Source organism: Capra hircus, chromosome 7 (assembly GCF_001704415.2).
Source record: "Capra hircus breed San Clemente chromosome 7, ASM170441v1, whole genome shotgun sequence".
NCBI classification, from domain to species: Eukaryota; Metazoa; Chordata; class Mammalia; order Artiodactyla; family Bovidae; genus Capra; species Capra hircus.
In genome coordinates, this window is record NC_030814.1 from 80,406,306 (window position 1) to 80,694,663 (window position 288,358).

Below are 288,358 nucleotides of genomic sequence, written 5' to 3' on the forward strand. Positions count from 1 at the left end.
GACATCTTTTTTGGGTGTTCATTCTAAAAGGTCTTGTAGGTCTTCATAGAACCATTCAACTTCAGCTTCTTCAGCGTTACTGGTTGGGGCATAGGCTTGGATTTACCGTGATACTGAATGGTTTGCCTTGGAAACTAACAGAGATCATTCTGTCATTTTCGAGATTGCATCCAAGTACTGCATTTCAGACTCTTTTGTTGACCATCATGGCTATTCCATGTCTTCTAAGGGATTCCTGCCCACAGTGGTAGATATAATGGTCATCTGAGTTAAATTCATCCATTCCAGTCCAGTTGGAAAGAATGCCTGGGATATAGCATTGTTAACAGTTGGAGAATGTTTACTAAAAATAATTATTAATAACTATTTGTGTACTTACATGGCTGAAAAGACCAGCATATATAAGAAAGCCAATTGTACACAAGTAAATATTAGTTTTTTTGGTTTAAAGATTCTCTCATTCATTGAGACTTGACATTTGGAATAAGAACAGATTAAGAAGTATTTAACTACAGACCATAGTCATTCTCTGACTGGTGTTGTGTCTGTGAGTGTTAAAATCACAAAGCTGTGCTTAGAAATAGGTCTTGATTTTCTCTGAGCCCTTTTCTATCCATCCTTCATATGTATAGAGTTGGTCTAGTTCAGCTTGCTATAAATCACTAATTTAGGATCCCACTTTCCCTGCTTGCTTTCTCCCTTCCTCTTTTCTTTCTTCCTTTCCTCCTTCTTTCTTTCTTGGCCTAGACAGGTTCAATCTGGAGGAGCAGCAGTAGTGGTAGGAAGTAACCCCTCAGTTGGACAATTTGTGCCGGGATCTCCTTGTTTACTTCTTGTTACATCATGAAACGATCATGAAAAGCAGCATAAATTCATGGACTTCGGAGTCAGACACATGTATTGAAATTTTAGCTCTGCCATTCACTAGTTGAGTGATCAGAGCATTGCCTAGACTGTCTTCTCTTTGAGTTTGACTGCTCTTCTATGAAAAGGAGAAAGTGACACTTACCTACAATAAAAGAGATGGTTTCTAGAAAGTGCCCGACTCTCTTTGTTCAGGCACTCAGTAGTTGTTACTTCCACTCTCTCCCATTTATTATTATGCTTCCCTTGTAGCTCAGCTGGTAACGAATCTGTCTACCATACAGGAGACCTGGGTTCAATTCCTGGGTCGGGAAGATCCCCTGGAGAAGGAAATGGCAACCCACTCCAGTATTCTTGCCTGGAGAATCCTGTGGACAGAGGAGCCTGGCAGGCTACAGTCCATGGGGTCGCAAGAGTCAGACATGACTTAGTGACTAAACTACCCAAGCTTATAGGCAATATTGATAAAATTATACTAAAAGTGACATTTATAAGTGGATCCTTATCTCAGCAACTGGAGTTAGGCTTTACTTCTGTAAAAAGAACTCAGATCCTTCTATTTGACCTGGTACCTGTGGCAGGCAGAATAATTGTCCTCCCAAAGATGTCCACATCCTAATCCCCAGAACCAATAAGTGAATTATCTCACACAGCAAAAGGGGCTTCACATTAAGTGAAGGATTTTGAGACAGGGATTATCCTGGATTATTCCAGAGAACTCAGTGCAATCACTGGAGTTCTTATAAGTGAGAGAGGAAGGCAGGAGAGAATCTGAGGAGATGCGAAGATGGAAGTAGAATTTAGTGTTACATGATGCTGGCTTTAAAGGTGGAAAGCAGCCAAGAGACAGGGAATACAGGAAGCCTCTGGAATCTGGAAAACACAAGGAAAGGAATTTGCCCCCAAACACTCCACAGTCTTGCCAGCGACGAGATTTCAGCTCAGTGATAACAATTTTGGATTTCTAACATCCAGACCTGTAAGATAGTAAATTTGTGTTGTTTTAAATCACTCAGTTTGTGGTAGTTTGTTACATAGCAGTAGGAAACTAATATTGTGCTATTCTCTGTCTTGCTTCCAAAGGCTCTGTTACTTGTAAAGTGTGCAGGCTAAAGGTACTCACTGCAACTAAATTGGGCTCATTTGGAGACTTTTCAGTGGATGGAGTTAAGAAATATTTATACAAAATTCCTCTGAGTTCATGATGATATTTCTCATCCAAATTAAGGATTATTGGCTGTTTAGGTGGTCTCTTTTTTCATCTGTATCAATATCAGAGATGGTAGAATAAGATACTATAATTATTCATTTTGCTTTATCCCACATTACACATATAACAGTCTCAGAAAAACAGCAAGACTATTACCAACAACATGATTACTGGAAAGTTAAAAAAGAAAAAAAGAAATCTTTTTGCATTATTTTGTCCTTAGGATAAAATCTATGAGGGATGTGTAGTCAGATTACTTTATTTTAAAATCACTTGGGATTACAAGCTTTAAAAAAATCAGTTTACATGTACAGGATGAAAATCATCATTCTTTTCCTCTGTTTACCAATCATGACCCCAAAATCTACCAGATAATGGATAGATTTTGGATAATGTTATATCCAAAGAAATGAAAGTAGAGTAATAAACTCTACTGAGTTTATTAATAATTAGTCTTTATTATAACAATTGTATGTAATTGGGTTTTTCTAATATCTGGAAATGAATTCTAAAGCCAGATTCTATTTTCTTTTTTGAAATTTTGGTCATGACTGTTTCCTTCTCATCACCACTGATGGATTTTTTTTGGATATAAATTTATTTATTTTAATTGGAGGCTAATTACTTTACAATATTGTATTGGTTTTGCCATACTTCAACATGAACCCACCACGGGTGTACACGTGTTCCCCATCCTGAACCCCCCTCCCACCTCCCTCTCCATACCATCCCTCTGGGTCATCCCAGTCACTGATAGATTTCTAGTGAGATGTCAAAGTTTGGTTTAAAAGCATGGTGGAGGAAGCTGAGGACTGTAGCTTTGGTTTGGAGTACCAACACTCCACAACTAGATTCTCTTTAGTAGTCCAAAACTAGGATTAAGTTGATTAGATAGCTTCCAAAAACAAGGGATGAGGCTTCCTAGGTGGCTCAGTGGTAAAATAATCTGCGTATGAATGCCAGAGATGTAGGAGATGCCGGCTCAATGCCTCGGTTGGGAAGGTCCCCTGGAGAAGGAAATGACAACCCACTCCAGTGTTCTTGCCTAGAAAATGCCATGGACAGAGGAACCTAGCAGGCTACCACGGGGTCACAAAGAGTCAGACACGACCAAGAAACTGAGCACATTCATACACACATGAAAACAGGGGATATCCCATCACTAAGGACCCCGACAGCTGTAGTAATTTTCGGTTACAGAATCTATTCCATTGTAGAGAGACCACATTAATGTCTCTTTGCGGACACGAGTCCAGAGCTGAAGAGTAGAGGTAAAATATGGAAAGGCAAAGAGATACAAGATGACTCTGGCTTTCATTGTCCCAAGTATAACCTGACAAGTGCACACTAATATATTCAGACTAACAGGGCTAGAAAGCAGCAAGTATTGGCATTTGGTTGAAGTTTTTTCTTAGTTAATATCAAGTCACCCAAGCTGACAGAACACAAAGCATTAAGTCACAGTCCAAAGGGTTAGGTCTGCAATTGGCAGGGTTTCAGCCAGAAGCTTAGGTAGAGCTGCCTGGTGACTGGAGCAGCTGCACTGAAATACAAAGCTCTGGCAGGGTGTGGCAAGTTTTGTCAATTAGGAGAATACAAACCTGAAGCCAGGGAACCTCACAACAGTGAGATAGTCAGAGATTATATTAGAGCAAAGCCAAAGAAATGAACCAGGACTGAACTGCAGTTCAGAATTCAAGTATTCTCGTGGACACAGAGCCAGGCCACAAAAGAAAGAATATAAATAGAAGAGACAGTGGCGAGCTGAACCAAAAGACAGGAATGAACGCCTAGTAGTCAGGATTCTTCAGTTGCAAACAAAGGAAACATTCTGGTAATGCAGGCGAAACAGAATTGAATGAAAAGCATTGCCAGCCAAGCGGGGAGGGGAGTTGGTTGTCGTGGGTGGTAAGGTTGGTCTAACAGAATTAACAGGAAATGGGAAGCAGGAGGGCCAGGTTTGGGTAGGATCTAAAATGCTCCAAAGGCTGGGAAGTAGGATCATAACCACTGTTTGAGAGCATAAATCACAGCCTTAACCCTAAACCCAACCTTAACTGTGTGGCCAGAAGGCTGCATTTAGATGGAGTGTGACTGCAATTGTTTTCAGAGTCCATGTCTCTCTGCTTAAGATTTAAACAGGGCATCCATTGGCATTGTTTGGGCAATGTGTTCTCCTATTACTCTTCCCCCACCTGATAACACACCTATAGGGAGCCTGAGCCCCCGGTCAAAGAATACCGTGAGTCGGAGAAAAATTATCCAAAGGAAATCTGGGTGCCATTGTTGTTGTTGTTGTTCAGTCGCTAAGTTGTGTCTGATTCTTTGCCCCGCCCCCCCCCACCCGCCATGAACTGCAACACGCCAGGCTTCCCTGTCCTTCACTATGAACATCAGCGGCACCCACAACAGGAGAGGGTAAGCAGATGCTGGACAGCTAATATGCCATGAATGTCCAAGTATATGCGGTAAAATCAAGAAAAATAGGGCCTAGAGCAGATTTAAGTAATGATTTGCTCTGGACCACAAATTCAGTTACATAATTCTTGGGCCTTACCTTAAAGCTATAAAACAACTTGGGGTCCGATATTTTCAGCAACTGGTTATCATTCATGTTGACCTAGAAAATGCAGTTTCCTAAGGGTCACATGGTGACTAGCAATGACCATGAATTTAGTGCTTTCTGTATGCTAGGTACTGTGGTAAGTTGATATATCATTGCATTTAATCTTCCTGATATCTTTATGATGCAGATATTACAGATTGATTTTATAGGTGAGCCAACTGGGGTTTCTGACAACTTAAATTGTTCAAGGAAGAGAAATGGAAATTGAAAAGTAGTATAATTCAAATTGTAGAAGAGTTAGAATGAGGGCTAAAGAAAAGTGAGGTTCTAACTAAGGTATCCTCCCACATCAGTTTTAACTTTTGTTGACCTTGAGATCTTGTTCAGTCAGATATAGTATCAGCAGCATAATAGGAACAGGTGGGAGGATGAAACTATGTAGAGAATTCAGCAGTACTACTTGGTGAGGAGAAGGATGAAGCGAAGATCAGGAGCAGCCAAACGTGACAGAGACTTAAGAAACATACTTAGACACAGATTCTGACCCCAGTCAAGGTAGTCCTTTGTTCACTGTCCAAAGGGCACATGAAGTTCAGACACGGCTTAGATGAGCTTTGGAAACAATGTAGTGCTACGCAGGAGAAGGATACAGTAATCCAGTAAGCCCAGTCAGGAGGTGATATTTAAAGAAGTGGTCATTGGAGCCTCAGAGCGGGACCATAGCCAGTGACCTAGGGTCTAGCCTGAACTTGGTTTAGTGAACAATTTTCCACCCCAAGTTTATACCTTTTCTATATTGGACAGGGCTCTGGGAGAGGGTACAGTTTTTATTATAAAGGGAAACCAAAGGAGAAGTCCAGGACTAGAGACTGGGAACCATTATAGGGGTAACAGAGAAGTGGCCCAGTTGGAAGGCTGCTCTCTAATGCAGAGCTCCTCCTTGGCATTCTGCATCTTCAGCTGGAGGACTGCCTGATTCCTGTGGGTGGGGCCGATGAGACACTCAGTCTTGGTCACGTTTGGCCCATGAGCTGGGATGGGCTCTTGAGGAAGATATTGGGGAATATAACATGGAAGGGGGCTTCCCTGGTGGCTCAGACAGTAAAGAATCTGCTTGTAATGCAAGAGACCTGGGTTCAATCCCTGTGTTGGGAAGATCGCTTGGGGAGAGGAATGGCAACTCACTCCAGAATTCTTGCCTGGAAAATTCCATGGACAGAGGAGCCTGGCAGGCTACAGTTTATGGGGTCACAAAGAGTCAGACATGACTGAAGTGATTATCACTTTCTACAAACATAACCATGGAAAACAAAAGCAGACCTGGGTGAGGAAAATGGAACAGGGACCAGTGATTACGGCCATCTTTAAACTTTGGCTTCATATGTGATCCAGAATTCAAACTGCTATTGAGGCTATTACAAACAAACAAACAAACAAACATAGCTTTAGTTAATTCTTCCATTTATCACAAAACAGCATCCTTTGAATAGCCAAACTTGTTTAAAAGCTGCCAAAATTCAGGTCTGTTAATGGCAAAAACAAAAATTAAATTGCCTGCCTAGGGATTTAACTTCTCTTTTTGGCAAGATACTTTTAGCACTTTTCAGGGTGTTTGTACTCCTGTCTTTATTTACTGAAGTACTTTCTCTTACAAATGCATTCTTTCATCTGTGAGTTTTTAATGTTATATTGTTTACAAATTGTTTTTTCTTATTTACATCCTGTCTAACCTTTAGATTCTCTTTCACTTATAGATGATACACTATATACAGAAAGTATTCCTTTCAAGAGTGCTACAGACCGAATTGTGTCATCCCCCCCACCCTGCCCTCCTCCCCAAATTCATATATTGACATCCTGTGCGTGTTTGCATGCTAAGTTGATTCAGTCATGTCCAACTCCTTGTGATCCCATGGACTCCTCTGTCCCACCAGGCTCCTCTGTCCATAGGATTTTCTAGGCAAGCCCACTTGGACTTCCCTGGTGGTTCAAACAGTAAAGAATCTGCCTGCAATGCAAGAGACCTGCCTTTGATCCCTGTGTCAGGAAGATCCCCTGGAGAAGGGAATGTTGACACTGTAACCCCCAATGTGGTAGCATTTCTAGATGAGACCTTTTGTATATAGTTAGGTTTATATGAGGTCACGAGGGTGGGTCTCTCATGATGGGATTGGCGCCCCTTTAAAAAGAGGAAGAGTGACAGATTGCATGCATCGAGAAAAGGTCCTATGTGTTCATGATGACAAGGTAGCTAGCCATCGGAAAGCCACGAAGAAAGCCCACGGATCGACCATTCTCACACCCTAGTGGCCAGACTTCCAGGTTTCAGAACTGTGAGAAAAATTTCTGTTGTGTAAGCCACTCAGTCTATGATATTTTTACGTCAGCCTGAGCTAAGACAAGGAATCTGAAAGATGTGATTATAAAATACAATACTGAAGATTATGACTATAAAATACAATAAAACCTCTCAGAAGAGTTCTTTGATTCTTCTATTTTCATTTTTGCCAACTACAGAATACTTAAAATAATTTTCTTGGGCTGTGTAAACCGGTGCCTTGACCCTTTCTGACTTTACTCGTGTAACAATCTGAACGAAAGGTTGCTAAGTGACAGCTTTCCCCAAACCTGACCTAGCTGCTGTCTGTGACTGGTTTTCTCCCAGAATCCTTCCCGTGCTGCCCCGACTTCAGGCTTGACTGGAGAAGAGCTTATTTTTCTATTCTGAGTAGAACATGCGTCTAAGCTCCCAGGCTCTGGCTATTGCTAGTGTCTCATTTTGCATTCTTCCTGCTTCTACTTGACCATATTTTAATGCTTCTTTTCCTCTTTTTTTTTTAAAATTTTTAAGAAAATAAATGTTTTTTGAGGCCACATACCTTAAATCTTTTTTCTCCTTCTAGTTTTATTGATATATAATTGATGTAGAGCGCTGCATACGATTAAGGAGGACAACACAATAATTCGGTTCACAGATACATCAGGAAATAATTACCACACTAAGTTTAGTGAACATCATCTCATACAGATACAAAATAAAAGAAAAAAATTTTCCCCTTTAGATGAGAACTCTTAGGATTTACTCTCTTTACAACTTTCATATGTAACATACAGAAGTATTACTTTAATTATACTGTACATTTAGCAGATACTTATCACATAACTTCCAGTAATAAGACTATTTACTTTTTCATGTTTTAAAATTATATTTATTTATTAATGGCTGTGCTGGGTCTGCGTTGCTGTGTGCGGGCTTTCTCTAGCTGTGACGAGCAGGGGCTAGTCTCTAGTTGTTTTGCGAGGGCTTCTCATGGCAGTGGCTTCTATTGCAGAGAACAGACTCTAGGGCACACCAGTTATAGTAGTTGCACTTTGTGAGTTTCAGCAGTTGTGGTACATGGGCTTAGCTGTCCCATGGCATGGAACTTAGACCAGGGATCAAACCCCTGTCCCCTTCATTGGCAGGTGGATTCTTAACCACTGGACCACCAGGGAAGTTCCATTCATTTTTTCTTGATTACATCTGTCCTCCACATAAATGAATGTTTCCTCTATTTCTATTTTGAAAAGTTCTGGTAAAGCTTTTAATCTCATTTTGTAGTTTATATTTAACAGTTTATCACTTGTACATCTTGGGCAAATCAGTTTATCTTTTGAGACCATTCTTCTTCTTTCCCAAGAGGGAAAAAAATAATATCTGCTATATTACTTCATAAGCTATTGTCAGAATCAACAGAAAGAATCATATACATCAGAGTTTGTGCAAACGTTGCTTGTTACATTGTTAGTTGGAAAATATCTGTCTGTATGTAACTCAGCCAGGTTGGCCACATAGTTGATGAGTGAGTGAGTGTGTGAGTGAAAGTGGCTCAGTTGTGTCTGACTCTTTTCAACCTCAAGGATACTGGAGTAGGTAGCCTTTCCCTTCTCCAGGGGATCTTCCCAACCCAAGGATTGAACCCTGGTCTCCCGCACTGCAGGTGGATTCTTTACCAGCTGAGCTACCAGGGAAGCCTTACACAGTTGACACACTACACCAAAGTAGAGTGTAGATTAATTAGTCTTCGGTGCTCATTTATATTTTTAGGGTATTTCTTGACCAGTATGTGCAAAACAAGTTTGGCTTGGGATAATATTTTAATAGTATGTATGAGGGGCAGAGGAGAAAATGATTATAACACAGATCTATATGTTAGTGCTTATAATCTTTAATGATATCCTGGGAACTTGTATTTTTTAAATTTCTCTTCGGACAAACGCTTTTTTTTTTTATCATATCCTACAAGTTTTTTGCTTGAGCGAAAGAAAAGTAGGTAATTTTGTGGAAAGTAAAGCTGGCCATTTTTTCTGCGATTTTAAGAGACAAAAAAGGAAATGGAATAGCTTTCCGGCTTTTGAAATTCTGATTGAAGGCCTTATTCCTAAACTCTCTCCATTTTGGTTGTATGTGTGTGGCTGTGTGTGTAAACTGGCATGGTTAGGTAACACTGCTGCTGCTGCTGCTAAGTCACTTCAGTCGTGTCCGACTCTGTGCGACCCCATAGACGGCAGCCCACTAGGCTCCTCTGTCCCTGGGATTCTCCAGGCAAGAATACTGGAGTGGGTTGCCATTTCCTTCTCCAATGCATAAAAGTGAAAAGCGAAAGTGAAGTCGCTCAGTCGTGTCCAACTCTTAGCGACCCCATGGACTGCAGCCTACCAGGCTCCTCCATCCACGGGATTTTCCAGGCAAGAATACTGGAGTGGGGTGCCATTGAGTGTGAAAAGAGGTGAGAAGAGATACAGTAACAGAAATAAAGACTCAAAAGATGTAAGGGAGATATTGGAATATTTATACTATTAAAGGCACCCAGAAATTTTGCTTTCTCTTCCCTTCTCAAATTCCCACTTGATAAATTGTTTTTTCCTAGGGAATTCATGATAGTCTTAGAGTGAAGTCATTTTGAAGTAACCTCCTGCCTTGTTCTAAAATGTGTGGATAAATCTGCTTTTATCCTGTTTTTCATAATAACAGTTGTTGCATGCCCAAATGATGGGATGAATATTTGCTTATATCTATAGAGACATAAGGGCTCAGCAGTAGAGTCTACTTACAATGCAAGAGACTGCCTACAGTGCAGGAGATGTAGGTTCAATTCTTGGGTCAGGAAGATCCCCTGGAAAAGGAAATGGCAACCCACTCCACTATTCTTGCCTGGGAAATCCCACGGACAGAGGAGCCTGGCAGGCAACATTCCATGTGGTCACAAGAGTCGGATCACCACCACCACAGAGATATAAATTCAACAAAATAAAGTTCTGGGTGATAAAAAATGTGACACTGCTTTGGGAAACATGAAAAATATTAGTAATAATATAAACACCTAATGAGTAGCAAATGCTAGGAAACGTGGTGAAATTAACTATAGATAACGTAGCAGATAAAAATGATGATCTGCTTATGTTGAGACATCATGCTACAGAACAAAGAGTTTTGGTTAAGATGCCTGTAATTTGATTATTCTCTCTTTAACATGTTATTTTTGTATTGCCAATTTTTTCTTAGAAGTTAATAGAATTGTAAGAAAACATTATTGACTTCTTAGGTTACCAGCCAATTTTAATCTATAGGAGCTTCTAGATCAAATTTTAACAAAAACACTCTTTACTGAAGTGTTTAAAAACATAAACATTTATTCCAATCCAGATATAATTTAAAAATGTGACTTGATTTAATTAAATACTTGTATTTCTTAAACATTTATCAGACTTTGATGTAGAGGTGTTCTTGATCTAAACTGAGGTTTTTGAGGTGCAGAGTATAAAATGGTTTGTTGATCGCTGATGACAATATTTACAGTTCCCGAAATGCAGACATTTCTTCTCCATTTAGTGAAATATGCTTAATTCTGTTTCTTGTCCAGTATCTGGTCCTGGAATATATCAGAACTGTGGAGATGTGTTATTTTAGGCATATTATTCCCAAGCCTGAGCATGCACAAACTGTAGTTGCTTTTGAGTCTCTATAAGAATGATGGTAGTGTGGTAAACACAGAAGCAGTCCTTACTACCACTGTTCCTCTATGACAGGTGATACCAGTCACTTCATAGCCTCCAGTCTGGGACAGCATGAGAGTAAAGAGGTGAAAAAGAGGTACTGTTGTACTACAAAGCCAAAAATGGCATCTTTCCATACTAACAACCCCTCTGAACGTTACACATCGACTCTATCGGCAGCTTGCTAAAGTAGAAAGGGAAATGAGATAAATTCTCAATCATTTTAAAGTGCATTTGTTTAATTGAAGCCTTTCAAGTATTTTTTGTGGTGTGTGTGTTTGTGAGAGAGACTGACTCAAGGTTTCCTTGATGCAGCAAGTACACTGAAAATATAAAAATGTTTGACTTTTCTTCATGCACATCTTTATGTCTGACTTTTGAAAGGACTTTAGACAGTTTCCAAGAAATGATAGTTTCAGAGTCCTCTACAATGCCTTCATGGTGGATTTCCACAGAGGTCTCCTATAGTAACGTATTTTCATCCCAGATAACCAACCGTAAGAAAAAGAATGTAATCTGCCTTCCCTGTTTGGGCAGAGTAGACTGGATGGAGAACAGAGTTAGAATCGGTTTCAATTTGGTGAATTTGAGTGATGCTTGGTTTCTAGGAACTTCAGATTGGCTAGATAGATAATATTACATAGATAGCAGTAATTATAATAGTTACCACACTATGTAGTTGAGAGGATTACTTGAGCTCACAAATGACTTCTCTGTAGACAGCAAATGGAATGCAAACGTGAGCCACAATTTATATTTCTAAGCGTCTGAATCCCTGATACAGCACTGGAGTTACAAAAAAGCGGGGGAAAACGTCAATCCGGTGATGTCATTCCCTGAGCCCAGGCTTTCAAATTCTTTGGCACCTGGAGGGGTGTGCTCCTCACACCCAGCAAAGCCTCGGCAACCTGACTTGGCACAATGGCGCCCTTAGGCTCTCTGCTCATTCAAGCAGAGGGGGACTTTTCATTCCTCCTCTAAACCATGCGCGATTTTCTCCCAGTTCTCGCCACAGATCTAGCCAAACCTCTTCTCCCAAGGCCTCACCCAGGGAAACCGACGCGTAACCACGATTACTCCACGATCTCCACACGCACCACGGGTGCGGAGGTGGGGAGGGAGGCGTGGCTTGACTTTTATACTCCTTTCCGGCCAATGAGCAAGCTGCTTTTCTTCCGGTCGGCAAACCGACCAATCTGAGCAAGTCGGTTTAACCTTCGGCTGTACTCGGCTCTTTTCGCTGATGCGGGCAGCTCTAGGGGCGGCCGCCGCTGGAGAGACGCTTCCCTTTTTTATTTTTTTTTCCCCAAGCGTTCACTTCCGGGTCCGGCGCCGATCCGGATGCCCGAGGCAGAAGGATGTTTGACCTCCGGATAAGCGAGGAGGCGCCGCTGTGCATTCATTGCCGGCTGCATCGGTGGCGACAGCAGGGGCCCGGGCGGCGACTCTCCGGCCACAGGCGGCGGTAGGACGCACCGACAGTAGTGAGGGGACCGAGTCCGAGCCGAGCTGCGTTACCTCCCTCGCTCGCTCCTTCCCCCTCTACCTCGCTCGCTCCCTCCCTGCGTGGCTCTCTTTCCTCCTCCGGCCGCCGGCGGGTGCAATGTGCCGCCGCCGCTGCCCCCGCCGCCACTGACTGACGGACCGGGGGGCGCCGCCCGCGCCCGGGACCGACCCGCCGCTGGCGGCCGCGCCTCTGAGGTAAAGCCCCCTCTGCGTTGGCGCCTGGCTGGGCGGCCCCGGCCCGCCGGCAGCCTCGGCGCGGCCGCGGCTCCCTCCTGCCCGGGTGGGGCTGGGCGGGCTGGGGTCCCGGGCTGAGTGGGGTGGGGTAGGGTGCGGCGGGGGCGGCGCCGCCAGCCGCGGCCTCGGGAAGGGGTGGGCGAAGAGGACCCGGGCTGGGGCGCGGAGGCGCGGGACTGGAGGGGGCCGCGGCCGGGGGGCGAGGGCGCCGCGGGCTCGCTGGGCAGGGAAGGGGCCGCGGGCGGCGGGCCGGGCTGGCCGCAGAAGTTGCCCGAGTCGTGCGGCGCGAGTGGGGACCGCGGGGAGGTGGGCGAGACGGGAAAAGGCAGGGGCTTTTGTGGGGAGGGTTGCGAGGTCGGGAGTGCAGCCCCCCAGCGCTCCTCGATTTTGTCCAGACAATTCCCTTCGGAGTAGGCATTTTAGGCAAGAGGGTGGGAGCTATCGGTCGGCTGGAGGGAGGGATCAGGGGCTAGCATTCATTTCAGCGAGAAACTTCCCGATAGGGTATTTGTTTCCAGGTTTGGGAGGGGGGCAGGGATTTACCTATTTGTTGGAGCTTTTGACTTTGCTCAAAACTTACCCAAGGCATTAGTTGCGGGAACAAAATTACTCTGATGGTTACTGTTGGGGTGCTGGTTTGTTTGTTTATCCCACTTGCTAGGGGAAGTGACACACAGAAGCGTCGGCTCTCTTGGTCCACAGCCCCCCACGTTTCTTTTCTGCGGGGTGGTGATGGAGATGTGTGTTTGCTTCTGGGGTGGGGTAGTTAGGCCTGTGTTAGGATGGTTCCACTTCTTCCAGGGAAGGAGGAAAAGTAAATGGGTGGAAGAGAGTGTGTGTGGGAGATGGCTACTGTTGCTGCCATTGTGCGAGTTAGTTTTAACTCTATTGTAATGAGTGCCTAGGCTGGTCAGCAAGTGACCCTTTTTTAACCTTTGGTTTTAGAACATCGACTTTAATTGAACAATTAAAAACTACTGATTTTTCCTAAGTTAAGAAAAAGTCAGTACTTAATTTCTTTTACGTTTGCAGTTATTTCTTGTGATAGGAATGACATTGGCCCACACAGATAGTGAAAGAGGTTAAGCTATATCTGATTAGAATACTTTTTAAAATTAAAAATATCTAACTAGTAAAGCCATGTGTATGTTTTTGAAGAATATTTGCTTTCCCTATAAATAAGCAAATTGTGAAAGAAAAGTATCATAAAAGTTGCAAGATGTGAGGCCAGTTTAAGAAAACATTTCCCACCAAAAATCAGATCTGGTTTGTGACATTCTTAGTAACCTTTTGGGGGGAGGGAAGTGGAGAGATAGTGTATTTTATAATTATTCCCAAACTTTTGCTCTATTTTCTGAGCTAAGATAAATTATCTTCATATTTTATTTACATTAACCATATAGTTTGTACAAAACATGAAAATCATATTTATGGGAATTGGAAGAAAGATGTAATAAAATAAATTGCATAGCTTTGGTATAGATTCAGAGCGGAGTGTATAGACACTTTAGTATTCAGGGAGTTTCCTTTTCTGGATATGCCTCAGGTATATACCTCAGTAGTTCTTAGAATGGGGAACAGAAAGTTTAATGTTGATGTATATGAGACTTTTGGGGGAATCTTGGAAAATGATTTTCTTTTTAACTGACGATTTAGTGTGCTCATTGGCCAAGAGGTCGTTAACCTAAAAATTAATGAATTATATAATTATTGACATTTTCATTGTTAGATTTGCAAGCATTAACTAGTAACAAAATCTTCAGCACATGAAATGCATTTATTCCTTCAAATAAAAGAACTAGGATTCAAACAAAGGAATAGTTTAGTTCAAACTGAAACTTTACTTTGTGCAAGGGACTTTTACTGTGTGTTGAGGATGAAAGAGTGGGTAGACACATGAAGAGGAATTAGATCCAGGTAGTTACCTTTAAGGCAGAAGCAGACAGGCACAGAATAATTGCAACACAGGACTCCTGTGGGGCTTATTAGAGATGAATGGAAGTGTGGGGGTGGTGGTGATGGTGTGTGTGTGTGTGAGACAGAGAGACTAATTTTTGACTGGGAATTACAAACGAGTTTAAAGCTGGTAATACTCCTTTTAGGCCTTAAAATATTTTAATGGTCAAAATGGTTCTGTGTGTGTAGCGGCAGTATTTTTGTAGTTGAAGGGAGCAGTTGAGCATGGACATGTTGGTTTGCTATGGTGGGGCCTGTTGAACTGGAGGTAAGGCTCTGTGCCAGGAGGTCTTTATGGGAAATGAAGCTATAAAATTAGGTGGTGATCAGTCCATGGACATCTAGAATGCCTTGTATTTAAAAATGAGTCAGTTCACCATATGAAGATCCTAGGGTATAGATTCTAAGGTGATAGGGAGTACCTATGAAAATAAGGCTAGTAAGTTTAAAGGAAACAAAGTATAACAGAATAGTCAATTTGTTATCCTTCATGCTAATAGAGGAGAGCCAGAAGCCTATATGAAACAGTTATACATGGCTTTGTCATTTTTCTTTACTTGCTTTTGGATATGAGTGTGGTAATCTGGCAGTTGGTTATATGAAGTAAATCTAGATGTTTAAACATGTGACTTGGAAATAAATGGGAATCTTTGCATTTCTTCTCTGGGTCCCCTCTGTAATCCCCTTCATGCTGATAATAGATCATCATTCTGGCATGGGTTTTTGCTTCATATTTTTTCAGAATGGAACAAGTGGTTGTTTAGTTTCCAAGAGCGTTCTAAAAGAATATAACAGACTAAATAGAGGGAATGTGAAAATAATAAGCAACAAAATACAGGTCTTAGGATAGTTATAGTATTGTTAATACATTTTAAGGTGAGATTTGCTATGGATGAAGTGAAATGTGAGGAATCTACATAGGATGAGAATTGACTGTAATAGTTAGATGACAACATGAGAAAATTCCACAGTTCTAGATAAATATGTACAAGGTTTTTAGTCATCCTAAGTATCAACAACTCTAAAAAAATTTAACCCCCAATTTAACATTATCAAAGGAGTGCCTTAAAAATATCACCCTTACGACACTGGTGTTTAATCATCTAGTCTTGATAGTTCTTATTAACTGTTCCCTTCTTAGTGTTCAACAAGGACTTACTTAATAACTGAATTTGTATCTCAAATCTCCCAATAATAACAGTACCTGTTACAATTTATTAAATGCCCACTTTGTCTGTGGACCTTAAATGATACTGTGATAAGACAGCTCTGAGTTAGGTGGTATAACGCTTGCTTTCGACAGTAGGAAACGGGTCTTCTAGAGTTTACGCATCCTGTTTAAGGTGTATCTTGGGAGTAGCAGAGGGCATATTTAAATCTTTTTTTTTTTTCCTGGCTTTGCAGTGTTAGACCAGTGATATCTTCCCTAATCTTTCATCATCTTCCTTTTTGTCTTCTCTCATGCAGTTGGCACTTAGCAGTATTGATTAGTGTTTTTAGTATATGTTTGGGTGTTGTTTTTCTAAGGTGTAATTTCTTTGGAAATGGTGGTTTGGGCATATCTGTAGTTCTCTAATCGTAGAGTCTCTAGGAGCAGAAGATATGGTTCTAGTAACTTAAGCTATTGCAGAGTATCATTTTTGTGACAATCTATAGGAAAGAACCATACATGGGATTATTAATATGTAGAAATCAAGTGTGTATTATCTATTAATGTAAAGTGACTTTGGAGAGCCTCTGAACTAGTCAGGAAACATGGAATGAGACAGAAACATGGGGATGGGTAAGTTTTAGAGACAGTGGAGACTGCTGTTAGCCATGATCTTTCCAGCTCCCTTCTGAAAGTTGAGATTTAGGAACTGTGAATGTTTGGGTTTCTATTATGGGATGTAAGGAAGATGCATAGTGATTTGTTCTTTAACCATATTAAGTGACTGCTTATATTCTCTCCTTCTTATCCCTGCCAATCATCTTAGTTTTGAGCGTGACGTTTTTGTGTATTTGGTAGATAAGACACATTTTGATCATTTTCTTTACTAATGACATATCACATAGTTATAATTTAATTTGATGAAAATCTATCCGTTATATCCAATGACTATACCATATCCACGTTTTTTTTTTTACAGCTTTTACTGTAATTAGGTAAAAATCTCATGATAGATGCCCTCTTTCTTAAACACAAGTTTCTAATTTTTTTTTTTCTTCAGTCAGTTGTCAGACTTTTAACTGTATTCAAATTTATTACATATATTTAGCTGATTAGGTGCTGAACTGCTTTCGTTAGCTGAAAAGAGTGGGGATAGAGTTTCTCTGCCATTATATTTTTCATCAGGATTGAGAAAACTCGTATGAAGTGCCAGGATGTGATGCCTGGCACATAGTAGGCACTGTGCAAGTCTCCTCTTAAACATAGAAGTTGCTGATGTATATGAATTGTCAGAGGGTTGATTGGTGCATAGAATCAGCAAAGACTATTAGGGATAGCCTATTACAGGAGAATCTCTGAACTCACCTCTCTTTAACCCACTCAAAAGATTGTTGTACTCTTCATTCATTTACTGTTTGATGTCCATGCTACATTAAAAGGCAGTAGACTACCCTCTAGTTTCTTGAACTTTTATTCCCATCAGTTACTGTATACCTTGTATACCTACCAAGAATCATTTGTCTTTGTACCCAACAAATTGTTACAAAGACAAATGATTCTTGGTAGGTATACAAGGTATACAGTAACTGATGAGAATAAAAGTTAATGGCAGTTGTATGTCTTGTTGTAATTACATAGTTTAATGAAACATTATTCAGTGAACTATGAAGGTAAAAAGATGTTTTTCTTGAGACCCAGTGGCTGCTTTGAAAAGCAGTTGAGTAATAGAGTAGTTGAAGTCAATTATAGTTAAAATAGTTTTAGGTGAAATAACTTAAATGATTAGGGGAAAAAACTCTAAAGATCTTAGATTTCACAGTAAGATTCTTCAGTAAAATTGCTTTTAAGTGTTGTGAGATGTCTTTCCATGTTTAAGAGACAGAAGCTAGAAATCACAGGTGATATACTATGGGTGTGGTTTTTGCAAGAAAATAAATAGGACTACAGTCTGTAGACTTACGCTTGAAGGAAAGGCCTTGGCAACCTGCATTAAAAGACTGTTTTGTGATTGTTTTAGTGTTGGTGGCATTAAACTGTTTAAAGTATGTAGATTTTTTATGATTCCCCCTTTTTAAACTCACTATGAACTGTTGGTTAACAATAATATATTAAAGAGGTATCTACTTCTGAAACACCTCTTTTATACTCACAGAGATTTACTTAACAGCATCCTCTTTTAAAAAAGAGAGAAATACTGGTCTTCCTGAGCATACAGTCATTCATATTTTAGGATGAATTGTTCAATAATCAACTCACATGGTATCCACTTGTTTCCTGATACAGTCCCTCATCTGATTTTCTGTGTTCCCTTTCAGCTGTTACACAGTGTCAGGGATGGATAGAGCCATTTGTAATTCCACCGTCTCCTCACCCTGAGTGGGGACTGCAGGAGTGAGTTGGTAGAGGAAATTGTCCTTTGGAAGAGGAAATGCCATCCCCTTGATGTATACCAGGAGCTGTTGAGCAAAGCGTGCTCCAGGAGCTGTTGAACTTGGTGCAAAGCGTGCTCGTCTAACAGCTTATGGTAACTACTCACCTTTCCTGTCTAGCTCAGCCCAAGTGGGAAGGAAGGCATGCAGGTATAGGAGAAGAAGGTCCAAGTTGGAGAAGGAAAGGTAGATGGGGTATACTGTTTATCTTGGTGTCACACATTACAGCACCAGAAATGCAGTAGCTTCTGAAATGGAACACTGAAGGGTGAAGGCAGGGCCAGTTTGTCAGAGTGTTGGCTAGCTCCTGTGTAATTGACTTGCCTCTGCTTTCCCCTGTGTATGGGGTTCTTCCTGCTACTGGTAGCAGGATCCTGGTGCGTTGACCAGGACGTCTTTTGCACAAGCCTACCTGCAGACTTTCCCCTTCCTGTTTTTTTTTCTTTTTCCTTAAATTTTTGTTTCTTTTGGCTGTGTTGGGTCTTTGTTGCTCTGCATGGGCTTTCTCTAGTTGAGGTGAGTAGGGGCTACTCTTCGTTGCGGTGCATGAGCTTCTCATTGCTATGGCTTCTCTTGGGCTGAGCACCGGGTCTAAGTGTGTGGGCTTAAGCAGTTGCAGCTCCCAGGCTCTAAGCACAGGCTCAGTAGCTGTGGCGCACTGGCTGTCTTAGTTGCTCCGTGGGATGTGGGATATTCCTGCACTGTGGATAGAACTGCTATCCCCTGCGTTGGCAGGCAGATTCTTATCCACCATACCGCCAGGGAAGTCCCTCTTCATGTTTTATTGACCAGAATTAGATCACATACACTTCTAAACCAGTTGTGATACAGGGAACAGGGTTACTGTAGTGAGTTTCTCCCCTGCAGTTGGGGATGGGGCCACATTTCCCTGAGTTACATGGTGGAGGGAGGATGTTTTAAAAAACTATGGGAAGGAAGAATATGGGGGAAATGGATGTTACAGAGGCAATCAATAGTGACCACCACATCTGCTTGTTTAAAGGATGAAAATAAATAATGCATACAAATGCACTTTGAACTTTAAAGTGTTGTGCAAATGTAACAGATGAAAGATTAGAAAGCTGTTTCTATGTGACTGTCTTAAATATGCTCAGGTATGAATGTTTTAGGAGCTGAAAACACTGCTAGTTTCTTACTTTCGATTCAATAAAATCAGTTTTTACTTTTTTCATGGAAAAAAGCTATTTTAACTTTCATACGGCTATTTTAACTTTAAACTAAAAACTTGTACCTCTAAACTTATTTAAATTTTTTGGTGTGTTGTTGCCCTCCTTCCTGGACAAAACTTGCCCAACGTCTTTGATCTCATCAGATTTCTTTGTGACATCTGGAGGAGAGTAAGATGCCTTGAGGAAATGGGAACTTACCAGTCAGAAACGGTTGGTTCATTTTGAGTCAACGAATCTCGTTGAGGTAGGAGGGAAAGATGGGTGTTATATTATCTTGACTACAGCCACCCTCCTCCCCGCCCCCCTGAAAATTGTAGGGCCAGAGGAGAATCACAGACTTTTAGAACTAAGTTGTGGAAGGTTGAAATGCTTGTCATGTACCTGGTTAATAGAACCCTCCTATCCTCATTGATAGGTTGATAGGTTGATGCTCTTTCTGACCAAAAAGGGAGAGGCTGTGAAAAAATTTGTATATTTTGCAGTTTTGCTCAGGACCATGGGCTAGTTATGTAAAGCAGTCAGCCAAGTACCTTTAAAGTTCACAGGGTTTGGAAAATTTTAGAAAGAGTTGAAGTGTATGTGTATGTGTGTGTTTGTGTGCATATGTGTTTAAATAAAACAAGCAAACAGACAAATCTTTTAATCTTCTCTCAAGCAGTCCACAAAAACAGCACACTTGCATTTCCCCTCCCCCCCATCCGCCACACACAAAGTAACCCCCCCCCCCACCCCCACACACAAAGTAACCTCAAACCTGGCCTGCTGAAATGGAAGGGCAGAGCAGACTGAGCGCTTGGAACAGTTCTTGTACTTTTAGTTTCAAGAAAGTTATCTTAAAGATTTCTTTACTGTGTGTGTAAAAGAAAGAAATTGTGTGTGTGTGTTTATGGGGACATATATGGAAATACATGTATGTATAAATACATAATTAGTGCACATTAATTATTGTAATTCTAATCCCTACAGTGTTGTTGTAAACATACAGAGTAAATCCATCCATCCCCTGGAAGGATATTTACGTTAATGACTTTTATAGATAGATTTGGGATGATTTTTATTTTTACACTTTTTATATTTCTCTGTATCGTTTGGATTTTCAGCTATGATTGTGCATTATTTGACCATCAGAAAAAAATGCTGAGTTTTTTTATTTGAGGGAAGAAAATAAGATTTGGGGATGGGATGTCCCATTTACCATAGTCCACTTTCATTGTAAATTACCTTGAATAGAGTGTGCACTGAATGCACTATTACATTGTAATAGCCTTTATTTTAAAAAACTGGGCTTGTTAAAATTATGTTTCTTAAAATTTTAAGTTGAAATTAGCTGTATGAGACCATATGATACAAGAACATATTATAAAAGTAGTAGACTTCTGAATTTTTGTAATTATTAATTGTGTTATCTATTTTAAACTTGTTTGGTTTTCGATTTCAGGTGGTATACTTGGCAGGGTATCAGAGTATGACATATTGGAGTCAAAGTTACAGTCAGAATTTCCTTTAATAAAAAGGGAAGTGAAAATTTATTTTTCCCCTTACACCCAGTCTGTGTCCCATGTTTATTTTCTATTTCTGTGAAATACTTACTGCAATGAATACTTTCAGGCGAATATAGTAGGTAATGTTACAGGGAGAGAAAATGCCGATATTTCACAATATGTATGGCTATAAAGCCTTTTCATAAAATCCTAGTTTGGCATGTAAAAATAACCTAGCATTGTTTTGGAGGTGAAACTTGAAAAAGTAACTGGTATTTGTAGATGCATATTTTTATAAAACATTATTTTATATTCTTTTGTTCCAGGGATGTGAAAACAATATTAACATTCCCCCCTGCACCTTCCAAAGTGTAAATATTAAAGATGTGGAATCATGTAATGCCAGTTTTTATTTTTTTTAAATGGTAGACTATTTACTGAATTCGCTTTCTGTCATATGAATGTCAGGGCATATTATTGCTAGTATTTCTTAATATATTTAAGATTCTGAAAATATTAGTTAAAATATCAATGTAATCAGCCCTTGAAACTTATTTTTTTTGAGTATTTTCTGATAGTCTGTTGAAAGTTGATTACTGAAATATGTGTTGTGTGTTTATATTCTGCTAATCTAAATAATCTACTAATGAAAGTTGTTTTTTGAAGGCTGACTGAACAATAAAATTCTGAGCACTGGGAATGAGAACATCAAATAAGTTAAAATAAATTTTACTATATTCACTTTTAAAAAAATCTCCCAACTGAAAATTAGTCATCTTTTTTTTCTGTGACAGAATAAAGAAGAGAACAAAATTGGGCAATTTTAAAGATGGTGCTTTCAGTCCTTGCTATAGGGCTGGGAGTGCTAATACTTACGAATAGATGAGAGAAAGAGGTTGTGGAGAAGGCAGCTTGTTCCAGTGGTTCTCAGCCCTGACTTCACAAAAAATGACAGATATTGGGATTCTACCCATGCTGTTGAATCTGGGGATGGGGCCAGGGCATTGATCTATTTTAGGATTTCTACAGGTGATTCCAATGTGCTTCAGGGTTAAAAATGACTGGTTTCATTTTTTATGTACGTCTCTTAGCTCTTTTTGAAAAAATGACTTCCTTTTATTTTCAGATTGTCTTTTTAATCAGGGATGGAGGTGTAAAGATAAGAAAGAAATGCATAGAAAATATATGCAAGAGGAACAGGTTAATGAAGTGAGTCCTCTTCAGGGTTTCACACTCAGAATCCTTAGTGAGGCTACTGTATTGCTTGTTCGTTAGCATCTTTTGAATAGTATAGCACCACAATTAGTGGAGTTTTGACATTTGGAAAATTTGTTAAAGGAAATTTGTCAGATTAAATTAAGGCACCAATTCAAATTTCACTGGAAATCTTTTTTTTTTTTTTAACTTTTTATTTTATATTGGGGTATAGCTGATTAACAGTGTTGTGATAGTTTCAGGTGAACAGCAAAGGGACTCGGCCATACATCTACATGTATCCTTTCTCCCCCAAACTCCCCTCCCATCCAGGCCACCATGTAACGTTGAGCAGAGTTCCATGTGCTATACAGTAAGTAGGACCTCATTGGTTATCCATTTTAAATATAGCAGTGTATACATGTCCATCCCAAGCTCCGTAACTATCCCTTCCTCTCATCTTCCCCACTGGCAACCCATAAGCTCCTTCTCTAAGTCTGGATTTCTGTTTTGTAAGTAAGTTCATTTGTATCATTTCTTTTTAGATTCCACATGCAAGGGCTGTCATAGGATGCTTCTCCTTTTTTGTCTTACTGCGCTCAGTATGGCACTCTGTGAGACTATCCATGTGGCTGCAAATGGCATCATTTCATTCTTTTTAGTGGCTGAGTACTATTCCACTGTATACACATACCACATCTTTATCCAGCCCTCTGTCAGTGGACATTAAGGTTGCTTCCATGTCCTGGCTGTTGTAAGCAGTGCTGGAGTGAACATTGAGGTGCATGTATCTTTTCGAATCATGTTTTTCTCCGGGTATATGCCCATGAGTGGAATTGCAGGGTCATATGAGAGCTCTGTTTTTAGTTTTTTGAGGAACCTCCATTCTGTTCTCCATAGTGGCTGTACCAATTTACATTCCCACAACAGTGTAGGAGGCTTCCCTTCTCTTTCCACATCCTCTCCGGCATTTATTGTTGGTTGGTTTTTTGATGATAGCCATTCTGGCTGATGTGAGGTGATACCTCATTGTAGTTTTGCATTTCTCTAATAATTAGTGTTGTTGAACATATTTTCATGTGCCTGATGGCCATCTGTATGTCTTCTTTGTAGAAATGTTTACATATGTCTTCTGCCCATTTTTTGAGTGGGTTGTTGGTTTCAGTGCTGTTAGATGTTGTGAGATGTTTGTGGATTTTGGAGACTAATCCCTTATTGGTCATATAGTTGCTCATGGTAGTCTCGTAGGATCTTTGGTATTTCTGTGGAATCAGTTTAACTTATCCATTTTCATTTGTAATTTTATTGATTTGAGTCCTCTCCCTTTTTTCCTTGATGAGTCTGGCTAAAGGTTTATCAATTTTGTTTATGATTTCAGAGAATCAGCTTTTAGTTTCATTATCTTTGCAGTTGTTTTGTCTCTATTTCATTTATTTCTGCTCTGATTGTTTAAATTTCTTTCCTTCTACTATAGGTTTTGTTGTTTTCTTCTTTAGTTTTTTTAGGTGTAAGGTTAGGTTGTTTATTTGAGATTTCTCTTGTTTCTTGAAGTAACATTGTATCGCTGTATAACTAGAACAGCTTTTGCTGCATCCCATAGGTTTTGGACCATTGTACTTTAATTTTCATTTGTCTCTAGGTATTTTTCTTTTAATTTCCTTTTTGATTTTTTCGGTGACCCATTGGTTGTTTAGTAGCATGTTGTTCAGCCACCACTTGTTAGTGTGTTTTAGAGTTTGTTTGTGGTTGTTGTAGTTTATTTCTAATCTAATAGCATTGTGATCAGAAAAGATGCTTGATATTTAAGTTTTCTTAAATATACCAAAGCTCACCTTGTGGTGTAGCATGTGGCCAGTCCCGGAGAATGTTCCATGTGTACTTGGGAAGAATGTGTAGTCTGCTGCTTTGGGATGAAATGCTCTCTAAGTATCAGTTAAGTCCAACTCTTCTAAAGTGTCATGTAAGTGTGTTTCCTTACTAATTATTTGTCTGGGTGATCTGTCCATTGATGAAAGTGGGGTATTAAAATCGCCCACTATTACTGTGTTACTGTCAGTCTCTCCCTTTGTTGTGGTTAGTATTTGCCTTACATGTTGAGCTGCTCCTTTGTTGGGTGGGCTTCCCTGGTGGCTCAGAGGTTAAAGTGTCTGCCTGCAATGTGGGAGACCTGGGTTCGATCCCCTGGAGAAGGAAATGGCAACCCACTCCAGTGTTCTTGCCTGGAGAATCCCAGGGACGGGGGAGCCTGGTGGGCTACAGTCCACGGGGTCGCAAGGAGTCGGACACGACTGAGCGACTTCACTTCACTTCACTTCTCTGTTGGGTGCGTATGTGCATACGTGTTCAGTCGCTTCAGTTGTGTCCGGCACTTTGCTACCCTGTTGACTGTAGCTTGCCAGACTCCTCTGTCCATTCGATTATCCAGGCAGGAGTACTGGAGTGAGTTCCCATGCCCTCCGCCAGGAATCTTCCTGACCAGGGATCAGGAACCCTGATCCCTGCATCTCCTGCACTGGCAGGGGGGTTCTTTACTCACTAAGCCATGTGGGAAGCCTATGTTGGGTGCATATATATTTATAATTGTTACATCTTCTTTTTGGATTGAACCCTTGGTCATTACGTGTAGTGTCCTTATTCTTCTCGAAATCTTAAGAAACCTAAGTGATAAAAGCAGCCCTGTCTTTAAAGTTAGTGTAAGAATGTTACTCATCAAAATTTGATTAGTTTTGGGTTATTTTTATCATATTTGCAATATTGTTGAGTTTTACTTTTCATGGAACATAAGGATGGAAGGAGCCTTAATGGTTTTTTAGTGTAATTGTGCTTCCACTTTACTCTTTTTTACCATTGTTTCTGTTTTTCCCCTTGGTGGAGATAGTTTAGTACTTCAGTTATAGTATATTCTTCATGTAGTATATTATTTATATCAGATGTAGTCAGTAAATGTATACCTGTAAGTACACTATGATACTAGGGTTTTGTGGTTATTGTATCTTGTCATTTATGGCAAATCAGGTTCCAAGGTGACTCATTTACTGCTCCTCCCTAGGTCAGGAACACTCTTCCTGGTTATAGCATTTTTCTTATGACAAAATGAGAGCAAGCCATTTTATGAGTTCAATACATTAAATTCCATTCAATGAACATATTTTTCATAGTGGCAAATTTGGATGTGGCATTTCATCTATCAATGTCAAGGGTTAGATATTTGTAAACTGCCCTGATAGGAGAATTTGTGGTAGAGGAATTTAAGAGTGGGTACAGTGTAGGGGGCTTCCTTGGGAGCTCAGCTGGTAAAAAATCTGCCTGCAATGCAGGAGACCCTAGTTGGATCCCTGGGTCGGGAAGATCCCCTGGAGGACAGCATGGTAACCCACTCCAGAATTCCTGCCTGGAGAATCCCATGCCAGAAGAGCCTGGTGGGCTATGGTTCGTGGAGTTGCAAAGACTAGAACACGACTGAGTGTCTAAGCGCAGTGCAGCGGAGTGTAGAGGAGATACGTGTGAACCATTGGGAGACTTTTAGAATTATTTTGAGTCCATCAATATACTACAATAAAAGCCGTGATAAAGAGGTTACCAGTTACATCTTGCACATATAATTAGTAATGGATTAATGGGTACTCTTCAACAGGACCACAATTTCTTATCACTAGTTTTGACATCCCAAATGCCCTGAAAACAAAAACAAAATTTTTCTTGGTATATATGACACAAATTGGTTTTCTTCCCAAATCTTGTTAACTGTCTTTATTTCACGTGAATGTGGGTTTCACTGCAGAAATAGTAAGTGTCTAATCACAGTGCCGTCTGAGACTTCTCTGTGCCGTTCTGCTTTCTCTGTGGGTATTTCAAAGTGCATAGTGTTTACATGCTGTATCACCTGTCAAAAATGCCCTGAAATTCTGAGTTCCAGAATGATTAGCTGCAAGAACTTTGGAAAAGGAACGGTGAAACGGCATTGATTTGCTTCTATCATTTGTTTAGGATAGAAACTACTCAGTATCTTACTCCTCTGAGATGGAGTTTGAGTAAGATCCTGGTAAACTTCTCTTGTTTTTTACAGTTGTAAGTATGTGGATACCAAGAGGCACTTTATTGTAATCTAGGTTTATTTCTTTAGCAGTTGTTGAAAGCTTTTCTGGTTTTTTGACAACCGAGTCTTCTGGGGCCCATTGTGGTCCCAGAAGCATCGTGTAATTAGGATGCTTGAGGTGGACAGTGTTTTGGGTAGCTTCAGCATAGCTGAATGTTCATCACACTCTCTTTGGTCCTTGGCACTATGTCAGTTTACCTCTGTAACTCATGGTAATTTCATGCCACAACACCTGCAAGCACCCCTCTCTTTTTCATATCTTGGCTTCCTTTTTCATAACAGAAAGTAGAAGGGGTGTGGTTGCAGTGCCTCTGTTTTAGTTTCCTTAAACTTCCTTAATTTGTTTTTAAGAGTTCACTGCAAAAATCTTTATACCTACTCTGGCTTCTTCGCCTCCCCGCCCCCCATCCTGTTTCTTTTTTTCTTGATTACTTCCCTGCCCCCTTCCCTTTAAAATAATATTCCTCAGGCAGAGAAGTTCATACTTACGGTATTCTGTATCAGAAAAATACAGAAATTTGTGTGCTGAGGAGGGGACAGAAGCAAATGTGCACATTCTGTTTCCCTAAAGAGGACCTTTCTGTAGGGGAGTGAGTATTGTGCTGCTTGTGCATGGATAGTGTTCTGTGTATGTAGTCTTTGCTTTCTTTCCACCCTTAGATACTGAAGGGTAATGGTGTGGTGAGCACTGCGGTGCATGTATTTCTGTGTTTACTATGATGCTAGACACCTTAGGAGAAGGCAGTGGCAACCCACTCCAGTACTCACTCTTGCCTGGAAAATCCCATGGATGGAGGAACCTGGGTGGCTGCAGTCCATGGGGTCGCACAGAGTCGGACACGACTAAAGTTACTTAGCAGTGGATACTTTAAGGTGTAGATCCTCTTCCAGGTGGCTCAGTGGCAAAGAATCTGCCTGTAGTACGGGAGATGCAGGTTCAATCCCTGGGTTGGGAAGCTCCCCCGGAGAAGGAAATGGCAGCCCACTCTAGTATTCTTGCCTGGGCAGTCCCGTCCCATGGACGGAGAAGCCTGGCGGCTACAGTCCACGGGGTTGCAAAGAGTCAGACCCGACCAAGGGACTAAGCACATGTAGCGTGCTTGGTCATGGGCACTTGCTGTGTCCTCTGAAAGCACTGTGATTCTCCTGGAGGACAGATTTAACCTTGTGTTATGGTTTGTTTAAGCTGTGTGATGTCAGGGATTGTGATGGTTTTATCTGCCGTTTGTATTTCCTGTGTTTGGTACGTAATAGGCCTCTAATGATTACTTCTTTGTTGAATAAATTAATCATTTCTTCTATTAGGGAGAATTTTTTTTTTTTGTAGGGAGAATTTTAACATGGAAGAACGTTCATTAATTAAATCCCTCCTGAGGCACCATACTCATCCCAGACCAGTTTAGTTTGAATCATCACAGTTGTATAAGACAAACTTCAAACAAGTAAATTGGGCCTAGTTTAAATAAAGTAGTAAACACACCCCTCTGACTGACTGACTCAGGCTTAAAAGTAGAGAGATACATTATAGAAAGATTTTTGAAATGAAAAGCATTCATGGGCTAGCTAGAAAATTTGAAGAAAATATTCTATTTTTTTGAGCATTTCAGTTAATTATGATTTTGTTTTAAGATATTTTTTATATTAAAGTTTTTCTCTCTAAGTTCACACAGCAAACTTCACTCCCCGTCACAATCAAATTAGAAAAGTTTCATCACCCTAGAATATTCTCTCGTGCTGCCCGCTTTGTGCTTAAGCCCTTCTCCCACTCTAACCCTGACAACCACTGCTCTCTTCCTGTACCTTTAATACCATGTAAATGGAATCATGTGGTGTGTAGCCTTTTAAATCTTTGTTCTTCCACAGTGCAGAATGCATTTGAGTTTCATCCATGTTGTAGTGTGTATCAGTCGTTTCTATTTGCTGCTAAGCAATAATCCATCATACGGATATACTTCAGCATATTTATCCATTCACCAGTTGAAGTACTTGTTACTAGTTTTTGTGATCATGGATACGGCTGCTACAAAACTTTGTATGTGGTTTTGTTTTTGTGTGTGAATCTAAGTTTTCATTTCTCTTGGGTAGGTTTCTAGGGGAATTGTTAGGTCATATGGCAGGTATGGCTTTCCTGGTGGCTCAGACGGTAAAGAGTCTGCCTGCAGTGTGGGAGACCTGGGTTCAATCCGTTGGTTGGGAAGACCCCCTGGAGAAGGAAGTGGCAATCCACTCCAGTATTCTTGCCTGGAAAATCCCATGGACCGAGGAGCCTGGCAAGCTACAGTCCATGGGGTCTCAAAGAGTTGGACACGACTGAGCAACTAACACACACAGATGGCAAGTGTATGTTAAACTTTATGGCAAACTGTCAGACTCTTTTCTAAAGCATTTTGTATTCCCACCAGTAATGTAGGAGAGTTCCACTATAATCAGTTCCCAAAATTTAAATTGGCTATATTGAGTTACTCTAGTAATTTGTTGGTTTGATTGTATACCAGAATATCTTGACAGTAACATTAATTCTGAACATGATATTTTTATAGTTGTAGATCTGTTAGAGAGAGTGATTTCAGGGAGTCTCACTTTTCAGTGAATACAGTCTTCCGTATGGTTTGGAACTATTTTTTCTTGCTAAGATCATGCAGCCCTGATCTTTGTTAAAAAAAAACAAAAAACAAAAAAAAAACCACAAAAAAAACCCCAAAAAAACAAAAAACAAAAAGCAAAAATCTAGGCCTTAACCCTGGTGTTCATATTGGAGATTAAGGTGCCTTTGGATCAATTCTGTCTCTGGCTTCAGGTTTACAACACTTTCTTTGGGGACGGATTCTTTTGGTTTGAACTAGGCAGAAGAAAATCCTTCTCATGGAGCAGTGATTGTACTTTCAGCTAGTTTCTGTCACCTGTTACATGTTTCATTCCACAGCTTTGTAGAAGTCAACTTATTTATGATTTACTGTCAGTTATACTAGTTGGGGGCTTCCCTTGTAGCTCAGACAGTAAAGACTCTGCCTACAGTGCAGGAGACCTGGGTTTGATTACTGGATTGGGAACGTCCCCTGGAGAAGGAAATGGTTACCCATTTCAGTATTCTTCCTTGGAGAATTCATGGACAGAGGAACCTGGCAGCCTACAGTCCATGGGCTTGCAAGCAGTCAGACACGAGTAAGCAGCCGACACTAACTATACTAAGTCCTTTCTGCAGTGAGGGTTGACAATATTAACTTCATAATTGGAATTTTCAAATGCTAATACCCTTGAATGACTCTTTTAAATCTGAGGCCTTTGCTTACATTAAACTGTTGTTTTTAATAACATATTTTTATAAATTAGGAAACAAGCACTGTGGTTAAGAAAAAATATAACTTTGTTATGGGAACCATGCATGAAATAGCTGCTGACTTGCCTGAAGTGTGTTCTCATTTATGTGGTATTATTAGGGAACAACCTGTTAGATGAATTAGAAGTTTGTATTCATAGTTAAATATTTTATTAAAATTGTTCTAAATGGTAAACTTTACACTGTAGTACTGTTTTCTCAGTGTTTTCTAAGCATATTCAGATCTTGCTGATGCCCGGTTCTCATTCTAAACATCAGTTACCAACTGTGCTGTTATGCGTAGATGCCAGAATTTATTGAAGTTGTATAAGGTTGCCTTCTTCCTGTTCTCTGTCATGTTTTTATAAGTCACCTCAAATTTTCCAGTTTGATTTCTAGTGTAAACTTGCTAGAATTATGTTAAAATGGAGTTTAGGGGCTCTTATTAAGTGAACAGAATATGCATTTTGTGACCTCCTTTAGTGAATTTTTTTTCTTCTGACTCATAGCTATGTCTTGGAGAGCTGAAATTATGGTATCAATGATCTTTGACTTGTGAGGTGTTTTTCCACTTGCTTGTAGTATCTCTCAGAGCCATAAATGGCCTGCCTGCCCTCTGATACCTTTTTCTTTCCTTTATTTGGAAAAGAGATGATCATATAAATTATGAGTAGCTGGTGGGCTGCAGTTCATGGGATCTCAAAGAGCTAGACACAACTTAGCGACTAAGCAACAGCAACAACAGGGTAAATACTCAATAAGTATTTGTTGGATGAAAGTAAGTGCCCCCAAATGGAACATGATGTTTTCGTTGATGGCTTGGAGTTTAACATCATTCCTGTGATTGAGATTTGTAGTCAAGTTTATGCTTAGAGATAGTGAGATGCCCTGCTCTTAGTATAAATTTACTATGATGTCTACTTGATTTTTGATTTCCATCGTGCAGGAGATGAGAGTGATTGAATGTGTTTATAAGTGCTTAAGGGGCTGGACATTTTCAAATTAAACATTCCCTCCTCTTTCAAATATGGAGACTCACTAGCAATGGTAAGGGATGTTACCAGTGGGAGTGTAAGTTCACCTGTGAAATTCAAGAGGAGGCACATGTCCTCAGAAGACATTTTGAGGGCCTATGGAACAGTCATATCCTAGTTAGCTAGAGAACAATCAGATGTGGATAATTAGAAAACTTACTTAATTAGACTTTCAGTAATATTTATATATTTTATGAAAGTTGAGATTTTAATACAGTTTCCCATAAAATTGACTTAGTTATAACTGAATATAGTATGTTCTGCTACTCCTTTGCTATTACGTTTTATGCAGTAGCTTTCAAATTTAGAAATATTTTTGACTACAGCACATAGAAAAATATTTACTTCAACTTAGCGAAATATATTTTGCATTGTATCCTAGTGATATGTATACATTCATATAAGGAGCCAAAACAAAATCTCGTTAAACAAAGCTATTCTTACTACATTTGTGCATTCTGTTTTCTTTCTTTTTTTGATACTATTTTATTTAAAAAACTGTTGCTTAACACGCATTTGTTTAAACACCCAGTAATGGGTCATTATCCACAGTTTGGAGAACACTGTTGTCCAATAGAACTGATGATAAATTTTAAAGGCTAGAATTTTCTGGGTCTTAACAGAAATATACAAGGGACATCACTGAAATCAGGTTTTGAAAATCTAAAGTGTTGTAGATGCTAGTTACTAAACATTTCTGAGATAAAATAAGTTTCTGTGGTATGTAATTAGAGAAATTGATTTCCATTTTTGTCATTACAGTTAATGATTTAGCTTTCAAAAATAAGTGTTTAGTCTTTTCTTAGACAACCACAGTTGAGCTCATGCCAGAAACCAGTAACTGGGACACTTGCTGCTAACAGAAGCATGTGATGTAACGGCTAGCCATCACATCACAAATATCCTTACTCATTTAGATTTTGGAGAAGCTTGGAGACTTGTAGTACTGTCATTTTTATAGAGACTGCATTAGGCATTTAAAACACTGAATGGCTCATTTTGTGTATGGGTTTTTAAATTTAAGATAAAGCAGGGAGAAATCAATGCTATGACAACTAACTTGTGAAAAAATTAATTAAAAACTTCTATTCCATGTGATTTTTTTATTTGCAAAGAATATTGAATAACACTCTGAATGTGAAAAGATACCTGTAGATACTTTTAATATTTAATATTACAGGTACATGAAAATTCTATATTGATTACAACAGATTTTGGAAGATAGTTTCAGTTCATTTGCTCAGTCGTGTCTGACTCTTCGCAGCCCCATGAACTGCAGCACATCAGGCCTCCCTGTCCATCACCAACTCCTGGAGTTCACCCAAACACAATGAGTCGGTGATGCCATCCAACCTTCTCGTCCTCTGTCGTCCCCTTCTCCTCCTGCCCTCCATCTTTCCCAGCATCAGGGTATTTTCAAACGAATCAGTTCTTCGCATCAGGTGGCCAAAGTATTTGAATCTCAGCTTCAGCATCAGTCCTTCCAGTGAACACCCAGGACAGATCTCCTTTAGGATGGACTGGTTGGATCTCCTTGCAGTCCAAGGGAAGATAGGTAGAGTACTAATAATTATTTTAAAGAATTTAGAACTAATCATTAATGTTAACTGGAAAGCTTTAGCTAGCTGTATGGCTTTTTATGAAGTAGAACATACTATACTAATCTGTTCTCAGATTACTTTGATTTATCTATTTGCAACTTAAAAGAGGTCAGTTGGCTCTGTAATGTCCTAAATTATTGGGCCATGCAGGTTAGAGAATCTGATTTTCTGTTTTTTGTTTTGAAGATTCATCAGTGATCATCAAATTAGAAGTATGCCTGTGACCTACATTTTCATTCATATAATCAGATTATATCTAATGTTTTCTGTATTTAGCAGCTCATTTTTTATCTTTATTAATGAATGATATACCATCAAAATTATAATTGTTTATGAAAGAAAAGCAATTGATTATTCATCTGTTCTCAAGGATAATTTCAAAATGCATCCCTTAGATAAATTCTCTTTTTAATATAGATATTTAAGTAAGTTAGTATGCTGAAAATTATGATAGAATCAGCCATTATTTAAAATATTTTGTTACCATTTGTGTGCATTCATGTTAACTTATGCACATAAAATGCATAGTTTTTCTTTTTGGTTGTATAATGTTCAAGGTTTCAGTTAAAAGAAGTAGTATGTCTTATAGAAATTAAAATATCTGTAAGCCATGTGAATCACTACTTTGTGTTATAAGAACTTGTAAAACAGGGATATTTCTATGAAACTGTCTTCTCTCAATAGTTTTTATTTCTATGGTTGCCCAATTTTAAAGTCTTGAAGCTGTATTTTCCTATTCCTTTCCTTGTAATTTTTGAATTTAAAGCATCTCAGAGAAGCATCTTTGTGGGCTTTTCATAAACTAGTGTAATTTTAATGGACACTCTGAATCTTATCTACTCATATTTCTGGTTTTGCTTGTCTTCCCAAAAGCAGAAAAATTCAGTATGGGTATTGAACTGCATGTTATCCATTTCACGTGTTAGTATTACATCCCAGTTCAGTCGCCAAGTCATGTCCAATTCTTTGCGACCCCATGAACTGCAGCATGCCAGGCCTACCTGTCCATCACCAACTCCCTGAGTCTACCCAAACTCATGTCCATTGAGTCGGTGATGCCATCCAGCCATCTCATCCTCTGTCGTCCCCTTCTCCTCCTGTCCCCAATCCCTCCCAGCATCAGGGTCTTTTCCAATGAGTCAGCTCTTCGTATGAGGTGGACAAAGTATTGGAGTTTCAGCTTCAGCATCAGTCCTTCCAGTGAACACCCAGGATTGATCTCCTTTAGAATGGACTGGTTGGATTTCCTTGCAGACCAAAGGACTCTCAAGAGTCTTCTCCAACACCACAGCTCAAAAGCATCAATTCTTCGGCACTCAGCTTTCTTCACAGTCCAACTCTCACATCCATACATGACCACTGGAAAAACCATAGTCTTGACTAGACGGACCTTTGTAGGCAATGTACTGTCTCTGATTTTGAATATGCTATCTAGGTTGGTCATAACTTTCCTTCCAAGGAGTAAGCGTCTTTTAATTTCATGGCTGCAATCACCATCTGCAGTGATTTTGGAGCCCCCCAAAATAAAGTCTGACACTGTTTCCACTGTTTCCCCATCTACTTCCTATGAAGTGATGGGACCAGATGCCATGATCTTCGTTTTCTGAATGTTGAGCTTTAAGCCAACTTTTTCACTCTCCTCTTTCACTTTCATCAAGAGGCTTTTTAGTTCCTCTTCACTTTCTGCCATAAGTGTGTTGTCATCTACATATCTGAGGTTATGCTTTACTGGTAAATTCCACCAAATGTTTAAAGAAATGACATCAGTTTTACTCTAACTCTTCCAAAAAATTGAAGAGGAGGGAACACTTTCAGACTTGCTTCTTGAGTCCAACATTATTATCCTGATACCATAGCCAGGTAAGGGCATTACAAGAAGAGGTCACAGGCCAATATCTCTGGTGAATATAGATGCAAAAGTTCTCAATAAAGTATAAACTCAGTGAATTTAACAGAACACCTGTAAGATTATATTAATATACCATGATCAAGTGAGATCTGTCCCTGGGTGCAAGGATGATTCAGCATACACAAATCAATACATGTGATATGTGACATTAACATAATGAAGGATAAAAATGGTCTGATCATCCTAATAGTTGTATAAACAGCATCTGACAAAACTCAAGCTCCTGTATGATAAAACTCTCAACAAAGTAGATAGAGAGGGAATGTATCTCAATAAAGGTCACATGTGACAAGCCTACAGCTAACATCTTACTTAATGGTGCAAGAATGAAAGCTTTTCCTCTGTGATCAGGATGCCCACTCTCATGCTTCTATTCAGCATAATTCAGGGGGTCCTGCTGCTGCTGCTGCTAAGTCGCTTCAGTCGTGTCTGACTCTGTGCGACCCCGTAGACGGCAGCCTACCAGGCTCTGCTGTCCCTGGGATTCTCCAGGCAAGAACACTGGAGTGGGTCCTAGCCAGTGCAATTTGGCAAGAAAAAGAAATGTACCCAAGTTGGAAAAGAAAAAGTAAAATTGTATTGTTTGCAAATGCATACATTTGCAAAATGTTGCACTCAGTTATCTACTGAGTGATGAAATTTTACCTCACATACTCCCTCATCCCCTTTTGTCTTTAAATGTTTGGGTAGTTATTATATTTACTTCATCTTTTGCTCCTCCTTGACACTTTTGTTCTTACATTTCTTTTTGTCCTAGCAAGTTTTGCATTATCTCTTTAATCTGTGCTTAACTAAGATGCAGGTGTTCATATCCCTGTCCTTCCGGCTACCTCTTCTACTCCGCCTTAACAGCTGAGCGTCTGTCAATTGCAGTGTTACTTTAACACTGGAAAAATTTACATTTTCATCAATAACATTTTATTTGGGGGGGATAAAATTGATTCTAAAAGCTGAAACTCAGTTAACCTTGCTTACACTCTTAGAGGGGCTTCCCTGGTGGTGCAGAGGTTAAAGCGTCTGCCTGCAATGTGGGAGACCTGGGTTCGATCCCTGGGTCGGGAAAATCCCCTGGAGAAGGAAATGGCAACCCACTCCAGTATTCTTGCCTGGAGAGTCCCATGGACGGAGGAGCCTGGTGGGCTACAGTCCACTGGTCGCAAAGAGTGGGACACGACTGAGCTTCACGTTCACTTTCACACTCTTAGAACTTAGGGTGGAATGCCTGCGTTGGCTTTTTTTGTTTCCTTTGCTGCATCTGCAGCATGTGGGATGTCTCCCCCAAACAGCCGCTGAACCTGTGCCTGCCGCAGGGGAAGCATGGATTCCCAGCCACTGGTCAGCCAGGGGATTCCCTAGGTTTCTTCCTTAATGAGCCCCAGGGCCCTTTTTGCTGTAGCTCAGGAAAAATTTCTTAATTTCCTCTGTCCTTAAAGCTGACTTATCTTATTAGTTGGAAGTCAGAGGTATTGAATTGCTTCTTTCTGTCTCTGTTCCTTTATTTTTTATTTCTTTATATTTTTCTTTCACATAATAGGATTGTTTTCCTGGTTTGGTTATTTCATATAATATGGCATTATTTTCTTACTCAGTGTTCACTATTGTCCTTCTCAAAAGTCACTGAGGATTTTTTTTTTTTTAAGTTTTCTTCCTTTTTCTGAATGGTGTACCTCCCTGTATTTTTTAAAATTTGCTTTTTGAGGGGGGGTGGAATTTTTCTATACTATTGTTACTTTTCTTCATGAATCTAGTGATTGTCAGTTCATATTTGTGAAGGAGTGGTCAGGTTACTATTTCTGGGCAGATGGCTTGGGTTTTCTTTGCCATTCTGTTTGCTCTGCTGCCTTTTTCTGTATCAGCCTCTTGGATCTGTCTACACAGATGGGGCTTATTGACCAGCATATTTCACATAGGGTAGACACTCGGGGAACTACAGCCAATATCATACTTAAATGGTAGAACAGTGGACTCTTAATCAAGACTAGGAAAAAACACAAGGAAGTGTGTTCTCAGATCTTCCATTCTACATTGTACTGAAGAACTAGTCTTTTGGCAGGGGGTTCTTCAAAATGCCACCTTGGTTCAAATTAGGGTCTGACAACATTGGGGTACTGTAGAGACAGTACAGGCTGGCAGGAAGGGACAGACTGTACCTGCCGATCCAGACAGAAAGGCAGACACAGTTTAAACTTGGGGAGGTCGCAGAATTAGTGGAAACACCGTCAGAGTTTAAGTGGGTAAGAATGTGAACTCAGGAATCTGACTCCTTGTGATCATGTTCTCACTATACCATTTATTAGCTTGATGATGCTGGTCAAGTTGTGTAATTGTTCTACATTTTAGTTTCCTTATTGGTAGAAATAGGGATTGAAATAGTATCTTATAATTGTGGGAACTGATGAGCTGATCTATTTAAAATATGTAGCAAATTAAGTGATTAGCAAATGGCACCTGGAGAGATTTTATATAAAATCCAGGTTTCTGGATTCTTCTTGAAAAATTTGGACGGCTAATGGTCCTGAATGGTAGCAGTTGTTTACAGCTGAGTGATAGCCGCCTCTTTTAATTGGAGTATTTGCTTTCCAGATTGCTGTAGCCCCCAGTACTATTTACTGTCTCACACTCTGTTTGATTCACTCTCTTTATGGTACCTCTTTGGGCATTTGGATTTGTGACTTCTGATGTACCAGTTATTAACTGTAGCTAAAAGGATATCTGCAATTTTCAAAACTGATTTTTCTTTGGTATAGAACGAATCAGCACCAAAGGCACAAACAGACCGTTAGAAGAGTGATTCAGGCAAGGGAACGCTGCCGCATATAGGCCGTTCCTGGCAGTGCTTGTAGCATACCGGTTGGTGAGGGTCAGTGAGTGCATCAGGTGAATGAAGAGGCCGAGGCTGGGGGGTGTGGGGATAGGTAACTGGGAACGCTCTAGGTAGGAATCATACCAGCAAAGCCTGAAAATGTTTAGAGATAGAAGAAAACTCATTTCTTACTCTATAGTAGCTATTGACTGTCCCAGGTGCCTGACTGTATGCTAGGTTCAGAGATCACCAGGTTACATATAGTGAATCCTTGTCATCAAATACAGCAGACAATTATAATAATGTGTATAATGTAAGAATAGCCTCAGAAGTCTCTTAGTGTAATCCTCCTATTTCATAATTATTAAAATAAGCTTAGACAGATTAGGCCTTGCCTAAGGCTTTATGACTAGTTGAGATTCTAAGACAACTTCTTTTTTTTTTTTTTTAATACAATGCTCTTTCTAGTATATAGCCAGGCAGGTAACATCAAAGAGGTTTGGAAGCAGCTAGCAGGGATTCCAAGACCTGGGAGAACTGATGTATTGGAGCATGGTACAAAGATTGGGACTTGGGTGTGAAAGAAGGTTACGTTGCCTTATTTAAGACTTATTGTTCAAAGATTAGAGCTGTAGATTCTTCTTAGGGGTGTGAAGAAGTGGCCATTTTGGAGAAGTCTGTGTGGGAAGGAACTGTTGGTAGCTGCTGGGAACTGTCGACACCATGTAGGACCCGAGGGTGGCCTCTGCCTGAGAGCCAGCAAGAAGCTGACACCATCAGTTATACACTGCAAGGGTGTGAGTTCTGTCCACAATCTGAAGGAACTTGGAAGAAGATTCTTTCCCATTTTCACCTCCAGATAAGAATGTTGTCTAGCTGATCTTTTGATGAAGTCTGTGAAATCCTGAGCAAATGCCTCAGCTGAGTCGTGCCCAGAGTTCTGATCCACAGAAACTCTGGACTAATAAATGTGTTTCTATAAGCTGCTAAGTTTTTGGTAGTTTGTTCCACAGTAACAGAAAACTAGTACTTTTGGTCATGTCCAAGTATATTATATTCTTTAGTGTTGTTACATAATAAACACAGCACTCTGCCATCTCATTTGAAATACATAATCCACACTCCACTATGCCTTAGAAGCATGAAAATCACTGCAGTTTCTGGTTTTCTGGCAGCACTGTGAAATGATAAGAGTGCCCCACACGGTCTGACAACTGTTGTCTTATAGCATTAAACAGCTTTAACAATGCATAAATGACTTAGTATGGATTTATTCTTAATGAAAGTTTGTTTATGAACACCAACATTTGAATTTCATATAATTTTCATGTGTCACAAAATACCGTTTTTCCTCCAAACATGTAAATATGTAAAGACCATTCTTAGTTTGTAGACTGTGTATAGTGGACAAGAGACTGGATTTAGCCTGCAGGCTGGAGTTTGCCGACCATGACTATAGGCAGACTTGTCTATACTAATACTGTTTGATAGATGCAACAATAGGGAAAATACTAGCACTCTTTGAGATCCTTAATTAAAAAAATATTTAATCAAAAATTCTATTTGTTAACTATATTAAAAGACTAAAAAAATCTAGTAAGACAGGTTTGTGAGCAGTTTCTTGAATGTGGTGAAAAGGATGGAGTAAGATAGGAAACAGCCTCATTTCTCACTAACCACTAAATTGTATACTTTGATTATTCTTTTTTCCCCACTCATAAATGATATAAGTGGCCGGTTTCCATTGATTCTTACTAACAGGATTCTTATTAATAGGAATAAGTTCAGTTTTGGGAAGAGTTATTTTGTTCCATTTTCAAGTACAGTTTTAAGCTATTTGATCACTTCTTCCTGTCTCGAAATTTCTTCTGGGGAAGGAATTTGGGGCTGTCACTTGACTTTTCCTCCTGCCTCCTCAGCCATTCATTAAGCTGGCCCTTGATCCTCCAGGGTCCAGGTGAGCGGAGAGTTATGAATGGGAAAAGGCAAAAGTTTTTCAGTGGATGATATGCTTTCAAATGCTGTTTCTTTTGTGAGGAAATTGTAGTTCGTCAGAGGCTGTAGACTGACCTGTTCTGTAAAACAGGCTTTACAAAAAAGAGTTGGATCGTATAGAACAAACTGAAAGTAATGTTTACATCTGAGGAGAGCAAATGGGATGAAGGATAAGACGTATGGCCATCCCAAGGGTATTTTTACTTTGTATTTGAATTCTTACAGCATGTAGAATGTATTTTGGATATTTGGTAAATGAAAAGGTACATATTGAAAATAGCATGAAAAATTGCAAATGGGAAGGAAATTACTTTCTTCTAAATAGAAAAAGTTGTAGAAGGGCCTTTTTCATTGTTGGTTGGTTGTACCTTGTGGCAGGTGGGATCTTTGTTCCCCAACTAAGTATTGAACCCACACCCCCCTGTGTTGGAATGGTGGAGTCTTTTAACCACTGGACTGCTAGGGAAGTCCCCTGAAAGGGCTCTTTTAAATAAAACCTTCTAAAATACTTACATGTTCATTAACCTTAAAAAGCTGTAGTGTTTTCACTTTGAGATGTAGCATTATTTTTGGAGTGGATTATTTCTAAAAAATCATGTTTTGAAGTATTATCTACAGATAATAAAACACATAGATTTTTAGTTTGATGAATTTATATAAAGGTATGCACTTGTATAATCCCCTCCCAAGCACAATAGAGAATATTCCTTTCTCTGGTAAAGTTCCCTTATGCCACTTTCCAAGCTTTCAACCACTCTTGGCAACAACTGATCTGATTTCTATCGCCACAACTTATTTTTGCTGATTCTAGAGCTTCATTTGATGAGAATTGTATCATATGTACTCATTTGTGCCTGACTTACCTCAGTCTCATATCTGAGAGATTCATCCATATGGTTACATATATCAACAGTTCTTTCCTTTTTATTTACTGAGTAATATTCCACTGAATGAATATATCAGTTTGTATATCTGTTCTCCTGTTAGTAGATACTAGGATTGTTTTCAATTTTGGCTGTTACTGATTTAGGCTGCTATAAATACATGTGTACAAGTCTTTCTCTAAATATATGTTTTAATTTCTCTTGAGTAACTACCTAAGAGTGGTATTGTTAGGTCATCAGATAGGTGTATATTTTACTTAGAATAGACTATCAAACTTTCTTAGGATCAAATTTGTACTATTTTATATTCCCATTAGGAATTGAGAGTTTTAATTGGTCCTCATTCTTGCCTGGAGTTTTCTTTCTTGGGAGGTTTTTGATTACTGATTGCATATCTTTACTATTGTTCTATTGAGGTTTTTCTTTTTTTCCCTAATGATTCCCACAGTGATCACGGTGAGGCAAGACCAGAGTGGGCCTCCAGGAAGCATCGGGCCAGACTGGGGCAGCTGGAGGTCCACCTCGGACTTCGTGAAGCATCCTGCCAGACTGGAGAAGCTGGAGGTCCACCTCGGACTCTGATTTTCCCGCTGGGGAAACCATAGGCTTGAGGGCCCTGTGGGTGTGATGCTGTGCCAGCCTTGGGGGGTGTCCAGTGTGGTCAGAGTGTAGCCACTCTTGCCCTTCTCTGTCTCTCTGGTTTGGGAGGGTGCTTTGGCCTCAGCCCTGGGTTCTGGGGATTTCTTTCAGTGGTGTCTTGGCTGTGGATAGTTGCTAGTTGGTCTTGTGAGGGGGACTGAAGTTGGGAATGACCTATGTTGCCCTCTTGATGTCGTCTCCCTATAAGGTTTTCTGCACACACAATTAAAATGTCTCTGAATAACAGTAGTTTAGCTTTTTCCTCTTCACTTTTCATGCCTTTTGCATCTCTTAACTTACTGTACAGGCTAGTTCTTCTGTACAGTGTGTTGAATGGAAGATCTGAGAGCAAACATTCTTATGTTTTCTCCTAGTCTTGATTAAGAGTTCAGTGTTTTACCATATAAGAATGATGTTGGTTATCTTTTTTTTTTTTTTTTTTAAGGAAAAACCCCTTTATTAGGTTGACGTTTGATTCTCTTTCTGAATTACTGAGAGGTTTTAAACATTAATGGGTTGAATTTTGTCAAATGCATTTTATTGTCTGTTGAGATACTTTCTTTTTTTTCCTGTTAATTTGTTGAATTTCTTTCAAACATTAAATCTTAACATTTCTAATATTAGACATACGAGATCAGAGAGTATACTTTAATGTTTTAGTTGCTTGAGACTTGATAGCATATGATCTTTCTTGATGAACATTTTTGAAAGGAAATACTATTCTTCAGTTTTGGGATATTGTATTTTATAAATGTCAGTTCAGGGTAGTTGATACTTAGAGCTACTGCTTCAATATACATACTGTTATTTTTGCCTCCTACTTTATCAAACAACAGTGAAACAACAGCGTTAACATTTCAGCTGTGGTTGTCTTTTTCAAAGTTATTTCAAACTAATCCTTACTTTAAAGTCTTTCCTTCATTTTGCTCATTTATATGTCATTTTAATGATTTTTCACGTTTTTCTGTTGAGTTGATATTTCTGTTACGAAATAGGTCTCTGTATCTTTGGAGATTCTCCCTTGTTTCGATGTTTGCTTTGTATGATAATGTTATAGCCTCTAAGGCTTTTTATACTTGATGTTTGCGTTGTTGTTGTTCAGTCGCTCAGTCATGTGCAACTGTTTGTGACCCCATGGACTGTAGCACACCAGGCTTCCCTATCCTTCACCGTCTCCCAGAGCTAGCTCAAACTAGTCCACTGAGTCGGTGATGCCATCCACCCATCTCGTCCTCTGTCATCCCCTTCTCCTCCTGCCTTCAATCTTTCCCAGCATCAGGGTCTTTTCTAATGAGTCGGCTCTTCGCATCAGGTAGCCAAAAGTATTGGCACTTCAGCTTCAGCATCAGTCCTTCCAGTGAGTATTCAGGATTGATTTCCTTTAGGATTGATTGGTTTGATCTCTTTGCAGACCAAGGGACTCTCTAGAGTCTTCTTCAACACCACAGTTCAAAAGCATGAATTCTTCAGCACTCAGCCTCCTTTATGGTCCAACTTGCACATTCATACACGACTACTGGAAAAACTACAGCTTTGACTGTATGGACCTTAGTTGGCAAAGTAACATCTCTGCTTTTCAATATTGCTGTCTATGTTGGTCATAGCTTTTCTTCCAAGGAGCAAGTGTCTTTTAATTTCATGGTTGCAGTCACCATCTGCAGTGATTTGGAGTCCAAGAAAGTAAAGTCTGTCTCTGTATCCATTGTTTTCCCATCTATTTGCCATGAAGTGATGGGACAGAATGCCATGATCTTAGTTTTTTGAATGTTGAGTTTTAAGCTAGCTTTTTCACTCTTCTCTTTCGCCTTCATCAAGAGGCTCTTTAGTTCTTGTTCGCTTTCTGCCGTAAGGGTGGTGTCATCTGCATATCTGAGGATGTTTGCATAGTATATCTTTCTATTATTTCACTTTTAGTTTGTCTGTGTCTTTGTCTGTAAAGTTGTTTCTTAGAGACAATGTATAGTTGGATCTTGTTTTTTTTCTTTTTTAAAGTCTTTTTGCTTTTTATGGGGAGCTTTATGCTTTTTATGGTCCATTTTCCTATATGTATGTTTTAAGTCTATTCTGTTGGTGTTCTCCTTTTTGTCTCATATCTCTTTTATTTCTTTTGTTTTAATCAAATGTTTATCATCCTACTTTATTTCTTGTATTAACTTGTTAGCTATTTCTACTGCAGTTAATTTTTAGTGTTTGGTCTGGGTATTACAGTATGCATTTTTAATTTGTCATGGGCTGCTTAAAATTAATATTGAACCACTCATTCTTAACAAATATAAGAATCTTAAAAAACAATGTAGTTCTGTTTACTGTCTGCCCTGCCATTTAAAATTAATATTTAACTACTTCATTCTTAACAGATATAAGACTCTTAATATAATTCCATTTGCTTTCTGCCCCTGCCATTTCTGTTATCATTTATTTATTCTACTTCCCCATATCTTATAAATGACACTAAGAAATTATTTGTGCTTTAACAAGTAATTTATCTTTTGAGGAAATGAATACCCATTCATTTCCCATTTCTAGTGTTCCTCATTTCTTCATGAAGTTTCACATTTCTTCTGGTATCATGTGATTTAATTAAGCTTAATGGATTATTTAAAAAGTATTTCTTGTGGAAGCATGCTGGTGACTATTCTTAGCTTCCTTTATCCGAAGATGACTTTCTTTCATTTTCAAAGACTGATTTTACTGGGTGTCGTGTTCTTGGTTGAGTTCTCTTCCTCCTTGCATTGCTTTGAACACATTCTCCCATTTTCTTTTCAGTCTCCATTATTTCTGATAAGTTTTGAAGTTCACCTGTGTGTTGTGGAGTTTTCCTCTGTCTGCTTGTAGGACTTTCCCTTAATTTTTGGGTTTTTGCACTTTGATGTACCTAGGTTTAATTTTCTTTGTATTGATTGTTTATGGAGTTGCTGAGTTCCCCCATTTTATAGGTTAATGTTTTTCAGTGAATTTGGGAAATTTTCCACCGTTATTTCTTCAAATATTTTTTCTGCTCCATTCTCTTTCTTTAATGTAGTAGAACTTTAATAGCTTCTTAGTAGTTTTGAAGTCCTGTCTTCTAATTTCAGCTTCAGGGTCATCTTGGAGTCTGTTTCCTTTGATAGCTCTATTTCTGACTGCATGTCACATTTACTGATTATTTTCATGTCTGGTAATTTATAACTTTATGCTAGACATTATGAGTTCAGCATTGTTGAAAGTCTGTTTTTGTTTTTGTTTTTTTTTTCCCTCTCTTTTTAATTATGTCAAGTTTCATTCTGGAATGCAGTTAGTGTAGTTGGAGATGTTCTTAATCCTCTCTAGGCTTGGCTTTAGGCTTTAGGTGGGCTATTCTATCTAGTCCTTACTCTACAGTATGATCCTTACTGTTAAGACCTGGTCTTTCTGGTATCTCAGCTGAATTCTGGGATATTAATGAGGTTCCTCCACCATGACTAGGTAGGAACTTTAAGATGTCCTGGCATTCTACAGCCGTTGGTATCTCCATTCTTCATTTAGCCCGAGAGTAGTTTGTCTGCTAGCCTTGTTTCACCCCTGTCACCTCCTACCCCTAAAGCTGTACAGCTCCCTCACCTTCAGTACTGTCCTGCAAATTCCGCTAGCTTCAACACCCCAAACTCTGATCTGTGATCGCGGGGCACTGCCTGAGTCTCCACTTCCCTGTGCTGTAGTCAGAAAACTCTCCCTAGCTGGAGATCTTGAGTGAAGGCGGAATTCACCTTCTGTGTTTCTATTTTCTCAGAGATCGCCGTTTGCTCTACCTATTATTCAATGCCTCAAAATATTTGTCCATTTTCATAATTATGTACAGCAAGGGGGAGGTTCAGTATTAGTTACTCTATTATAGAAAGTAAACAGTATATGTAAAACTCATTAAATTTTACTTATACCAAATGGATGCTTATATTTCATCTGCAATATTAAGATCATGGCAGATATAATAAGAAACTTTATAAATAGATTGGGTGTTAAGAATAATTGCATATTTGGTGGGTTGCTAAAATTAATCAGAAATGTACTATTTATTTCAAACCTTGTTATGATTGCTCCATTCCCATTTGTAGTTACAAGTAATAAATATTTGAATAAATGAAGATCAAATAAGAATGTATATTTGCTTATAGTTTCTTTTGTTGTGCAGAAGCTTTTAATTTTAATTAGATCCCATTTGTTTATTTTTGGTTTTATTTCCAGTATTCTGGGAGGTGGATCATAGAGGATCCTGCTGTGATTTATGTCGGAGAGTGTTTTGCCTATGTTCTCCTCTAGGAGTTTTATAGTTTCTGGTCTTATGTTTAGATCTTTAATCCATTTTGAGTTTCTTTTTGTGTGTGGTGTTAGAAACTGATCTAGTTTCATTCTTTTACAAGTGGTTGACCAGTTTTCCCAGCACCACTTGTTAAAGAGATTGTCTTTACTCCATTGTATATTCTTGCCTCCTTTGTCAAAGATAAGGTGTCCATAGGTGTGTGGATTTATCTCTGGGCTTTCTGTTTTGTTCCATTGATCTATATTTCTGTCTTTGTGCCAGTACCATACTGTCTTGATGACTGTGGCTTTGTAGTAGAGCCTGAAGTCAGGCAGGTTGATTCCTCCAGTTCCATTCTTCCTTTCTGAAGATTGCTTTGGCTATTCGAGGTTTTTTGTAATTCCATACAAATCTTGAAATTATTTGTTCTAGTTCTGTGAAAAATACCGCTGGTAGCTTGATAGGGATTGCATCGAATCTGTAGATTGCTTTGGGTAGTATACTCATTTTCACTATATTGATTCTTCTGATCCATGAACATGGTATATTTCTCCACCTATTAGTGTCCTCTTTGATTTCTTTCATCAGTGTTTTATAGTTTTCTATATATAGGTCTTTAGTTTCTTTAGGTAGGTATTCTGAATGGGAGAAAATAATAGCAAATGAAGCAACTGACAAACAACTAATCTCAAAAATATACAAGCAACTTATGCAGCTCAATTCCAGAAAAATAAACGACCCAATCAAAAGATGGGCCAAAGAACTAAATAGACATTTCTCCAAAGAAGACATACAGATGGCTAACAAACACATGAAAAGATGCTCAACATCACTCATTCTCAGAGAAATGCAAATCAAGACCACAATGAGGTACCATTTCACACCAGTCAGAATGGCTGTGATCTAAAAGTCTACAAACAATAAATGCTGGAGAGGGTGTGGAGAAAAGGGAACCCTCTTACACTGTTGGTGGGAATGCAAACTAGTACAGCCACTATGGAGAACAGTGTGGAGATTCCTTAAAAAATTGCAAATAGAACTACCTTATGACTCAGCAGTCCCACTGCTGGGCATACACACCGAGGAAACCAGAATTGAAAGAGACACGTGTACCCCAATGTTCATTGCAGCACTGTTTATAATAGCTAGGACATGGAAACAACCTAGATGTCCACCAGCAGATGAATGGATAAGAAAGCTGTGGTACATGTACACAATGGAATATTACTCAGCCATTAAAAAGAATACATTTGAATCAGTTCTAATGAGATGGATGAAACTGGAGCCGATTATACAGAGTGAAGTAAGCCAGAAAGAAAAACACCAATGCAGTATACTAACACATTTATATGGAATTTAGAAAGATGGTAACGATAACTCTGTATGCAAGACAGCAAAAGAGGCACAGATGTATAGAATGGACTTTTGGACTCTGAGGGAGAGGGAGAGGGAGAGGGTGGGATGATTTGGGAGAATGGCACTGAAACATGTATACTATCATGTAAGAAACGAATCGCAAGTCTGTGTTTGATACAGGATACAGGATGCTTGGGGCTGGTGCACGGGGTGATCTGGAGAGATGATATGGGGTGGGAGGTGGGAGGAGGGTTCAGGATTGGGAACTCATGTACACCCGTGGATGTCAGTGTATGGCAAAACCAATACAGTATTGTAAAGTAAAATAAAGTAAAAATAAAAAATTAAAAACAAAACAAACCAACTTTATTGTCACAGGAAAAAAAAAAGAATGTATATTTGAAAAGCCCTTGAAAATTATTAAATGTATGAACATGTGAAAGATACTAAACTCTTACTACTTTGCAAAATATATTCTCTTTTCTTGCTTTTAAATTGATATTCCTGTATTGACTTACTGGAATTCTTTGAATTTTTTTTTTTTTTTTAATTGGAGTGATTCTAAGCTGGAAGGTCTAGGCTGGTGAATGTATATTGGCTTATGAAATACTCAGTACATTTTTGTTATTTTTATTTATTTTTTTAAAATTAAGCAAATCACTGATTTCGTTTGGTTTTGTTTTTGTGATCCCTTTGGTATTAAAGTATGGGAATAAAGGGTAATGATTAAGAGTCTGCTGAGGTTTGATATCAGTGGGCGTTACCTAGTAAGTCCATTGCCTGAACTTTGGTTACATTATTAATTTCTGAAACATGGTTTTTAATTATCTGTAAGCTGACTAACTTTCTTTTCTTAATATTCTAGCTCTCTATCAATATCAGCTCACATCATTGAAAAAATAATTCTGAAGACATGTTTTGCTGAAAAGACAGCTGAGAAAAATTTTACGAATGGGATGAACACGTGCCAGTTCATTGACTACCTACTGCAATTTGAATGTTAACATCACCCACCTGGTACAGTTACCTAGTGATGTACCAGTTCTCACGATACCCTATTTCAGCGTGCTTGTCTTGATTAAAGAATTCAAAGTGGAGTACCGCAAACTTGATATGGAAAATAAAAAGAAAGACAAGGACAAATCAGATGATAGAATGGCACGACCTAGTGGTCGGTTGGGACATAACACTCGAGGAACTGGTTCTTCATCCTCTGGAGTTTTAATGGTTGGACCTAACTTTAGAGTTGGAAAAAAAATTGGATGTGGGAATTTTGGAGAACTACGATTAGGTAAGACTATTTTGTTTATTCCATAATAATGGGAGCATTTTTTAAAAAATGAAGGGTACTTTTTAATGAAATGATTTAGTTAGTTACTTGTTTGTTTCATTGTTGTGGTAATTTTAAAGATTACAGATACTAAGAGTTTCTGTGTACTTGTATTTTCATTTGTGGGTCATTTCTTAGTAAGAAAACAGTGTCTGTTTTCTTCAGATTAGCCGTCCAGATTAAAAGAAAAAAGAAAGTAAATGAAAAAGCTCTAGCAGGATGAAAGAGATACCAGGGGAGTCTTTGCAGTGTACTCTTTAGGAATGATATTTAGGCTACTTTTTCTGATTGGAAAACATTTAGTAACTAGTTACTTTAGTAACTGCTTACTACCTTTTCTGATTGGAAAACATCTGCTAACTGTATGGCTTAAAGTTAAGGTAATATCCTCAAACTACATCAGAAATCAGTGCAGTTTGCAGTGTTATAATTTATTCCCCTCTTCCCCCATGTATGCCAGAGTGGTTTAGAAATCTATATTCTTACCAAGGAACACAAAGTGCTGATTCAGTGTATTCTTATAATCAGGTAAGTTTGGGAAACATTGGTCTACTTTAACCTCCTAACTCAGGGAAGGTTTCTTGACACATGTCACACATCAATTTAATGATGGCCTCACGATCCAAACCTATCGTTTTACCTCCTAGTGCAGTGAAGATGTGGCTATCTTCATTGAGAAACAAGAAGGAGGACAGCACGGTTTTATGGGAGTCAGTATTGAGGTTCCTTGAGGGTTGTCTGGTTAATACACCAGCATGAGTATAAACTTCTTTAAATAAAAAGAAAAAACTTAGCTTCGCAATTTTCGTCAGATTCAACCTTGGTGTTATAAAAATATCTGCAATTGTGTGTTCATCTTCTCAGCTACTTCTCTTTATCATCTTGTAAAACACTTTGAAAGAAAAAGTTTTAGTCTCAAAGAGTATCAGACTCTTTGAGACCCCCATGGACTGTAGCCCACCAGGCTCCTCTGCCCATGGAGTTCTCCAGGGAAGAATACTGCAGTGGGTGGCCATTCACTTCTCCGTGGAATCTTTCTAATCCAGGGATCAAATCCAGGTCTCTTGCATTGCAGGCAGATTCTTTACCATCTGGGCCAAAAACATTCTAATTGTTAGTTACTCCTACATTTCATTACTGTTTTATGTAGTTAATGTACTTTAAATCTTTGAATGAAGCAATCTAATAAAAAGTAATGACATATTTTATACATATGATGTGTCTAATAGACTCTTCTGCATTTTAGTAAAGACTCAAATATTTGAAAGGGTGAATATTTTATATTTTATTTTTTAAAAGGTATTGTAATGATACTTTGAAATTCTTAAACTGTTTCTGATTTTGGCACTAAAAAAAAAAGCAGATTATTTACTTGTCTGACCTTGAATTACACCCATCCATCCGTTAAAAATTTATCACATGTCTACAGTATTATGTATGAAGCATGATTAGACACTGATGATACATTGGAAAAATATAAAAATTGTCTCTGCCATTATGGAATGCATAAGTCATTTAACCACATGGGGCTTCAAATTTGTCAACTTTAGAATGGACTTATTTCTGCTTCCTGAATTACTGTGAAGATTAAATTTAGATAACAATATAAAAGCACCAACATTATCCTTGCCTGTTTCAGGAAAGCAGTGATTGTTCTACTCCTTTAAAGGATATCAAGATATTTGTTATTAAGATTATAGCATGTTGTATGTATATTTAAATTTAATATAAATTAGTTTTCTAGCTGTATATTATGACATATATATTTGTACTTTGTCACTCTCTGTGTATATGACTATAGTACTATAGTATTTTGGCATTTATTATTCAGAATCAATTTCATATAATTTATTTCAAAATAACTATATATATATACACACACACACAGATCTGTGTGTGTGTATGGATGTATATCTGTGTATACACACGAAAGAATCTAGTGGAACATTTTAGCCAGGGCATATGAGAAAACTGTATTACTCCTATATACTGAAACTAACATGCTGTATACTGAAAAAAAACAGCAAAATACCCCCATTCTTTTGCAGTCTGTGAATAAGCAGGAATAGGGATAAGATGACTTACTAGTCTATCCATCCATCCATCCATCCATTATCATCTATTTATCTATCTATATCTAATCTACCTGTGGGTTTTTATTGTATATTTGTGTAGATTTTATTTAAATGTTTTATCTATACATGTTACTGTTTCAATACTTATGATACATGTAACATGTCCTTTTGCATAATTATTTTAATCATTTTTTTTTCTTAGTAGACTACTAAATAAAGGGAGGTTTTATTCCCTTTTAAAAAAGGTTCCAGGTGATTTCTCTGTACAGAAAGAGTTGTTATAATTGTCATTTTTTTCTATGATAAATGTGAATAAACATGTTTATTTAATCTGGATAAACATGCTAATATTAAAAGCTGGTTTGAATTCTTAAACTGCTTTCTTTAAAACCATGTTAATAGACATTGATTTCTGGCACTAAATTTTTTGTGATTAGTATTGAGTAAGAAAGAATATAGAGTATATATGTTATAGGTAAGTGATTGTCAAAAAAGATGCTATTAGGATCTTGGGCTGGACAGTGTTTTGTTTTTGTTTGCCTGTTTGTTAGAAGACTGCCCCATACACTGTGTGGTATTTAGAACTTCAGGCCTCTTGGACACTAAACAGGAGTTGCATCTCTACATGCAGCCCCAGATTCCTCCCCCCAGCCCCCACTCCCATTTCCAAAAGCCCCAAGGTGAGACACTATTACCCTCTGTTGAAAGTACTTTTATAGAGGGTTACTAAAGAAAGAAAGAAATGGCAACCCACTCCAGTATTCTTGCCTGGAGAATTCCATGGACAGAGAGGAGCCTGGCAGACTATAGTCCATGGGGTCGCAAAGAGTCGGACACGACTGAGTGGCTAATAGACACACATACACTAAAGAGAGAAAGCCGAACATAAACAATGTGATGTGAGATTAAAAAGAAAATAGTTAATCTTTTAAAAAATCTAAAATTAAGTTTAAGTAAATGTGTTTACTATCATTTTTATCTGTATTTTTAATTGTAAAATGATGAATTGATATTTTTGGTTTTATTTTATCCTTGTATTGGTGGTAAGGCTTGCATCCAGCATGTTGGATATATTCCTAGCTTAGACAATTAACCAAAACCCCCAGAAATGTTTTTAACAGGTACAGAATGAGACAGAACAAAGCTAGCTAAAATGTGGGGTTATATTGTATACATTTTTTATTTTCCTGTGTATTATGAGGCTTTCACATCTGAAGAAAAACCTTTCTGGTCAGCCATATAGACCTCTTACTGTGGGTGTATTCTAGAATGTGTGGAATACAAACCAGCTAATATAACATTGCTTTAATAATGAAAAGAAACCAAAAAACCTCAAATCCTTTCACTCTGTGGAAAGACTGCTCCTCTACAGGATAGCCAGTTCTTCAAGATAAAAAAAATTGGGAGCATGCCTTTAATCTGCAAACTAACCAATTTAGCGCCATACCTCCCTCCTCTCTCTGGCCCATGCATTCCAGGAGGCAGTCTTCCTGAAGGCATCCCGTGGCAGAGTACAAGACAGTTAGAGAAACTGCCCACCGAAGGTTAACAGAGTTATTCAGACTAGTCACTCCTAAGATGTTTACCCTCCCCTATCTTGCTTTTCCTGCAGAAATACCAAAAATCTTGGCCAAAGCTCTACCCTTGCTCCTGTCTTCTACCACCTGACCAAAACATGATATTTCTTCTGTGTCTCCTCTCGTAGCTATGCCTGGCTGACCATCACGTGAAAGAACAGAATGAGGGTGTTATCTGTTGTTTTATGAATTACCATACCTGAAGTAAGATATTGTAAATTTTGATAGAATTAAGTAGACACAGAAGTTTTTATAACTTTTTATTTTTGTTTAAGAATTGTTTTGTTGAAAATTCTGCAGGTCTTACCATATGTAAGAAGTAAATATACAGATTTGGGTGGATTCATCTTTTTTATGTTTATTGACTTTCCTACATTTATTAGCTGAAGCTTAAAATTTTTCTGAAAAATGTAACAAGGAGTTAGGCTATAATGCTATAAGAAAGAGATCCTAGCATACAGCGGTGTTAGGCAAAGTAGTTTCTTTCTTTTTCACATAACACAGGCCAGAAGAACAGCACCAAGGGCTGTCAGGGTATCTCCGCACCCTCAGTATGTGGCTTCAGTCTCGATCTGTGAGTTGTTTACTCCCATTGTTGCTGTCTCCAGACACCCAGCCAGGAAAAGGGCCAGAAGATAATACGTTCATTCTCGCAAGTGGGCAGTGACATGCCTTATGTTGACTCATATCTATAACTTAAAATCACATGTCTGCACCAACTGAAAAGAGAGGCTAGAAATGTAGTCTAGCTGGGCAACCATTTTAGGCCGTTCCTTTACTAAGGAAGGTGAACAGGGATATTTCAGTTGATTAGTAGTCCCTGATATAACCATATATGGAATTTCTGTAGAACATAGTTTTATAATAATGACCATTCAAATATCCCAATATTGGTAAACCCATCTTTTCAAGTTCTTTATGGCACAAAGTACTATTTATTGGAAACATCTTTTGAAATTGGATTAAAACTTCAGTGAACTGGAACCAGTTTACTTGGCGCCTTCTCTTAATTGGACTTCCTCCATACACACACTCCTCTCTCTTGCTTGTATTGTACCCACAAACATATACTTTGTGCATTGAACATACATTATTAGTTTGTTCATATACATACCAAATATGGATTGAAAAGCCGATTATTTAAGGGGATGCCTATACAAAGTGGATCATTGAAAAAGCAAGAGAGTTCCAGAAAAATGTCTACTTCTGCTTTATTGACTACGCCAAAGCCTTTGACTGTGTGGATCACAACAAACTGGAAAATTCTGAAAGAGATGGGAATACTAGACCACCGGACTTGCCTCCTGAGAAACCTGTATGCAGGTCAAGAAGCAACAGTTAGAACTGGACATGGAACAAGAGACTGGTTCCAAATTGGGAAAGGAGTACTGATATATCAAGGCTGTATATTGTCACCCTGCTTGTTCATCTATGCAGAGTACATCATGAGAAGTGCTGGACTGGATGAAGCCCAAGCTGGAATCAGGATTGCTGGGAGAAATATCAGTAACCTCAGATATGCAGATGACACCACCCTTATGGCAGAAAGCAAAGAAGAACTACAGAGCTTCTTGGTGAAAGTGAAAGAGGAGAGTGAAAAAGTTGGCTTAATACTCAACATTCAGAAAACTAAGGTCATGGCATCTGGTCCCATCACTTCATGGCAAATAGATGGGGAAACAGTGGAAATAGTGACAGACTTCATTTTGGGGGGCTCCAAAATCACTGCAGATGGTGATTGCAGCCATGAAATTAAAAGATGCTTGCTCCTTGGAAGAAAAGTTATGACCAACCTAGACAGCATATTAAAAAGCAGAGGCATTACTTTGCCAACAAAGGTCCATCTAGTCAAACCTATGGTTTTTCCAGAAATGTATGGATGTGAGAGTTGGACTATAAAGAAAGCTGAGTGCCGAAGAATTGATGCTTTTGAACTGTGGTGTTGGAGAAGACTCTTGAGAGTCCCTTGGACTACAAGGAGATCCAACCAGTCCATCCTAAAGGAGATCAGTCCTGAATGCATTGGAAGGACTGATGTTGAAGCTGAAACTGCAATACTTTGGCCACCTGATGTGAAGAACTGACTCATTTGAAAAGACCCTGATGCTGGGAAAGATTAAAGGTGGGAGGAGAAGGGGACAACAGAGGATGAGATGGTTGGATAGCATCACTGACTCAATGGACATGAGTTTGAGTAAACTCCGGGAGTTGGTGAGGGACAGGGAAGCCTGGCGTACTGCAGTCCATGCGGTAGCAAAGGGTTGGACCCGACTGAACTGAACTAAACTATGCAAAGTGACAAAAATGCATTAGTAATATTCAATCATGGCTCATTTTTATAACCTTCAAAGTTCAGTGAAATCGCTAATATTCAAAAAAAGAAAATGCTTTTAGGATTTAGTTCTTTCTTCTGTGGCTTAAAAGTAAACATTTGACCATGTAAGTGAAAACAAGAACAATATTTTTAGAAGTATTTTGTTTATTTTCATTGTATGGAATCTGTGTTTAGACTTTTTGTCCTATAAATATTTTTTCCCTATATGGTTATGAATAAATATCGTATACAATACAAAATAATTCTGAGAAGATGATGATGTGTTGATGAAATATAAATTCCATTTTTGAATTAAAATTTTTTCCTTTGTTAGACACTCAGGATTTAAGTGTTCCTCAAGATTTACATTTTTCATTGTATCATTAAATTATTCACTAAGCCAATTTTATACATCATGTATTCTTAAAATATATATGGTAACATCTAAATGCTGAACTAATTGGCTAAAAAATGATATGTTTTCCAAAATGTTTTTTAATTTATGGGCTCAGTGAGTACTTTGACTGCAGCTTAGCTTACACCACTTAGGTACTCCTGTTAATCTCTGTCTTTGTGATCAGTGTAATAGGTTTATGAGACTTATGCTACTTAGCATTAGAATGAACATTATTTTTCCCCCACTCATTTTTATAAAACAAGAACAAAACTCAGAAGAGCATTATAATATTTATATGAACAAACACTACTGTACAGTGTTGGCAGTGGTTCTGATTATTTTTGCCATGATATTCTTTGTTACAAGTAGTCTTGCTGTTTGGCCATACAACTCATTGACTGTAAGGCAATCTAAAGGGTAAGATAACTGGTTGACAATTTGGTTTCAGTGCTCTGAAAGATAAAAAAAAATCTGGTTAACAGTTTGATTTTGAATGGTTAACAATTTGGTTTCATTTCTCCACAGATGCAGTGCTTTCATGGTTTCTTTTTTTCATTTTATATTGGATTATAGTTTATTTACAATGTTGTGTTAGTTTCAGGTGTACAGCAAAGTGATTTAGTTATTTTTACAGTCCCATCACTTCATGGTAAATAGAAGGGAAAAAGTGGAAGCAGTGACAGGTTTTCTTTTCTTGAGCTCCAAAATCACTGTGGACAGTGCTGCAGCCATGAAATTGAAAGATTCTTGCTCCTTGGAAGGAAAGCTGTGAGAAACTAGACTGTGTATTTAAAAGCAGAGGTATCACTTTGCCGACAAAAGTCCATATGATCAAAGCATGGAAATGAGAGTTGGAACATAAAGAAGGCTGAGTGCTGAAGAATTTATGCTTTCAAATTGTGGTGCTGGAGAAGACTCTTGAGGGTCCCTTGGACTGCAAGGAGATCAAACTAGTCAATCTTAAAGGAAATCAACCCTGAATATTCATTGGAAGGACTGATGTTGAAACCAAAACTCCAATACTTTGGCCACCTGATGTGAAGAGCTGAAACATTGGAAAAGACCCTGATGCTGGGAAAAATTGAGGGCAAGGGGAGAAGAGGGCGGCTGAGGATGAGATGGTTAGATAGCGTCACTGACTCAATGGACATGAATTTCAGCAAACTCTGGGAGATAGTGAAGGACATGGAAACCTGATGTGCTGCAATCCATGGGGTTGCAAAAAGTCGGACATGACTTAGTGACTGAACAACAACTTTGGCTCATTTAGATACAATTGCTTGTTCTCTAATGCCATCTTTACCAGGTTTATCATGCAGTTAGAAATTGGAGGCTAAAGAAGAATCAAGCTCTTCGTGTCCCCTACAAAAGAAATGGTTACACGATTCCTGATGAGTGTAAGTTTCTTGAAAATGGTCAGAATTTTTGCTGTTTGATAGTGGAGAACATGATGGAGACAGAGTTTTTGTATTTGGTACAGCATCTGCTGCGGGCTACTGCTAAGTCACTTCAGTCGTGTCCGACTCTTTGTGACCCCATGGACTGCAGCCTACAAGGCTCCTCCATCCATGGGGTTTTCCAGGCAAGAGTACTGGAGTGGGGTGCCGTCACCTTCTCCGTGGTACAGCATCTAGCTTAGTTGATTTGGTGAAATATAAGGAGTGGGCATGTGTTGGAACATTTAAATGTAGTGCAGTGATTTATTACCAGTTATATAGGTTACGGGGCTTCCCTGATAGTGCAGAGGTTAAAGCATCTGCCTGCAATGTGGGAGACCTGGGTTCGATCCCTGGGTCAGGAAGATCCCCTGGAGAAGGAAATGGCAACCCACTCCAGTATTCTTGCCTGGAGAATCCCATGGACTTGGTGGGCTACAGTCCACGGGTCGCAAAGAGTCGGACACGACTGAGCGACTTCACATTCATTCATTCATACAGGTTACACCTGGAGGAGGCAATGGCACCCCGCTCCAGTGCTCTTGCCTGGAAAATCTCATGGATGGAGGAGCCTGGGAGGCTACAGTCCATGGGGTTGCAAAGAGTCGGAGACAACTGAGCAACTTCACTTTCTTTTCTTACATAGGTTACGTGTATTGATAATCAATAGCAGCATCCCTCGATTATTCATTTCATTTCCAGGAAATCTGGAGAGACTTAGTGCGGAATTGTTTATATCATAGAGAATTTAGGTCCAATATGAGATCCTGAATCCTTAATGTTTGACAAAAGAAGTATCACCTTTTCTCAGATAGACCATAATAAACTATTATCATGAGTCTTCACAAATTTTAAATGTTTTTTGTATTTTCATTTTTCACAATAAAGTCTTTAAAAGATTTTTTTTACTGGTTTTTCATGTGTCATTGTGTCCTTTTTAATGTTTATTTAAAATTTTATTTTCCTTGTTTTTTATGGCAAAATTGCCTTAAGGGCCGTTAGCTGGGCTGTGAAATTGCTTGTGGCAAAGAGTCTTATGGTGAAAATACTGCTCACTGTGGCAGCATATCCAAGACTGAAATTTTGTCTAGAAGTTTTACTGCCATTCATCAGCTACTGAACAAAATGAAGTTAGGAGTATTATGTTGGAAAAAATTGCATGTGTGAGAGTTGATGGCTACCTAGTTTATTCAGTAGTCAGTGTAACCAGGGCCATTTACTATCACAGTTAAACAAAACAACTATCATTGTTCTCTTTTTCTTCAGAAATTCAGAAATCAAATATTGTTCTATTTTTTTATCCTTTTAGCTATACTTGTAAAGAAGTACATGAATTTATGTATCACATTATCTTTATATACTGAATTCTCCATAGTGTTTTACTTGAACTACAGATACTGACCCTGTGGAATTTTCTAGATTATTTTCAACTTGCTGGTGCCAATGATTAGTGTAATTTACTTGGATTCTTTACATATTCATTATGTTAAATCTTTATTCTGATTTGTCTTCTATCTGTTCTTTGTATAGGTTTTTTGACTTAAAAAAGTATAAAGTGTTTTAAGCTATCAAATCTGTATAAAATCTTCTGATCTCTTAATCTTTTTCCATTTTTTTTAATGCTCAAAAGGCTTCTATATACTGGCCTGATAAATATTTTTTCTTGTTTTATGGCTTATATCTAACTCTTAAAATAACTGGAATTTAATTTGGTTTTAAGGTAAGTTGCTAATAACACTTCTTCCCCTCAAAGTAACTAGTTTGTCAAAGCCAGTTATTGAATAGTATTTCTAAAATTTTCTTTTATTTTAAATGTATTCCAGATTTTTCTGTATATTTGCTAGATTATGTAAGAGCCCTATTAAGATCACATCTGAAAATAACAAAGGATTTAAAATGAGGTGGTGATTGAAAAAGGAATTGTGTAGTCTTGTTTCTATATACCGTTCTGGTTTTGAAACTTAGTAGTGTGTTTGCCTATTGATTACTTCCTAAGTGGTACACAGTATTCTAACAAAATAAGAGTTTTTCTATTTTTTTTAAAAATAAATAGGCTAAAGTTTCTTAGTCTTACTTTTTTCTCTGAATCCAGGTGAAACACTAAATGTTACTGAGTTGATCATAAATTTAAATATATCCCTGTTATTGAGGTTTCTGCTAAATAGTTGGAAGCAAAAATCTATATTTTATTTAAATGTATGCTGTGCTTCTCCTCCTATCCCCTCAGAGCAGTTTTACATAATATAATCTTTAAAAATTCACTTCTGGTAGAATCTGACATTTTTCTTTCTTTTTCAAGGGAAAAATTTGTATACAAATGAATATGTGGCCATTAAATTGGTAAGTTCATGTTTCTTATTTTTCTTCAATCATTTTCTTGTTATTTCTTTAATGATTAAGTTGCATTTTCACTAGTTTTTTCCATATCATTTGTAACTTGAGTGTTTATTTGGAAAGTATGAGGCATAACTGATTTTTTGTTATTAAGCTTCTAGCATCATCGTGCCCCTCAAGTGTATGGTAATGTATATGTAAGATACTGTGTCTTTCTGTGTTACAATAACTTAATTCTTTTACTGTGGGAGCATTATAGAATTGAATTCTTAAAATTTGGCACTGCTTCAAATTTGCAGAAGCTGATGTACTGGCATTTTTAATATGCTAGAAATTAGAATGCAAGGCATTCTAACTTTCCTGATTCAAGCATTTGGACAAAAGTGTCTTTAGTGTTTAGGATTACATTATTTGGAAATTATTTCCAGGTAGCTTCCAAAATTTTTCTGTTTGTGTTTTATGTTTGGTAAAACTGGGTCTTGCTTGACCTTCAGGGATTCAGAAATTCTTGATGTGAGTGGAGGTTAGCCAGGAAAGCAAACTCCCAAGGGACTGATTTGAAGTCCTAAAGAAGCTTGGTATGACAGCTGTAAGGCAGCTTTTTTTTCTTGGTGTAGTTGGTATCTGGGAATTTTTATGACATATAACTTTGTTCTGGTGCAAATTTACTATTTGGTTTGCCTGCCAGGTTTCCCTGAGGTTGAGCATGGCTTGTTTGGCTTCCCCAGCCTGCCTGCCAGTCTTGATCTTGTTTCTGCCAATGTAACCTCTGTTATTAGGGTGATGTGACTACGGAAGAGCCTATTCAAGTTGGAGAAAGTGAAAACCGAAACTTTGGGGATAAGATAGAAAACTGTGATTTAAGTTAATAAGCACAGTTTAAGTATATTTGTGAGTGTAAACCAAGTTTCACTGGAACAAATGCTGTCTATTTTTACTGGAAAATAAAAATGCACTGAAGGGGTTGTGGTGCTACTGAGATGGACTCACTGATATGTGAGTTGGGACTGGCATTTACCTAGCATGAGTTCACCTAGGTTTAAGTTCTGGTCCTTGGTTTTTATGACAGAAAATCTGGTTAGGTTGTCTCCTTAAAATTGTCACTGTTAATCAGAACTAGATTCACAGTATCCCATCAATTCAGTCAGTCAGTCAAGCTCTCAGGTGTAAGTCTTTCAGAAGAGTTAATTTCTAACTTACAGTGAAGGTATTTTACTATTATAGGTCCAGAATGCTCACAACAGTATAAATCATGTTTTCTTTCTGTAGGCTGATCTACATAGAATATTAAGTTAAAATTACAAAAAGAAATTTACAAGGTTCCCTCATGAGTGTGTAGTCAGGACAAAGGGAGTTAGTTTGTGTGAATCACAATAGGGAGGCCAGGATGCAAGGAATGGGCACTGCTGACTTTTCTTTTCCCGTGGTCTAGGCCAGTGTTGGGAGTGGACGTGGCACACTAGGATGGCAACACCTATAGTCTTTGTTATTGATGGCTTGTAGTGAGTAGTTCCACTCACGGGAGCACGTGAATAATAGTTAACTGATAGGTTAGGGCAAATAAATCTTTATGTCAAAATAGGAGCCATGCTAGGCTCACCTTTACTTGTCAATTTCAGTCATTAACTGGTGACCCTTAGCTCCAGTTATTTTCAGATTTGAAACTTGTTTACCCTGTTGACATCTTTGATACCTTACTAAACATATACTATGTCATCTGTTAGCCTTCCTATGTATACACATACAAGTCACTTGTTTTAGTTTACCTTCATGCTGTATCACTGTTCCTGTATTTTTTTTTTAAATGTCAAGTTTTTTCTTTTTTTTATTCTGGAACCTATTTATTTATTAATTTATTTTTGGCTAAACTGAGTCTTTGTTGCTATGGGAAGGCATTCTCTAGTTGCTGTGGGCAGGGGCTGCTCTTGGTTGTGGCGTGTGGGCTTCTCATTGTGGTATCTTCTCTTGTTGCAGAGCATGAGCTCTAGACGAGCAGGCTTAAGTAGCTGTGGAATGTGGGCTCAGGAGTTGTGGTTCCCAGGCTCTAGAGCACAGCCTCAGTAGTTGTGGTGCGTGGGCTTAGTTGCTCCACAGTATGTGGGATCTTCCCAGACAAGGGATCGAACCCACGTCCCCTGCATTGGCAGGTGGATTCTTTACCACTGAGCCAATGGGGAAGTCCCCTTTATTTATTTTTTTTCTTCTTTTGTTTTTTGACATTATTTTTCTGCCTTGATTTGCCCCTTATTAAAGCACAGTTATCAGAACTATATATAATAATGTTGTTATTCAGTATTCTTTGGGAGAACTGAAAGTATTTTTATATCTATATGTGGCATTTTGAGGTTGAAGTATGGTACAGAGTTATGCTTGCCTCAGATTCATCCAAAAATGTATTGGCAAGATAGAAAATTTTTCATATAAACTATTAAGCCATGGTTGGTACTTAGTTTCCTAAATATTTGCATGTGTGTGTATGTATGTATTTATATGTGTATTATATGTGTATATATATATATATAATGTTCTTATATATTTTTTATCTTATATGTTTGTCTGTTTGTATCTATTGTCTGTTTATAGAAAACCACATAGTTTTGTTCAGAACCTGCCTTAAAAGTAACCACTTGAAAATGTTGTATCTGTATACCTTCAGTACTATCTTATTTTTGTACCTTGGTACAAAGGCTTTATTTGATGACAGTGGTGTTCATTCAGAGAGCAAACTTTAGGGACTAATTTCAGTTTTGTTATATATCCCATATAAAGGTTTACACACTTATTTAATGTTACCCTAGTTCATATTGATAGTTTGCTTCAGGTTAATTTGTTAACTTGATCTCAGCCACCACTCCCATATCTTGTTTGTTCAGTTCAGTTCAGTCGCTCAATCATGACTCTTTGCGTCTCCGTGGACTGTAGCATGCCAGGCTTCCCTGTCCATCACCAACTCCCGAAGCTTGCTCAAACTCGTGTCCACTGAGTTGATGCCATCCAACCGTCTCATCCTCTATAACCCCCTTCTCCTCCTGCCTTCTGCCATACAACAAATGACAGGTTATTATGTATCTTGTTCATAGTTACATAATAACCTGTCATTCATGAATAATGAAAAATTCATCCTATGGTGAGGTGACTTTTCTTGTATGGTGGCACAATAAAATTTTAGTGCTAGTAAGGTATTGGAATCAAGCTGAACTGACTCTACTAAATTAGAGAGTAGATAGATCTGGGTTTCTGTTTTTACCTAGGGGAATATTAGTGATTGAGTGAATTATGTATTTTACTTGTGATTGTCTACTTGGGTATCTTTTTATTACATGTTATGGTTATATACTTTAATATAGTTAACTAAGGAATTCCACTGTATGGAAGGGGCTGTTTTAAGTCATATACATGTGTATAGAAATAAAATGAGAAAATATTTTATCTATCTTTTGTAAACAAGGGGACTGAAAAGTACCAAAAGATTAAGTAAATCTAGCAAGTAGTGAATTTATGATTCACACCCAGCACAGTTTAATTCAGTGCCTCTGCCTTTACCCTGCCATCCTGCCTCTCAAGATCTAAGTTGATTGTTTTCTCTTATAATAATCTTATGATTATAATTGTTCCACTGGGATTTTACAGCTTCCTTATTTGAAGTCTTTGTCGTTGGTTCTTTCATTATGGTATATCCAAGTATAAATTTCTTTTTAGTTACTGTTTGGAATTCACATTCCTCTTGACTCTCTGGTTTGTTATCTTTCATCAGTTCTCACATTTATTTCTTCAGTTATTGCCTCTGCTCACTTTTCTTTCTTTTTTCCTTATCAATTGCATATTAGTCCTCATTATATTGTCTAGCTCTTTAATCTTTTTTGTGTGTGTTTTCTTTTTTCTTCCTGCATAATGCATTTTGTATAATTTATGTAGATACATTCTACAAAATTTTCTCATTCTTTAGATATTTTTCTGTCTCCCAGTTTCCAAATTCTTTTTGCTGTTGTGTTAGTGTGTTGACAGATTGGTTTTAAATTTTGGTTATTTTTGTTTTTTTGTACTTCTTGAAGTTTTGTTGGTTTTGTTTAAATTTCGTTGGCTTGTTATATACTTTCCTGTTGGATCTTGTTCACTTTTCCTGTGTTATTACTCTGTTATAGTTTTGTTTTCTACAACTATTTTCACATGTTTATATCTTAAATTTACTTTGCTTCTGTTTATGTTCTATGAGTGTGTGTGTGTTTGTCTATGTAGGTATAAATCTCAAAAACATGATGTTGAATGAAAAGTCAGACACATACATATGAAACATGTATCATACAATCTTATTTGCATGAAATCCAACAACAGACAAAACAAATCAAAAGATGATAGAAGTCTGAGAGAAAGGTGATAGAAAAGTGCTAAAGGCTTTTTGAGCTAGTGGTTGCAGTTTACAAAGCTCATGAGCCTAATATTTAGAAATTGTGTGTGTTACTGTAAGCTGTTCAGTTCAGTCCAGTCGCTCAGTCGTGTCCGACTCTTCGCGACCCCGTGAATTGCAGCACATCAGGCTTCCCTGTCCATCACCAACTCCCGGAGTTCACTCACACTCATGTCCATCGAGTCCGTGATGCCATCCAGCCATCTCATCCTCTGTTGTCCCCTTCTCCTCCTGCCCCCAATCCCTCCCAGCATCAGAGTCGTTTCCAATGAGTCAACTCTTCGCATGAGGTGGCCAAAGTACTGGAGTTTCAGCTTTAGCATCAGTCCTTCCAAAGAACACCCAGGACCGATCTCCTTTAGAATGGACTGGTTGGATCTCCTTGCAGTCCAAGGGACTCTCAAGAGTCTTCTCCAACACCACAGTTCAAAAGCATCAATTCTTTGGTGCTCAGCTTTCTTCACAGTCCAACTCTCACATCCATACATGACCACAGGAAAAACCGTAGCCTTGACTAGACTGCTGTACTCCACCAAATTTTTTAAAAATGTATTGTTGCTACTGTCAAGATTTTGCCATCTCCATCGTTGTTCTTTTTTACTTTTCTGTAATGTCACTTTAACCCAGAACCTTTCCATCAGAAATATATAGTGTAGAGGGCACAGTAATTCCTGGGAACAGGAGAAATAGAATCAGGGCCATCATTGCCTTAGTCAAGAATATTAACAGTATACTTTTCTTCAGGGTCACAGAGTCAAACATAGATTTCCCTAATGCTTATCTAATAGCCACTTAACCTTGTATATGTTTATGGCATTAATTTATTTTACATTGTGCTTAAAGTTGATTATTATCTGGATTTAACCTTAGGGAGACAAGGATACCTAATAGAGTGTTACACTATATAAGAGCTGACATCAAGATTTGTAACATTTGGAATAATTGGAGCCTAGTGATAGTTTAATAACATATATTTTTTATTGTTGCCTTTTTTTAAAAAATAGGAGCCCATGAAATCCAGAGCACCACAGCTACATTTGGAATACAGATTCTACAAGCAGTTAGGATCTGGAGGTAAAGTCTTATTTTAATTATTAAATTTGTAATAAAATGAATTATCATGATAGTAACTCTAGTTTCAAGGAATACTATGTTAAATTTAGTTAAAAGTAATACTTCTTAAGGCTATGGTTAGTAGGTTATTTTCTTACTCACTAGAGTCTTCCCTTTTTATTTTAAATATGCCATTTTTGGAGCTTTTTGTGTTGGTACCAATAGAAATAGAGAACATTGTGAAAAAATTTAATTGGGGAATATAAAGTTCATATAGTTTCCAGACTCTTAACCTTTTTGGTGGTATTATAGTTACTGAAATGACTTATGACATAGCAGTAGGCTGAAAAATGGCCCCTTAAAAGATATCCATATCACAGTCCCTAGAATCTATAAATGTGACCTTATAGCAAAGACTTTACAGGTATGAATAAGTTAAGGATCTTGAGAGTAAAGATTATTTTGGGTTATCTGTCTTCAGTTCAGTTGTTTAATCGTGTCTGACTCTTCGTGACCCCATGGACTACAGCACATGGGTTATCTGGGTGGCCCCAAATGCACAGTAAAAGAGAGTCAGAGGAATGATTTATGTAACAGAAGAGAAGGCCAAGTGGCTACGAAGGCCAAGTGGCTACAGAGGCCAAGATTGGAGTGATATGGCCAATAAGCCAAGGAATCCTGAAATCCTAGTGTAGGATTGTCCCGTAGAACCTCTTTGATTCAGCCTGTTGAAACTGATTTCAAATTTTTGGCCTCCAGAATTGTGAGAAAGTAAATTTCTGTTATTTTAAGCCACAAATGTGTAGTAATTACAGTGGCTGTAGGAAATTAATGTCAGTATAGTTTTACATAAACTCTAAATCTAAGTGAGAATGGATATTTTGTTCCATTGGAAAAAAACTAATGAGAAAATTTCCTTTTTTACATTGTATTTACTTCATGTTAATGTTTCTCTCAGCTCCACTTTTCATTTCTGTTCTACTAACTGTAATGATTTTTATATGTACAGTGTCTTACCAAGTAAGGATATTTTGTTTGCCCAGATTCAACAGAATGGAATTTTTTCAGGTGTCTTTTTGTAAGCCCATGTTTACCTTCTGCTTGGTAGAGCTGTACATTTCTTAATATTATCAATTTTGCATTCTTTTCTTTTTCCTTAGAGCATACTTTCCAAATGAGTCATCATTGTGGGGACACTAAGTTGACATATTGTAGTAATAGTTTTATCGTTATAAACTTTCTATAGTGTGTGTTTGAGTCTGATACAGAGAGTCCTCCAGGACTTATCAAAATTATCACTGACAATTGAGATTTAAATAATAAGGGGATACAACTAATTATATGTGAAACTATACATATTAGTTAGGACTAGTAAGTGACAGAAAGCCCTAAGAAGCTAAGGGGGGGCGGGGGGAAGGAGTTTATTGACCACGTACTGTAAATTCAGGGAAAAGACTTGTTTATAAGACATTGCAATACTGTCACCAGAGACGTTCTTTAATTTGTCTCTGTGCTCTGTGTGTGTAAGCAAATGTGTAAGCTTTGTTCTCTGATTGGCCCTTCTTATGAAATGACAGAGAAGCTTACCAACAGCCTAGCTTAGCACTTATAAAAATATCTCAACTAAAAATTTCAGCAAAAGTTCTAGAACCGAATTGTAATGGTTACCTGAAGTGGGGAGGGAGGGATAGTTAGAGATTTTAGGAAGGTCATGTGTATACTGCTGTATTTAAAATGGATAACCAACAAAAAACTACTATATAGCATGTGGAACTCTGCTTGGTGTTATGTGCCAGCCTGGATGGATGGGGGTTTGGGAGAGAATGGATGCATATATACATATGGCTGAGTCCCTTCACTGTTCACCTGAAATTACTACAACATTGTTAATTGGGTAAAAGTTTGAACTTCGGGGAAAAAAGTTATAGCACCAAAAAAATAAAAGTTCTAGGACTGAATCGTACTTATTTCGTATCTAGTGATTTAGTCACTTTGAATTTGATTGCCCAGACTTGCATCTTGTGCTCATCTCAGGCACTATCTGAAATCCAGGGGCCGAGAATAGGGAGAGGTGGTTGTCTCATGGGAAACTGTGGTGTCACCAGAAGAAGGAAGATTGGATGCTGGAGACCATGTGTTGAGAACTGCTGAGCTAGGAATGTAAGCTTTGGTTCTAAAAGTTAAGAATGCCTGAAAGCAAAAAAATTTCCTTGGAAAAGAACATAACCTATGTGCTAATTCTATAGTTAGTTTTTCTAATCAGATTTCAGTTTTTCTTGATCAGATCTGTAGAGTTTAAATTTCCTGATAAGAATGTTAATATTGATGTGCGTGCATTCTAAGTTGTTTTAGTCATGTTGGACTCTGTGCAACCCTGTGGGCTGTAGCCCTCCAGGCTCCTCTGTCCATGCCGATTCTCCAAGCAAGAATACTGGAGTGGGTTGCCATGCCCTCCTCCAGGGGATCTTCCCGACCCAGGGATCGAACCCGTGTCTCTTATGTCTCCTGCATTGGCAGATGGGTTCTTTACCGCTACTTCTGTTCTCATCCTTCCTACATGAACAATAGGGACCTGAAAATGGAAAACATCATGACAATGATTCTTTTAATAATATGCTTAACCGTTGTCCACATATAAGGAACTGAAGTACCAAGAAGTACCAAGCAGTATTAAAAGTGTAGGATTTCCATATGTTATTTTGTGACTTAATTGATGGTGTTTTATCACATAAGTGAAATGCTGAAATATAAAATGAAGTGTGAAATTTATTTTGGGAGAGAGATGGTATAGTTGTACTTTCAAGTAGTGTGTGAGTTTTGTATTCTTACCCATTCTTGAGCATTTCTTGGGAAAAAATATACTTGTCTCCAGTGTTGGGGATGCTAATAAGCATCACTGAAAATTAGTGATGTTAGAAGTTATCAGAGTAACTTTTGTCAGCCCACAATCTATGACTTTTTGTAGTAGTCTCAAAAATGCTTTTAGAACAATTGAAATTAGGTGGACTCTAAGTTTATAGTTGAAAGTTCACTGGATGTAAAAACAAATACAAAAGCTTGCTTTTGCCCATTGAGTTGGATCGTGTTCATGCTTTTTAGTAGCCAAAAAACTTTGATCAGGAGACACAGCTAGTAACTTAAAACCTCATTACTCTTTGTCATCAACCATCTCTCCAGAGCCGCTCTTCCTTCTTGCCCTCCTGTCCCTCACCTCTCCCTTCTGGTCTTGCGTATCGTATTTATATTATTGTGGTTGTGTTGTTTTGTTTGGTGCTTGTTTATTAGTTGCAGCTTTTCCTAATTCATAGCAATCTGATTTGTTTGCTCACTGTTAGAAAACTGCCCAGCCATGACCTGGGAAATGGAAGTTTAGTTTGGCTTTTACAGTGCTTGCTTTTTGCTTTGTACTCTTGATTTTTAAAAGATATGTAACTCTGATCCTGTACTTCAGTGACAGAATTTGTGTTGAAATACATTATCCATTATATTAGTAGTTATGTAAGAAGTTTTTGCATTCATTGACTCATGAAGCAATATGTATTTCAAACAGTTAGAGTTAGATCACTTTTTTTTTGTCTACCAGAGATCTGTGCTGAGTCATTTTAAGGTAGAATTAAGTTGAATGGTAAAGCTGAGGTGTTTCTATTCATATTGGAGACTAAATATTTAATTTACTCAATGAAATGTAATGCTCTTTATGGAATTTAGCCATCTGGATAAGGTAGAGATAAATATTTTTGAGACTCTTTGAAACCATTAAAGAAAGGAAGTTTTGAAGAAAATGGAAGCAGTTCTCACTTGTTCCTTTATTGATCTCTTTCTCAGTATTATTTTAGAAAGCCAGATATATTATGTGTATACCTTGCTTGAATGTACATGTACAACTGCCAACAATGAGTTGGCTTATATAAATTCAGTTATGTATATGTCTTTTCAATTCAGAAATTCTGTGTGAATAGTTATGAACTTTGAATTAGGCTTAATAGACACATTTGAAGATGGGAGACTTAAAGGTTGGGAAAAAAGAAAAGTTGGTAATTTGGATAGCAGAACTAGTGTAGAAAACTTTGAAATGCAGCCTTAGAACAAAATAGCAAGGCAGAGTAAATCTGGGCCTTAGAATGGGAGGTATGGTGGGAAGGGAGAGGAAGGCAAAATTATATGATGACAGAGTCTGAACACTACACAGTTGACCCTTGAACAGTGTGGGTCCACTTATACATGGATTTTTTTCAATAGTAAGCACAATAGTACTTCCCTGGTGGCTCAGACAGTAAAGAATCTGCCTGCAATGCAAGAGACCCAGGTTCCATCCCTGGGTCTGGAAGATCCCCTGGTGAAGGGAATGGCTACCCACTCTAGTATTACTGCCTGGAGAACTCCATGGACAGAGGAGCCTGACAGGCTACAGCCCATGGGGTCACAAAGAGTCAGACAAGACTGAATGACTAACACTTTAACTACAATACTACATGATGTAAGGTTGGTTGAATGTGAGGATGTGGAACCACAGACACAGAGGATCCGAAACATGTATATGGAGGGCCGACTATGAGTTATATGTGGATTTTTGTGCAGTGGGGTCAGTGCCCCTAACTCCTGTGTTTTTCAAGGGTCAGTTCTACTTTGCTTAATTCCAAGGAGCTCCACAGTGAAGTTCATGGTTAATAAGAATAGAAGTAAGGCTATATAACTTTGAATATTAGGGAGAGTGTTTGAGAAATACTTCTCAGTTACGGTTAATACTTGGATTAAATAAATGTGGCCTAAATCTTTTTTCCAATTTGTTTTTCTTTGTCGTCCTTGAAGAGTTGTTTTTTTTTTTTTAAGTTATTGAAAGTTTCAGCATTATAATTTGACATCTGTACAGGCATTCCTTGTTGTGTTGGGCTTCACCAGTATTTTTTTTTTTTTTTAATTACAAATTGGAAGTTTGTGGCATCCCTACAAAGAGCAAGTCCTTGGAGCCTTTTCTCTAACAGCGTCTGCTCACTTCATGTCTTTGTGTCACATTTGGACAATTTTCACAGTATTTCTGACTTTTCTGAATGGGAGCTTCCCTTGTAGCTCAGTTGGTACAGAATCTGCCTGTAATAGGAGACCTGGGTTCGATTCCTGTGTCTGGAGGATCCCCTGGAGAAGGAAATAGCAGCCCACTCAGTATTCTTTCCTGGAGGATCCCATGGACAGAGGAGCCTGGGAGGCTACAGTCCGTGGGGGTCTCAACAGCTGGACCTGACTGACCGACTAAACCACCACCATCAGCCTTTCCCATTATTATTATGTTTGTTCTGGTGAACTGTGTACAGTGATCTTTAATGTCACTATCACAACTTGCTGAAGGGTCAAATGATGGTTAGCATTTTTTAGCCATAAAGGGTTTTTAAGTTAAGGTATGTACATTGTGTTTTTAGACATAATGCTACAGTGTACTTAATAGACTTCAGTATAGTGTAAACACAACTTCTATATGTACCATGAAACCAAAAAATTCTGTTTAAATTTATTTTGATATTCCTATTATTGCAGTGGTCTGGAACTGAACCCAGAGTATGTCCTAAGTGTGCCTGTACACACTACAAAGTGATCATCCCCACATTTCTGTTTACCATCCGTCACGGTACAGCTGGCTCCCCTTACCCATTTCACTCATTCCCCCAACTCCCTTTCCCTCTGGTAACCGCTAATCTAATTTCTACATCTGTGAGTTTTTTTCTGATTTATTTTGTGTATTCATTCATTTTGTCTGTTTTAGATCCCACACATGAGTAAAATTTTGTGGTATTTGCCTTGTTTGCTAATTTCACTTAGCATAAAACTTTCAGTGTCCACCCATGCTGTCACAGATGGCAGGATTTCCTTCCCTTTTTGTGGTGGAGTAGTGTTCCTTCATGTGTGTGCACCACATCTGCTTTATCCACTCATGTGTCCATGAACACTTAGCTTATTTCTGTTTCTTGGCCATTTTAAATAATGCTGCAGTATTTAGGGGTTCATGTGTCTTTTCACACTGTGTTGTGTTCTTTGGATAATACCTGAAGTGGAAATAGCTGGGTCAGATGATAGTTCTATTCTTAATTTTTTGAGGAATCTCGATGCTGTTTCCCATATGACTGCACCAATTTTCAGTCCCACCAACAGTGTACAAGGGTTCCCTTTATCCATATCCTCTCCAGTATTTGTTATTTTTTTTCTTGTTGATAATAGCCATTCTGACAGGTGTGAGGTGATCTTTCATTGTGGTTTTGATTGCATTTCCCTCATAATTAGTGATGTTGAACACCTTTTCGTGGGCCTTTTGATGTGTCTTTAGAAAAATACCTATTCAGATGCTCTGCCCATTTAAAAAAATAAATTAATTTTTCAAATTCATAAATTGAATTTTGTCAAATGCTTAGTTTCTGAGTCTGTTGAGATAATCATGTGATTTTTATCCTTCATTTTGTTAATATAATGTATCATGTTGATTGGCTTGCAGATGTTAAACGTTCTTGCATCGCTGGAATTAATCCCACTTGATTGTGATGGATGATTCTTTTAATGTATTGCTGGATTTGGTTTGCTAATATTTTGTTGAGGATCTTTGCAGCTTTGTTCATCAAGGATGTGTGTGTTCAGTCGCTGAGCTGTGTCCGACTCTTTGTGACCCCATGGACTGTAGTTCGCCAGGCTCCTCTGTCCATCGAATTTTCCAGGCAAGAATACTGGAGTGGGTTTTCATTTCCTACTCCAGAGGGTCTTCCTGACCCAGGGATCAAACCTGAGTCTCCTGTGGTTCCTGCACTGGCAGGTGGATTCTTTACCACCGTGCCTCCTGGGGAGCCCTCATCAAGGATATTGGCCTGTTGTTTTTTTTTAATGGGGGTCATTGTTTGGTTTTGGTATCAGAGTAATGGTGTCTTCCTGAGATGTGTTTGGAAGGTTTTCTTCCTCTTCAGTTTTTGGGAAGAGTTTGAGAAGAGTTGGTATTAAATCTTTTTGAATGTTTTGAATAATTTATTGATGAAAGCCATCTGATCCTAGACTTGAGTTTGCTGGGAGCTTTTTGATTACTCTTTAAGTCTCCTTACTAGTAGTTATTCTATTCAGATTTTCTGTTTCTTCATGATTCAGTCTTGGGAGCTTGTATGTTTCTAGGAATTTTCCATTCTTTTTAAGTTGTCTAATTTATTGATATGTAACTGTGCATAGTGGTTTCATAATTTTTTGTATTTCTGTTGTATCATTTGTAATTTCTCCTCTTACAGTTTGATTTTGTTTGAGTCCTCTTTTGCTTTTTTTTAAGATTAGTCTAGCCAAGGATTTGTCAGTTTTATCTGTTCAAAGAACTAGCTCTTGTTTCATTCATCTTTTCTATTGTTTTTTTAAATGTCTTTCATTTATTTCCCCTCATATCTTCCTTCCTTCTAATTTTGAGCTTCATTTATTTTTTTTTGTTTCCTTTAGGTGTAAAGTTATATTGTTTATTTTGGATTTTTCTTGCTTCCTAAGGTAGGCCTGTATTGCTATGGACTTTCTTCTTTGAACTGCTTTTGCTGCATCCCATGGAGTTCGGTATGTTGTTACGCTGCTTTCACTTGTTTCTAGGTATTTTTTAATTTCCTCATTGACCTATTGGTTGTTTGGTACATGTTGTTTATTAGTTTCTATGATTTTGTGCTTTGTGGTTGATATTTAGTTTCATAGAATTGTGGTTGGAGAATATGCTTGATATGATATCAGCCTTTCTGAATTTATTCTGAGACTTTATGACCTAATCTATGATCTGTCTTGGAGAATGTTTCATGTGCCCTTGAAAAGAATGTATATTTTGGTGTCTTTCGATGGAATATTCTATATATTAAATCCATATAATCTAACCCATGATTTAAGTTTGTCTTCTTTCTGATTATTTTTTTCTGGGTGATCTATCCACTGATGTAAGTAGGGTGTTGAGGTCCTCTGCTATTACTGTCTGCTTTCAGTTTCTCCTTTAGGTTTGTTAGTATTTGAGCTGTATATGTTAGTCCTCCTCTACTAGATGCACATACGTTTATAAATGTTTTCCCTTTTTCCTGGATCGACATCTTTATCATTATGTTTGCTCTGCTTTGTCTTTTATAGTCTTGTTTTAAAATAATCTTTCTCTGATAGGAGTGTAGCTAGTCCAACTTTCTTTTCATTTATGTTTGCATTGAAATGTTTTTCAATTTCTTCACTTTCAGACTGTGTGTATCCTTTCTCCTGAAGTGAGTCTTGTGTAGACAGCATGTAGATAGGTCTTTTTTTTCCTTTAAATTCAAACAGTCCCTCAGTGTCTTTTAATTGGCTGTTCTAGTCCATGTACATTTGAAGTAGTTCTTGGTAAATATGTACATATTGTCAGCTTGTTAATTTTTTTCTCGTGGTTTTGTGGTTCCTCTCTGTTCCTTTCTTCTCTTTTCCTCTTTGTGTTTTGGTAGTTTTCTTCAGTGTTATATTTACATTTCTTTCCATTTTCTTTTCTGTATTTACTACAAGTTTTTTTTCCCAGTGGTTATTATAAGAATCACATAGAACTGTTTATATAAGTAGTAGCCTGTTTTAAACTGGTAGCACCTTAAATTCCAAAGCTTTATCTAACAAAATAAAGTTTTTCTCAATGTTTTATGCTTTAGATGACATATATTGTCTCTTAATGCATCCGTTGTTATTAGAATTTAATTTAAATTTACTGCTTTTTGTCTTTAAACTACAATGTTTGCTTTATACGTGATTGATACACTGCCTTTATTATGTTTACCTTTTCCAATAATATTTTTTACTTGTGTATGTTTTCTTATTATTAATTAGTTCTTTTTCTTTTCAGCTTAAGAAACCTCTTCAATATTTCTTATAGGGCCAGTTTAGTTGTGATGAACCTCTTTAAGCTTGTGTTTATCTGGGAAACTCTTCATCCTTTCTTCAATCCTGAGTGGTAAACTTGCTAGATGGAGAATTTTTGGTTGAAAGTTTTTTCCTTTGTAGCACTCTGAATACGTTATGCCACTTACTTTTGGCCTGTAAAGTTTCTGCTGAAAAGTCTGCTGATTATCTTATGGGATTTACTTTGTGGGTAATAAGTTGGTTTTCTCTTGTTTTTAGGAGTCTCTCTTTATCCTTAACTTATACCATTTTAATTATGACATGTCTTGGTGTATGTTTGTTAAAGTTAATGTTTATTGGAACTCTCTGGAATTCCTGGACCTGGATGTCTTGTTTCCTTCTGCAGATTAGAGAAGTTTTTAGCCATATTTCTTCAGATGATTTTTCGGGCCCCTTTTCTCTCTCTTCTTATTCTGGGATCTATGTAATGCAAATGATATTTTGCTTTATGCTGTCTCAGTGGTTTCTTAAGTCAATTCCACTTTTTAAGATTCATTTTGCTTCTCTGTCTGCATAAGTTCAGTTGTTTTGTCTTGCAGCTCACTGATTCAGTCTTTTACCTCATCCAGTCCACCACTGAACCCCTCTAGTATATATATGTTTTTAATTCAGTTATAATTTATTTGGTACTTTCCTGTGTTTCTGTCTCTATGTTAATCCAGTCTCCTCCTGAGTTCGGTGAGCATCTTTATGGCTAGAAGCGACAGGAAATGGGTTATTAGAGATTGCTAGATTAAGAACATGAAAATACTTTTCAGTGGCACAGAGGCAGGAGGAAACATCGTAGAAATATTTTTTAAAACTTAGTAACTAAGAGCTATTGATAAATCTTAATTGTATCACTAGGCTGTTAATGTATATAGCATAGTAAAAGCCGTATGTCAGAGTTAGAATAATTAATGAGTCTCTTATCCACTATTTCTGAGCCTTTTGTCTTTTTTACACATCATATGGATAGATATAACTCAAATATGGTATGAATGGCTCTAGTAAGAACCCATGCTAAGGTGGTGGTTTAATTGCTAAGTCGTGTCTGACTCTTGTGACCCCATGGACTGGAGCCTGCCAGGCTCCTCCGTCCATGGGATTCTCCAGGAAAGAATAGTGGAGTGGGGTTGCCATTTGCTTCTCTAGGGGATCTTCCCGACCTAGGAATTGAACCTGGGTCTCCTGCATTACAGGCAGATTCTTTACCAACTGAGCTACAAGGGAAACTCCCATTCAGAAAAGTCAGAAATACTCTGAAAATTGTCCAAATGTGACACAAAGACGTGAAATGAACAGATGCTGTTAGAGAAAGGGCACCAAAGACTTGCTCTTTGTAGGGATGCCACAAACTTCCAATTTGTAATTAAAAAAAAAATACCGGTGAAGCGCAACAGAACAAGGAATGCCTGTACAAATGTCAAATGATAATGTTGCACACCTGAAACTTTTAATACAGCAACAACAACAACAAAAAACGATTCAGGGAAGACAGAAAAACTTGAATTGGAAAAAGATTTAGGCCACATTTATTTAATCCAAGTATTGACTGTAACTGACTAAAGTATTTCTCAAACACTCTCTGTAATATTCAGAGTTATATAGCCTTACTTCTATTCTTATTAAGCATGAGCTTCATTTTGGAGCTCTTTGGAATTAAGCAATTTTGAGCTAACCCTTGAAAAACACAGGAGTTAGGGACAGTGATCCTCTGCACAGTGAAAAATCCACATGTAACTCGTGCTCGGCCCTCCACATACATGCTTTGGATCCTCTGTGTCTGTGGCTCCACATCCTCCCATTCAACCAACCTTAACTCATGCTATAATGATTCTTTTGGCAGGGGAAAATGTGTGTGTTTGTCTGGGGTGTGGTGCAGGGTGATGATAGACACATGAGAGTGTATGTATATATATGGGAGTGTATCTTTATACACATGGGAGTGTATGAGAATCTCTGTTTTTGAGGAGGGGACCATGTATGCAGTTTGACTGTGTCTCCTTCCTCTGTGCCTATCATGACTATATTATGTTACCTTCCTATCTTCAGCTGTCCTAACACCTCCCTTACAGTCACATTTCAGGAAAAATTGGTCTTTTCTAAACTATTGATATTATAGTTAAACTGAAGTCTACTTGAGAGATTGAATAGTTAGTATCAAGACAGACTAAGAACCTAATTATCTTGGCTTCCAGTCCAATGTTTTATTTTGCCCATGTAGTACTTACTGTGCAAAATGATAGAATAAACAGTAAGAGTGAAATTGCATTCCTTATGCTCTTTATTTTTAAAAGAATGAGGGAAGGTTTTAGTATATTTTAGAAAGTTTTTTCCCTTCCGAAGCCATTACACAAAACAAAAAACACTTGTAAGTAAAACTGAGGAATTTAAGATGGAAGTTGTTCATTTCCTCAAAACAAATAGATGCAGTATTAAAATAAAATGATCACCTATTATATGTTAATTTGTTGGGAGTCTTAGTTATGAAAATGAAGTGTATGAGAGAGGTTCAAGAGGAAAGGGACATAATGTATATCTGTATCTGATTCATGTTGATGTATGGCAGAAACCAATACAATACTGTAAAGCAGTTATCCTCCAGTTAAAAACAAACAAATTTTTAAAAATACCTGAAAAAGTAAAAGTAAAGTACATTTGATTTCTGTGCATGCAGGCTTTATATTTGGAGTTTGTATTATTTTGTGTTCTAGCATAATGAATTATTTAGTAATTAGTGATACAGAATAAGAGACTTTATTGTCTTCTTCCAGTTTCTGTGGAGTCCAGGCATAGTTTAGCTTTGTCCTTTTCTGAAGATCCTTCTAGGTTTAGATCAAGGTGTGACCCTGGCCTGCAGTCTTTTCTGAGGCTCAGAGTCTTCTTCCAGGTTCATTGGTATTTTCAAAATTGACTTTTTTGGGGCTGTGGGACGAAGCTCTCAGCTCCTAGAGCCTGCCCACCGTTTTCTGGCATGTGGCCATCTTGTGCAACATGGTAGTTTGTTTATAACATCAGCAGAACTGCTCTGCTGCTTTTGAATATTTCTGACTTGTAGAATGGCTTTTTAAATGTCTTACCTGATTAGGTCAGGCGCATCGGAATAATCTCCCTTTTGATTGAACTCCAGTGACATGGCCCTTAACTATGTTACCTTTGCCATATAATACAGCCTAATGATGAGAGGAAAATCTGGGAATCTTGCCCATAATTGGAGGAGAAGGATTATACACCGGAGGGATGTGTACATCAGAGGATGGGAATCTTGGGGTTGATCAAAGAGTGCAGTGGCTCCTTTTTTTTCAGTACAAATAAGATCTTTCCTGTGTGCCAGACATTTCTGTAGGCCATGGAAATAACAAGGCTCAAATGCACAGTTCCTTTCTGTGGTGAAGTGATGGAGACCAGCAGTGAAGCAGTGTTTATGACGTAGTTTGCAGTGCAGGTGGAGCAGAGGTGTGACTTGGCTCCCTGTGATTCACGAGGGAGGAGGCTGGGTCAAGAAAAGATGGTACAGAAAAAGTAAAAATCCTGCTACGGTTCTTAAAACTATAGAATATTTTAAAAATTGTGTATTGATTTTCTAGGAAGCAAAGTTTGATATTTAAGATGAGGAAGTTATTAAAGTCCTTCTTCTTTCCCCCAGATGGTATACCTCAAGTTTACTATTTTGGCCCTTGTGGTAAATACAACGCTATGGTGCTGGAACTACTGGGACCTAGTTTGGAAGATTTGTTTGATTTGTGTGACAGAACATTTTCTCTTAAAACGGTTCTCATGATAGCTATCCAACTGGTAAGTAAAGCAGGATATGTTTTGAAGCTGCTAGAACAATTGTATGGTTCCATTTGGTTACTAAGTTACATTAAAAGTTAAAAGTTCTGCAACATTGTTGTCCACAGCATTCAACCTAATAAAAATATGTCTACTTTTCATATTGTCTTGTTAGGATAAATGTAGCTTAAAAGAACTGATTCAGATTTTTTTTGTATGAAAAATTAGTATCATATTGCTTTAAGATCAGAATGCTCAGTTTGAAAATTAAGTTTTTTTCCAGCACTCTTTTCATGTCAAAAATGAATACTTAGGGAGGTTCAAAAGGGAGGAGATATATGTATACCTGTGGCTGATTCATGTTGAGGTTTGACAGAAAACAATAAAATTCTGTAAAGCAATTATCCTTCAATAAAACAATAAATTAAAAAAATGAAAATAACAAACATAGGTGATATAGAGAAAAGAGAATTCTCGAACATTGATGGTAGTAATGTAAATTGGTATAGCCACTGTGGAAAATAGTATGGAGATTTCTCAATAAAACTAAAGAAAGACCTGCCATATTGGGGGAAAAAAATGAATACTTAAAGAAGAGAACTCTCAGAAACACAGGTTTTTAATCTCAGTAAATTAATGTAAAATGGCCTAGGAAAAGAAGAAACAAACTAATGAGGGAGTCTTCGACATCATTTAAATTTCAGGGAGCCTATGGGGAAATACGGAGAAGGCAATGGCACCCCACTCCAGTACTCTTGCCTGGAAAATCTCATGAATGAAGGAGCCTGGTAGGCTGCAGTCCATGGGGTTATACAGAGTCGGACACGACTGAGCGACTTCACTTTCACTTTTCACTTTCATGCACTGGAGAAGGAAATGGCAACCCACTCCAGTGTTCTTGCCTGGAGAATCCTAGGGATGGGGGAGCCTGGTGGGCTGCCGTCTATGGGATCGCACGGAGTCGGACACAACTGAAGCAACTTAGCAGTAGCGGCAGCATGGGGAAATAACTTAGAGGATAATTTTTAAGGAAGTTTCTAAACAAATGTTAATAAGTATATGTTGCAGAAGTCTTAGAATTGTTTTTATCTGTTGATTTTTTTCACTTCTGCAGATTTACCCTGTAAAAGTATTCAGGTGTACTTAAAGCTTTTTGTCCAGAGATGTCTATAATAAAGTGGGAAACAACCCAGATGCACAGAGATAAGTTAGTTGAATAAATTATTATTAATGATAAGATAATATGTAGTCATTAAAAAGTGTTTATTAAAAGAATATTTCATGACCTGAAAAATGCTCATAACACGTTGTAAAAGAATATTTCATGACCTGAAAAATGCTCATAACACATTGTAAAAGTATAGGTCATAGAATGTTATGTATATATATGACCCAAAATTTGTTAACAAACTAAAATGGCTTGAGTGACTGTGTTCACTTACATTGTATTGTGAATCATGATTATTACTGAATGAAGCATTTTTATTTACTTATTTGTAATGTTTTATTTTGTGACAATTTATACAGTGAATATTGAGTAATTGTAAAGCAAGGAATAAAAATGTATTATATTATTATTAGAGTTATATTCCAAAGTTTTCTAGTTTCAGTATTTTTTAAATGTTTAATATGTAAGAAAAGTAAACAAATTATGAAAAATAAAAATATGACTGAAGGGTGCTTTGTTAACTGTTTTTAACAGTTAAACTCTCCAAGTTTCTTTAGTGTAATTATAAAAGTTTTTCCATTATTGAACTGAAAAGGAAAAATAAATGCAGTTTCCTGAATATATCTGTTTATACTTTTAAGATTTTGTATTGGTAAATCTGTTTGATTGTATAAGGTGGCACCATCTGAAAGTTTTGATTAAATCAGTCTTCCTGATATTAAAGGAATTCATAAAATTCAAGCATTTCCATTTATAAGTGCCCAAAATAGAAAAAGCAGAGACTTTTAATCATAATTGAACATGTTTTTGAGAAACTATGGAGTGATAGCATGTTGCTTTTAAGGGGCTAAAACAATTTCTGTTTTGTTTTTTTTTCTTCTTTACGTTGTTTTCATTGTGAAAATTGTCTTGCCGCTCTCATCCTATTTTATGCTAGTCAAGCCTAAAATAAAATTTCTTTTTTTTTTTCTTTTTTGCATCAAGATTTCTCGCATGGAATATGTCCATTCAAAGAACTTGATATACAGAGATGTAAAACCTGAGAACTTCTTAATAGGCCGGCCGGGAAACAAAACCCAGCAAGTTATTCATATTATAGATTTTGGTTTGGCAAAGGAATATATTGATCCAGAGACAAAGAAACACATACCATACAGAGAACACAAGAGCCTTACAGGAACAGCTAGATATATGAGCATAAACACACATTTAGGGAAAGGTATGTTTACCTTTTGTAAGTATGGATGTTTGAACTCAGTATACTGACAGTGTGAGTTTTTATTTGTTATTATGGTTCGATTTTTGCAGGTTACAGTTGCTTCTATTGTAATTTTTATTTATCTCATCTAGACTGTACTTTCCCTTGTATTTGATAAGTCTTTTAAAGTAACTTGTTTAAAATAAATGGATGACAGATATCCTTAAATTCACTGTATCTTTTTTTTTTTTTTTTGTAACTTGAAATATTCAACTTTGATACGCTTAGGGTGATCCATTTGATTATTTCTGTTAAAAGAATGTCAGAAAATACTTAATTTTAACTGAATTTTAATGTGTATAAAGACTTTAGCTCTCTGATACAGCTAGCCAGGGAGATAGGAACCTGCCCTAATACATTGAATACTGAGAATACATATCTTAGAGGTAACTGTTTACTCTGTACTATTATTTAACCTTTTAAAGAAGATCCCTTATTTGTATAAAGGATAAAATAATATCAACTGCACAGAATTTCTTACAGCTCTTTCTCCCTTTGGTTCAGGTTCCAGTTCAGGATCACATATTTCATCTTTTTGTCATATCTGTTTAGTCTCTTTTCATCTGGGACAGTTCTTTGCCTTTCTTAATGGTTCACGACCTTGATATTTTTTGGAGTGCAGGCTGTCTTGTAGAATATCTGTGTTTGAGGCCATCTCATATTTCTTCATGATTATATTTGGATGTGCAGTTTAAGCACAGATATCATAGGAGTGATATGATCTCAATGCATCACGTCAGAAGGGACATGATGTCACCTTGGTTCCAAGTAGCTTTGATCACTTGCCTAGGGTAGTGACTGCTAAGTTTCTGCACTTAACAGTTTCTTATTTTCCCTTTGTATTTAGAAAATGTTTTCTAAGGTGAGTTTTGAGATTTTGGAAATAGGTTTGTTTCTCATCAAATTTATACTTACTAGATTATTTTTTGATTCCTTTCTGATTCCTTATGTATTCTAGTTTACATTCTAATGTAGGCAAAGGCTGTCCCTTCTTCCCTTGCTTGTTAACTTATATAAGCATGGACTCATGGATTCTGATATAATTGGATGTGTTATAGTCCATTGCTATCATTATATCGTCATTTATTTTGAAGTGCAGATTGTCCCAAATTTGGCTGCTGGTTGCTCTGCCGTGCTGGCTCTGCTGTTCCTTTGGCATGTTCTCATGACTCTTGGAAAACGTCTTTCCTTTTTTATGCAGCATGTTGTTCCAGGCTCATCTTGTAGCTTTTCTCCTCTAGCCCAGATACAACATTTTCTAAGCAGCCCTGGGTCCTTTTATTGAATAATAAACACATACACACATGATAAAACTAGGAAATGTGTGTCTGTTTTGATTTCTACCAGCAGCAAATGGGAGTTCTGTTTGTTCCACATTCTTGACAATATTTGGTATTGTCTGTCTTGTTCATCCTAGCCATTCTGCTGAATATCTGTCGTGCTGTTTTGTTTTACTGTGACTAATGGTTGTAAGGGCTTTTCATGTGCTTATTGACCCTTTGCATATCTTCTTTTGTGGTGCGCACGTTGTTTCATTGCGTACTGTTAGGGTTCTTTGTATATTCTGGATATGAGTCTTTCGGCAAATGTATGCCCTGTGAACATTTTTTTCTAATCTGTGGCTTGTCTATTCATTTTCCTAGTGTTGACAATTGATGAGCAAAAGTTGTAAATACTTATGAAGTCTAATTTATCAATTTTTTCTTTTATGATTACTACTTTTCAAATCCTAAGGAATCTTTGCCCGTTATAATGCGAACATGTTGTGTTTTCTTCTGCCACCTAGAATTCATTTTTTGTGTGGTGTGAGATAGGCTTGAGATATTCTTTTTGTAATACTCTTTCCCATTGGATTACTTTTGTGTGTTTTTGAAGAAAATTGGTTCTAGGTTGTGTTTACAATAGTTTATTCTTAAGTCTTAAGCCTTGGTCAGATTTCATATCATAGGAACTCTAACTTAAGTTTCTGCTTTTAGATTCTGTATCTACCGTGTTACTCATAGAAGAGACAGGAACGTAAATTGATCAGTATTTATCCACTATCACTTAAAATACAGTCACAGTTTGTTCAGAGCCTTAGAAGTCATCTCATCCAGCCTCTAGCTTAGGTCTTAGCTGCTTCTTTAACCATTCTCTCCAGACCTGTCTGCTATCCACGGTTGTTCGCTGCTTCTGCCTCTCAGCCTAAATAGCACATGGCATCTTCCCTGACAGCTGATAGTAGACTCTTGATATTTTTTCAGGTTTTTGGAGTACCTGAAAATGTTAAGTTTTCCTTTTTTTTTTTTTTTTAAGTCAGTAGTGTTTATATTTCAGGTGGTATTTGTGTGAGTGCTTTTCAATAACAGACTTTCCTGATAGATTTTAAAACATGTTTGGGTAGATATACAGCTTTCAGGATTGTGTCTTCTGTTAAAACCAGGCACATCTATGTTTATATGAACAGTGTCTGAGAAATTTTCATTTCATAGAAGTTGTTAAGACTAATTTATAACAACTAACAAAGGTTTGCTTTATTATGAGACATGAAGTCATGACTTCCTTCTGGCCTGGTGTTCTTTATCTGAACAATGGTAAATGTAACAGGATTCTATTTGTAGAAATGGCAAAGTAGACTGATATGTTTGCCCTTGTTAAAAAAACCTTCAGGGCTTGGGAAATGGCATTTAACTATTGTAATCTCTTTTTTACTCTTCTTTCAGGAAGCAAACACAAAATTATTTATTTGGCAAGTTCTGCAAAGAACAAAAGCTTTAAACCTTATTTTCTCTCATTTGTAAAAGCTCTCATTCTCAGTTTTGATGTAGAATTTCGGAATGGATGGTAAAAATATAAAATTTATTTGACAGATTATATGTGTTCCTTTTTTTAAAATTAAGAATGAGCTAATGTAGAGTGAGTTTGAGTGCTAGAGTTAAAGCATTTTATAAGTTTGAAGAGGCTGTGAACATGAAATAGTGGTGTTTTGAGTTTAGAGCACTTGGCTTTGTGAGGAATCAGGAAGAGATTAAGAACAATGAAAAAGTGACCTTTTAGTGCTGATTTTAATGTATGTATATATGATTTCTTCCTTTCCTACTTTACTGGGACTTTGGTTGTTGCTTTTAAAGTCTTCTTATTCATTCATTCACTTTTATGCAAACAAGGACTTCTTAACTTGCAAGAACTTTTCAAAGTAGAGAATTTGGTCAGGGGAACATTTGTTCAGGTTTATATGTAATTTTCTTTTGTGGAGATGGACACTGTATCAGATTCAAAAAGGAAAAAGTTGTCCCTTAATATAAAATGGAGGAATAGTGTTAAGATCACATTATAGAATTTAGTATCTTTATTTCTGTGGTGTATGTATGTCTGTTGATCTTAATTAGAAGATTTATGTCTAGAAGGAAGATATAGTGATTCATTTGTATAATATTTTTCTTGTACTTGCTGAAGTCACTGATCAAGATGAAATCTCAGTAAAGCTGCATGTGACAAATGTTGATTTCCTTGGTTTGCTTTAATGGAAGCATTCTTTAGTACTATCAGGTTGAATTATTTTTAATTGCATCTCATCAAGTATCTTCTTTTTAATAATTTTTAAAATACTTTTTTTTCTCAAGTGCTTTGAGCCTCTTTCTTTGGATTACTTTTTGTCTTTTTTATCTTATTGGAGTCATTCGAAATTAAGTAAATACTATGTATTTCTCGTTAGTAAGTGTCTTGAAATAAACTTGTCTTTTATTTTTAAATATTATTGAGTATTCATGAGTTAAAAGACTAGGATTTGAGGAATAAGTTGTCAGTTGCTTTGTAATTGTTAAGAAGAATCTATGTTCCAAAGAAAAATGGTATTTTAATTCCCTCAGTGAAAAGTGCTCAGAATGGGAGAGAAGTAATCACAGAATCATAATTTTTTCATTCAGTGATGCAATGCATATAATTTCCAGCTAATTGCCCGGAATCCTGAGACCTACTCCTGAAGCCTCCCCAAACAGCTTTTTAACAGTTTAAAAGCTTGTGTTTTCATTTTTCCATTACATTTTAACAGTTTAAAAATACACTGCACAATTCCTTGCTTTTTGAAACAAAGTATAATAAACCTAATTGGTGTTTTCTTGATATTTCAGTGTCATAATTTTTGTATGATTGTTGTTCTTAAGTGATACCCTCAAGATCACTTAGAGAGTGTTAGGATGTATATTTAAATAAGTTTAGAAAAAGTGCATTTAAACAGTTTTGTATTTTTTAAAAATAACAATTTTTAGAGCAGTTTTAAATTCACAGCAAAATTAGGCAGAAAGTACAGAGGTTTCATTTTTACCCTGTCCCCATATGTGATCACTGTAACACGATCACACCAAAGTGATACATTTTTGATAATCAGTGAATCTGCACTGATGCATCGTTATTGCCAGGAGTCTGTAGTTTACTTTGGGGTTCACTCTTGGTGTTGTGTATTATGTGGGTTTGGACAAATTTTTAATGACATGTATCTGCCTGTAGTATTCTAGAGGTTAGTTTCACTTTCTAAGCATCCTCTGTGCTTCACTTAATCCCTTCCTCTCTCCAGCCCCTGACAACCACTGGTCTTTTTCCTGTCTCCATAGTTCTGCTTTTTCCAGATTCCATATAGTTGGAATCATACAGTATGTAACCTTTTCAGATTGGCTTCTTTCATTTAGTAAAATATAGTTAAATTTCCTTCATGTTTTTTCATGGCTTGATAACTCATTTCACTTAGTGTTGAATAATTTTCCATTGTCTGGAGATAACACAGATTATTTATCCATTCATCTACTGAAGGATCTCTTCATTGCTTTCAAGTTTTAGCAGTTATGACTAAAACTGCTGTAAACATCCTTGTGTGGTTTTTGTATGACATAAGGTTTTCAGCTCCTTTGTGTAAATATAAAAAAGCTCAGTTGCTTCAACATGTGGTATGAGTATGTTTAGTTTTGTAAGAAACCCCCAAATTGTCTTCCAAAGTGGCTACCATTTTGTATTCCAACTACCAATGAATGAGAGTTCTTATTGCTCTGCATTCTCACTAGCATTTGATATTGTTAGTGTTCTGGATTGGTGGTGCAGAGGTTAAAGCATCTGCCTGCAATGTGGGAGACCTGGGTTCGATCCCTGGGTCGAGAAGATCCCCTGGAGAAGGAAATGGCAACCCACTCCAGTATTCTTGCCTGGAGAATCCCGTGGACGGAGGAGCTTGGTGGGCTACAGTCCACGGGTTGCAAAGAGTTGGACACGGCTGAGCGACTAGACTTTCAATAGGCCTGTAATGTCATCTTGTTTTAATTTGCATTTCCTGATGCCATGTGATGTGGAGCATCTTTTCATATGCTTGTCAGTCATCTGCATATCTTCTTTGGTGAGGTGTCTATTAAGGTCTTTGGCCCATTTTAATCAACTAGGTTATTTTCTTATTGTTGAATTTTAAGTGTGTTTGTCTCTTTCAGATAACAGTTTTTTATGAGATGTGTCTTTTGCAAATATGTTCTCCCAGTCTGTGGCTTATCTTTTTATTCTCTTGATGGTATTTTTTTGAAGTTTTAATGAAGTCCAGTTTGTCAGTTATTTCTTTCATGTATTGTGCTTATAGTATTACATCTTAAAAGTCATCACCAAACCCAAGGTCATCTAGATTTTCTCCCGTGTTGTCTTCTAAAAACTTTGTAATTTTGTGTTTCATGTTTAGGTCTCCTATCTAATTTAGTTAATTTGAATAGTGAACAGTGTAAGTTCTGTGTCTAGATTCATTTTCCTACATATGAATGTTCAGCTGTCTTAGCACCATTTGTTAAAAAGACTCATCTTTGCTCCATTGTATTGCCTTTGCTTCTTTGTCAAAGGTCAGTTGACTGTGTTAATGAGAGTCTATTTCTGGCCTCTGTATTCTATTCATTGATCGATTTGTCTGTTCCTTAGCCACTACCATACAGTAGGTCTTGAAGCAGTGTTTTTTTTTTTTTAAACAGATTTTTATCCCATCACCTATGTTTATGATTACTTTTTGTTACTATGTGTAGTACACCTACTGCTGGCAGCACTTTCTCATCTTTTGTTTTGCTTCTTGTAACCTGATAGCCAAACTTATTGGAATTATATCTAAATTAAGATAACTAGATTTTTAAGAGGACTTAAAACGTATTTTTTCTTTCTGAATTTTTGATATTGCTAGATAAGGTATTTGGATTAGTGGGTTGTTGCTGAGAATTGTCTTGCATAATTATGCTTGTCTTTTTTCTTATGAGTTTGTGTTTTCATTTCTAAGAAACTCAGTTATGTGATTTTGAAAAATGTGAATAAGCTCAGTGAATCTTATGAGAGTTGGTTTTTTTTTTTTTATGAGATGCCAAGGAAAAATAACTTTAAACCTTTTAGAAGGAAATATAAAGTGAAACTTTATTTGCTTGTAGTGATTTTTGTTTTTATGTTTAGGTTACATATAAAGAATAAACTTTTTTCGGTGAGAATTTTTGTTGTTCAGCTCTCTTGTCATGCTTGTATTTAGTTTAACTTACATGTTTTTAGCCTCATTTTTTATTTTTGCAGGGAAATGCAGTAATAGATTTATTTTTGGAAATACACATGCATATATTAGAGAGTTTCCTACCTTTTAGTGGGACTTTTGATATTTTGGGGTGGTATTTTTCTGTTGAAAATTGAATAGAGATTCAGTGCAGTGGAAACAATGCTAGGTAATAAGTCAGTTTTAAAAAGAGGAAAATAATGTTGAGTTGCGAGAGTAGAATTTTTAAATAGAAAAGCATTGTAGAGATTTGTAATAAGCATTTGATTAATTGATTGACTCTACCTTGTTTTCTGAAATGAAAAAAAGTACAGACACATGATCTGAAATTCTGCATGGTTTTGAGCTAGACCCAACCATTCTGAGCCTTAATTTCTTTATTGGAGGATTACTGATACTTTGAGTATAGCTATAATTTTAAAAGATCCTCTGTGTGAAGCACTGACACACACTAGGCTTGTGATATGTGTTGGTTGTGTTACTTTATGTGATACATATATTCCCAAAGAGCAGAATTTTAATTTGACTCTTTACATAACTTTTAAATTTATTTGAGAACCTATTTAACACATTATTGACTGGGAGATTTTTGCAGAAACTAATGGCTGTGGCCAGTGATTTGTTAGTTAAGTGAATATTGAAGCTCTCTGGTCAATAATGTTCAGGTTACAAAAGATGTATTAATATTAATAATGTCTCTGGCCAATAAGTTGTTAAAATAACAATAAGTTGTTAATGATACCTATTATAAAGAAAATTGTCACTTTTTAATGTTTTAGTTGGTCAAAGCAAGAGTTCCTGTAGTAAACATTCTGCCTTTGACAAAAACATCCATTTTCAAATGATCCTTTGTGAACAAGATTTAATATGGGTGAAATTACCTTTGGGAGAATTTTTTTCATCTAACTCAACGGTTAAAGACCAGAGGAGGTATTCTTTAGTTACTGTGTTTCAAAAAGAAAGCCCTCTTCATGACTTCTGTTACTGCACAGTGAAATTTATTTTCAAATTTGTCAGTTGGTGATAAAACAGAAAGAAAGGAATTATCAGAGTAAGGAATATTTCAGACTGAGTTTTGGTAATAGGGTTATTTTAATAGCTCCTATTTATGGTTTGAATTTTTAAATACTCCGTAGGTTGTAAGACTTCTGTGAGACAAGCATGTAGACAAGATCACTTTATGATCTTGACTTATTGTCACTGTGATATCTAAACCTCCCCTTGGACTGAATCAGTGGAGAATTGCCTTTATGACCAGTTCTTCTCCTTAGTAAAAATCCTACTGTAAGGCTCAGTATACTTGTCCCTTGGTATCCACAAATTGGTTCCAGGACCCTGAGGATGCCAAAACCTAAGGATGCTCAAGCCCTTAATATAAAATTGCATAGTATTTGCATATAACCTACACACATTCTCCCATATACTTTAAATCATCTCTTGATTATTTATAATAACTAAGACAATGTAAATACTTTGTAATAGTTGCCAACCCTTGGCAAGTTCAAGTTTTGTTTTTTGGAACTTTCTGGAATTATTTTTTACAGATATTTCAGTCCATGGTTGGTTGGTTGACTCCACAGAGGCAGAACCCATAGATATGATGGGCCCACTGTATTTATATATTGCTTAGCATTGAGTCTTTAAAACCATATACTATAATTATTATAAGCAATACTACAAGGTTTTGCTTGTATTTTGATAAATTTATCCCCACATTTCATGTTTTCTGATGCTATTGGAAATTTTATTACTGTTCACATTCATTTTCCAATTGTTCATTTCTAATATAGGAATACAATTAATTTTATATACTGACCTTGTATCATATATCCTTGCTAAAATTCATTTACTAGTCCTAACATGGTTGTGTTTTTTTTTTTTTTTTTTTTTTTTTTTGTGGATTAGGATTAGGATTTTCTACATATGCAGTCATATTGTCACCAAGGAAAAATAGTTTCACATCTTCAGTTGCAATCTGGATATCTTTTAATTTTTTCTCTTTCTTTTGTTGTACTGACAGGAACTTCTAGTACAATATTGAATAGAAAATACGAGTGAACATCCTTGCTTTGTTCTGGATCTTAGGGATGCCTTTTCCTCACATAAGAATTTTTGTTTTTTTCATATAGGACCTTTTTCAATATGAAGAAGTTTCCTTCTTTTTTTATTTGAATGAGAGTTTTTTTTTTTTAAATCATAAATGCATGTTAGCTTTTCTCAAATACTTTTTCTATATTTTTTGAGATGTTCTTAAGATTCATATCTTCTTTTAATTTTGGAGAGTTATATCAATTGATTTTTGAAAGTTAAACCAAACTTCAAGTCATAGGATGACCCCGACTTGGTCATGGTTTACTTTCTTTTTAAGGATTTTACATCTGTGTTAATGAGAGACATTTCCTGTAGTTTTCTTTGCTTGTAATGCCTTTGGCTTCGGTAACAGGGTAGTGAATTAAGTTGGGAGGGGTTTCCTTCTCTTCTGTTTTCTGAAAGAGTTTGTGTAGAAATGGTATTGTTCCTTAAAAGTTTAATAGAATTTACTAGTGATCATTTCTGGGCCCATAGTTATATTTGGAGATTATAAATTAAATTTTGTTTAATACAAAGCTGTCTTCATCTTGAGGTAATTTTGGTAATTTATAGCTTTCAAAATACTTGTCCATTTCATCTAAGTTGTTGAATGTATTGGCTTAATGTTAGTTTGTAACCTTCCTTTATCATCCTTTTATTGTCTGTAGGATCTGTCCTGATGCCCCCAGATAATAGTAATTTGTGTTCTTTCCTTTATCCTAATGAGAGGATTAATTTTATTGAACTTTACAAATAACCAGCCTTTGATTTCAATGTTTTTCTCTACTGGTTGTCCATTTTCTCATTATTGGTTTTCTAATTTATCATTAGTTTTTCCTTTCTTTTACTTATTTTGGGTGGTGTTGGTATAGACATAGATAACTGAATCATAATACAGTTCTGAAATAGACCCATACATGGATGCTGAATTGATTTTTGAGGATAGTGCAAAAGTTACCCAAGGGGAAAAGACAGCCTTCTCAAGGAACTTTGTGAGAATAACTAGGCATCAGTATTGAAAAAAATGACTCTAAACCCTTACAACAAAAGAAAACCAGAGAAAAAGACTTCAAATGATTCATAGATTTAAATGTTAGAACCAAAACTATAGTATTTCTTGAAGGAAAAATACAAAATCTTTGTGATCTTAGGGTAGTCAAAGATGTTCTAGTTAAGACATAAAAAAGCGTAAACAATAAAACAACAACAAAGATGTCCAATAAATTGGGTTTCATCTAAATATAAACTGTTGTTCTTTGAAGGATACTGTTAAGCAAATGAAAAAAACATGCTACAGTGTTGGAGAAAGTATTTGCAAAGCTTGTATCTGAAAATGACTTACATCCAAAATACACAAACAACTCTTTAAGATTTATTATAAGACAAATAATATAATTTTTAAAACATGAGTACAGTGTCACAACATGTCACAGAAAGATGTGAATGACCAGTAACAACATGAAACAATGTTCAAAATGTTGTCCCCAGTGAAACTCAAATCACAGTGAGGTGATACTTCATGGCCATTAGCATGGCTAAATTGGAAAGATTGACCATACTAAATGATAGGTTCTGGAGCAACTTGAAGTCTCATGTATTGCTCATGGAAATATAAAATGGGACAATCCCTTTGGAAAATAGTGTGTACATTTCTTACAAAGCCAGAGACCTCTGTTCTCCTGTGATGTTGTCAGGTGAGAGGATAGATGTTGATTAAATGAAAGCACAGACATGTTTATTAAAACTGTAACAAGTGTTTCAGAAGACAATTACAGAATATTCCAAGGTTGTGTAGTAAAAATTAAAACATTTTTGACCCTTTCACTCTAGTTCAGATCTGTCCTTTGAAAGGTTTGCTTCTCCTAAAGCATTTAGTACTGCTTGGATAGTCTTAGTGTTCATTTGGATGAAACATCTTGCACATGAACATGCTCTTATTAAACTATTATTATCTCCTCTTACTTTTAGCATGTTTGTATTTTAAAATACTAACAAAAATTAAGCATTTAGCTCAAGTGACAAAAAAATTAAAAAAAAAAAAAATTCACTCAGCAAATATTTGTAAGTACCTCCCTGAGTCTTGGTCTGTTATTATATCATTCAGTTATATGCTATACAACATTTTGTTACTAGAACAATAGAAACTTGAAAATGGCAGTTTGTTCTGGTAGCGTATTTTTGGTGCTGCCAGAGGAGTTACTACCATTGGAATGTGTCAAACACAAGTGCTTTTAAAAATATATTGTGCAATATATTAATGGTATTTAATGCTAATGGAGAATATGGTATGTGGGATGGAATTTTTGTGCTCATTTAAGTTTAGGAAATGGAGGACTAAAGAAAGTTAAACATTGTTAGTTCTAGGTATTTTCAAAATTTTTAATATGTTATATTCTAAATCTTGTAAAATGGAGCTGTAGTACACAGTGACTCTGTTTTTCATCATGGAACCTGTTCCTCCTTACATTATTTGTAGGAACAGATGTTAATATTTAAGGAAAAAAATAAATCTCCAGTAGCATGTAAAAAAATCATAGTGGCATATTTTTTAAATGCATGATAATTTTACTGTAAAGCCATTATTGTTTAGACATGATTAGATTTGTATTTTATATACTGAACTTTGAGGAATTATCAGGGATTAATTTACATGTAAGGAAAGAATCATTTTTCCATTCTTGCATCCTTTCCTGGGAAAGGAAAATTAAATTTATGTTTCTCTTATATTTCAGAACAAAGTAGAAGAGATGACTTAGAAGCGCTAGGTCACATGTTCATGTATTTTCTGAGGGGCAGTCTTCCTTGGCAAGGTTTAAAGGTAATTGTTTTTGTGTTTCTTTATTGAATTCAGTAAGTTATTAATTTATTAAGATACTTTCTTCTAAGTATTTAATTTTAAAATTACTTCTCAAGAGTTTTTTCTTTCTATTTTAGGCTGACACATTAAAAGAGAGGTATCAGAAAATTGGAGATACAAAACGAGCCACCCCAATAGAAGTGTTATGTGAAAATTTTCCAGGTAATGAATAATGCTGTATTGATACATGTGCTTATTATACACAGAAAACTGTAAGTGTTAATTGTCATTACTTAAGTTTATAAGTACTTTTTTCATGCTTAAAAATATGATTTAAAGGATGTCAGCATTTGATACACAGACCACAGGGGCACTTTACATATTTGCTTTGTAAGATGGTATTAATGGAAAAAAATCCTTCTAATAGTGTTGGCCAGTACCAGCTAAAGTAGTAGTTTCTTCAACAACATACTTTCAATAAGTTGAAATGTTTGCCCATAAATACCAACTGTAAAGTTTTGGTATCCAGTTTTAGTCATTTGAATCTCACTATCAATCTCAAAGGATGTATGTGATATATGATGTAGTCTAGTTTTCCAAGTACAGCAAAATCTACTAACCTTATTACTTTTAGGCTAATTTTTTACTTTATGAAGATAGTTTTGTTCTCATGTACCTTTTTGGCAACTCACATGAAGTCATTCAACAAAAATTTACTCAAGATTTCTAAATTAATTAACGGATAAGAGTAATGTGTCCGTAATGAGTTAAAATACCTGTTATAATATGTTGTTGTTCAGTCCCTAAGTTATGTCCGACTCTTTACGACCCATTGGACTGTAGCATACCAAGCTCCTCTGTTTCCCACTATCTCCTGGAGTTTGTTCAAATTCATGTCCATTGTGTCAGTGATGCTTTCCAACCATCTCATCCTCTGTGGCCCCCTTTTCCTTCTGCCTTTGATGTTTCCCGGCATCTCGGTCTTTTCCAGTGAGTCGGCTCTTTGCGTCTGTTGGCCAAATATAGGGCTTTAGCTCCAGTGAATAAACAGGGTTGATTTCCTTTAGAATTGATTGATTAGGTCTTCTTGAAATCCCCGGGACTCTCGAGTCTTCACCACTGCCACAGTTCGAAAGTATCAGTTCTTTGACACTTAGCCTTCTTTATGGTCTCTCATATCTGTACGTAACTACTGGAAAAACCATAGCTTTGACTGTATGGACCTTTTGTCAGCAAAGTGATGTCTCTTCTTTTTAATATGCTGCTAGGTTTGTTACAGCTTTCCTTCCAAGGAGCAAGTGTCTTTTAATTTCATGGCTGCAGTCACTGTCCACAGTGATTCTGGAGCCCAAGAAAATAAAATCCGTCACTGCTTCTACTTTTTCCCCTTCTATTTGACAGGAAGTGATGCTACTGGATGCCATGATGTTGTTTTTTTGAATGTTGAGTTTTAAGACAGCTTTTTCACTCTGATCTTGCACCCTCATCAATAGGCTCTTTAGTTCCTCTTCCCTGTGTGCTGTTAGAGTGGTATCACCTACATATCTGAGATTGTTGATATTTCTCCTGGCAATCTTGATTCCAGCTTGTGATTCATCAGCCTGGCATTTGCATGATGTACTCTGCATAGAATTTAAATAAGCAGGGTGACAGTATACAGCCTTGTCATCCTCCTTTCTCAATTTTGAACCAGTCCAGTGTTTCATGTCCAGTTCTAACTGTTGCTTCTTGGCCCACATACAGTTTTCTCAGGAGACAGGTTAAGGTGGTCTGGTATTCCCATCTTTTTAAGAATTTTCCACAGTTTGTTGTGATCTGCATAGGCAAAGGCTAAAGCAGAAGTAGATGCTTTTCTGGGAGTCCCTTGCTTTCTCCATGATCCAGCAAGTGTTGGCAGTTTGATTTCTGGTTCCTCTGCCTTTTCTAAACCCAGCTTGTACTTCTGGAAGTTCTTGGTTCACATACTTCTGAAGCCTTGCTTGAAAGATTTTGAGCATAGCCTTGCTAGCATTCAGTTGCGTATATCTTTCCCTTTATCCCTTGCCTTTTACTTCTCTGCTCTCCTTAGCTTCCTAATCCTCCTCAGACAACCACTTGCTTCCTTGCATTTGTTTTTTCTTTGGGATGGTTTCAGTCACTGCCTCCTGTACAGTGTTATAAACCTCAGTCTATAGTTCTTCAGGCACTCTCTCTAGTGAATCTAATCCCTTGAATCTATTCTTTGTCTCCACTGTATAATCATAAGGGATTTGCTTTAGGTATAGTGGTTTCCCCTACTTTCTTCAATTTAAGCCTGAGTTTTGCAATAAGAAGCTCATGATCTGAGCCACAGTCAGCTCCAGGTCTGTTTTTGCTACCTGTATAGAGCTTCTCTATCTTCAGCTGCAGAGAATATAATCAGTCTGATTTTGGTGTTGATCATTTGGTGAAGTCCATGTATAGAGTCGTCTCTTGTGTTGGAAAAGGTGTTTGCTATGACTGATGTGTCCCCTTGACAAAATTCTTTTAACCTTTGCCCTGCTTCATTTTGTATTCCAAGGCCAAACTTGTGGATAACTTTTTCTTTTTGCATTCCAGTCCCTGAGATTATGAAGGGCTTTTCAAGTGGTGCTAGTGGTAAAGAACCCTCCTGCCAATGTAGGACACTTGAGAGATGTGGGTTTGATCCCTGGGTTGGGAAGATCCCCTGGAGAAGGAAATGGCAACCCACTCCAGTATTCTTGCCTGAGAAATACCATGGACAGAGGAGCCTGGCAGGCTACAGTCCTTGGGGTAGACTTGCAAAGAATCAGACATGACTGAGCAGACATACACAGAGCCTAATTATGAAAAGGACATCTGTTTTTGGTGTTAGTTCTAGAAGGTGTTGTTGGTCTTCATAGAACCAGTCAGCTTCAGCTTTTTCAGTATCAGTGGTTGGAGTATAGACTTAATTATTGAGATGTTGAATTGTTTGCCTTGGAAATAAACCAAGATCATTCTGTCATCTTTGAGATTGTAGCCAGATACTGCATTTTGGACTCTTTTGTTGACTTTGAGGACTGCTTCATTTCTTCTAAGGGATTCTTGCCCATATAGTTGATATAATGGCCATCTGAATTAAATTCACCCAAATCTTGTCCATTTTAGTTCACTGATTCCTAAAATGTTGATATTCACTCTTGTCATCTCAACTTGACCATGTCCAGTTTACCTTGATTCATGGACCTAATATTCCAGGTTCCTATATAGTATTGCGCTCTCTTTTTTTTTTTTTTTTTTACGTAATTGGAGGCTAATTACTTTACAATATTGTGGTGATTTTTGCCATACATTGACATGAATCAGCCATGGGTGTACATGTGTCCCCCCATCCTGAATTCCCTGCCCCACCTCCCCCTGCACCCCATCTCTCTGGGTTGTCCCAGAGTACCAGCTTTGAGTGCCTTGCTTTATGCATCAAACTTGAACTGGTCATCTGTTTTACATATGGTAATATACGCATTTCAATGCTGTTCTCTCAAATTGTCCCACCCTCGCCTTCTCCCACAGAGTCCGAAAGTTTTTTCTTTACATCTGTGTCTCTTTTGCTGTCTTGCATATAGGGTCGTCATTGCCATCTTTCTAAATTTCATATATATGCATTAACATACTGTATTGGTGTTTCTCTTTCTGACTTACTTTGCTCTATATAATAGGCTCCAGTTTCATCCATTTCTTAGGATTGACTCAGATGTGTCCTTTTTCATAGCTGAGTAATATTCCATTGTGTATATGTACCACAACTTCCTTATCCATTTGTCTGCTGATGGACATCTAGGTTGCTTCAGTGTCCTAGCTACAGTATTGTTCTTTACAGCATCTGCTTTACTTTAACCAGCAGACAGAACCATAACTGAGCATCGTTTTCCGCTTTGGCCCAGCCGCTTCATTCTTTCTGGAGCTATTATTAATTGCTCTCCGCTCTTCCCCAGTAGCATATTGGGCACCTTCAGACTTGGAGGGCTCATCTTCTAGCATCATATATCTTTCCCTTTTCACATAGTTCATGGGATTCTCCAGGCAAGAATACTGGAGTGGGTTGCCATTTCCTTTTCCATTGGATCACGTTTTGTGAGAACTCTTCACTATGACCCATCCGTCTTGGGTGGCCTAGCATGACATGGATCATAGCTTCATTGAGTTATGCAAGCCCCTCCACCGTGACAAGGCTGTGATCCATGAAGGGGGTTGTGATTTATGCAGTAACAGTCAATGAGAACCAAACTTGAAGGTAGAAGATGGAGCTTATATTCAGTTCAGTTCATTTCAGTCTCTCAGTCGTGTTTGACTCTTTGCGACCCCATGAATCGCAACATGCCAGGCCTCTCTGTCCATCCCCAATTCCCGGAGTTTACTCAGACTCACAGCCATCGAGTCAGTGATGCCATCCAGCCATCTCATCCTCTGTCGTCCCCTTCTCCTCTTGCCCCCAATCCCTCCCAGCATCAGAGTCTTTTCCAATGAGTCAACTCTTCGCATGAGGTCGCCAAAGTAGGTTGCTGCGAAAGTAATTGTGGTTTCAGACCGTGAATTTAAATCATTATAACTAGGCTCTGACACATCTTTTTAAATCAAAATAGGAACCATTACAGACAACACAGTTTTGTCCACGAGAGAGAAGTTTGTTTATTCCTGTAGCATAAAAATCCGTGCTTCCAGATTGGATGAAGTCTTGGAAAGCATTTTCTGCCTCCTGCTGATGGAAGCATTTTCCCTGCAAAAAAGTCATCGAGATGCTTAAAGAAGTGGTTATCGGTTGGCAAGAGGTCAGGTGAATATAGCAGATGAGGCAAAACTTCTTAGCCCAGTTTGTTGACCCTTTGAAGCGTTTGTTGTATGATGTGCAGTCAGGTGTTGTCATGGAGAAAAATTGGGCTATTTTTGTTGACCATTGCTGGCTGAAGGCATTTCAGTTTTCAGTACATCCATTTGCTGAGCATACTTCTCAGATGTAATGGTTTTGCCAGGGTTCAGAAAGCTATAGTGTAACAGACCAGCCAGCATCAGACCACCAGCCAGTGACTGAGCTTTTTTTGGTACAAGTTTGGCTTTGAGAAGTGCTTTGAAGCTTCTTCTTGGTCCAGCCACTGAGCTGGTTGTCTCTGATTCTCATATAAAATTCAGTTTTTGTCGCATGTCACAATTTGATTGAGAAATGGTTTGTTGTTATAGAGTAAGAGAAGACAGCACTTCAAAACAGTAATTTTTTTGACTTGCGGTTGACTCATGAGACACCCACTTATTGAGCTTTTTCAGCTTTCCAGTTTGCTTCAAATGCTGAATGACCATAGAATGGTCGACGTTGAGGTTTTTGGCAATTTGTCATGTAAGTTGTAAGAGGATTAGCTTCGATGATGCTCTCAATAGGTTGTTGTCAACTTCTGATGGCTGGTCACTGGGCTTCTCGTCTTCAAGGTTCTTGTCTCCTTTATAAAACTTCTTGAACCACCACAACAATGTATGTTTTTGTTAGTATTTCCAACGCCAAATATGTTGTTGATGTTGCGAGTTGTCTCCACTGCTTACAACCCATTTTGAACTTATATAAGAAAATCACTTGAATTGGCTTATTGTCTAACATAATTTCTGTAGTCTAAAATATGTATACAATAAAAAGCAAGTAATTAGTCATTAGCAAAAAAAATAGTGAGGAATGTGCATTAAAATGATGTATAACCATACTTATTTAAGAATGTATTCCAATATCAAATGGCAGTGTTCAACCATGCAAAATCACAGTTACTTTTTCATCAACCTAATATCTCACTTCAGTATTTGCAGCTTCTCTTGTACAGTGCTGGCATTATTACTATAAAAGTGTCAGCAGCATAGTCTCAGGTAGCCCTTTTTCAAGTTTGCTTTTTTAATTCGTTGATAGCAAACTTTAATTATATGTTTTGTTTTCTTGCTATCACATCTAGAACTGGAAGATTAAAAAAAAATCACTTGATGATATAGTACCAAACAGTTTAGCTATAGGCAGATTGGCTCTACATTAAGAAGCTTGTACACATTTCTGCAGGAATATGGGAGTGCCAAAGTAAACTAGATGATTAGCTAGAAAGTAGAATATTGGGAGTGCAGAGAAGGCAATGGCAACCCACTCCAGTACTCTTGCCTGGAAAATCCCATGGACTGAGGAGCCTGGTGGGCTGCAGTCCATGGGGTCGCACAGAGTTGGACATGACTGAAGTGACTTAGCAGCAGCAGCAGAATATTGGGAGAGTCACCATGTAATTGGGTTGGTGCTACTTGCGTGCCTCCTAGGCTATGGGTTACCCTGTTCTTACCAGCTGCCATGAATAAATTGGATCAGCTAGGTATAACCTACCATCTCTTATTATAGTACTCACATGTTAAAACTGTTTTACTGATTGCTCACCATTTTGCTTTTTGATTTTTATGACTTTTTCTTTCTTTTACTTCTGGAAAAGATGGCCTTTTAAAACATATATATCTCTAATGCATTTGGGAATTATAATACCATTCAAAGGTTTATATATTACCAAATAATTGTAACTTTTATGACCAGAAATTAAGAGAAGAATTAAACTGTTCTCCTGAATCTGTTTTAGCTCTATGTTGCTAGATCTGTTGGGTAGAATACCATTTAGCCTAGGTTAAATATTTGAATCCTCTTTTGGTCAGTTAGTATCTGTCACAGATTGTAAAGGAAATCCAGCAAACGAGTGCAGATGCTTTCACATAAAAATCAGCTCTCATCAGTATTAACAGTATGAGCTGAGTATGGTGTTTTGTAATTAAATAATTATGCATTGTTGAAATTTCTATTTCAACCTTCAGTACTATCCAAGGTTTCTATTAAAAATATTATTTTTAAAAAATTTCATTCTTTTCTAATGAAATGAAGCAAAAATAATACTTGTTAAATCTCAGGTTTTTCTTTTGTCTCTGATTCCTATCCTCCCTTCTTTTCACCCTTTTAATTTTATTGTTATTAAGTTCATAATATTTTAACTGATAGTAGAATCTTGCTACTTTTTCATGTGTTCTGATAATACTTGTCCTTTTAGATATTTATAATTTTATTATTAAAATGTACATAGAAAAGTTTAATCAGAGTAATTTTTATTTTCCTTCTAGAAGAAATGGCAACGTATCTTCGTTATGTAAGAAGGCTAGATTTTTTTGAAAAACCAGATTATGACTACCTAAGGAAACTTTTTACTGACTTGTTTGATCGAAAAGGATATATGTTTGATTATGAATATGACTGGATTGGTAAACAGTTGGTGAGTACTACAGGCTGTATAAGAAAAACAAAAGATTATTTGTAGTACTTAGCTTCCTTTTTCATAGTAGAGATCCTTTATTTGAAGAACTGAGAACAAATAAATTTTTATTTTGAAGTATAGTTGATTTACAGTATGTTTGAGGTGAACATCATAGTAATTTAATATTTTTATAGATTATGCTCCATTTTAAGTTATTACAGAATAATATCTATATTTTTCTGTGCTGTATAGTATATCCTTTTCGCTAATTTATTTCATAGACGGCAGTTTATGTCTCCTAATCCCCTACTCTTGTCTTGCCCCTCCTCTGTTTTTTCTCCTCACTGGTAACCACAAGATTGTTCTCTATATTTCTAAGTCTGTTCCTTTTTTGTTACATTCATTTGTTTGTTTTATTTTTAAGACTCCACATGTTAATGATAACAAGAGTATATTTCTCCTAAGCATAATACTCTATAGTTCCAGTCACATTGTTGCAAATGGCAGAATTCCATTCTTTTTTATGGCTGAGTAATAGTTTATCATATAGTCTAGTTCAGTCGCTCAGTCATGTCCGACTCTTTGCGACCCCAGGGACTGCAGCATGTCAGGCTTCCCCGTCTATCACCAACTCTCGGAGTTTACTCAGACTTATGTCCGTTGAGTCGGTGATGCCATCCAACCATCTCATCCTCTGTCATCCTCTTCTCCTCCTACCTTCAATTTTTCCCAGCCTCGGGGTCTTTTCAGATGTGTCAGTTCTTCGTATCAGGTGACCAGAGTATTGGAGTTTCAGCTTCAGCATCAGTCCTTCCAATGAATATTCAGGGATGATTTCCTTTAGGGTGGACTGGTTGGATCTCCTTATAGTCCAAGGGACTCTCAAGTGTCTTCTCCAACACCACAGTTCAAAAGCATCAATTCTTTGGTGCTCAGCTTTCTTTATGGTCCAACTCTCACATCCATACATGACTACTGGAAAAACCATAGCTTTGACTAGATGGACCTTTGTTGGCAAAGTCATGTCTCTGCTTTTTAATATGCTGTCTAGGTTGGTCATAACTTCTCTTCCAAGGAGTAAGCGTCTTTTAATTTCATGGCTGCAGTCTCCATCTGCAGTGATTTTGGAGGCCCAAAAAAGGAAGTCTGTCACTGTTTCCACTGTTTCCCATCTGTTTGCCATGAAGTGATGGGACCAGATGCCATAGTTTTCTGAATGTTGAGCTTGAAGCCAACTTTTTCACTCTCCTCTTTCACTTTTCATCAAGAGGCTTTTCAGTTCTTCGCTTTCTGCCATAAGGGTGGTGTCATCTGCATGTCTGAGGTTATTGGTATTTCTCTCAGCAGTCTTGATTTCAGCTTGTGCTTCATCCAGCCAGGCGTTTCTCATGATGTACTCTGCATATAAGTTAAATAAGTAGGATGACAGTATACACCCTGACGTACTCCTTTCCCGATTTGGAGCCAGTCTGTTGTTGCATGTCCACTTCTAACAGTTGCTTCCTGACCTGCATACAGATTTCTCAGGAGGCAGGTCAGGTGGTCTGGTATTCCCATCTCTTTCAGAATTTTTCACAGTTTATTGTGATCCACGCAATTAAAGGCTTTGGCATAGTCAATAAAGCAGAAATAGATGTTTTTCTGGAACTCTCTTGCTTTTTGTATAATGCAGTGGATTTTGGCAATTTGTTCTCTGATTCCTCTGCCTTTTCTAAATCCAGCTTGAACATCTGGAAGTTCACGGTTCACATACTGTTGAAGCCTGGCTTGGAGAATTTTGTACATTACTCTGCTAGCGTGTTAGATGAGTGCAATTGTGTGGTAGTTGGAGCATTCTTTGGCATTGACTTTCTTTGGGTTGGAATGAAAACTGACCTTTTCCAGTCCTGTAGCCACTGCTGAGTTTTCCAAATTTACTGGCATATTGAGTGCAGCACTTTCACAGCTTCATCTTTTAGGATTTGAAACAGCTCAACTGGAATTCCATCACCTCCACTAGCTTTGTTCGTAGCGATGCTTTCTAAGGCCCACTTGACTTCACATTCCAGGATGTCTTGGTCTAGGTGAGTGATCATACCATCATGATTATCTGGATCAACAAGATCTTTTTTTTATATAGTTCTTCTGTGTATTCTTGCTATCTTTTCTTAATATCTTCTGCTTCTGTTAGGTCTGTACCATTTCTGTCCTTTATTGTGCCCATGGTTGCATGAAATGTTTCCTTGGTATCTCTGAGTTTCTTGAAGAGATCTCTAGTCTTTCCCATTCTATTGTTTTCCTCTGTTTCTTTGCATTGATCACTGAGGAAGGCTCTCTTATCTCTCCTTGCTGTTCTTTGGAACTCTGCATTCAAATGGGTACGTATATCTTTCCTTTTCTTCTTTGCCTTTCTCTTCTCTTCTTTTCACAACTGTTCATAAGGCTTCCTCAGCCAACTGTTTTATTTTTGAATCTCTTTTTCTTGGGGTGGTGTTGATCCTTGCCTCCTGTATAGTGTCACGAACCTCCGTCCGTAGTTCTTCCGTAACGTTTCTTTTTAAAATGTTTGTTTTTTATCTTCTTACTTTTGGCTGTGCTGGCTCTTCATTGCTACACAGGCTTTTCTCTACTTGCGGAGAGCAGGGGCTGTCTCTAGCTGCACTGTGCTGGCTTTTCATTGCAGTTGTTTTTCTTGTTGTGGAGCTTGGGCTCTAGGGTTTGTGGGCCTCAGTTGTGGCACATGGGCTCTAGAGCACAGACTCAGTAGTTATAGCACTCAGGTTTAGTTGCCCCAAGGCATGTGGGATCTTCTGGATCAGGGATTGAACCCATGTCTCCTGCATTAGCAGGCAGATTCTTTACTGCTGAGTGACCAGGGAAGCTCCTCTCCACATCTTTGTCCATTCATCTGCTGCTGGGCACTTAGGTTGCTTCCATATCTTGGCTATTGTATATAATGCTGTTTTGAACATTGACGTGCATAAACCTTTTGAATTACTTTTTTTGTTTTCTTTGGGTATATACCCAGCAGTGTAATGCTGGATCATATGGTAGTTATACTTCTGGTTTTTTGAGGAATCTTCATAATGTTTACCACAGTGGCTGTACTAATTTAAATTTCCACCAGTAGTGCACAAGGGTTTTATCCATATCCTCACCAACAATTGTTATTTTGTGTCTTTTTAATAATGGCCATTCTGACAAGTGTGAAATGATGTCTCATTATGGTTTTGATTTTAATGTCTCTGATGCTTAGTAATGTTGAACATTTTTTCCTGTATCTCTTAGGCATCTGTATGTTTTCTTTGGAAAACTATCTATCCAGATCTGCTTATTTGTTGTTTGTTTTTTTTGGTACTGTATGAGCTGTTCATAAATTTTGACTATTAACCTCTTTTCAGTCATTTCATTTGCAGATACATTCAGTAGGTTGCGTTTTCATTTTGTTGATGGTTTTCTTTGCTATGCCAAAGCTTTAAAGTTTAATTAGGTCCCATTTGTTTATTTTTGCTTTTGTTTCTTCTACCGTAAGAGACCCAAAAAAATATGCTACAATTTAAGTCAGAGTGTTCACTTATGCTTTCTTCCAGGAATTTTGTGGTTTCATACATAAAGGTCTTTAATCTGTTTTGAGTATGTTTTTGTATATAATGTTAGGATATTCTGATCTCATTCTTTTGCACACAGCTGTCCAGTTTTTCAGCACCACTTACTGAAGAGACTATCTTTTCTTGTTTGTATACTCTTGCTTCCTCTGTCATAGATTAATTAGGTTAATTGACCATATATCTGTGGGTTTATTTCTGAGCTCTCTTTTCTGTTGACATGTGTGTCTTTTGTTAAGCCAGTACTGTGCTGATTTGATTACTGTAACTTTGTAGTATAGTCTGAAGTCAGGGAGTGTTATATCTCCAGATTTGTTCTTTTTTCTCAAGATTGTTTGACAGGGTCTTTTGTGGTTCCATATACATTTTAGGATTGAGAATAAATAATTTTTAAAGGATTCATTCTTTGAGTTTTGTAAAAATGGAGAATTTGGAGTCTGCTTTTTAGAGTAATGGGTTATTTTGAATGTTTTACTTTTGATTTAGTTCTTAATATCAAACATACTTTTTAAAAATACAGTATTCTAGTGATTACTTTAACAGATCAGCTAGTTTTTTCTCCAGTCATTGCTCAAGATATTCATAATTTTAGAATATACTTTAATTATTCTAGCAGTTTTAGGTTATTTTGCAATAGATTGATACTTAGGTATCAGAGCAAGTTTAGGTTTCTTTAACTATAAAAACTGCCCCCGAAATTTGTCTTGATCATAACTATGGGATGAGATGAGTGTCATTATTTAAATGGACACAACATTAAGTTCTTTTTTTGAAGAGATGACTTAAAAGAAATCAAATATTTATTCTCACCAGTCTTCTTTTTAAAGAATAAGAACGCCTTACAAAATTTACTTTAATTTCAGTTCACTGATACCAAATTTTGTCCATATTTGGAACTACGAAGCTTTCAGATTCAAGTACTTTTAAACAGTTGACTTAAATGTTTAATCTGTATTTTTCTTAGCTCCAAAGTGATTTGAATGTATATTGTATCTAAAATGCAAACCTGAATATACTATGATTAATGCATTTATTATGAAATTTTGAATTATATTTGAACATTTAAATTTTATAAAAGTCTCTTCTGAGTTACAATATTGACAGTAACCAATTTTATTAGCTTATTTAAAAAATTATTCCCTTAATTTTCATAAAGTACTTTTTTCTGTTTATATATTGGCTTTGGAAATGAGAGACATAAACAAATACATTTTGTTTTTTTTCATAAGAATTAACCTAAAACGTAATGATAACATTAAAAGGTCTTTTGTTGATATGAAAATAAATACTTTATAAACTATTGAAATGTTTTTAAGCTGCTTTAAATAGTAGTTATAATTTCTTGCTTTAATTTGGTATATTTAATGACGTACTTTAGGGAAGATACCTTTTCTTAATTAAGGCTTTATGTAATAGTATCATTACTTTTTTATTATGTTAAGGTGCTAAATAATTTAAAATAAGACTTCTGAAATAGAATGCATTGATGCTAATTGTTATTGTGTCGCAGCCTACTCCAGTGGGTGCAGTTCAACAAGATCCTGCTCTGTCATCAAACAGAGAAGCACATCCACACAGAGATAAGATACAATCCAAAAATCAGGTTTGCTGTCCTTTTAGATATGAACTGTCTTGATTTATTTCTGTATTACCTTCTCACTGTTTATAAATGTATTTGGTGTTTTATCATGCCCAGATGACAGCTTTATAATTTGTGCATGTGTTTGCACATGTGTGTATACATACATATATATACATATTGAATGATTGAAATACATATCCTTTTCTTCTATAAAACAGACCATATACAGACATATTAAGGATAAAAATGCACATATTTTCAATGCATAGGCTGTTTCCCCTAATGTTCACATTAATATTGTTTAATCACAAATCCTGATTAATGGTGTTAGTATAAACTTTGAGAATATTGTTCTGTTACAACAGAAGTATTTCGATACCCTGTTGGAATGAGTTGTAATAGTAGTTGTTCTTTCTAACTGTAGTCCAGTTTAGTGTAATAAATTATTTACTGAGTTCTGTTGTTTGAAAGCTACTGCTCTCCACATTGCAGAAATGCAGAAGTAAGGAAAAACATACAACCTGTGAGAAATGACTTTGTAATGAGTGGCTAAGAGCTCACTGAACCTCTGGAATCAATCAGACCTGGATATGGCAGGTTACTCATTCACTCAAAGCCTCAGTTCTCATCTATAAAATAGAAATAATGCATGTTAATTCCTAGCATATAGTAAGCATTCATTAAGTCTCAACTCTTGTGGCTGGTGTTCTTGTTATCATTATTACAATAAATTCACAAATAACTACATAACAATGCAGAATAAACTGTACCATGAGAGATACATTAATAAAGTGACATAGAGGATCATTGGAATATGTAGGATTTATATGCAAACGTGGTTTTTGAGATGAGCATGAAGAATGAATGGAATTTTTAAAGGCAGCCTAAGGAATAAGAATTTTGGAGAGAGTGAGCATTAAAAAATTAGAAGCCAAAAGTTTAAAAATGTGGAATATGTTTGAGGAAAAATAAGCAGTTGATTTGGAGCAGAGAGCAGGTTCAAGACAAGATATAGAAGATTCATTGAAGAGTTGTATTTTCTGGGTAAGATAAATTGGAAGCTGTTGAATTTTTGAGCAACATTTTTACTCGTCTTTTTTATATAGAGAAACCTTACTGAATCCATTTTTGACAGAATTTTTGCTGTTACATTGAATTAAACGGTATCTTTAGAACTTTCGGTTATAACCCTTTTTGGAGAGGGGTAGTGTGCTATCTATTTTGTATTCCATCAGGGTTGAGCTGAGCGTTAAAAAAAGACATCAAAGAAGAAATACACTTACTAAAAATCATAGTGAAATAAAATGCTGCATTTAGGAAGTATTTATAATTTTCTGCTTTGAAGTATACACAGTTTAAAAAAGATTAGTTTTATAATTTTGCCTTAGAAAAACTGGGCAGTAAAGGGTCTTATATATAAATTACATCCAGTATAAATTAAGAGACATTGATAGCTTGAGTACTCTGATAAGATGCTGTATATAGAAAGAAATGGGAGAAGTGAAGACTTTGAGTATGTGTTTTATAAACCAGTTAATTTCTCAAATGTATGTGGAACAAGACCAGTAATTCATGTTCTGTGAGGATCTCTACTTGAGCTATTAGGTATTGTAATAAATGAAACTCTTCTTTTATTGTTGAATTAAATTTTAAAGTTTTAACTTTCTACTTGTTTCACATATGTCTTGCTAGCTCATTGCTAGCTCACTGAGGGTGGGAACCGTATTTCATTGATGTAGTCCTTCTTGTAATAAATGTAGGGAGTCTTTTTTTTTTTCAGGAAATCCTTTAAGATAGCTTATATATTGAATTTGCAACCTAGATATGTAGATATGTTTCTTATCATGATAGAAACATTGTATATCTAGAAAAAAATTTCTTAACTATCTGTGCTGCAGTAAACAGCTTAAGTTGTATGATAAACCAACAGTTCATAATCCCCAAAGAAGAAAGGTTAATTCTTTAAATGTCTGAAACCTTTGTAATATCCTCAGATAAACAGTTTTAACTTAGAGTCAATGGTTGACGTTCGGGGATCTTGAAATTTTACAGGCAGTGTTGGGTGGATGCAAATGTTTATTTTGAGGAGAGGTTGCATAGCTTTTGGTGTCTTCTTAAAAGGTCCATGATTCCCAGATGTTGCCTGCTATCCCATGGTCTCATCTAATTTATTTCACTTTAGCCTACAAGTCAACTGAATTCTGGTGATAAATTTGGAGCATTTAGTGAAGGGACATTAGAATTGTCATAATTGTTTTAATGACATATTTTATGCCACAGAGTATGTAGTTTTGTATCGTACAATTTAATTTAGGAAGCTTAGTGCCAGAACATTTATTCTTTGTGTTTACTTGATTTTAACATCTCTTCTCCTAAAAGGTTACTCTGGCCACTGATATTCTTAGTCTGCATATAGCCCAGTGTACTTGACACTTTGTGGCAAGATTTTCCTTACTTTAGTTGAAAAAGAAAGAAAAGAGCCCTGAAGTCTTTAGCTGCTGCTGCTGCTGCTAAGTCGCTTCAGTCATGTCCGACTCTGTGCGACCCCATAGACGGCAGCCCACCAGGCTCCACCATCCCTGGGATTCTCCAGGCAAGAACACTGGAGTGGGTTGCCATTTCCTTCTCCAATGCATGAAAGTGAAAAGTGAAAGTGAAGTCGCTCAGTCATGTCTGACTCTTAGCGACCCCATGGACTGCAGCCCACCAGGCTCCTGTAATTGTGGTAATGAGCTAGGTAGTAATATTGGGAAAATAGTAGGCTCCCAGTTTGAATCCCAGGTGTACTGTTTGCTACTTTGTGATGTGAGAGAAGTATTTAAAGTCTTAGTGTCTTCATCAGTAAAATGAGGATAATACTTTCTGTCTCAAAAATGAGATAACACATATAAAGCAGCCAATGCAGAACCAAGCGTGTGATAGAAACTTAAATATTGTATTCCTTCCCCCATAGTGGTACTGTCCACATTTTCCTGAAACATAGAAATTGCTCCCTATTAAGCCGTTACTCAATTCTTTTAGTAGATTATTATTTAGTTTGTGGTTATTGCCATACAGGCTGGCCAGGTCATCTAAAATCTTCAAGAATTATCAGCCTGTTTCATGGAAATAGGTCTCTTAATTTGAACCAGATGAAAAAAAATAGATGAAGGAAGCAAAGGGATTCATATATGAAAGATTGTCACTTAAAAAATTTGTTTTTCATATCTTCTTGGTATTCTGTATAGCAGTTCTTATTTTTCAAGGAACTTTTCTGTTTTCTTGTATTATCCTCACAGCCAGAAACAGTGTACTAAGCAAGAAGAGGAAATTTTTTAAGTTTTCTGAGACCTTAAGTGTGGCTATTTAAGTAATGTCTTTTTTTTAAATGTTGCTGGAAGTGGTTTTCTTATCAAAAAACCAGTGGGGACCTCTACTGTAAGAAAATATAGTGGATAGCTTTTTAGAACATTTCATAGTTTATGGAGTGTTTTCTTGACCACGTTATTTTTACCTCTCTAGTTTTTGTTAACTTTATTTATAAAATTAGAGAGTGGAGTCTATGATATCTAAAGTCATTTCACTTCTAAAATTCTGTGGTGCTATTTTATTTTTGTGGTTGATCATTACATAATTGTACCAATTTCATTGAAATCTCTCCACATTCACTATGCAAAGATAACTGCATCTGTGACTCAGAATAGCAAGGGTTTTAAAATTTTCCTTTTATACATTTGTTTTCTATATTATTAGGATGCGATGTTTAACATTTTGGGTTTCTCTTCTTCCATGCATGCCACATGCATTAAATAAATGGCAGTCGACAGACCACAGGGCAGCTTGGGACTCCCAGCAGGCAAATCCCCATCATTTGAGAGCTCACCTTGCAGCAGACAGACATGGTGGCTCGGTACAGGTATTTTCTGATTTTTGCATGAGTGATTATTTCCCAGATTTATACAACTAACCCTTTTTGGAACTCATGGCATGATTTCTTATCCTAATGAACGACTTGTTGCTGAACTCTCCATAATTCTATTCCTTTGAATTTAACCAAAAAAGAAAAATTAACATGGTCTAGCAAGACCACCTAAGGGATACTAAGATTTTGCCTTTGTTCATTTTTGCAAGCACATGCAACAGTATTTAAATAAGTTGTACTGAGAACAGGTTAGAAAAACAAAATAGTGGATAGCTATTATTGATCTATCTGTTAAACTTTATTGTCCAGTAATAAGCTCAGTCTTTTTTAATGCTTTAAGTAATAGAACATTTTTATATCTTATCCTTTCATTATTTTGCTTCCTTTAAACTTATTTAAGCAGTTATCTAACATTTTTATTCTCAGTCCTTAGAATGTATTTTCTGATTAATTGGTCAAATAAACATGACCCCAGTTTTACAATGACATATTTTGTTTTATTTGGATAAAGTAAAACATGGAAAAAATAATTTCAAGGACAGATATTTATAAAACATTTCCCTCTATTTTCTGGATATTTATAAAAATTTAAAGTTGTCCCTTAGTCTTTTGATGTGTTCCTTTTTCCCCCTTTTCTATACATTTAGAGATAACTACTATATTCTTCCCTTAAATGCCCCCCTAAATTTTAATCTTTTATATGTATTATAAAAATAGGAAGAGATTACTGAGTCTCTTATTTCTTTTAAAAATGTCAGTTTAAGATAATTTGAATGCTGGCTTAAAGTAATTGAGATAAGAAGTGTTCTCTCAATCCATTTCAGTCTAAAACCTATTTTTGATTTTTTTTCTCCACATACTTCGACTTGAACAATTTTTTGTTATATTTTACCAAATTTATATTTTTCTTCATATATGTTAATCTGAATCCGTGCTTGGTTTTATTCTGTCTTGATTTGAACTCTGAAAAAGCCAATTCTTAATTAAATCTTATGAGTTATCATGTTTTTCCCACCTTTAGCTTTTAGAGGTAGTTTAAATTGTGAAACCAACTTTTATAGAATTTCGTAGTCTGTGGAACTTTCAGTCATGTATTAACAGAAGAATTTGCATAGTGCTGTCAAATTTTGGAGTGAGGGATTCAGAGGCAAGGGAGCCTGAGAGGTAAAACTTTTTTGTGATCTAAATTCATGTCATTGGAAAAGTTAATTGAGGAATTTATGTTTAATTTGCATAAACACAAGCTGGATTGTGCATGTATCTGTATACATTTTTTGTTTCTAAGTGTTGTATGTTTTTATAGCACGTGTCTTGCTCAGGGTTCAGGGAAATCTATAACAAGATACTGTTAGAAAGCTTTCCTACTACTTCTGTACCATTGCTGCAAATTTATCAATAGTTCTTTCTTTCCCACTTTGTGGAATTCCCAGAGATGGCTCATGGGATCTCTTTGTACTGTCAAAGGGTGAATGCGTTTCATTGTTGGCTAATCATTCCAGTATTTTATTCTATTTTTTCACATATTCTCAAAGATATATTTTAAATCTGCTTATTTCTCGTCTCTTTAAAACTTTTCTGCCTTATAAAGATTGCGTCTGTCTTCATTACAATATTTAGTAAGTGATCACTTTACTATTCTGGTAAATCCATAAGTGAGTAAAAATTTTTACACTATTTTTCAGTTACTTCCTGAATTAACTTGATGTGATGAATATTGAGGTGGTTTTACTGTCATGGAAAATTTGCTAGCAGCGTAGTAAGATCATGCATGAATCTTGCTGCATCCCAAAATGCTGTTATGTATAATTTAAAATTTGAAAAGGTACGACACTGGCATCATTGGACTAATGAAGTGGTAGTCTAAAAAGTAATAGTAGTGAGAGGAAGTAAAGGTATCTTAGTCTGAGCTAATATGATTATTCCAATAATTGAATACTATATTTTACTTTGAATGAAAGAAGAACGGAACGCAGTGTGTTGTTTTCATTCTCATCATTTGATAAAGGGAAGATATAAAGAGAAAGATCTTTTTACTAATACGCAGTATGAGAAGAATTTGCCTTGAGGTTCTTTGTTCCATGGTTGTTAAACCACCTATTGGACAAAGTTTCAGTCACTGGCTTTGCGAGGTGTGGGAGACCTGGGTTTGATCCCTGGGTTGGGAAGATCCCCTGGAGAAGGGAACAGCTACCCACTCCAGTATTCTGGCCTGGAGAATTCCATGGACTGTCCATGGGGTTGCCAAGAGTTGGACACGACTGAGTGACAAAGATCTTACATGGCATTTAAAAAGTTTTCCTCAACCAATACTAAGGGCGTATCATCAAATAGTTTTCAGGAAATACATTTACAAAATAAGTAGATTGCTATCTGGTATACGAACACCTCTTGCCTTTTTGACCTATAGAAAAATCCTCACTCACTATTTCATATATGCCCCTTGGAGTCTCTATTTGAACTCCTTATCTTTTCAGAATTATTATATATATATTATAGGTCAGATATATAGGTTACCAAGTTGATTTATTTGTGGTTAGCAGCATAATTTCAAATTTCATGCCTTAGATTATTCATCATAACACGGGGATATTAATGATAGCTTTATTCATGGTTTTGTGAGAACTTTTTAAAAAAGTATTTAGCATAGAGTCTAGGGCTAAAGAAGTACTAAATAGCAGAATCATCTATTGCTTTGGCAAATTAAGAAGCTTGACTAGTATTAGTATTGACAATACTTCTCTGAAAAGTGAAGTATAGAGATGTAGCCAAAAGAATGCATTGTGAAATGGGGTTTATCTAATTTTATTCTGTCTCTTCAGTTAATTTACTCATCAGAAGGATGATGCCACCTATTTGATAAACTTTCCCCACTTAAGAGATTAAGAATAATATTCAGATATCGTGAAGTCTGTATTTTAAATCTGTTCTTGGCTTGTATGTGATTTGGAAAATTTCCTAGGGGTACAAGTGTGTCCCCCCCTGCTCCTCTGAGAATCACTGGTAATAAATACGGTTGAGAAGCCTAGACCTACCACTTTCAGTTTCTTGCCTATTCATTATACAGCAAATATATATAAATGTCTACCAGGTGCTTGGCACTGTGCTAGTAGGTTCTCTGACTGAAGGAGAGAATAACAGATACAGTGTCTGGAGCTTTCAGTTAATGGAAAGAGCTAATAAACAGGTGGTATGATAAGTGGAGAAAGTACAGGGTGCTATGAGAATATGTAGGAAAAGCACCTAGCTTGGATTTAGCAAGTTCAAGTTTCCTGAAAAAAATATCATTTATATTCTATTTTTTCACATGTTTTCAAAGTGAAGAATCAGTAGGACTTAGCATTTGAAGAAGGTAGAAGGGGTTAAGAGAGGAGTGTACCAGGCAGAGAGAACTGTGTGTAAGATTGTGGAGGAGAGGGAGACAGATTGAGGAATTAAATGCAGTTCTGTCAAGCTATTGTGTTTTGAGAAATGAGGCTGACAGGCAGACTGGAGGGGAATTGTGAAGGACCTAAAAGTTTTGTTATTAAATTTGGGTTTTGGTCTAAGGGTATTGGGTAGGCATAAAGAGAATTAGAAGTAACTTGATTAGCATTTACAGAGATACTTTTGAGACCAGATGGAAGGGAGACAAGTCTAAGGTGGGGCCACAACTATCAAAAGTCGACAGTTGAGAGATGATGGGTAGTGGAGATGAAGAGAAACAAAAGGACTTGAAAGACAGAAGATACAATTTAATTGGGTATGAGAGTTGAGGAAAGGGGAGGGGTCAAGTTATCCTTTTTGATAGGTTTCTGCCTGGCAAATCAGGATTTCCAAAATGAGGTTTTAAAATGTACCACTGGCAGCAGATAGTACTAGTCTCTAATTCCACTGTGTTGAACTCTTCACTGTAACACAGTTCATGGAGCTCTATGCTGACTAAACATCTGATCTGTAAAAGCTGAGAGGTCATGGCAAGCAGAGGGAAGAAGACAGCTGTTAAGGGCACTACTCAGAGAACTATTTTACTTGGCGTGGCATACCTTCTGACTGTTGGAAAGCTCCTCTGCTTGTCCAGCCTTTCTTTTTTCATGTAAGGAAGCGTGTGACACTGGGGAGAAAGGGCAGAATCGCAAGTGGTGCCGATGTGTTTTACAGCCAGGCATTGTTGATGAAATGAAAGGATAATATTACTTGTTATAATAAGCAGTCTGATATTTTAGTTGTTATCACTTCAGAAATGCAGATACAGGTGATGATAACAAAAAAAGAATCAGACAAACATATCTTGAAATGATAAGACATATGTGGTTAAAAGTCAGAAGTAATAGATGTCATATCTGAGTCAGTTCTCCTTTATTCTAATTAATGCAGGTCTTTTCAAAACATTTCAGATAATCAGTTTTAGTTTTCTTTTTCAATTTTTTGAAAATACTGAGGTCCTAACAAGGAAAAAGAAATTGAGTAACTACAACAGTCATCTCTTTTATTTTTTGGGAGGGTACTAAAGTCTGGAAAAGAGAGGTTTATAGAATGAGAGAAGTTACATGCCTTTATTACATAAATAATTTCCAGTTCCTCCTTTTTTTTTTAATTTTAGTTTAGGAAATCCCTTGTTTAGTTACAGTTGGGATAAATCAGCATTGCACATTTGTTTTGGTACTCTTTTTTTTCTTTTCTGGCAGTAAGGAAAGATTTTAATAGCTACTATAGTAGGGGAGAGAATATAGTGTAAACTGAGCTTGCTCTACCCAAAATAAGAGGCAGGAGACTTTTGGAATGGTTGGGATTTTGTTGACTGAAAAATATATTCACAATCTAAAAGTTGAGAGTTATGTTTTATTGAGTGGGAATTTTCAGGACATCAAGCCTGGAGGCAGTATCTTAAGTAACTCTAAGAACTGCTCCGAGGAGGGGAGGGGAGAGCTAGGATATGATATATAGGAGTTTTGCAGCAAAGGGCTGGTAGTCTGAACATTGAGAGTGAAGTCACTCAGTCATGTCTGACTCTTTGCTACCCCATTGACTGTAGCCTGCCAGGCTCCTCTGTCCATGGAATTCTCCAGGCAAGAATACTGAAGTGGGCTGCCATTCCCTTCTCTAGGGGATCTTCCTGACCCAGGGATTGATCCTGGGTTTACTGCATTGCATGCAGATTCTTTATTTTCTGAGCCACCAGGAAATGAAAGAAAACCAGGTATCTCATGTTAAGGAATTTAACACTTTTCCAGTATCATTTGCAGTAACATCTTGAAAGACTGGAATACTCAAAGTATAGAGTGCTGTTAAGTCTAAGTGAATATTAGATCACTCAGAGATCTAATAGAGAATCCATTTTGGTTTTTCTTTGTTGAAAGTCACTGAGAAAGTCACTGGGCCTTTGGGTCATCAGTTGGAATACTAATTATATTTCTATAGCTTTTAGAATATGTTAGAAAGCTGGTTTCATACAGTCATGTTGAACCCTAGTACAGGTCTAGTAAACTCTTTGAAAATTACTTTTTTAACAATATCTCGTATACTAGTATGCTTTCTTATAGATGCCTCTAGAAAAAGCTAAGTGTCTTAAGTAAAATATGTTTTTTTAGTATTTCTAATATATTTTTTGACTAGATGAATATTTATTCATTAATATAATGTACCTCTACTGAGCATTTGATAACATGCTCACAAAACTTCAAATAGAAATTAGGAAGATAGTATTATAACAAATTTGAATTCATTCTATTCAGAAAGTAAATTAATTGGCATTTTAACATCCTTCAGTACTTGTCTTTGTACTCGTCTATGATAATGATTTCTTTGGAATTAGATGGGGCAGGCAGGCATTAATGAACCGTTATTTTTTGCCCTTGCTTAGCTACAGGCTTTTTGCCCACCGCCTCCCATTTAACTCTGATATTGTGAGAGTGAAACTGTAGCCAGTTACCTTTTTTTAAACCTCTTAAAATGAGAATTACACTAAGTTTCTTATCAAGTGGGAATAACAGTGAAAATTTCTTTAAGAACAAGAACAGCAACAACAAAAATCCTATAAAATAGCTGAATTTTCTTTTGAAACGTCAAACCTCAAAGCATTTGTGATGTTTAGATTTGTTGTTTAGTTGCTCTGTCACGTCTGACTCTCTGCAACCCCATGGACTGCAGCGCGCCAGGCTCCTCTATCCTCCACCATCTCCTGGAGTTTGCTCAGACTCATGTGCATGGAGTTGGTGATGCCATCCAACCATCTCATCCTCTGAAGAAAGTAGCCTGATAAACACTAATATTGCAAAGATTCTGATGTTCTAGTTTGAATTATCATTCTAGAAATGTCACCTAAGTGGAATCATTCCTCAAAATTTGGCTTACAAAAATAATTTTTGTTTGTTTAATCCTTTGCCTTTGGTTTCCAGGAAGATATTGACACATTGTTTATAATATCATGTCTTTGTTTCTTCTTGTAAGATCTGTGTAGAAAAGACCACTCGTTTTCAGAAACACTTTTAATGCCTGATTCACTCTTAGGTCATTGCTGTTAAGTAGGTCAGCTTAACAGAACTCTTGTTACCACATTGATTGTGTTCTGACCCTGGGCTGGTGGCTTTTACTCAGAGGGAATCTGAGGAGCCCAGGAAAAATTACATTAAAATTTTTATAAAGTCAGATGTTAATTTCTTTTTAATCTGATCCTGATCAACCACGTAGAATGAAATTTGAAACATTTCACTAAAATAAAATTTATTGAAGTCTGATATAACTTTGTAATGAAATTATATGAAATGAAGTAAATCAGATTATATAATTATAATGCGTGTATAGGTGCTGTTGCATGGAAATTTAGAATACTGGAGTTTCAAATTTTCATTTATGCTGCTTAAGAAAGGGAAGACACATCAGAGGAACTGCCTATAAGTTGATGGGGTAAGGAGTGTCCTTCCAACTATGTAGGGCCATTGAACAAAAAGGGGTGGGGGAGAAACATGTTGACTATCATGTTAAGGAAATAAAAGTGGAAATAGTTCATTGAACTGTTAGTTATCTACTACATGCAAGGCACTCTGCTAGTTAAAAGTGATGGAGAATAGAAGAGTATGGGATAAGAATTCTGCTTTTTAGCTTCTTTCCAGTTCAAGGTAGAGGCTCTGACCTTTTAAAAATAAAGAAGCCAATTATATTCAGTAATGAGAACAAATAAGTATCTTTTCACATTTTCAGAAAGAGAGAAAATTGGCACAGTACCACAGAGTATGACAGAAAGGAGGAAGCAGGTGCCCCAGAAGCTGAGAGGGTGACTTAGGAATATTCCTCCTGGTGAATTGCCTCTAAAGAGGATCAAGGCAGCTTTGTGTTTTCAGCTGCAGGAACAAATGCAGTGCTCATTTCTTAAGTACTTGTTCCATATAGGCTATAGGAAGTGGAACTTGTATAAATCATGACCTAGTCTAGATACATTGATTGATATCTGGTTATCTTCCTTGAGTTGAGGGGAGAGGGCCTATTTCTCTACACTATTAAGTCTACCAGGACAGAGATGTTTTTCTGTATTGTTTACTCTGGTATTCCAAGTTCCTAGAAGAGTGCTTGCATGTTGTTGCCTTTTAGAGCTTAAACTTTTTATATATAATTTTATCTAATATTTCTGGCTGTGCTGGGTCTTTGTTGGTACGCAGGCTTTTATCTAGTTGCAGTGTGCAGTGGCTACTCTCCAGTCGTGGTGCGAGGGAGGCGGCTTCTCTTGTTGCTCAGTATGGGCTCCAGGGTGCCTGAGCTTCAGTGGTTGCAACACATGGGCTCAGCAGTTGCAGCTCCCAGGCTCTAGAGCACAGACTGAAGAGTTGTGGCGCATGGGATTAGTTGCTCAACCGCCTATGGGATTTTCCTGGGATCAAGGACTGGACCTGTATCTCCTGCTTTGGCAGGTGGATTCTTAGCCACTAAGCCACCACAGAAGCCTGGAATTTAAGTTTTAGAAATACCGGTCTCTGTAAATGGAAGTGTTAAGTCTACTAGTCACCTGTCAACTCTGATACTTAGATTTTTGTTACATCATAAAGAGATCACATAGAGAGAGCATCAGAAATGAGTTTGAGAGTTTTGAGCCTGGAGGTCTGGGAAGTGGGTAGGGCTTTAGTAAAAGTAGAGACTGTAGGAAACGTAACAGATTTAAGAAGGAATATGATAAATTTGGTTTCAGAAATAATGAGGTGCCAAACTTGATCTAGCTAACTAACCATGTAGGTGAGTGGTTAGGCTTGGGGAATCCTTTTTGTAAAGGTAATAGTTGAAGCCATTCTTTAGGTTAGACTGATGGTAATAATGATGGCCACCATTTATTGAACTCTTACTATATGCCAGTCACTGTATTTTATATATTAATTTTATTTCCTATTCATATCAACCTTATTAAACAGATAACTTCTGTTTCCAATTTCATAGTTGAGAATACTGAGGTTTAGCAAGGTAAGGTGTCTTCCCAGAGTCACCTAAGTGGTAAGTGGTAGAACTAGGTTTTGAATCTAGCTCTATCTCACTTCAAAGTCATTAGCTGGTGCCAAGTGATAGATGTACAGGCAAATGAAGACTGAGCAAAGACTACTAACATACTTTATAGGAACTATTGGTAACCTTCAAGAAAAACCTCAATTTGAGTTCTGATATAGGGTCAGAGTATACCTTGGGGGGAGTTAAGGAATAAATAGGGAATTTTATAAAAATATAAGTGGTAAACTAAGATGATTGTTTTTTTATTAAGTTTAGAGGAAAACAAGAGATAGGACAGTAGAGAGACTTTGTTGGACCAAGAGAATTTGGGAGTGTTATGATTTTTATCTTGCTTCAAGCTTTCATACATGCATGCATATATTCATTTATTCCAACAAATATTTATTGAGTGCCTTTTCTGTGCTACATAGAGGTGAGGAGATCTCTCAGGAAATAACAGAAGGTTCTTGCTGTTATGGAGCTTAATTTTAATAGAGTTTGGGATGGGTATTAAGAAACTCATCAGTCAGTCAGTCAGAAAAACATCACTATTGATAAATGCTCTGCAAAGAATTACAAATGAAGTATAACATGTAAGAGTGTTTCTGCACTAAAGTTCTAGATTATATGTTGAAAAAAATCCTGTTCTCTGAGAATCTGAAAGACAAGAAAACAGACAGTAAGCAAGAAGAGAATTAGGGAGTGAGAAAAGATAATGTCAAGGCCTTAGGTAGAAATAAGCTTGATGTTGGATGGAGGCTAGTGAACAAAGGGAAAGTGCTATGAGATCAAAGGGGTAGACAGGATTGAGATCTTGTGGGGCTTTGTAAATTGGAGTAAAGAATATAGATGTTTATTTCAAATGAAACCGTAAAGTTGACATTATAAGAGTTTTAAGCAAAGAGTTATGTGTTGCCTAATTTACATCTTAAAGGAACATCTTGGTTGTTGTGTGGACAATCCATTAATGGGAGGTAGATACAAATAAAAGCTGACCAGTTGATCGGTTTTTGCTCTTCTTCATTCAAGAGATAATGGTGCTTTGGCCTGCGGTTCTAGTAGTTTTAAGAGTGGGGAGAACCCAGTTAGGTTTGGGCTTTGTGTCAGGGAGGATTTAACATAATCTGCTGATGGTTTATGTCAAAGAGAGGAATCACAGTGATGCCTAGATTTAGGGCTTGAGAAACTGGGTGAATGAATGGACAAAAATGAGGGTGAGACCTGAGCATGATTACTGACTGAAATGGAGGATCTGTTGGAAGAACAATATTAAAGTTTCCAAAGCAAATAATTCATGATGTAACAAAGTACCAAAGGAGCTGGGTGCCCAAAAGGGAGCTGATTGCATTAGCCTTAAAAACCAGAGGACAGCAGACAGGACAGAAATTTCAAGATGACCAGGAAGTAAGTTGAAAAGCAAGTGTTGAATGACTTTATCTATAATGTAGACCTGTTAGTATATTTAGTTATGAACAACTACATACTAATCGTTTTGTGGTCTTCATATTAACTTTCTAATTTAAATACTTTAATTATGTTTGTCATTGTAAACATTACTTTGTGTGTGTGTGTGTATATATATATATATTTTTTTTCTTTTTCTTTTTTGCAGGTTGTAAGTTCTACAAATGGAGAATTAAACACAGATGACCCTACTGCAGGACGTTCAAATGCACCCATCACAGCCCCTACAGAAGTAGAGGTGATGGATGAAACCAAGTATGTATTGGTCTTGCTTGATTTAGTCACTTTTTTCCTTAAACGGTGCATGTTTGAGACTTACAGTCATGTGCAATTATTTAAGGAAATTTTTTTCAAGGAATAGGTGCATGCAAAACAAATTGGTATATTTAATTGTTTTAACCAGTAAGTTTTAAATAGTGCTATTTCAGTAAATGTTTTAATAATATAAAATTAGTTATTTAAGAACTGTGCTCAAATTCTTATTTAGAGTTAACAGCATGTTTTTAGCTTATTAGTTTTAGGAATGTTGGTGCATAAAAATTACTGCTATACTTTAGAGGCGTATTTTTTTCTGTAAACATAAAAATATTAATGTTGTGGTATGCTGCATGTATTAATACTAGTTTTAAATTAGTTGTTTTTTGTTAAAATTATAACAACTCTGCTTGGAAAAAAATTAAGCATGAAAACAATGTGATAATTTCAGTGTGGGCAGTTTCTGATGATATCTCTCTCTTTCTCTTTTTCCTTCTATTTTTTTTTTGTGTTTAGCTGCCAGAAAGTGTTGAACATGTGGTGAGTTCTCAAGTGTAGGCAGGCAGAAATAGCTCCGTTGACTATAATCTCAAAGATTTAGCACCAGTTTGTGTCTTTAAAAACAAACTTTTCAACATAGAAATTATAATTGGTAAAAGTCATACAAAAGTCTTTAATATCATTTACATTAACTCTGAAAAGCAAGAAATAATTGAGGAGCTCTTTTGCCTGCTGCAGCTTTTTTGTTTCAAGTGACGTAGATGAAACATTTGGGGGCACTTTTTATTGAGTAGATGATACACCAATCTTGCTTGTGCTTATGCATTTGTTTTGTAACACAATGCATTATTTGCTTTTAAAAGAGGCAAGTTTTTGAGTTAAACTTTTTTTCCTATTTGTAATTGTTAAATACACCTAGCAATAATATCACTAAACCAGTACTTCACTTGCTAATTATATTGCTGTTAAATACACATACTATGCATTATTAAATTTCATGATAAACGATAGTAAGAGAGTGTTATGAAAAATCCTCATCTAAATAGTAACTGCTAAATACAGATATTATGAAAAATAATATTCTTATTTGTTGCAGTAATACTGAACTTAAACTATTTATTGACACTTGCCTTTAGTTATAATGCCGTGTTTAAAATGCTTCCCTCGATTTTAGGACAAATTTTGAGTTAGCCTTGGGGTAAATAATGAAAGTTGTTTAGATTAGTAAATTGTGTAACATTCTACTCATGTCTAAAAGGAACCTTATATAATTTTTAAGACAATGCTCATTTATTGACTGAAAGATGAGGAAACTTTTGTGGATATTTCTGTTTAAGAGAGTAATGAGCAAGTGTCCCTTTTAACCAGTTTGACTGTGGAATTTATTCATAGTCAGTGTGACTTAGTTTTGGTGGATTTCAGGATATAATCAGTTAGCTACATACTGCTGTATTTTTATGTCAAAAGTAAAAAACAGTTATAGGTGCTGGTGCAATCCCAAGCACAGTTATAAAAGGGGGTGACATAAGGCAGATAGTAATGCACATGGCCTTTGCAAATAAACGTAAGTTGTAGAAACCTACTTCTGCCACTGTTTCCTTCTTCAGGCTTGTTTCTTTTCCTGTAAAATGAGGCTAATAGTATCTACCTCGTAGGCTGTTGAAAAAATTAAATGTACTAAAGCGCTGGTATTTTGTCTGGCACATGGCGTGGCAGGTACTCACTTGCCATTATCACCCCTTCTGTTTCTCTGTTTGCTGCCAGTGACCTCGTTCATCTTCCCAGGCTTGTGCTGCTTCCATCAACATTCTCTGTTTTTACTTCCACACCCAGATTCTTCGCCGAAACTGGCCATTCTGTGTTCTCATCCTCCTAGAGATCTATTTTCCACCAAATCTATTGCATTTTTTCCATGTATTCATTCAGTGTTTACACTGCTTGGATTTCAGAAATAATGACACTATCCTTGCTTTTATGAAGCTCACTCTTCAGCAGGGATAATTGCAGCTGTTTTAGCATTTGTCAGTGTATGATAAATATTGTGAAAAAGGTCCCAGTAGAGTCGTTTAACAGGATGATCAGAGAATGCTTTGTGGAGGGGGCTTTGAAGAATGGGTAGTAATTTATTTAGTTGAGATGGGTGTCAGTGTGTATGTTTATGGTTTGGGTTTCTATCTGTAGGTGTTGGAAGACAAGAAAAAAGGAAATGGCGGGGGGAGACGGGGGGAGACTCTTTCTAAAGGGAGGTTCTCTTTTGCATAGAACAGCAAGTCCAGACCACTTGGCATGGCACCAGGCCCTTTATGGTTGCTCTGATCTGTCTTTCCCAGCCTCATTTTCCATTCTGAATTCTGTGTTCCGTTAGTTTCTTAAGTCTGTCATTGATATGTTATTCTCTTTATCTATCTCCCACCTTTTAAAACTTCTTGAAGTGAAAGTGAAAGTTGCTCAGCCGTGTCTGACTCTGCGAGCTCATGGGCTATACAGTCCTTGGAATTCTCCAGGCCAGAATACCGGAGTGGGCAGACTTTGCCTTCTCCAGGGGATCTTCCCAACTCAGGGATCAAACCCAGGTCTCCCACATTGCAGGCTCTTCACCAGCTGAGCCACAAGGGAAGTTCAAGAATACTGGAGTGAGTAGCCTATCCCTTCTCCAGGGAATCTTCCCGACCCAGGAATCGAACAACCGGGGTCTCCTGCATTGCAGGTGGATTCTTTACCAACTGAGCTATCAGGATTTCTTAAAAACAAGGCCTTTTTTATTGTAAGATCCCTAAAGCCTCAATAAATTATTACTAAATAATTGACTACATAATGTAATGTATCCATGCAATGTACTGTAAGTTGACAATATAAAATAAAATTGAAAACATGATGCAGTGTGACATAAACCAGACATAAAAGGCTACACATTATAAGGTCCATTTATGTAAAATGTCCAGAATAAGCAAATATACAGAGACAGAAAATAGACAGTGAACGCCGGGAACAGAGAAGAGGAATAGAGGAGTGCCTGCTGGTAGGTTATGTGGCTTCCTTATGGAGTGAAGAAAGCATTTTGAAGTTAGATAGTGGTGAGAGCTGAAAAACCCCTTGACTGTATTAAAAAAAACATTGTATTATATGCTTTAAAAAGGTCAGTTTAATGGTATGTGAATTATATCTGAATACAGCAGTTTTCAGATACAATGGCATCCCATTCCAGTGTTCTTGCCTGGAGAATCCCAGGGATGGGGGAGCCTGGCGGGCTGCCGTCTATGGGGTCGCACAGAGTCAGACATGACTGAAGCGACTTAGCTTAGCAGCACAGCAGTTTGTTTAGAAAAATAGATAGCAATCCATGAATTCAGTGTAGCTTTATTCTAGATGGGTTACAGAAATTCTCAGAACTTCCCAAACTGTTCATTAGTTGGAAATTGTTTTTAAGCATACAACATTTTGTCCTGTCTTTGATCAAGGTTACTCTAATGTTCCTATAGCCTCATTATTGCATTCCTTATACCCTCTTAGTCTGTGATTAAGAAATGTGAGCATAATTTCTTTTCCAAAGTTGGGTCTAATGCTTCTTTTCTCTTTTCCACAATTTTCTGGGTAGCTAGGGACCGGCCTAGAATTCTTTTTCAGAATCTGTTTGTTACTTCCTTCTTTTCTTCTTACCTGTGAGTGGCAGAGGTCTTTCTTACCCCATCTCATAAACTGAAATGTATCCTACAACAAATATTTTAGAATCTCAAGTTTATGTAAATGTATGATTTCCAAATGATGGAAAATAATCTCTTCCCCCAAGATAAAGTGGCTCCTTCAATAGTAATGAGATTTTGCCTTCCTTTTTTTTTTTTTTTAACTGTAGTGGAGAATTTTTTAAAACAGGTGATACAAATGACAGGACCCCCATCATTTTTTCTAGGAATTTAGGAGACTAAGGCTTCAAGTTTAGTTACTGAGTTTTGAAGTATTATGAATTCATCTTTTTTCCTTTGTTTCTCTGTTTCTCTGCGCCACCCCCCCACCCCCCATTTTCTGTCATTTACTGAATAGTTGTTGTGTGTATGGTGATACAATGATTATGAAGATAAGTCAGGACCCTGTTTTCCATTAGGGAAAGTAGTAAGTACACCAGAGACTTTCATGTAGAGTAGTTCTCAAACCTGGCTTGATATCACAATCATCTGGGCAGTTTTAAAAATATGGCACTACTTAGGCTGTGCATTCTCAGTGGTGGTGGGGTCTGGTTGCCAGTATTTTTAAAATGCTTTTAAGCTGATTCTAAGGAATAACCAGGATTGAGAATCACCGATCTAAAACAAGGTGTTATAGGGTTAACGCTATGGAGTTCAGAGACTGGGTATGCATTTCCAGCTAAAGATCATAGAGGTCTTTGTGGGTGAGGATACATTTGCCAGAGTTCAAAGATGAGTATGATTTGAAAAGGGGAATGAGGGTCAGAGAGAAGAGATTGTGTAACAACGTGAAGCAAGGAAAAAATGGGTAAGTTTGAGTAGTGACCCGTGCAAGTAGAGTGTGATTGTATTAATGGGAACTGAGACAGGCTGAGTGCCTAATCTCAAAAGACTTTAGTAACAAGGTTAAAAAAAAAATTGGACATTATCTTTCTTAGCACAAGAAAGCACTGTGGGTTTTAAGCCAAGAAATGGTATAATCAGATTGAACCTTAAGAAAATTATTTTGGTGCCAGTTTTGAGGTTTATGTCACTTCCTGGGCTTCAGGAAATCTCCCTTCCCTCCTTCCTGCTCTCTTTTCCTTCCTTCCTTCTAAGGTGCAGGCTGTCTGGAAAGGAAGCCTAATGTAGGATGAGACTGAGAGGAGAGTAGAAATTCATTGGAACCAAATTTTTAAAACTGATGCCTTAGGACAGTGGAGAACCATTGCTGAGATTTAAGAGGAAAGGGCATGGCCATATTTATGATGAGGGACGTTTGGATGGCAGATTGGAGAGAGGTGAGTCTTACATGAAAGTCACTTAAAAGGCTCTTAACAGTGATGGAGGCAGGAAGGTATAAACTAAACCAGCATGAGAGGGTGGGCAAATTGTGAAAGTTATTTCAGGTTTGAGATACTTACTGCATGGGGATGGAAAGGAAGAAACTGAAGGTGCAGTTTCTTTGTTAGTGTGGTTACATGCATGGTCTTGCTCTCTGATCTAAACCCTGCTTGTCTAACCAAATAGTTTCTCACTTTTATCACTGAGAAACCTAGAGGAATGAAATTACATTTCAAGTATAAGTTTTAAGGGGAAAAAAATCCTTTGGCAGTGAATTAAAGTTTAGATGTCATGAAAAATACTTCCTACATCCTCTTCAACCAGAGGAGGAGAGGCTAGGTTCTCGGGTCCTAAGTGCAGAGGGTATGGCAGGTACCAACAGTCCCTCAACTGGATACTGATGAGCCAATGAGTTATTACAGGGGCAGATAAGAACTTCAGATCCAGACAGAGGAACGTGCTTCAGTTTCTGGGTAGACTTTTGAGAAGATAGTTTATGACACTATATATGGAATTTAGAAAGATGGTAATGATAACCCTGTATGTGAGACAGCAAAAGAGACACAGATGTATAGAATGGACTTTTGGACTCTGAGGGAGAGGGAGAGGGTGGGATGATTTGGGAGAATGGCACTGAAACATGTATACTATCATGTAAGAAATGAAGCGCCAGTCTATGTTTGATACAGGATATAGGATGCTTGGGGCTGGTGCACAGGGATGATCCAGAGAGATGGTATGGGGTGGGCTGTGGGAGGGGGGTTCAGGATTGGGAACTCATGTATACCCGTGGCGGATTCATGTCAATGTATGGCAAAACCAATATAGTATTGTAGAGTAAAATAAAGTAAAATTAAAAATTAAAAAAAAAGAAAAAAAAATAAACATTAAAAAAAAAAAGAAAGTTTATGACATAGATCCGGGAAGACAAGCCATGTTTTACAAGAAGAAAAAGGCAGTCAGTAATGGGGAAATGGTGGTGTGATGTCTGTAGCAAAATCTTGGTTGTTCCCATTTATGTTTTCTACAGAGTTTAGGACTTTGACCCATTATCATTTCTTATTTCCTATGTAAACAGTATGTGAAGCAACAGTGTTCATCAGAAATAGAACTTAATGTTTATTCCCAAAGGATTTAAGAGTAGAATTGTTGCTTCAAAGATTGTAGGCTAGCCTCCAAATGATCTGCTTAGAAGCGTGACTCTGTCTTGTGAGAGCATTTTGGCTCACTGGAACCACACAAGGGATAATCAAGAAAGAGCCGAGAAAGAATAGAATCATTGACAGGAACATGATTTAAGTGTCTGCTCAGCCTAAATCTTTTCCCAGGGTAGTTGTCAGTCTAGATCTGAGGAGACTCCATATGAGGTATGAACGAATGGATAAGAAAATGTAGTAGTCACTGAACAACAGAGAAAATGTCTTTGAAAATTTTAAAAGTATAAGTTATTTTCTAAGACCAAATAATTGGACTTATTGATAGAATAACTTGGTCACATCATCTGTGAAAATTTCTATATGTGCTAATTCCTGAAATCTTTGCTATTATTACAATTATTGTTTCCGATAACTACCCTCTATACCCCACCTTCAGCTGTACCAAGTTAAAAGTATATGGTTTCATTTTATGCATTTGGCCTGCTCTCATGTAAATTGATGACATGGTGTCCACTCTGTCTCTAGTGCTCAGCTCCTTGCATCCAGGACAAGGCCTTGTTGGAAATGGAGATGTCGGAAGTTGGCCTGGTAGTTGCATCTGGAAAGCAGCGCTTCTTGCGATTCAGATTCCTTTATTAATTTAATTCCTTTATTGATCATTTACCTCCAGAAAAGTTTCCATGGGCACTGATACCTATATTTTGTAATATTTCATTAGAGTTTGTGACCCAAGGATAAGAGCTTTGGCTTTAAAACATGGTTTAGGATTTTGACCAGGTTCTTACTTTAGAAGTCAGTTGCATTTATGAGGCAAATTTTACATTTATTTAGTAGATATTAAATTAAAAGTACCAACTTTGTGTCTATTTGTGGAATGTATCATGATCAGGACCTTAGGAAATTTAAGGTTTTTGTTGTTCAGTCACTAAGTCATCTCGAACTCTTTGAAACCCCATTGACTGCAGCACACCAGGGTCTTCTGTTCTTCACTATCTCCTGGAGTTACTCAAATTCATGTCCATTGAGTTGGTGATACCATCTAACCATCTCATCCTCTGCCACCCTCTTCTCTTTTGCCTTCAGTCTTGCCCAGCATCAGGTTCTTTTCCAGTGAGTCAGCTTTTCGCATCAGGTGGCCAAAGTACTGGAGCGTTAGCATCCATCCTTCCAGTGAATATGCAGGTTGATTTCCTTTAAGATTGATTGGTTTGATCTCCTTGCTGTCCAAGGGACTCTTAAGCATCTTCTGTAGCACCACAATTTGAAAGCATCAGTTCTTCAGTACTCAGCCTTCTTTATGGTCCAACTCTTATATCCTTACATGACAGCTGGAAAAACCATATGCGGTCTAGGTTTGTCATAGCTTTCCTTCCAAGGAGCAAGCATCTTTTAATTTTGTGGTTGCAGTCACCGTCTTCAGTGATTTTGGAGCCCGAGGAAATAAAATCTGTCACTGTTTCTACTTTTCCTCCATCTGTTTGCCTTGAAGTGATGGGGCCAGATGCCATGATCTTAACTTTTTTAATGTTGAGTTTTAAGGCAGCTTTTTCACTCTCCTCTTTCACCATCATCAAGAGGCTTCTTAGTTTCTCTTCATTGCCTGCCTTTAGAGTGGTGTCCTCTATATATCTAAGGTTGTTGTCATTTCTCCTGGCAGTCTTGATTCCTGCATGTGATTCATCCAGTCCAGCATTTCCCAAGATGTACTCTGCATATAAGTTGAATAAGCAAGGTGACAGTGTACAGTCTCGAGGGACTCCCATCCCAATTGTGAAGCAGTCGGTTGTTCCATGTCCATTTCTTGCTTCTTGTCCCGTAATCAGATTTCTCAGGAGACCGGTTAGGTGGTCTGGTGTTCTCATCTCTTTAAGAATTTTCCACAGTTTATGTGATGTACACAGTTAAAGGCTTTAGTGTAGCAGAAGTAGAGGTTTTTTTAGAAATCTCTTGCTTTTCCTATGATCCAACGAATGTTGACAATTTGATCTCTGGTTCCTCTGCCTTTTCTAAACCCAGCTTGTATATCTCCGAGTTCTCTGTTCACATACTGCTGAAGCATAGCTGGAAGGATTTTGAGCATTATCTTACTAGCGTGTGAAATTAGCACGATTATATGGTAGTTTGAGCACTCTTTGGCATTGCCCTTCTTTGGGATTGGAATGAAAAGTGACCTTTTCCAGTCCTGAGGCCACTGCTGAGTTTTCCAAATTTGCAGGCATAGTGAATGCCGTGCTTTCACAGCATCATCTTTTAGGATTTGAAATAGCTCAGTTGGAATTCCATCACCTCCACTAGCTTGGTTTGTAATAATGATTCCTAAGGTCCAGTTGACTTCACACTCTAGGCTGTATGGTTCTAGGTGAGTGACCACACCATTGTGGTTATCTGGTCATTAAGACCTTTTTTTGTATAATTCTTCTTTGTCTTCTTGCCTCCTCTTCTTAATCTTTTCTGTTTCTGTTAGGTCCTTGCCATTTCTGTCCTTTATTGTGCCCATCCTTGGCATGAAGTATTTCCTTTATATCTCCAATTTTCTTGATGAGATTGCTAGTTTTTCCCATTCTGTTGTTTTTCTCTATTTCTTTGCCTTGTTCATTTCAGGAGGCCTTTTTACCTCTCCTTGTTATTCTCTGGAATTCTGCATTCATTTGGGTATCTTTCCCTCTCTTTCCCTTACCTTTTGCTTCTCTTCTTTCCTCAGACATTTGTAAAGCCTCCTCAGACAATCTCTTTGCTTTCTTGCATTTCTTTGGGATGGTTTTGGTCACTGCCTCTTATACCGTGTTACAAACCTCCATCCATAATTCTTCAGGTAATCTGTCTACCAGATCTAATCCCTTGAATTTATTTGTCACTTCCACTGGATAATCATAAGAAATTTGATTTAGGTCATATCTGAATGGCCTAGTGGTTTTCCCTACTTTCTTCAATTTAAGCCTGAATTTTGCGATAAGGAGCTCATGATCTGAGCCACAGTCAGCTCCCGGTCTTGTTTTTGCTGACTGTATAGAGCTTCTCTGTCTTCAGTCTGGTTTTGATATTGACCATTTGGTGATGTCCATGTGTAGAGTCATCTCTTGTGTTACTGGAAGAGGGTGTTTGTTATGACCAGTGTGTTCTCTTGACAAAACTCTGTTAGCCTTTACCCTGTTTGGTTTTGTACTCCAGGGCCAAACTTGCCTGTTAACCCAGGTATCTCTTGAATTCATATTTTTGTAATCCCTGGTGACGAAATGATATCCTTTTTTGGTGTTAGTACTAGAAGGTCTTGGAGGTGTTTGTAGAACCGTTCACCTTCAGCTTCTTCGGTATTGGTGATTGAGACATAGACTTGGATTACTTGTTGAATGGTTTGCCTTGGAAATGAGCTGAAGTCATTCTGTTGCTTCTAAGATTGCATCCAAGTACTGTATTTTGGACTCTTTTGTTGACTGTGTGGGCTACTCCATTTCTTCTAAGGGATTCTTGCCCACAATAGTAGATATAGTGGTCATCTGAATTAAAGTTGCCCATTCCCATACGTTTTAGTTCACAGATTCCTAAGATGTTGATGTTCACTCTTGCCATCTCCTGCTTGACCACATCCAGTTTACCTCGATTCATGGACCTAATATGTCAGGTTCCTGGGCAGTATTCTTTACAGCATCGGACTTTACTGTCACCAGCAGACACATTCACAGCTGAGGGTCCTTTCCGCTTTGGCCCAGGTACTTCATTGTTTTGGGAGATATTAGTAATTGTCCACTACTCTTCTCAGTAGCATGTTGGACGCTTCCAGACCTGGGGGGCTCATCTTCCAGGGTCATATGTGTTTGCCTTTTCATACTATACATGGTGTTTTTGCAGCAAGAATACTGGAGTGGTTTGTAATTTTCTCTTCCAGTAGACCACAGACCATGTACGTTTTGTCAGAACTTTTCACAAGCCCTTTCACCATGATAAGGCTATGATGCATGAAGGGGAATGTGGAGGTAGATGATAAGCAAATAAATAAATTAGGATTAGTACTATGTACTGAGAGGAAAATTAAACAAGCTTGTCAGAGTGGTCTTATGCTAAAAAGTGTTTTAGACAGAGTGCTGAGGACAATTGAGATAAGTCCTGATTTATTAATGACTAATAAGTGAACCGTGAACTCCCTGATGTTCAAACTGGTTTTAGAAAAGGCAGAGGAACCAGAGATCAAATTGCCAACATCTGCTGGATCACGGAAAAAGCAAGAGAGTTCCAGAAAAACATCTATTTCTGCTTTATTGACTATGCCAAAGCCTTTGACTGTGTGGATCACAATAAACTGTGGAAAATTCTGAAAAGAGGTGGGAATACCAGACCACCTGACCTGCCTCTTGAGAAATCTGTATGCAGGTCAGGAAGCAACAGTTAGAACTGGACATGGAACAACAGACTGTTTCCAAATAGGAAAAGGAGTATGTCAAGGCTATATATTGTCAAGGAGTACGTCAAGGCTGTAATATACCCTGCTTATTCAAGTTATATGCAGAGTACATCATGAGAAACGCTGGGCTGGAAGAAGCACAAGCTGGAATCAAGGTTGCCAGGGGAAATATCAATAACCTCAATATGCAGATGACACCACCCTTATGGCAGAAAGTGAAGAAGAACTGAAAAGCCTTGATGAAAGTGAAAGAGGAGGGTGAAAAAGTTGGTTTAAAGCTCAACATTCAGAAAACGAAGACCATGGCATCTGGTCCCATCACTTCATGGGAAATAGATGGAGAAACAGTGGAAACAGTGTCAGACTTTATTTTGGGGGGCTCCAAAATCACTGCAGATAGTGACTGCAGCCATGAAATTAAGACGCTTACTCTTTGGAAGAAAAGTTATGACCAACCTAGATAGCATATCAAAAAGCAGAGACATTACTTTGCCAACAAAGGTCCGTCTAGTCAAGGCTATGGTTTTTCCAGTAGTCATGTATGGATGTGAGAGTTGGACTGTGAAGAAAGCTGAGCGCTGAAGAATTGATGCTTTTGAACTGTGGTGTTGGAGAAGACTCTTGAGAGTCCCTTGGACTGCAAGGAGATCCAACCAGTCCATTCTGAAGGAGTTCAGCCCTGGGATTTCTTTGGAGGGAATGTTGCTGAAGCTGAAACTCCAGTACTTTGGCCACCTCATGTGAAGAGTTGACTCATTGGAAAAGACTCTGATGCTGGAAGGGATTGGGGGCAGGAGGAGAAGGGGATAACAGAGGATGAGATGGCTGGATGGCATCACGGACTCGATGGACGTGAGTCTGAGTGAGCTCCGGGAGTTGGTGATGGACAGGGAGGTCTGGTGTGCTGCGATTCATTGGGTCGCAAAGAGTTGGACAGGACTGAGCGACTGAACTGAACTGAACTGAACTGAAGACTATAAATCAGCTGTTTTGATAATGAGTTTTAAGAAATCAGCCGCAAGCTTAATATCAGTGTCCTTCTTCTGTAAGTATATCATATTTTGAGAACATCTATGTTCTCTGTAGGGCTTCACTGATGGCTCAGACGTTAAAGCGCCTGCCTCCAATGCGGGAGACCTGGGTTCGATCCCTGGGTCGGGAAGATCCCCTGGAGAAGGAAATGATAACCCACTCCAGTACTCTTGCCTGGAAAATCCCATGGATGGAGAAGCCTGGTAGGCTACAGTCCATGGGGTTGCAAAGAGCTGATCTCTACTGAGAGACTTCACTTTCACTTTCATGTTCTCTGTGTGTGGATGCATTCATATTGGATAAAGCAGTGCTGACCTCTGGTGGTTGTCGGTTTAATAGCATTGCCAGCTCTAGTTGGGCAAGGGTGTACTCTAGTGGGATTTACTTTTAAAAAATGGATGTCTCTTTTTAGATTGCTTTGATTTTAAAAGGTTTCTACAATTATCATGCATTTTAAGATCTTATTTAATCTTAAATAATGCTTAGAGTAGTTTTCTGTATTCAACAATACTTATACAATAGAAAGAAAGATTACCTAGGAAATAGGAAGAACTCAACTCTCAGAACTGGAAGCAGGTTAATAATGATAAAAAATAAATGAATCAGACAAGGCGAATTGCTAATACAAGTGTGGAAAATCTGAGCCTTGAACTTGTTTATCAAAACATCTATGAAAGCCCCTTTTCCAAAAGGCTTATTATGTAAATCTTTCAACACTTTTTTAGTAGAAAACTTTTTTTAGAAGGACATACTTTGGAATTTGAAAAGACAGCCTTATTAAAAATAGTGAACATTGTTAATAAAACTTCATATTAAACAATGTTTCCATTGACCTATGATCATATTATTAAATTTAATCTTCTAAATATTTGGTCTGGTTTCTTTTAAATACTGATTTTTTAACATTTGCTGTTTATAATATGGACATGTTCTAACTCTTTTCTAAGTCTTTAATTGAAGAGTTCTTTTTAGAATAATGATTTTTATCTCCTAGTAGTTTTCTTATGAATAAATGTATTTATTTTTAATTGAAGGATAATTGCTTTACAGTATTGTGTTGGTTTCTGCCAAACATCACCATGCATCAACCATGACATATGGTATTCCTAGTAGTTTTTTGTTTTGCTTTTTTATTTTAGAAAATGTATGTAACATATTTGAGAAAGTATTAGGTAGCTGACAGAAAAATTTGACTTTCTCTTCTAAATGTATTGTGCCTGAAGTCTTCTTTACAGCAGCGTCTCTTTTTAAGACCCTTGATTGAGTAATTTATTTCCATTCTGTGTGGTAGTTATCTCAATAATAATAAAACTCATAAAGACTAATAACAGCACATATTTCTAGTTGAATCTTTATCAGCTGATATATACAATTTTAAATTAGTTACATTCCCTAGTCTAGTCATTATGTGCTATTTGAATGCAATTTAAAAAGTTGGTTTTGAATGCTCCATAGTGATTTCTTAATCATGGCATAAATCACAGTAAATGTTGAAATCATTTTTTCTGAACATAATGTGAGCTGAGAGTGTGTGTAATTTAACTGGACAGTGTGGGGCTTTGTTTACATTTATTTCACAGAAATACATAAAAGATATCTAGCTATTATTTCATTGGCAATCGTCTTTTGCCGGATAGGACTCCTGAAGCTACATGGTCTCTTTTATGCTTAGCTTGAAAATGTTTCAGTTAATATCCTTTGCAGAAGGTGGGCTGGTAAGAATTAAATGAGTATCTTGGTAAGGACTTCAGTGGGCAAAGAAAAGAGCCTCTGTGTATGTGGCACCTGTCATCTTGGTATTTTGATAGATTGACTTTAAGTATGGAAGGGGGAGAAAGCCAGACCTTTATTTGAAGGAATGATAGAGTTTTAGAGTATATCTGTGCATTTGTTTTGTTAGTTGGTAATCAGTGATTCTCGTTTGACTCTCTTTTCATACCAGCCTCAACATAACTCTGCATGTGATGCCTCTTCTCATAATTAGGAGAATTCACTGTGAGAAAAACTAGTACCTTCAGGGATCATATACAGATTTTGTTCATCTAGGCATGAAAACCAGATATTTCTTTAATAGAATTCAAAAACTGAATCAGTTTTCAGTTATGAAACTGAATCACCTTGATTATGTTGTTTTCCATGTTAAGCATAATTTTTACCTTAGTTAAAAAAATGTGATAAGCTTGACCTTCTTTAACCCCTAAAGAATTAAAAATGCCAATATTAGCATTTTTATTCTAGTTAATGTATTTTTTTCTCTCTTCCACTTTGTAAACATGATGGAGCATATTTGTTGAAGAGTATTTTGGGAATTTCTCTCTTCGTTTTTGAAATCTAATTCTTAATGAAAATAAAATCCACAATATTAGTCTCATTATTGCTGTTCTAACATTGGCTTCCACAATCATATTCCACAATCAGGAAAAAAGAGAAAGACTACATAAGATCAACTTTATATACAGCATACAATTGGCAGAAATTAGTATCTAAAATAGGATGTGGTGGGTCAGTTGGGGTTCAGAGCTTTATGGCTTTTTAATTAGTCTTGGTGCAGAGCCTTTTCAGTTTAGTGGCTCCTTTTAATATTGCATAGAATGTCTTGCTATTCTAAAAAGGCACATTGATGAAATGATAGTAGTAATTGCCATTATTTCACTAATATGTATGCTTCATTGGTATGTTCACTGTTTGCTGCACCAGCCTATGGCTTCTATGATCACTTACATTAACGCACTAGAGTTCATCCTTATTTTGCAATATCCTAGTATTTTTATAATAAAAGAAGTATTTCTCTCCATCTGCAGGTGCTGTTGTTTTTTCAAACGAAGGAAAAGGAAAACCATACAGCGCCACAAATGACTCTGGACACAGACAGATCATGGGGAGTTACTTATGTGTTCATCTGCTGTCTTGTGATTAAAATCATCTCTGTAGTGACCACATATATTTTCAAGGACTTACTCTTAGAAACAGAAATGTCATACTTTCATACTTCATTTTGTGGTTGTCTTACAGTCATTTTTTTTTTTTTCCTAATTTAACTTTTATGGAAGCTTTAAAGTTTTGTCGAAACATGAGTGCTTTGCCCATCAGTGAATGGAATGGACCAATGAGGTGGTATTGATGACTTACACAGTTCTATAGAATATTTTTCAGAAGCTCTCCTCAAGTTATAGAAAGCAGTACAGTATCTGAAATGTCAACCAGTTATATACCTAACCTGTTTTTTTTTTAATAACTTCTGTAAGAGCATAATCAAACAGGAATTTTCTCCCGGCGGATAAAGCAACAGAGAAAACAGTTGCCCAGATATTTAAAAGAAGTTATCCCTTGAGAAGTTCATTATCTTTGTGACATCTGCATTGATTTCACTGTTACCAATGGTACTGCTATTCATGAATCACATTAACATTCTCTCTGTGAAATCAAGGTACAGTCACTGCCCAGAGGTACTGAGGAAAAAGCTCTATGGGTTCAGCCGATGGTAGTTGGTAAAATGAATCATAAAATAGCGTGGTTAATACAAGCTCTGCTTTTGTTGCACCACTATGTGAAGTACCGTGTTGCCGAAGTGGCAAAAGCGCTTATTTTTTAAAAATGCGAAATATTTGTGTAATGTAACCTTATGCTTCCAGATAATGATGTATGTTAGACAGCAAGAAATGAATACTTTGAGAAATGAGATATGTTGGTGTTTTTGGAGAAATACGCTAGGAGAAGGAATAAATGTGAATCTCACCGCATCGTATGAGGTTGAAGTCTAAGGAGATCCCACTGGAACCTGCTGCTGAGTGACTACATTCTCCTTAAGCAGAAAACTTGGGATGTGCCACGCAAGGGTGTCTGTTTATTAATTAGTTGCTCTTTGATTAAAAAGAAGGGGCCCCCCCAGCAATAAAAACGGGGTCTCCCATTGCCATCTGTGCACATTAGTCTCTTGTATTCAACTTTGCTGGTTCTGTGGAATCTTCCTGCTTTTTAGTATAATTTTGATGATTGAAAACTATTTTGGAAAGGATGGGTCAGGTGCTTTGTCCCCATAGTCTTTTGAAGTGCCTGCATATGAACAAAGAAACGGTTCTGTTTTAAAAAAATAGGAAACTCATTCCATTTTTCAAGAATGTTTTGTTTTAAGCCATACAGACACAGGTTATACTTTTGTCACATTTTCCTAGCCAGAATTTTCAAGGAGAGTTAAGAGAAAAAGACTGGCTAGAAAGATAATTGTGTTGTTCAGATCTCACATTGACCTTCTGTCTATGAAATTGTTACTTACTCCTTCAGTGCAGCCCCTTCTTTTTGTCTCTTAAGTGCGTGCCTCTGGGCAAGCTTATTTATTTTTACTGTTTCAAGGTAACATTTAAAATGTGTAATTAAAGTAAATAAATCTACATTTTTGACTTCATTATTGCATTTCCAGAAATTTGCTTGTACTTTGTAATTTATTTTCTTATTAGCCAAAAGTTCAGCGTGTTGTTTTTGATGAATTAGGCACCCATATGAATAGCGCAGATCAGGATGTTGTTTGTCATCGTCGCTTGGAATCCTATAAATGATCTTTATAAGTTCTTGAGTTTAAAGATCTACACTCAGCCTAGAAAACATATACTGTATAATTTGGTCAACAGTTTCCATTTTATATTTGTATACTGTCATGATGTCTTAAACTACAGGAGTTACATACTGAGTTTTTATTTTTGTTTGCTTTGAGCAAGGTAGATGGATGTTTTAGCCATTATAATGTGAAACCACTTCTTTCTTTACAGTATTTGACCAAATTTGTGTGTCTATGATATTTGTAAATACATGCGATATCTGTATTTCTTATCATAAGCCTGTTTAGTTTTATTCTCAGTAGGGTTTTTGGACTGTACAGTGTTTATATGAACTGAACTCCTTATACATAAGAAGGTGTGTATATTAATCCAATTATGGACTTAAAATATTTTAAAAGTATAAATACCCTTATTTGCTGCAAAGACCAGTGTGTAGACATTTGCTTTTTAGCAATATTTTTAAGTGCTCCATTTTAATGCCAAGGAATAAGTCTTTTGGCGACACAAACTGGTCAATAATAGGTAATGCAGGTATGTTCAGGTTAAGCCAACAATGTTTTGCATTTTTATGCTTCTTTTCTGTCAACACTAATGAAGTCAACATTGCCTGAATGTCTGAATAATGAAACACATCCCTGTTTAAAACTATGTAACTGAAAAAGAAATAAAAAATAAAGGTAGTTTTTTTAAACTTGCTCTTTCCCCTTTCCTCTGATCATGGGTAAAATAATGCCACTCACTAACTGAAGATAGAAATTTTTAAAATCCAGTTTATGTGAATAAATTTAGTATATGTGAAAAGCAGAGCTGAAGGAACTTTCTTTTGTGTTTTTGATTTTTGTTTTGCTTTGTTGGAACTCCATTGTAAGCAGTATGTAGCTAGGTGTATCCAAGCTTTCTTTAATGAAAGTTAAAAAATTTTTTTTTATTTCTCTGAACTCTTTAATAGAGCAATTAATTAGAACTAATGCCATTAATAAACAAAGGAAATAAACTGTATCATTTCATTCCTTTTAAAAAGTGAAGTCATACTATTATGTTTCCAGAAATGAAGTATTATTGCTCCAGTTTGAAGTGAATGACTTTAAGATCATTGCAGATGCAGAGCACATATCTGTGGCAGTATCTCACAGTTCATCATTGTGCTGTTTGCTCTAGGGGGTTTTACAAGATGCTGCTGTGCTTACTGAAAGATGGCAAAGGTAAGGTAAGTCAAAGCAGCAGTCTGAAGTCCGTATGTGTCCACTAAGCACCACCATTCAGAACCAGTAAGAAGATCTGGAGATCAAACATAGCATAGGTTAAGCATGGGTTAAAAGGCCCTATCTAGAAATAAATGACCTAAGATTAGAGTTTGACCTGAATGATTATATAGTTGCATTAGTCAGCACCCTTGGCTTTGCAAGTGCTAGAAACCTCACTTGGCTTCAGCAGTAGGCATACACATTATTGCATTTGAAAAGTCCATTCATAGGGGTGGCTTCAGACATGCTTGATCCTGGTGTAAGGTTCAGGAATCTGACTTACTCTGTATCTCTCCGTTTTGCTTCCTACCCTTCTGTTTTCGTTGTCAAGGGGATTTTATATGCGTGATGGTAAAATGACCACACAACAACTTCAGGCTACTGCCTGCTTCATAACCTCAACAAAGGACAGTTTCTCTCAACAATTTTAACAGAATCCTGACATTTATTCCTTCATTGATTCACATGCCCACCACAGAGCCAATTACTGTGGCCCAGAAAATGTTGTTCTTCCATCTTCACAGGACACATTGGACTGAGAAATGAGGGAGAAGGGGTGTTCCCAAAAGAAAATGAGGGTAGTGTTATCAGAAGGAAAGTGAATGGATTCTGTGCAGGCAAAATCTAGATATTAGCTGTCATGGTGAGAAAAACAAAATAGAGTGTAAAGGGAAAAATAATTGCTTTAAATTAGAAAATGTTTCTATTCTTGAGACATATTAGTCTGAATATATTACTGAAAATCACTAATACACATTTGAAAAATGTTTTGGACTTAGATAAAAGTAGACATTGTAAGTACCATATTTGATGTGTTTTTGCTTAGTTTTTAAAGGTTTTTGTGATTACCATTGGATTAGTAGAATGAAAAGCTGATCTGTCTACTAGAGAAAAAGTAAATGGAGTTATAAGTTTTGCTGATGTTTGGGATGATGAGTTTCTTCTCTGCCCATCTCTAATATGGACCCACATATTATTTTCTTAGGAAATTTACTTCATAGGAATACATGGATCATAACCAAAGAAAGGACTACATATACAAGCATTATCAGGTAATACTGCTGGAATATGAAAATGGTTTTAGAAGGAACAGTTGTTCACAGGAATGTTTACCATACTGTGATTTTACTTAATATGAAAAACAGTCCTGCACTGCTCTAGAGTGGGGTTGGCAAACTTTGGTTTTATGGGACCAAAGGCAAAATTGAAGTTTTTATATACTTGCATAATGAGAAAACAAATTTCCAGTAGTTCTGTATTGAGGAAGTTCAAAATACATATGAACACTTGAGTACAATTTTTTTGTAATACAAGTCTACTGATAAGAATTGAGGTATTTTGAGAGGATAATATTTCACTTAGGAGTTTGAAATTGCTTGCAAATGATCGTCTGTTATGCTGATCTGTATTGTGATTTTATATATTTCTTCTTTGAAAATGTCTTCAGATAGATATTACCAAATACTGTATCAGTCCATATGTATATGATTTTATTAGAGCGTATTCACCATTAGGAAGGTGTTTCATACAATTTTCTTAGATTCTGCCCTTGATATTTGCCATTGACAAATCATCACCCTGCAGATTAATTACTTCGTATTGAAGATTAGATGGATGCTCCTCATTTGTACAGTTAAGTGGATCCAAAAATGTGGCTTTATCCACTGAAATTGTGTAGGAATGGATATCTTGCTGCTTGTTTTAACTTGACAGCATAGGAAGTGGATAAAGTGGGTTGACATTACTTGTGATTTAAACAGCATTAGTTTTGTCATAATGATTTTGTTGCAGTATAAATTTCACATATAAGTGCTGTTTTGCCTTATAATTTTTAAGTTGATTTACTAAGAAACGTTTCCAAATCTGCTGCAAACCTAATTTTCAAATCTATTCAGTATTCATTAATAATAGGTGAAGATGATACCTATTCAGGAAAAAGTCAGTGTTGGTTCTGAGCTCAAAAAAAAAATTGCAATAAAACTTTCCTACTAATATCAAACTGCTGTGTAGTTGGGCAAGTCAGGATATTCAGTTTCTATTCCTAGCAAAAACTTAGTGGAAGTAATGATAGATAAAACTGCAAGAGTGAATGAAATTCACCACTGACTTAACTAGTTCAATAACATGACAGATTCAAATAGTTCCCCCAGAATACCTACTGATGAATCATGTAATACATAAAGATTGATTTTAAACATTTTACACTTTCACAAGCTTTGTAAATTTGCCCAGTAAACCATTTTCTACTCCATATGCCGGTACCACCATGAAGTTACAGCGTATCCTCGCAGACACCACTTCAGTTAGCACTGATGTTTTCTCAAGTTCTTTAAAAATCTTTTCTCTTAAAAAAAAAATTCTCTATTGGAGTTGTTCCATGGAGTCTATTCACAGAGGCCAATTCCTGAGTTACTTTAAGCTCCATACTGACTTCTCTTGTAATCAACAACTAGGCAGTATTGGTAACATGTATTGACTCATGAAAAGCCAAATCATTTGCCTTGTTTTTTAGTTGACAATTGGTGTCTTCAAGCACCTGTCCTTGCTCAAAAACTAGTGGTCTTCAGTGTGTTTATCTTCTCTGGACACACTTTGTAGCTGCTGCAGTCAAATACAACTTAATTAACTTTAACTCACCATCAGTGAAGAACTTTCTTTGCTTGGCTAACAAATGAGCCACTTGGAAAGTAACTTTGGTTGCACCTTCATTCTCATTTTTTGTGTGTTTGAAATAATTCTATTGTGGTAAGATATTCTGCTTTAAAGTTTTAATTGTTCTTACTATTGCTTTCCTGTGAGTTGGGAATATTGTGATGAGTGCTTGGTCTGGTAATGTGAAAATAAATTGTATTCTTTTAACACAGCTGAAGTGTCACTGCATAATAAACATGGTGCTTTGCTATTCTAATTTTGTAACAAAATAATCCACATTACACCGTGCCTTAAAAAGCACAACACTCAAACTTCACTTTACTTTTTGAAATATGATTAACCTGCATTAGTAATAAAAGTAATAAAATGTTTGTATGACACTGTGTAGTACTTGAAATGCTGTCAAATGGTCACTGTGTCCCTGAGGTGTGTAGTGTGTTGAGCAGCAGTATAAAGTAGTGAGCACCACATATGGTCTCTGCCACAGCTATTCAGCTTTGCTGTCATAGCTTGAAAGCAGCCATAGACAACATGTCAATGAATGAGCATGGCTGTGTTCCAATAAAGTTTTATTGATGGGTACTGAAATTTGAACTTTATATAGTTTTTATGTATCATGAAGTATTCTTTGGATTTTTTTCTACCATTTAAAAAATGCAAATACCATTCTTAGTTCATGGGCCAAATGAAAGCAGGAGTTGGACTGGATCTGGCTTGCAGACCATGACTTGCCAATTTCTGTTCTGGACCACATTGGAAAGATTTGGATGTTTGAAGTTAGTTTTTTTTTTTTTTTTTTTTTTTAACCTAATTGAGTGACACAGTAAAAGGAGGGGTCATTTTGAAATAACCTGAAGGATTATGATAAAGAAAATGCTCTGTAGTACATTGGGGAGTTATAAATGAGATAATTCAGTCTCCCATTTGAAGCAGTGTATGGTCTTAGAGCATGAATTTGGGGACCAAAGAATGTAATTTGATTTGCAACTTTTTCACTTGTGTTGTGAGAACTGTGGCAAGTTACTTAACTTGTTGGCATCAGTTTCCTCACCTCAGATTGAAGTAATGCTTTGTTTGCAGCACGTCTCTTGAATTGTAGCAGTAACATTTATAAGTGCTCTCAATGCAGGCTGCCATTTACCATTCCTCTCATGATACAGCATATTTGAAAACTGAGCAGCACCTTTATTTCTCAAGCAGAGTGTGTGCTCTCTGCTTTTTGAGACAAGACTTTGATCTGGTATTGATTAAACTGTGTCTTAGGTTGAAGCTGCTGTTCCTATCTGTTTAACAATATTTGTACCCTGATTTTATCACGTTGCACAATTGGCTATTTTGACTTGTAACAGCATTGATAAGTTAAAAAGCATTAATTCTGTACCTTTAATGATAAAAATAACACAACAGAGGCCAAGGACAAAGCCCTGAGTCACGTCGCTGTATTCCTGCTTGCTTTAAGCTCAGTATCAGTCCAGTAACCTAAGAAACGATGCCTAAGTGGGCTGTCTAATGTGTGACAATCCTCTGCCGTTTGGCTACCGTGAGCTGTTTATGTTTTTCTGAAATCTGGGTGAAATGAACCATTTAGTCCATTTCTTTGCTCTCCCATTCTCGTTATTCCATCTGAAAAAGGAACTGGATTTAGTTTGTAATGTCTTTTCTTAATGAATCCATGTTTACTTCAAAGATCACCATTTCTAATACTATAAACTGCCTTTTGACTAATTCAGTCTAATCTTACTTGGAATCCACATTATTGACCAGTCTGTAGCTGTATAGTCCACTCTTTTTTTTTTTTTTCTTTTAATAGAAATTTCATTTCCAGTCTAGTCTTTGCCTTGTTCCGTTTACCATCTGCAAAATCTCTCAGGATGATTTTGTCCGGGTCTGGAGACTTTTTTGTACCTATGATGGACCTCATTTCCTTCTTACTTTTCCCCCTTATCACCCACTTAACTTTCTAGGCTGAAGATTATTCTTGATTAAAAAAAAAAAAAATTCTAAAGAAGCTAAGTCTTACATTATCCTCGTAACCATTTCCTTACATTTCTCCCTACACATAGTTTATAAAACCATTTTTATTGACTTGAGCTTTTTTTTTTTTCTTTTAAGAAATTGTCAGCTAATTGGGAGAGGGAGGATAAAGATTTTACCATTTCTTATATTCATTAGTTATGCATACTTGACTTCCATTCTTTTAAGAGTTTAGCTTGTCAGAAGAGACATTTTTTTTGCAAGCTTGCTCCTTCCCCCTCCCCTTATAGAGTCATTTTTGATTGCAGAACTGGAATCAACAGTCTGAGTTCTCTTCACCAGCCTTGAAATGATCACATTCTCTCAAGGTTCCCAAACCTTCCACTTTATCAGTTAGTGCCTTCCTGTTGGTCATTTTGGCAGTCCAGAGTAGTAGTTTCAATATTTGCCATTTCCTAAATCTGCCTGCAGTGCAGGAGACAGAGAAGACATGGGTTCAGTCCCTGGATTGGGAAGATCCCCTAGAGTAGGAAACCGCAACCTACTCCAGTATTCTTGCCTGGAGAGTTCCGTGGACGGCAGAGTCTGGCAAGCTACAGCCATGGAGTCTCAGTCCGACAGCACTAAGCATGAATACCTGACTTCCTGGAAGACTAGTTTTGTGTTTTTTTTCGGCATATAAAGAATCATCAGATGCTCTGGTTTTGGTAAAAGGATTTTTAGACAATTGAAGCCATCATGACCATGTGTTTCCCAGTTCTGGGCTTTTAAAGTTCATGTATTTAACAGCGTTTTTTTTTTTTTTTTAATAGCACCTTGTTTCAGTCAATGGTTGCATGCTTAAATCTGATTTTCTGGCCTGGCATTCTAGTGTATTTTCATAATTGTATCCCAGTTCTTTCCTCTCCACAATATTTTCGATGTGCATTTTATGTTTGGTGTCCAAGTACCAGTGCTGTCAGTCCAGGATACTTCCCTACACCTCTCTTCTCACTTGTGTGTACTGCAGTCAGGACGCTTGCCATCCCCAGTATTGGTAACTCCCGCGTCACATCTCCCACGCCCTTTTGTTGCCTAAGCCTTGTTTATAGCTTGTGACCGTGACGTTAGTGTGAAGACTGCTGGGTGTTGTCTCACACTTCTGAAGTTCTCTTCTGGAGTGAAGCAGTCGACCATTTCCAACCTGACAGTGTATATAACAGTCAGTTTCTTGTTTCTTAACCTGATTTTTTCACCCTTATCCTCATTCAGTTAAAAAATCTCTTTAATGAGTCATATATGTTCATACCAAGATCTCATGAGATAACATTCCACCCGTTTTAAATTGTGCCTTGGAAATTCAAATCATTTAAAAATAATCATATGGGCAAAAAATCACTTCCTTCTTATACCTTGTATTTTATACTGAATTCCATATTAACTTTCTCAGGATTCCTAAATAGTCTACAGTCAACTTTTTTTAAAAAATGTAATATGATAAATTGTGTATATACACACACACATAGATTAATGTATATAATTACAAAGATTTGGCAATTTTTTCTCCGCAGTAATTGGTGCTTAAGTTGCTTAAATGGAAACACCAGCTGAAAATCGTACCTTGAAAAATTAACATCTGGATAATCTCTTATGGTCTCCTCTACAGGTTTGGCTGATAGAAGACCAAAAGGGAGCACTGAGAATTGAAAGTGCTTATTTTTCATATTCAAGAAAGGTAAAGGCTGTTCTACAGTCAAAGTCCCAAGTTGTGAACAAGTAACCACTGGTAATCAAGATAACTTCCAATTAATTCACAAGCTCTGAAAGTGAATCAGCAACATCACGCCATTGACTCTGGTTCCAAAAATGAGCAAGTCAACAGCAGCCTTGTGAAACTGGGCAGATCGAGGACAACCTTAGGTTTGTGGACTACAGCTGGTCAAAAGTGCCTTGCTCCAGGGACCACACCGCAGGTATTTATCAGCCCTTTTGGTTTCCCTAAATCCTGCTGCACCATTGTAAATAGTTTATGTATTACATTCTTCTCTGTTACTCTGTGTTATCTCTCTCCTCTGTAAAGCTCTCCCTCTCCCCGACCATTGAGGACACAGTGAGAAGGCAGCTATTTTCAAGCCAGAAAGAGAACTCTCACCAGGAACTGAATTTGTTGGTACCTTGATCTTGGACATCTCAGCTTCTAAAACTGTGAGAAATAAATGTTTATTGTTTAAGCCATCCTGTTCATGGTATTTTGTTATAGCAGCCCGAACTGATTAATACAGGAACTGTTCAAGAAAACTAACTCCCTAGTTTTCGTGAAAGTGATCCTATTAGCCTTTGACATCTTTACTTGAAATAATGGATTTGGACGACATTGTGATCTCTAAAGTAGAGGTTTCCACACCTTGCTGAGTGTAACAGTCACTTATAGATAGTACATTTTTTTGAAAGAAAACCCTTGGGCTCTCTACTCCTAGCGCTTCTGATGGAGGAAAAGAGTTAATTAGAGGAGTTAAGAAGTTCTTTAAGGAGTTCTTAGAGGACTTCTGTAATAATTCTCATATATCACCAGGTTTGGGATGAGTTACTTTGAAACAACTGCTCTAAGTTGTCCTTGAAGGTGGTGGCTTTTAAAAAATATGTTTATTTCACTACACTGGGTCTTAGTTACAGCACTCAGAATCTCTGATCTTCATTGTTTCATGCAGGGTCTTTTTAGTTTGGCATGTGGGATCTAGTCCCTTGACCAGGGATTGAACTGCAGTCCCCTGCACTGGGAGCATGGCGTCTTAGCCACTGGACCACCAGGAAAGTCCTGAAGGTGGTAACTTATTAGGTAAACTTCTCAGAGTTGGTTACCGAGATGGCCCTTTGAAATATTCTCTTCCAGGGTACGGTACCTTAGTACTGTCCATCAGGTGTTTCTGGTCCTCCCCTCCGCCAGACACATGATAGTACTGTACTGCCTGCTCACTTGTGTTGGGTGAGGCGATGGCACTCACCACCTAGACCATTGACCTCTGACTCCTCTCAGTTTTTTAGCTCCTGACTGGCCTGCCTCCACAGACCTGGGCCAACACCCGTCCAGTCTCCTGTTACATTCTTGACTCAGTGAGCAAACACCGTCAAGGGGGTTTTGACACAAACAAACCCCCCTTCATTGATCGTTTTCCCTCATCCAGTTATTCTTCTATTTTTCCCCTTTTTGGCAAGGCATCTCGACATTTCTCTTGGCGAGAAAGAAGAGTTACAGTGTTATCCTGTAGTATTCCAATGGCTGAATCATTGTGTAACATGATCACTTCTTGGCCCTTACAGGTCTTGCCTCTATATGTTTTGCTTTGAGGTCCAGGACTGTGATGGTAAAAGCTATATAGTATTTACTGCATTTGAAAGAAATTTATGTTTAGTCTTGTTTTGTGAGCATCCATGGTTGAGTATGTTCAGATGTAAGGAAAAGTAAAAAACTGTTAGAAGTCAGGTGGTGTGATATTTAGGGGAATTAGGGGCTAAAATCTTTCTCTTCACCAGGTCCCCAGTTAGTTAATAGGTTCTTGTCATAAGACAGGGAGTGAAAAGTTCAGAATACCAAGGGACAGATTCAGTCAGAAATGCCCTTTTGCTTTGCACTTAATATAACGTGGTTATTAGATACTATCCCCACTAGATTCTTGATTCTCTGCTGATGTAGCTTCTTTCCTTGAATTATTCAAAAAGCTTAAAGAGTGAAAACAGCCAAATGAGAGAAATAACTCTGTTTAAGTTCCATGATGTAATTTGGTCACTGCTTCATTTTTCATACACCAAAGAACATCAACAAAATGATGATATTCAAGTTCAATTTTACCTTTCACAGGACACTGAGAAATAGATTTTCTCTCTTCTCTAATAGAAATATTCAAAGGTTCTCATACCACAGAGAAAGACAAAATGATTAAAAATGATTGCTTGTGGTTGTTTCCTCCCCTGGTTATAGGCTATATAAATTACTCCTGGGAACAAAAGAGCATGTTTTATGCTGCACTGCTATCCAGGAGATGGCTTATTTTTATCCCAGAGGAAGGAAGGATGGCCATTTGGCCAAAGGCCAAGAAACCTTGGCCAAGTTTTCTAGGAGGCCCCTGACAAAGATAGGCCTGGACAAAGAAGGGAAACTTTTGTTTATTAAATAATTTTTCTTTTAAAGTGGTCAGGTTGTGAATGAATTTTGTTTTAGATTTTTTTCCAGCATTTTGCAAATGAAAATTTAAAATCAATGAAATGTGTGAAAAGATGAAAAAACAGAAACTTTGGAAACAGGTTCCTCTCCCATGAAGCCTGGCTGAGAGAAAAAAAATAGAGGAATAAATGGATGTTTTGCTTGTGTTTTTACATTTGGAGCAGCTCGAATGGGTTTGTTTGCTGGGGTAATACTCTCAGTGAAGATGAGGTCATAGCTACTGGAGAGAATGATGTGGAAGAAAGGAAATCCCTGGGGGAAATGAGCTAGGGTTCCAAAGAGAAAGGAAAGTGGAAAGGAGAAAGGGCTAATTGGGAGAGATGATACAGGCTTCCCTGGTGGCTCAGATGGTAAAGAATCTGCCTGCAGTGTGGGAGACCTGGGTTCAATCCCTGGGTTGGGAAGATCCCTTGGAAAAGGGAATGGCTACCCATTTCAGTGTTCTTGCCCAGCAAATCCCATGGACAGAGGAGCCTGGTGGGCTGTAGTCTATGGGCTTTCAAGAGGTGATATGTGTGAGGGAGGTGAGAAAATCATTCAAGTGATTGGCTGTAGGATCTATGTTGAATTGAGATAAAAATGAACCTGGAGGGAGGCTGCCTGTGGGTTGCTTTTTATCTGGAAGAAAATGGAGCCACTGAGGGTGGTCCTGAAGAAAAGTTCAGTTCAGTTTAGTCACTCTGTCAGGCCTCCCTGTCAATCACCAACTCCTGGAGTCTACCCAAACTCATGTCCATTGAGTTGGTGATGCCCTCCAACCATCTCATCCTCTGTCATCCCCTTCTCCTCCTGCCTTCAATCTTTCCCAGCATCAGGGTCTTTTCAAATGAGTCAGCTCTTTACATCAGGTGGCCAAAGTATTGGAGTTTCAGTTTCAACATCAGTCCTTCCAATGAACACCCAGGACTGATTTCCTTTAGGATGGACTGGTTGGATCTCCTTGCAGTCCAAGGGACTCTCAAGAGTCTTTTCCAACACCACAGCCCAAAGCATCAATTCTTCGGTGCCCAGCTTTCTTTATAGTCCAAGTCTCACATCCATACACGACTACTAGAAAAACCATAGCCTAAACTAGATGGATCTTTGTTGGCAAAGTAATGTCTCTGCTTTTTAATATGCTATCTAGGTTGGTCATAACTTTTCTTCCAAGGAGAAAGCGTCTTTTAATTTCATGGCTGCAGTCACCATCTGCAGTGATTTTGGAGCCCCCCAAAATGAAGTCTGCTGCTGTTTCCACTGTTTTCCCATCTATTTGCCATGAAGTGATGGGACCAGATGTCATGATCTTAGTTTTCTAAGTTTTTCCAAGCCAGGCTTCAACAATACGTGAACCGTGAACTTCCAGATGTTCTAGCTGGTTTTAGAAAAGGCAGAGGAACCAGCGATGAAGTTGCCAACATCTGCTGGATCATCGAAAAAGCAAGAGAGTTCCAGAAAAACATCTATTTCTGAAGAAAAGAGCAAGCATAATTACTTCAAACTTAATTTTGTTATATGACCTTCAGGTTTTCTTTAGGCAGTGTATAGTTAATGACATAAAAATTATTGAATAGTAATATGGTAGTTAAAAATGAAGGAAATCTATCAGCTGCTGTTACAATAAAGACCTTTTAAAAGACCTCTTTATGTAAGAAGTGTTTCATAAGCAAATTGCTGTTTTAAAGAGCCCTTGGTAATATAAGTTGTATTATGCACTTAGCTGACATTTTATGAATGCTTCATGTTAATCATACTACATTTTTCTTGGTATAGATATGGAAATCTGGTTAGCTCAAGATCTAAAATTTCAGTATTAATACAACTCAACATTTTACTTTCAGATACATGTAGACTGTAAATTATAATCTTTATATATTTACATAGAGTGTTACATACAAAGGACAAAGTTTTCCCAAGTCAGATTGCTTAAAAATATAAAATTTAAATTTTATTTCAGAGGAAAACAAAGTTTTAACCAGCAAAGGTCTGACTCTTTACAATGATTTCAACACAAATAGGCAAGTTATATTTGCACATATGTCTAGATATTAATACACTTAGGAAATTTCTTTCTCTGGTGGCAAAAATGAGATTTTATTAATTTCTTTCCATCTTTTGTGCTTTCACAGTAAACCTACAGTAAATAAATTGTGTGTAATACTAACTAAAGTTTAGAGGCCAAAAAGAATATGAATGTAAATCAGCAGCATTCTCAACTGCTAGTCTATAAGTGTTCTTCCTAGTAGGCATTTCATCATTGAAGAGAGATTATTCTCTAATTTTAAAAGAAACTTCAAAATAAGCAAACTCTTGCGGATTTACATTATGTGTAAGCACAGTTGTCTGTCTGTTTTCTATCTAACAATGAGATCAAATTCCCACAAAAATTTATTATTTTAGCTGTGTACAATTCAGTGCCATTAATTACCTCATGCAAATAAAATCACTGCCTAATTCTAGAACATTTTCATCACTCCCAAAAGAAATCCTGTCCCATAAGTCACTTACCTTCCCTCTCAAGACCCCAGCCTCTGGCAACCCCTAATCTGCTTTCAGTCTCGACTGATCTGCCTATAATGAACATTTCATGTAAATGCAACTACATGTGTAAACCTATGGCTGATTCATGTTGGTGTGTGGCAGAAAGCCACACAGTATTAAAGTGCTTATCTTTCAATTACAATTAAGCAAATTTAATAAATGCAGTTACATAATATGTGGCCTTTTGAAACTGGCTTCTCTCTTTTAGCTTAATGTTTTCAAGGTTTATCCTAGTTGTATCATGTAAGAGTACTTCTTCCTTTTTTTGGCTGAATAATACTCTGTTACATGTTTGTACCATTTTTCTTTATCCATTCTTCAATTAAGGAACATTGGGTTGTTTCTGCCTTTTGTCTATTATAAATAGCGATGCTATTAACATTGGTGTACACACTTTTGTGTAGTTAGGCTCTGAAATTTCTCAGATAGAATTTCAGGATTACATAGTAACTTTGTTTAACATTTTGTGCAACTGCCAACCAAACTTTTCCACAGCAGTCATACTTTTATCATTCCCACCAACAGAAACATAGGAAGATTACATATTTTCTGTATCCTTGTCAACACTTGTTACTTTTCATTTCTCAGAATATATTTTAAGTATAGCCATCCTAGTGGGTATGAAGTGGTATTTCATTGTGGTTTTGGTTTGAGTTTCTCTAATGACTAATAGTGTTGGGCATCTTTTCATGTGTTTATTGACTATTTGTATATATATTAGAGACATGTATATTTGAGTTATTTGCTTATTTTGGAGTCATTTCTCTTTTTATTTTTGAGTTGTAGGAATTTTTTTGTATTCTGTATACAGACCCATATCAGTTTTGTATTTGTAACATTTTCTCCCATTCGGGGTTATATTTTATTTTGTTTATACTGTCCTTAATGCAGAAAAAATTTTAATTTTGATGTTAAATTAATTTTTTTCTTTTGTTGCCTGTGCTTTTGCTAAACTATTGCCTAACTCAAGACGAAGAAGATTTTCACCTGTGTTTCTTTCTAAAAGTTTTACAGTAGTATCTCTTACATTGAGGTCTTTTATCCATTTTGATTTCATTTTCATATGTGGTGTGAAGGTTCAAATGAATCTTACATGTGGATCTCTAATTGTTGAAATCTGTTTGTGCTGTTGAGCCATTCATCATCTTACGGTGGCCAGGCAGGAAGCCATTTCCCCCTAGGTGTTAACCTAAAACAAATAAACTACTAGGTGGTTCTCCAGCAAAAATGAAATTATTTAGAATCAGCAGAGAATTACAGTTTGGGCTCTACTGTCATCGTGAACCACCTGCAAGTTCCCACTCAGCAAGGGAAACAGAGCAGTTTTATACAGGGGAGAATGAAGGTGGGTGGCTACAAAAAACCGAATCCAGTGCTTTTCACTGGCCGAGTCCTTGCCAGGGAAGGAGTCTGTCTTCTTCTTGTTGGACTCTGCTGTTGTTGCAGGGCATGAGAGCTTTCCCTGCTGGTGTCTTGACTCTATTTGAATGAGATTTCTGTTTATTAATTTCTTTACATTTTTCCCTTTTGATGAAGAGGCATTATGCGTGAGAGTCAGGTTTTCCAGTGTTAGAGGCTTTTTGTCCTTCAGTGCCAGGATGGACCTTTCTGTCCATAGTGTCTCTTATAGAAGAGTAAGTGGTCATATTGGGAAACTAATAAGGCCACATTTAAGTAATAATGAAGAGTAAGAGTGAAAACTCAGACTGTTTTATCTGAAGTTCATATATTATCAAGGTCATAGACATTGGAGATCATTTGAGGTGCTATGTCATCATCATCATCAGCCCCATCTGGATATGTTGAGAAAGCCATCTCATCAGTTACTGCCTGCTTTGATTCCAGGAAATCTTAGCTTTCAGGTTACCAAATGATGTATAGATCCAGTCGATTTTGGTGCTTGCTTTAGGTGTATCACATGAATCCAAGAGTCTATTACTTGGAAACTGGTAGTACCAGGTTTGGTTTAGTTCAGTCTCTCAGTGGCATTCGATTTTCTGTGACCCCGTGGACTGCAGCACACCAGGCTTCTCGGTCCATCACCAACTCTGGGAGCTTGCTCAAACTCAGGTCTGTCTAGTCGGTGATGCCATCCAACCATCTCATCCTTTGTCGTCCCCTTCTCCGCCTGCCTTCAATCTTTCCCAGCATCAGGGTCTTTTCCAGTGAGTCAGTTCTTCACATCAGGTGGCCAAAGTATTGGAGTTTCAGCTTCAGCATCAGTCCTTCCAATGAACATTCAGGACTGATTTCCTTCAGGATTAACTGGTTTGATCTCCTTGCACTCCAGGGAACTCTCAAGAGTCTTCTCCAACACTACAGTTCAAAAGCATCAATTTTTCAGTGCTTAGCCTTTGTGGTCCAGCTCTCACATCCATACATGACTACTGGAAAAACCATAGCCTTGACTAGACGGACCTTTGTCGACACAGTGATGTCTCTGCTTTTTAATATGCTGCCTAGGTTGGTCATAGCTTTTCTTCCAAGGAGCAAGCATCTTTTAATTTCATGGCTGCATCACCATATGCAGTGATTTTGGAGCCCAAGAAAATAAATTTTCTCAGTGTTTCCATTTTTTCCTCGTCTATTTGCCATGAAGTGGTAGGATTGAATGCCATGATCTTTGTTTTTTGAATGTTGAGTTTCAAGCCAGCTTTTTTATTCTCCTCTTTCACTTTCATCAAGAGGCTTTTTAGTTCCTCTTCACTTTCTGCCATAAGGGTGGTGTCATCTGCATATCTGAGGTTATTGGTATTTCTCCTGACAGTCTTGATTCCAGCTTATGCTTCATTCAGCCCGGCATTTCACATGATGTACTCTGCATATAAGTTAAATAAGCAGGGTGACAATATACAGCCTTGACATTTTCCTTTCCCAATTTGGAACCATCCATTGTTCCATGTCCAGTTCTAACTGTTGGTTCTTGACCTGCATACAAGTTTCTCAGGAGGCAGGTCAGGTGGTCCAGTATTCTCATCTCTTTTAAGAATTTTCCACAGTTCGTTGTGAACTGTGGCTTTAGCATAGTCAATGAAGCAGAAGTAAATGTTTTTCTGGGTCTCTTGCTTTTTCTATGATCCAACAGATGTTGGCAATTTGATCTCTGGTTCCTCTGCCTTTTCTAAATCCATCTTGAACATCTGGAAGTTCTTGGTTCACGTATTGTTGAAGCCTTGCTTGGAGAATTTTGAGCATTACTTTGCTAACATGAAATGAGTGCAATTGTGAGGTTAGTTTGAGCATTCTTTGGCATTGCCTTTCTTTGGGATTGGAATGACAGCTGACCTTTCCAGTCCTGTGGCCACTGCTGAGTTTTCCAGATTGCTGGCATATTGAGTGAGTGCTTTCACAGCATCATCTTTTAGGATTTGAAATAGCTTAACTGGAATTCCATCATTCCACTAGCTTTGTTCATAGTGATGCTTCCTAATGCCCACTTGACTTTGCATTCCAAGATGTCTGGCTCTAGGTGAGTGATTTACACCATTGTGGTTCTCTGGGTCATTAAGATCTTTTTTGCATAGTTCTTCTGTGTATTCTTGCCACCTCTTCTTGATATCCTGTGCTTCTCTTATGTCCATACCATTTCTGTCCTTTATTTGACCCATCTTTGCATGAAATGTTCCCTTGGTATCTCTAATTTTCTTGAAGAGATCTCTAGTCTTTCCCTTCCTACTGTTTTCCTCTTTTTCTTTGCATTGATCTTTGCAGTGATCACTGAGGAAGGCTTTCTTATCTCTTGCTGTTGTTTGGAACTCTGCATTCAGATGGATATATCTTAACCAGTGTTGGTTAGCAGTACCAATAAGATTGCAGAGAGTCTCTGTGGCTATGTCATTTTCAGTAGAGAAAACCTCTAGGTTGCAAGGTATGGTGCTTAAGTCTCCTAAGAGTGCCCTGTGAAAGATTGTTCTACCAGTCTTGTTTCTTTGTTTTTGGCCATGCTGTGTGGCATGGGGGATCTTAGTTCCCCAACAAGGGTTCAGACCTGAGCCCCTGCAGTAGAAGCATGGAGTTGTAACCATTGGACTACCAGAGAAGTACCAAGACATGGTTATTTTTAATGCTAATAGAACAGTTAGATCTTTACAATATCAGAGTATGTTTCCTTTTGTCAGTTGCCGGTCAAAAGAGGCAAGAGGCAAGTGCCTTGGGCATCCTCTGACTGTCTCAAAGGGTTAAGAGTTTGAGTTACAAAAAGGCTGGATCTAAGATTTAGAAGGAGCAATGGCAATACTTTTGGTCAAGGCATTTAGAAATCAGCTGCAGTCTCTGTGGTGTGGGAAGGGGAAAGTGAAAGAGAAGTCCCTCAGTCCTGTCAGACTCTTTGCTACCCCATGGTGTGTAGCCTGCCAGGCTCCTCCATCCATGGGATTTTCTAGGAAAGAATATTGGAGTGGGTTGCCATTTCCTTCTCCAGGGGATCTTCCCCACCCAGGGATCAAACCCAGTTTTCCCACATTGCAGGCAGACTTTTTTACCATCTGAGCTATCAGGGAATCTTGGTGGCGGGGGCCACCCTCAAATTTTATATAACTGAAATCTCCTTTCTCAGAGATTTTTCTCCAGAGTTAAAGAATAATTTTTAAGCAGTTAACCTTACAGCTCAAAGACCTTAAACAGTTCAAACAGCTCAACTTGCAGGCTTAATACAAGCCATTTTGAAGGGAACAATTTGCCCAGAGAAGCCAGACTAGAGCCTTCTCAGTCAGTTCCCATAGAATAGCCCCTATTCCAAAGGAACAGGGTGAAGGCTGAAAAATGGTGAAATTTCATTGAAACGCCTCTGTTGCTGAAGGAGAGGACTGAATGCTTCTTGGCCAGTTTCCGTTGAAATAATCTGATCTCAGACTCATACTTGAGTGCCACATGGACACTTGCCTACAGAGCAAGGGTGTAACCAGAAATGACCAAATCTTTAAAGTAGATCCCAAATAAAGCCCAAAGAGCTTCAGTTGCAAAGTGGGAATAAGTTTGGATCCAGGAGAAAGCTGTGCCTTTAAACTCCAGCATTGACAAGGCAGGTCTCTTAGGTGAGGGGACAGTGTAGATGTCATACCTGTTCACTAGCCCTGGAGCCACTGGGAGTCTTTTCTGGTCCCCATAAAGCCATGAAAATGTTGACCTAAAACAGATAAACTGCTGGTTCTTTGAGAGGAGCAGAAAATTGCTCTTTGGGGTTGGTCACAGGTGGTTCAGAAGTAAAGATCTCGCCTCCCAGTGCAGGAGATGCAGGAGATTTGGGTTCAATCCCTGGGTCAGGAAGATCCCCTGGTGAAGAAAATGTCAACCCACTCATGTATTCTTGCCTCGGGAATTCCATGGACAGAAAGTTGGGCATGACTGAGCTGCAGAGCTAAGACCATAGTGATCCACCTGCAAGTCCCAACAGGGCAAGGGAAAGAGAGTGTTCTTACTGAGAGGAACACTCTCAGAAGAGGAAGTTGAGAGGACTAGTAAACAGAGTCCATGGCTTTTTATTGGCTGAGCTCCAGCAAGGAAGTTTAGTTCAGCTCAGTTGCACAGTTGTGTCCGACTTTGCGACCACACGGACTGCAGCACGCCAGGCTTCCCTGTCCCTCACCAACTCCTGGAGCTTACTCAAATTCATGTCCATTGAGTTGGTGATGCCATCCAATCATCTATCTCATCCTTTGTGGTCCCTTGTCCCAACTTCAATCTTTCCCAGCATCAGGGTCTTTTGAAATGAATCAGCTCTTTGCATTAGGTGGCCAAATATTAGAGTTTCAGCTTCAACATCAGTCCTTCCAATGAGTATTCAGGACTGATTTCCTTTAGGATGGACTGGTTGGATCTCCTTCAAGTCCAAAGGACTCTCAAGAGTCTTCTCCAACACCACAGTTCAAAAGCATCAATTCTTCGGCGGTCAGCTTTCTTCATAGTCCAACTTTCACATCCATACATGACTTCTAGAAAAACCATAGCCTTAACTAGATGGATCTTTGTTGGCAAAGTAATATCTCTGCTTTTTAATATGTTGTCTAGGTTGGTCATAAGTTATCTTCCAAGGAGTAAGCATCTTCTAATTTTATGGCTGCAGTCACCATCTGCAGAGATTTTGGAGCCCCCCAAAATAAAATCTGCCACTGTTTCCACTGTTTCTCCATCTTTTTGCCATAAAGTAATGGGACCCGATACCAGAATCTTAGTTTTCTGAATGTTGAGCTTTAAGACAACTTTTTCACTCTCCTCTTGCACTTTCATCAAGAGGCTCGTTAGTTCTTCACTTTCTGCCGTAAGGGTCGTGTCATCTGCATATCTGAGGTTATTGATATATCTTCCAGCAATCTTGATTGCAGCTGTGCATCTTCCAGTCTAGCGTTTCTCATGATGTACTCTGAGTATAAGTTAAATAAACATGGTAACAATATACAACCTTGACGAACTCCTTTCCCTATTTGGAACCAGTCTGTTGTTCCATGTCCAGTTCTAACTCTTGCTTCCTGACCTGCATACAGATTTCTCAAGAGGCAGGTCAGGTGGTCTGGTATTCCTGTCTCTTTCAGAATTTTCCAGAGTTTATTGTGATCCACACAGTCAAAGGCTTTGGCATAGTCATTAAAGCAGAAATATATGTTTTTCTGGAACTCTCTTGCTTTTTCCATGATCCACTGGATGTTGGCAGTTCGATCTCTGGTTCCTCTGCCTTTTCTAAAGCCAGCTTGAACATCTGGAAGTTCACGGTTCACGTATTGTTGAAGCCTGGCTTGGAGAATTTTGAGCATTACTTTACTGGTGTGTGAGATGAGTGCAATTGTGCGGTAGTTTAAGCATTCTTTGGCATTGCCTTCGTTTGGGATTGGAATGAAAACTGACCTTTTCCAGTCCTGTGACCACTGCTGAGTTTTCCAAATTTGATGGCATATTGAGTGTAGCAGGATTTGAAATAGCTCAACTGGATTCCATCACTCCACTATCTTTGTTCATAGTGATGCTTCCTAAGAGCCACTTAACTTCACATTCCAGGATGTCTGGCTCTAGATGTGATCACGCCATCATGATTGGGTTGTGAAGCTCTTTTTTGTACAGTTTTTCTGTGTATTCTTGCTGTCTCTTCTTAATACCTTCTGCTTCTGTTAGGTCCATACCATCTGTGTCCTTTATTGTGTCTATCTTTGCATGAAATGTTCCCTTGGTATCTCTAACTTTCTTGACAAAATGTGGTCCAGTTGAGAAGGGAATTGCAAACCACTTCAGTATTCTTGCCTGAGAACCCCATGAACAGTGTGAAAAGGCAAAAAGATCAGAACTTGAAAGATGAACTCCCCAGGGTTGGTATGTGCCCAATGCTACTGGAGATCAGTGGAGAAACAACTCCAGAAAGAATGAAGAGACGGAGCCAAAGCAAAAACAATACCCAGTTGTGCATATGACTGGTGATGGAAGCAAGGTCTGATGCTGTGAAAAGCAATATTGCATAGGAACTTGAAATGTTAGGTCCATGAATCAAGGCAAATTGAAAGTGGTCAAACAGGAGATGATTAAGAGTGAATGTTAACATTTTAGGAATCAGCAAACTAAGATGGACAGGAATGGGTGAATTTAACTCAGATGACCATTATATCTACTACTGTGGGCAGGAATCCCTTAGAAGAAATGGAGTAGCCATCATAGTCAACAAGAGTCCAAAATGCAATACTTTGATGCAGTCTCAGAAACAACAGAATGATTTCTGTTCATTTCCAAGGCAAACCAATCAATATCACAGTAATCCAAGTCTATGCCCTGACCAGCAATGTTGAAGAAGCTAAAGTTGAATGGTTCTATGAACACCTACAAGACCTTCTAGAACTAACACCCAAAAAAGATGTCCTTTTCATTATTGGGGACTGGAATGCAAAAGTAGGAAGTCAAGAAACACCTGCAATAACAGTCAAATTTGGCCTTGGAATACAGAATGAAGCAGGGCAAAGGCTAACAGAATTTTGCCAAGAGAATGCACTGGTCATAGCAAACACCCTCTTCCAACAAAAGAGAAGACTCTACACATGGACATCACTATAGGTGGCCAACACCGAAATCAGATTGATTATATTCTTTGCAGCCAAAGATGGAGATGCTCTATACAGTCAGCAAAAACAAGACCGGGAACTGACTGTGCCTCAGTTCATGAACTTATTGCCAAATTCAGACTTAAATTGAAGAAAGTAGGGTAAACCACTAGACCATTCAGGTATGACCTAAATCAAATCCCTAACAATTATACAGTGGAAGTGAGAAATAGATTTAAGGGACTAGATCTGATAGAGCGCCTGATTGAACTATAGACAGAGGTTTGTGACATTGTTCAGGAGACAGAGAGCAAGACCATCCCCAAGAAGAAGAAAGGCAAAAAAGCAAAATGGCTGGCTGAGGAGGCCTTACAAATAGCTATGAAAAGAAGAGAAGCAAAAAGCAAAGGAGGAAAGGAAAGACATACCCATTTGAATGCCGAGTTCCAAAGAATAGCAAGGAGAGATAAGAAAGCCTTCCTCAGTGATCAGTGCAAAGAAATAGAGGAAAAGATTAGAATGGGAAAGACTAGAGATCTCTTGCTAGGAAAGGAGTCGTCTTCTTTTTTTCTTCCAGTTGGGCTCTGCTACTGTTGCTGGGCCCAAGGGCTCCCTCTTCTGGTCTCCTGAGTCAATTAATTGAGGCTTATGTTTATTTGTGGTGTTTGCTTTATATTAGAAATTCTTTCTTACTGGTGTGCAAATGTTTTCTAAGATTGTTTAATATCTATTGAAAATATTTCATCTCTTCCATTGAAGGGTACTTGCCTAGTTCCTAATGGTCTATGTTTGATGGTGAGAGAGGGGATTTTTCTTCATTTCATTAGCTTATAAAACATCTTCCTGTTTTTAATTCACGTCTCATTCATGATTCCTCTTTTCCCAGTGTCTCCTTAGTCTCTTAAGGATTTTGAAGAATAAAATGGTTCTCTTATTGTTTATACCTCTCTGGTTACTTAAGGCTAAGGACCAATCGGTTAAATCTAATCTGTTGTTCTTTGCTGTTTTACCTGTCCATGTGTATGTTTTAATTCCAGCTCTACCAGGTGAGTGAATCTGATAGGTGCTTAAATGCTCAGATGACAGGAATTTTCTCAATAGGACTGAGTTAGATTTTCCCTAGTATCCTTTCATTAGTCCTTTCATTAGGAGACTTAAGGCTATTTTAAAAGATGTTGGTGTTTTACAGAGCCTAGTATAGGATTTTACAAATAAATACTACTCAAGAAATAACTTTTTTATTTGGTTTTATTGTTGAAGCATAGTGAAAAAGAAGTGTTCTAATCTATGTAGGGAGAAGATAAAGTGGGACTTCGTCAGGGAAAGTGGGGGGCAAGAAAAGTGTTGATTGACAGAAGTCTGTTAAACAGGAAATATCAGAAAGTATATTTTTTGCATCAACAGGAAGGTTGAGATGACTTAACAAAACATCAAGTAGTTATTAGACTCCAATGATTACCTTAATCTGTTCCTCTTGCAATTATAATGTACTTGTGTTCTCTGTTATATAACTAAAAATACAGTATACATATTAATCTTTTTTAAGTAACATTATATAGTAGTAGACCTAGCACTATTTAGTCAAATGCTTTTTAATTTCGGTTGATTTTATAGCATCTAACCCCTAGAATCTCTATACTAAATGCTTTTCTGAAGCTATTGACTCTTCTCCCCATTTTACAAGGATAGTAAATTAAACCGAAAGTCCAGTTCGGAAATGACAGGTTGTTTACTTGTAAGAGGTTTTTCAGGAACCTTCTTGATGGAATAACTACATCTAAATTGCAATGATACCCTTAACTGCTTTATTTACCTTTCACAGGTCAAATGTACCATCATCGTATACCTTAAAAATGTACTCTTCAATTGCAAAATGTTTTCAGAACAAAAAAGCATGAGTGAATGAATATGTCATTCTCATGTGAGCTACACTGTGAGCCTTAATTTCTTTATGGCCCAAATAAAGTTCATGTCAAATTACTGGTACAAGTAGACTTTTGGAGTGCTGAAACTTAAGGAGTTATCAAGAATATGCCACAGCTCTGCCTTCTTACAGAGAAGGCAATGGCATCCCCTTGCCTGGAAACTCCCATAGATGGAGGAGCCTGGTGGGCTGCAGTCCATGGGGTCGTTAAGAATCGAACACAACTGAGCGACTTCCCTTTCACTTTTCACTCTCATGCATTGAAGAAGGAAATGCTAACCCACTCCAGTGTTCTTGCCTGGAGAATCCCAGGGACGGGGAGCCTGGTGGGCTGCCGTCTATGGGGTCGCACAGAGTCGGACACGACTGAAGCGACTTAGCAGCAGTAGCAGCAGCAGCTGCCTTATTACTGAGATCTTTTTCCATGCAGCAAATGTAAATGTGTTAGGATAATAAATTTTTATATTAAACTGGCTCAGAAAAGAATTATTCTGACTTTGGTTTCTGTGGTCCTCAAACATCACCAGATAGTTTCCACAGTTTATTCTAATTATGCCTTGAAATCAGAGCCTTTGCCCTCAAATTAAGGAGACCAGATACAATATTGAAGTAATTTAAAAATTTATTAAACTGTATTTTGTTTTTCTGGAACATATGTAATGAATATAACTTTTCTATCTTTACAGCCTGGTATAAAGATGTTAGATCATTGATTCTAGAATTAACTCTTTGAATAAATGATATCCTACAGCACTGTAATATTATTCTGACTCTATGTATCTTTTATAATTAATCAAGCACTTTATAACTTGTTGCAGTGCTACCTGTAGCTTGAGCAATAGGTCTGTTATTACTGAGATGCCTGGGCCCTGGGAAGTACAGTTCTGTGCACAGCTTCTCTGACTTCTCTGCTACCTGGAGTTTTAAAGTATCTCTTTATTAATCCAAAGAGTAATATATGCCAATGACAGAAATCCAAATAATATAGAATGGTTATGCAAGGAAAGGAAAGTCTCCTTCTATTGCCAGATAAGCAATTCATCAATCCCTCCTCCTCAGAAGCAACTGTTAAATTTATTGAAAATATTGTCTAGAAATGTTCTATGCATGTATAAACTAACAAATAATATATATACAAATGTTAAATTTATATATCTAAAGTATGTATACGTACATATATACACAAATATATATCATACAATGTAATTCTATGTAAAGGTAAACATACTGGGCACACTGTTTTGTCCCTTGCTTCTCTATTTAAAAATAGATCTTAGAAATTATTCTGTATCAGCTCAAGTATTACTTATCAAGGACTTCCCTGGTGGCTCCGAAAGTAAAAAATCTGCCTGCAATACAGGAGACCCAGGTTCAATCCCTGGGGTGGGAAGATCCCCTGGAGGACAAAATGGCAACCCACTCCAGTAGCCTTACCTGGAGAATCCCATAGACAGAGGAGCCTGGTGAGCTACTGCCCATGGGTTCACAAAGAGTCAGACATGACTGACTAACACTTTGACTTTCACACTTTCATTACTTACTGGCAAATATATTAATTGGAAATATTCCTTGAATTGGAATTGCTTGATCAAAAACAATGTGTATTTACAACTTTTAAAAACTTTTGATCTGCTTGGAATTTATTTTAATAGGAGTAAGGTGGGGATCTCCTTTTTACATTTCCAGATAGCTGCTAGTTTTCCCAAAATCTCTTTGTTGATTAATAAATTTGTCTCCACTACTCCAAAATATATAGTTGTTAGCATATACTAAATTCCATATATATGTGGAATTCCATATGTATATATCCCATATATATATTTAGACTTTATTCTGTCAGTAAGCTAATCTATTCATCTTTTTAAATTACCATAGCTTTTATATTAAGATCAGAGGTTGGTCAGCTATATTTGCATGTTTACTTTTTGGCCTAATCCTTAAAATTTATTATTATTATTTTTAGCTTAAAAATAAATCCTGTAATAGTCCACATTCCAGGCCCTCAACTTAATTTATGGATTGATTTATGGAGACTTAAAATCATTGTTTCCCTTATGTAGTAACAGGGTATGCATATTACTTTATTTACATTTACATGGCTGTATTATTTTGTATGTCTTTATCTGTTTCCATTTATATTCTAAAATAAGATTGTCTCTATTTATAAGCTTGATTTATCAGCTTTAAACAATATCCAGTGATAATCTGCCTTAGAAAATTAGAAAATCAGTGTGCTTACATTTCCTTTATTCTTCTCAATATTTATTAATTAGATGGTTATTCAACATGTTTATTATTTACAATATTTATATTCTATTCTTTCATCCAATCCTAGTTTTTCATAATTTCCACGGCTCTAATATTTGAATGGAGTCAACTATTATTTTTCCGATTCTTCTTGCATTCCCTCATGTTTGAGATGTTATTTTTCTTTATTTGTGGAAAGTATCTGGCTAGAAATAAAATTTCTACATCATCCTTTTGCCCCTGGAACCCTCTAGACTTGCTTCACTGATACTTGGCCATGAAGGTTTCTCATGGAAATTGAACTCAGTTTATTATGCACCCATCCCTAATGACTTGATTGCTTTTTTGGCTTGGGTGCTCATAGTATCTTCTAAGTCCATCTTTGAAATCTCATGGTTGACTGTTCAATATAAGTTTTGGAGGGGCAAGTTTACCCTTTCAATATTTTATTTCAGGAAACCTTTTTCCTGTAATATCTTTTAGCAAACTACTGGCTCATTTGTTCTGTGTCCTTTTACAGCAACATCAGTTACACCTATTTTGGAGCTTTAATCTGTCATAGTCTTTCATTTTTTCCTACTATTTTTGAGGTATTTTCACTTTTTCATTTTGTTGGTCAGTTTTATCAGTGGTGGTCTGCATATTCACGATCTCGTTTTCAGTAGTATCAGTGCCCCCTTTTCTGATGCTTCTAATCTATGGTTTTTCCTGTGGTCATGTTTGGATGTGAGAATTAGACTGTGAAGAAAGCTGAGCACTGAAGAATTGATGCTTTTGAACTGTGGTGCTGGAGAAGACTCTTATGAGTCCCTTGGACTGCAAGGAGATCCAACCAGTCCATTCTGAAGAAGATCAGCCCTGGGTGTTTATTGGAAGGACTGATGCTGAGGCTGAAATGCCAATACTTCGGCCACCTCATGCGAAGAGCTGACTCATTGGAAAAGACTCTGATGCTGGGAGGGATCGGGGGCAGGAGGAGAAGGGGACGACCGAGGATGAGATGGCTGGATGGCATCACCAACTCAATGGACCTGAGTCTGAGTGAACTCTGGGAGTGGTGATGGACAGGGAGGCCTGGTGTGTTGTGATTCACGGGGTCACAAAGAGTCAGACACGACTGAGAGACTGAACTGAACTGAAGTTTCATTCATTTAAGTCATGATTTTATTTTTCTGTTTATTTCATAAGTTTTATGTAAAAGCTTCTTATGACCTTCATCTGCTTTCTTTATATGTTTTGTGGTACTGTTTTTCTGATGTAGTTTTTGGTTATCTTCATTTTTTTCTTCAAGTATTTCTTTATATATTTTGGTTCTTTTTGTTCCCTTGGGGTATATTCTTACATATTTTATGCTGGTTTATTTCTTTTTATTATTTGTCTTAGAATTAAGACTTTTAAAAAAGGGGGGAGGGAAAGCTGAGTCATTTGTCGCAATAACAGAAGATATGGCCCTTTGAAATAAGAGCATTGAAAAGAGATGAAAAAGTACAAAGGAAAAATGAAACAGAGAAATAAATAGTGAACTGGTAGAGCTCAAAAACAAATGGGAGAGAAAAGCAGAATCCTAGTAGAAATGAAGACATTAGATGGTAAACAGGATAGAATGAACAGTATGAAAATGGTCAGTAATGAGAAGAATAGATGTGGAAAGCCTTATTTCAGTGGACCAGCTTTTTTTTTTTCTTAAGATTAAAGTATAGTGGAAGTGCTTTAAGAGTGAATGGATTAATTGTTTTTGTAGGCTTTATAAATTAAGGGAAAACCTCATCTGTAGGTTGGATTTTGCTGTTATGTAGTAGAACTTCATATTGGGTCATATTGAAAATTCCTATGTTTCAGGATTTTTTTAATGTACTGATTTAGTGTTTCTTACCTTGCCAAGAGCTCCATCTCTTTTCACCTGTCTTACCCTACAGGTGAATTTTTTTTTTTTTCCTGTATGTCAGTTTTCCCTTACGTGGTCCCATCTCCTTTGCCACAGTTGGTGATCAGATAGCTATAGGGACTTGAAGTGCTCTGCCATGTACCCAGGTCTTGCCTTTGCGAGTTGTGACTTCTTGCTTTCACTTCTCATCTGGTGCTCTTCCTGTCATCTGGAGATGTGAATGATCCGCTCTCAGCTTTCTCTCTCACTGAGATCTCATTGTACTTGGCAAGCTTTTTAAAGCTTCTGCTTTAAAGGTTCTGCATTGTGGCTACATACATATACACATTTGTATTTTGTATTTCCACTTATATTTCATATTTCCCATTTTTATTCACCTTGCCATTTTGTCTTTGTATCGAAGAAGAGAGCCTAGGCTTTGCCACGTTAACTAGACATCTTGACAACAGTCATATGAGAAAGCCACTCCTCTGGACTAAGCATTGCTCTCTCACTGTCAGTCACCTTCTACAAAGAAGATACTGTGTTAATGGCATGGTGACACTTGAAGTTAGAAACACCAGAGTCCAAATTTATTTTCATCATGTTTTGAAGGACATAGAAAAGTGCCAGAGAAGTGTGAGTGGCAGCTGCCTGCAGGGTGAATAAACTGAAGAGGGAAGAAGCATTTTCTTGTTTCTCCAGGCACTGACTTTCTCAGTGATAGCCACTAGCATTCTCCTAATAATCTGTACTTCCTTGGTTCCTGAGACAATCCTGAATAAGGTAAGAAGTTAATAGCCCCAGATCCATTAGTTGGTAAGACCAGGAATTAGCAGTGCTGTCCACAGATCAAGGATAAGCCTGAGGTGTTCAGGTGCTGACAAATTGCAAAAGTACCTTCCTATTACCCAGCTTATATTATATGATTGGACCATACCCATCAGATCCTGGCCCTGCATAAAACAGCTGCTGAATGAATGAATGCTTTGATTCCCTTCTAGGACAAGGGCCAGGCCAGGCTTCAAACCTGGCTACTCATCTGGGGCCCTGTTCTTCCTCTATATTCACGTGGCCTACTCTATGCTTCTCTCTTCTCCTTTTCTGTGCATAACAAGGACACTATCATTGGATTTAGAGCCCATTTGGTTAATCAGGATGATCTCATCTTGAGGTTCTTAAATACTTCTTTGAAGACATCCCCCTTTTGTCAAATAAAGCCATATTCAAAGGTTCTACATGCATATATATTTTGGGGGCTATCATTCAACCCACTACATTTACGAAACATGTATTGGAGAATATTCTCATGTGTGACAGACATACATGTCCATCAGTAATAAATCGATATATAGAAAAATTGTAAACTGTGATGTATGTGAGATTCTCGAAGAATTAGCTACAATCCCACCTCCTTCCTGCCCACTCACCTCTAATGTACTGAATTATTGCAGTGGTTGAGAATCAATGAATGGTTATAAGGCCACTTAAATGCCTATCTTTGAATATCGCCAGGATTTTACTTTTTGCTGTGCCTCACCCACAAGGCTGAACTCCCCTAACATTGATTCTCATCCCCAGCTTCATTTAAACTTGCTCTGTTCTTTTTGCATTTTACTTGTAGGCCCATGTGGGCCTACACTTTCACCATCAGTTTGACGCATTGACTCAGCTGTATTGTGAGGGTCCTGGAATGATTTCAGTACACACTGCATTTTCAATGAAAAAAATACTTGGAAATTCTGCCACTGTACCTAGACTCATTTTGCGGCAGTTCCGTAAACAAGTAGTGATAATAGAATAGTGGCCCCCAATTTGTTGAATGCAGAGCAGAGGAAGTTAGGGAACCCGCCTATGTTTGGTAGAACAAAGTTTCACACCTAGATCTTTCTAACTCCAAAGCCTAACATTTAGCCACTATGCTGTAAGGCTCCACTGGAAAGCAGCCACTTCAACCAGGGATGGAATTATGTCACGTCTGTGTGCCAGATTTAAAAAAATAGGCAATCTCTGTGAGACCATCTGACTCTTCAAAATAGTATAGAGAATGAAACAAATTACTTTATCCAGAGGATTAATTACTTGATTAAAGAATTTTGCAGAGGCACCTAGTGAATGTAATTCTTGCTTTCTGGTAACAAAGACAGGCTGTCTTTAAGTTAAATTTTCAATGTCGTGCATGTTACACAGTTCCTATAGGTGGTAGAATGTTAGAAGTAACCTCACTCAGTTAAAAAGGCATGAGAGGGTAGGGATAACAGCGGTGATCACAGTAAAATGAGGAACAGTCGAAGGCTCTACCAGAAACAGCAAGAAAGCACGTTGAAATTATACTACACAGCCTAGAGACACAAAACATTTCATTTCCCTTTGAATGAAACTGGTCTGACCTTCACCATCCTGAAATAACAGGAAATATTGTTTCTCTGGGTAACTGTACTGCATTTTAGGCAAGTAGTTAAGCAGAATGCTCAGCATGAATAAATACAGTTAGAAATTGTTCGGGCAGATTTCTGTGAAGAGTGCATGTTAAGCAGTAATATAAATGTAAGAGCTTACAGCAAATGAAAGTTGTATTGTAAAGGTCAGACTTGCCTAAGAGAGATATTTAGGTAAACTATTGGGTGGAAAAACTGATTCCCATTTTGTTTTAATGGTTAGTAACGTATGGTGGCTGAGGTGATGGGTTTCAGCTGAGTGAATCTTACAGTATTATCTTGTGTTTGATTCAGCAGAATGTGGATGATTTTTGCAGGACTATGAAAAATGGCTGAATTCCCTCTTCCTGAGTCTGAAATTAATGACTGGAAACATTATCAACAAGGTAGGTTGTCAAAAGAATAGTGTAAGTACTTTATCTAGAAATGGTGTATTTTCCCTTAGATAAACATGGAGGATTATTATGGGATAGTTTAGGAGAACAAATTTATGTAATTTTGTACTCAGCCACAATATTAGGTAAAAACACCTGAAGGTAAGAATCAGATATAGAAATATAAATAAATGATGTGTGTGTGTGTGTGTGTGTGTGTGTGCTTCCTCAGTGGCTCAGTGGTAAAGAATCTGCTTGCAATCCAGGAGCTGCAGATGTAGGTTCTATCCCTGGATTGGGAAGATTCCCTGGAGGAGGGTATGGCTACCCACTCCAGTATTCTTTCTTGGAGAATCCCATGGACAAAGGAGCATGGCGGGCTAAAGTCCATAGAGTCAAAAAGAGTTGGACACGAGTGAAGTGACTTAGCACACACACACCGTATATATATACACACATACTGAACTGCAAGAAGATCAAACCAGGCAATCCTAAAGGAAATCAATCCTGAATATTCATTGGAAGAATGGATGCTGAAGCTGAAGCTCCAATGCTTTGGCCAGTTGATGTAAAGAACTGACTCATTAGAAAAGACCCTGATGCTGGGAAAGACTGAAGGCAGGAGGAGAAGGGGACAACAGAGGATGAGATGGTTGGATGGCATCACTGATTCAATAGACATGAGTTAGAGCAAGCTCCTAGAGATGGTGAAATACAGGGAAGGCTGGTGTGCTGCAGTCCATGGGGTCACAAAGAGTCGGGCATGACTGAACAACTGAACAACAACAATATGTATAAATCTCTGCCTGATTCCTGGATTTGAAGTATACTGTCTAGGCTCATTCCCCAGTAAGAAGACTGGCCGGGGCCATAACAACTTACAGTAGGACCACAAGATCCCTAATATCACACCTGGACTGGTGGATGGGCCCTCAAAGATCACCTCTGCCCTTGGGCAATTTTATACCTACTTACCTAATCCTTAAATTTATCAGGTTTTTATTGAACCCCACTATGTCACTCTTCTAGAGATGTGGAGATCAGTGAAGCATAGTTACTGCCTTCAACGCTGTTTTGAGAGGGTAGGCATGGTGATCAAACACATAGGCTAGTTACATTTAGAGTGTTGGGGGAACGCTGAAGTTGAGAGGGAGCCTAGCTGATTCCACTCCATCTAATTAGAGGGAGGGGAGGAGTTGAGGGAAATCTTGAAAGAGTTGCAGTTTGTCGAAAGGTTGCAGTTGTAGCTGTGGGACTACAGAAGTTATTTAATCTTTGGGCCTGTTTCTTCTATAAAACATTGAGAAATGGGCCCACCCATCTTTCTGGGTTGTCTATCTTTCTGGGTTGTCTTGAAGATTACATGAGAGCATGTGTGAGAAGTCTGGAGCTTGTTAAGTATGGTTAAGTTTTCATTATGATCACTTTTGGCCACTTTCCTTAGGTTTTAAAAACAAAAACCTCTTAACTCCTTCCTGAGGACAGGGAGGTTCTGAAATCTCTGTGAAATCCGACTAGCCTTACCATTTTTGTCTGATAGCTGCAAGAAGTTAAGATATAAGTAATTTCTCAAGTAGGTGATTCTGCTAAGAGAGTTAATGGCTTAAAAGTGAATTGTTGGCTCCATGCACATCTAGACTATGAGGAAAATAAACTGTTAATCTAGTGTGGAGCTTTTTGTTCTTTCCTGTCTCTGCCTTAGTCATTCAGTCATGTCTGACTCTTTGTGACCCCATGGACTGTAACCCACTAGGCTCCTCTGTTGATGGGATTTTCCAGGCAAGAATACTGGAGTGGGTAGCCATTCCCTTCTCCAGGGGATCTTCCTGATCCAGGGTTTGTACCTGGGTCTCCTGCATTGCAGGCAGATTCTTTACCATCTGAGCCACCAGGGAAAGCCTGTCTTACTCTCTGCCTCACTCTCTCTGCAGCTACTTTTCTCTGTAGAGCACCACTTAATGTCAGTTGTTCCTGAGACAGCCCTTGGTGCCATGTCTCCAGCTAGTCTCACTCATGAAAACACCCAGGAGAAGCATTTTTAAAGTTTGTTTAGATATGATTAATCAGCTCAGGAAAGTCGTGTGAATACTGTATAATGATTTTATTAGAAGAACCTGAGAAAGTAGTTTTCTGGGGGATTGATCCTTGTTTCATTGGCTGAAGCACTCATCCCACACCTTTTGATCCAGTTGAGTGAAAAGGTTAAAGTGAACCCACTTTCAAATGGTATAGCTTAACTAGAAATAATTGTAAGAGCTCACAATCAGGTATCTGTAACTTTAATATCTGTCTATTTAAATCAACTGAGATCTTTGGGCATTTCCAGTGCATATTGGTATTTCATATTTTCTGCCTGGGATTTCTTTCTTCACTAGTATGTCCAGTCCTGTGATAATCATGGTTGCTTCTGAACTTTCTGCCTCCCTGTGAAATTTTTCCTTGCTTGTGTCCTAGTAGCTTACTGTTCTGGCCCTAAGTTACAGCATAGATTGTCATCTCTACTCATCAGCTCCTCGGTGGAGAGTGAAGTAGCTGTCTCTGTCCTGCAATTCTCTTAGGGTCAGAAACAGCTAATATTAACAGTTTCTTTGAATATTATAGTTTCTTTTAAGCTGCTTAGAATAAAATTGGGGTATCATTTCCTAGAGGACTCTGATACAGCTTTCCAGGGCTGTTAAGCCATTTTAGTTCATGGGGAAGTCACATCAGAAGTATATTGTGAAAATTATTCCTACATGAAAGAAGGAATATCAAACTTGATGTGTTTCATCATCTTTTAGGTAGACTTCATTTTTCTCTGCTCTCTTTTGGCCCATGTGCCAGTGAAATGAAAGATTGTTATAAAACCACAATTACAGGAAAAAGGGGAAGCACTGTTTTTGTAAAAGCAGCTCTAAAACATAGCTATTAAAAGAAGCTATCTTTGAAAAATTTAGAATGAGTGAGTGAGTGAAGTGAGTGAAGTCGCTCAGTTGTGTCCGACTCTTTGCGACCCCATAGACTGTAGCCTACCAGGCTCCTCTGTCCATGGGATTTTCCAGGCAATAGTACTGGAGTGGATTGCCACTAGACCCATCTAAATTCTCAGTTTAAAAAGACTTGCAAATACCTAAAAGGTTTTAGATAATTGTCGATGCTATTGAATAAATGTTGAATGAGACAGCAAGGTCTCTTGAAATTGGGTTATGATTTACTGTAATTATTTGTGGAATTTTGGTTTCTCATTTTAGATAGTGTACCTCCTGCAGGCAGGAATGGGCCTCATTGCCCTCATCATGGTTGAGAGAAGACTAAAAGCTCCTGTCTTTACAGGGAGATATGGGCTGGCTCAGCCTTAACCAGCAATTTCAGATCTGTTTGCCTATTGGTTTATTTTTGCGTAATCTTTTTCAAGACTTTCAGAATCACTCTGTTATATAGCAGATGATTTTGTCTTTTTAATTTAATCTGAGGGCTTTAGATAAATATGGAAGGTTTTTTTGTCCTTTGCATTTAGTGTTTTGACAACAATTTTTGTTTTAAACCTGTTGCTTTTTATGATATACTTTTAGTTCTTAATCACTTTTATTTACTAAATGATCTGAGATGTTTATCTTTTTCCTTGTGTTTATATATTAGTCATGATTTAATGTTATCTCTATAAGATTGAAGAATCTATTTGATGTCTAGGCGATGTAGATAGGAGTATGCTTTCTCTTTATTCTACTTCCTCTCCTCATATCACCAGAGGTAGGTTATGTTATTATCTTTTAAATTGTTATGGTCTGTAACATTTATCTTCTGTTCCACTTATTCTCATGGGTGTATAGTGTCTTTATAGTGACTTCTCCACTTAATTCAAAGTTTATGGGATATCATACTACAGTAGTTGTTTTAAAGAAGGGCTCCAAGGAGCTATGCTCCTGAGTTTTTGCATGTTTCATATTATCTGTCAATGACCTTTATACTTGATAACTTGTTCAGACTGAACATTCTTGGTTTATATTTTCCTTTCCCAAGGACTTGGTAAATATTGCTTTATTGCCTCCTGCAGTATTTTTTTTTTTTTAAAGTCTGAGGTCAGTCTTTTTTTTTTAAATAGGGGAATTGATTCTTTCTTGCCCTTTCTTCCCCTTGACCCACGCCACCCCCCTCCCCCCCGCCCCGCCCAACACACACACAGAAAGCTCTGTCATTAAACTCCAGAGAGTTTCTCAGGTTAAATGCTGATCATTCTAAAGCAACTTTTCCTGGTATACAATGTCCTCATTTTACTTGTACACAATGAACTCATTTTACCTATATGCTTGATTTTTCCTTTACTTCAAAGAAATGTTCTTTTGTTTTATATTTGAATATTTACTGTTATATTTCTTCTTTAGGAAAGTCAACTATATCCATGTTGCGTCTCCTTTAGCTCCATAACAGTACTGTTCTTTCTGATACTTGAATGTCATTGTTCTATATTTTTGTGCTTTTGGAAATGGTTTGTTTTTTCCTTCTGATAGCTGTAATGTGAACTTCATTGTTGTAGAGTTTAATTTTTCTCTCTTCTTTTTTTGGACTTTGACTCAGCACTTTACATTTGTTTTCTGATCTTTTCCCTTGAGGCCTACTATGTCTTATCTGGGTTCTTGTTTCAGAGGGGTTGTGATATTTGAAATGATTTTTATTTAAAGAATACTGTATATTTCATAATTTTGGGCATGATTAGTGTTATAGTCTTAAGAAATTTTTATCTGCCTTCTGCTTGTCATAATATTCTTTTCCTTAGTCTTTTAGTACTATTTTTATATATGTCCCAGCTGATTTTTTTTTTCTATTTTTCACCTCAAATACGTATCTGAATCAGCTGTTTGATGTTTGATAGTATAGAGGGGAGTTAGTAAGACTGCAGCAGGAACTTTGGATTTTAGTCCAAGGATTTTGAACATATTTCCATGAGCATTCTATCCTAAGTATATAGTAAACCAATTCTGTGTCACCTAGCAATCTTTCTGGCACCTAGTGAAGCCATAAGCTCATTCTTTCTTTCTGTCTTTTTTCCCCCTCCTTCCTTCTCTTCCCTCCCCCGACCCATGCTGTCCCCTTCCCTTCCCCTCCCCCCCTTTTTTCTCTGTAGCTTTCTCTCTCTCTCATCTTTTCTCTCTCTCCCTTCTCTCCCCTTCCTTTCTTCCTTTTTCCTCTAATTCTCTGCAGGGCTACTTCCACTGATAATTTCTCTACAACCACGTTTCACCCACAGCAACTCTCTCGGAAAGATGACATGTCTGAATGCTTTCATATTCAGCTTGGCAATATCTGCCACAGTATTGTGTAAGGTTTACCGAGAGCTCCACAGCTCCTGCATGAAACCCAGGTGGCTGTTCAAGTGAAGAAGGACTCTCTTTGTCTTGGCAGATCCCGCCTACGGTGGGGAATGCTTCCCTGAGCTCAGGGCCTGAAGTGGCTTCTGTCTCTTGTGGAGTTTTCCCCCTGTCTCCGTGTGTTTTTTTTTACTGTGCTTGGCAGCCACTGTGGTTCAGCACTGTGGTTGCTGCTTCATTTGTTGTGGTTTACGGTTGTGGTGGTTTCTAAGTGTATTAGTTACCTTTCGTTATGGAACAAAGCACCTCAAAACTTGGTGACTTAAAGCAGCTACAATGTGTTACTTCTCCCAGCTCTGTTGGTTGACGAGGCAGTTCTGCTGCTCTCACCTGGGTTTATTTACATGGCTTCAGTCAGCTGGGGACTCATTTGCAATGGCTGAGACAGCTGGGGTATTGTGGTCTCTCTTTCCATGTGGTCTCATCCTGGCTATCTTCATGGCATGGTGATCTCAGGGTTCCAGAGGGCAGGAAGCGTCAAGGCCTCTCATGGCAGAGGCTGGAAAGTCCCATAGCAGCATTTCTGCTGCATTCCATTACTCAAAGCAAGTCAGAAGGCCACTCCAGTCTCAAGAGGTGGCAAAGTCACAGTGTAACTGGCATATAGTTATAGAAGGAGTTATTCATATTTTTCCTCTATTTGGGCAAACATTGTGGTTCATTTTTTGATTTATGTTTCTCCACCCTGTTTTTGTTTGATGGTTAAGAAAGGAACAGTTTTACACTGTTCCCTTTTGAAGAAGTCAGCTATTTTTAGTTTTAATGGTGATTAATATTAATATACCTTATTTATAATAATATAGCACCTTTTATGTTTTACTTATTAAAGACCATAAGGTTTAGCATAAGAAATGACTCTTCTGTTTGTTGTTAATAGCTCCCAATTGTAGTGCAAGGATTCTGAGACTTGAAATGGGAAAGGTTTTTCCAGTTTATATAGTATAGGATAATGAATTTTAAGCTGGAGACCAGGAAGTCAGTCTTCTATTTCAGATTCTAATCCTAGCTGTGTGATCTTAAGAAAATGGGTTTACTTTTGTTTCTCATTTACTAAAGTGAAGAGGTTCTTAAACTTTAAGGTCATATAATTTACCTATGAGATTTGTTAAAAATTCAAATTCAGTCTCTCCCTTGAAATTCTTACTCGATAGGTCCAAGATAAGATCTAAGAATCTGATTTTTAAAATAAGCATTTTATATGATCCTGTTGTGGGTCATCTGTTAACCATATTCTGAGGAATACTTTACATCTTAGTTTTCACAGAACTTCGAAAACCTCATCAGCTTCCATTTGCAAAATTCTATTGATTATTAAATGTATATTTAAAATGTGTTTGTTATTTGAGGAATGATAAGCCGTTTAATTACCTGCCTCATTTAAAATGTGAGAATAAATATCCTAACTTGGGCCCAGTGTTTTCACATCTACCATTATGGAAATGAAAGAAAAATTAGCTTCTCATGCACATCATTAACATTTGTTGATTAAAAAAACTACATTTAAAAAAATTCTCATCTTTGTGCTATGCTTTTATTCTCTGCCATGCAAAATGGAAATCAATTGACATTATACAACCCACTCCAGTATTCTTGCCTGGGAAATCCCATGGGCAGAGAAACCTGGCAGGCTACAGTCCATGGGGTTGCAGAGTCAGATACAACTTAGAGACTAACAACAACAGTTACTCCTACAGATCTGGGGACCAATCTTTAATAAGTTAAAAATGTGTGCTTTCCACAGCCTAATATGTGAAAGTTTCATGCTCTGTGCTAGGGAAGCTATTTCTCATGACTCAGGCGTATCTACTTCAAAGTTAATTTTAAGCAATGGACAGTGGAAATCATTAAAACAAAGCTTATACATATAAGGTGCTAAGATTTTTAGATAAAACATTTTTAAATATGAGAAAATAGAGTTCAGTGACTTTTAACATTAAATAGTTCAAGTTCAGTGTCACCAGCATATCATCATAGATGGGCTTTGGGTTAAGGATATATGCTTTAGTAATAATGTATCCAGAACTAAAGAATATGCACTTACAGGGGGTATTGTAATTTTTTTTTTCCCTCAGATTTTTGCAGGCCACAGTTTTAGCTTGTGAGCCGTACAGGAACAGACCATGGGCCACTTTTGGCCCTCAGGTAGTAGTTTTAAATCCTTCTTTATTATAAAGGGCTTCCCTTGTGGCTCAGCTGGTAAAGGATCCGCCTACAATGCAGGATACCTGGGTTCGATCCCTGGGTTGGGAAGATTCCCTTTGGAGAAGGGAAAGGCTGCTGCTGCTACTAAGTCGCTTCAATCATGTCCAACTCTGTGTGACCCTGTAGATGGCAGCCCACCAGGCTCCCCCATCCCTGGGATTCTCCAGGGAAGAACACTGGAGTGGGTTGTCATTCCCTTCTCCGATGCATCAAAGTGAAAAGTGAAAGTGAAGTCGCTCAGTCGTGTCCGACCCTCAGCGACCCCATGGACTGCAGCCTTCCTGCCTCCTCCGTCCATGGGATTTTCCAGGCAAGAATACTGGAGTGGGGTGGAGGGAAAGGCTACCCACTCCAATATTCTGGCCTGGAGAATTCCATGGACTGTATAATCCATGGGATCGCAAAGAGTCAGACACGACTGAACAACCTTCACTTTTACTACTTTAACTTCTATTATAAAACCCCTCTTTATAATAAAACTGCTTGTCAAACTCGAAATAAGATTGGATCCAGGTTTTAAACATTGTTAGTAATTTAGCTGACTTTATTTTTGTTAGAGCAACTCTCTTTTTGGCCACTTGATGGCAGCATTTACTATATGTTAACATTGAACTTTTTTTTTTTTCCCCTCCCCTAGGTTGTTCAGCCTCGTTTAACATTGGTACTGGAAAAGATTGATAGCAATGCAAATGTATTTATAACCAAGAGAGATAGTCACCTTCCACCCCAATTAGCCTTTGCATTGATTTACTGAAGAAAAACATCTATTACTGAAAAAAGTCTTACAGATTAGTGTTGCATTATTTTGTTACAGTTGAAATATGTAGGGAAAGTGATCTTGAAGAGGATACACTTTAGTCTAACCAAAAATGTATTTTTCCAATAGTTAAAAAAAAGATACATCATTGAGGATGCAGCTCTGGTTCAGAATACCATACCACAGTTTTTTCCCCCTTAAAGCTATCTGCTTAGTTATTTGAATATTTTCTAATAATGAGCTTGTGTCACATTTTAGATCTTTAAAAAGAGATTTATTCATGAACTGTTGCTTGGATAAAGCCATTGATCTACCAATAAAGAAAAATCCCATTTCTCAATTTCTTTGTGAGAAGTTCTAATTATGGTTAGAACTAAAGTCTTTTCTTTTTTTTTTTTTTTAATGAAAAGGCTTACTGCCTCCTGAAATACATTTTTGTACCCTCTAAAGATTGGAACTGCAACCGTGACTTTTTTCCTGCCGAAAAAACATACAAGTAATGACTGTATAAACATCCTGGTAAGTACTTTCTAGGGAAGGTTTTCTAAGAGAATTCCCGTTTGAGATTTACATGGAGCACAAATTGATAGAGATTTACAAGGCAGTTACGATTTAGCGCTTTTGGCTCGAAAGAAAAAAGTAGTATTTTTGTTTTGTTTTAACCATTGCCTATTTTCTCTTGGTTCCTTGTTTCTCTTAAAAAAAAATCATGGCATTTGGAAAAGTTTGATAGGTATTTTGCTTTTTGAGCTTTTACCAGAGAAGATTCCCCATATTATAATCCTTGCCATCTGAATTTATATGTCAGAGTTAGGATAGGGTACTCAGTATTGTAAAGAGACTCTGCTGAGCCATCAGGACTGCAAAAATGACAAAAAAGTTACTTGGGAAGTTGTGGATGGATGGCAAGTTTATATAAATATCTTTGTGGGTGCATATAAATATTCTGGGGAGGCAATTCCAGCTCTGCTATTTTCACAAGCTCAACTCTATTTTCTGAGCTCTATGTATGTTTACTTACATACAATTGTACATTTTCTTCTGTTTATATACGCTTGGATATTCTGTGTCTATAAAAGGAGACTTATGTTCCTTATACGTACTTCCTGTAGCTCATCTAATGCTAGTTTAAAATTAAAAGAAGATTCTATAGTAAAAGTAATGCAAAATTACTGAAGAAAGCTTATAAAATATAGATATGTGAAAAATAAATAAAAACCTGTATCTTACCATGGCTTTATTGAGTGTTATAGTCATAAATATGTATATATATCACAAATAAATATAAAAATATTATAGAAATTAGGTTATACATTAGTCTTATACAGGTTTTCACAGCCTAGTCAGACACAGTTTCTATTGCTACACAATTCACTTATATGCCTTTTCTTTTTAACATAAGCACATAATCCTCATTTTCAGATTTATCATTATGAGATAAGCTACCTGGTTTGGACCCCTGGAAAAAGAACATTTAAATGATACCACTGTAGTCACCTGCTGGGTCTGATTGCATACATATGGGAATTCGTAAAGAGGACGCATCTCCAGATGGCCTCATGTTCCTTCCTTAAATCGTATAGGAAGTTAAGGTCTAGAGCTGACAGGCATAATTGCTGTGATGTTCAGTCTCAGATGAAATCAATGTGGAAAAGAGAAAGAAAACAATAGCCCTGACAGCTTTCGCAGTCTGCAAGCTTTGCTGTATGTAATGTGCTGTTCAGTTCCAGCCAAAAGTTGAGGAAGGAAGGAAGTGCTTGAGTGGCTGCACTAGAGAGGGCCTGGTTGCCTTTCAGGAGAGCCTTGTTTTTACTTTGTGCTCTGAAACCCTGAGAGCCCAGCACAGTGCTGTCTCCCTCACTGGTGCCAGAAGGTGCTGAGAACTGCCTGCCCAGAAATGCCAACTGGAAGTCAGAACAGTGTCAACTGCAGCCCTCTTACCAGTTACTTGATGAGCACATGTGCACGCATATGTGTGGGTATTCTTGCATGGATGAATGCATGTTCACACATGTTCCATGCATGCTGAGTTTTCTGGTTAGTGTAGTTCCATCAAAACCTGGTCACAGGAACTTGGGTCAGTGTTTTAGGCTTGATGCATCTCAGACAGTGTGTGGTCTCTGAATACAGGTACCCAGCCTGACTACAGTGAAGGCAGCTCCATTACATTCAGCAGTGTCTCAGTTAAAGCAGAATAGAAGGGTTTCAGCAAAGAGAAAGAATCGGGTTGTGCTGCTGGTTTAGTCTGACTGTGAGTGGAGAAATAGTGAAGCAATTGGGGGCTCCTACCTGCTATAACATTGTGGGAATCTCCCAAAACTATGAAGCAAACTTAGATTTGGCACGTTTGCTTCATGGTTTTGATAAGCCCTGTAGCCAGATACCATTTCTGGGTTTAGAATAGTTGAGTTCTGTGTCAAATTTGTTTTTTGTTGTTTTGCTGTTTGCAAATGTCCAGCCCCCCTGAAATCTTCGCATATTCAATAAAAAATTACCCAGGGAGTTGAAATTGGCATTGATTTTTAATTTATACAGAACTTATTACAAATATATATCAGTGTCAATTAAAACGTTTCATTGCCTACAACATATAGGAAATCAAATTTCATAATTGCATTTACCATGTGGGCAGTAACACTGGTTTCAGAGTTTAAAGGTCATTGATAATCAGGCTCTGAGTTTAAATTGCAGTATGTTTTATTCCTCTCCCTCCTAGATTGCAAATGTGACAAAGAAACACGGGCACAACTTAGCATTTTCTAATAAAAGAAACATTGACGCTTGCTTTCTGTTTGCCTTTCTTCTTGTGCCGCGTCCTTCGTAACTGCAAAGATAACTTGCAGGTAAATATTCAGTCAGTGTTTGAACAATGAGAACAGTAATACCAATTTGAGTAACAGAATACAAATGGGCCCTTTGGCTTTGATTTACAGAAGTGACGTGCATAAAAAAGTCAATTTTCATTTATTATCAAGTGGGAACTTAGTGTTTTCAAATTTGTCTGTTCTTGATAAAATTCCTCTTTAATTTCAGTAGGACTCTTCCCTAAGAGTTTTCCGTCTTGCACTTCCCATTTTCCACCCTCCTTTCATCATTCTCAAGTTTCTCGATCCTGGAATTTTGCTTCCTTCCTGGTAAGTTTAAGTAAGGGAACATATTCATTTTGTTATCAGGTTGCAGTCACTGATCTGACCAAGTTCTGGGTTTTGTGTGTCATTTAGTATTAATATGTGTCAGTTCTTCAGGCCATGATTTCTTCACCTGCAGAATGAGGGTGAGGAATGGTTTGACTTCTGTGGTCACTTTTAATTTTAAAATCCTGTGCTGCTTAGTTTCATTTCCCTTGTGGAAAAATTCAGAAAGAATTCACCTTGCTGTCTACCTTTTTTTAAAAAAAAGTGAGTTACAGGGCCTTCTCCCACAGCATACATTTTTATCAACAGAAGTGGATATGACTTGTTTTTGTTGGGAAGCGTGGTTTATATTATGGAAAATGCTGTTTGTCGTAATGTGCTAACTGCTGGAATAAAGCTGTTTCCTGACCAACTCACGTGCTCTGAGTGTCCCAGTGGATTGTTCATCGTGGCAATGGGTGATACGGATGATCAGATTCTGGTGATTAGTGCAAGAAGGCTAGACAAGTGAAAATACTGGTTGTAATAGGAAAGAAATCATTGATCGTGAGCACTGTCTAAATGTAAATAAATTTTTGATTTGCTTTATGATATTTTGAATTGATTGGAGAAGGAAATGGCAACCCACTCCAAAATTCATGCCTGGAGAATCCCATGGACAGATGAGCCTGGCGGGTTATGGGGTCACAAAGAGTTGGACATGGCAGAAGCAACTTAGCATGTATATTTTGAATGTATAGCTATAGAAAGTATCTTTATAACCAATATTTCTGTAAGACATTAATTTTATTATTTTGTATCTAAATTTATTAAATAAAGAACAAAATCAAAGCTGATTTAAACACTTTATGAAAAACAAACCTCTACCAACACTGGTAGAGACTAGATGAGAGAGAAGACAAAATACAAAAAAAACCTTCCAAATCACTACTAGTAGCAAAGGGTTTAAAAATTAATAAAAATATTAGGAAGGAATATATGCAAATGATTTAAAGCATAGATGAAATGGATGATTTCTGAAAATGCCAAAATTTGTATAAGGAAAAGGAAGACCATGAGTGGGCCAATAATTACTGACCAAAAAAAAAAAAAAATTCAGCACTGGTGATCAAAGACCTCGTACCAGTAAAGTCTCAGACCCAGAATATTTTATAGGAGAATTTACCAAAAATTTAAGTAGAATCTCTCTATATTATATAGATTGTTCTAGAAATTAGAAAAATATTAAATCCACCCAACTTATTTAGAAGGTGCTATCACCTTGGTTACAAAGTATAAGAAATAAAATTATAAACCTATTTCATGTATGAGCCTAAATAATAGAATCTAAGTAAAATATTAAAGTCTAATAGTAATAAAATAATAGCTGATATTACTATGTATATCTAAATAGAATTAAAGCATTCATACTACATAATATCCCAAAATGTTGGAAAAAGTATAAACAGTTCAGTTCAGTCGCTTAGTTGTGTCCGACTATTTGCAACCCCATGAATTGCCAGGCCTCCCTGTCCATCACCAACTCCTGCGGTTTACTCAAACTCATGTCCATCGAGTTGGTGATGCCATCCAGCCATCTCATCCTCTGTCATCCCCTTCTCCTCCTGCCCTCAATCCCTCCCAGCATCAGAGTCTTTTCCAATGAGTCAACTCTTCTCATGAGGTGGCCAAAGTATTGGAGTTTCAGCTTCAGCATCATTCCCTCCAAAGAATACCCAGGGCTGATCTCCTTCAGAATGGACTGGTTGGATCTCCTTGCAGTCCAAGGGACTCTCAAGAATCTTTCCAACACCACAGTTCAAAAGCATCAATTCTTCGGTGCTCAGCTTTCTTCACAGTCTAACTCTCACATCCATAATGACCACTGGAAAAACCATAGCCTTGACTAGATGGACCTTTGTTGGCAAAGTAATGTCTCTGCTTTTTAATATGCTGTCTAGGTTGGCCATAACTTTCCTTCCAAGGAGTAAGCATCTTTTAATTTCATGGCTGCAATCACCATCTGCAGTGATTTTGGAGCCCCCCAAAATGAAGTCTGACACTGTTTCCACTATTTCCCCATCTATTTGCTGTGAAGTGATGGGACCAGATGCCATGATCTTAGTTTTCTGAATGTTGAGCTTTAAGCCAACTTTTTCACTCTCCTCAAGAGGCTTTTTCCTGCATCTTCGCTTTCTGCCATAAGGGTGGTGTCATCAAAAAAGATCTTCACGACCCAGATAATCACGGTGTGATTACTCACCTAGAGCTGACATCCTGGAATGTGAAGTCAAGTGGGTCTTAGAAAGCATCACTACGAACAAAGCCATTGGAGGTGATGGAATTCCAGTTGAGCTGTTTCAGATCCTGAAAGATGATGCTGTGAAAGTGCTGCGCTCAATATGCCAGCAAATTTGGAAAACTCAGCAGTGGCCACAGGACTGGAAAAGGTCAGTTTTCATTCCAATCCCAAAGAAAGGCAATGCCAACGAATGCTCAAACTACCACACAATTGCACTCATCTCACATGCGAGTAAAGTAATGCTCAAAATTCTCCAAGCCCAGCATCAGCAATACGTGATTCATGAATTTCCAGATGTTCAAGCTGGTTTTAGAAAAGGCAGAGGAACCAGAGATCAAATTGCCAGCATCTGCTGGGTCATCGCAAAAGCAAGAGAGTTCCAGAAAAACATCTATTTCTGCTTTATTGACTATGCCAAATCCTTTGACTGTGTAGATCACAATAAACTGTGAAAAATTCTGAAAGAGATGGGAATACCAGACCATCTGACCTGCCTCTTGAGAAACCTATATGCAGGTCAGGAAGCAACGGTTAGAACTGGACGTGGAACAACAGACTGGTTCCAAATAGGAAAAGGAGTACGTCAAGGCTGCATATTGTCACCCTGCGTCTTTAACTTATATGTGGAGTATATCATGAGAAACACTGGGCTGGAAGAAGCACAAGCTGGAATCAAGATTGCCAGGAGAAATATCAATAGTCTCAGATATGCAGATGACACCATCCTTTTGGCAGAAAAAGTATAATAGATCACCTCAATTGCACAACTAAACTTTAAAGACTATAGGAAATCAGTAATGATCCAAAACTGAGGGTGGTAGGGCTATTGAACATCAAAGAAGAACATCTGACTTGACATTGTGGGTTTCTTAGAGACTGGATACTAGTTTTACTGACCAAGGGGCTTGGTAGTCAAACAAAACAGGCTAGCATTGGTGGGAAATTTGAACTCAAGAGATGCTGATATTAAACCTTCGAGGGACTATATGCTGTGTGCAAAATGGAGCAGAAGAATTCTGGCATTTTCTCAGTCTTTTGTTATCCCATCAGCATAGAGCAAAAAATCTTTTCATAGTAGAAAAAAATTCTTCTCACTTAATTCTTAATTTGTGATTATGCCCCAGTGCAGCTATACATTTTTAATTGACATAAAAATCAGTCCTAAGATAATACTATCCCTTGAGTGCTTCAGAAGAAAATGTAATATCACATAAACTGCACACACAAGGTTATTTTGAGTTCCTGCTAATAATGTGTCACTAAAGAGATCGTAAGGAGATCCAACCAGTCCATTCTGAAGGAGATCAGCCCTGGGATTTCTTTGGAAGGAATGATGCGAAAGCTGAAACTCCAGTACTTTGGCCACCTCATGTGAAGAGTTGACTCATTGGAAAAGACTCTGATGCTGGGAGGGATTGGGGGCAGGAAGAGAAGGGGACGACAGAGGATGAGATGGCTGGATGGCATCACTGACTTGATGGATGCGAGTCTGAGTGAACTCCGGGAGTTGGTGATGGGCAGGGAGGCCTGGCGTGCTGCGATTCATGGGGTCGCAAAGAGTCGGACACAACTGAGCGGCTGAACTGAACTGAAGGAGATCGTAACCTCCAGAATATAAAACACACATGGAAATAATCATGCATGTGTAAGAATCAGTGGTCAGTAAAATTTAACCCTTAAAAGGTTCATATATAATTCATGTGAAATTTATACTATGAAAGTAGCATATTTTAGATTCTTAAGGATTTAACTGTCAAAAAAATGAGAAGAAAATGTGAGATTAAACAAATATAACATGAGTTCTAACAGCTGAGTTCAGCGATGTTGCAGGATACAAGATAAACATAAAAATCAATTATATGTTTATATACTAGCAATGAACACATGGACACTGAAATTGAGGTATCATTTATAATCACGTAAAAATAATGAAATACTACATTGTAGATCTAACAAAACTTGTGCAAGACTTGTATGTTGAAAAGTATACAATGCTGATGAAAGAAAGAACGTGTACAGAAATAGAAATATTTATTCATACATTATTGGAGAAGGAGATGGCAACCCACTCCAGTATTCTTGCCTGGAGAAGCCCATGGACAGAAGAACCTGGTGGGCTGCCATCTATGGGTCTCATAGAGTCGGGCACAACTGAAATGACCTAGCAGCAGCAGCAGCATTCATACATTATAAGCCTCAACATAATAAAAATATCAATTCTCACAAATTGATGAAAGGCTTAATATATATCCAAGCAATATCTTTTATAGACACAGACAATATTATCCAAAATTTACATGGAAAGAAAAAATAACTAGATTAGCTAGATCTATTTTGAAAAAAGAAGACTAAATTGAGAGGGAGTCTATCTTTCCAATTTGAAGAGTTATTTTTAACTAAAATAAATATTCCTGCCTTGAGAACCCATGAATGGTATGAAAAGGCAAAAAGATAGGACCCTGAAAGATGAACTCCCCAGGGTCAGTATGTGCCCAATACTACTGGAGATCAGTGGAGAAACAACCCCAGAAAGAATGAAGAGAAGGAGCCAAAGCAAAAACAACACCCACTTGTAGATGTGACTGGTGGTGGAAGCAAGGTCCAATGCTGTAAAGAGCAATATTGCACAGGAACCATGAATTAAGACAAATTGGAAGTGGTCAAGCAGGAGATGGTAAGAGTGAACGTCAACATTTTAGGAATCAGTGAACTAAAATGGGCTGCAATGGGTGAATTTAACTCAGATGACCATTATATCTACTACTGTGGGCAAGAATCCCTTAGAAGAATTGGAGTAGCCAACATAGTCAACAAAAGGATCCGAAATGCAGTACTTGGATGCAGTCTCAAAAATGACAGAATGATCTCTGTTTGTTTCCAAGGCAAACCATTCAACATCACAGTAATCCAAGTCTATGCCCCGACCAGTAATGCTGAAGAAGCTGAAGTTGAATGATTCTATGAAGACTACAAGACCATCTAGAACTAACACCCAAAAAAGATGTCCTTTTCATTATTGGGGACTGGAATGCAAAAGTAGGAAGTCAAGAAACACCTGCAGTAACAGTCAAATTTGGCCTTGGAATACAGAATGAAGCAGGGCAAAGGCTAACAGAATTTTGCCAAGAGAATGCACTGGTCATAGCAAACACCCTCTTCCAACAACACAAGAAAAGACTCTACACATGGACATCACTATAGGTGGCCAACACCGAAATCAGTTGATTATATTCTTGCAGCCCAAGATGAAGAAGCTCTATACAATCAGCAAAAACAAGACCAGGAGCTGACTGTGGCTCTGATCATGAACTCCTTATTGCAAAATTCAGACTTAAACTGAAGAAAGCAGGGAAATCCACTAGACCATTCAGGTATGACCTAAATCAAATCCCTAACAATTATATAGTGAAAGTGAGAAATAGATTTAAGGGGCTAGATCTGATAGACAGAGTGCCTGATGAACTATGGATGGAGGTTTGTGACACTGTTCAGGAGATAGGGAGCAAGACCATCTGCAAGAAGAAGAAATGCAAAAAAGCAAAATGGCTCTCTGAAGAGGCCTTACAGATAACTGTGAAAAGGAGAACCAAAAAACAAAGGAGAAAAGAAAAGATATACCCATTTGAATGCAGAGTTCCAATGAACAGCAAGGAGAGAAGAGAAAGCCTTCCTCAGTGATCAGTGCAAAGAAATAGAGGAGAACAATAGAATGGGAAAGACTAGAGATCTCTTCAAGAAAATTAGAGATACCAAGGGAATATTTCATGCAAAGATTGGCTCAATAAAGGGCAGGAATGGTATGGCCCTAACAGAAGCAGAAGATATTAACAAGAAGTGGTAAGACTATACAGAAGAACTATACAAAAAAGATCTTCACGACCCAGACAATCATGATGGTGTGATCACTCACCTAGAGCCAGACATCCTGGAATGTTAAGTCAAGTGGACCTTAGGAAGCATCACTACGAACAAAGCTAGTGGAGGTGATGGAATTCCAGTTAAGCTATTTCAAATCCTAAGATGCTGTGAAAGTGCTGCACTCAATATGCCAGCAAATTTGGAAAACTCAGCAGTGGCCACAGGACTGGAAAATGTCAGTTTTCATCCCAATCCCAAAGAAAGGCAATGCCAAAGAGTGCTCCAGCTACCACACAATTGCACTTATCTCACAAGCTAGTAAAGTAATACTCAAAATTCTCCAAGCCATGCTTCAGCAGTGCATGAACTATGAACTTCCAGATGTTCCAGCTGGTTTTAGAAAAGGCAGAGGAACCAGAGATAAAATTGCCAACATCTGCTGGATCAAGAGAGTTCCAGAAAAACATCTGCTTCTGCTTTATTGACTATGCCAAAGCCTTAGACTGTGTGGATCACAGTAAATTATGGAAAATTCTGAAAGAGATGGGAATACCAGACCCCCTGACCTGCCTCTTGAGAAATCTGTATGCAAGTCAGGAAGCAACAGTTAGAAGTGGACACGGAACAACAGACTGGTTCCAAATAGGAAAAGGAGTACGTCAAGGCTGTATATTGTCACCCTGCTCATTTAACTTATTTGCAGAGTACATCATGAGAAACACTGGGCTGGATGAAGCACAAGCTAGAATCAAGATTGCCAGGAGAAATGTCAATAAACTCAGATATGTAGATAATACCACCCTTATGGCAGAAAGTGAAAAAGAATTAAAGAGCCTCTTGATGAAAGTGAAAGAGGAGAGTGAAAAGTTAGCTTAAAGCTCAACATTCAGAAAATGAAGATCATGGCATCTGTTCCCATCACTTCATGGGAAATAGATAGGGAAACAGTGGAAACAGTGTCAGACTTTATTTTTTGGGCTCCAAAATCACTGCAGATGGTGACTGCAGCCATGAAATAAAAAGACTCCTTGAAAGAGAAGTTATGACCAACCTAGAGAGCATATTAAGAAGCAGAGACATTACTTTGCCAACAAAAGTCTTGTCTAGTCAAGACTACAGTTTTCTCAGTAGTCATGTATGGATGTGAGGGTTGGACTATAAAGAAAGCTGAGCACTGGAGAACTGATGCTTTGAGCTGTGGTGTTGAAGAAGACTCTTGAGAGTCCCCTGAACTGCAAGGAGATCCAGCCAGTCCATCCTAAAGGAAGTAAACCCTGAACATTCATTGGAAAGACTGATGTTGAAGCTGAAATTCCAATACTTTGACCACCTGATGTGAAGAGCTGAGACACTTGAAAAGTCCCTGATGCTGGGAACGATTGTAGGTGAGAGGAGAAGGGGACCACAGAGGCTGAGATGATTGGATGGCATCACCAACTCAATGGACGTGAGTTTGAGTCAACTTTGGGAGTTGGTGATGGACAGGGAGGCCTGCTGCAGTCCCTGGGGTTGCAAAGAGTAGGACACGACTCAGTGACTGAACTGAACTGACTGATAGCTAAAATAATAATAACTATGTGGTAATGGTGGTGGGATAGACATAGACATTGGAACAGAATAGAGAACATAGAAATACCCACAAACGTGCCTGACTTTTGACAAATCTGCAAAAACAACTTAATAGAATTAAGATAGAATTTTCATCAAATGTCCTGGGATAATTGGATATCCATAGGTTAAGAAAACCTTCAACCTAAGCCCCATACTTTATAAAAGTTAGAATGAATCCCAAGCTTAAGGATAAGACATAAAACTATAAACTTTTACAAGAAAACATAGAAAATTTTAGGACCTGATACTAGGCAAATGTTCATAGGTTTGACACCAAAGAGCAATGTACAAAAGGGAAAATTGCTATTTTGGACTTTATCAAAATTAAAAAATTTTTGCTCTCTGAACTTGTTAAGAAGATAAAAAGACGTTTTCCAGAATGGGAAAAAACACATGTTTCTGACAAAGGAGTAGTCACACATTAGACAAAAAGACTAGTATCTAGGATATACAAAGAACTCTCAGAATTCAACCATAAAAAAGATCCAAACAATCCAGGTAGTACAAGGGCGAAAGGCATAGACATTTCATTGAAGATAAACAAATGTCAAATCAAGCACTTGAAAAGATGTTCAACATCAGTAGACAACTGAGGAATTCAAACTAAAACCACATGATAATATCAGTATATACCTATCAGAATGGATAAAATAAAAAATTGTGACAGCAGCAAATCCTGAGGAGAATCCAGAGAAGCTGGATCAATCATAACATTGCTGATGGAAATGTAAGCTGGTACAACCTCTCTGGAAAATAGTTCTGACAGTTTCTTTAAAATAACTAAATATGCAACTACCATGTGATATAACAGTTATACTCCTAGACCCTTAACAGTTATACTCCTAGACCCTAGATAAATGAAGACTTACGTTCACATAAAAATCTGTACACAAATGTTTATAGTAGTTTTATTTGTAATAGCCCCAAACTGGAAACAATAGGTTGAGCAAATTGTGGAATATCCATACCAAGAAATACTACTCTTCAGTAAAAAGGAAAGAACTGGTAATATACTACAACCTGGATGCATTTCCTGCATCTGCCTGCAATGCAGGAGACCAGGGTTCTATCCCTGGCTCAGGAAGTTCCCCTGGAGAAGGAAATGGCAACCCACTCCAGTATTCTTACATGGAGAATTTCATGGACAGAGGAGCCTGACGGGCTATGGTTTATGGGATTGGAAAGAGACATGACTGAGCGACTAACATTTTCAGTTTCACTTTGCGTGCTTGGCTACAAAAGCCCATCTCAATAGGTTGCATACTATATGATTCCACTTATATAACACTCTTAAAATGACAAAATTATGGAAATGAAGACTAGATTAGCAGTTGCCAGGCATTGGGACAGCAGGGAAGTAGATATGATTGTTAAAGTCAACATGAGGGATCCTTGTCATGATGAAACTTCTGTATCTTGACTGTATCAGTGTGAGTATCCTGGTTGCTATATTGCTATAATTTTACAAAGTGTTACCATTGGGGAAACCTGGATGTTTCTATATTATTTCTTATAACTGCATGTTAATCTAAAATTAGGCCAGGCCAGAATACTGGAGTGGGTAGCCTTTGCCTTCTACATGGCAGGTGGAATCTTTACCAGTTGAGTCACAAGGGAAGCCCAAGAATACTGGACTGGGTAGCCTGTCCCTTCTCCAGTGGATCTTCTGACCCAAAATCCTGCACTGCAGGTGGATTCTTTACCAACAGAGCTATGAGGGAAAAGCCCTAAAATTACACTTAAAAAGCTTAATTGAAAGACATAAAACAACAATGCGGAGGGAGCCAAATAAGAAAAATGTGATTATCCTGGGTTGGATTGTAGATATGGGTGCCCAGTGGATCAGAGTCAGTAGTGGCATGAATACCTTTTAGTGTATTCATTTTTCTTGACATAGAAAAATTTACAAATCATAAATTTATATTTTGATGCTGCTGCTGCTGCTGCTGCTGCTGCTGCTGCTGCTATGTCGCTTCAGTCATGTCTGACTCTGCAGCCCCATAGATGGCAGCCTACCAGGCTCTGCCATCCCTGGGATTCTCCAGGCAAGAACACTGGAGTGGGTTGCCATCTCCTTCTCCAATGCATGAAAGTGAAAAGTGAAAGTGAAGTCACTCAGTCGTGTCCGACTCTTAGCGACCCCATGGACTGCAGCCTACCAGGCTTCTCTGCCCATAGGATTTTCCAGGCCAGAGTACTGGAGTGGGGTGCCATTGCCTTCTCCATATATCTTGATGACTTATCACAAAATGGACCCACCTACATAACTACCACTCAGATTAAAGCTAGGATATGACCTGACACCAGAAATTGCCTTTGTGCCCCTTCCTTTCACTTCTTCCTGTCACATCTCCAAAGGTAATGACTAAGTTTAAGCACCATAGATTAGTTATGCCTGCTTTGAATTTTATGAAAACAGAATCATACAGAAATCATTCTTTTGTGTCAGGCTATTGTAAATCAACATTACATTTATGAGATTCATCCATGATGATGCATGTAACAATAATTTGCTCAGTTCTATTGCATGTAATATACTATCATGTTCATTTGATCAGTTGTGTCTGACTCTTTGCCACCCCATGAACTGCAGAACGCCCAGCTTTCCTGTCCTTCACTATCTCCCAGAGTGCGCAAACTCATGTCCATTGAGTTGATGGTGCCATCTGACCATCTTATCCTCTGTCACCCCCTTCTCCTCCTGCCCTCAATCTTTCCCAGCATCAGGGTCTTTTCCAATGAGCTGACTCTTTGCATCAGGTGACCAAAGTATTGGAGCTTCAGCTTCAGCATCAGTCCTTCCAATGAATATCCAGGACTGATTTCCTTTAGGATTGACTAGTTTGATCTCCTTGCAGTCCAAGGGACTCTCAAGAGTCTTCTCCAGCACCACAGTTCAAAAGCATCTCAATCTTCTTTATGGTCCAACTCTCACATCTGTACATGACTACTGGAAAAACCATAACTTTGACTATACAGACTTTTTTTAGCAAAGTAATGTCTCTGATAGTTAATAGACTGTCAAGGTTTGTCATAGCTTTTCTTCCAAGGAGCAAGCATCTTTTAATTTCATGGCTGCAGTCACTGTCTGCAGTGATTTTGGAGCCCAAGAAAATAAAGTCACTGTTTCCATTTTCCCCCCATCTACTTGTCATGAAGTGATGGGACTGGTTACCATGATCTTAGTTTTTTGAATATTGAGTCTTAAGCCAAGTTTTTTACTCTCTTTAACCTTCACCAGTGTACTATCATATAAACTATGATTTACCCATCCTACTCTTTATGAACTTTTTATTTTTTCCTCAAATTTTAAGAATAATGTTGTCATGAAAATTATTTTTTTCCTATGTGATTTTCTTTCTACTGTGTGTTTTTGCTTTATTGACTATGCCAAAGCCTTTGACTGTGTGGATCACAATGAACTGTGGAAAATTCTGAAAGAGATGGGAATACCAGACCACCTGACCTGCCTCCTGGGAAATCTGTATGCAGGTCAGGAAGCAACAGTTAGAACTGGACATGGAACAACAGACTGGTTCCAAATAGGAAAAGGTGTATGTCAAGGCTGTATATTGTCACCCTGCTTATTTAACTTATATGCAGAGTACATCATGAGAAACACTGGACTGGAAGAAACACAAGCTGGAATCAAGATTGCTGGGAGAAATATCAATAACCTCAGATATGCAGATGACACCACCCTTATGGCAGAAAGTGAAGAGGAGCTAAAAAGCCTCTTGATGAAAGTGAAAGAGGAGAGCAAAAAAGTTGGCTTAAAGCTCAACATTCAGAAAACGAAGATCATGGCATCCGGTCCCATCACTTCATGGGAAATAGACGGGGAAACAGTGGAAACAGTGTCAGACTTTATTTTTTGGACTCCAAAATCACCGCAGATGGTGACTGCAGCCATGAAATTAAGACGCTTACTCCTTGGAAGAAAAGTTATGACCAACCTAGACAGCATATTGAAAAGCAGAGATATTACTTTGCCGACTAAGGTCCATCTAGTCAAGGCTATGGTTTTTCCTGTGGTCATGTATGGATGTGAGAGTTGGACTGTGAAGAAGGCTGAGTGCCGAATTGATGCTTTTGAACTGTGGTGTTGGAGAAGACTCTTGAGAGTCCCTTGGACTGCAGGGAGATCCAACCAGTCCATTCTGAAGGAGATCAACCCTGGGATTTCTTTGGAGGGAATGATGCTGAAGCTGAAACTCCAATACTTTGGCCACCTCATGCGAAGAGTTGACCCATTGGAAAAGACTCTGATGCTGGGAGGGATTGAGGGCAGGAGCAGAAAGGGACGACAGAGGATGAGATGGCTAGATGGCATTACTGACTCGATGGACATGAGTCTGAGTGAACTCCGGGAGATGGTGATGAACAGGGAGGCCTGGCGTGCTGCGATTCATGGGGTCGCAAAGAGTCGGACAGGACTGAGCGACTGAACTGAACTGAACTGAACTGATAGGGACAAATTTATCTTAGATGAATAAATGAAAATGAAATTGCATTTCTTGTAAGACAAGCCCAGTGATGATGAATTCCCTCAGCTTTGTTTATCCTCCATTTGGAAAGCACAGTTTTGCAGGTTGTAGTGTTCTTGTTTTGCAGTTTTTTTTTCTCTTTCAGTTCTCAGTAAGAGTCTTAGGGCACATGCTCTTCTCTCCTTCCCTGGAGGGAGAGGTGTGCAGCTGTATCAGCTTTTCTCTGTCTGCTGTTCTGCAGGTACTTTGGAGCAGCAGTGTGCTCCCCAGCTCTCTTGTATTGTTCAGCAAACCCCAGGCATCTAGAGATCTAGAGTATAACATGTCCCATCAGTGCTCTGAGGCAGGAGAGAGATACCAGTCCTCAGGCAGCCCACAGAAAATATAGAATGCTGGATGTATGTTCCAACTCTCTCTCCAGGGAGAAGTCAAGAATCGTTTTTTTCCACCCCCCACCCCCACCCCCTGCATGATCCACTGAGCTGGGGAATGGTCTATGGGGAGTGAGTGCCTCAAAACAGTGCCTTTGTTCTCACTGACTTCCAGTCTGGTGCTCTTTCTTAACAGTGCTTGGATTAAGGCAAGACAGAAACCAGTCTTTCAGGTAGCCCCCTCCCCCAAAGTCTAAATGTTAGACATATGTTTCAGTCTTCTCTTTCTCTCACCAGGGAGAAGCTGAGATCTGGGAATCTTCTGATTGTGTCATGTTGAGCAGGGGGAGGAATTACGGTGAGTGCCCTTCCCTCTTTGAGCTTGCCTGCTGTATAGAAGTCTATTAATTGGCTTCTAGGTCTCTCACAAAGGGAATTGGTTCCTGTATTGTTGTTGGGTCAGTGTCTCCCTGAGGGGAAAGAGGGTATCGGACTTCCTGCTCTGCTCTCGATTATTCTTACTCTTGATTCTCTTATTGTTTTGGCTTTGCCTGTTTTTGCACCAATACATCACTGTCTTAATTAGAGTAACATATCCAGTAGTGTAAGTTTTCCAATTTTTGTTTTTAATGAAGTCAGAGTTATTATTAATCTTTTAAATTTCCATATAGTATTTAAGTTAGCTTGTTTCCATGTGTACACATAGATTACACACACAAGCACATACCTGCTGAAATGTTGTTTGGAATTTCCTTGAATGTTTAGATAAAGCATGAAAACTAACATCCTTACAATTTGAACTCCCAATATGTGAACATACTACATCTCACTGTTTATTTAGCTCTTTATTTAATTTCTCTTAGTAATATTTTGTGGTTTTTACGTAGTATTTTCCAAGCTGTCAGGTGTTTTAAAGATCTTATTATAAATATTTTTTAAATTTAAAATTTTTACTTTAAATGCTATTTCTTATCCATATTTAGGCACAAAATAGATTTTAAATGTTGTGATTATTTGGAATTCATGTATTAGTTCTAATAGTTTATCTGTAGAATTTTTTGGACTTTTTACATACTTATTATACTACCTAGAAAATAACAGTTTTGTTTTTTTCTTCCAATCTTTTTCTTATTTTTTCTTGCCTTACCTTATTGCAATAGCTAGTACAGTGTTATTAGAACTGGTGACAGCAGACATTCATGTCTTGTCCTTACTCTTGGATTTAAAGTTTTCATTATTTTACCATTCAGTATAATTTTTTCAGTAGGATTCACAGATACCTTTTACACAATAAACTGTTCCTATTTATTTATAGTATAGTAGCAATTTTTATCATGAATAGATGCTTAATTTTATAAAATCGTTTTCCTTCATCTGCTGAGATGATTATATGATTTTTCACACTTAATCTTTTGATGTAGTTAATTACATTGATTTTCAGATGTTAAATCAGCCTTCCATTACTAGAACAAACCAGATTTGATTTTGACATATTATCCTTTTCAAATATCTTTGTACTTTGCTAGTATTTTTTATAGTATTTTTACATCTTGAATCCTTATCTTTGGGTCTACTTCTGGGAAGCCTCATATCAGACTGAGACTGTATAATATAGGATACATAAAGTTTCAAGTCACAGAGAATCCTGGCCCTGATTAAAGAAATAGTGTTTTACTTTTTTCACGCAACAAAAATTACGGTGCTTAAATCTGATAGAATTAATCCAAGTGCTTTGTGATGCCATCTGGAACCTAGTTTTTTTCTAATTTTTTTTCTTCTCTCCTGTCTTTAGTGTGCCTTTTTCACTACATGGTAGTTATCTCATACTATCACTTAGAGCAAGGAAAGGAAGAGGAGTGGGCAAGGCTCTCCCTAAGTGAAGATATTTATGTAAGAGGAACGGAAACTCTGAAGCATGTGCCCTATTTTGTTTCTTTGTCCAGAACTGTGTCATATCTGATATCTAAGGAAATCACTGGTAGAGGAAGTGCAATTCCTATGACTCATTGAATCAGTCAGATTCATCTTCTAGGGCTAGAGAGAGTCTGAATTTTCCTTGAAATCAGAGATCTATGTGTGCTACAATGTTTGTGTTCTTTTAGCTGGGAAAAATAGGTGAATCATATCTGCTACAAATGGTTCAAGAAGTAATAATTTTTAGAACTTTGACTACATAAAAACTTGTAAATTTCTATTCTTATGAAGGGAACCGTCAGTAAAGTCTACTGACAGAGAATGGGCTGAGAGAAGTTAATCTGAGAACTCAAAACCTGAGAAGGGATAATATCTAGAATATTTAGTAAACGTTTATTTAAAAAAGAAGAAACTAACAGAACAATGGTTAAAGCAGAGGCTATAGATTCCAACAACTACTCTGGAAAATAGTCTGGAGATACTTAGTTTAATTTCATACATGTAGATCCCAGGACCCATCCACTCCACTCTGTGGGACTTTTAGTTTCTAAGGAGGCATATATAAGCTTGATTACTTGCAAATGATTTGTAGAACAGGGCATTGTCAAAAACATAGATTATCTATCTCTAGGGGAGCAGATGGGAGAAATGCTGTGATATTCACAGGGGTAACAAATTAAAGACAGAGTCATGTGGAGAAATCTTTCAAACGTTGTATTGAGGGGAAAATGTAAGATAACAAAAGACCTCTAACATGATATAGCTGGCAAATTTAAAACATAAACACACAACAAAACAGTACCGCTTTTCAAATATACCTGCATGTTTAGGAAAGGTGCTAAATGTGTTAGAGTAGTTTCTTACAGGTGGAGGAATGGATTAGAAATGGAGATTGAAGATTAGAGGAGAAATAAAGCAAAACAGGGGCCTTACGTGGATAGCTGAATGGCTGTGTCATGAATCTGGAGTCCAGCCAATTCAGTTCTTTGTGTTCTAGTTTATGTGTTTACTTTCTAAGTCCTATTAAGATTCTACTTTGCATGCTAGCTTTTAGTTAAGCATCAGTTCAGTTCAGTTCATTTCAGTCACTCAGTCATGTCTGACTCTGCGACCCCATGAATCACAGCACACCAGGCCTCCCTGTCCATCACCAACTCCCGGAGTTCACTCAGACTCACGTCCATCGAGTCAGTGATGCCATTCAGCCATCTCATCATCTGTCGTCCCCTTCTCCTCCTGCCCCCAATCCCTCCCAGCATCAGAGTCTTTTCCAATGAGTCAACTCTTTGCATGAGGTGGCCAAAGTATTGGAGTTTTAGCTTTAGCATCATTCTTTCCAAAGAACACCCAGGACTGATCTCCTTTAGAATGGACTGGTTGGATCTCCTTGCAAACCTACTATTTTAAATATTGGTTGTAAAGAAAATCTACATAGGGACTTTTGAGTAATTATTTAATTTGTAGAAACAGTGTATACCAATATAAATCCTCACTGTAAACAAATGAATATCTTCTTCCAAATTCACACTTTTAAATTATCAATGGGGATATGTTGTGTTTTCCATTTGGTCTCCATGGCTTTAGTTTGTAAGACACCAGTCAACTTCATCTGTCATTTTACTCAATATAAGTTCGATTTTGCTCTCTACTTTCTTACTCCCCTTTAAAAATCAATAGCAAATGTTTTGTTATTGAATAACAAAACTATTCCGGAATAGTGATCAGGTTTTCACTATTTTTTCCATTTTTCATGAGAATGAAGTTCATGAAGAAATTTGAAAGAATTATACCCTGATCTGAAGACATATTATAGCTGAAGATTTGGCTGGTGAATTTAAACTATGATTCAAAGCTGACCACACTAAGTTCATCTGATAGAAAATTCTGAAATTCATTCTTCAGTATGGGAATGGGAAGATTTTTGATGTAAGTTTTCTTTAGGTAAATTTCCCTGTGCCTTATATAAATCTAATTTATTATCTTTCTGATGAAATTATGATTTGAGTTTTTAGAATTGATTACTTATTGTGTGCCAAGACATACATATTATTTTATTAATCATGGATAAGTTTGGCTGAGCCATGAAGCTCACCAAGATTCTAGTGATGGCAAGACCAATTAGTTGTTGCTGACTAGGAAATTGCTACTCAAAATGTGATTTCAGTCAATAGAATTACTTGGGAGATTTTCAGACATACCAAAATTAGGCTCAATGACATACCTAGTGAATAAAAGTTGTATTATAACAAGATGCCCGGGTGATTATTAAGTGCCTAAAGCTTGAGGCCTTCTAGTAATCTTTCCTTGGCATCTAGACAGTGATGTCAGGTGAAGAACAGCTGTTTTAAAATTTAACCTATTTTTACATAGTCATCTTTGCTTTTCTGATTATTTCTATCATTCATCCATTCAATAAGCATTTAGTCAATAATTCCTGTATTTCAGGCTCTAGATCAAATTGCCAACATCTGCTGGATCATTGAAAAAGTGAGAGAGTTCCAGAAAAACATCTATTTCTGCTTTACTGACTATGCCAAAGCCTTTGACTGTGTGGATCACAATAAACTGTGGAAAATTCTGAAAGAGATGGGAATACCAGACCACCTAACCTGTCTGTTGAGAAACCTGTATGCAGGTCAGGAAGCAACAGTTAGAACTGGACATGGAACAACAGACTGGTTCCAAATAGGAAAAGGAGTACGTCAAGGCTGTATATTGTCACCCTGCTTATTTAACTTCTATGCAGAGTGCATCATGAGAAACTCTGGGCTTGAGAAACTCAAGCTGGAATCAAGATTGCCAGGAGAAATATCAGTAACCTCAGATATGCAGAAGACACCACCCTTATGGCAGAAAGTGAAGAGGAGCTAAAAAGCCTCTTGATGAAAGTGAAAGAGGAGAGTGAAAAGTTGACTTAAAGCTCAACATTCAGAAAACGAAGATCATGGCATCTGGTCCCATCACCTCATGGCATATAGATGGGGAAACAGTGAGAGACTATTTTTCTGGACTCCAAAATCACTGCAGATGGTGATTGCAGCCATGAAATTAAAAGAACCTTACTCCTTGGAAGGAAAGTTATGACCAACCTAGAAAGCATATTAAAAAGCAGAGACATTACTTTGCCAGCAAAGGTCTGTCTAGTCAAGGTTATGGTTTTTCCAGGAGTCATGTATGGATGTGAGAGTTGAATTATAAAGAATGCTGAGCACCGAAGAGTTGATGCTTTTGAACTGTGGTGTTGGAGAAGACTCTTGAGAGTCCCTTGGACTTCAGGGAGATCCAACTAGTCCATCCTAAAGGAAATCAGTCCTGAATATTCACTGGAAGGACTGATGCTGAAGCTGCTACTCCAATACTTTGGCCACCTGATGTGAAGAGCTGACTCATTTGAAAAGACCCTGATGCTGGGAAAGATTGAGGGCAGGAGGAGAAGGGGACGACAGAGGATGAGATGGTTTGATGACATCACCGACTCAATGGACATGAGTTTGGGTGGGCTCCGGGTGTTGATGTTGGACAGGGATACCTGGCATGCTGCAGCTCATGGGGTTGCAAAGAGTTAGACACGACTGAGTGACTGAACTGAACCGAACTGATTGAGAGTATAGAAAAGCAAGTAAGACATGCTAAGGAATTCCTGGGAGGTTTTTTGGAATGCAGAAATAAATGTAGAATTTGGAGTGAAATGTGCTTTTGGTTGTCTGGGAGAAAGTTCCTAGCTCATCAGTCTGACAACGGCCACAGAAGTTATGGAAACAACCATGTAGAACCTGTTTGGTGGCAAGTCTTGCCCTAGAAACTCTCAGCAAGGCTGTCAACCTGAAATTAGGCACTGCTTGCCTGGAGGCAGCTTGGTTTCTGGGCTCCCTGTTGAGCCTGGGCCCATCTAACACTCTGACTCACAGATGATGGCTGGCACCCAGGCCTACCTTGTCAGCTTCAGGGATGGCTTATTGGTCAAAGAGCCAGAGAATGAAATTTCCATGACAAGGCTGGGCAGGGTTTATCCAGCATGGGGTATCTTCTATAAACCTGTGTGATCTGATTCAAGTGCTGTGAGCAAAGGTGTTCAGAACTGTGAAGGAATAGAAATGATGGAGTGGATTCTAAGGGAGAACATTGAAAAACAATGAATCCAGGCCTAGTCCCAAGAGATGGTAGGAAAATTAAGTTCTTTTATATTAAGTTTTATGGCACACCCAAATCACATAATGTTAGAATTTTTTAAATAGTGTGTATATTGATTACAGAATTCTTGCTTCAGGACTGAGAGTTGAAGAATATCTGATAGCCACTCCTTTTCGTGTGAATTAGCCACATAATGAGCTAGTCTGGGAAGTAGATATGAGACATGTCTAATTAAAGAAACTACCACAGCATCCAGGTTCACACACATGGATTTTTTCTTTTTTTCCTGTACAGTGTCTCTTGCCACAAAGTTGGAAATACTGTTAAGAAAAAGGCAAGGAAAGCAAACTCTAGTTATGGAAAGAAAAACCTCAGCTCTGCTGAGATGAATTTTCTTCTTTCCTTCCCACGCATAATGCATACAGCAATCTTCTCTGTGTGGTATCATACTGCCAAATGGATGAGGAAGGAAGAAATCACTTGAAGTAGCTGATTATTCATTGGTGGTAATTTGTGAAATGCTACGCGGCTTTAGATATGGCTTTATCATATTTGTGAGATTTAGTTGCGTTACCTGTAAAATGAAGATACTTAGACTACACCAATATTAAATGAAATAGCTTGTTTTGTTTAATTAGAGAGGTTTTTAAAAATTGAAATATAGTTGATTTACAGTGTTGTATTAATTTCTGCTGTACAGGAAAGTGATTCAGTTACAATATATGTGTACTCTTTTTAAATATTATTTTCCATTATGGTTTATCATAGAATATTGAATATAATGCTCTGTGCTATACAGCAGGACCTTGTTGTTTCTCCATTCTGTGTATAAAAGCTTTACTTGCTAACCCCAACCTCCCGCTCCGTTCCCCTCCCAACCTCTCTCCCTTTGCAACCACCAGTCTGTTCTTTATTTCTGCAAGACTATTCTGTTTCATAGGTAGGTTCATTTGTGTCCTATTTTAGATTCCACACGTAAATGATATCATAAGGTATTTGTCTTTCTCCTTCTGACTCAGCTCTCTTAGTATGATAATCTTTAGGTCCAGGCATGTTGCTGAAAATGAGATTATTTCATTGTTTTCTATGGCTGCGAAATAATCCATTGTATATGGACTACATCTTCTTTATCCATTCTTGTGTCAGTGGACATTTAGGTTGTTTCCATTCCTTGACTATTAGATTAGATCTGATAGACAGAGCACCTGAAGAACTATGGATGGAGGTTTGTGACACTGTAGAGGAGTCAGGGATCAAGACCATCCTCAAGGAAAATAAATGCAAAAAGGCAAAATGATTGTCTGAGGAAGCCTTATAAATAACTATGAAAAGAAGAGAAGTAAAAGGCAAAGGAGAAAAAGAAAGATATACCCTTTTGAATGCAGAGTTCCAAAGAATAGCAAGGAGTGATACGAAAGCCTTTCTCAGTGATCAGTACAAAGAAATAGAGGAAAACAACAGAATGGGAAAGATTAGAGAACTCTTCAAGAAAATTAGAGATACCAAGGGAACATTTCATGCAAAGATGGGCACAATAAAGGACAGAAATTGTATAGACTTAACAGAAGCAGAAGATATTAAGAAGAGGTAGCAAGAATACACAGAACTATACAAAACAGATCTTCATGACCCAGATAATCACAATGGTGTGATCACCAACCTAGAGCCAGACATTTTGGAATGCGAAGTCAAGTGGGCCTTAGGAAGCATCACTATGAACAAAGCTAGTGGAGGTGATGGAATTCCAGTTGAGCTATTTCAAATCCTAAAAGATGATGCTGTGAAAGGGCTGTACTCAATATGACAGCAAATTTGGAAAACTCTGTGGTGGCCACGGCACTGGAAAAGGTCAGCTTTCATTCCAATCCCAAAGAAAGGCAATGACAAAGAATGCTCCAACTACTGCACAATTGCACTTATCTCACACACTAGTAAAGTAAAGCTTAAAATTCTCCAAGTGAGGCTTCAACAGTACATGAACCGTGAACTTCCAGATGTTCAAGCTGGTTTTAGGAAAGGCAGAGGAACCAGAGATCAAATCGCCAACATCCGCTGGATCATTAAAAAAGCAAGAGAGTTCCAGAAAAACTTCTACTTCTGCTTTATTGACTATGCCAAAGCCTTTGACTGTATGGATCACAATAAATTGTGGAAAATTGTGAAAGAGATGGGAATACCAGACCATCTGACTTGCCTCTTGAGAAACCTATATGCAGGTCAGGAAGCAACAGTTAGAACTGGACATGGAACAACAGACTAGTTCCAAATAGGAAAAGGAGTATGTCAAGGCTGTATATTGTCACCCTGCTTATTTAACTTATATGCAGAGTACATCATGAGAAACACTGGGCTGGATGAAGCACAAGCTGGAATCAAGATTGCCGGGAGAAATGTCAATAACCTCAGATATGCAGATGGCACCGCCCTTATGGCAGAAAGTGAAGAAGAACTAAAGAGCCTCTTGATGAAAGTGAAAGAGGAGAGTGAAAAGCTGGCTTAAAACTCAACATTCAGAAAACTAAGATCATGGCATCTGGTCCCATCAATTCATGGCAAATAAATAGGGAAACAGTGGAAACGGTGAGAGGCTTTATTGTTTTGGGCTCCAAAATCACTGCAGATGGTGACTGCAGCCATGAAATTAAAAGATGCTTGCTCCTTGGAAGAAAAGTTATGGCCAACCTAGACAGCCTATTAAAAAGCAGAGACATTACTTTACCAACAAAGGTCCATCTAGTCAAAGCTATGGTTTTTCCAGGAGTCATGTATGGATGTGAGAGTTGGACTATAAAGAAAGAGGAGCGCTGAAGAATTGATGCTTTTGAACAGTGGTGTTGGAGAAGACTCTTGAAAGTCCCTTGGACTGCAAGGAGATCCAACCAGACCATCCTAAAGGAAATCAGTCCTGAATCTTCATTGGAAGGATTGATGCTAAAGTGGAAACTCCAATACTTTGGCCACCTGGTGCAAAGAACTGACTCATTTGAAAAGATCCTGATGCTGGGAAAGACTGAAGGCAGGAGGAGAAGGGGATGAGAGGATGAGATGGCTGGATAGCATCACTGACTCAATGGACATGAGTTTGAACAAACTCCGGGAGTTGGTGATGGACAGGAAGGCCTGGTGTGCTACAGTCCATGGGGTCGTAAAGAATCAGACACTACTGAGCAACTGAACTGAACTGATGCCTTGACTGTTGTGAATAGTGCTACTATGAACATAAGAGTGCATGTATCTTTTTGAATTATAGTTTTGTTAATTAGGGCAGTTTTGGGAATATGGAAAGCATTCAGTAAATTCTAGCTATTATAGTAGGATCAAAGGAAAAGTTTACACCTAGGAACTAAAGTAAGATAATGGAATGGGAAAACCCTGAACTCACCTCTTTGCATGTATGTAACAAACATAAAGCTACATATGAAACAATTTCCTCTGGTAAGAACCTGAAAACTAGCTCCACAACAAAGGATAAAAGATACACACTGAAATGGATAGAAGGGTCAGGGATAGGCTATCACCAAAAAGCCCCAACCCTGGCATGGTGACTGACAACTGGTAAAGAGGGAAGGGTCTTTTAATAATAAAAGACCGCCTCCCTGAGGAGCAAGGGGTTGTACTCCACATTTGGGTCTAGTTACCATATCACAATACAAATTGAATACAGTATTGTTATATATGGCTCTCCTTGTCTGTCAGAGATGAGTCCACTAAGTTCTTTTTTCTTTTGGGTCATTCATATATGTATAAATCACTTAGTTTTCTAACACTTAGGAAAAGCATCTTTTTTTACCCCCTGAAACTCCAACCCTGTAATAGATTTACCCCCAGCACAGTCTCTCTTTGAGGAGGAAAGATCTTACTTGGTTTGCTTCACAAAGTGGCTGGCCTCCCTTTGCAGAAGGGAAGCAGAGGCAAATATTCTGTAACTGAATTATCCAACCTCCTGAAATACAGCCATTGTGCTTTCTTAGACCTATTTGATCCCGCTCATCTCTGTTCCCATATGATTTTCTTACATTTAGTGTATTCATTATTGCAGCGTGGGAAAGGGAGCTGGGTCATGAAAGAAGAACATGAAAGACTATGCAGAACAGAGCTGAAATTATAATGTTTGTTCTAAAAAATGTGGGAACACCTTTTTGGAAATACAATATATGTTTTTCAATGGGCAGTTCTTCCATCCTAGGCTGAGGCCCACTCTCTGTGTAATGGATACCCTTTAGCGCCTGCTTTCCTACAACAAAGAGTTGCTTTTTCTGTGCCAGAAGTTAGGGCTCCAAAAATGATAAATATGAAATTTTTTTTGGTGTTTTGTTAGGGACATAGTACGATACCAAAGAGATGGGAATAACAAAACACATTTGTCAAAGTTCAGATTTATCCGTCCCAAGAACTTGCATATCTTAATGACATAGATGATGCCTGATGCTTTCTTGCTTGTTGCAGCATTTAGCAACCTGGTTCTATTGTCTTGATTTGTCATGTGGGTTATTTTGATGTGTGGAAATCATCTAGAGGAAAAAGTTCTGCCATACATAGGGGATGCTCTGATTTTCTAATTGCTTACTAATTACGTGTTTTGAAAATCCTGGGAATGTACAACAGGTTTTTTTTGCTGGGGTTTTGTTTTGCTCCCTTTTGCTTACTTGTGACATTGCTTTTCTGATGCTTAAATTTTATGTTAGGTCTCTTTAGCATGTTTGACATCAATACCATGAAATTTGAAGCCAAATTTGGCTAAGTAAAAGCACATGAGGAATTGGAGTTATGATCTTGGCAATTTGAACAAAGGAAAATTTGCTTTAACCTTTGAAAGGAAACGTTGGTTTCAAGGACACACGATTATTTCTGCCTAGTTGTGTGTATTGCTTTTTGTCCCTCTTGTTAAATCTCCATTTTAGGGGTTGACCTGCACTCATTCTGGCTTTCTGGCATTGTATTCATTTTTAATGAACTCTTAATGGAATAAAATTGCAAGGCATAGAGTGAAATAAAAGATTGTGGGTTAGATTAGCAGTCTGGGTAATACGTAATCAGAATTTCAGGTATCTGTTAATCACCAAGTGGGAACAGATCTGTTTAGCATACAATTAAATTTAGTTTACAGTACTTTGATGGATTTACTGTCATCTGGAAAAGAAATTTTTGCTTGGAACTTTGTTTTTTCTACTGAATAATGACTGGGCTGCTATGCAAGTATTTGAGGATTAGTCCTTCAGTGGTATTTTACTTATTTAACATTCACATATGACATTACATCTGAAAGCTAGATATAAATAACCAAGAGTTTGATAAATAACCAAATTGAGTAATAGCACCTTGCATTTTTATTGCATTTATTGCATTTTATATAATTTATAGGGTGTACAATACAATGATATATAAGTTTTAAAAGTTCTGCTTCATTTATATTACTGTAGATTATTGGCTGTATTCCTTGTGTTGTCCAATATATTCTTATAGCTTAGTTTATACCTAGTAGTTTGTACCTCTTAATCCCTTACCCATATATTGTTTCCCCCCCTTCTTCCATCTTGCTATTGGTGACCACTCGAGTTCTCTATACTTATGAATCTGCTTCTTTTTTGTTACATTCACTAATTGGTTGTGTTTTTAGATTGCAGATATAAGTGATATTGTGTAACATTAGTCTTTTTCTGTCTTACTTTGTGTGGATCACAACAAACCATGGAAAATTATTAAAGACTTGGGAATACCAGACGACCTGACCTGACTCCTGAGATATCTGTATGCAGGTCAAGAAGCAACAGTTAGAACTGGACATGGAACAACAGACTGGTTCCAAATTGGGAATGGAGTATGTCAAGGCTGTATATTCTCACCCTGCTCATTTAACTTATATGCAGAGTACATCATGAGAAACGCTGGGTTGGAGGAAGCACAAGCTGGAATCAAGATTGCCGGGAGAAATATCAGTAACCTCAGATATGCAGATGATACCACCCTTATGGCAGAAAGTGAAGAGGAACTAAAGAGCCTCTTGATGAAAGTGAAAGAAGAGAGTGAAAAGTTGGCTTAAAACTCAACATTCAGAAAACTAAGATCATGGTATCTGGTCCCATCACTTCATGGCATATAGATGGGGAAACAATGGAGACAGTGAGAGACTTTATTTTTGGGGGACTCAAAAATCACTACAGATGGTGACTGCAGCCATGAAATTAAAAGATGCTTGCTCCTTGGAAGAAAAGCTATGAAAAACCTTGACAGTGTATTAAAAAGCAGAGACATTACTTTGCCAGCAAAAGTCTGTCTAGTCAAAGCTATGGTTTTTCCAGTAGTCATGCATGGGTGTGAGAGTTGGACTATAAAGAAAGCTGAGCACGGAAGAGCTGATGCTTTTAACTGTGATGTTGGAGAAGACTCTTGGGAGTCCCTTGGACTTAAAGGATATCCAACCAGTCCATCCTAAAGGAAATCAGTCCTGAATATTCATTGGAAGGACTGATGTTGAAGCTGAAACTGCAATACTTTGGCCACTTGATGTGAAAAACTGACTCATTTGAAAAGACCCTGATATTGGGAAAGATTGAAGGTGAGAGGATAAGGGGATGACAGAGGATGGGATGGTTGGACGGCATCACCGACTCAATGGACATGAGTTTGAGTAAGCTCCAGGAGCTGGTGAAGGACAGGGAAGCCTGGTGTGCTGCAGTTCATGTGGTAGCAAAGAGTCATTTGCAATTGAGAGACTGAACTGAACTGAACTGTCTTACTTATTTCACTTAGCAGTATGCTCTCCAGATCCATCCATTTTGAGGCAAATGGCAACATCTTTCTTTTTAATGACTGAATAATATTCCGTTGTATCTTGTACTTTTCATAGGAACATCTTTCAGATTTTCCTGTGAGGCCTCTACACTACCACTTAAAATAAGGAGGCTTCTGTTTTCTAAGATGTCAATTAGGAAGGTCCAGATTTCTGGTTGATAAGAGAATTCTTGCAGTTGAATACATTGACTACAAGGAGTTTCATAACAAAAGAGACCTGAAGTGTGAAAGCTGTAGGGGAGTAAAGTAACAGGAATAAGAAAGAAAGTAAATGTGAACTCAAAAACACATGTGACTGGAGTGAGTACATAAACTGATATTCATCATGATTATTCTGAATTTACCAAGAAAAATCCAATTATGATTGCTATCTTTTGATTAAGAACATGAAATCCATTTTGGAGAATTTGCCAACCAAGTAAATAAGTAAATAATTAAAAACCTTTTGATATGCAAACCTTTTGATATATTCTCCTTTATCAGCAAAACTTAGCTACCTGAGCAATTTTTTCTTCTTAAGAAGGAGAATGAAAACTATAACTCATGAGCTGTATTTGATCTACAGATGTGTGGATTCATTGGAATGGAAGCTTTGAGTTTGTCACTCAATCCAGCTGTAGCCCAGGCCTGTGCCAATGGGTAAGAAGACTGCTTTAGGATCACACCTAGAAAGAGGAATACAAGTTTTCTATATATTCTCAAACAAATAGCTAAATAAAAAGCCATACCACCCCAATTCCTTTCCTCATTCAGTTAGCTAGAATTTCATTTTCTATAAAAGCTAAGAAAAAGTATTGGGTTTTACTTTCAGCTTTATTTAACGCATTTTCTCAAAACTAAAGTATGCATACCTTCAAGTGTATAAAATGAGTAGTGGAAAATAACTAAAACAGTTGCAAGAATGTAGATTTGAAGTGGTCCAAAGATTGTTTTAAAGGATTGCTTTTAATAACTCAGGAGGATTAGAGGCATGGCAAATTCCAGAATTAAAATATTCCAGGTCCTCAATTCAGCTAGTGTGAAAGAAGCATAGTACTCGGAAGCTCTTCACCAGAGAACCTCTTCCTTCTTCTGGGGGCTGTTCTCTTTGACACTGTGAGGAGGATGTGAGAGACAAGGGCGGGAGACGGCTGGTCCTACTAGCCCGCTGCACAGATCCCCCCATGCAGACAGTGTCTGAAATAAGAAAGTGGGCTAGGTGTTAAATATTTCATTTAAAAACAAAATTTGTGAGAGCTTAAGAATATTCCAGTTTTATTAATTATGTGCAGTGAATTCTTTCTGAGTAAATGGCTTCATATCCCTTAGAGGGATGTTTGCTATCCAAGCCTCTGACTTCTGGCCCTCCCCTCTGCCTTCCGTATTGATCTGTTGCCCCCCTGAGTTAACTGCTGCCTTCATGCTCTTGTTCCACTTTCTGTAATTAAATGTGTTCTCAAGAAGGGCCCTGGAAGTTATTTATGCTAAAAGCTAAAACTATAGGAATGATTAGGAATTCAGTCATGAGCCAGGAGATAGAGGAAGGACGTGGGACTTTCTAACCAGCTTGTTTTCAATTTATATGATATAGATTCATATAGACCATTTGTTTCCAAAGTGAGAAAGCTGGGTGAGCACTCTAGGAGGTGTTCATGATAATCTATATTAGAACATGTGTACACATGCACACAAATGCACACTCAAACTCATGTTTTAAACATATATTTCTGTGTATGGTTTTATAATATATATAATATGCTAGCACTTAAGGGGCTAGCACAAATGGGGCTTCCCAAGTGGCTCAGTGGTAAAGAATCTGCTTATGAATGCAGGAGATACAGGACACACAAGTTCGATCCCTGGGTTGGGAAGATCCCCTGGAGAAGGAAATGGCAATCCACTCCAGTACTCTCGCCTGGAAAATCCCATGAACAGAGGAGCCTGGTGGGCTACAGTCCATAGACCTGCAAAGAGTTGGACACGACTGAGCATACACACAATATATAAATGAGCATGTATAGCAGTTCGTGATGGATGTATGTGTCAACTTGACTGGGATAAGGGATGCCCTGATAGTTGGCAAAACATTATTTTGCGGTATGTCTGTGATGGTGGTCCCCTAGGAGGTTAACATTTGAGTTGTTAGACTGAGTAAGAAGATGCTCTTGCCCATGTGGGTGGGCATTATCAAGACTTTTAGGGCCCAAATAGAACATGGAGGCAGGAAAAGGATCAGTTTGCTCTCTGCTGGAGCTGGGACATCTATCCTACCCTGACCTTGGGCGTTGGTACTCCTGGTTCTTGGGTCTGCAGACTTAGACCAGGACTGGGAGACTATTGGCATCCCAGTTCTCAGGCTTCGGGGGTTGGGTTGGAGTTACACTACCAGCTTTCCTGGGCCTCCAGCTTGTAGATGGCAGATTGTATCACGTGTCAGCCTCCATAGTTGCATAAGCCAAGCCCTGCTAACCAAACTCTTTCTGTATTCTATATATTACATATTCTATTTGTTCTGTTTGCTTGGAGATCCCCGACAGACACAGGTGTCATGATCAACAATTATTTTTTTTTCCTGATTAAACTTATGTGAAATATTTTGGAGATTACTTATTTAGATGATCATCTGTACCTCTGACCCCTGTATGTGCATGCTCAGTCATGCCTGACTCATTGTAACCCTATGGACTGTAGCCTGTCAGGCTCCTCTGTCCATGGAATTCTCCAGGCAAGAATACTAGAGTGTGTTGCCGTTTCCTTCTCCAGGGGATCTTCCCAACCCAGGGATTGAACCCATGTCTCTTGTAGTTCTTGCACTGGCAGACGGATTCTTTAACCACTGAGTCACCTAGGAAGCCTGATCATCTGATGCTTGGCCGTAAAGCTGCACTTGTTTTTCAAATATTTGGTATAATACTTATATAATGAAATTATTTGTCTTTATAATTCCTCTTTTGCTGTCTCTCTTCTCACACTTTATCATGGTCCACTGTGTTCTGCTATGTCAGATGGGGGAGTTGGCAAGTGGCTTTTAGTTCAAATCTGGAGTTTTGGCCTCTGGAGACTTCCCTTACTCTTTTCGTGTCAACTATCCCTATAAAAGAATGTTAGTTAGATTTAACCCAGCATTTCCAGGAGGATTGAAAAAAAATGTGTCATATATACCATAATTCTCAAAATGGGGCATATTACATTTCAGTCAGGAAAAATGCTTTCTTACTATCCTCCTATTTTGTTTTAATATGCAGCTGAATAAATTCCTCCTTATTACTCATTTTTTTCTTAATTCTGAACTATTACTGTCTGTTTATACTTCCAAGGAAATTTAGTATTAATTTTGTCAAGTTTGAAAGAAAGTGCCATCGAAAATTTTATTATGTGTGGATTAGTGCTTGGATAGGACTTCCCTGGTGGCTCAGACGGTAAAATGTCTTGCTTACAATCCGGGAGACCTGGGTTCTATCCCTGGGTTGGGAAGATCCTCTGGAGAAGGAAATGGCAACCCACTCCAGTACTCTTGACTGGAAAATCCCATGGACAGAGGAGCGTGGAGGGCTACAGTCCACAGGGTCACAAAGAGTCAGACACGACTGAGCAACTTCACTCACTTCACTTCACTAGTGCTAGGATTGGTACACACTTTAAGGAGATGTTTTCCAGTCATCTCCCCTTCTCATAGCCAGAGAGCTACTTTATCTCACATAAATAAAAATTTCAAAGTCATCATTTCCTCCACGTCTGGCATGTGTATTTATAACATGGAAATACTTATGTTTCTAACATTTACAGAAAAGTGAAAAAATATTTGAGGATGAGCATTGTTCTACCTCAGACATTCTATTTGCTTTATCATGTATCTGTCAATCCTCTGTCAATTCATATCTTGTTTTTTGCATTTTAGTGTAAATTCCAGATATCAGGAAAGTTCCTTATGAAAACTTTGGCATGTGTCTCATTAATCAGAGTTCAATATTTGTTCTTTTAGTTAAAATTTAGATACAATTAAATGCAAAAACAAAAGTGTATAGCTACTGAGTTTTGAAGAATGCTTGTTTGAATCTCTATCAAGACGCTGAACATTATCACTTCTATCAAGATGTTAGATATTACTACCACCCTAGAGATTTTCCCAAAAGTGAGAGGAGGCTCTTTTTATTTGTCTGATTTGCAAAGTCATAGTACACAAAGCAGCTCTATAGATAAGTAATGCTTTTGGCCACAAATAACAGAAAACCTGACACACAGTGAATATCAAGTAGAGTTAAACTGGCACATAACAAGTCTGGAGGGAGGCAGCTGTTGATATTAATAATACCAAGGATTATGTCTCTGGAATTCTCCTGATTTTCGCCTCTAAGTTTCAAGTAGCTGCTGTAACTCCTGGCTTCATTCAACAATATTTATTCAACAAATATTTATGTATATTATAGGTACTGTTTTTGTTTGTTTTAATTTATTTACTTTTATTTTTTATTGAAGTATGGTTGATTCACAATGTTGTGTTAATTTTTGCTCTACATCAAAGTGACTCAATTATGTGTGTGTGTGTGTGTATGTATCACACACTCATGAGGTGAGGCGAAGTCACTCAGTCGTGTCTGACTCTTTGCGACCCCATAGATTGTAGCCTACCAGGCTCCTCCGTCCATGGGATTTTCTAAGCAAGAGTACTGGAGTTGGTTGCCATTTTTTTCTCCGGAGGATCTTCCCAACCCAGGGGTCGAACCTGGGTCTCCCACATTGTAGGCAGACGCTTTACCATCGGAGCCACCAGGGAAGCCTATATATACTCATATGGATGTTCTTTTTTACACTCTTTTCTTTTCATTATGGGTTATCCAAGGACATTGAGTATAGTTCCCCATGCTACACCTTAGGACCTGGTTTTCCATCCATTCTAAGTCTAATAATTTGTGTCTACCAACCCCAAACTCCCAGTTAATCCCTCTCCCACCACCCCCACCCCTTTTACAACTACAAGTCTCTCCTCTTTATATGTGACTCTATTTTTGCTTAATTTAATTTCATATTTGTTCATTTGTGTCATATTTTAGATTTCATGTGTAAGTGGTATCATATGATATTTGTCTTTTTCTTTCTAACTCACTTTGCTTGATAAGTCAGATAATGTGTGATAATCTCAAGTTGCATCCATGTTGCTACAAATGGCATTATTTCTTTTCCTTATGGCTGAGTAGTATTCCATTGTGTGTATGTACCATACCTTCTTTATCCACTCATCTGTCAGTGGACATTTAAGTTCTTTCCGTGTCATGGTTATTGTGAATAGTGCTGCTGTGAACACAGGGGTGCATGCATCTTTTTGAATTGGAGTTTTGTCTGGGTATATGCCCAGGAGAGCGATTCCTGGATCATATGATAGCTCTGTTTTTAGCTTTCTTAGGAACCTCCATACTATTTTCCATAGTCCTGAACCAACTTACATTCTCACCAATAGTGTAGGAAGGTTCCCTTTTCTCTACACGTCCTCCAGCATTTGTTATTTGTAGACTTTTTAATGTTAGCCATTCTGACTGGTGTGAGATGGTACCTCACTGTAGTTTTGGTTTGCATTTCTCTAATAATTAGTGATGTTAAGCATCTTTTCATGTGACTACTGGCCATCTGTATACCTTCTTTGGAGAAATGTCTATTTAGGTCCTCTGCCCATTTTGTGATAGGGTTGTCTATTTTTCTCTTATTGAGTTGTATGAACTGTTTGTATATTTTGGAATTTAATCCCTTGTTGGTCTCATTGTTTGCAATTATTTTCTCCCATTTCATAAATTGTCGTTTTGTTTTGTTTATGGTTTTCTTTGCTGTGAAAATGCTTGTAAGTTTGAATAGGTCCCATTTGCTTATTTTTGTTTTTATTTTTATTGCCTTGGGAGACTGACCTAAGAAAACATATGTCAGAGAATGTTTGGCCTAGTTACTTTTCTAGGAGTTTTAGGATGTCTTGTCTTATATTTAAGTCTTTAAGCCATTTTGAGTTCATTTGGTGTAAGATGTGAGGGTGTGTTCCAGCTTCATTGATTTACGTGCAGCTGTCCAACATTCCCAACACCGCTTGCTGAAAAGACTGTCATTTCTGCATTGTATGTTCTTGCCTCCTTTGTCAAGGATAAATTGACTGAAGATGTGTGGGTTTATTTCTGGACTCTCTCTTTTCAGTTCCATTGACCCATATGCCTGTTTTGGGGCCAATACCATGCTGTTTTGGTCACTATAGCTTTGTAGTAGTGTGTGAAGTCAAGGAGGGTTATGCTTCCTGCTTTGTTCTTTTTCCTCAGGATTTCTTTCCCCCAGAATCTTCCCAGTTCTGGGGCTTTAATAATTCCATATAAATTTGTGATTTTCTGTTCTAGTTCTGTGAGAACAAGTACTGTTCTTATGGAGACAGAGCAGCAAACAAAAGCATTCTTGTTCTCTGAGTAGGAATAAAAAGGAAGACATAACCTAGGTCTCACTGTCCATTTATCATGAAGACGGAATCTTGCCCAGAAAAACTTTTGTCTCTTTGGCAGAGTTATTTTTTCTCATTGGATACAAGAGGAAAAAGGAGTATTTGTATGTTTTAATCTCTTCCTTGTGAGACAATTTGGTATAACTGTGGAGTCAGCCAAGCAATATTGTCTGCCAGAGGAATGTTGGGAACTAAGTTATGGGTCTGGTCCCCTTGCAGCCATAAATTGTATTTGAAGTTGTCCCGGCATTCAGATGACAGTATGATAAGTTTTCATCACACTAGAATGATTGGATTCATTTTCACTTCCTAGGGTGATGAGTTGGTTCTGCAGTTAACTTCTCCCCAGTGCTTACAGTAAGAAAGTTATCAGGGACCCTCAGTCACTGGCATGTAGCTTTATGTAGGGAAAGAGTCCTGAATTGGGAGTCAAGTGACCTGGTGTCTAAGTTGGTCTTTGGTTTGCTTAGTGTGAAAATGTGGGTGAACGATATCACCTCTTTTGGCCTCAGTCTTTAATCTGTGAAATGAGTGACTTTTGTGCTACTTTGGAGTCATTTGGACCAATGTTTGAGGCAAAGTCCATAGATTAAGCACCTCTCTGTTGTAGAAATGCAGACCCTATTAAGTGCATTTCATTCGCAAAGAGAGTAAGCCTCAACTAAACACATACGGGATAGAGTGATTGATCATTATAAGTTATATATTTTTGTTTTAGAATGACAATGTGCCAGTGTTTTCTGAGAGCAAGTGGACTTGTAAAATTGTTCTGCATACTATTTGACTTATCTCTGTTATCCCCACCTCTTCTGCAGTAGGCAGAATAATTGCCCTCCTAAAATGTGCATGTCCTAATCCCTGGTATTTGGGAATATGTTCTGTTACACGGCAAGGGGAGATTAAAGTTGTGAATAGAATTAAGATTGCTGATCAGATGACTCTAAGATGGGGAGTTTATGTTGGTTTATCCTGATGAACGTGTGTGTTTAGTCACTCAGTCATGTCTGACTTTTTGCAACTCTACAGATTGCAGCCCACCAGGCTCCTCTGTCCATGGGATTCTCCAAGCAAGCATACTGGAGTGAGTTGCCTTTCCCTTACCGAGGGGACTGAAGTGCAGTCTCTTGCATTGCAGGCAAATTCTTTACCATCTGAGTCACAGTATTCTTTCCTACATTCAGTTCAGTTCAGTCACTCAGTCGTGTCTGACTCTTTGCGACCCCATGAATCGCAGCACGCCAGGCCTCCCTGTCCATTACCAATTCCTGGAGTTCACCCAAACTCATGTGCATTGAGTCAGTGATGACATCCAACCATCTCATCCTCTGTCATCCCCTTCTCCTCCTGCCCCCAATCCCTCCCAGCATCAGGGTCTTTTCCAATGAGTCAACTCTTCGCATGAGGTGACCAAAGTATTTGAGTTTCAGCCTCAGCATCAGTCCTTCCAATGAACACCCAGGATTGGTCTCCCTTAGGATGGACTGGTTGGATCTCCTTGCAGTCCAAGGCACTCTCAGGAGTCTTCTCCAGCACCACAGTTCAAAAGCATCAATTCTTTGGCACTCAGCTTTCTTCACAGTCCAACTCTCACATCCATACGTGACCACTGGAAAAACCATAGCCTTGACTAGATGCCATTAGTAGGTCAGATAAATTAAATTTAACAAAGCTAAGCAGAAGAGGACTGTGAAGAAGGCTGAGTGTTGAAGAATTGATGCTTTTGAACTGTGGTGTTGGAGAAGACTCTTGAGAGTCCCTTGGACTGCAAGGAGATCCAACCAATCCATTCTGAAGGAGATCAGGTCTAGGATTTCTTTGGAAGGAATGATACTAAAGCTGAAATTCCAGTACTTTGGCCACCTCATGCGAAGAGTTGACTCATTGGAAAAGACTCTGATGCTGGGAGGGATTGGGGGCAGGAGGAGAAGGGGATGACAGAGGATGAGATGGCTGGATGGCATCACTGACTCGATGGACATGGATTTGGGTGAACTCCGGGAGTTGGTGGACAGGGAGGCCTGGCGTGCTGCGATTCATGGGGTCACAAAGAGTCAGACATGACTGAGCAACTGAACTGAACTGAAACAGCCCAAAAGAACTTGGCTGACTCTTCCCTGACAGGAGTAGAGCCACAAAAAAGGTGATAAGATCCCAAAGTCATAGAGTCAGGATGGAAATGTGTCCCTTTCCATCATGGGTCATTGTGAGGATAACTTCAGACTGAGTTCCCATACCACTAAAAGGACAAGCAATGGAGACTTAGATTCATATTTTTATTTTCTAATCTTTCAGCCTCATCATGTGTGCTATTATGTTCCTGCTCTGTGCTTTAGGTATTTCCCTCCCCACTCCCATTCAATCTTGAGAAATATTCTCTTTCAAAAAGTTTTCTTTTAGGCTGTTGAATGTTTGTTTTGATAAGAGTAATTGAAGGCATGGGGGACTTTTCATTACATTGCAGAGGGCCTTGAGTAGTGCCTAGAGTACACACTCCATGAGTATTTGTTGAATCGAACTATGTTTAATGAACATTTAGGGCAAATCAATGGAAAAATTTTTCATTGGTGTTTAAGCCACCTTTGTTTGTCTTTGAATGAGAGAGACTCATGCTTCAGCCCAAAAAGAGAAATTATGTTCAGGAATAATACTGTCTTATAAGTCTGATCTTAATAGAAAAGAAAATCCCCCCAAACAAATAATTATTCAAATAATTCAGCATTTTCAAATATTAAAGCAAATGCTAAATTATGACATGTAATTGGGTTTATAAAGTCATTCTTTAAGTTTGAAGATATGAAGATGTAAAGATACAAAGTTTAAAGATGTAAAGGGGAGGGTTGGGGCTGCATGATTCCTGGGGTGTCTTGGAGCTTTCTCATACCAGTTGATGAGAGTCAGTTGTACACATCTCTTTACAGATCTGTGTTCAGTAATATCATACTGGTAGGTTGAAATTGGCCATGGTGGGAGTAAGTGCACAGTGGAAACAAACAGATGCTATAAATCAAAACTTGGAGAGCTAATTGTGAAACCTTTACCTGCACACAATTGTAATAGACCATACCAAAATAGACCATGGGCTAAAAAATGTACTAAGGAGGGTTAATATTTTTGGCAGAGAGATGAGTATAACAAATCATTTTTGTTAGGGCTCAAGTTTTTTCCCTTAATCCTAGGGGGTAGTCCTTAGACCTTGAGTGCTCCTCTCCAAGTACGCAGAAATTCCAGTCCTTCTCATTTGGCTAGGACCTTGCACTCCAATCCCTATCTCCCCAGAGCCAGGATGCTGCTCACTTCTATGCTTAGCCTTCTAGCCTCCTAACTGCTGTCTTTGTGGGTTTGCTTTTGTGTGTGTACTATAATCCTATGCACACAGATCCTAGCTGTCAGCTGAGTACCAAACAGAAATTTGTTTGCAAATTTTTAGAAGAGTTGTGGTTCCTTGCTCTCTGAGACTTTGCTTTTACATTTTAGCCTCTTTGGCTGCCCAATTTGGACCTCTGCTTTGTCAGCCCAGCAGGACCACTGGTTTTTTTGTTTGGGTTTCATTCATTCTCCAGCTCGGTAAATTCAAAATGTTCTTAGGAAAAACAGCCAAGGTGATTGTAGAGTTCACTTCCTGTGTTTCTCTTTTCTAAAGAAACACAAAGCCTCTCAAATACTGCCTGCATTGGCTTCTCTATATGCCTTCAAACGTTTTTAAAGTGTGTTGTCCAGCTTTCATAACTATGTTCAGCAGGAGGGTTAGCCTAATACCATCTACATTGTCACAGCCAGGGCTAGAAATCTGAAGGCAAGCTTTTAAGTCTGGAAACATTATTGAGTTTTCAGTAAAACTAATTTTAAAACCATTCAGTATTGAATAATCATAGTTGAAGGCAATTCTTCTCATTCAGAAAAATTTCAGTCTTGGCCTTGAGCTCAAAAAATAGCAAAAATTTTATCTTGCTAAGCCATGAAACTGCTGTATGATATGACAAATGAGAATATTCAGCTTTTATCCTGACAAAATGCAAAGAACTGACAATAGTTTCAATAGTTATGAAATATTCTTCTTCAAAAATTTTAACCATTTAAAAATTCCCAACTCATCGGCCATATATAAAATGGCCAGGAACTGATGTTTCCCATTTCCTAGTATATAGTACAAAATTTTCAATGTTGTTTTTGAAGCTCAGTAGCCAGTAATTGAGCCCTTTCTCTGACTCTCTCATCCTATCTCTGATGCCAGACTTCTGAGTTTCATTACCTATCAGTTGTAAGTTCTGTGACCTTGGGCAAATTACCCAACTTCTCTGTGATTCAGTTCTATAACTTGTTAATTAGAATCAATAATTGCACTTATTATTGTGCTATTATAATAATATAATAATAGGGTGGTTGTGATAATGAAATGATTTAATAAGGATAAGATGACGAGTACAGAATGGCCTGGTTGCCTTGAGAAATGAGTGCTGGGAAACCTAAGGATAAAGTAAAAACTATGAGCAACCCAAGGATTAATATTTCATAAATATTAATGTAGTTATTCTTCAATGAAGGAATTTACAGTTAAAAATTTATCTCTATGAACTGTTTTGGCTATATCCAATAAGTTTTGATAAGTTACAGTTTTGTTTTAATTCATCTCAAAATATTTTCTGATTTCTGTTCTGATTTCTTCTTTAATTCACTGATTGTTTAGGAGTATATCATTTCAATATATTTGTGCATTTCCCCAATTTTCTTCTGCTATTGATTTATATTTAATTCTATTTTTACCAGGGGATATACTTGGTATAATTTCAATCCTTTTAAATTTATTTAAATTTGTTTTATGACCTTGTACATAACCTATCTTAGAGAATGTTCCACATGTACTTGAGAAGAATGTGCTTTCTGCTGTTTTGGGTAGAGTGGTCTAGGAATGTCTGTTAGGTCTAATTGGCTTATAGTGTTTTTCAGTTACTTGGTAGCCTTGTTGATATTCTGATCAGTTGTTTTACCTGTTCTTAAAAGTGGATTATGACATCTCAACTATTATTCTTAAGCTCTTTGTCTTTTCAAGTCTCTCAATTTTGCTTTATATAGTTTGAGTTTCTTTTGTAAGGTGTGTGTGTTTATTATTGTTATGTTTTACTGATAGATTGACCATTTTATCATTATAAATGTTGTTCTTTGTTAACAACTTTTGCCATATTTTGTCTGATAGTAGTATAGTCACTCTAGTTCTCTTTTGATTCCTATTTGCATGGTATTGTTTCCACTCTCTTACTTTCCACTTTTTGTGTCTTTAAGTCTGAAGTGTGTTTCATATATTTAGAGCCTATTTTTAAAATCCATTCTGCCGTTTCTGACCTTGCTATTTCTTTTACTATATTTTTTGAGGTTTTTTTAGTTGTTATCCTAGAATTAACATTAACATCATAACTGAAAACAATCTAGTTTGTGTTAGTACCTAATTTCAGCAGAACACAAAATTTTGCTCTAGTATAATTTCATTCTCTTCCTGCTCCTTTGTGTGATTGCTGGCTAACAAATTATATCTTCACATGTTGTAAAGGCTTCAGTACAGTTTCATAATTATTACTTTATGAACTTTTCTTATAAATCAGATAGGAAACATGTTACAAAAATACATTTGTTCTTCTTGTATTTATCTTTGTGATTATCAGTATTTTTTAATTTCTTCACTTGAACTCAAGTGCTCCCCTGTGTCTTTTCATTTAACTTAACTTGTAAGGGCAGATCTGATGTTGATGAATTATTTCAGTTTTTCTTTATTTGGGAATATCTTAATTTCTCCTTCTTTTTTAAAGGGTAATTTTTCTGAATACAGAATTCTTGGTTAAGTCTTTTTATTAGCATGTTACTTATGTCAACCCACTGTCTTGAGGTCTTTCTGATAGAAATCAACTGTTAATCTCAATTGGAATATTCACTTTTGTTGAATTTTAAATGTTCTTTGTATATTTTAGATATATTCCTTTATCAGATATGTTTTTTTGTGACTATTTTCTCCTAGTCTTTGGTTTGTATTCTTATTCTCTTGACCATTCTTTATACAGGGATTACAGTGTTTTAAACATACTTGTAATGATTAATGATAATAAAAATGATAAGTTTCATAAAGTAAGTCCAGCGTTCAGATCAGTTTCTGATGACTGCTATTTTTCCTGTGTATGGGCCATACTTTCCTGCTTCTCTGCATGTCTTGCTATTTTTGTTTTTGTTGTTAAAACCTGGATATTTTAGATAACATAATGTTATAACTCTGGAAATCACATCTCCATCCCCACCTCCTGCCACCCAAGGGTTTTTCTTTCTGTAGTTTTGTTGTTGTTGCTTCTGTGTTTGTTTTGTGACTTTCTTAAACTAATTCTGTAAAGTATGTATTCCCTGTTTTATGCAACTGCTGAAGTCTTTGCTTGGTTAACTTAGTGGTCAGGTAATGACTGCTTAGAGATTTCCTTAAATGACTTGGAGCAATAAGTCTTCCACTCTTTGTTGAGGAGTTGTGCACGTGTTGGACCACGCCATCAACCCTTCTTCAACCACAGCTCTCACCTTAGCCTTCATTTCCTGCCTGCAGAGGGTCTCAAGGTCAGCAGAGGTAAGAGATAGGTGCATGAGTAGTCCTGCACATGACTCTGGTCTTCTAAATCCTCAGAAATATGTCAGAGTTTGTCTTGCCACCACCAGACATCTCATTCCTAAGATCTTTTTAAAATTTTGGCCAGGTTCTTGTTTGCTCAAAGGAGTATCATGGCCTCAGGAAGTTGTAATGGTAAATAGTTGTACTGATTGTTTTTGACAAACACTTATAAGGATAGGTCTTTTCCTTTGGAATGAGCTACTAATTAGGTCAAATAATAAAAACACACAGCAAATTGGCACTTTTTCAATTTGCTGAAAGGTCAGATAGTGTCAGTGCTCTGGGGGATGTGGCTTTCTGAGGCTCTTCAAACCTAGTGTGCTTTCTTTTATTTCTGTAGGGCTATTGTTGGATGTTGATTGAAAGATTGTTGGTTTTCAAGGCTCCCATGGAGCTAGGGGGGCTTCCCAGGTGGTGTGCTGGTAAAGAATCTGCCTGCCAATTCAGGAGACACAAAAGACATGAATTCGATACTTGGGTTGGGAAGATCCCCTGGGGTAGGAAATGGCAACCCACTCCATTATTCTTGCCTGGAAAATTCCATGGACAGAAGAGTCTGGGAGGCTACAGTCCACTGGGTCACAAAGAGTCAGACAACACTGAGCATGCATGTGCACTAATGGAGCTTGGGAAGGGGGTTGAGGAAGTAGGTCAAGTTAAAATGCCAAAAATCCTCTGTTCTTATGAGATTTTGCATTATTTCTTTAATAGAGATTTCCAAGATTGTTGAAACCTTTGGTTAAATTTTAGAGTTCTGAATTTATTATTATTTTAAATTATTGAATTAATTCAAGTAACTTTTGCTAGGTTTCTGCTGCTATTATGTCGAAGTAGATTTATAGAGGTATTCACTTGATACCTGGATACAGGGAACTCCACCTGTTTTTGAGCCTCTGTGGGATCTGGTTCTGTGACTGGAATTGTAAATATTTGATTATGATTATGATAATAATGAAATAAAAATAATAGATCTATTATCTATTTTAAAAAGTAGAACATTCAAGAACTTTAAATGTATGTGTGTTCATTTCTCCAAAAAGTAAACAGTATAATGAGCTTTGTTGTATTCCTCTTTTGTTTGCTTTTCATGATCTATGTATAAATATTTGTACACATATACATATCCCTTAAGCAACATATTGTTTAGTTTTGCTTGCTTTTACAAAAACAATATTACAGTGAAGGTATTTGTTTATAAAATGCCTTCCCCTACCCTCAACCTTATTTCTAAGAGTCATTGACAAGTATAGCCACAGTTCTTTTATTTTCATTGTTCAAATGTTTTTAATAGCAAGAATCCATAACATTCCATTGTATAAATGTCAATTACATAAAGTTGGTTAACAGTATTCACATCATTATATCCTTACTATCTTACTATCTTTCTATCAGTGTTGAAAGTCGGGTTTTAAAATCTCTGACTATAATTGATGAAATAAATAGGTACAGAGAATAAAGGCGATGATCCAATGTAAGGAAAATAAGAATTCTCAATAAATAAATATAAAAATATAGGGCAAATGTCATACGGAAATGAAGAAAATTTTTTTCATAAGCTTGAAAAACTTAAGTTTCAATTAAAAGTGCACACTTTTTTTTAAGCCCAATTAAATATAAATACAAATTCATCTAGTTTTTTTTTTTTTTTCGTGGTGAAAATTTGAACTTGCATGATATTGAAAATCTCTTGCAAGTTCCTATCAGGAAAAAACTGCTGCTGTATTTCAAGGGACTCAAATAAGGTAAGCCTCAGAACTCCCTGAAGTGCAAAGTGCTGGAAGATAATAGAGCATCTATCAAAGAGGTTTGTGATAAAAGTCTGTGCTTCAAGTATTCTCTTCCTAGTGAAAATGTTATTCATATGTATAGACAATAGAAAAATGTTCTCAAATATGCTAAGACACAGAAAACATACTACCCACACATCATTGAAAAATTTACTTGGGCTCCTTGCTGATCAAAGGCAGTACATCAGTATCACCTGGGAGCTTGTTAGTAATGCAGGATCACAAGCCCCTCCCCAGACCTCTGGAAATTAGAACCTGCATTCTAACAAGATCCCTAGGTGATTGATATGCATATGAAAGTTTGGAAAGCATGGCTCTTACTGATCAAAAGTCAAAAATAAGAAGTAAAGAAAGGAAGCCTGACTATAAAAAGTCTATATTATCCATTAATACAATTTAAACATATAGAGATGTCTAGATAATCCTTGAGCATTAAAAATCATCTTTGAAAGATATGATCTGTAATGTAAAAGTGTAATAAAACAATTTATGTTTAAAACCTTAGGTTATATTGGCCAAGATCAGTATAATGTGGGAAATAAGATTGTACTAGATTCTTTAAAGGTAAAGATGATGTCATTTCCTCTTTTCACCATCTTTTTCACCATCGTGAGGATGGTGTCCTTTCACAAAGGAAGCAGTGTGAAGTGCCTAAAACAAGATGACACATGAATTTATTAACTACAGAAATTACAGTTGAATAAATTAGACCATTGTTTTTTTTAAAAAAAAAACCTTTAAGATAGGGTTAAGAACATTCCTGTGAGGAAAAAGTTGGGGGAATAATGACTTAATATTATGACTATGCATTTCTAGCCTGTGGTGGCTCAGTGGTAAAGAATCTTCCTGCCAATGCAGGAAACATGGGTTCGATTCCTGGGTTGGGAAGACACCCTACAGAAGGAAATGGCAACTCAATTGAGTATTCTTGCCTGGAGGTTTCCTATGGACAGAGGAGCCTGGTGGGCTACCGTCCATAGTGTCACAAAGGGTTGGATATGACTTAGCAACTAAACAACAGCAACAAAAGTTAGTGATATCTATTGTCTCTGGACAAAACCACACTTTGATTATTATTTTTTAATTACCAGGTGGAAACTAAAAAGATATCAAAAGATGGAAAATGACCAGTGAATTTTATTAGCTTATTCCCTACTGATTGCAAAACTGAATATTTTCTGTCCTGCTTCCAGACTCTTCCTGAAGGTGGGCTTCTCCATGGTTTCAAACAATCCTAGGTGGTGGGGGCAATAGCAAAGGGATTTTGCATGTAATTGACAGCCAGCAGTTAACCACTGCAACGACAACCAGGAGAATGTGTCACCTTGGGAGTGGGGGTGGGGGGATATGGAGAAAGGTAAGAGGGTGGCTCCATTCTTTAAATTATTTTTTCAGGGACAATAATGTGAGGCCACCGTCTCAAGTTCTTTTTGTCTTAGGTATAAAGGAACAAATTTCATCTAATTTTATTTTTTTCTCTGCTTTAAAAATCAATAATGCGATTATAAAATACTTTACATTTGTAGATAATTATAGAGTTTAGTGTGAACACTTAGATATCTGTGACCATCTTTATTAAATTGTAAGATTTTTGCCATCTTTACTGGAGATATTAAAATAAAATTACAGTTAGAGTTAAGAATACTCCCTAACTCTATTCTCTTGCCCCATTCCAGAAATAACTACTATCATGAATTTAATGTCTTTCATGTTGATGGTTTTTAAAATATTTTTGTACAAATCTAAACCTGTGTGTGTGCGTGTGTGTGTGTGCGTGTGTTCAGTTGCTCAGTTTTGTCTGACTCTGCGATCTCATGGACTGTAGCCCACCAGGCTCCTCTGTCAATGGGATTCTCTAAGCAAGAATACTGGAGTAGGTTGCCATTTCCTACTCCCAAACCTCCATGACTGTTTAACAAATACTTGTGGATTTTGAAACTGTGTTATTCTGTGTGTTTCCTTCTGCAACTTTTTTTTTTCAACATTGTTTCTGAGAACTCTCCATGCTAATTCTATGTAGACCCCATGTATTCATTTTAATAGCTGCAGTTTTCCATGGTTGAATATGCCACAATCTCTCTAGTCCCCTGTAAGGGAGCATTGAATTTGTTTCTGAGCTTTTGCTTTTGCACGCAGTAATATGAGGGTCATTCGCATACAGGTCTCCTTGTGCGCACATGTAATCTAGGTTTCCTAGATGTTACCGGGTTGCTCTATAAGGCATGAGTACCAAGCTCCTCTCTCCTCAGCAGTGAGTGAGAAGTCCTAGTGCTACACTACTTCATCAACCCCTGATGTTGTCTGACTTTAACATATTAATATTTGCAACTATAGTGGGCATAAAATTGTATCTTAGCATTTTAATTTGTATTTTCCTTGTAACTTTGGGGACTGAATACCTTTTCATTAATTGGCTATCGGGATTTTCTCTTCTTTGACTTGCTGCTCATATTCTTTACCCATTTTTAAAACTAGACTTTTCAATCTTTGTTTTCCATCAATTTGTTGGAATGCCCTGTGAGTCCTGGGTACACATTGCTTCTTGATTGTATGCCTTCTCCCAAACTGTGGCTCCATTTTCATTGTTGTTGTTTGCCAAAGCTTTTACTTATGTAATCAAATATAACAATGTGAATTTTACTCTATGTCCTTTTTATGAAATTATTTTCTAAGTTCCTACAGATGTTCTTCTGTATTTTATTCTAAAAAATGTCTTCCTATTACTGATTTTTATGTCCAGTGTGAGGTAGAGATCTAATTTTATTTTATTGCAAATGGATGAACAGTGGCCCCAACGCTACTGGCAGGGCTATCCTTTTTTCTCTTTGTAATATCAGTTTTATCCTAAACCCAGTATCATTCTGTGAGAATGTGAGATCTTTCTTTTCCTTTGGTCATGCCGTGTGGCATGCAGGATCTTAGTTCTTTGACCAGGGATGGAACCCGTGCCCCCTGCACTGGGGGTGCAGAGTCTTAACCACTGGACCACCAGGCAAGTCCCTAGAATGTATGATCTATGGTGCCAAAGACCTTGGTCTTTTTTGTTCACGGATGTATGCCAAACATCTAGGACAGTGCCTGGCACATAGTAGCTATTCAAATTTATAGGTAAATGAATGAATATTCAAAAGGCATTTCTGGTGTAGAACACAAGCAAGCATGATTTCTCAATAAAGGGACTTTAACTGGGGGATTTAAAGCTGTTTTAGTGTTTTCCTCTCTTCTTTCTGAGAGGTAGCCCATGTCTCTGAAGAGTCAGAGAGACTTTATAATACCTCATTTGAGAACAATAACTACATGAATTGAATCTTTTCTAGTTAAGAGAAAAAATTGTTTCCCTTCAGTAATAGATACCAGAGGAACCATTACATAAACTTTAAAATATAGATATTATGTGGTAACATTTAAGTGTGAATGGGAGAGGGGAAAGAAAGGATAAAATTTGACTGATTGGGTATCAAGTGACTTCTACTCCTACTTCCTGTTTCTTGTTTTTAAGGAATATAATCATAAGGCTATAGGGGTTGTCTTGGAAGGGAGTGATCAGCATGTGGGGAGGGAAGTTGAGGGCAATGGGTGTGCTCTATGGCGGCAGTCACAATCCTTAGGAAACCATCATGGACATTGTCCTTCAGGATTTCATTCAGGTCTGGAATTGAAGGGTTTTTTGAATTTACTGCTCGTGATTTGATAATGGCTGTTTGATGTAAAATCATGGGGAGAAACAAAAAGTACCGAGCAGTTCAGATAATACCATTTATCTAGGAGAGTCAAAAAGAGAGTTTGGGCATAAATACCTTGAACAATAACTTCATTTGGAAAGAGTTGCTCTCATTGAATTTCTCTACCCTATAAGATTACTGCCGTGATGTTTGGGAAATCAGCATCTCATGAGGAGGCTACTGCCTGCAGCATCGCAGTCTCGGTGGCCTTTGGCATTGGCAGTGGAATCCCTCTGTTTCCCTGAGTGCACATAGATGCGCACCCTCCGTGTCCATTGTGGCATACAGGGAGTCACCTCAGTGTGCTGGAACCACGCGTGGTGGCGATGCACCTGCTTGACGGGCCACATAGTGTGGAGGGGGCTTCTCCAGCAGCTCAGTGGTGAAGAAGCCACCTGCAGTGCAGGAGCCGCAGGAGACTTGGGTTCTATCCCTAGGTTGACAAGATCCTTTGGGGAAGGACCTGGCAATCCACTCCTGTATTCTTGCCCAGAGAATCCCATGCACAGAGGAGCCTAGTGGGCTACAGTCCACAGGGTTGCAGAGAGTTGGACATGACTGAAACAACTTAGCAAGCACATGCATGCTAGTATAGAGGATGGATTAGGATGGATTATCCTATTCACAGAGTTGGACACAACTGAGCACCTACACACACACACACACACACACACACACACACACACACACACATCTTGTTCTCAGGAAATCTGATCATGTTATAGGTGAAAATGTTCACAAGTTTTAAATCAATGAGTGATTTATCTGTTGCAACAAATAACATCATTTGATCCCCTTATCAATTTTCTGGGGCCAGAACCTTCACTTATCACATGACATGAGATGTGTGAATTCCTCTGTGCTTGAGATGTCTTTAAATCTTTATACTAGTCCAAGGTCATCTGGAGGGAGAGTCAGGTTTCCTGTCTCTCTCCATCCCTTACTACTCATATATTCCTCACTTAGTACCCTTATTATGAGTTATGTAAAGGTTGGTGTTTTATCTCTATTTAATTGAAAGTTGGTAAACAGAGAGGTCTTTGAGAGCAAGGAGTTGGTGTTATTCACTCTTGTAGCTGTGGGCCTGGCACAATGTCTGGAGCTTTAAGGAAGCAGAGTGTGTGAGGTGAAATGAGATGGAAGCTCGCCTAAACTAGCTGGGCTACGCTAGCTTTCCCGTGACCCAGGCTAGTGCTCTACGATTAATCAACTTCCTCTCACTTCAATTTCTATGTGTAAGTTTTTTATGTTTCATTTTTTATTGAACCATAGTTGATTTCAATGTTGTATTAGTTTCATGTGAAAAACAAAATGATTCACAAATACATATATATATATATATATATATATATATACTGTTTCATATTCTTTTCCATTATAGGTCATTACAAGATATTGAATATAGTTTCCTGTATAGTCCTTGTTCATCTATTTTATATATAGTAGTGTGTAACTATTAATCTCAAACTTCTAATTTATCTCTCTCCCCCTTTCCCCTTAGATAACCATAAGTTTATTTTCTATGTTTATTAGTCTACTTCTGTTTTGTAAATAGTTTCATTTGTATCCTTTTTAGATTCCGCGTATAAGTGATACCATAGGATATTTGTTTTTGTCTGTCTGATTTACTTTGCTTGGTGTGTGTAATCTTTGATTTTTGTTTATCTGCTTCAGAATTTTAAATTTTTATAGAAATTGGTAGAGTTAGGTATGTATATCAGTTTCAAAGAGTGATCATTTGTTTAAGGCTCCTTCTAGTTCTGGCCTAGTCTGAATCATTGGCTAAGAGTTTCAGAACAATTTATAGCATTAAAACAAGTGTTAAATCACAAGTGATAATATCATGGTGAAAACTGTAAATTTACCAATATATCAGAACTTTTAGCCAGAGCTAAAAACCCATCTGAACAACTTGAATTTTTATATCCATCTCTCTCAGTACATTTAAAAAAAAAATCAGTTTTTTAAAATCAGAATGTCTGGGGATGAACTCTGTTGTGAAGCTGGTCATCAGAACTGGTAGGGTTTGAGACCTCAACTGAGCAACATTTTACTGAGGTGTTCACTGGGTCAGGCAAGAATAGTCTGGCCGAGTAATCAGTTTTTTTTAGACAGGCTGCTGGCTATTAGACATATATCTGTGTATGGGATGCTGAAAAGGAAACAGTAAATAAGAAGACATCTAATTCTCCTTTTTTTTTTTTTTTGCTGATGTCATATATTTGTTGATGGATTATATTTCTGGGAGAAAGGAGGTTTCTAGATAAGTAGTACCATTCTTTCAAATTGAAAAATATGAAATGTGTTAAGAGTTCCTGGGGACTTGGCTGAGTAATCAGTTCTAGGAGCTTTGCCCGTCTATAAGACCCAAATTTGCTTCCCTGCAAGAGTGTATTAGTCCTTGGGGCCTACGGGAAGCCAGTGTTGGCAGCAGCACTTAAATCAGCCTGCTGTTCTTTACTGCAGGCGTTTTCGCCTTGTAGAGACATCATAGTCATGCTGTTGTACACTTTTCCCCCTCATTGTAGATTACATTTTCCAGGTGAATAGAACTTGAAGCCCTCAGATGATATAGCATCCCTGTGAGAAATTATGTAGCTAGTATAGAGACCTATTCCCAAACAATTACCAAATAAAGCAGCCTTCAGAGCCTGCCATTATACTAGTGTCACACTCAGGCAGGTGCTGCCGTCCACATCGTTTCCTAGGCAGGAAGCACATCGCTTTAAGTGGCATACTGTCACCCTTCGTGTCAGAGGCTTTAGATGGTGGGCCCCGAAGGCTCTTATTTGCTATTTTAGCAGAGACTCATCTTTTCTCTGCCAAACTGTTTTTAATGAGAGGGCTGTAGTTATTACACACTTTCTCCCCTTTCTTTTAGTATTTATAAAGCCAAGAACCCTGTAAAAGTTTGCTTTTGTGTGCATATGTAGGGATACATAGTTTGGTTAAGTGCTGACACCTTTTTATTTTTCTTCCAGAGGCATCAGCTGTCTCTTTTTTGCTTACCTTGCTACACTTTCACTTTTAATACTCCGGTCACTCTTTCAAATGCCTCAGGGAAGTAAGTTGATGGTTCGGTGGGAATGGGAAGAGTAAGAAATTTTCAGAAATATTTTCTGCATTGTATTATTTATACATTTGTTGGTGGTATTTATTGTCTTCCTAATATATGAAAAGTTTCAGTATTTTAACTGTTATTCTGGTATTTTGTTCTAAGCGACAAGCTTAAATCAGTCAGAATTCTGTAAGGAAGGGACACTTGAAAAAAAAAAAATTTCTCCAAAATAGAACATTAAGGAACCTAACACTGAATCACTGACATGTGTATTTCTGTATACATCATAATAAAGTAAAAATCATGAAAGCTTAGTTCATTTGATCAAAATGATATGTCTTTGATAGCAGTTTCTTTTCTTTCAACATTTTACCCAATTTACCCAATTAGTTACTTATTTAATAATAGAAGAGGTAAATATTAATTTGGTTTCAGAGACTTGAGTCCTCACTAAGTGAATGATTTTGTTCATCTCTTTGGTAATTCAGAGTTATAATTCATTAATGTAGTAATATGAGATGCTTCTTCGTACCTGTGAAGATTTCCCAGTATGGTAGAGACTGCTGGTGCCCTTGTTATAAATAAAGTATGCCCCACTGTGAAAAGACACAATCATATAAAATGAAAACAAGAGGAAGAAGTAAGCCTTCCGAGCAACCTCTGTACAGGGTCAACGTATTATGTGCTTTGCTGTATAGACATCTCATTTGATCCTCAAATGTTGTAAGTAAAGTGTTACTGTCCCCATTTTACAGATGAGGAAACTGATGCTCAACAAAAGTGAATAACTGGCTGAAAAATAGGAAGATGAAAAGAAAAGAAATATGTTTTTCTGATGCCAAAGCCTTTGCTTATTCTCATCATGCTTCCAGGATGATTTTGGTAAGTAGAGGGGGAGAACTGCCATTCAAGAAACATACTATTTTGCATTTAGAATTCACTTCTGATGATATGATGGAGCCATTCCTTACTCTTTTGGATTTAAGTTAAGGGTTCTGTAGGAAGGGAGGGAAGAAGAAATTTTCAGAAATATTTTCTCACCTGTATTATTATTTATGTATCTGTTTATTGGCCTTATTATCTTCCAGTGGGTGGAAACCTTCAACATCTCGGTTGTTATTTTAAATTTTCTAGGGGAAAAGACACTTGAAACAGTCCTCAGTCTTAAACTAGGACCTCTAGTCTTAAGTAACTGACTATTCTCCTGTAAAACAGATTCATCTAAAATGTGTCCTTTCAGCCTTTGTGTTTGATGGCATGAATGTCTCCAGTTTGTTAATTAATATTGTGCTTATTTTTGGTATGATTCATGTGTCTTCCCAGCCTGATTGTGCACTGAATCTTATTAAAATGAATCAGTATTTCTCTGAGTTGATATTGGGCCTAAAATGTCCTAAGCAGTGTTAGTTATTAAATAGTATGTTAAATGTTATTTGGTCTCTTTGTGCTTTTTATGTGTGTATTGACTTATCATATGCACTTTCAATGACCTTCAGGGAAGAAATATAAAATATACAAAGAAATTCTGGTTATTTGAGAAATAGTAACTCAGGTTACTCAGTAACTTCTCTGACGGCTCAGACAGTAAAGAATCTGTCCGTGATGTGGGAGACCTGGGCTCGATCCCTGGGTTGGGAAGATCCCCTTGAGCAGGGCATGGCAACCCACTCCAGTATCCTTACCTGGAGAATCCCCATGGACAGAGGAGCCTGGTGGGCTACATCCATGGGGTTGTAAAGAGTTGCACAAAAAAAGAATAATTTGAAGCATACTTATTTCATTGTAAACCAGAAAACTGTGGCTGTGTTTCTTGTCTCCTGTGTGCATGCATGCTAAGTCACGTTAGTCGTGTCTGACCCTGTGACCCTATGGACTGTAGCCCACCAGGCTCCTCTGTCCATGGGCTTCTCCAGGCAAGAATACTGGAGTGGGTAGCTATACCCTCCTCCAGGGGATCTTCCCAACCCAGGGATCGAACCTGTGTCTTTTACGTCTCTTGCACCGGCAGGCGGGTTCTTTACCACTAGTGCTACCTGGGAAGCTCCTTTTTGTCTCCTAGGTATCAGTTAATCTTAACATGTTTGCCATCACATCACATTCATTTTTAATAGGAGCATTAAATGAAGATGATTAGTTTTAGCCAGAAGTTAAGAAGAGCTTTTAAAATGTGTCAGTTTCAGATGTCAGATTCCCAAACCTCCCCCACATCCACTTCCTTTTTCTAAATGCACTTGTCCTCCTCCCCATTCTACTATCCAAATCTTAGAATCCAAATAGTTTTCCAATCTGTAGATAAGAAAACTAGATTCTAAATCTGAATGCAAGCATGAGAACAGTGAAATTTTAAGTGCAGTTGATCACTAAATTCAGTGCTATGTCAGCAGGTAATACTATAGTAAGACTGACATATTGAATTGTTCTACACCCAGAGATTTAAACTCATGTCAGCACATACTCCATTCACTTCAGGCTGTGCACGAACACGAGTCAGCTTTGAATATGTTATAATGTAATCCAGTATAGACAGAAGCTGCAGGAAATTTATAAAGAGAAACATAATGGTAAACCCCCATGGACCCAGTTATTTGGAGGTCATTTGAGAACTTTGTCTCCTCCAGATCTTCACAGTCATGCCTATTGGCATCACTTTTCCACTCCCCATGGGAATTCCAGGATCCCGAGGAACATGTTGAATGATCTCTAGAGTCAGTAATTAGATGAAGAAAGATTAAATCTTTGTACCAGACACCTCACTCTGAAATCTGTCGTTAGTTATTGTTGTCTCTTTAATCTGACTCAATACTTTCAGGAACATTTTACAGGTAATAGAAATTGCTTGACAACATGTTAGATTGAATGTTCTGTCAGAGGCATTCCTCTTAAATTTTGGCATTAAGTTACGTCCTATGATATTGTATTACTTTTAGCATAAGTAATATTGGTGCTTAGAAACTGCTATGGGAAGGTAGCCTGCAGAATGTCTAAGTATGGCTCCTAACTGTTTTTATGATTTTGGTTCATCTGCCTGCACACTCTAGTTTCTTGCATGTATATAAAGGGAGATCCCATAGTCATCGATGTGTGTGCCATATACAAATACAGTGAACAAGACCCACATGGCCTCACATTTTTGAGGTAGTCAGATACAACTCTGGATAGAATACTGTTGAGATATTTTATTGGAAAGGCATCAGAAACAGAAGTATCAGCTTCATCCTCAAAGGAGTTTTCAATCTGGTGGATGAGACAGAATATACATAGATGTGAGTTACTTGAACTTTACAATTCACCCTGCAAATAAGTGAAGGCCCAGTGAACCAGGCTAAGGAGGCTCACAATAAGGTGGTATTCAACAGTATTCCATCAAGGAGGGCTTCTGGAGGTGGTAAACTTTTCTGAATTTTTTTCTAAAAAGCTTAAAAAATAATATATCATTAAAGTGATCTGAAAGTTCAAATAATTCAGAATTACATACAGTATTGGGTATAAATTTTCCCTCATAACTTTCCTCCAACTTACTATTCCACTTACTTATCCAAAGATAACTTCTGTTAGCATTTACTATGTAATGCACTATTTATCTATTCAGACATCTCTTTATCTATCATATATGTTTTATGATATACCATATACATTATTCTGAATATGACTTTTAACTTGTCAACATGTATTAGAAATCTTCTTATGTTAGCATATGTATACATGTGTTTTATCCTTTTGAAAAATTTTATATAGCCTGAATGTATCATAATTAAAACTTTCATTTACTGATATATTTTTCTATCACAACTAGCACTGTGATAAAAATCCTTGAAGTTAATTCATTAATTTATTTATCTAATTTTTTTGGCTAATTACATGTCAGATATTGTCTTAGGTATGGCAAAAATGGACACAAAACACAAAATAAACAATAATAAAAATATGTGGTTCCTGCCAGATTTGGAACCAGGCTGAGGTGAGTGAGCCATTTGTCTTAGGCCCAAAATTTAAGCTCAGTAATCAAGACAAGGGACTTTCCAGGTGGCTCAGTGGTAAGAATCCACCTACCAGTGGAGGAGACACATGAGAGATGGGTTCGATCCCGGAATTGGAAAATCTCCTGGAAGGGGAAATGGTAACCCACTCCAGTATCCTTGCCTGAGAAATCTGTTGGACAGAGAAGCCTGGTGGGCTACAGTCCATGGGGTCCCAAAGAGTTGGACATGACTGAGTGACTGAGCATGCATGCAATCAAGATAAGGAATATTTTAATATACTTAAAAAATAAAGTTTAAAATTCTGTGATAAACAAAATATGACATTTTGAACAAAAGCAGATTCTGTGCTTAGCTTGCACTAAGGAGATATTAAATAATCACAAAATTACTATTTTATTTTTATTAATATTATTCACAAATTGTGATTAAAAAAACCCTAGGACAGTGAAAAAGAGGATTTTGTGCTAAATTATATTTAGGTTTCAGAGACTGTCGCAGGTTAGGTTCCTTGAAAAGCCATTTCAAAGATTAGCATAGGGCATTTATTAAGGCATGTTCTTGGGAGGAACTCCTGAGAGGGAAGGAAGGGAAGTGGGATTTAGCAGGATAAGATTTGGCTGCATTGGCAATGCAGTGTCAGTGGACACCTCAGGTGATCCTCTAGGGAATTCTGAAGATAGGATGACTTCTCAAAGCCCTACTAAGTTAGGATGGTGGGTCTGGGCTCTTTAGTCCTCATGTCAACACGTCACTTGATGCGGACTGCCCTGGAATGCGCTGTGTCCCTGGACCAGTTGGCTGTCTTCATTTAAGGCAGTTCCTGAAAGGGTTGACAGTGGACAGCTGGCTGCACTCCCAACATCTTGGTAATAAGTGTTTCATTCTTGAAGGCTAGGGGGCTGACAGGCACATCAGAGAGATGAAAGGGTCCATCAGAGAGCTTTCCCAGAGGAAGTGAAGCCTGCTGGTGAAGTAATAATGTGAAATTCATTCAATAAGTATTTATGAAGCTGCTGTGATATGATGAGCCTGTTTTAATTTCTGGGAAATACAGCAGAGAACAAAAACAAATTTTTTAATTGAAAACTTATGTTGTGCCATACCATGTGTTAAACTTTTCACATGAAATATCTGATTCTTTCTTTTTGATGAACTTGTAAAATAGGTCCTATTATTACCTCCACTTAATAGCTGAGGAAAGTGAGGTTCAGAGATTTTGCATCTTACCCAGAGTTCAAGAGTTAACAGAGTTGGAAGTAGGATTCCAACCTAAAGTTTTCACACTGTAGATCCTTGGGTATACGTGACCTCAATAATTCCCCTTATTGTGTGCATGTTAGACTATTTCTATATTTTGATATCTGGAAGTATAGTAGTTGGGTCAAAATGCATATGCATTTTTAAAATGTTGGCATTTCCTTCTCCAGGGGATCTTCCTGACCCAGGGATTGAACCCAGTTCTCCTGCATTGCAGGCAGACACTTTACCCTCTGAGCTACCAGAGAAGCCAAAATGTTGGTAGACACTACCAAACAACTCTTTCAGTTCAGTCACTCAGTCGTGTCCAATTCTTTGCGACCCCATGAACAGCAGCACACCAGTCCTCCTTGTTCATCACCAACTCCCAGAGTCCACCCAAATCCCTGTCCATTGAGTTGGTGATGCCATCCAACCATCGCATCCTCTGTCGTCCCCTTCTCCTCCTGCCCTCAGTCTTTCTCAGCATCAGGGTCTTTTCAAATGAGTCAGCTCTTCTCATCAGGTGGCCAAAGTAGTGGGGTTTCAGCTTCAGCATCAGTCCTTCCAATGAACACCCAGGATTAACCTCCTTTAGGATGGACTGGTTGGATCTCCTTGCAGTCCAAGGGACTCTCAAGAGTCTTTTCCAACACCACAGTTCAAAAGCATAAATTCTTCAGTGCTCAGCTTTCTTTATAATCCAACTCTCACTTCCATACAACCACTGGAAAAACCATAGCCTTGACTAGACAGACCTTTGTTGACAAAGTGATGTCTCTGCTTTTTAATATGCTGTCCAGGTTGGTCATAACTTTCCTTCCAAGGAGTAAGGTTATTTTAATTTCATGGCTGCAATCACCATCTGCAGTGATTTTGGAGCCCAGAAAAATAAAATCTCTCACTGTTTCCATTGTTTCCCCGTCTAATTGCCATGAAGTGACCAGATGCCACGATCTTGGTTTTCTGAATGTTGAGCTTTAAGCCAACTTTTTCACTCTCCACTTTCACTTTCATCAAGAGGCTCTTCAGTTCCTCTTCACTTTCTGCCATAAGGGTGGTGTCATCTGCATATCTGAGGTTATTGATATTTCTCCCAGCAATCTTGATTCCAGCTTGTGCTTCTTCCAGCCCAGCGTTTCTCATGATGTACTCTGCATATAAGTTAAATAAGCAGGGTGACAATATACAGCCTTGACGTACTCCTTTTCCTATTTGGAACCAGTCTGTTGTTCCATGTCCAGTTCTAACTGTTGCTTCCTGACCTGCATACAGGTTACTCAAGAGGCAGGTCAGGTGATCTGGTATTCCCATCTCTTTCAGAATTTTCCACAGTTCATTGTGATCCACACAGTCAAAGGCTTTGGCATAGTCAATAAAGCAGAAATAGATGTTTCTTTGGAACTCTGTTGCTTTTTCCAGGATCCAGTGGATGTTGGCAATTAGCTCTCTGGTTCCTCTGCCTTTTCTAAAACCAGCTTGAACATCTGGAATTTCATGGTTCATGTATTGCTGAAGCCTGGCTTCGACAATTCTCCAAACAACTCTTTAAACAGTACCAATTTGTATCTTCACTCAGGGTCTATGGAAATGTCCATTTGATCACACTCTTTAATTACATAAACTTAAAAAAAATTAAGTAGGTAAAGCTACCTATCTTCCTTTTAAATTTTCTAGATTTTGTGTCTTGCCTGTTGCTGCTGCTGCTGCTCCTAAGTCGCTTCAGTTGTGTCTGACTCTGTGATATCACATAGACGGCAGCCCATCAGGCTCCCCATTCCCTGGGATTCCCCATGGACTGCAGCCTACCAGGCTCCTCCATCCATGGCATTTTCCAGGCAAGAATACTGGAGAGGGTTGCCATTGCCTTCTCTGTATGTCTTGCTTAGCAAAGCTTTTTCTAACGTAAGAATATTGAAATATTTTATATTTTTGTATATCACTTGTAATATAGATTATATTCATGCATAGTATTTTATGGCCTTATTATCTTGTTGAGACATCTAATAAAATATGGACACCTTTATTTTTAGGGGCAAATTGCTCTGTTTCACCATTATGTGTGATGTCAACTCTAGATTTTCAATAGGTGCTCTTTATTAGGTTGAAGAAGTTTCCTCTCTTCCTAATTTCCAGAGAGTTTTTTTTATCATGAGTGAATTTTGAATTCTGTCAAATGCTTTTTGTGCATTTAGATTATCATATGACTGTGCTGTTTTAATTTGTTGATATGGTGAGCTACACTGATTAATTTTATTTTGTTAAAGCAACTCTACATTCCCATGAAATATTTCACTTGGTTATACTTTCTTATTATTTTTATATGTTGCTGAATTCAACTTATTAAGTTTTTAAGAATTTGTTTCTATATAATTGAGGGGTATTGTTCAGTGATTGTCCTTTTTTTAAATATTGTCATCTGGTTTATTAATCGTGTATTTCTGGTCTCATAGAGTGAGTTGGAAATGTTACCTTCTCTTAATATCTAAGAGTTTGCACACAATTTATACTGTTTCTTCATTAAAAGTCTGATAGATTGTATCAGTGAAGCCACCGAAAGCCTGGGATTTTCTTTGTGAGATGTTTAACTACAAATTCATTTAAAAAATACATATAGGACTGTTTGACTTATTTATCCTTTTTGAGTGAGCTCTCATAGTTTTTGTTTTTCAGTTAATTTATTCATTTTTATCTAAGTTGTCAAATTTAGTGACAAAATTATTTATAATATTCCTTTATTACTTTTTTAATGTCAGTAGATAAATGTCCCTTCTTTCTCCCTGCTATAGGTAGCTTTTTTTTTTCTTCTGTTTTTCCTGACCAGCCTGGCTAAAGTTTTATTAATTTTATTGATTTTCTCAAAGAAACAGTGCTTTGTTTCATTCATTTTTCTCTTTTAGTTTTTCTGTTTTCTAATTCATTGATTTTTGCTTTTATCTTTGTAATTTCCTTCTCCTGATTATATTGAGTTTGATTTATTCTTTTTTATTTTCTTAAAGTAGAAACTTAGCTTACTTTATTTCTAATAAAAGTTTATGTCTATCAGTTACTTTTTAAGCACTGCTTTAGTTGCAGTATATAAATTTTGATATGTTGTACTTTCATTCCATTCAAGATATCAATACTTTTCAGTTTCCCGAGTGATTTCTTCTTTGACATATGGATTGTTTAGCAATGTGGCTATTACATTTCCCAATATTGGGGGATTTTTTCTCATCAGTTTCTAATATAATTCTGTCTTGCCAGAAAACAGAATTTGTATGACTTGAATTCTTTTAAATGTATTGAGACTCATTTTGTAGTCTAGATTATGATCTATCTTAATAACTATTCTGTGTGAAATTGGATATAATCAATATTCTGCTGTTACTAGGGGAATCTTCCTTAAATATCAATTAGCTTGAGTTTATTGATAGTAGTCTTCAGGTATCCTATATTGTTACTGATTTTCTATCTACTTACTCTTTCAATCACTAAGAAAAAGGTGTTGAGATCTCTGTCTATAGTTGTGGATTTTTCTATTTCTTTTCCCATTTCTATGTATGCTTGCTTCATGTATTTTTAATCTCTGCTATTGGGGACATAAAATTTAGGATTGTTATCCCCTCGATTCCTCAACTTTATCTTTTGAAATGATCCTTTTTATTCCTGGTAATATCCTTTGCTTGGAAATTTATTTTGTCTAATATTACTACTCTAGCATTATTTTCAATTAAATTTTGATGTATTTATTTCCATTGTTTCATCTTCAATCATTCTATAATTTTATTTAAAGTCATAGGTTTTGGGGTTTTTTTAATAGATGGTGTATAATTAGTTCTGAATTTTCGTCTGTGTTTCAGTTTGGATAATTAGCAACTCTATATTTTCAAGTTTCCTGATATTTTTCTTTTTATTTAGCTGATTTGACTCTGCTATTCAAACACAACCCTTTGGAGATCTTTCCTTAATACCCTGGGCTATCAGTGAGGTCTCTTCGTTATGACTTAGCAGAACATATATATCTCTCAGCTCTGTGTGAACTTGGAGATTGCTTAGATTAAAAATTCCCTATGATTCTTTGCTTCCTGGCTTTGTAACATGTGTGATGTGCGCAGTCATATCTAGTTCTTTGCAACCCCATGAACTATAGCCTGGAGGCGTCTCTGTCCATGGGATTTTCCTGGCAAGAGTGCTGGAGTGAGTTGCCATTTACTGCTCTGGGGATCTTCCTGACCCGGGAGCTGAACCCACGAGTCCTGTGTTGTAGGCGGATTCTTTACTGCTGGGCCACTTGGTGTGATTTGCTTGGATTCCCACTGTGTGAACTGTGATTTTTTTTTTTTAAAGGACTGCAGCCAGAAAGACAGTATGACTGTAGGACTTGCCTCAGTAATTTCCTTCTCTTCAGGGATCACAATCATGTGCTGCCTGGTACCCAGTGTCTGAAAACAGCTGCTTCTTGTAAATTATCCCATTTTCTATTTATTTATAGTGGGAGCAGCAAGTCTGCTACCGTTTACTCCTTCATTGCAGAAGCAGAAATTCTCTTTCTAGTTTTTAATTCTGTTGATGTACTGAATTTCATTACTAATAGTGACATTGATGTTTAAAATCCTACTTTATATTATTCATTTAATACATTTTTGGATAATTCCACTAATATTTTAATTAGGAATTTTATATTTGCATACATAAGTGAGGTTTGCATATAATGTTTGAATCCTTTTTTTTCTTTGGCTTAATATCAGTTCTGGTAATTTGCAAATTTATTTAGGACATTAAAATATTTTTTACATGTTATTGAAAAAATTTTTAAAGTTTGAATTTACACATTGTGTCCCAAGAAGATATCTGTATCAAATGCTTTTTTTTAGGAGGTGGAGGGGGTTTGATATCGTGGACTATCTTAAAAATTTTTTTTAACTGAAGTTAACTGGAGAAGGAAATGGCAATCCACTCCAGTACTCTTGCCTGGAGAATCCCATGGATGGAGGAGAGTGGTGGGCTACAGTCCCTGGGTTCACAAAGAGTCGGACATGACTGAGCGACTTCACTTCACTTCTCTTAGTTTATATACAGTGTTGTATTGGTTTCTGTACATATGGAACAAATTGATTCCATATATGTATATGTACATATATATCTGTATATTCAGTTCAGTTCAGTTCAGTTGCTCAGTCGTGTCCGACTCTTTGTGACCCCATGAATCGCAGCACTCCAGGCCTGCCTGTTCAGCACCATCTCCGGGAGTTCACTCAGACTCACATCCATCAAGTTCGTGATGCCATCCAGCTATCTCATCCTCTGTCGCCCCCTTCTCCTCCTGCCCCCAATCCCTCCCAGCATCAGAGTCTTTTCCAATGAGTCAACTCTTCGCATGAGGTGGCCAAAGTACTGGAGTTTCAGCTTCAGCATCATTCCTTCCAAAGAAATCCCAGGGCTGATCTCCTTCAGAATGGACTGGTTGGATCTCCTTGCAGTCCAAGGGACTCTGAAGAGTCTTCTCCAACACCACGGTTCAAAAGCATCAATTCTTCAACGCTCAGCCTTCTTCACAGTCCAACTCTCACATCCATATATTGGACTGATATATTTGAATTTTTTAGCTTTTCTTTTTAAGTTTCATTTTGCAAAATGTTCTTCATTTCATCTAGGTTTTAAAATGTACTCATATACTTACATCTGTAATTCTTTTGTTATTTGGAAAATTTCCCCACTTATTTATTATCCTTTCTCACTTCTAATGTTTTAAAATTTGTTTAACATTTTTGAGTGTATTTGCCAAATTTTTGCCTATTTTTTCTTTCAAATGATACATTTTATTATTTTTAAACTAGGTGGAAGTTTTTAGTGAAGGTTAGGAAAATAAAAGGGCTGAGGAAAGAAGACAGCATTATATGCAGAGAGAGACATCACATGTAAGACGTGCTGGCAAGAATGGAAGGTTATGTGGGATAATGAGATAGAAGGGGAAGAAGTGAAGAATTTTGACAAACATCCTGAAAATTAGGCAAGAAACTTCTGAGTTGAAACAGTAGATGGTGAAAAACATTACAATGTTTATAAGCTTCAGAGGCATGTAGTATAACCATATACTGAAGAGATTATTTCAGCAGCTTTGGGTATATTGACATGTACAGATATTGAAGACAGGAATGTCTTCTTGGCGTGTTGTTGCAGAAGGTCAGGTGATAACACAGATTAATTTAGATGAGTTATTTTGAAAATGGAATAACAAACCCAAAAGGATTATTGAGGACCATATGACTGAACAACCACAAATGTGGGAATATATGTGCATGGTTTCAGTGGTGGGAAGAGAAATTTCAAAAAGGAGAACACCACAAAGTGGTCAAGATTTTGAGAACTGGAAAGTGGTGTAATTAATAATGCTAAAGAATTGGGTAGAGATGCCTAATGGAGGATGTGAGGATCTGGAAGGAGTCAGCTCCGGATGCGTAGTTAGTGTGAGATACTTGAGTGTAGAAATTCTACAGACATTCTAGAGACATGGATAAAATATTGGACTATTATCAAGGTCACCAATGACCTCAGGAGTCTGGCTACCCTAAGCTTCTGGAAGCACTTTTATGTGATGGATAGCTGTCTTGGCTCTTTTCAGTTCTGAAGTTAGAATGAGTCCTGATGTTTCCAGGAGACTCATACCATGTGAGTGGGAGAAAGGTCAGGTAAATTACAAAAAAAAATATTTAATTTGCTGGGAGATTAATATGGTTCACTTAGGGGTATTTGAAAATTAAAGTATCTTTATCAGGGAACTTAGGGGAAGAGAATAATGATATACTTTTTGAATTCCTTTTTGTTTTTTGATAATAAACAGAAACACTCAATTCTGAAGGGAGGGCCCTGTTCTCTGATGGTCCTTTCTTGTATTCCCTACCCTTGCTTTCAATGGAAAGGCCAGAGACAGTCACTGTAGCAACTGTAAATATAACATTATGGTCCAAACCGACAATGTGCCATTATAATATTCTGACCTCACTGTTTTAAGTCTGGTAATAGCTGTTGTTTTAAAGCACAGCATTTAACAGGAGTTGTTTTCCAAATAATGTAGCATGTTTTCCCTTACTCTAATAGCTTATTTAAAGAGCCATTTTCCCAAGTTACCCAGGGATGTTGGAAATAATTTCTGCATTTCCCCTGGCTTATATTCTAGTTGTCAAAAAGTCAAAACACAAACACTAGCTGAACAGACTCAGTTGCATCTCAACATGGTAATTGTTAAATCACTCAGTAGGAAGAAAACCAAAAAAAAAAAAAAGTCACACAAGGAGTTATTATTATGCATATGCATTTTTAATGTCTGATTCTCTGTATAACCTTAAATTACAATGCAGGTTAAATTTCCCTGGCTGATTTATAAGCATAATGTAAACTCTAGACACAGTTAATGATATTGCCATGTAAAACTGTTCTGTTGCAAACTAAAGACCTTGCTTAGCACTGCAAAGCTCTGGGCTCATTTCAATGTGATCATTGAGGCACTATGCAGAGATTATGCATTTATTGTATTTTTTTCATGAATACATGAATGAATAATAAGTTCAACAAACAAGAGTTTCCTACTGGGAATGTCAAACAAATCATTCTGCAAAGTGCTCTGAATTTCAATCAATCACTCTCCATAACACTTGTCCCGCTGAGGTCTTCAGCTTCAGCAGAGTCAGCACTTAGAAACCCTACAGACAGCCATCCACGGTAGGAGACGCAGGGTGTAAGAGTGTAAGAGTGCAGAAGACATGTACCAGTGCGCCGTCCTGTTCTTTTTACAGGGCGTCCTTGCTGAAGTCCCTATTGGTTGCTTCTGTATTGGTAGAGACCTAGCCTACTGGTGAATCATATCCCTGTAATCTTGCTTCCACCTTACCCCTGCTGTTACCTGTAAGCTGAAATCTAGAAGCTTTAATGGTTAGCTCAGTGGAGGGAAAGTGTCCACTTCAGGTGAATGGAAAAGACAGAGCAGCGTTACTTATATGTGAAATCTAAAATATGATACAAGGAACTTATATACAGAAAAGAAACAGACTCACAGATGTAGAAAAAAATTTGTGATTACCAAAGGGGAAAGGGGAGGAGGAGGGATAAATTAGGAACTGAGGATTAGCAAACACAGACTACTATATATAAAATTGATAAACAAGAAAGACCTACTGGATAGCACAGGGAACTATTTTCAATATCTTATGATGGAAAAGAATATGAAAAAATATATATATATCTGAATCACTTTGCTATATACCAGAAACTAATACAATGTTGTAAGTCAACTATACCTCAAAATTTTTTTAATTAAAAAAAAAAAAGAACGGTATTACAACATTGTGATACTTTTATGACCCAGATGAATGATGAGATTGGGCTATTGAGTATGAAGACACCAGCAAAGACTTGTTCAGAGAGCATGGAATCTTCATCTTAGGAAGTATCGCTTGACGATCTGAAATTGAAGTTTGGTGCCTCTGTCTTGGGGAATCCTTACTTTCATCTTAGAGGGTTCAGCACTGCTCTTCTGGGGTCTTGGTTTATACTGACATAGAAGAAGGAGAAGGCAATGGCACCCCACTCCAGTACTCTTGCCTGGAGAATCCCAGGGACGGGGGAGCCTGGTGGGCTGCCGTCTCTGGGGTTGCACGGAGTCGGACACGACTGAAGCGACTTAGCAGCAGCAGCAGAAGGAGAGGCTTAAATCAGAGAACAATCCTTTATTTGGTGTTGTTTGTCCAAAGGTAGTTTTAGGACGTATATCAATCTGTTTCCTCTTTCTGACCTTTTGCCTACATTGTGGCCTGCAGCAAGTTCTCCTGCTGACGTTAAGAACACCCCAGGAAGGGGATGCCAGTTTGAGGTAGAGTTCCTGTGGCTTGAGGTTGTGTGTTCCATACGAAGAAACTTGCCCATATACCAAGGAAGCTTGCTCTTCATCACCTACCAAATCAACAAATACCAACAAATTGAGTGAATTCTAAAGGCTGTGATAGTCAGATTTCTACTTCAACATCAGTACAAATGCTTGTTTAATTTATAGCTTCTAAAATAAGAATCATAGTCTTACTAACTCTTATTAGACCCTTCTGGCCACAGGACCTGTTCCATATCTGTGGGATCAGATGTTGCTTGTCAGTTTTCATGGTACATCGTGTGCCAAGCATAGTGATTACTTAATACAACTTGATTCTGTTCTTCTCTTCCTATTTTACATTCATCACACAAATATCAACAGTTACAAATTTATCAAGTTTTGTTACAAAGATGCCTTTCCCACTATGAATCTGATATGAATAAATAATGTTATTCATTGCATTTTCTATAGAGGAAGGTAACTGGATGAAATGTAACAAGCATTTCAACCTCCAGGGCAGGCCCTGGATTATTCATTTGGGGTTGAAGACTGTTTCCTATGGAAACAGGCTCTCAGAATTCTATAATGGGCTGATTGCCTGATTGGCTGTGTAGCATAAAACAAATGACCTTTGTGAGACTCAGTTTTATCAGCTATAAAATGCAACAGTTGAACAGATTTTTTCCAAGGACACTTTGGTAATATAGCATAATTTTAAGAGCAAAGACTCTCGATCTAACTTCTTGAGGTTCAAGTTCTTAGAGCTGTTATGCTTACCCACTCTGTGCTTCAGCATTCTCATCTGTGGAAAGGTCAGTCTAAGGATCAAATGAGTTGGTCATTCTAAGGATCTGTCCTTTTCGCAGATCTGTAAATGTAAGCTATTTTGGATTCTGACTTCCATGGTTTTAATAATAATTAACAATATTTAATAATAATATCTACTGTTGATTGAGTAGTTAAAATAGACTGAATATCATTTACATTATCTTGTGAAAATATCACAATAAATCTACGATGAATGTACCGTAATCATCTCCGTTTTACAAGTGAGGAAATAAGGCTGAGGGCCAAGCTGGTTCCCTCCAGCGTATGGCAATTAGTGAGGAACTCATGCTGAATGCTGTTTAGGAACCAGCTCTGCATGCCCGCCCTCCTTCCACTGTCCATTCTCACCCCACCCTCTCTCTCCAGGGCTCTGTTGAAATCATATCAGCCTGCAGGGTTTGCTGGAAGACAAAGGCAGGCAGAGTGAGGAGGGAGGCTCCTTTGCTTAGCTTTGTGTCAGACGGAAAAATACTCTGCTGAATTGATTTCCACCAGTTTCATTGCTGACTTCCGGTTTCACGTTTTGTCAGTGTTTATCTCAATGGGTTCCAGCTCCTTTCTTCTTCTACACTAAGCCACGATGACCCTGCTTCTGAATTAGGCCCGAGTTCAGGGTGTTAGTATTGCACTCCTCCTTTGCTCCCAGTTGCTTTCACGGCGCTGTTTGTTACCCTTTCAATCTTCTTTTCTTCTCTCTCCCCTTGCTGTGTCTGCTCCTGCTCAGGAATAACAGGTTAAAGCAGCTAACTCTGACTTTACATTGTACACTCACATTTCCTATGGTTTCCTTCTTTATTATGTGTGTGTGTGAGAGAGAGGGAAAGAGAGAGAGAGAGAGAAAGAGAGTGAGTGAGAAGGAGGAGGAGGAGAGAAAGGGAAAGAGAGCAAGAAGCACTGCACTGACTTCTCTGTAGATTACCCATCAGAAATACCCAACGCTCGGTGGTGAGTGACTACATAAATTTCTTACTTGAGAGTCCAAGCAGACCCCGAATGATGGTAAGCAAGAGATAAAACCGTGGCATGTTTCTCAAAGTCCATTTAAGTCATTTATCTCTGCCGAGTCTTTGAAGTCAGGATTCGTTGTCCTAGGAGAGCGCATTACACTCTCTAAAGAGTGGGGTGTCCAGTGCTGCTTCAGCCAGAGGCAAGCATATTTAGACAGTTGACTTACAAAGGCAAGCACGCTCTCTATTACTGATTATAGTGCTTATTTTAAATAAAAAAGTACAGCTCTAGTCTTTGCTATACTTTTAATTGTCCATCAGAAGATTGTGACTAAGGAGGCAGTGAGCAGCTAGAAAGAACATCAGGTTATCTAAAGTGGGTTTACCTTTGAATTTCCAAATCAAATAGGTAAAGGATTCTAATATTTGGCTCTCCTATTGTGGCTACACAGTGAGGCAGAAGTCCCCGTCTGGACCAGAGAGGGAAGAGAGTCCTGTCTCACTTTGCAGCACTCTCCCATTTCTCCTTTGGTTATTGATATGCACTGAAGTGCATGTGTGTTTAGTATTCATAGGAGCAAATGTCAATCAACATAGTGAGAGCTAACGGACAGGACACTTGATTGGGAAATGAGAGTTTGGGGCATTCTAAACATATTTCATCACTAATAAAAAGTTTGAAGGGTGAGACACATTGCAATTATTACCCCTTAAATGTAGAAATTACAAAAACACAGGTCTCTGTCAAGCTGATAATGGATATACAAAAACCTTCCATAAACCCCTCTTTTTGTCCATGAAACAAACATGTTTTTTTCTTTTGCAGTTTGTGGAATAGTAACTTACTGCTGTCAAAACTGTCTCTCTACTTCTGACTTTTCTCCTCTGTCTCCTCTGCTTTAAAGATTAAAGTTATTTTAGAATTAACTAATCCATGCTAAATGCACTTCTAAATGTTCTTTCTGAAGTGTTTGTGCACATACACTATCATCAAAAGTCTTTCTTGGATGTCTATGTCCTTCAAAATGTTAGCAAAATCCACTTTGATACTAGAGAACTAGTTTGCCCTTAATCTGTCATCTTGTCCAAAGAACAGATCCTCATTCCTTCCTGTCAACCAGGGTCTCCACTTAAATATCCTCAGATCTCTAAACCAAACATGCTCAGTAAAACTCATCACCTCTTTTCTTTCCGTGTTCCAAACTCACTCCTCCCGCTATGGTATCCTTCCCAGTTAACAGCTTCATCACTTTTTACAACTGCCCTATAGACACTGTATATTGTACAGGAGGCAGGGATCAAGACCATCCCCAAGGAAAAGAAATGCAAAAAGGCAAAATGGTTGTCTGAGGAGGTCTTACAAATAGCTGTGAATAGAAGAGAAGTGAAAGACAAAGGAGAAAAGGAAAGATATAAGCATTTGAATGCAGAGTTCCAAAGAATAGCAAGGAGAGATAAGAAAGCCTTCCTCAGTGATCAATACAAAGAAATAGAGGAAAACAATAGAATGGGAAAAACTAGAGACCTCTTCAAGAAAATTAGGGATACCAATGGAATAGTTCATGCAAAGATGGGCACAATAAAGGACAGAAATAGTATGGACCTAACAGAAGCAGAAGATATTAAGAGAAGTGGCAAGAATACACAGAAAAACTGTACAAAAAAGATCTTCATGACCCAGATAATCACAGTGGTGTGATCACTCAACTAGAGCCAGACATCCTGGAGTGCAAAGTCAAGTGGGCTTTAGGAAGCATCACTATGAACAAAGCTAGTGGAGGTGGTAGAATTCCAGTTGAGCTATTTCAAAGCCCAAAAGATGATGCTCTGAAAGTGCTGTACTCAATAGGTCAGCAAATCTGGAAAATTCAACAGTGGCCACAGGACTGGAAAAGGTCAGTTTTCATTCCAATCCCAAAGAAAGGCAATGCCAAAGAATGCTCCAGCTACCACACAATTGCACTCATCTCACACACTAGTAAAGTAATGCTCAAAATTCTCCAAGCCAGGCTTCAAGAATACATGAACTGAGAATGTCCAGATGTTCAAGCTGGATTTAGAAAAGGCAGAGGAACCAGAGACCAAATTGCCAACATCTGTTGGATCATTAAAAAAGCAACAGAGTTCCAGAAAAACATCTGCTTCTGCTTTATTGACTATGCCAAAGCCTTTGACTGTGTGGACCACAACAAACTCTGGAAAATTCTGAAAGAGATGGGAATACCAAACCACCTGACCTGTCTCTTGAAAAATCTGTATGCAGGTCAGGAAGCAACAGTTAACACTGGACATGGAACAACAGACTGGTTCCAAATAGGAAAAGAAGTACATCAAGGCTGTATATTGTCACTCTGCTTATTTAACTTCTATGCACAGTACATCATGAGAAATGCTGGGCTGCATGAAGCACAAGCTGGAATCAAGACTGCTGGGAGCAGATGACACCACCATTATGGCAGAAAGTGAAGAAGAACTAAAGAGCCTCTTGATGAAAGTGAAAGAAGAGAGTGAGAAAGTTGGCTTAAATCTCAACATTCAGGAAACTAAGATCATGGCATCCGGTTCCATCACTTCATGGGAAATAGATGGGGAAACAGTGGAAACAGTGTCAGACTTTATTTTTTGGGGCTCCAAAATCACTGTAGATGGTGACTGCAGCCATGAAATTAAAAGACTCTTGCTCCTTGGAAGAAAAGTTATGACCAAAAAGATAGCATATTAACAAGACATTGCTTTACCATCAAAGGTCCATCTAGTCAAAGCTATGGTTTTTCCAGTAGTCATGTATAGATGTGAGAGTTGGACTATAAAGAAAGCTGAGCTCTGAAGAACTGATGCTTTTGAACTGTGGTGTTGGAGAAGACTCTTGAGAGTCCCTGAACTGCAAGGAGATCCAACCAGTCCATCCCAAAGGAAATCAGTCCTGGGTGTTCATTGGAAGGACTGATGTTGAAGCTGAAACTCCAATACTCTGGCCACCTGATGTGAAGAACTGACTCATTTGTCAAGACAATGATGCGGGAAAGATTGAAAGCGGAAGGAGAAGGGGAAAACAGAGGATGAGATGGTTGGATGGCATCACTGACTCAATGGACATGAGTTTGAGTAAACTCCAGGAGTTGGTGATGGACAGGGAGGCCTGGTGTGTTGCAATCCATGGGGTTGCAAAGAGTCAGACATGACTGAGCGACTGAACTGAACTAGACACTTTGGAATTAGTTGCAGCTTTGTCTATTTCTCTCTATTCTGCCTCCCCACCACTGGGGCACACACTCATTTTTCTTGTATTAGACATTGTACCTGTTCTGTCTGTGCCTTTCCTACCACTTCAGGTTCTTATCATCTCATCACTGGATGACTTCAACACTCTTTTAACAGAAACCCTTGTGTTCAGCCTCTTTTTTCTTAAATCCGTTCTTCCAGTCGAGGCCAGGGAAGTAGTTCTAAAGTCAGGGCTCATGTCATTCCCATTCCCAACATTTGTGATGGCTAACCTCCGCATGAGACCAAACTCTAAAGAAAGCATACTCACGTCACGTTCTCTTCCCAGTGTATTCACCGTATACCCTGCCCTACGCTGAAAAAGCTGCTCACTTTCACTGCTCTTTCAAATCACCATGAAATTTTATATATCTGTGCTACTTTTTTGACTAAAATGCCCTTCCATTTATCCATAGGAAACTGAAGTTAAGAGAACCATGTCTGTTTTGTCCAGTGTTAAATCCCAACAACTCACCACAGTGTGGAGCACAGAATGAATACAGAGATGAAAAAAAGAGCTAGAAATTGGATGTGTTGATGTGTTGATTCTTATCCTTCTAATTTTTGTTTCAAAGTATTTGATGACTCAAAGATTTGAGAAAACTTGTTTTCCAAGTTGTGTCAAGGAGATTCATTGGCCTTTAGTTGTTTAGCCCTGAGACTTTATACAATGTATATCAAATGCAAGTTGGCATTTTCTGTGGGCTACAGGAAAGATATACAGGGAATACATTGGGTTTCATTCTTTCTATGGTTCTAACATCATAAACATAACTATGTTAGTGCTTCTCAAAATTTAATGTCCATCTAACTACCCCCAGCAGGGATCTTGTTAAAATATGGATGCTGCTCTAAGAGGCCCAGCAACATCTGAAGTTCTGCGTTTCTAGCATGTTCCCAGTGGAGGCCATAGTGCTGATCCCTGAACACATACTTCATGTAGCAAAGAACTGGATAATTAGATACAGCCCAACCAGGTTCCCTGGAGGAGGGCATGGCAACCCACTCCAATATTCTTGCCTGGAGAATCCCATGGACAGAGGAGCCTGGTGGGCTGCTGTCCATGGGCTCACAAAGAGTCAGATATGACTGAAGAGACTTAGCATGCATGTTAAGTTAACTAGTGTTTTTCTCTTTTGCCAAGAAATTTGTTGAATTTTAAGATTTCTCTTCCTTATATCCCATGATAGTCTATAGAAATAAAAGTTCAATTATTATAACAATATGCAGAACGAATTATCTCAAGGCAATATGATGTCAATCAAACCGTAGTACAGATTGACGATAAACATGAGTGGGAAACATTGTTCGTCTACTGTAGTTCTCTTCTCGGGTCTTATTTCAGAGGAGTTTTCTAAACTGCCGATTCTCCATGCCAATGCAGTAATCATAGGTCAATATTTCTTCAAGGAAATCCTTAGTATCATTAATCTGAAGGGGCGTCAAAACTAATCTGGAGAATGCACTATGAAGATATTTGTGGCTATACTTTAGTGAAAGTATGATTCCCTCTCTTTACCCAGATGTTTGTCTCCACGTAGTAACTCAGTCAGGGGTGATGTCATCTATCACTGCTTGACCAGCTGTATTCAGAGTGGTGAAATGCAAACCTTTAATCTCACTGTTACCTTATGGACTTTGAAGAATTCATGATATGACTAACCATACACAATATCAAAAAGAGACATAACAACTATCAGTAGTCAGTGAAACCTCTGGGCCTAGACTGCAATGCCTTTCAGTAGCGCCATTGTTGTTTAAGCTGATCCATGTCTCATTACTGATGAGTAATATTAAATTTGGTTTATATAGATATTGCACTGTATTAGTGAGTAAGTGTATTTTAGTTGTATAATCTCTACAACCCCAGCTTTATTGATTGATTTTTTTTTGAGGAAACTGACAATAAAAGGCAACATGGATAGTAAATAGTTTGGTTCATAAAGACATTTCTCTGTACTACATAGACTCTATTTAAAGATAAGTCTTACTGAAAGTTAAAATAACACAGAGTAATTCCCACTATAATTGGATCGATACAAGAGCGGGGGTTTACTGAGTCTGAAAAGGAAGTAAAGGGATTAATATGGGCAAAGATTTGTTTTATCTGTCTGGTTAATGGCAATGCTCAGAACTTTATGAACAATGCTGAATATTGGGTTATTAAATTTGATGGTTGTAGAATGATTTTAAAACTTAGTAACAAGTCCTCCTAAGTCTTATGTGTGCCTGCTAAATCACTTTAGTCATGTCCATCTCTTTGTGACCCTATGGACTGTAGCCCGCCAGGCTCCTCTGTCCATGGCGATTTTCCAGGCAAGAATATTGAAGTGGGTTGCTGTACCCTCCTTCAGAGGGTTTTCCCAACCCAGGGATCGGACCCATGTCTCTTACTTCTCCTGCATTGGCAGGCAGATTCTTTACCACTAGTACCACCTGGGAATCCCCTTAAATCTTATAGTTCAGTTCAGTTAGGTTGCTCAGTCGTGTCCGACTCTTTGCGACCCCATAAATCGCAGCACACCAGGCCTCCCTGTCCATCACCATCTCCCGAAGTTCACTCAAACTCAGGTTCATTGAGTCAGTGATGCCATCCAGCCTTCTCATCCTCTGTCGTCCCCTTCTCCTCCTGCCCCCAATCCCTCCCAGCATCAGAGTCTTTTCCAATGAGTCAACTCTTTGCATGAAGTGGCTAAAGTTTTGCACTTTCAGCTTTAGCATCAATCCTTCCAATGAACATCCAGGACTGATCTTCTTTAGGATGGACTGGTTGGAACTCCTTGCAGTCCAAGGGACTCTAAGAGTCTTCTCCAACACCACAGTTCAAAAGCATCAATTCTTCAGCGCTTAGCTTTCTTCACAGTCCAACTCTCACATCCATACATGACCACAGGAAAAACCATAGCCTTGACTAGACGGACCTTTGTTGGCAAAGTAATGTCTCTGCTTTTGAATATGCTATCTAGGTTGGTCATAACTTTCCTTCCAAGGAGTAAGCGTCTTTTAATTTCATGGCAGCAGTCACCATCTGCAGTGATTTTGGAGCCCCCCAAAATAAAGTCTGACACTGTTTCCACTGTCTCCCCATCTATTTCCCATGAAGTGCTGGGACCAGATGCCATGATCTTCATTTTCTGAATGTTGAGCTTTAAGCCAGCTGTTTCATTCTCCTCTTTCCCTTTCATCAAGAGGTTTTTTAGTTCCTCTTCACTTTCTGCCATAAGGGTGGTGTCATCTGCATATCTGAGGTTATTGATATTTCTCCCAGCAATCTTGATTCCAGCTTGTGCTCCTTCCAGCCCAGCATTTCTCATGATATACTCTGCATATAATTTAAATTAGCAGAGTGACAATATACAGCCTTGATGTACTTCTTTTCCTATTTGGAACCAGTCTGTTGTTCCATGTCCAGTTCTAACTGTTTCTTCCTGACCTGCATACAGATTTCTCAAGAGGCAGGTCAGGTGGTCTGGTATTCCCATTTCTTTCAGAATTTTTCACAGTTTATTGTGATCCACACAGTCAAAGGCTTTGGCATAGTCAATAAAGCAGAAATAGATGTTTTTCTGGAACTCTCTTGCTTTTTCCAGGATCCAGTGGATGTTGGCAATTAGATCTCTGGTTCCTCTGCCTTTTCTAAGACCAGCTTGAACATCATGAAGTTCACGGTTCACGTATTGCTGTAAATCTTTTAAGGGAGCTCCAATTTCTGCAACTCACAGAAGATGAAATACTTGGTGGTTGACATAAATATGGTCTGTTTTGGTAATGTTTTGAAAATTAACTTTCCCCAGTCACTGACCCTCCTCCTCTTCCTCCTCACCATTTCTAGACTGTTGGCTTTCTGGCATGAATGTTAAAGTGTATTCCATTGGATCATACCAAATTCCTATTATAATCCTGGTTTTGAGGGAATGGTGTAGGCTGGAGTTGTTCACCTGGAAATGGAAAAGATGATGTTCAGGAAGAAATAGTTATTGCACTGTTTTTTGTTTTTTTTGCCCTGTTGCTAAGAATCTGTCTGGGTATTTGACATTTCAGTCTTAAGACAGTTCCCAGGGTTCTGTTGGGGAAAAAAGTGGATGCTGAGTGACTGACCACATCTCCTTACAGCTGGTAGTTTATGTCCAGGTATATATCTGAAAGTTCACTTGAGTGATTTGACTGAACACTTTTCACGGGTGGTGGCCTCTGGGGGAGGTTCTTCTCTGCTGCGCCCGGAGGAGATGCGCTGTCGAGGGAGGTGGGGTGGAAAGTACATATTGCCGAAGTGTGCAGCTGGGAGCCACTTATTCTTCTTTGATTTTCAGGCTTTTTCTCTGCCTAACAGCTGTGACTGATGGCTGTGAGGGGGGAGGTTTGGCACACATTTGGTGTTTCTTAAAGCACTCTGGAGGAAGAACAGAACCTCCTCTTGAAGGCTTCTCTGCAGAACCCCTTTCAGGATTAAACAGTTTGAGGCTCTGTTATGACTTTCATGGAGCCATGTCTGTTTTCCTACTGAGGTCATCATCTCCTGCTCCCCAATGAATCCAAGGGAAGTATGAGTCATTGTCCATGAAAATCACACTGGGAATAGATGATGTTGCCCTGTCACAACTCAAGGGTTGGGCGTTCCTGTATATGATACATTGGACAACCTGATGAGCCTGTAGAGGTTTACAAGTAAGTATATGTGTGTTTTGAGTAAATATGAATGAATTAGGATAGCTTTCATTTCGGGCCTGACCTGAGAACCAGGAGAGCTGGAACTCTGCCATTAACGGGCTTTGTAATTTTGGGTGAGCAGCTTGATGTTTTGAGGTTTCTATTTTTCCATTTAAAAATAAGATTACATGATCTCTAAGGTCCCTTTTGGCAAACTGGTTCTATAATTTTCCTTTAATTTATCACAAAGAGTGCTCAGCCAGACAATTCTGTGAAAACTTGTTTTTAACTTAGGATCAATCAGATGAACATCGCCAATGTAAAAAATAAATCATTATCAGGTACATATGGTATTTGTAGTGTTTTTTGTTTCTTAAAGGCTAATCTTCAGTAAATTGCTTGCTCATTTGGTATGCAACATGCTCTTGTGTATTACATACTGTATTTGAATTTTATATTTGGAAATGCCTTTGAACATTGCATATGGTTGTTCTGAATTTGTCAATAATGTTCAATGTGCATTCCATATTGAACAGCCATGCAATCTTTATATGGTGATACTCTTTTGCACTTTTAATAGAGTGTAATTAATGTTTTGTACAATCAATGCACATGTATTTCCTAGTCTTGTACCTTCCCAAGTTATACTTTTAAGATGGACATGATGATTAGAACAGTTCTGTATAGTAAAAGGGCTAAGTTTATTTACTTATGTAGCTAACTGATCCTAAGGAGTAGTATTTTTCAGGGAAAAATCTGTAATAATGTTATTAACTTTTTAGGAATATTTTTGAGTAGCAAAATCATATGTATTTAACTTGTATGTTATTAAATCTTAGTTAAATATGACTTTTCAAACCTTATTTCAATTCTTCAAAGCTCATATCCTGATAAGGGTAAATTTCTCTAATTGTGAATACAATTATTTATACAATCTGCATATTAATACTATTTTATTATGAAAGCTTAAGAAGATTAAAGATTAGTGATAATTCATATTCTTTTGACTTCAATGTGTATATTTTAATTTTTAAAGCATATACTAGGAAAAGCTTTATTTTGTGTGAGAAAGCATCTAATTCTATGGTTATGAATTAGCTATGAAGTCTCATTTTCAAGGAGCCATTCAGGACATATGCTGGCACATTCTGTTACCAGCTAGTGATCCAAATGGAGAAAAAATTTCCATGAGAAAGGCAAATTGCCTAATGAAAAGGACCCTAATAATCCAGAGGAGCCTATTGAAAACTTTTCAGATCGTCCAGGTTGATGATATACATTCTGAAATATTTTAAATCAGAAGTCTTTGTTGTTGATCGCTGTGTTTTGTTAATGACCTCACGATTTCACTCTCTTAAGTAAAAGCATGCCCTGTTCTGTAAAACATGTTTATTTAAGACAAAGAGGTCCTTCTCCCTTGCTGCCAGCTAAAGCACATACTGTCTGCTCTGCTGCACCACTCATTTTTCTGACTCATCTTCGGGTTCAAAAGATTACGTATTTGTTTGGCTGTTTGCAAAAACCTTGCAGTATTGTTTTTCTCATGTCTGAATTTGTTCATATTAAAGCTTTCATAATACCCTTCAGTTTCTGTGTTAAACCGATGTTTAAATTGGAAAGAAAGTGGGAACTTTGGCAGTTGAGATAATTCACTTCATCTGGTGGCCAGCTCTGTTAACAATCACATCATATGCCAGCACTTAGACAAGATGAAAAGAGCCCTCGGGGCACTAAAGCTACACGTTCAGAGTGGAGGGAAAATACAGTTAGAGTTCTTTGTTTCATCATTTTATTCTCTAAAATGGGAAATTATTTTGACCAGAATCTTGAAGTGTTCAAAGAACAATTTAAAGGTTATCTGGTGGCTTCGCCATGGAAGCTGAATGCAGATTTTTGATCAGTATGCTGGACGGAAAGTGTTGCACCCCATGTCAGCAAATGATGTCTTTTATTCCCCGTGTATTGAGTGCTGTGAGGAAATGGTGATATTGTTAGCATATGAATAGCATCAAAGCCCTCCATTGGAAGATAAACCTCCATCTTCTGAAATAGATGCGGGGCCTGCCCTCCTGCATGAAAGTGCCTCTCTTGCCAACAGTGTGCTCCCTGTAACCCCTGAGCGATTTCTTCCAGAACAGGCACGTTGATATTCTGCACCGAGTTTGCTGGTGCATGACTGCGCATTCCATCACTTAGGAGAGAACATTTTCACATCAGATTGGCTTTCTACAGGAGGCAAGGGAGGAAGGCTATTAGCTAAAATACATTTTATATTTTAAAGTTTGTGGTGGGGTGGAATTGACATTTTCTTTATGGTTTTTATTATTATTTGTCCTAAAAATGAGAGACTGATCTAAGCTGTTGACAAGAAATAGAGTCTTCATGTCTGAATGCAGATATGACTCTCTTTCACTCTTGCTGGATTCTTCAATCAATCCTGACATGCCAGCCAGACACAATTTAAAAATGATGCATCGGTCCCCTTCTTTGTGTACGTGTTATTGAAGGTTGATAAGTCCTCCTCATCAAGCTTCTTCTCTTTCAACCTGTCCTGATGATCAACAAATCCTGTGGCTACTCAAGATGGAATTTTAGTTCCACAGCAGAATTACTGAGGCTTTTAAGAGCACCAGCCACATCAAATAGGTCCTGAGATGATAAACTGACAGTCCATAACAGGGCAAGTAATTCCAGATGCCTTGGATGTTTAGTCTATTAGCTCACTGGGACATGTAAGGAATAGTCAGTTTCCATTAATGTTCAGTTTATTATTGGCCAAGATGCTTAGGATATGATGCTGCTAGTCATTTCCTATAACAACTTTATTTATAGAGGAAGTCTTTTCTGAAAGGTACATGGCTAGAACTTCGTTTCTGAGCTCATATGTTATGCTGACCAAAAATGTCTGTCAAAACTTAAATCAGTGTCATAGGTTATATTTTCATTTTTATTACTCTTGGAGTCCTTTTTTTTTTTTTTTTTAAATCATGTTGCCAGTGGTTATATTGACACTGATCAAAGTTTAGGTCAGCTCAAGTCCAGCCTATGGTTTAGAAATAAGCAGAGCATAATGTTGACATGATTGATTTCCAGTTACTTATTCTGTGTGGTTTCTCTTGCATGTTTAAAGACATATCTGTGTACAAAAGCAAAGAAACAACACCTTTGTTTTATAAAGAGCTGAATATACTCTTGATGGAAAACTGTTTTATATGTCATTGTAATAGAAGACCTTTTCTTACTTTCTGTCTCTCACTCAAACACTAAGTCATTGTTCCCTTGGTCTCCCTGAGTGATACACATTGAGAAAGTGAATCTTGGTGAGTCAAGTTTGTCTGATTGTGAGATTCTGGATTGCTTCCAAATGGGAGGTTGGAATAGAAAGAATGAACACAAAGGCTTCTGGGACATGTTAGGAATATCAAGTACTATCTCCAGATTTTCTAATTAGTGTTCAAGACAAATGCTCAGGAAATTACAAGAGTGTACCTGATTTAACTCAAATTTTAAACATAGTGGATTTTAATAAGAATTAGTATTCTGACTTTTAGGTGATACCATTTTAGTCTTCAGCTTATTTAGTTATATTTTAAGGCTCAAATTGTTTCTTTTTTTCTTAACCCACATATTGATGACATGTCATTGTCTGAACTAGATTTTCCTCTCTGATGAAGAGACTGTTCCATATAAACCTAATCAATGAAGGTGAAAAGATTCAATACTTAATTCAAAAATGGGTAAGTCATGGGAATGGTAGGGTATAAGAGCCTGCTTGTTCTTCTAATTATTTGATCATAATATCCCATGTAAATGTAATAATTTGTACATTTTAAACAATGCTTTATGCAGAACTTGGAAGGGCAGAGCTTGTAAAGAACCAAGTGATTTTACTGATAAAAAGAATAGTCCTACTTAATGATGTCAAAGTTGAATGAGCTGATGGTTTCATAAGCCAGAGATTTCAAGGCATCTAAATTACTGTGAAGTTATTGCCAGCTATCCTGATTGTTTGGGATAGCTGTTAAACATCACACACAGTCATTAATCCCCAGGCTGGCAAAAAAGATGATTAGAGTGGCCTATAAAAATAAGAACTATCATACTAGCAGATTAAAAAAAAAATCACTTGGCCAAGTATTGTTTTGAGACTAAATAGAGTACGGAAAAATGTTCCACCAGTGCATTTCAGAGCATGAAATGCTCTTTTCTGTAAATAATGATTGAATAAGGTCATATTTCTTTCCTGGAATCAGGACTTTCGTGATCTGGTAATTTGCCAGCAAGTCTAGGGGCTAATTTTAGAGCCTGATTAAGCTTTGAAAGCATTTCTATATGTTTCATTCATTAATATTACAAATAATAGCAACTCCCCAAACCCACCCTTCTCCTGGTTAGACAAGAATTCCTTTTTAAGGTCACAAAGAAATTTCAAGTTTCTAATTATGAACCTCAAAAAATTACAGAGAGAACAAAAGTGAGAGAAAGAGATAAAGAGAGAGATTCCCTGTGTGATCATGTGTCTGTGGGGAGGGGCAAGAGATAGCTGAATAATTTCTAAGCCACCTTCAAAGTGTATTTTTATTCAGAAGTTTACTGAGTTATTTCAAGTTCTCTTTTAAACTATTTCCTTTCTATTCTTATAAAGCATCATTATTTAGCAAGGACTTCAAATACCTTTATTTCAAAATAAGAGAGCAACCTAATGTGCTGTGCTGTGCTTAGTTGCTCAGTCAAGTCCAACTCTTTGCGAACCCATGGACTGTAGCCCACCAGGCTCCTCTGTCCATGGGGATTCTTCAGGCAAGAATAGTAGAGTAAGTTGCCATGCCCTCCTCCGAGGGAATCTTCCCAAGTCACGGATCAATCCCAGGTCTCACTGCAGGCAGATTCTTTACCATCTGAACCATCAGAGAAACCCAAGAATACTGGAGTAGGTAGCCTATCCCTTCTCCAGGGGAACTTCCTGACCCAGGAACTGAACCTGGAGGAGCCTGGTGTGCTGCAGTCCATGGGGTTGAGAAGAGTCAGACACGACTGAGCCACTTCACTTTCACTTTTCGCACCTTCGTGCATTGGAAAAGAAACGGCAACCCACTCCAGTGTTCTTGCCTGGAGAATCCCAGGGACAGGGGAGCCTGGTGGGCTGCAGTCTTTGGGTTCGCACAGAGTTGGACACGACTGAAGCGATTTAGCAGGAGCAGCAGCAGTTCCTGCGTAGAAGGCGAAATCTTTACCTGCTGAGCTACCAGGGAAGCCTAAGAGCCTATATAAACTACCTACAATTCTTCATGAACAGCTCTTTTATCTCAATATTTAAATAATTAGATCACTATTTTTTTTTGCTTTATTCAAATTGTATATTAACTGGTCAAATGAAATAGTCGGGGGAGCAAATAATTAGGAAAAGCTTGTAGAAACATCTAGGTCCTTAATGGGGAAACAATGGAAACAGTGACAGACTTTATTTTGGGGGGCTCCAAAATCACTGCAGATGGTGACTGCAGCCATGAAATTAAAAGACGCTTGCTCTTTGGAAGAAAAGTTATGACCAACCTAGGCATAATATTAAAAAACAGAGACATTACTTTGCCAACAAAGTCCATTTAGTCAAAGCTTATGGCAGAAAGTGAAGAGGAACTAAAAAGCCTCTTGATGAAAGTGAAAGAGGAAAGTGAAAAAGTTGGCTTAAAACTCAACATTCAGAAAATGAAGATCATGGCATCTAGTCCCAGCACTTCATGGGAAATAGATGGGGAGACAGTGGAAACAGTGTCAGACTTTATTTTGGGAGGCTCTAAAATCACTGCAGATGGTGACTGCTGCCATGAAATTAAAAGACGCTTACTCCTTGGAAGAAAAGTTATGACCAACCTAGATAGCATATTCAAAAGCAGAAACATTACTTTGCCAACAAAGGTCCGTCTAGTCAAGGTTATGGTTTTTCCTGTGGTCATGTATGGATGTGAGAGTTGGACTGTGAAGAAGGCTGAGTGCTGAAGAATTGATGCTTTTGAACTGTGGTGTTGGAGAAGACTCTTGAGAGTCCTTTGGACTGCAAGGAGATCCAGCCAGTCCATTCTAGAAGAGATCAGCCCTGGGTGTTCTTTGGAAGGAATGATGCTAAAGCTGAAACTCCAGTACTTTGCTCACCTCATGCAAACAGTTGACTCATTGGAAAAGACTCTGATGCTGGGAGGGATTGGGGGCAGGAGGAGAAGGGGATGACAGAGGATGAGATGGCTGGATGGCATCACCGACTCGATGGACATGAGTTTGAGTGAACTTCGGGAGATGGTGATGGACAGGGAGGCCTGGCGTGCTGCGATTCATGGGGTCGCAAAGAATCAGACACAACTCAGTGACTGAACTGACTAACTGACTTAAGGAAATATTTTAATGTCATATGTATGGCTCAAAAATATACTAACATGATTTAAAATATGCTACTTTATGAATCAAGTAGAAATTTCCCTTTGTAATAGGGAAACATTTTGAGTACCAAAGAAATGATTTTAAATTATTTTTCTTTATGAATAACTAGAAGTTATTGAATCAGTTCAGTTCAGTCAGTCAGTCATGTCTGACTGTTTGCGACCCCATGGACTGCAGCATGCCAGGCCTCCCTGTCCATCAACTACTGGAGTTTACTCAAACTCATGTCCACTGATTCAGTGATGCCATTCAACCCTCTCATCCTCTCATCCCCTTCTCCTCCTGCCTTCAATCTTTCCCAGCATCAGGGTCTTTTCAAATGAGTCGGTTTTTCGCATTAGGTGGCCAAAGTATTGGAGTTTCAGCTTCAACATCAGTCCTTCCAATGAACATTCAGGACTGATTTCCTTTAGGATGGACTGGTTGGATCTCCTTACAGTCCAAAGGACTCTCAAGAGTCTTCTCCAACACCACAGTTCAAAAGCATAAATTCTTCTGCACTCAGCTTTCTTTATAGTCCAACTCTCACATCCATACATGACCATTGGAAAAACCACAGCCTTGAGTAGATGGAGCTTTGTTGGCAAAGTAATGTCTGCTTCTTAATGTGCTGTCTAGGTTGGTCATAACTTTCCCTTCAAGGAGTAAGCATCTTTATTTCATGGCTGCAGTCACTATCTGCAGTGATTTTGGAGCCCCAAAAGATAAAGTCTTTTGTTGTTTCCACTGTTTCCCAGTCTATTTGCCATGAAGTGATGGAACCAGATGCCATGATCTTTGTTTTTTGAATGTTGAGTTTTAAGCCAACTTTTTCACTTTCCTCTTTCACTTTCATCAAGAGGCTCTTTAGTCCTTCACTTTCTGCCATAAGGGTGGTGTTATCTGCATATGTGAGGTTCTTGATATTTCTCCCAGCAGTCTTGATTGATTCCAGCTTGTGCTTTATCCAGCCCAGCGTTTCTCATGATGTACTCTGCATATAAGTTAAATAAGCAGGGTGACAATATACAGCTTTGATGTACTCCTTTCCCTATTTGGAACCAGTCTGTTGTTCCATGTCCAGTTCTAACTGTTGCTTCCTGACCTGCATACAGATTTCTCAAACAGGCAGGTCAGGTGGTCTGGTATTCCCATCTCTTGAAGAATTTTCCAATTTATTGTGATCCACATAGTCCAAGGCTTTCACATAGCCAGTTAAGCAGAAATAGATGTTTTTTCTGGAACTCTCTTGCTTTTTTGATGATCCAGCGGATTTTGGCAATTTGATCTCTGGTTCCTCTGCCTTTTCTAAATCCAGCTTGAACATCTGGAAGGTCACAGTTCACATATTGTTGAAGCCTGGCTTGGAGAATTTTGAGCATTACTTTGCTGGCATGTGAGATGAGTACAATTTAAGGTAGTTTGAGCATTCTTTGGCATTGCCTTTCTTAGGGATTGGAATGAATCCATTCCAATCCTGTGGCCACTGCTGAATTTTCCAAATTTGCTAGCATATTGTGTTGCAACACTTTCACAGCATCATCTTTTAGGATTTGAAATAGCTCGAACTGGAATTCCATCACCTCTACTAGCTTTGTTTGTAGTGATGCTTCCTAAAGCCCACTTGAATTCACATTCCAGGACGTCTAGCAATAGGTATGGATTGGCAGTGGTCTGCCGTAGGGACAAGGGTTTTGGGTGTGGGTATGGCATAAGTCCTCTTGGAGGAGGTCACCAATAACCCCACCATAGAGTTACAAGAACTTAGATAGTACTGGGAAATAGACTCTTGGAGGGCACAACAGAACCTTGTGCACCAGGACCCAGGAGAAAGGGAAAGTGATCCCACAGGAGTCTTGCCAGTCAGTGTCCAGGAGTCTCCAGTGAAGGCGTGGATTGGTGGTGGCCTGCTACAAGGTTGGGGGCATGGACTGTAGCAGTACATGCATGGAATCTTTTGAGGGAGGTCTCACATGCTAGTAAAGTAATGCTCAAAATTGTTCAAGCCAGGCTTCAGCAATACGTGAACCGTGAACTTCCAGATGTTCAAGCTGGTTTTAGAAAAGGCAGAGGAACCAGAGACCTAATTGCCGCTGAATCATCGAAAAAGCAAGAGAGTTCCAGGAAACATCTATTTCTGCTTTATTGACTACGCCAAAGCCTTTGACTGTGTGGATCACAATAAACTGTGGAAAATTCTGAGAGAGATGGGAATACCAGACCACCTAACCTGCCTCTTGAGAAACCTGTATGCAGGTCAGGAAGCAACAGTTAGAACTGGACATGAAACAACAGACTGGTTCCATATCAGGAAAGTAGTATGTCAAGGCTGTATATTGTTACCCTGCTTATTTAACTTATATGCAGAGTACATCATGAGAAACGCTGGACTGGAAGAAGCACAAGCTGGAATCAAGATTGCCAGGAGAAATATCAATAACCTCAGATATGCAGATGACACTACCCTTATGGCAGAAAGTGAAGAGGAACTAAAGAGCCTCTTGATGAAAGTGAAAAAGGAGAGTGAAAAAGTTGTTTTAAAGCTCAACATTCAGAAAACTAAGATCATGGCATCTGATCCCATCACTTCATGGCAATTAGATGGGGAAACAGTGGAAACAGTGTTAGACTTTTTTTGGGGGTCTCCAAAATCACTGCAGATTGTGATTGCAGCCATGAAATTAAAAGATGCTTACTCCTTGGAAGGAAAGTTATGACCAACCTGGACAGCATATTAAAAAGCAGAGACATTACTTTGTCAACAAAAGTCCATCTAGTCAAGGCTATGGTTTTTCCAGTAGTCATGTATGGATGTGAGAGTTGGATTATAAAGAAAGCTGAGCACAGAATTGATGCTTTTGAACTGTGGTGTTGGAGAAGACTCTTGAGAGTCCCTTGGACTGCAAGGAGATCCAACCAGTCCATCTTAAAGGAAATCAGTCCTGAGTGTTCATTGGAAGGACTGATGTTGAAGATGAAACTCCAAATATTTTGGCCACCTGATGTAAAGAGCTGACTCATTTGAAAAGACCCTGATGCTGGGAAAGATTGAAGGCAGGAGGAGAAGGGGACGACAGAGGATGAGATGGTTAGATGGCATCACCGACTCAATGGACATCAGTTTTGGTGATGGATAGAGAGGCCTGCAGTCCTGTGGTTCATGGGGTCGCATAGAGTAGGACAAGACTGAGAGACTGAACTGAACTGAACCATTATCTTCATTTACCTCCACCGTAGTTTGGCCACAGGTAAATAGCAGGGCAGGAACACAGCTTCACCCATGAATAGAAAATTGGATTAAAGATTTATTGAGCATGGCCCGCCCATCAGAACAAGACCCAGTATCCCCCTCAGTCAGTCTATCCCATCAAGAAGGTTTCATAAGCCTCTTATCCTTCTCCATCAGAGGGCTGCTGCTAAGTCGCTTCAGTAGTGTCTGACTCTGTGCGATCCCATAGATGGCAGCCCACCAGGTTCCTCTATCCTTGGGATTCTCTAGACAAGAACACTGGAGTGGGTTGCCATTTCCTTCTCCAATGCATGAAAGTAAAAAGTGAAAGTGAAGTCACTCAGTCATATCTGACTCTTAGCGACCCCATGGACTGCAGCCTACCAGGCTTCTCCGTCCATGGGATTTTCCAGGCAAGAGTACTGGAGTGGGGTGCCATTGCCTTCTCCTCCATCAGAGGGCAGACAGACTGAAAACCACAATCACAGAAAACTAACCAATCTAATCATGTGGACCATAGCCTTGTCTAACTCAATGAAATTATGAGTTATTGAATAATCTATAATAAAGAGCATGGAGGATGCCAACTAGATTTCAGTGACTCAAAATCAGGCATTCATCCATTTATTCATTCACTGTCATAAACATTTGTTGAGGGTAGCAGGTGTAGAGCAGAGGACAAGGTTCAGTTCAGTCGCTCAGTTGTGTCTGACTCTTCGCAACCCCATGGACTGCAGCATGCCAGGCCTCCCTGTCCATCACCAACTCCCAGAGTTTACTCAAACTCATGTCCATTGAGTCCGTGATGCTATCCAACCATCTCATCCTCTGTCATCCCCTTCTCCTCCCACCTTCAGTCTTTCCCAGCATCAGGGTCTTTTCAAATGAGTCAGTTCTTCACATCACGTGGCCAAAGTATTGGAGTTTCAGCTTTAGCATCAGTCCTTCCAATGAACACTCAGGACTGATCTCCTTTAGGATGGACTGGTTGGATCTCCTTGCAGTCCAAGGGACTCTCAAGAGTCTTCTCCAACACCACAGTTCAAAAGCATCAATTCATCTGTGCTCAGCTTTCTTTATAGTCCAACTCTCACACTCATATATAACTAGAGGACAAGGTATGAAATGGCAAAAGCCCATTGATTAAGGTAAGGAATGATAAAAGCTTGGATGATAAGGCCAGAGAAGAGGAGAGGGGAAGTAGGGGGCTTTAAGAGTAGTATAGGAGGAAGAGTGGGATGTAAGTGAAACTTCAGAAGCACTAGTACTGATCAGCTTGAATGTGAGAATACTTATCTGAGCTTTGTCCTTTAACTATTTATGAGGCCAGAATATTACATTCTATGAGCTCAAGAAGAGGCTCTGTGGGGTTAGCCTGCTCAACATGCTTTCACATTGCCTCCCCTGTGATTGATATCTCTTGAGAAACCACTATTCCACCTAGCACAGAGGTTGTTTTTCACTCTCTACTGCTATCGGTATTGTTCTGGTATGAAAGAGGTGATGCTGTTGGGCAAGGAGATATTATTCCTTACCCAAAGTATGGGAAAGAGTATTGTTCTAATTCCCCATGGTTCAAAAGTGTTAATTAAAATACTAAAATGATGCATGTTATGAGACAAAGGAAAAACTCCCACTATATTGTCCCCATTACTTCCTACTGCCACAGCCATACTCCCAGAAGTAGCCATTAAAGCTCAAGAAGATACGTTAAATTCTCAGGATAGTATGTTAACACAAGAGAGTATTTTACAATATATTAATATTCTCTTTTTTTTTTTTGCCATTCTTTGTACATGGACTTTTCTATGGTTAACTTGAAGCATCACTTTGCCTGAAGGAATAGGGTTAGAATTTTTAGAGTAGTGTTGCAAAGAGTCTATACTCAGCTTTTAAAACTTACAAGAGATACTTGAGGTCAAAGCAAAGTGATAGACTTGAAGTCTTGCAATATCTAAGAGAGACAGAAGCTCCCCAAATTCCTTTACCTACCCCTTTAACACATCGGAAGGGGCAGACTTGGTGGATAAGACCATAGAAAATAATATTCCTTAAGTGGAAATGGCAACCCACTCCAGTATTCTTGCCTGGAGAATCCCATGGATGGAGGAGCTTGGTGGGCTATAGTCCACGGGTCGCAAAGAGTCGGACTTGACTGAGCAACTTCACTTTCACTTTTCAAGTAGGGCAAGGAAGACCGGAGAGGGTACGCATTCCAGACCTGCTCCTCTTGTTCCTATGGGGTGGTTGCTGAATACAGGATACTGAAGGGGGGAATGTGACCAGATCTATACTTCCTGGGCTTTTCACAGCAGTGCAGACATTGTGCTCAATTGATTGAGAGGAATGTTTGTTCCTTGGTTGGGGCAGTAGAGGAAGGTATTCCGCAAGCCTCATGAACCAGTCTGGGGGTTGGCGACACGAAGGTAAATTCAGTGGCCCAACCTAGCTAGGCGGAAGGAGTCAGAGTGTATTTTCTGAGCACTCCTGAGTTCCCAGAAAAGAAACAGAAGCTGGTTAAGCTGATAGTCAGTGGTCTGTGGCCTTTTGTGGCAAGAAGTGAGGTGCCCTGGTGGCAGCAGCCACAGTGTTCAGAAGCTATGATGGCTGAGATCCAGGTGGGGCACAAGAAGATGTTCAGAGAGTTCCTCATGGCCTTTTTAGGATGAGGTTGATGGCACAGTAGCCAGGGAGCATCAGCAGGGCTGGCTGGTACTCAGTAGTTGAGATGAACAAGAGGAGAATGTTGGCAGACCTAAGGCCTCTATTTTGCCTTCAGTCACATTGCCTTAAAAAGTACAGATGACACAATTTCCTTTCCCCTAACTACTTGTCATCTTGGAGGAGCAGAGGAAATGGATGGAAATCAAAAGGGTGAAGTTTTACTAAAAAAGCTTTAAAATTATTGCATTGGGTTGCATTTACTGGTTTGGACTAAAATATGGGTTTCTGCAACTGACCAGGTGGGGAACACATAGGGTTCATGAAGTTGCCTGTCTATAAGAAGTAAAGTAGCTGCTTTGAGCGTCTGAATGCAGTTTGAGTGAGCTAACTGGATGTCGGACCTTGTGAATTACCTTGTGTCTCGTAACTGATTTTTCTCATATACTCTATTTGTGCCTTTTTATTCTGCCTCTTGGGAAATTTACTCAAATTTTTCTTCCCAAATTCCTACCAAAATGTTAATTTTGATGCTAATATTTTTAATTTTGAGGAACATTTTCTTGATTTCTGATAGTTCCTATCACAGAAGCTTCTACTTTTATTTGTTAGGGATATAATATTCTGTCACATCCCTGCTGTTATCATGAGAGTTTTAAAACAATTCTCTGTACCATTGTACAATCTGTATAGTTCTTTAAACAATTCTCTTTCAAACAGTTCTCTTTTGTGGATTGTCTTTTTTTCTTCTGAGGTTACCTGTTCTGTTTGTTCTTCCCGGTCCTTCACTCTTTTAATGTTTACAGATTTATGTAGAAGACATCAAAAAGCCTAGATGGAGTGTCTGAAGCTCCAGATGGGTCTCTGTAATTCATTCCTCGCCAGGCATTAGAGCACTCGGTCCACCTGTTTGCTCAGCCCATGGTTATGTTCTTACAGTTGGATGTGAAGATGGTAAATACAGGACAGGAGGAACTCAATGGTCAAGCTCACCTCTCCAATTATTTTTTATACTCTCATGATTTCCAAAATTGTATTTCAGTCCAAATTTCTCTGCTGAAATTCAGATGCAAGTATCCAGTTACACACTGGACATTTTCACGTCGGTGGAGGGCCCTGAAATGTGTCAGCCTGCCTCTCTCAGTCTCCTTTTCTTCCTCCTCCCATATCTGTTCTCTCAGTGCAACCATCCAGTTCTATCAGTTCTGCTTCCAGAATAGCTCTTGAATTTTTCCACTTCTTTTATCTCCTTTACCCATAGAACATGTGTACGTCCTGACCACTATAATTACACATTTGAATGATCACAGCGTCCCTTTATCTGGTCTTCCTTCTTCCAATCTCTTTATATACACAGTTCTTTCTCCAGAATGAACTTCCAAATTGATCATCACCCATTTCAATGACTGTCCATTGATCTGAAGGTAAATCTTGAGCATCTTACTCTGGCTTACAAACCCTTTATGATCTGACCCCTGGGCACTCATCTGATCTTTCAGATGAGTTGTTGTTCTACCTCTCCTCTGTAACCTCGTCATACGAAGCCTCTTGTGGAATTCAGAATGCATTTTGCTCTCTCTTTCTCTGATACTGTTATTTATAAGCTACACAGTGAAAGTGGGGCTTATGAAATTGGAAAGGCCAAAGTTATAAGAGGAAGTTGAAGAGAGAGTTCTGAAATAGGATAAAGGGATCATGAGTACCAAATGAAGCAAAGAGAGCAAGTAAGATACAGATGAAAAAGTGCCTATTAGTTTTTACAACAGCGAAATATGAAATTGTGTTTACTTGTTAAATTGGAAGGGATTCTCAGGTGGCCCAGTGGTAAAGAACTGGCCTGCCAGTGTAGAAGATTTGGGTTCAGTCCCTGGGTCAGGAAGATCCTCTGGAGAAGGAAATGGCAACCCTCTCCAGTATTGTCTGGAAAATCCCATGGACAGCGCTCCCCACTGGCCAGCTACAGTCCATGGGGTTACAAAGAGTCGGACATCACTGAGCACACACACATTGATCAGTAAGTTTTTTCATTTTCAAAATTAATTGTTAGAGCCTCTGTCTTTATTTGAAAATAGACAATGACTAAATAGTATTCACAAACTGTAGAATTTAAAAGATGGTCATTTTGTGAACTTATTGAAATTAGTGATAATTAGTGGAAGCAGATTGGTATGGATTAAAAAGAGGATGTGAGGTGAGGAAGTGAACATAGTGTTTGTAGACAACTCTTCTAATATATAGGACTGTGGTTTGCAGGAGTGAAACCATATGGTGATTAAAGTCCAGATAGAGTGTTTATTATGTAGCTCTGTGTTAAGGAGGTATAGATGTGAGCATGCTTACATGCTGACAAGAAGTCACATTAGGTTCTCAGATTGATTTCTTTATGCCTGTATTCCCAGTTTTCAGACATCACCCCCCACCCCCCACCCCTGCTGATACTTCCAACTCCAGGGAAAGGCATAGTATAGGTTCTTGTTGGGATCTTCTTCTCCCCTAACATCACTTGCATGCCTGTTGACTTAATGGACCTTAGCTCTAGATGGCAAGATGTAGCCTCCCCATCACCTTCATGATCCCCCTGTAAGAGTCAACTTCCTGTTGTCCCTGTGGGATGTGGGGGATTGTCTTCCATCTCGTCATCAGTTGCTTTACGCCATTGCCTTTCCCACTCTCCTGGATTCATCATTTGGGTCTCAGTTCACTTTGCCAGTATTCCTACTTAAAGTAGGTTTTAGCTAAAAGTTTAGGGGATAGTAGGTAGGCTGCAGTCCATGGGGTTGCTAAGAGTCGGACATGACTAAGCAACTTCACTTTCACTTTTCACTTTCCTGCATTGGAGAAGGAAATGGCAACCCACTCCAGTGTTCTTGCCTGGAGAATCCAAGGGACGGGGGAGCCTGGTGGGCTGCCGTGTATGGGGTCGCACAGAGTCGGACACAACTGAAGCGACTTAGCAGCAGCAGCAGCAGAGAGGCCATACCGCATAAAGGGGAAACATCGGTTAACACATTCTTGATTGGAGACCTATCACAGCCACAGGCATTAGTTTTTGTGCCCCGCCCATCAGTAATGTATTAATTGTAACATTATTCTTGGAAATGTATCTAAAATTCCTGCATGACTATGCTGTACTGTATAATCTGGCTCTGCCATGTTGTAAGGTTCTTTCTTTCTTGACACCTCTTTCAGTTTCCCTCTCAGGGTCCCAATTCCTCTCCTAAAGCACTGGTGAAAAGTGAAAATGAAATCGTGTCCAACTCTTTGTGACCCCATGGACTGTAACCTACCAGGCTCCTCTTTCCATGGGATTCTCCAGGCAAGAATACTGGAGTGGGTTGCCATTCCCTTCTCTAGGGGATCTTCCCAATCCAGGGATCGAACACCAGTCTTCCTCATTACAGGCAGATTCTTTACCATCTGAGCCACCAGGGATCCCAAAGCACTGGTGGATACCTCCAAACGCTCCACTACCCACACAGAGTAACTGTTTTAAGCTCCTTCCATACTCACAGTGGGCAGATGCTTCAGATGCTAATAAACTGTTAGGATAGTTTCCTAAAAAAAAAAAAAAAGTAGTTATCTCTTTTAGAGGAAATGGCACCCCACTCCAGTCTTCTTGCCTGGAAAATCCCATGGATGGAGGAGCCTGGTAGTCTGTAGTCCATGGGGTCGCTAAGAGTCAAACACGACTGAGAGACTTCACTTTCACTTTTCACTTTCATGCATTGGAGAAGGAAATGGCAACCCACTCCAGTGTTCCTGCCTGGAGAATCCCAGGGGCGGCGGAGCCTGGTGGGCTGCCCTCTATGGGGTTGCACAGAGTCGAACATGACTGAAGTGACTTAGCAGCAGCAGCAGCATACTCTTTCTCAGCCAGTTGATTCAAATGACAGCCATTATTTAATAGTAATACTTATATATCTGTATCTATCCATCTGTCTTAGAAATATTAGATAAGGATACCAAAGAACAAAGTAATTCTTATTGCATAATTACAATTAAAATTTACCTCAATTAGTACAGATTAGGGACAACATAATTTTTAAAAGCACAAGCATATAATATCACTATTTAAGTTTAGAATTATTACATAATTACCTGACATCTTCAAATTAAAAATATTATAGATATGGCTATTCATTATTTTCTTATCTATATTTTTAAAATAAAATGATAAGTTAACCCTTCTTCCATTCCTAATAACTCCACGTTAAAGAAATAAGAGACTGTATATGATCAAAGTCAGAAATTTTATTTCAGAGGACAGGCATGTTGAAAGTTCTCTAACCTAGAAAACTCTCTATTGTCAAAAAGTGTCCAAACACAATTTGGACGCTGTAGGATTATTTTAGGAAATCTGAATATAGAAATTACCTGTCAAGGAATGAGGTGTTAAGGTGAGAAAAGTTGTTATAACTCAAGTCAGGTCACAGTTACTCTTGTTATATGGCGAAGTACTGGCCTTCTTGCAGGGTTTTGCAACAACAGAAGAGGGTTAGAATTCTAGCTTCTCTGATCTTCAGTCATCTCACTGTTCCATACCTTCCACTTGGCAAAGAAAATGAAAAATAAATGCAGGGGAATTTGTTCATTTTTTATAGAAGAAAGGTTCTGTTTGATCATACTCCTGTTTGAATGATGTTTTTTAAAAAAATCAGAAAACACAATCTTATAAACAAAGAAAATAATATTGTGTGTAAATTAATAATCTCTATGTTTTACTGATTTAGCTAAAAAGAAACTTAAACCATTTTGTGTGTCTTTTATTTATTTAAAAAATGGAGGCTTCCCTCTCAATCCAGTTCCTTGGCATTTGGAATTGAATGAACCATGATAAATTTCAGTGAAGCAGACCAATTTTGACTAAATAATAAAAGTGATTTTGTTGAAAGAGTATCAGAGTACACTCTGGCATCAGACCTAGCCTTTTAAAACAACTTTATATTGACATCTTTTTATTTGTTTAATTAAAAAATGTAATTGAAGTATAGTTGATTTACAATGTTGTTTTAGTTTCAGGTGAACAGCAAAATGATTCAGTTACGCACATACATGTATCTATTCTTTTTAAGATTCTCTTCCTTTCTCAGTTCAGTTAGTTGCTGTGTTGTGTCAGACTCTTTGTGACCCCATGGACTGCAGCACTCCAGGCTTCCCTGTCCTTCACCGACTCCTGGAGCCTGCTTAGACTGAAGTCCATTGAGTTGGTGATGCCATCCAACAATCTTATCCTTCTTATCCCCTTCTCCTCCTTCCTTCAATCTTTTCCAGCATCAGGGTTTTTTTCCAGTGAGTCAGTTCTTCCCATTAGGTGGCCAAAGTATTGGAGTTTCAGCTTCAGCATCAGTCCTTCCAATGAATATTCAGGGCTGATTTCCTTTAGGATTGACTGATTTGGTCTCCTTGCAGTCCAAGGGACTCTCAAGAGTCTTCTCCAACACCACAGTCAAAAACATCAATTCTTCAGCACTCAGCTTTCCATATAGTCCAACTCTCACATCCATACCCGGCTACTGGAAAAACCATAGCTTTGACTAGATGGACCTTTGTTGGCAAAGTAATGTCTCTGCTTTTTAATATGCTGTCTTGGTTGGTCATAGCTTTTCTTACAAGGAGCAAGCGTATTTTTATTTCATGGCTGAAGTTACCATCTGCAGTGATTTTGGAGCCCCCCAAAATAAAGTCTGTCACTGTTTCCATTGTTTCCCCATCTATTTGCCATGAAGTGATGGAACCAGATGCCATGATCTTCATTTTTAGAATGTTGAGTTTTAAGCCAACTTTTTCACTCTCCTCTTTCACTTTCATCAAGATGCTCTTTAGTTCTTTTTGTTTTCTGCCATAAAGGGTGGTGTCATCTGCATATCTGAGGTTATTGATACTTCTCCTGGCAATGTTTATTCCAGCCTATGCTTCATCCAGCCCAGCATTTCTCACGATGTGCTCTGCATGTAAGTTAAATAAGCAGGGTGAAAATATATAGCCTTGACATACTCCTTTCCAAATCTGGAACCAGTCCACTGATGCATGTCTTGTTCTAACTGTTGCTTCTCGACCTGCATACAGATGCCTCAGGAGGCAAGTCAGGTGATCTGCTATTCTCATCTCTTTAAGAATTTTCCACAGTCATTGTATACACACAGTCAAAGGCTTTAGCATAGTCAGTAAAGCAGAAGTAAATGTTTTTCTGGAACTCTCTTGCTTTTTCCAATATCCAGCGGATGTTGCCAATTTGATCTCTGTTTCCCCTGCCTTTTATAAATCCAGCTTAACATGTGGAATTTCTTCTTTTACATACTGCTGAAGCCTGGCCTGGAGAATTTTGAGCATTGCTTTGCTAGCATGTGAAATGAGTGCAATTGTGTGGTAGTTTGAACATTATTTGGCATTTCTTTAGGATTTAAAGGAAAACTGACCTTTCCCAACCCTGTCTCCTCTGCTGAGTTTTCCAAATTTGCTAACATATTGAGTGCAGCCCCTTCACAGCATCATTTTTTAGGATTTGAAATAGTTCAACTGGAATTCCTCACCTCCACTAGCTTTGTTCATAGTGATGCTTCTTAAGGCCCACTTAATTCACATTCCAGGATGTCTAGCTCTAGGTGAGTGGTCACACCACTGTGGTTATCTGGGTTATTAAGATCTTTTTTGTATAGTTCTTCTGTGTATTTTTGCTACCTCTTCTGCTTCTGTTAGGTTCATACCATTTCTGTCCTTAATTGTGCCCGTCTTTTCATGAAATGTTCCCTTGATATCTCTAATTTTCTTGAAGAGATCTCTAGTCTTTCCCATTCTATTGTTTTCCTCTATTTCTTTGCACTGATCACTGAGGAAGGCTTTCTTATCTCTCCTTGCTATTCTCTGGAACTCTGTATTCAGATGGCTATATCTTTCCTTTTCTCCTTTGCCTTTTGCTTCTCTTCTTTTCTCAGCTATTTGTAAGGCCTCCTCAGATAACCATTTTGCCTTTTTGCATTTCTTCTTGGAGATGGTTTTGATCACTGCCTCCTGTACAATATTACAAACCTCCATCCATAGTTCTTCATTCATCTATCAGATCTAATCCATTGAATCTATTTTTCATTTCTACTATATAATTGTAGGTGATTTGATTTATAGGTCCTACCTGGATGGTCTAGTGGATTTCCCTGCTTTCTTCAATATAAGTCCTTATTTGGCAATAAGGAGTTCATGATCTGAGCCAGCTCAGATCCTGGTCTTGTTTTTGCTGACTCTATAGAGCTTTTCTTCAGCTGTTGCTGCAAAGAATGTAATCAATCTGACTTTGGTATTGACCACCTGGTGCTGTCCATGTGTAGAGTCTTCTCCTGTGTTGTTGGAAGAGGGTGTTTGCTATGACCAATGGGTTCCCTTGGCAAAACTCTGTTAACCTTTGCCCTGCTTCATTTTGTAATCCAAGGCCAAACTGCCTGTTACTCCAGATAGCTCTTGAGTTCCTACTTTTGCATTCTTGTCCCCTGTGATGTAAAGGACATCATTTTTGGTGTTAGTTCTGGAAGTTGTTACAAGGTCTTCATTGAATTACTTCAGCTTCTTCGAAATTTGAGGTTGGGGCATAGATTTAGATTACTCTGATATTGAATAGTTTGCCTTGAAATGAGATGGCTGGATGGCATCACTGACTCGATGGATGTGAGTCTGAGTGAACTCCAGGAGTTGGTGATGGACAGGGAGGCCTGGCGTTCTGCGATTCATGGGGTCGCAAAGCGTCGGACACGACTGAGCGACTGAACTGAACTGAACTGAACTGATATTGAATAGTCTGCCTTGAAAATGAACAGAGATCATTCTGTTGTTTTTGAGATCCAAGTGCTGCATTTTGGACCCTTTTGTTTACTATGAGGGCTACTCCATTTCTTCTAAGGGTTTTTGCCTATAGTAGTAGATATAATGGTTATCTGAATTAAATTTGCCTAGTCCGGTCCATTTTAGTTCACTGATTCCTAAAATGTCTGTATTCACTCTTGCCATCTCCTATTTAACCACTTCCAATTTATGTTGATTTATGGACCCAAGATTCCAGGTTCCTATGCAGTATTTTTCTTTACAGTATTAGACTTCACTTCCGTCACCAGTCACATCCACAACTGGGTGTTGCTTTTGCTTTGGCCTCATCCTTCATTCTTTCTGGAGCCATTTCTCCAATATTCGCCAGTAGCATATTGGACACCTACCAGCCTGGGGAGTTCATCTCTCAGTGTCGTATCTTTTTGCCTTTCATACTGTTCACGGGGTTCTCAAGGCAAGAATACTGAAGTGAATAAAAAGAATAAAATAATGAAGTGAATAAAAACCCTTGCTAGGTTGTCATAAAATATTGAGTATAGTTCCCTGTGCTACATAGGAGGTCCTGTTGGACATCCATTTTATATTAAGTAGTGTGTATATGTTAATTCAAACTTCTAATTTATCTCCCCATCCCATATCTATTTTTAAAGGGACATGTCTTTGCTAATGTTCTTTGATTGTAACAAAATTATTCACATGTGTAGATGTTACATTAGATATGTCAATCAAATCAGATGGGTTCTAAGGTTCCCTGAACTGTTACTGGATAAGTTTTGAATTTTTTGAGAATGTGTTGTCATTTCCTTCTTGACATGCTTCTAACACCGTTTTGTTTTCTAGGTTTGACTCATTTTGTTACCAGATCCTGGAAACAGAGAGGAAAGCCAAGGAGTTAATAATGTATTATAAGCCGTGAGTTTATTCATGCAGTGCCTGACTCACCCTCCAAGAATTCCTCTTAAGAGCGATTTATTGCTATTACAGTCAGTACTAAAGATAAGTTGGGATTTCAGATGCTTTGGTATCCACTTATCTAAATAATAGTAATTATTTTGCTTCTGGCTTTCCCTAATGTTACTTAGTTTTAATAGCTAACAGTATTTCTATTTGATTCCACAGTAAATATCAGTTTCACTAAATCATTAGGGTTGGGTCCTACAGTTATAAGAATATTGATTTTTATGTAAACTAGCAGAAAATGTTAACAAATCATATAAAATGTTTGATAGTTTATTGGGGTTTTTCTGATAGCCACTTTACTTTCCAGCAGGCAGCATAAAGATTGGAGATACTGGGTTAGGGGTGAGTTGAAAGAGCAACTGAGAGGGAAAGAGTGATGATAAATGCCTTGACATTCTTTCACACTAAATAAGAAGTTATATCATATTCACAGTGTTAAAGGATGACAGAAATATTGTGCAGCTTAAATGATTAGTCAGGGGCTTGTGTTCCCAGATTATATGATTTAGTAGCTATGCATTGGGTTTTATGACAAACAATGTTCTTTGAAAAGTCAACCAATAAAGAGAGAACACAGAAAAACTGACACTTTTGGCTACAGCTTCTATTTCCTTATGCCCAGCAACTTTAAAAATACAGAAGCACAAGTGTTAAAATGAAGAAGTTAATATATATGGGGAGTCCTGAAATAGCCCTACTGTTTTAGAAAATTAAGTTCAGAGTATCTACTATGGGAATTCAATAAAACTTTTGGCCTTCAATATAAGATAGGCCATAAATCAATGAAGTTTAAATAGTTCTGCTCTCTTGAACACCTGCTTATCTGTCTTGAGAAAATTCTGTAGTGTTTTAACCATCATTTTATGACATTAAAAAGTAATGCTCACTATTGCAGTGCTTGGAAAGGCTATTAACGTTAAGGGTATGTCAGCCATTCTATTATAAACCCTAATTTCCAGGAGTTTAATATAACCCAGACATCGCATGTAATAAACCCTAATGCAGGAATCTGAAACTTGGATCATTATTTTCTCTATTTAAAGGCCAACTGCCTCACAAGGACTGTCTCTAGCCATGGCAAATATCTTTAAGATAAGTTCTAATTTAAAAAATTTACCAAATGCTAGTTTTTTCCTTGCTGTGATATTTTCCCTCTAATTTAAGATAAGGGCTCTGAAAGGAAGGCTGTGTGAAAAATAGCTTTTGAATGAAGTTAATCTATGTATTTGCAGAAGAGCCCTCATCTCCCCATCCCCAGTAGAATTTTATGCCTTTTTCTCCAGAGAAGAACCTTTCGGTCCATGAATACGGTTCATCTTCTACACTTGTTATAATAAATTACCACAAACATAGCTGCTTACAACACTGTAAATGTGTTCTCTTAAGGCTCTGAAAGTCGGAAGTATGAACTCAGCTTCACTGGGCTAATGTCAAAGGTGTCAGCAGGGCTGGTTCCTTAGGAGGTTCCAAGGGGAGAACAGGTTTCTTTGCCTTTTTCAGCTCCTAGTTGCTGCCTCTATCCCTTGGCTCATGTTTGACTCTTTTGAGACCCCATGGACTGTAGCTGGCTAGGCCCCTCTGTCCATTGGATTTCCCAGGCCAGAATCTTGGAGTGGGCTGCCATTTTCTTCTTCAGAGGATCTTCCTGACCCAGGGATCGAACCCGAGTCTCCTGCATTGGCAGACAGTTTCTTTACTGCAGAACCACCAGGGAAGCCCTCAGATATCTGACTTATACATAAAAATGACTGACTTAGGCCCAACCTAATCTGGGGAGGAAGGAATATGTTTTGGAGGCATGAAGAAGAAAGATGTGGAGAAACAGTTCTATTTCTTGCTCACTGATCATCTTTGATGTTGGGCAGGCTAAGATGTGGTGATCAGCAGCCTTATTTTTATTTTGTTCAGTCGCTAAGTTGTGTCTGACTCTCTGCAAGCCCATGGACTGCAGCATGCCAGGTATCCCGGTCCTTCCCCATCAAAGTCCTCCTCCAAAAGTGAGAGAGCTCTTTGATGATGGGTGCTGAGTGGCTAGAGGTTATGAAATGTGCAGTGGAAGGAGGTATGTGGAGGTGAGTGTAAGCGTTCCTTTACCTTTTGCATTCCTTTCTCCCTCTCTCTTATGGGATCTATTTTCCCAAAGAAATTACGTTGTAAAGAAGATTTAAAAAAAGAAGCTTAGGGTCCCAGACAAGCCTGCTGACATTGCCTTGTTAATCCTTGGTGGTACACACACACACACACATACACACATATTTAGAGAACAAAGTGTAAGGAGTGTAATAACACAAGTGGTAAAAGGCAAGTGGATCAATTTAAAAAATAAGTATGTACTGGATTTATTTCTACTTCATGATGATTTAAGTGAGGGTGGTTTTGTTTGTTTTTAAGCTACTGAAAAACCAACCACCGTTTATTGTTTTTTTTTTTTTTTCCCAAAAATACTCAAGTATTTTCTGAATAATGAATAGGCAATTAAAGAACAAACTTTTGGAGAGCCATGTGGTTGAATGAGGAGATTTCTTTGTGGCCCTCTCCATCAGCGGTCTCAGGATTAGCCTCAGGCTTGATGGCTCACCAGTACTCAGAAAGGTACTTATATTCACAGTTGTGGTGTATTACAGAGAAAAGATTCAGATCAAAATCAGCAAAGGGAAAAAGCTCAGGGGCAAAATTCAGGAGAAACAAGCTTCCAGGTGTCCCCTTCCAGTGGAATTGAACAGGGGCATGCTTGATTCTCCCAGCAATGATGTGTGACACGTGTGAAGTGTTGCGAAACAGGGAAGCTCACCTTTGTGTCCAGGTGTTTTCTAGGGGGTCACTCACATAGGCACGTAGCACCTATGTGGTCAGGAAACTAAGATTCCACATCCTGTGTGGTGTGGCCAAAAAAACAAAGATATAATAGGGCCCAAGACCTAAGGCAGTCTTCTTTTAGATAGCTATTTTTAGAGTAATTTTTCTTTTAAAAGCATCTGTATTAACAACTGGCCTCCCCAATGACTCAGTAGTCAAGAATCTGCCTGCAATGCAGGAGATGCAGGAGACGTGGGTGGGCTTGATCCCCGAGTCCGGAAGATCCCTGGAGGAGAGGATATCAACCCACTCCAGTATTCTTGCTTGGAGAATCCCATGGACAGAGGAGCCTGGCAGGCTACGGTCCATAGGATCACAAGGAGTCAGCCACAGCTGAGCATGCACACACTTATACCAATCAAAGAATGCATTCCAGTGTTTCCAAAGGGCTCTAAGATCTTCCCTTTTAAAGGGTGCCCATTCAGGTGGTTTTCTAAGTCAAAGTTTTCCCAAAGCGGTGACTGCAATTCCGAATGATCCAAAAATTTACCCGTTTTCCAAAAAGACACAATATCCTGATCCTCAGTGGTTATACCTATAGGAAGCAGTTTTTGAGAGAGGCAGAGTTTTTGACCAGGTGGAACCCGTGCTGCCTTTAGTATTCCTGCTGCTGCTGCTGCTGCTAGGTCGTTTCAGTCGTGTCCGACTCTGTGCGACCCCAGAGACAGCAGCCCACCAGGCTCCCCTGTCCCTGGGATTCTCCAGGCAAGAACACTGGAGTGGGTTGCCATTTCCTTCTCCAGTGCATGAAAGTGAAAAGTGAAAATGAAGTTGCTTAGTCGTATCTGACTCTTAGCGACCCCATGAACTGTAGCCTGCCAGGCTCCTCCACCCATGGGATTTTCCAGGCAAGAGTACTGGAGTGGGTTGCCATTGCCTTCTTAACCGTCTTAATTGTGAGGGGCCCTTTTTCCAACAGCTGTTACCAACCACAGGCAATCATGTTTTCTTCTCTTTTGAACAGAGTAAGAAGACTTACCAAGAAGTATCACCAAACAAAATACAGGTATGCACAATAAAGTCAGCCAGCGCAAAGCACAAAGAGAGTGGAGCTCAGATCAAGAGAGACCCTTGAACTTGCGGATCTGAGAGAAAGCAGTGAATCAGTGGGTCTGGTGGATATTGACATCTCGTTGCTGACTGTCCTCAGAATCTTTGGGAGTTTTCCTTGGGTCTTTATTCTGATACCAGAAACTGTAAAAATCCAGGAATAGCAAAATTAAAACCACTAATCAATTGATAGTACTTAGTAAGAGTTTCTTGTCCATATAAGAAAAGTTCATAAACTGGGAGCTTTCAAAATCAAAGACTGATATAAAGCTCAGGGGCTGAAGTAACAGGATGGTTTATAAAGTGAAAATGAGGAAGTTGTTTACTCTTTCTGGTGATTGGTTATTACAACCTGGGTTTCCAGATCGGAAGAGGTAGGTTAAAAGTGATGTATTGTTTTGTTGTTTTAGTCCCAAAGTCGTCATGTCCAACTCTTTTGCGACTCCATGGACTCTAGCCTATGGACTGTAGTCTGCCTGTTTCCTTCTGATTGTTCCAGGCAAGAATACTGGAGTGGGTTGCCATTTCCCTCTCCATGGTATCTTCCCCACCCAGGGAAGGAACCCATGTATCCTGCATTGGCAGATGGATTCTTTACCACTGAGCCACCAGGGAGGCCCTAAAAGAGATTACCTCATATCATTTTTAGGCAGATGACTTAAACTTTTTTTATGATTGTCATTTACGGCATTTATTTTCTTATGTGGCATTTATAAGAAATAACATGTTCATGTAATAAGAGGTTTCACTTAATGTTCATGTAATAAGATATGTTCAGTTTTGTTTACATGGCTAAAATGGTTTTGTCTGCTCAAGGAATTTTCAAGCGCAATTTCCATTTTGTGTTTAATTGTAAGAGAAGGTATATGGTCCTTGTTACTCCAGGTTAGCCAAAACAAGAAATGCCTCAATGTTTTAAAGCATGCAAATACTTCCATTTCAAAAAGTACCACATACGATTCAGTGGCATATTTAGCAATCATTCTTCTTCATAATTTACATTCTCTTAACCAATCTAACAATTCCATCTGAGAAAGACATTATGTGGAAAGATTTTCTTTCCCTTTAATCAGATATACAATCCCTTGGAAGACTCAAAGGAGACATATAATCAACATTTCTCCCTGTTTAAAAAAAAATTAAGGAAGATAATTTAGGTGATGTAAAATGTTTTACTTAACACTTCATGACGTGGACAACCTTTTTTCTGAGAATTGCAAGATGGAGAGGAAAGTGGGAAGCTTTAACAAGGTTCTCCAGGCAAGATTATTGGAGTGGGTTGCTATTTCCTTCTCCAGGTTTATTCAACAGGGTAAGGAATACAAAACAGCTAGGAGACAAATAGAAACTATCTGGTTGGCTGGAGCCATGCGGTCACGTAGTTGTTTGAAGTGAGAAGGTGCGACGTTGGCTTGGCATCTGGGGAGTGGCTCAAGCCGTAGGCTGCGTGCCTTCCTGGTCACGTGATGCATTTACACACGTTGCGAAGTGTTTGGTGACATGGACCCCGGGGCAGAAGCAGCTCCATCTTGGGCTTAAGACAGTTCAAGAACTGAAATAGAATTTGCTTATGCTGACCCTCATCCCTTCTCCTCATCTCCCCTGGTGCTTTATTGACTTGGAAAGCAAAGCTAGAGCGAGCCAGTTGAACCCTGTCTGTGTGAACGGTGGAAGGACCTGCCTCTGCTCTCTCAACGGAACGTGGAAAAAAGTACGTGAAATCTTTAGAATATATTTATCAGGCATGTGAATTGTAATGTTTCGGTTTGGTAAAGGAAGTAAGTGGATTAAACTGTGTTGTTCTTAAAGTAGGCTCTTGGACGGAAGACCCTCTGCTTTGAACTTAGAATTGGCTTGGTTTGGTGGGTAATTCAATCTCTCTGGCTTGTGTTATTATTACAGGATTGGGTTAGTGTGTTACAGTGTAAGCCTAAGGGGTTATGTCTGTGATTGTACCCTAATGTCCTGAGTTTAGAGTTGTTTGAAGTTCATGGCTTATTTTATTAGAAAAATACCTGGGCTTTGGGAGAGAGCCAGCGGTTCTCAAGTTTCATATATTGTAATGGACGCGTTTTCTCCCTTGTAAATATCAGCAGCAAAGATTTTATTGGTATTCAACAACTTTTCAATCCAGAGAGCCCTAGATTCAGCACAGATGTCTGGTTCTTATGACTGTCACGGGAGTGTACCTAGTGACATTGCATCAGCTGGTTACCACGAGCCTTTAATGTCTCACCCCCAAAGGAAACTTAGAACTGCAGTCTCCCAGCTCCTACTGCATCTGGCTTTCCTTAAGTCCTGTGGGCTTTTCCTTCTCCTTTCGAGGGACTTTGGCACTGAAATAGCTTCCATTCCACACGAGACAGGAAAACACATCGTTTGGATCAAAATAACGTCTTTCTTTTTTCAAGGATTATGATATATTTTTAAAATCACAAACATCTGTCAGCAGCATGAAGCCCGCATGATTTATAAAAGGCATTTCCTTAAGGGAATTTGTGTATGATGACTTCTTACTGGTCTGACATAATTTAACCTAGGCATCTTTCTCCGTTTATTTACTTTTAAGTTGCAATATACCGTGTGAAGGCTATTTTTGGACCCACTGTGAGGAAACTACTCATATGGAATGCATTTCCCAGGAAGACCATGTGTTTTCAGTGATGAATCAAACAAAGCCTTGCCCCTTATGCTAATAGAGAAGAATGCCTCTCCTTCTGTCTCTGTTTTCTTGTCTCTCCACCCCTTGTATCCTGAGCCAGGGAGACAGCTGTTTTCTCCCGCACGCGGGAGGAGAGGATGAATGCTAAACTGAGGTATCTGGCTGTCTGTCAGAACAATAGGAAACTGCACACCTGTCGGCTCTTGGCAAGCAGGGCTGGTGAAATGACTAACTCCTAGCTTTCCTCGACAAGCACATCACTGGCTATGTTTCTCTCTGGCTATGTTTCTCTCTCCTTCAGTTCACAAAGGCTTAAATTTCTCCCTTGAGGCATGGGGGGTGGGTATTAAGCAGTTTTACTACTGCTTCTAATCAACAGCTTCCTTTAGACAAGGTGGATTTTCTTGCAGGACGTGGTTTACGGCCCGTCTCTACCTCCTTTCCCACACTGGTCCCCTCACCCTCCCTGGAGCATTGGTAACCAGGTTTCTTTCTCCCTGTGTAGCCGCTGCTTTGCATCTGTAAGCGTTTTTTCTTGTGCAGCCTCACTTGGCTTCCTAGAGGCAATCTGAAAGCCCCTTCAGCTAATGGCTCATTTAGCAATCAATTTGTCAAATAATGTTCACAGATGTTTTTCTGATGCAGCAGCATGCAGTGCAGGTAATGACTGAGTGAGTGATCATTTATGATGGGTGACAGGATCAAGGCATTGCTTTGCTAGGCGGCTCAGGAGTTAGGGGTTACTGGTCACCTTGAGAGAGAACATACTCCTTTTTAACACATTAAACCAGCCCTGTGATTCCGTTACCACTGAATCATGGGCTTGCAGCTGAAGTATTTCCTTACATCCACAGCTGGAAGAGTTACACCAATGTGAGATCTAGAGGAATAGAAAAGTAGTGTCTCTCTTAACTTGGTGCTTCCTGGTTTTTGAGCTTTGACCATAATGCTGGGGCTTGGAACATAAAAAGAGCAGAAAAATATTACACACATAATAATATCATAGTGGTTTGCAACTGTCTTCATACCTGTGGACATTTTCCAGCCTCAAACACAATTCAGAGTCAGTCAAGAGAAACACTCATTTTACCAGAAATGTGGAAAACTTTGTCGCTATTAACGTGGAATGATCTGTCAAAGTTCTAGAATATTGGAATCCAACTACTAAAGCCAGGATAGAACTGCTGAGCTGAGCAGTCTTCAGATTCCCACAGCTGCACTAGCTATGCTTTCTTTCATGGTCCTGAATTGTTTCCATTACCCTGAAAAGGGTTATAAAACCTACAATCAATTTAGTTTCTGGGGCATTGTGTTTTGAATACCGTTTAATAGGGTGTGACAAAAACACATAATTTCTCCACATGTTCTTACGTTGCAAGCAGGTCTTCCGTGGTGCTCGGCAGTGCACCAAATCGTATGAACAGCACCGGAAGCTTTGGGATTAGAAATAAAGGAAGAGCAGCAGATAGCCAGAATGTTAACTGTGTGAGGAGAATTTTAAATTTACTAGTTGACCACAGTGCCATCAGCGAAATCTCTATCCTCTACTTTCTACTGAGCTCGGTGTTAGCCAGAGATAAACAAATTTAATTATTTCATACATGAAAAAGAGAATCATGTTTCAGAATGCACAAGATGAGCTTGAACACAGATGGACAGAATACATTTAATAAGAACATTAATAAGGAGAGATTGGTTGAATCTGATCTGCAGCTGTGGATGTTGGAGGATAAGGATTTCTCTTCCTTTTGATGAGCAGGAACTGAACTGCTCTTCCAACTCGATGCCCCAAACGTTTGTTTTTTTCCTTCCTTCTCAAATGAGCAGGCTCATTTATTTTAATGAGAGTTTTTTTGAGTAAGGAAAGAGACCAGTGTGCGGCTCTGTCACTGCTCCTAATCCATTTAGGCGCTGAGTGTCTGGATGTCTCTTTTATGGTTGTGTTGCCTTCTCACACTGCATCAGGTTACTGAGGAACAGGATCTGTTGGTGCTTGTTAAAATTGCTAAATTTACATATTCTGGAAATTGCATTATTGGGCATATATGTGATGTGGATATTTTAGGTAACTTAACAGCATACAGGAACACACATTGTTCAGCTGTAGTACACAACCTACAGGAACAGATGAGCCAAAAAATTGTCAGAGTGTTCCTCAGTGGCACCAGCCCCACACTACTCTGTTTCAGAGCAGGTATAGGTTTGCATATTTTGAGCTGCCTATGGAGATCTTTCTCCTACAGGGCAAGAAATACTCTGTTGTTCTAGCTTTGCTTTACCTTTGTGTCTGGGAATCTGGGTTGGTGGAACTTTTTAATAGCCTTAGCTGTTCAAGTTTTGTTTGGAAATTCAACTAGGTTGTGTGAAAAGCTTTTCTAGGCAAATTGATTTACCATTTACTGAACATTATATTAGCACTTTATAGATACAATTTATTCCTCAAAAGAGGTATATGTGTTAGATGTTACTGTCTCATTTATAAGTGAAGAATCTGAGTGTTAAGAGAGATTTTTTTTTAATTGCCAGCACAAGCTGTGATATGAACTGAACTCTTATTCCAAAATTCATGCTGTCATAGGCTTTCATTAAAAATATGTTGTAAAAATTTCAAGCAATCAAAAAATGTCAAAGAGAGTTAAACTCTGTTCATGCTAATGCAAGTTTCATGAATTTTTTTCGATCATTTCACCATACATATATACCCCTATACTGTGGGTCTGAAATTTCATATAAATGAGATCATAATAAACTTTGTAACTTGTTTTTGAGAAGTTTTGGATATATTTTCAGTAAATTTTGTATGCCATTATTTAAAAGGCTGTGTAATATTAATGTATATATCAAGCAAATTGATATAACCAGTTCTATATTGATGGGTATATAAGTTTCACTATTACATATAATGTTTTAATTTTTGAGCATACCTCTTCCCTTTTGCAGTTATGTTTTAGCATCTTTCTCTCTTTGTTTTTTTAGACTTCCTATTTGGGTTGAAGATGAAGGCATTTAAATGTTGAGGTAGGTTATAAATATATAATTAATGAAGATTGTAGGCTCTGGAATCAGTTTGCCTGGGTCTGAATTTCAGTTCCTCTACTTAGTCTTAATTTTTAAAAGCAAGAGGATAATAAATAAAAAAGAAACTACTATTTGAAGTTTGTTGTGAAAATGAAATGACATGAGTGGGTAATGTAGTGTCCAGTGTGTGACTGCATAGTATGAAGTGGTTCATTACTGATAGCTCTGTTGTTGTTATTACTACTGGATATATTTTGCAAAGCTATTTCCTAGAAAAGATTTACCAATTTATATTCCCACCAACAGTCTAAGACTGTGCACATCACCTCTTTCCTCCTTCCTGGAAAAAAAAAAAAAAACCAACCAGAAACAAACTCTAGCAAATTGCATTCCTGGGATAAACTTTCCTAGCTCATAGTTTATTACAATGCTGAATCTAATTTGCTAATACTCAGGCTTTTTATGTCTTCATTTGTGAGGCAGTTTGATTTGTAGTTTCTTTTTCCTGGAAATGTCTTTGTTTGATTTTGGTGTCAAGCTAGTACTGGCATATCCTTGTGTGATTTTCTTAAAGATTGGTATGTCCCTGGTAACGTTTCTTCCTTAAATGTTTGATAGAACTCACCACACCAGTGACGCCAATTTAGGGAGTTTTCTTGTGGCAAGGTTTAAATTTAACAGATATAGAAATACTCACATTTTCGATTACTTCAGGGTCAGTTTTGATAAGTTGCTTTTTCAAGGACTTACTCAAATTAGCACTTACTGTAATTTTTTCCTTTTAAAATATGCTGGATCTTAAATGTTTTTCAGTCTAGACATTGATATTTTATGCCTTCTTTTAGTTTCTTCATCAGTCTTTCTAGAGGACTATTATTTTATTAATCATTTTAAAGAATCAATTTTATCTTTGCTGATTTTTCTCTATTTCAGTGATTTCTGCTCTTTATCTTTGTTCTTCTGCTTACATTAGGTTTAATATGCTATTTTTCTATGTTAAGGTAGCATAGGATTTTAAATTTTTCTTGTTTTTAAAACTAGATTTTACTCAATGCTCTATTTCATTGTATCCCACAAATTGATATATAATATTTTCATTATTCATTTCAAAATATATGCTAATTTCCCTTGTGATTTCTTTACTGACCCGTTGGTTATTTAGAAATATGTTCCTTAATTTCCAAATATTAGGGACTTTTCTAGAAATTGTATTGCTAGTGTTACTTTCTAACTTACCTCCATTGTTGTTGATCATATTTGATCAGCTTTCTAATGATGTTTATTGGACTTGTTTTGCACAGCATATGGTTTAATCTAGTGAATCCATGGTTTGCACTTGAAAAGAATGTTGGGTATAGTGTTATATCAGTGTCAATTAAGTAAATTGGTTGGTAGTGCTGTTCAGATCCCTCATATCTTCTATACGCTTGTTAAATTTTTATTTTGGGCTGCGCGTGGTCTCTGTTGCTGGGCACAGGCTTTCTTTAGCCGCGGTGAGTGGGAGCTCCTGTCTGGGTGTGCGCTGGCTGCGCATTGCAGTGGCTTCTCTTGCTGCAGAGCGTGGGCTGTTGGCACGTGGGGGCAGTAGTTGTGGCACATGGGCTTAGTTGCCTCTTGGCATGTGGGATCTTCCTGGACCATGGATTGAACCTGTGTACCCTGCATTGGCAGGTGGATTCTTAACACCTGGACCACCAGCAAAGACCTTTAGAGCAGTTTTAGAATCAGAGAAGAATTGAGAGACTTTCCATGAAGTACATGCCCCACATAGTAACAGCCTCCCCAACTATGAATATTCTGCATAAAAATAGCACATCTGCTGCAGGTAATAAGCCTATAGTGGCACGTCACTATCTCCCAGAGTTTATAGTTTACATCAGGGTTCCTTTCTGGTGTTGTAAATTCTTTGGGCTTCTGCAAATGTATAATGCCATGTGTCCACCATTATAGTAGCACGCAGAATAGTTTCACTGCCTTCAAAATCCTGTATACCTATTTGTCCTTCCCCTGACTGCCAGGCCCCAGCAACCACTGAACATTCTACTGTTGCATAGTTTGCCCTTTCCAGAATGTCATATCATTGGAATCGTATAGTATGTAGCCTTTTTGAATTGCCTTTTTTAATGATACTGTTCCTTTATGGCTTCCCTGTTGGTTCAGATGGTTAAGAATCTGCCTGTAGTGCAGAAGGATGCAGCATTGATCTCTGGGTTAGGAAGATGCCCTAGAGAAGGGAATGGCTGCCAACTCCAGTATTCTTGCCTGGATACTTCATGTAAGATTCTTCCAGGTGTTTTCCTGGCTTGATAGTTCATTTTTTTTAAAGAGATGAGTAATATTCTGTTGTCTGGATGTACTGCAGTTTATTTATCTACCTGCTTACCAAACAGTATCTTGATCTCTTCCAAGTTTAGGAAATTATAAATAAAGCTGATGTAAACATTCATGGACAGGCTATGGTATGGACATAGGTTTCCACGTCATTTTGCATAAATATCAAGGAGTATAGTTGCTGGATCATATAGTATAAATATGATAATATTTAGTTTTGTAAGAAACCACCAAACTGTCTTCCACACTGTCCCATTTTGCATTTCCATCAGCAGTGAATGAGAATTCCTGTAGCTCCATATCCTTCCAAGCATTTGGTGGTGTCAGTGTTTTCGATTTTGGCCATTCTAATAGGGAGAAAGTGATATATCATTGTTCTTTTAATATCCATTTACCTCATGGCATATAATGTGGAACATCTTTTCATATGCTTATTTGTCATCTGTATGTCTTCTCTGATGAGAGATCTGTTAAGGTTTTGGTCAATTAAAAAAATTTTTTTTATTGTTGAGTATTAAGGATTCTTCGTCTATTTTGAATGACAGTCCTGTATCAGTTGTGTCCTTCACAAAATACTTTCCTCTAATATATGGCTTGTCTTTTCATTCTCTTGCCTTTGTCTTTTTTTTTTTTTTTTTTTTTGGCTGCACAGCTTATGGTCTTTTACTTCCCTTACCAGGGATTGAACCTGGGCCCTCAGCTGTAAGAGTGCCGAGTCCTAATCACTGGATTGCCAGGGAATCGCCTTGACATTGTCTTTTGCAAAGCCTATTCCCTTTCTTTCATGGATCATGTTTTTGGTGTAGTATATAAAGTGTCATCACCATACCCAAGGTCATTTAGATTTTCTCTCTCATGTTATCTTCTAGAAATTTTGTAGGTTTACTTGTTACATGTAGACCTCTGATCCAGTTTGAGTTCATTTTTGTGATATGTGTAAGATCTGTGTCTACATTGATTGTTTTTTTTGACATATATATGTTCAGTTGGTCCAGCGTTGTTTGTTGAGGTTCTCTTTGCTGCATTGTAGTGCCTTTGATGCTTGGTCATAGAATAGTTGACTATATTTTCGTGGGGTTTCTGTTCTGTTCCATCGGTCTGTTTGTCTGTTCTTCTGCCAGTGCCATGTTGTCTTGAATACTGTAGCTTTATAATAGGTTTTGGGTATTGTGGATCTTTTGCCTCTGCATGTAAACTTCAGAAATTGTTACTATCCACAAAATAACTTCATAGAATTTTGATTTAGATTGCATTGAATCTATATATCATGGGCTTACCTGGTGGCTCAGGTGGTAAAGAATCTGCTTGCAATGCAGGATACCTGGGTTTGATCCCTGGGTTGGGCAGATCTCCTTGAGAAGGGAATGGCAACCCACTCTAGTATTCTTGCCTGAAGAATTCCATGGACAGAAAAGCCAGGTGAGCTACAGTCCTTGGGATTGCAAAGGGTTGGACATGCTGCTGCTGCTGCTAAGTCGCTTCAGTCGTGTCCGACTCTGTGCGACCCCATAGACGGCAGCCCACCAGGCTCCCCCGTCCCTGGGATCCTCCAGGCAAGAACGCTGGAGTGGGTTGCCATTTCCTTCTCCAATGCATGAAAGTGAAAAGTGGAAGTGAGGTCGCCCAGTCGTGTCCAACCCTCAGCGACCGCATGGACTGCAGCCCACCAGGCTCCTCCACCCATGGGATTTTCCAGGCAAGAGTACTGGAGTGGGTGCCATTGCCTTCTCCATGGACATGCTGAGTGACTCTTTTTCTGTATATCAAGTTATGAAGAACTGACATCTTCACAATTTTGAATCTTCCTACTCTTGGAATCTCATGATATTCCTTTTCATAAAATGGATTATCTCTCTACTTACTCAATTCTATTTCTCATATGAGGATTGTGTAATTTTCTTCATATAAATTTTATACATATATTGTTAGATTTATACCTAGAGCTTTCATTTTGGGGGAGTGCTAGTGTAAACAGTATTATGTTTTTAATTTTAAATTCTACTTGGTCATTACTGGTATGCAGGAAAATTAATGATATTTGTATATTAACTTTTTATCCCCAGACTACTATAATCACTTATCAGTTCCAAAAGGGTTTTGTTTTGATTTTTGGTTGATTCTTTGGGATTTTCTACATCTATGACTATGTAATATGTAAATACAGTTTTATTTTTTCCTTCTTTATATATATATAATGTATTTATGTATACCACATACATGCCTTTTGTTGCTTTTCTGGTCTTTTATTTGCTTTTGGTCGTGCTGGGTCTTCATTGCTGTGCGGCTCTTCTCTAGTTGCGGTGCATGGGGTTCTCATCGCAGTGGCTTGTGTTGTGGGGCAGTCTCTATAGAGCGGCGCGCTGACTTCAGTGGCTGTGGCGCATGCGCTCAGTATGTGGCTTCTAGGCTCTGGAGCACAGGCGCGATAGTTGGGGCACATGGGCGTAGTTGCTCCATGGCGTGTGGGATCTTCTTAGATCAGAGATCAAACCCGTGTCTGCTGCATCAGCAGGTGGACTCTTTCCCACTGAACCACTAGGGAAACTTTTTCTTGTCATATTTCATTACATAAGACCTCTAGTAAAATGTTGAAATGGAGTAATAAGATGGATATCCTTGCCTGGGACCTAATAAAAATGGAAAAACTTCTAGTTTTTTAACTTTAGGTATGATATTAGCTGTAGGTTTGTTGTAGATATTCTTGATCAGGTTGAGGAAGTCATTTCCTATTCCTAGCTTGCTGAAGATTTTTATAATGAGTGGGTGTTGGATATTGTGAAATGTTTTTTCTGCTCTATTATCACGTAATTTTTCTTCTTTAACCTATTGATGTGAGGATTATATTGATATATTTTTTGAATTTTGAGGCAGGTTTGGATACATGGGATAAAACTCAGTTGGTTGTGGTATATGATTCTTTTTACACCTTTTTACACCAAAAAAAGTAAATTTTTTTGACGATCTTTAAGGGTATGTTCATGAGAGTTACTGGTCTGCAGTTTTTTTTTTTTTATTATTCTCTTTGTTTGGTCTGGTGTTAGAATAATTTTGGCCTCATAGAGTAAGTTAGGAAGTATTCACTCTGATATTCTCCTGAAAGAGATTGTAGAGAATTGATATAAGTTTTTCCTTAATTATTTGGTAGAATTCATCTGGGCCTCATGCTTTCTGTTTTGGAAGGTTATTATTCAGTCTCTATAACAGATATAAGCCTATTCATATTATTTATTTATCCTTGTGTCCATTTGGAAGATTGTATCTTTCAAGGAATAGGTCCATTTTATCTAGGTTATCAAATTTGTAGACACAGTTGTTCATATTCCTTTGTCTTTTAATGTCAGTGAAATCTATAGTGATGTCACTTTTTTCATTTCTAATATTAGAATTTGTGTCATCCTCTTTTTTCTTAATTAACTTGGCTGAAGGCTTATCAATTTTATTGATCTTTTCAAAGAAACATTTTATTTCTTCTGCTTACCTTGAATTTAATTTTCTCTTCTTTTGCTAGTTTCCTAAAATAAGAGCTTTAGATTATTGATTTTAGACCTATCTTTTCAAATATATGCACTCAATGCTATAAAATTTCCAGTAAGCACATCCCACAAATTTTGATAATTTAAAAACTTTTCATGTTTAGTGTTTCAAATTTGAGATTTCATCATTGACCAGTTGTGTTATTTAGAAATATGTTGCTTAATCTCCAGGTATTTGGGGATTTTCCTGATGTCTGTTATTGATTTATAGTTTAATTCCATTGTGCTCTGAGAAAAGGCATAGAATAATTTATATTCTTTTAAAGTTGTTGTGATGTGTTTTATGGCCTAGAATGTGATCTCTGTTAGTGAGTATTCCATGTGAGCTTGAGAAAAAGGCATATTATGCTGATTCTAGAAGGAGTGGTTTTATATAGATGTCAGTCATATCCAGTTGATTGATATCCTCTTTAAGTTCAACTATGTTCTTATTAACTTTCTACCTGCTGCATCTGTCCATTTCTGAGAGAGTGATGTTCAAGTCTCCAACTGTCATAGTGGGCTAATTTATTTTTCCGTGCAGGTCTGTCAGTTTTTGCCTCATATAGTTTGATGCTGTTGCCAGACACATACACATTAAGAATTATATCTTCTTAGAGAATTGACTGTTTTATCATTATATAATGCCCTCTTTATCCCTGATAAGTTTCTTTACTCTGAAGCCTGCTGTGTCTGAAATTAATAGAGCTATTCCTACTTTCTCTCAATTAGTATTAACATAATTGTTGTTGTTTAGTTGCTAAGTCATTCCACCAAAGAGTTGAACTCTTTTGTGACCCTATGGACTGTAGCCTGCCAGGCTCCTTTGTCCCTGGATTTCCCAGGCAAGAATACTGGAGTGGGTTGCCTTTTCCTTCTCCAGGGAGTCTTCCCAACCCAGGGGGTTGAACCCCTGTCTCCTGCATTGGCACAGACTCTTTACTGCTGAGGCACCAGGGAAGCCCTATTAACATGGTGTGTATAAGTATATATATTTTTGCTGTTGTTCCCTATCCATTTACTTTTAACCTATATATGTGTTTTTAAATGGATTTCTTGTAGACAGCATATAATTAGGTCTTATTTTTTATCCACTCTGACAATCCCAATACGATTGTAATATCAATACAGTTAATTAGTGTTTGTACCATTGATATTTAAAAGATTATGAATATTATTCCATGATGTGTGAACTGAAAGGAACACTTGTTAATAGGTTTTTAGTAATGTGGTGGTAAGGTGTGGAGGTAAGAGAAGCATTTGTTCATCTTAAGATTATATCTCAAGTTTTTAGTGAGCCAGTAGCCCTGGGATGTGAACTTCCTAAGTGCTTATCAGTCATTTTCCCCAGCCTTAAGTGGGCCCAAATGACGGAGGGGCTCTGAAATCTAGTATTTCCCTTCCCTCCTGTGGAAAAGCTAGGGCTGGCTGAACTTGAATATTTCCTTCCTCCAGGGTGGTTAGGCACTGATAAGGTAGTTTATGGTGAGGAAGGCTAGTGTGGTTAAAAATTATAGAATGCTCTGGCATATTTCAAAATGACTGCTTTCTCCCTTCCCATGCCAGAAGCCTAAGAGGACTTTTTCTTCAATATTTACTGTGAAAATCTGGTGGAATTACAGGAATTAACTAAAGCAAGAGTGTGAGAGCTTCCCTCTCTCACCTCCTCTCTGGACCTTTTACTCTTCAGACTTGTCTGCATTGAGCCTTTGGCAGTTCATCTGGTAAAGTTCAGGTTTTCCTATCGTGGCACTGGATCTCATGGAGGTTTCTGTCTGTGGATTTCAGCTTTAGTGAGTTAATGTTTCTCCGTAGCGCCTGTTCGTCTCTCCAGTGTTGGGGACAGTAGTTTGCCCTGTCACTTGGCCTCCCAAGAGATTTGAGAAGAGTTGTTGATTTTTCAGTTTGTTCAGTTTTTAACTTGTTAGGATGCAGTAGAGATTTGTAAGTTCCTTATATGCTAGCCTGGAAAATGCAAATCCTCTAATTGGCTCTTTTATTTAGCTATTTTTGGTCATATTTCGCTTTCTCTTAACGCTTAGTTTTTTTTTAAAATTATATACTGGAAATTATAATTGTACGTTGTAGGGGGAATGTTGAATTTTGTTCACGAAGGCAGTGAAACCCTAGCATATCCTCTTGATCTTGTCAGGGTTTGTTTTCTTGAGTTGCTTGTGTGGGAATGTTTTGATTTTGCTCTTAATCCTAGGTCATGGTCCTACTCTAGTCTGTTGGCATTATTACTAATGTATGATCCTTTGTGGTCTCTTATGAAAGCCTGAAGAGATCAAGAAGATAATTCTCTATGGACTGGCTGAAATTTAAACATGTTCTTGTCGTCATCTCAGTTAGACTGTTTTGCTTGGGTTCTACTTCTTGTTTCATGGTCCCGAAAAGGATTCAAAACAGAAAGGAAGGGCAACGGGGGGGCTCACGTCACAGATTTTTCTTTTGTCCATGATCTGTTTTGTGTTGCCTGTTGTTGAATACCTAAAAACAGTGACTTCATAAGTTTGATCTGGTTTTAGAGTTGTTCACAGTGGGAGAGCATGGTTGATACTTTTCACTTTTGTCTGCTGGTTGAAGTCCAACACCCTCTTTTACTAATGTTAGCTTTACTATGTTTTAATATGTTATGAAGACATTTCTGTCTCTTTTCCCAAAACATTATCTTTAACTTTGCTTTAATTGTTTGTGGATATTCTCTCATAAGTGCTTAGATAATTTGGCCAGGTTAAGAAATAATTCTGTTGAGATTTTGCTTGTGATTGCATTAAATTTGGCTTTAATGTAGGGAAAATTTACATTTTTTTCAACATACTTTTCTTCAGTAGCAAGAGTTTATATCTTTACACTAAATCAGTTTCCCTTAATATTTCTCACTTTTAGTAATTATGCAAATATTGATAGCATTTATATTTAATATAAGAAAAACACACTGTTTTGTTGCTATTGCAGATTTTCTTCTGTATTATATTATAAATCTCCATTATTTGTATGAAATAAGTTGATTTAAAAAATTTTACCCAGTCTTTGAAGTCTCGTTCTCTTCTAGTTTTTTAGTTGATCATTTTGTGTTTTCTACCTATGCCATCTAGATACAAGCAATAATATTTTTTGCTCTACCTTTCAGGTGTATAATCTTAATTATTTATGTTGTCATTATAGTAGATAGTACTTCCAGAATATTGTAATCTAAAAGCATTTTTCTTATCATCAAGTTTAATGGTATTTCAAAATTTAGCATCATGTCCAAGAAATAAACCTGTTTGCCTATGGTTAGTTAACCTATGACAAAGCAGGTAAGAATGTACAATGGAGAGAAGACTGTCTCCTCAATAAATGTTGCTGGGGTAACTGGATAGCTACATGTGAAAGACTGAGATTAGACTATTTCCTCATACCATATACAAAAATAAAGTAAAAATAAGTTAAAGACCCAAATATAAGACCTAAAACCACAAAACTTCTAGAAGATTATATAAGGAATTCACTCTGACATAGAATGTAGCAGTAGGTTTGGAACTTTCTCTTGAGGAAAAAGAAAAGCAAAAATAAACAATTAGGACCTAATTAAACTTAAATGCTTTTACACAGCAAAAGAAACCATCAGTGAAATGAAAAACCTACTGAATGGGAGAAAATATTTGCAAATGATATGACAAGATAATGGGTTAATATCCAAAACATATAAACAACCATATCAGTTCAGTTCAGTAGCTCAGTCATGTCCGACTCTTTGCAACCCCATGAATTGCAGCACGCAAGGCCTTCCTGTCCTTCACCAACTCCTGGAGTCTACCCAAACCCATGTCCATTGAGTTGGTGATGCCATCCAACCATCTCATCCTCTGCCATCCCCTTCTCCTCCTGCCCTCAATCTTTCTCAGCATCAGGGTCTTTTCAGATGAGTCAGCTCTTCTCATGAGGTGGCCAAAGTATTGGAGTTTCAGCTTCAACATCAGTCCTTCCAGTGAACACCCAGGACTGATCTCCTTTAGGATGGACTGGTTGGATTTCCTTGTAGTCCAAGGGACTCTCAAGAGTCTGCTCCAACACCACAGTTCAAAAGCATCAATTCTTTGGTGCTCAGCTCTCTTTATAGTCCAACTCTCACATCCATACATGACTACTGGAAAAACCATAGCCTTGACTAGATGGACCTTTGTTGACAAAGTAATGTCTGCTTTTTAATATGTTGTCTATGTTGATCATAACTTTCCTTCCAAGGAGTAAGTGTCTTTTAATTTTATGGCTGGAATCACTATCTACAGTGATTCTGGAGCCCAGAAAAATAGTCAGCCACTGTTTCCCCATCTATTTGCCATGAAGTGATGGGACCAGATGACACGATCTTAGTTTTCTTAATGTTGAGCTTTAAGCCAACTTTTTCACTCTCCTCTTTCACTTTCATCAAGAGGCTCTTTAGTTCTTCACTTTGTGCCATAAGGGTGGTGTCATCTGCATGTCTGAGGTTATTGATATTTCTCCCAGCAATCTTGATTCCAGCTTGTGCTTCCTCCAGCCCAGCGCTTCTTATGATTTACTCTGCATATAAGTTAAATAAGCCCAGTGACAATATACAGCCTGATGTACTCCTTTTCCTATTTGGAACCAGTCTGTTGTTCCATGTCCAATTCTAACTGTTTCTTCCTGATCTGCATACAGGTTACTCAGTATCAAAAAACCTACAAACAGCCAAATCAAAAAATGGGCACGATTCATGAATAGACATTTTTCCAAAGAATACGCACATACGGCCAACAGATACATGAAAAGATGGTCAACATCACTAAGCATCAGAGAAATGCAAATCAAAACCACAATCACACATCACCTCACATGTCTCAGAATAGCTATCATCATAAAGTTTGCTAATAACAAATATTGGTGAGGGAGTGGAGGAAAGGGAACCCTTGTACACTGTTGGTGGGAGTGTAAATTGTTGCAGCCACTGTGGAACACAGTGTGGAGGGTTCTCAAACTAGAAATAGGACTACCATATGATCCAGCAGTTCCACCCCTGAGTATATATCTGAAGAAAGCAAAAACACTAATTCAAAATGATACATGCACCCCGATATTCCAAGTAGCATTGTTTATAACAGGCAAGATATAGAAGCAACCCAATGTTCATCAACAGATAAAGGGATACAGAAGATACAGTATGTATACATACACACACACACAGAATGGTATATTATTCAGCTATTAAAAAGAGTGAAATTCTGCTGTTTGCAACAATGCAGATGGACCTAGGGAGTAGTATGCTTTATTAAATAAGTCAGACGCAGAAAGACGGATACTTTATGTTATCAGTTATATGTGGTGTGAAAAACAAATATATATTAAAAAAAACAGACTCACAGATAAAACTAGTGGTACCAGTGGTGGGAGGGAATGGAAAAGGACAAGATAGGGGTATGGGATTAAGGGGTATAAACCACTATGTATGAAAAAGATAAGCAACAAAGCTATATTATAAAGTACAGAGAAATATAGCCATTATTTTTTAGTAACTTTAAATGGAGCATCATCTATAAAAATATTGAATTACTGTGCTGTACACCTGAAATGAAAAGAATATTGTAAATCAACTATATTCCAATAAAGAAAGAACTTGAATTAAAAAAAAAAATTTAAGTATCATGTCTTGGATTATGAAGTTACATATATCTTATATTGTTTTTAAAATTTTCACAATTTGACAAATATTACTTAATATCTCATACCTCTTTGGGCTCCATAAATATTGCCCTATTATTTTTCTTCATTGGGTTATTAATTTTGTGATTAATATAATTAGATATTTAAAATATTTAATCTCTGAATTTTTAGTGAAACTCACTAGATTATGCTGGCTTATAATAAATATTTTGCTGACTCTATTTGCTTAGTGTTTTTTGCTAAGTAAAATTTTGGCCAGCATTATACAAGTAAGTTTAATTTGTTTTATTTTTGTTTGCTGACATTTTCATATCAGTGTTATGCTAATTTACTGTCTGAAAAAATTAAAATGGGCATGGGCAGTTTTTACTTTTTTGGTATATTGACAGAAATCAGCTCCAAAGTCATTTGAGCCTGATGTTTATTGTTGGTGGTAGTGACAGTAAGTAATGGGCTAAATGACTCTTGGACCGACAGCTCACCATTTCTTCCTTGTTTGTGATTGTTTTGGCTCTCTAACCCATTGTGAATCAATTTCGTTAAACGTAGTTTCCTAAAAGTCACCCATTTTATCCAAGATTTGGATACATTAGCATGTGATTGTACAATGAATTATTTTATGGTGCTGAGTTTAACAACTTTTTTTTTTGAAGGAAGAAATAAATGATGCTCATTGTAGGAAAAGAAGCAGCAAATACAGAGTAGAGAGAGTCATGTAAATACTAGTTAGTTTCATGACCCATCAGTAACCTCTGTTACCATTTTAGGTGTATTGCCTTCCAGAGTTTATCCTGTAAAACCTGAAGTATTTATCTCTGTAGTTTGTGCTGTCTCCAGGAAAGAGGCTATGACTTGGTTGGACAGAGAGCATTGTATTTCCTCCCTCCTGGGGTTTCTGATTGCTGGAGGTGGATGTGGAAGTGTGCAGATCTGGTCCATACCAGGAGGAAGACCAGAAAAGGGAGACCATGCTCTGCACACAGACTGGAGAAATGGATGGGCAGTGGGAAGTTAGATATCCAATGCAGTGAGCTTAGAAATAGATTTTTTGTGCCGAATAAAGACACTGTAAGTGTAGAAAAAATATGATGAATTCAAGTGGCAGAACCAATGTGTTACACAGAGCGAGAGGTACTCTTGAATGATTTATGAATTCTGATAAAGAGTGGGTAAGTGTTCGGCGTTGATTCAGATGAAAAAGTCAGATTCTTTGGCTTTATCATAGTGATGTTTAAGGTTTTATACATTCAGATGCTCTTCCACGCAATGAGAGAAGCTGTCCTTATTCAGGTATTCCAAGTAAATACATTTAAGTGAACTCCGAGATCGAGGCAGATTTGGGACTTTGGTCAGTTGTCTATTTTTAGCTCTGTGATTTATATAGTGTCTTTATATCTCTTAAGTGTAAGGTCCAGTGCCTTCATATGCCATTGCCTGATTTAATGACTTCAGTTAGATTTCCACTTCCCGAATTGATATATTTTCTTTAACATATTGAGAGACTGTGAGATGGAATACTGAGGGCAGACAAACAAATGTGTGATCCTTACCAATAAGTGACTCTACTAGTTAAAGCTAAGAGAAAACAGGATTGGAAAAAAAAATGTTTTTCAGAGTATGTGAGGAAAGGAGAAGTAGATAGATTTAACTGTACTGAAATGAGTGAAGCCCGGGCTTTTGGAGTAAAGAGAACTTTAGAAGTGGAGAACTTAAGTGGAAAACAGGTTTGTGTTTCAATTCTGATAGGAACCAGCTGTGTGATCTTTTTACAGTCCCTTAGTTTCTGAACCCCAGTTCTTCCTCAGGAATTGAGGATAGTAGTCATTAATTTGTCAGAGGATTTGAGTTTCAGCTTAGATAAAGAATATGAACTAAATGTTTTTACTTGTAACTTTTACTTACTGAGTAAGTGAGTACCTTCTATGTTTGGGCCATACGTGTGCTAGCAGTTGTTGCTAGAACAATAAATGAGACAAAAACCCCTGTGTTTAAGAGTCCACTGGAGCGGGGGCTTATGGTTCATAAGTTACCAATTCTTTAGGACAGGAAAAGGGAGCCTTCCATTTCAGCAAATATCAAAATAAAGTATCTTCTTCAGAAGAGAAAGAACTATATAAAAGAATAAAGGAGAAAGGTGAAAAAAAAAAAAAAACACCTAAAAGTCTACCACTCTGAAATAAACCTATTATAATGAGGTAATCATCACTCTAGGTTTCCCTGTGGCCCAGTGGTGAAAAAAAATCTGCTGCCAGTGCAGGGGACGTGGATTCGATCCCTGGGCTGGAAGATGCCCTAGAGGAGGGAGTGGCAGTACACTCCAGTATTCTTGCTTGGGAAAGAGGAAGGAGAGGAGCCTGGCGGGTTACAGTCCATGGGGTCACAAAAGAGAATCTGACATGACTTTCTGACGAACCAACAACAATCACCCTGTGAATCTCTGTGAATACACAAAATTGAAAGTCTGATAGATACAGGCAAAAAGATAAACAGGTCCCACTATTTATGTGAAAATGGAGTCTTGTGTATTTAAAAATGAAATTATTGAACTTAATTTTATTTGTATCTAAATGAAAAATATGTAACTACAGTGATAGACAAGGACTTGCTAAAACTTCCAAAATTTTTTCCTTCACTGCAAATGATGTGAAATTCTAAAAGATCTTGCTTGGGCTTGGGTGCACCATTATGTATATTCAGCAATTCAAGTCATTTTTTTCAACTTTTATCTTTCAAATTTAGTGAATAATAGATTTTTTTAATTATGAAAGTTGAGAAA

At 38.0% G+C, this 288,358-nt stretch overlaps 1 protein-coding gene across 7 annotated transcripts; it reads left to right on the top strand.

Annotated features, from left to right (window-relative positions):
- Positions 11,913–132,701, top strand: CSNK1G3 (casein kinase 1 gamma 3). Of its 7 annotated transcripts, none has more exons than XM_018050687.1 (14): positions 11,913–12,377; positions 46,570–46,995; positions 57,133–57,173; positions 62,577–62,646; positions 75,137–75,285; positions 77,417–77,651; positions 89,013–89,098; positions 89,215–89,299; positions 96,203–96,351; positions 101,428–101,520; positions 105,299–105,388; positions 115,455–115,561; positions 116,078–116,101; positions 129,951–132,701. In XM_018050687.1, exons 2-14 carry the CDS (start codon positions 46,818–46,820, stop codon positions 130,003–130,005), a joined length of 1,362 nt encoding a protein of 453 aa, XP_017906176.1. In that variant the 5' UTR covers positions 11,913–12,377; positions 46,570–46,817; the 3' UTR covers positions 130,006–132,701. The 7 variants fall into 7 exon arrangements, with proteins under 7 accessions (XP_017906176.1, XP_017906174.1, XP_017906175.1 ...); XM_018050685.1 differs by having other exon boundaries at positions 11,914–12,377; positions 105,299–105,394; XM_018050686.1 differs by having other exon boundaries at positions 11,914–12,377; positions 96,206–96,351; positions 105,299–105,394.

Bases quoted from the DNA above. Each gene is read 5' to 3' on its own strand.
- CSNK1G3 (XM_018050685.1), top strand. From the start codon at position 46,818: ATGGAAAATAAAAAGAAAGACAAGGACAAATCAGATGATAGAATGGCA. The intron at 75,286-77,416 runs GTAAGTAAAGCA...TTTTGCATCAAG, and splicing joins TCATGATAGCTATCCAACTG to ATTTCTCGCATGGAATATGT. The intron at 89,300-96,202 runs GTAATGAATAAT...TTTTCCTTCTAG, and splicing joins GTTATGTGAAAATTTTCCAG to AAGAAATGGCAACGTATCTT.